Source organism: Mustela putorius, unplaced genomic scaffold (genome assembly GCF_011764305.1).
Source record: "Mustela putorius furo isolate JIRA1106 unplaced genomic scaffold, ASM1176430v1.1 tig00000145_pilon_pilon_pilon, whole genome shotgun sequence".
NCBI classification, from domain to species: Eukaryota; Metazoa; Chordata; class Mammalia; order Carnivora; family Mustelidae; genus Mustela; species Mustela putorius.
Genome location: NW_025421294.1, coordinates 47,853,748 through 48,142,105, shown reverse-complemented (window position 1 = coordinate 48,142,105; position 288,358 = coordinate 47,853,748). Strand labels below are relative to the sequence as shown.

Here is a 288,358-nt window from a genome sequence, read left to right as displayed (position 1 = left end):
ACTTGACCTGGGTTCACCTGCTTTTTCTCTCTCGTATCTTATAGGGCTGGGGCTGGCCAGGACTGCAAGGAGGGGGGCTTCGTGCAGACTCCAGAAGGCCGGTGTGTATCCTCAGCTTTGAGAACTGAATTCCATGGGTTGTGTCAGTGTCAGACCTGTGAAGTTCAGTTCTTCAGCTGGGATATCTCTGTCATCGTGGATCAGGGATCCTGCAGACGGCAGACCCAAGGGTGGCTGAAGAATTTGGAGACTGAAGACAGAAGGGCCAAGTCTCAGACTCTGAAAGAATAGGGAGGGGGGCTCATGGGAAAAACACTCATTTAATAGTGAGAAAACTCGAGTTCTATGCTGAGCAGAGTTCCAGGTAGCTAAATGAATGCTCCCTGCAAGTCATTCTTGCTTCGGCTACTGCCACTACTAGTTTACATTTACTGATGACTTATGGCGATCCAGGTGCTGTACGAGGTGCTTTATGTGCTGTTATAGGAGACTCTTAGGGAAAATCACCAGTGAAGCCTGCGACACCTAGCACTGCCATGTGGTGGTATTTTCGCCTCCTCACGGGATCAGACAGAATTAACAGAATATGACAGTCATTCTTTAGCATGGACTGTGGAGAGAAATAGTATCTTTTAAAGATGAGAATCATGGGTACACCTCTCTTACAGTTCCCATGTCCCTTTATTTGAATCTCTACTTCTTTACCTTCTATAAATACGTTAGGGTTATATTGTTTCTTTATATCCTAAGCCAGGCAAAAAGAGGGAGCAATTAGATTTTACCAGAATCCCTAGTTTCTCCCAGGGAAAAGGGGATACAGAGGCTTTGAAGGCTCCCTCCACTTGCTGGCATGGTTAGCTATATTTTGTGGGTCAAGCCCTTCTGTCATCTTCATCTGTCACCAAGTTAGTTTGGTCTATTCTGAGGCTCAGGTTTGCTATGATGATGATGACGACAATTTCTACCTTTAGGCAGAGGGTTGGGACTGTATAATTAATATCTGGATGTTCGTTAGGCTTTAGATCTGATGGAGAATAAGCAGTGTGCTTCATCTCTTGAAAACTCATCTTTGATTCATCTCTGTCTGTTGGTGGGCTGAAATGTCCATCTCTTTATAGCTTGCAGAATGAAAGTGTGGTCTGGCCCAGAGAGGAGAGGCAGGCACAAAGCATGCGCACTCTCATACTGGCCTCTCAGTCACACTGGGTGCCTCCCACATGTGGGGCTTTGTGCTCAGGGCACTTCTGGTATTCACACCAAGCGTCTTTTGGAAAATAGGCTCAAATTAGCAAAAGGATATTGTATAAAAATGTGTGACTACATTCTACAGATGCACAGTGGTGCTTGGTCTTATGAAAGCCCCCTGGCATGGGTGTGGAAGCTGTGTGGTGTGTGCTCTCTGGGGTCTACCGATGGTATCAAGAACCTCCTCCACCCCCTCACCCTGCCCACTTCCGCTCTTTGCTTACTAGACCCTTAGTCAGTGACTCATTCTTGGACCAGAACATGGGTGGAGCTCAACTGTGACCAGAGATCAGTGTCCTTAGACCTAGACTGCTGGACAAAATCCAGAATTTACACCAGAAGCTCCACATGCTCTGGGTTTCAGACCGTCTCTACCGTGAGCACTGACTTAGACCCAGAACTCCGATTTATGACAAAAGTCTCAATCTTACTAGAGATGAGCTCTTCTTAAAGCAAACTTGAGAAAAGAAATATGGAACACACACATGTGTGTGTGTGTGCACATGCAGGCACTGAGAAATGATAGCACGGAAGGTCTGTGAATAGTGGGTAAATGTTCACTATATGTAAGACTCTTTCATTTCCTAATTTGTATTAAGATTCCATTAAGTAGTACATAGCCTGAGGAATTTTGAGGTTGTATTTGCTTTATTAAAACATATTTTGTGTAAGTAGAAAAAGCAGGTCACAAAATAACTTAGATGATATTCAATTCATGTAAAATTATAAATGTGTCTAGGAACATGTGCATTGAATATTATACATGAGTTTATTAACAGGGATCCTCTCTGGGATGGTGGGAATGGAGATGTGTTTTCTATTCTTTGTATTTTTCTTTACTTGATTCTTATACTGAGCATATTTAATTAAAACAATAAAGTAATTGGTAAACAACATGTGTTGGAGACGATGTGGAGAAAGGGGAGCCCTCTTACGCTGTTGGTGCGAATGCAAGTTGGTGCAGCGACTTTGCAAAACAGTGTGGAGATTCCTTAAGAAATTAAAAATAGAGCTACCCTATGACCCTGCAATTGCACTACTGGGTATTTAGCCAAAGATACAGATGTAGTGAAGAGAAGGGCCATCTCTACCCCAGTGTTCATAGCAGCAATGGCCACAGTCACCAAACTGTGGAAAGAACCAAGATGCCCTTTAATGGACGAATGGATAAAGAAGATATGGTCCATATATACAATGGAGCATTATGCCTCCATCAGAAAGGATGAATACCCAATTTTGTATCAACATGGACGGGACTGGAGGAGATTATGCTTAGTGAAATAAGTCAAGCAGAGAGAGTCAATTATCATACGGTTTCACTTACTTGTGGAGCATAAGGAATAACACGGAGGACATCGGGAGAAGGAGAGGAGAAGTGAGTTGGGGGAAATTGGAGGGGGAGACGAATTATGAGAGACTGTGGACTTTGAGAAACAAACAGGGTTTTGGAGGGGAGGGCATGTGGGATTGGGTGAGCCTGGTGGTGGGTATTAAGGAGGGCACGCATTGCATGGAGCACTGGGTGTGGTGCATAAACGATTAATTTTGGAACACTGAAAAATAAAAAAAAAACAATAAAGTTATTGAAGGAAATCTCACACACAATTATGATGAATCTAGACAGCCCTAGTGCTGTGCATCTCTTGGAAGCTGTGTTCCGGAGGTGTGCCGTAGAAGAGTGGACAGAGGTTGCTGATGTGTTCAGTGAAGAAGGTAAGAATAGTCCCATATATAATGTGATTTTTTTTTCAAGAAGAACTGTGTGTGTGTGTGCATGCATGCATGCGTGCACATATGTGTGAGTTAAGTGGATTGTGGGTGGAAAGGTAACTGGTGTTTTTTTTCTCTGTGTAATTTATGCTTTTCTGCCAAAATAAGGAAAAAAAAAGGAACCCTCAATGTAGGTGCTGCTTTCCAAGAGTCCATCCACAGTGTAAACCAGTGGTTTTCAAAGTGTGTTTCCTAGACGAGCAACATTAGTATCATCTGAAAACTTGTTAGAAATGTAAATCCTCAAGCTCCACCCAAGACCTATTAAAGAAGAAACTCTGGGAGTGGGGGTGCAGCTTGTTTTAACAAGCCCCTTGGCTGACCAATGCACACTGAGGGTCTCGAATCGTGGGTGTCAGTTAAGGGGCATCCCCACGCCGCTCCACTGGAACACAGCTGAGGCTGACATGGAAGATGCCGTCCCATTCCTGCAAGTGTGTATATAGGTATTCTGCAAAACTTATCTCTGAGAGAGGAACAGCAGGACTGGAAAACCTCAAGATCCTTACCAATGATCTTTCCAGGAGTGAGTAGATCTCTCTGTTTTTAAGCTACAAAATTTAAGTGCATGAGATCACCTGAAGAGGCAGTTGATTAAGGCAGATTTCTGGGGTCATTCCCCTGACCTATACACTTGGCATCTCCAGGATACTGCTATTTTAACTATCACCCCCAAAGGGCTCCAGACATTCTAGGAAAACTGAGCTTTTTAAAGGCTTTTCAAACTAACTTCCTTCCTTCCTTCCTTCCCTTCTTTCTCTCCCTTTCTTTCTTTCTATCTTTCTTTCTCTCTTTCTCTTCTATGTATCTTATGTTTCTTCTTCCCATTTTCTCCTTTCCCTCCTGCTCTGATTGATGGGATCTCAGAAGCAGATTCATCATCCTTTCTGCTTTGTGCTCGGGAGAGAACAGGTCAGATGCTCCTGGAGAGGTGCCTTGGGAGTAATAATGATAATGGAAGTATTGATTGGCCATCCTCACATAATGGGGGAAGGTCATGATTTATCAGCTCATGTTGATGAGATACAGTGGGAAGCAGGACACCCTGCTCAGTAGTTGCTGCCTATTTGTGCTGCCCGGCTGCGGAGACACGTGAGGCACTAACACAGTGGCTCCCCACATCCTCCCAGAAGTCCAGTCTCAGTTCGTTAAGGTGAAGATCCCTGTTTAGGGTTCTCTGGAAAAGTGGTATCTCTCTATATAAATGGTAGGTAGATAGATTTTATAAGGGATCTGCTCCCGCTGATTATGGAGAAGGGCAATTTCCAAGATCTACAAGGTGAGTCAGCAAGGTGGAGACCAAGAAGTCCGAGTGTGGGGGTCTAAGAACCATGAGAACCAAGGTGTAGTTCTAGTCTGAAGGCTGCAGGCTTAAGATCCAAGGAGCTGGGCTTTCAGTTTGAGTCTGAAAGCAGGGAGAAACCAGTGCTCTAGTTCAAGGAGTCAAGGGGGAAGGAATGACCTCTTACTCCCAGGAGGTCAGCATTTTTGTTTCATTCAGACTTTTTTTTTTAAGGTTTTATTTTTATTTATTTGGGATAGAGAGGAAGAGAGTATAAGCAGGGTGCAGAGGGAGAGGGAGGAGCCAGACTTCCTGCTGAGCAAGGAGCCTGATGTGGGACTTGAACTCAGGACCCCAGGATCATGACCCGAACTGAAGATTGATGCTTAACTGAGCCATCCAGGCCCCTTATTCAGGGTTTCAACCAATTGGATGAGGCCCACCCACATTAGGGAGGAGATCTGCTTTTCTTAGTCTGCAAATCCCAGTGTTACCACATCTATAAACCTTCTCAAAGACACCCGCAGGATAATGTTTGACCAAGTATCTGGGCACCCTGAGCTCAGTTAAGTAGACCCAAAAAATGAACATTCACAACTTCTTTTTCATATATATTTTTTCACATCTAGACTCTCTTGCTCTCTTTTTTTGATAGTATTTCAGAAAGGTAGCTCAGATCTTGGATGTCTGGGTGCTTAGAGAGTCTGGAAAAATGCTCTGGAGGACGGGGGGAAACCAGGCATCTTGCCCAGTTGGCCTTTGCTTTTCATAGCATGAAGGTGTTTTGGGAACAGTTTTTGAAGGAACTCCTATCTTGCTCCTATCTCCTGGGGCAGCTCTTTGAAGCAGAAGAGCTAACTTTGATTATTCTTGAGAAAGCACAGACAATATAATTACAACTTTCCTGTAGTAGGTGTTTACAGGCCTCCAGATGCCTTATATAAAAGGAGAGATATTATCTCTACTTTCTAGAGGAGAAAACTGAAGCTCGGGGAGGTTATATACTTTGCTTAAATTTCACACACTATTTAGTGTCACAGTCAAGATGTTAAGGCTGTCTAATCAGAACCTATGTTCTTTTTGCCAAAGTTTGAACTGCTTTACAGTTTAGGAAACACTTGAACATGCATCATCTTTGTGGAGCACAGCTTTCCCCAGTGAAGTAGATATAGTCATAATTTTAGAGATGGGAAAACATTTTCAAAAGGTCATGTAACTTTTCTGCTCCCTATGCCATACAGCTAGTAACTGGTGAAGCTGAGCCTCAAATCCAAAATCTCTATAATAAAAAGAATTTATTTTTTAAAAAAATTTATTAAAAAAAATTTTTTTTTAAAAATTTTTATTTTTTATAAACATATATTTTTATCCCCAGGGGTACAGGTCTGTGAATCACCAGGTTTACACACTTCACAGCACTCACCAAAGTACATACCCTCCCCAATGTCCATAATCCCACCCCCTTCTCCCAATCTCCCTCCCCCCAGCAACCCTCAGTTTGTTTTGTGAGATTAAGAGTCACTTATGGTTTGTCTCCCTCCCAATTCCATCTTGTTTCATTGATTCTTCTTCTACCCACTTAAGCCCCCATGTTGCATCACCACTTCCTCATATCAGGGAGATCATATGATAGTTGTCTTTCTCCGCTTGACTTATTTCGCTAAGCATGATACGCTCTAGTTCCATCCATGTTGTCGCAAATGGCAAGATTTCATTTCTTTTGATGGCTGCATAGTATTCCATTGTGTATATATACCACATCTTCTTGATCCATTCATCTATTGATGGACATCTAGGTTCTTTCCATAGTTTGGCTATTGTGGACCTTGCTGCTATAAACATTCGGGTGCATGTGCCCCTTCGGATCACTACGTTTGTATCTAAAAAGATATTTTTTAACCTAAAAAATTCATAGGAATACACATAAACTTGGAAGAAAGAAAAGAAAAAAATCCCCTGCCTCTGTTTCACTAATGGGACTAAAAGGAGACCAGTGTACACGGAGGTCCACTCTGGCTTATCCTTTGCCTCTGGCTTTGGTAAGCAGGAGTGAACCCTTATATAGGACCAGTTTCACCCTTTGGCACACAGCCAAACTTTAAAATATGTCAAAATTACATTGTTGATAGCTTTTAACAAACCATAATATATTTTTGCTCTGGGTCCTGTGATGCTTCTAAGACTGGTCAGATTCCATTTGTCTCTGGGCAACGAATATGTTTCTTCATTTTAAAAATAAAATTATTTTTATTATCAAATAAATATGAGTTTACTGCAAAGTATTTTGAACATGCAAGACAACCATAAAAAATTTGTAATGAACAATGATTATGGTCCCCCCCTCCCACCCCGGGGGGGAATTTGTAAAGTGCAGAAAATCATAAAGGAGAAAAAAGTTATCAACAAGCTCAGAGATTACCATTTGGGTTATTTCTTTTCATTTTCACTGTTTTTAAAAATACAATTTGGATCATCCCTTCTATGTAGCTTGTGTGTCTGTGTGATCTGTTTTTTATTTTACATTTTATCATAAGCCTTTCCCCATGTTCTTTGGTCTTTACAGTGCATCTTAAATGACTGCATATGTAGTTCATGGAATGAATATGCCTTTGTTTACATGATCATTTCTCTATTACTGGACATTTAGGCTCTGCACCTCCTGACTCCAAATCTCTCACTTTAATCTCTCTCTCTCTCTATCTATCTATGCTACATATCTGTCTCTATTTCCTTTTAGCTTTTAGCTTACATTGATTCAGGGGTTGTGATGGCATTAGGAGTGTAAAAAAAAAGCCTAGTAGTTTATTCACGAATACATAATGAAGGTAGGGTTCAGGATTTAATATGGGCCAAGCTCTGTTTCAAGACTTTGAATACTTTCTCATTAATGCCTCTGACTCTTGCCATAGTAGATACAGTTATTATTACCATTAATATTATTACTATACAGTTATTATTACTATTACTATACTATATACTACTATACAGTTATAGTATCTACTATATAGTAGATACTAGTATATATATAGTATATATAGATAGATACTAGTATATATATATAGTATAGTATATATAGTATATATATACTATAGTATCTACTATATAGTAGATACTAGTATATATATATAGTATATACAGTATATATAGTATATATACTATATAGTATCTACTATATAGTAGATACTATAACTGTATAGTAGTATATAGTATAGCAATAGTAAATACAGTTATTATTACCTATACAGTTATTATTACTATTAACCTCTCCTTAACAGAGAGGTTAAGATTAAGTATCAGAAAGGACACCTGGGTTGTGCAGTCAGTTAAGTGTCTGACTCTTGTTTTGGCTCAGGTCATGATCTCATGGATGGTGAAGTAGTACCCCACCTTGCTCCATGCTCGGAAGGGAGTCTGCTTGAAGATTCTCTCCCTCTGCCTTCTCCCCCACACTTCCCAAAAGATAAATAAATCTTTTGAAAAAAAAAAAAGTATCAGAAGGCACTCATTTGTTTTGAGCGAAACGTCTAGGTCACAGAACCTTATGCAAGTAGGCATTTGTTTTTTCTCATCTAGTCTGAATATGGACGTTTATTAGCATTGGGTTGGAGGCTCAGTGACATCAAGACTGCTGTCACTGCAGTCTTGCTCTCCCATGCCTCTTGGTTTTAAAATGGCTGTGAAGGCTCTGAACATCACATCCCACCTGAACGTAAGATGAGAGTGAAAGAGTTGGTGCTGACCAACCACTTCTGCCCCTTTTATCAGCAAAGCACATTTTCTTCCCAGAATTCCTTCCTCCACCCAGCAGCATTCCACTCATGATTCATTGTGTAATGTGACCGCTGCTGATTGCAGAAGAGGTTGAAACATTTCCAACCTGTGGAGTAGAAGTTGACTAGAAGAGAGGGATTTGTAAGGACAATTGGGTCAGCCAACCAACAGTAGTCAACACAACATACTTGCCAAGGTTAAATGTTTGTCTTATATGACCCAAGAGCCTATTTCATACAGGGACTAACACCCATCAACTGGGAATTGCTATTCTCACATCTCTGGCCCAGACCGGAAGGGGCTCAGAGCCTGCCAAACTTTATCTCTCACTGAATATGACACCATCTAACACATGCTAACATTTTTCATCAATATTAGTGTCACTGCAAAGTGCCATTAAAAATAGAAGTGGTTTCATATATTATTTATCTGCAGTGTGTCCACCGAGTCATTCTTTTGCTGAAGAGCTGTCTCCTTGGCATTTATAAACTGAGTAACAAATCTACAGCTCACTGGGTTTATATCCTCAGGCTGTGGTAGAAGGAGAGAAGGATCCATGAGTTGTTCAGGCTGAAAAAAGTAGCTGCATCCCCTTTCATCCCTGGCCACAATGACTAACTGCCTGGTTGCAGGTGAGCTGTGTAAACAGGGCATATTCTGCAGATGATGGTTACACCCCGCTTCATGAAAATACAGCCTTAATGAATGCGTAGGGGGCCTCTCAAAGTGTCTATCATTGACACCTGTCAGTTGTGAGTCCTAGAGCAGAAGTCTAAAGTAGCAGTTCACACGAGTGTTGTGTTCAGGGCCAGGGCGAGGGTGAGTGACATGCCTGCGAGGCCAAATTTAAGGAGCTGCTCACCTTCTCGTGGTCTTGCAGCACCTCCCCCGCCCCCTGGTTTTGTTCCGCCCTCACCAGTTGCTATAATTTAGAAATCAGAAAAATACACAACAAAGATTTTTTGGATCATTTGTTTGTGCTGGGTACTCTTCTAGTCACTCTACAGTGATACAGTAATGTATAAAATGGTCATTACTGCCCTTATGGTGCTAACATTGTTGTCAAGAAGAGATTTTGTATAGGAATTGAGGATTCTGGCTTTGTGAAGTATCAGAAGAACTGGCAACTCTGGACTGGCTTTTTCTTCATGGCAGCCATCCCTGGGATCCGGGGAGCTGGAACCTCCTTTTTCAGACGTGGCATGAGCTCTGTAGTTCACCCTGCTCCCCACCACTCCCTAGTGTCATTTCATCCTCAGTGTTTCCTTGGAGAGCGTACCATTATTATTATTATTATTGCCATATTGCAGATGAGGAGACTGAGGCTCAAAGAGGTAAAGAGTCTGCCCGAGGTTTTCTAGCTATACATGGTGGAGTGGGATCTGAGCCCATTTCTATGTGACGTCAGAGGGTGCGGATTATGCTCCTGTGCAGAGCTGTGATTTAGGAGGCAGGAACACAGAAATATCACCGAGCAAAACATGCAGCCCATATAAGATCAAACTAGAGAGGTGTGTTAGCAGGAAACAGATGGCACCCTCAAATTAGGATAACTCAAGCACAGTTTCATAAAGAAGCTATTTACAAAGGCGTGGGCAGAGTGTAGGGAAACCACAAGGCATAGCTCAGAACCTCAGATTAGTAATAGCAGGGCTCCGTTACCTCTGCTATGGCAGAAGAGGGGGTGTGTTACTGGGATTGGGGAAATAGGGCTATTCACGGAGAACTCTAAATGAAGCCAGCACTTGGGGACCCAAAAGGGAGGAAACTTGGAGAATGAACATCCCAGTCTCACGAAGTGCTCTCTACTTCTTCCTGTTTCCCTCCTGCCAGTGCCAGACCCAGCTGGAAGTCAGAGGGCAGGTCAGCCTCTGGGGGCACAAATCCGGATAGGGAAGAGAGCAGAGTAGCTCGGGAGGAGCAAATGAAGGCGTCTAGCACCAGGGGCAAGCCGAAGTCAGTTATGAAGTTAGATAACTGATTTCAAGGTCCAGCTTTGACAGGGCTGGGGAAACAACAACTCTTCCTCATTCTCTTTCCCTGGCAGTCATGGTCAGCAACCTCCTCTACCAGAAAAACTGATTCCATGTCAGAGATTCCTCAAGTTTGTTACATGTGGCTCGAGACTTATTTGGATGACTTCCCAAATGGACAAAATGCTGACCGTGGAAGGTGGTGGTAACCCCTCTTCCAGCTTTTCAGAGTACTGGCAGAGCACATTGAGCCCTACCTGTAGAAAACTTTATTTTAAAACACCTAAGACAGATCTGTTGGTTTTAAATTTCTCCTCTAAATTCCATTCGGCTTAGTCCTTCTTGTCAAATACTGTATATCCTGCTAAACTGAGCCATAAATTACCACCACTAAAAATCATTGCTTGCTTGGTTTTAGGATTCTCAGTTTCTGAAATCAACTGGACCATGGCTTTGGATTTGCAGTGGAGGTTTTTATGAGTACTCCTTTCAGCATAAGTAACTAACAAGATCAGAAGCACATTAAGGGACATTTTGATATTCAAATCGTTTATAAACCTAGCAAAGCTGGCTCAGAACAATGTGCTCCTGAGAATACATGGGAGGGGAGGGAGAGAGTTGCTGGGTAAGAACACTCGCAAGGGGAGCATGGTATCATAATTAATTTAGGGAATAGTGTGACACCATGGTACCTGCAGCCGTCCCCTCTCTTTTGCCTTGTTAACAGAACCCTAATATCATTCGGAGCAGACAAGTCACATGCCTCAAAGAGGGCTGGCCTCTCCAGTCCCAGGGAGCAAATCATCTGTCCATTCTCAGCTCAATGACCTCATCGCATTTATCAGCCATTGGATTAACAAGGGGCGAGGAAAGCAATTCTGACTAACGGGATTCGAGAAGTCTGCTGCAGATGTTTCTAGAATAGGTTCTTGTTGATGCGAAAAAGAGTGACAGAGAAAGAGAGCTTCTTTTCTCACTGGGTATTATCCTAGCTGCCTGGGAGACCTAGAGCTGTGGTTGCCAGTGAGTGGTGTATAGGGGGCCGGGTGGCATGCTGAGGTTGAAGGGGGGAAATACGCCTTAGGACCTCAGAAGCCAGTCACTCACTGAGGTAACCAACCCTGGTGCTCTCCTGCCTTACATCTGTGTATGTGAGACAGTGTGTTTCTTGTATTACCGCCACCGATACAGGAGGCTCTGATCTTTATGCGTAACACAGATGCATGACATTCAGGAGTTGAAGGGAAAGAGAAACTGATGACTTTTTTTTTTAAATATAATTTTTTATTTTTTATAAACATGTATTTTTATCCCCAGTGGTACAGGTCTGTGAATCACCAGGTTTACACACTTCACAGCACTCACCAAAGCACATACCCTCCCCAATGTCCATAATACCACCCCCTTCTCCCAAACCCCCTCCCCCCAGCAACCCTCAGTTTGTTTTGTGAGATTAAGAGTCACTTATGGTTTGTCTCCCTCCCAATCCCATCTTCTTTCATTTATTCTTCTCGTACCCACTTAAGCCCCCATGTTGCAACACCACTTCCTCATATCAGGGAGATCATATGATAGTTGTCTTTCTCTGCCTGACTTATTTCGCTAAGCATGATACGCTCTAGTTCCATCCATGTTGTCGCAAATGGCAAGATTTCATTTCTTTTGATGGCTGCATAGTATTCCATTGTGTATATATACCACATCTTCTTGATCCATTCATCTGTTGATGGACATCTAGGTTCTTTCCATAGTTTGGCTATTGTGGACATTGCTGCTATAAACATTCGAGTACACGTGCCCCTTTGGATCACTACGTTTGTATCTTTAGGGTAAATACCCAATAGTGCAATTGCTGGGTCATAGGGCAGTTCTATTTTCAACATTTTGAGGAACCTCCATGCTGTTTTCCAGAGAGGTTGCACCAGCTTGCATTCCCACCAACAGTGTAGGAGGGTGCCCCTTTCTCCGCATCCTCGCCAGCATCTGTCATTTCCTGACTTGTTGATTTTAGCCATTCTGACTGGTGTGAGGTGATATCGCATTGTGGTTTTGATTTGTATTTCCCTGATGCCGAGTGATATGGAGCACTTTTTCATGTGTCTGTTGGCCATCTGGATGTCTTCTTTGCAGAAATGTCTGTTCATGTCCTCTGCCCATTTCTTGATTGGATTATTTGTTCTTTGGGTGTTGAGTTTGCTAAGCTCTTTATAGATTCTGGACACTAGTCCTTTATCTGATATGTCGTTTGCAAATATCTTCTCCCATTCTGTCAGTTGTCTTTTGATTTTGTTAACTGTTTCCTTTGCTGTGCAAAAGCTTTTGATCTTGATGAAATCCCAAGAGTTCATTTTTGCCCTTGCTTCCCTTGCCTTTTGCGTTGTTCCTAGGAAGATGTTGCTGCGGCTGAGGTCGAAGAGGTTGCTGCCTGTGTTCTCCTCAAGGATTTTGATGGATTCCTTTCGCACATTGAGGTCCTTCATCCATTTTGAGTCTATTTTTGTGTGTGGTGTAAGTAAATGGTCCAATTTCATTTTTCTGCATGTGGCTGTCCAATTTTCCCAGCACCATTTATTGAAGAGGCTGTCTTTTTTCCATTGGACATTCTTTCCTGCTTTGTCGAAGATTAGTTGACCATAGAGTTGAGGGTCTATTTCTGGGCACTCTATTCTGTTCCATTGATCTATGGGTCTGTTTTTGTGCCAGTACCATGATGTCTTGATGATGACAGCTTTGTAATAGAGCTTGAAGTCAGGGATTGTGATGCCACCAACGTTGGCTTTCTTTTTCAATATCCCTTTAGCTATTCGAGATCTTTTCTGGTTCCATATAAATTTTAGCATTATTTGTTCCATTTCTTTGAAAAAGATGGATGGTACTTTGATAGGAATTGCATTAAATGTGTAGATTGCTTTAGGTAGCATAGACATTTTCACAATATTTATTCTTCCAATCCAGGAGCATGGAACATTTTTCCATTTCTTTGTGTCTTCCTCAATTTCTTTCATGAGTACTTTATAGTTTTCTGAGTATAGATTCTGTGTCTCTTTGGTTAGGTTTATTCCTAGGTATCTTATGGTTTTGGGTGCAATTGTAAATGGGATTGACTCCTTAATTTCCCTTTCTTCTGTCTTGCTGTTGGTGTAGAGAAATGCAACTGATTTCTGTGCATTGATTTTATATCCTGACACTTTACTGAATTCCTGTATAAGTTCTAGCAGTTTTGGAGTGGAGTCTTTTGGGTTTTCCACATATAGTATCATATCATCTGCGAAGAGTGATAATTTGACTTCTTCTTTGCCGATTTGGATGCCTTTAATTTCCTTTTGTTGTCTGATTGCTGAGGCTAGGACCTCTAGTACTATGTTGAATAGCAGTGGTGATAATGGATATCCCTGCCGTGTTCCTGACTTTAGCGGAAAAGCTTTCAGTTTTTCTCCATTGAGAATGATATTTGCGGTGGGTTTTTCATAGATGGCTTTGATGATATTGAGGTATGTGCCCTCTATCCCTACACTTTGAAGAGTTTTGATCAGGAAGGGATGTTGTACTTTGTCAAATGCTTTTTCAGCATCTATTGAGAGTATCATATGGTTCTTGTTCTTTCTTTTATTGATGTGTTGTATCACATTGACTGATTTGCGGTTGTTGAACCAACCTTGCAGCCCTGGAATAAATCCCACTTGGTCGTGGTGAATAATCTTTTTAATGTACTGTTGAATCCTATTGGCTAGTATTTTGTTGAGTATTTTCGCATCTGTGTTCATCAAGGATATTGGTCTATAGCTCTCTTTTTTGGTGGGATCCTTGTCTGGTTTTGGGATCAAGGTGATGCTGGCCTCATAAAATGAGTTTGGAAGTTTTCCTTCCATTTCTATTTTTTGGAACAGTTTTAGGAGAATAGGAATTAGTTCTTCTTTAAATGTTTGGTAGAATTCCCCCGGGAAGCCGTCTGGCCCTGGGCTTTTGTTTGTTTGGAGATTTTTAATGACTGTTTCAATCTCCTTACTGGTTATAGGTCTGTTCAGGCTTTCTATTTCTTCCTGGTTCAGTTGTGGTAGTTTATATGTTTCTAGGAATGCATCCATTTCTTCCAGATTGTCAAATTTATTGCCGTAGAGTTGCTCATAGTATGTTCTTATAATAGTTTGTATTTCTTTGGTGTTAGTTGTGATCTCTCCTCTTTCATTCATGATTTTATTTATTTGGGCCCTTTCTCTTTTCTTTTTGATAAGTCGGGCCAGGGGTTTATCAATTTTATTAATTCTTTCAAAGAACCAGCTCCTACTTTCGTTGATTTGTTCTATTGTTTCTTTGGTTTCTATTTCATTGATTTCTGCTCTGATCTTTATGATTTCTCTTCTCCTGCTAGGCTTAGGGTTTCTTTCTTGTTCTTTCTCCAGCTCCTTTAGGTGTAGGGTTAGATTGTGTACCTGAGACCTTTCTTGTTTCTTGAGAAAGGCTTGTACCGCTATATATTTTCCTCTCAGGACTGCCTTTGTTGTGTCCCACAGATTTTGAACCGTTGTATTTTCATTATCATTTGTTTCCATGATTTTTTTCAATTCTTCTTTAATTTCCCGGTTGACCCATTCATTCTTTAGAAGGATGCTGTTTAGTCTCCATGTATTTTGGTTCTTTTCAAACTTCTTTTTGTGGTTGAGTTCTAGCTTTAGAGCATTGTGGTTTGAAAATATGCAGGGAATGATCCCAATCTTTTGATACCGGTTGAGTCCTGATTTAGGACCGAGGATGTGATCTATTCTGGAGAATGTTCATGTGCACTAGAGAAGAATGTGTATTCTGTTGCTTTGGGATGAAATGTTCTGAATATGTCTGTGATGTCCATCTGGTCCAGTGTGTCGTTTAAGGCCTTTATTTCCTTGCTGATCTTTTGCTTGGATGATCTGTCCATTTCAGTGAGGGGAGTGTTAAAGTCCCCTACTATTATTGTATGATTGTTGATGTGTTTCTTTGATTTTGTTATTAATTGGTTTATATAGTTGGCTGCTCCCACGTTGGGGGCATAGATATTTAAAATTGTTAAATCTTCTTGTTGGACAGACCCTTTGAGTATGATATAGTGTCTTTCCTCGTCTCTTATTATAGTCTTTGGCTTAAAATCTAATTGATCTGATATAAGGATTGCCACTCCTGCTTTCTTCTGATGTCCATTAGCATGGTAAATTCTTTTCCACCCCCTCACTTTAAATCTGGAGGTGTCTTCGGGCTTAAAATGAGTTTCTTGGAGGCAACATATAGATGGATTTTGTTTTTTTATCCATTCTGATACCCTGTGTCTTTTGACAGGGGCATTTAGCCCATTAACATTCAAGGTAACTATTGAGAGATATGAATTTAGTGCCATTGTTTTGCCTGTAAGGTGACTGTTACTGTATATGGTCTCTGTTCCTTTCTGATCTACCACTTGTAGGCTCTCTCTTTGCTTAGAGGACCCCTTTCAAGGTTTCCTGTAGAGCTGGTTTGGTGTTTGCAAATTCTTTCAGTTGTTGTTTGTCCTGGAAGCTTTTAATCTCTCCTTCTATTTTCAATGATAGCCTAGCTGGATATAGTATTCTGGGCTGCATGTTTTTCTCATTTAGTGCTCTGAAAATATCATGCCAGCTCTTTCTGGCCTGCCAGGTCTCTGTGGATAAGTCAGCTGCCAATCTAATATTTTTACCATTGTATGTTACAGACTTCTTTTCCCGGGCTGCTTTCAGGATTTTCTCTTTGTCACTGAGACTTGTAAATTTTACTATTAGGTGACGGGGTGTGGGCCTATTCTTATTGATTTTGAGGGGCGTTCTCTGAACCTCCTGAATTTTGATGCTCGTTCCCTTTGCCATATTGGGGAAATTCTCCCCAATAATTCTCTCTAGTATACCTTCTGCTCCCCTCTCTCTTTCTTCTTCTTCTGGAATCCCAATTATTCTAATGTTGTTTCGTTTTATGGTGTCACTTATCTCTCGAATTCTCCCCTCGTGGTCCAGTAGCTGTTTGTCCCTCTTTTGCTCAGCTTCTTTATTCTCTGTCATTTGGTCTTCTATATCACTAATTCTTTCTTCTGCCTCATTTATCCTAGCAGTGAGAGCCTCCATTTTTGTTTGCACCTCATTAATAGCTTTTTTGATTTCAACTTGGTTAGATTTTAGTTCTTTTATTTCTCCAGAAAGGGCTTTTATATCTCTCGAGAGGGTTTCTCTAATATCTTCCATGCCTTTTTCGAGCCCGGCTAGAACCTTGAGAATTGTCATTCTGAACTCTAGATCTGACATATCACCAATGTCTGTATTGATTAGGTCCCTAGCCTTCGGTACTGCCTCTTGTTCTTTTTTTTTGAGTTGAATTTTTCCGTCTTGTCATTTTGTCCTTTCAGAAAGTGGTTGTTTTTCTGTTTCCAGAATTGCTGTTCTTCTTCTCTTCGATCTCCGATGGATTTTCAGGTGTTTGCAATCTTTAGATAAGCTATCTAGCTGATCTCCGGCTAGCTGAAGTAGTCTCAGCCAGCTACTTCTCCACCATCTTGACTCCTCCCCGCCGAAACTGATGACTTTTTAAAAAATGTTTTATTTATTTATTTATTTGAGGGAGAGAGAGAGAGAGAGAGCAAGTGAGGGACTTGAGAGACTCTCAAGCGGACCCTGTGTTGAGTGCAGAGCCCAATGCGGGTCTTGATCCCTGAGAACATGACTTGAGCTGAAATCAGGAGTTGGACGTTCACCTGGCTGAGCCATCCAGGTACCCCAGGAACTGATGACTTTGACACATTGTTTTCCTAGATTTTTTTTTATTTGTAGAATAATATACAAATGTAAAAATTAAATCAAAATGGAGATATTAAGAATAGAAACTGGAACTACATCTTAGATGTGTTTTGTATGAATACATGTAGATCTACCTCCACCTTTAATATTGCAAGTATGGGTATATCATACTTTAAAAAATCGAATATAGGTGCTTTTAAACAGTGTGACCCTTAGTTAACTATATTCACGAACCCCCAATCTTTGCCATCAGTCATCAACAGAACTTTTTTTAACAGCATGTTTTTTTAAAAAAATGTAATTTTATTTTTTCCGTGTTCCAAAATTCATTGTTTATGTACCACACTCCATGCTCCATGTAATATGTACCCTTCTTAAGATCCAACACCAGGCTTACCCATCCCCTCACCCCCTTCCCTTCCAAAACCCTCAGTTTGTTTCTCAGAGTCCAGAGTCTCTCATGTTTTGCCTTCCTCTCTGATTTCCCCCAGTTCACTTTTCCTTTCCTTCTCCTAATGTCCTCCATGTTATTCCTCATGCTCCACAAGTAAGTGAAATCATATGATAGTTGGCTCTCTCTGCTTGATTTATTTCACTCAGCATAATCTCCTCCAGTCCCATCCATGTTGATACAAAAGTTGGGTATTCATCCTTTCTGATGGAGGCATAATACTTCATTGTATATATGGACCACATCTTTATCCATTTGTCTGTTGAAGAGCATATTGGTTCTTTCCACAGTTTGGCACCAGACTGTAGCCATTGCTGCTATGAATATTGGGGTACAGATGGCCCTTCTTTTTACTACATCTATATCTTTGGGGTATCTTTGAGGTAAATACCCTGTACAGCAATTGCAGGGTCATAAGGTAGCTCTATTTTTAATTTCTTAAGGAATCTCTACACTGTTTTCCCAAGTGGTTGTACCAATTTGCATTCGCACCAACAGTGTAAGAGGGTTCCCCTTTCTCCACATCCTCTCCAACACTTGTTTCTTGTCTTGTTAATGTGGCCACTCTAACTGGTGTAAGGTGGTATCTCAATGTTGTTTTTCTTTCTTTCTTTCTTTCTTTTTTTTTTTTTATTAACATATAATATATTATTAGCCCCAGGGGTACAGGTCTGTGAATCATTAGGCTTACACACTTCACAGCACTCACCATAGCACATACCCTCCCCACTGTCCATAACCCAACCACCCTCTCTCTATCCACCTCCCCCTGGCAACCCTCAATATGGTTTTGATTTGAATCTTCCTGATGGCTAATGATGATCAACATTTTTTCACGTGTCTGTTAGCCATTTGTATGTCTTCTTGGTAGAAGTGTCTGTTCATGTTTTCTGCCCATTTTTTGACATGATTATCTGTTTTTTGGGTATCCACGGTAAGTTTTGCCTTCATTCAGAGAGGCATCCTCAGGGAGAAGCTGTGTGGCCCAGCAGGAGGGGCATAGGATCCTGGTCAGGCAGACTGGGCCTGGGATTCAGCCACAGGACACACCAGCTGTGTGATCTCAGAAAGTGAGTAAATGCTTTATGCCTCACTGGTCTAATCCCTGAAAAAAGAGGGAGGAATAATAAAACCTACCTCCTGAAATTGTTGTAAGGGTTAGAAATAATGTATGAAAGCATCTATCACCCAGAATGGTCAATAAACAATAGCTATTATTCTAAGAAAGGAGCTTCCTCCATAAAATAGTTTTAACTATTTTTGACTATCCCCACAGTGGGCACAATGGACAGATACTCACATGAACTCGGGAGTTTAAAGTAATTTTCTGAAATTCTTGAGCAGTTGTCCCTCAGACTGTGAAATGTAGGTTCCTGGAAGCAAATAATCAAAACTCTCCGTTGTGCCAGTCCTGTAAGGAAGATAGCACAAACATTTAACCTCCATTTCATGGGCAGAGGCTTGCAGACAGAATGTGAACAATTTATCAAACAGCCAGAAAAAGACATCATTCATAGTAAGATCGCAGTAGATTGGAGTGACAGGCTAAATTAAACAAGGTGAGCTTTATTAAGGAAAAATGTAAAATTTAACTCTTTGGTTTCTCTCTTTTTTGGGTATATTATGGAATAGGAGAAATGTAATTTAATAGCAAGTATGAAAAAAGTTTAGGGTTTTATGTGGCTGAAGTTCAGTGTAAAGTCAGGATGTGATCCATCCATCTAAACAAGCAAATGCAATCTTAGCCCTCATAAAGAGAAGCAGCAAATTCATAATGAGGAAGGTGATGCCTCTACTTACTTTGTCCTCATGAGATCACATGGTCTCACACTAAAATGGCAAGTGATGGACATGTAGACTGAGGCATTTTTTTTTTTTTTGCATGCCCAAGGCAAATAAAACTCATTATTCATATTCTATGGAGTTCAGATGTAATCTCTGAGTCTGTCTCAACACAGTTTGTAAAGCAGCCAATATTTTGAGTGCAGTTGGCATGCAAAAGGAAATATATTGGTAGCCAGTAAATGGCAGGCTACTCCTATGATCTTCTAGGGACAGCCCATACTTCTATTATATGGTCCAACCTTTTACCAGCCACAAGAGATTGGATATGGACCCAAGGGCTGCCAATCTACAGGCTGCTTTGAGGAGCTTTGTCCAGATAAGAACAAGTTTGCCCCATCTGATTCTCTTTCTTTGGGAATTTGAACTGGGGTGGGTGTGTCTGGGGGTTGGAGAGGTGGGGTGGGGGCGAGCAGATCAGCCAGCTGGTGACAGACCCAGAAGCTCAAATGTTCACGGAGAGAGGCAGAGTGCTAGAGGCCAAAAGGGGGCAGAAGGAACAGAAGAAAACAGAAGCAAGAATGAGGAAGCAGAAGCTTTGAGGTGGAGACAGTCTACGAGGGGAGAGGAGAAAGAAGGAGTGGCAGCAGCAGAAACAGTGAAGAAGAGGCAGAGAGCTAGACAAAACGGGGAGACAGATTTCAGGGCAGCAGAGAGGAGACTTTGCAAGCAGGTAAGGGTGGGTGGGTGGAGACTGGTTTGGGCTGGGTGGAGAGGGAGTGGTTCATCCCTTGTGGGGTTCCAGGAGGAGCTGCATGACCGTCCGTTGGTGGATATTGCAGAAGTCCACGGGAGAGAGACGAGGAGAGTGAAAGGGGAAGCGTGAGTTAGGAAGGCTCTGTAAATCAGGAAGAGCTGTGGAGGCCTGGCAGCCTAGGTCTCTCGTTGCCATGGTGACAGGGGGTGGGGCAGTAACAGGTCCGTGGTGCCACTGGGAGCCTCAGGTGGGGCTTCTGGCCATTAGAGGTGCGTCCACCTACCTGGTCTCTCTCTCTCTCTCTCTTTTAAAAATTAAATTTATTTATTTTCAGCATAACAGTATTCATTATTTTTTCACCACACCCAGTGCTCCATGCAATCCGTGCCCTCTATAATACCCACCCACCACCTGGTACCCCGACCTCCCACCCCCCGCCCCTTCAAACCCCTCAGATTGTTTTTCAGAGTCCATAGTCTCTCATGATTCACCTCCCCTTCCAATTTCCCCCAACTCCTTTCTCCTCTCTAACTCCCCATGTCCTCCATGCTATTTGTCTCTTGCCGAGAAACAGATGCTGGCATCTAGAACCTGGATCCCACTTCCGGATTTGCTTATATCCTTATCTCTATATTCTTGCCCCTCATTAAACTGTCTTAAGCAAAGGCAGAGACTCCAATACTGGGGAGAACAGGTGGAGGCTATCTGAGCACTCACCTAAACCCTTGGGACTGCATCTAGGATAATGAATACCGATGGACAGATTGTGTTCAGTGGGTGAGAGTGTTGGTTCTGGAGTCAGAACGCTGGATATGTACTTGCGTGCCTTTGAGCATGTTACCTCTCTCTGCCTTGTTTTTCTTCTCTTTTATAAATGAGATTGATACTAGATGTTAGAGGCTTGTTTTAGGCTGGAGAGACTAGCCGTGTGCCCCGTCCATGATGAGCATTCATGTATTTAACTATTATCATTGCTTTTATTGTTATGTCTCATTGAACTCCTGAAGGGTCTCTGAGAAGAGTAGAGTAGGTCTCTTCAACTCCACGGTACAGCCCCAGCAACTGAGGCAAAGGGTGCCCAGGACAAAGAGAAATTGAGTATGCATGTTCTAGAAGGAAGAGCAGAACTTATTTCTTAAAATAAGCATATATGCCTTAAAAAGGCATATATGCATGTGAGAAACATTTTCCATAAAGGTGCGGAGTGGAAAATACATCCCCATCCTTCCCATGATCCTAACCTCTGGTCTCCTGGTCCCTTTCTGCTGATGGATTCTGGGCATCGCTCAGGAGCTGCTTCATGCTTGTACAAGCCTAGTGTATACAGATTTCTAGGTGCTATTTCTAAGGCTGCATTCTGCTCCTGCCTCCTGTTCTAGGCATGTGTGTATATCTGTGTGTGTGTGTGTGTGTGTGTGTGTGTGTGTGCCCCCACATGCAGGACAAGCAGGGCAGAATTTGTGCGGGCAGAAGTGATGGTTTGGGATCTAAGCTTGCCCTTGGAAAGAGAGGCCAGTAGGTCCTGGGCAGCACCAATGACAGACCAAGGCCAGTGTTGGGCACCTGCCTTCTGCCACCTTGGGAGTGGGGGCCTCTGAGTTCTCACCGCTGCTGAGGAAGGCCCAGGAGTGTGACCTGGTGGTGTGAATGCCGAGCCACTGCCCTTTACTCTGAATCTGGCTTTATTCTCTTTCTTAAGCTGCCGCCATTCTCTTGCTTATTCCAAGCTGCCTAGGGAATCCTAGGGGGATGGGGGAATCGTATACCCCAAGCTGCTGTAATATCAGGCCTGGGGCACAGGACAGGTTTAGAGATGCAGGTCATGGAGCTGTAGGTCTATGGCCCAGGGGTTCCATCTCCTTGGCTCTTCCACATTCTCCTGGGGAGAATAATAATAATCTTTCCATTTTCCAGGTTTGAGAAAAACAACAGTTTTTGTGTTAGAGAAACACAAACTTATTATTACTATTATTATTGAACTTCTAGAAGCCATTCTGTGACATCCACAGAATGGCCTTGACTGTGACATATCCAGATTAGCCATTTTGTTTGGGAGACAAGGGATGGGCCAGCTGAGAGTGCTAGTTCTTTCTGGGGTGCGCGGGGGCAAGCAGAGAGAGGTCGCTGAGCCAAGACTGTCCCTGTCAGGGCCAGTTCCCATGGCAGTAGGCGGCAGCACAGATTTCCACGCTTTGTGGAAGTGTCTTCGTGACTGGTCTGTCCAGCCTTACTCTCTGGTTTCCCCTGTGCCTGGCCTGGACTTGAGAAGGCTTCTGGGGGGAGGCCTTGGTGTGCCACTTGTCTGAGCTTCCCTCAGCAGTACCCTACCTCTCTGACACCTGACGCTACTTAACACATTACTGCCAGTCAGCTCCTCGCGGGCCTATGCTGGCCTGTGTGTGTCCAGTCACGGGGACCTCTCACTTCCTGAATTTCTCCATTTTATTCTTAGATGGTTCTAGAGAGAAGAGCAGAACTGGAATTTGTGACCAGGGCTGTTTGAATTGACAGCTACTAGGCTTTTGCCCTCAAATTCCTCTTTCACTAAAAAATCCCATAGACTCTCACTCTCAGGGTCTCTAGGTCTTGAACATGTCTTTTGGGGTTAGGTTTCCAGCGGCCCTTCTAAAACTTGGGCGGGCTGGGCTCGTTGCTCACGGGAAGGGGTATAAGTGTTGGAGAAATCCAGTTGTCATGACAGTGAATCCAGAAGGGGCTGGACGAAGTGACTTTGAACGTCCTGTCCTTACGCATTTGGACTCCACATTCTCTCATCCTTTGAGGATGGCAGAGTCTGCGATTTTGGGGCCTTATTGCCAGTGGGAGGAGAACAGGCTGGAGAAGTTAGTGTCCTGGGATGAGCCCAGCAGATTTCTTCCTTTGCTCACTTTGCCTCTCTCCTTCCCCTCACCGTTTCCTGCCTGGGGCGGGTACAGCCAGCAGCCCGAGCTCCTGAGCCCTGTTATTTAAAATTCAGCCATCACCATGGCAACCTGCATCCTGCTCCATTTCAACCAGAGATACAAAGAAGCACTGAAAGGGAAAGTTTAATAAGATTTTTTTTTTTTTTTTATGAATCTCACTGACAGTGTCCATCTTTATGGGAAATAGAAATGTTCCATTCTAGTGGCGTTATCAAAATGCCATTCATTTTATACCCCTTGGCTTCTGGAGGGTCAACATCACGACTTGCTCTCTAGGGGCTTCTAACATCATCCCCTCTCTCCCTTTAGAAGGGGTGCGGGTCTTATTTGGAGTTGGGCTGACTCTAGAGCACGTCTGTGGCTTTATTCTCCCTTCCACTTCCCCGGCATCTCTTTAGAGTCACGACAGGGCACTGGAAGCTGGAAACGTCTTTCAATATCACTTCCTCTGCAGTGCTGTTTCTGTGTTTGCCGGTCTAGCAACTGCACCCCCACTTTCTGAGAGTGTTTCCCCAGTCACCTTCTGGGGTGGTGGTGGGCTTCTGTATCAATTGTGGGATTCTGGTGGGGCCAAGAATGTCACTAGAATTTCACAGCTTTGAGCACGTGTCCCAAAGGCACCAGTGGGGGCAGTCCTGGGACTTTCATCTAATACTGGGGAGAGAAAGTCCCTCTATTTTTCTGCCAGAGGGCTGAAAGCCTGGAGCTGCTGGAGACCCCCATATATTGGGAACCTGCGCCCAAGGAGAGCAACACAGAGGGAAGCCGAGCTGAAGGATGGAGAAGAGAAACCAGGCTGAGATGACGTTGCTCAATATCCTGGATTGAGTCAACCCTGAATCCATGGATTTTCAGTTTCATGAGCAAAATATATCCCCTTTTTCCCTCCATAAGGCAGTTTAAGTTGGGTTTTCTGACTCCTGAAAAACCAGTGAGTTTGATGTTACACACCCCAAGATCTTTATTTTTCAAATGGGACAATGGAGAGCTAGTGCAGGGAATCACCATCCAAGGTCCCACAGAGAGGCAGCCCTTCAGAGGAAGGTCGGTTCTCCTGACGTCCTCACAGCCTCTTAACCTGCTTGTCCTTCAGTTCTCAGGCAGATTTTCCTACCACAGTAGAGACAAAAGCTGAACCTGTGGAGGCTGATCGTCAAAAAGTGTCATTATGGTAGACACCTGCCTAGCTACCTGCCCCAAGGGCAATGGCGAGCATTTGGGGTGATAGTCAAGGGTCTCCACCTTCAGGAGATCTTTGTGTCTTTTATAGACTAGGAGGGTCCCGAAACATGGCAAGAAGGGTACTAATCACACAGCCTGCGTGGCACAGTCCGGAAGCCCTGAAATAATATTCTCCTTTTTCCACTGAGAACAGATGTAACTCATTCAACCAACACTTGTGATTTTATTAATTCCATTGTAAAGTATGAATTGACGGCCTCCTGTGTAGTAACTGCTGTTTTAAAGATGTAGATTCCGTAGTCAACAAAGTAGAGTCCGTGCCTGTCCTCAGGGAGCTGACACTTCAGCCTGGGTGTGAGATAGTCTGAGAGACCCAGGATCCCGGACAGGGAACATCGCCGCCGCTGGGGCAGGACTCTGAATTCATTCATGCTAGCGATTGGTGGTGGTGGGGCCCCCTATGCCAGTGTCCCCCTCTTGTGCTATTTTAGGCCATCTGTTCCTGCCTCCGTGGGATTCTCAGAGTACCTGGGATTCTCATGAGTCCCTGAGTTAGTTACATAACTGTTTTCAACCCAGGATCCTTGGTCCTCTGCCCTCACTTCTCCGCAGGTTCAAATCGGCTGCAGGCTAATGTCTAGTTTGTCGTGGTTTTGTGTGTGAGGATAAAAAAGATCTCCATAGCCAGGCTTGCCTTTTTTAGAGAAGGATGCGGGTTCCCTCTATTTCTTCTCACCCAATTTCCCTTCTTTTCGTTTGTCGGGTGAATGTGACTGCAGCAAAGTTTGCTGTCACTAGGGGGCAGGAGCGCCAAGGCAAGCGACCAAGGCCGGGCCGCAAGGCCGCCGAAGCCCGCAGGTAACACGCGCGGTGGGACAAGGTTCGCGCTGGTGCGGGACGCGTCAAGTTCCACGGGTCTCAAGCTCCCCGGGTCTCGATTCAGACACGCAAGCGTACTTACAGTGATCATTCCATTCGCTAAGGATGCTAGTGCCCGAAAAGAAATTTTTAAAGGGGACTTTTTGTGGGGGAGGTTCCTATGTCTGTAAAACAAAGGAATGGGGGTCTTGGATTAAAAATTACTCTGTAGGATCCTTTGGAATGTGCTGAGGAGCCAGAGGGCCCCCATTCCTAGTTCCCAGTGTGCTGTGTGATCTTCCGTAAGTGATATAAACCCTCTGGATCTAAACTGCTCCTTCATTAAAGGATGGCCTGATCTGAAAAGTCCCTTTTGGTTCCAAGTGGTGAGGATGAGATGGGGGAACTGCCCCCCACCTTGGATGCCCACCGGTGTAATTTCTAACTTTGGGGGCTCTTTCATATGAGGCAGTTTTGTTTTCTGAGTCATACCTCCTTTCATTTTAGCAGATAAATATACCTTAACACAAAGAAATGAAGAGCTATGGGTAGAGTTTTGGCAAGTGGAGAAAGAGATACTCTTGGCTCTTTCACATCACACCATGACAGTCAGCATTTGCTTTGCCTTTGATGGGGAAGAGGCATTGGAGCTGCTCTGGGGCCTGGACCAGTATCTGTGAAAAGCAGGTCTCTGCCTGAAACTCGTATTAAACCCTCCATTATCCTGGAATCCAGAGCCTTATTGGACCAGCTCAGGAGACTGCCCGCTTGAGAACAGCATGGAAACAGGACTGCTCTGGGAGTGATGAGTGATGTATAAGGAACTTTCTGCCTTGTCATTGTAGAATTGGATTTATACCCAGACAAGACCATCTCAAGGAGGCCGGGTCTCACTGAGAGGTGGAGCTTCTGTCTAACGCCACAGGCTTTCTGAGAAAGGCCCTACAGACTGGATCCCTAAGGACCTGTGTGCCTGTCTACACTCCTCCTGCTGCCTCAAGCTGCTGGAGGATGGTGTGTTGGGCTCTCTCTCCCTGTACTCTGGTATCAAACATCACGGAGATAAAAAACCAAAGCAAATCAAAACATGTGACAACAAAATCCTATGAAAAAAAACCACTTTCTCTGGGGTTCACATTCCCTGACACCATAGTCCCAAAATACAGAGTGGGAGGGGTCAGCAGGGGTGAGGCGATTCACCGTCTCCTATCCCTCTGCTGCCTTATTGACAAATTGGCCACTTCATGAGCCCGCCGCTGTCCTCAGCAAGATAGTATCAATACTTCCAATTTCAATTAATATAGACTAGCACTCTCTTTTTTTCTCGAGATTATTTTAATTTTGAGATACATTTGTGTGTGCGTGTGCGCCTGTGTGTATACTCTTTAATCCCTTGAGATGCATTTTAATGGAAGTTTATTTTTTGTTGAGTGATATCAGCACAGCATTTTTTTTAAAAGATTTTATTTTATTTTATTATTTTATTTTTGACAGAAAGAGACACAGCAAAAGAGGGAACACAAGCAGGGAGAATGGGAAGGGGAGAGCAGGCTTCCCACAGATGAGGGAGCCCCATGTGGGGCTTGATCCCAGGACCCTAAGATCGTGACCTGAGCTGAAGGCAGACACTTAACAATTGAGCCACCCAGGTGCCCCTCAGCACAGCATTTTTAACGATTGCCCACTGGTCCTATCACAGTAGAACACGGAATGTTCTATTATGACTGCCCCGAGATTTTAACAAGCCCGCATCTCCCCACTTATTCCACCCATTGCACACCCCATAGGTTGCCTGTCTTTACCTTGTCATGGGTGGAATCACAGCCTCAGGGATCATCCTCTCTAGCCCATTCATTTTACAGAACAGGGAAATGGCTTCTAGCCGATGGCAGACTAGGTAGACTCAAAGGGAAGAGGAAGAGACTTTGATGCCTGTGTGCTGGGCAATTTATAGACTATTAAAAATGTCCCCTTACCCATATTTGCATTCTCTTCCATATTGCTAACAGCTAAGTTTTTACTGTCACCAGCTGATTGCTTATTGGTCTGACCCTCTTTCCTGTGCTCTAAAGTGGCATTTTAAGCCCCTCCTTCCCTCTCCCCGGTCTGTCCCACCTCTGCATCCCACAGGATTTAATTTCCCAAGGGTGACTCCTACACATAAAAATTGTGCAGACTACAAACAAGCCCCCGTGATCATCTGCTCCTTTGTTCAGCTCATCATCCTACCAGATCAGACTGGTAAGTGGTATGCATTGTCCATGCTGGGCAGGACCCGATGGATGTTTGTGTCTGACAGGACATGCCAACCAGAACTCTGCCGTGAGCCCAGTCATTCCCCATTTCTAGTGCAGTAGGGCCTGCTTTTCAGAGAAAGCCCAGAATCCTCAGCTTTGATTTCCAAAGAAAATCACTGCAAATCACATCAATATTGGGAATAGATGTAATGGTCTGGCCAAGGGCTGCATGCAGCCGGTCAGCCAGGGACATGGAACCAGGGACAAAGGGATGCTAGGTGTGGAATGTGTCTCATCTCTGTCTCCTTTGTGTCTTGCCTCCCTCAGAGGAGGATGGAGAGTGGGGAAAAATGAAGTCAGGGATTCCGGATTCTATACTGTATAGCCATCCTGCCACGTGAGATGTAGAGAGAGAGACTTTCAGAGGCACACAATTTTTAGGTGAGGACTTGTGATTGATTAGTGACGTCTGATGTGAACCCAGATTTGGTGGGTGTTAATAGGCTTGCTATGTATTTGCCCTCTGTGGTCTGTAGGAAACCAATCTCAGTAGATAGGACTTACTAGTATGTAGGGTGGAGCAGAGCTGCCTGAACGTTATAGGCTTAACTGAAGCTCCAAACTGTTGTGTTGAAATAGCCATAGTGTTCAGGACCCCAAGGAAGATTGATTTTCCCAGAGATTTGTGGTCCATTCTTAACCTTGGATGGTAATGAGGGCAAGGAACAGGAAAGAGACTGTTTGGAAAGGACCTGGAGTATGATCTTTATCACAAAAGGGCAAAGGGCACTGATGGCCTCCCTTGTTCATCTGAATTTTTTAGCCTTTTACTTAAATGAAACCTTATCAGTACTTGGTGCTACCAGCCATTTCTTCCTTCTTGAATTATGTTCTTCCCTTGGTTAAAAATGCTAGTCTGCTTTTCCTTCTGCCTCTCTGGTTTCTCCTTGGTTTCCCTAGAGGTTCTACCTGTTCTGGCATTAAATGTGATGGTTCCTCTAGACTTGGTCTGAGGCCCACTTCTTTTCTTACCTTGTACTCTCTAAGTGATCCTATCTTAGCCAGTGACTCCAGTTCCCACCTGTGTGGACACACTTTGCAATTTATATCTGAGCCACACATATCCCCTCGGTTCCAATGGCCTGTTTGACATTTCCACGTGGATATCTCAAAGGTGCCTCCAATTCAATGCATTTGACCCACTGAGCCACCCAGGCGCCCAGCTCAATGCATTTGAAAGCAAGCCTGCCATCTCTCACCTGTGTCCCACCTCCCTGGGTCTCTCCTGTTCTTTCCTGTGTCATTGAACCACACCCTCATTCAGTTAAGTAAGCCGCCAATGTCACCCTGAGCATGCCTTCTTCTCCCCTCTTCGCGTATCTAATCTATCACCTAGCCTGGATGATTTTGCCTAATGAATATTATTGAATCTGTCCCCTTTTTTCTTTCATGACCACCATCTTAGTTTAAGCTACTGTCATCTCTTAATTGGACTGCAGATGGAACACCCCTTTCCCCCAGTTCTTTTCCTTAAATTCATTCCAGCTCCTGAGTGGTCTTTGTCAAAGGGTATGTTGGGTAATCCATTCCCTTCTTTCTATCCCAGGATTCCTATTCTAGCACGAGCCTCCCGTTCACTGTGGAGCTATCAGAAGGAGGGTTAAGGTCCTCACATTCATGTAGGACTCTCATTGTCAAAATACTTTTGTTCACATCGTCTCATTTAGTTCTCAGCTAGCCCCGTGAGTGGGTCACAATCAGTCTTAGGGATCTGATCTGTTTCCCTTGGAAATGGTCTCTGAGAGGTGAATTTGCTTTTCTGAGGTCATCCAACTAGTTAGTGAGGGCCCTCAGCCTTCTGACTCCTCAGACAAGCCTCACTGTTTCCCCTCCAGTCCACAGAGGGTTCCGGGTTAGCCAGATGCTGCGTACAACACAGTCCAGCTCTCATAGTCTGTGAGTCTGTGGTCTGTAAGGACCATGAAGAAGTTGCAGAAACATTTCAAAGGGAACTTGACAGGTGAGGTTGAGAGAAAAGGTTTGAAGTGAAACTTGCCTCTCTTCAGCGTGAGCTTCAGATCTGCAGCCCAGAGACAACAGATTAATTCCTTCCCCCTGTGGATTCTTCTGTGGCCTCTCAAAGACAATGACTGGAGGTTGGGTTACAGCTAGATTGTTACCAGAGAAGAGCTAAGGGGCTTTAATCTTACATGGGAAAATGTTGAATGTGGGAGGAATGAAAACCCTCACTGTTTTGACAAAGAGGACAAAGAGAAGTGCAGACAAACCACTGTGAATGAGCTCCTGTCACAACCTGAGATAAAAGCAGGTGAGTCATAGGAATGGAGAATTTGAGGGAAGAAAGAATCAAAGCAATGAAGGGCCAGCGAGTTTGTTCCCGAATGTGATCCATAGAGTTTAAATCGGAGAACACACTGGAAGTTTCTGTATGTGGTATAGATTTCTACATCTTCTCTTAGTATGTGTGAATTAAGGGCTTCTCAAGTTACAGAAAGGTTGTTAATAGACTACGTGAGTCCAGGACAGACTCTCTTTGATGAAGTGGCCATTCTCTATGAACTTTTCATTAGGCTGGACACAAAAATATAGATATTTCTCTGTCCTGGGCATGAATATGACAAGTGGCCCATCTGTGGACCATGTAGAGTGGGAGTGGCAAATAAATTTAATTTCCTGTAGGATCCCTGTTTATTTACATGGTGATGACTGTCTTGAACTCTAGGATGAGAAAGATTTTAAGGCCAAGCATGGGCTCAATGGGGAAAGGTATAACGATCGATTAGCAATGTCTGCTGTGGCTAGGAATGAGGTAGTGGGAGCGTAAGTACTGACCTGAATTCGTGTTACTCAGAGTGTGGGTGGCAGCTGGCTATAGGCCTACAACACATTTATTACTCATGATGAAATGATTACAGAAATGGGAAATAAGCATTTAGAAACCTTATAGCAATTTGACATTGCTGCCTCATCCAAGTGAATAATTTCTATATTTTGTAAGGTATTGATCTCTGATGGATTAAACATAAAAACAAAACCTGGCCCTTTACCAGAAATAGTTTGAGAAGCACTGACCTGGATGAATCTATTTGACCCCATTAGTTCCTGTGAAAGATTTTCAAATGCCCTGGACTTGGGGAGCTTCTGAAAGCAGCCAAAGTCCTGTGCACATCAGCATTTACATGGACTCGTTCACTGAACATGGGTGTTTGCCAGCTTTCCTCCCCTTGCTTGGCAAAAGGAATAAGATAATAACTACTCAGAGTTTGCCAGAAATGCCTTCCTGGCCTTCTCTACCCATTTCCACTATCCATTTATTCCATAAAGCCTTCGCTAACATATATTTCTTCCAGTGGAGAATCAGTGAGGCCAGCAAAGCAGTTATGTCTTTGAAGGTACCGGAGAGCAATCAGAGAGAGAGGTCTCCAACATCAGCTATTGAGTTGGCCTGTGTGACCACTGGGATCATGCCTTAATTCATCCATTCATTTACCTACTCATGCATTCTTACTCATTTATTCTGTCATCCAACAACTCTTTGTGGAATGCCAACCGCAAGCATCACAGTGCCAGGTACCGAGGGTATAATGGTGACCAAGGCTGACAGGTTCTTTGCCTTTGTGAAACTGACAGTCTGGGGGGGTGGGGGACGGATATCAAATCAATAATGCATATAAGTGATAGAGATCCTAGTAGGTACTGTGATGGGGAAGCATTGGTTGCTCTGAGAATGTGAAACAGTTGTGCTATCCTAGCCAGAGCTTCTTGAAAAGCCCTCTAGAAAGTGAGGTGCCTATTGGTGTGGCTGGAGCATGGCGGATCACTGGAGAGCAGAGGAGGTGACTCAAGGTGATCCTGGATAGGTGGTCAAGGGACACATGGTACCAGGCCTTGCAGGCGACAAAAGGAGTTTGCATTTGATACCAAGGACAGTAGGAAGCCTGATGGGTTACAGTTATGGTTAGGACCCAGTCTCTGCTCTCAAGAAGCCATCAGCCAGGTGGGGAAGAAGAGATACCTAGGCAACTAGCTATAATGTATAATGGTCTCGGTTTTAAGAGGTATATGTGCAGATGGGAAATAATGGGGCTAGGGGGACAGAAGTGATTTGATGAAGAAATTCAACTGCGTCACTCGACTGTTTCAAATGCTTAATAGCTGCCTGTCCTTAAAATATAGACAAAATCTTTTTACATGACCCCACATGACCCCACATGACCCATTGTTCCCTCGCTCCTCAGACTCTTCTGGAGCATTCTCTCTCTTGCTTTCTCTACTCCTGGCACCCTGACTGATCTTTCCTTAGAACCCCAGAGACACACACCTTCTTCCTACTGTGTGGCCTTTTGTTCGGAAGGCTCTCCCCATGACCCCATGCCTCCCCAGTCTGCTTCACTGGTTTTCTGATTTTTTTAGGTCTCAGGTGAAATATTCCTAGCTCCCCAGGGGACCATGTATGTCCCCCTATGAGTGTTTAGAGTAAGTGCAGTTCTTATTTGTATGAGGAGTTGTTTAATGTCTGTCTGCCCTGATGCTGTAGATACTCAACACATACTGAGCAAATGAACGAACGAGAAGACAGCTGGCCTGGCCAGGAGAAGAGCAGCGCTTGTGTGAGAGACTGGATTTGGGGTGAGGGATTGGGGTTGAGCGGGGGAGAGCTGGATGCGGCCTGGCTCACAACATAGCCATTTCCTCTCTGCTGGCTTTGCCCTCTCCCAGGCATGTGTGAAATGAGCCACAACATGATGGAACTCTCTGAAAGGCCACTTTCAAGGATTATCCATGCCAATCCTTAGCTCTTTAGGGAAAGCAAACATCCCAGGTGGATGAACTGTGCTTAGTCCTATCTCTGTGAAGGATAAGAAAACCCTTCAACCTTAAAATTGCCCAAAGCTAATGAGCTGCTTTTGGGGTATGTCACCCAGCAGGGTGACACACATGCATGTTGAAAGGCTGGTGACAGGGGCAGCGGTCAGACACAGCTGAGATGACTCTCTGTGCATGAGGCCTTGCTGGCCTTAAGGCTTTTTTTTTTTTTTTTAAGAACCAGGAGGCCCGGGACGCCTGGGTGGCTCAGTTGGTTAAGCAGCTGCCTTCAGCTCAGGTCATGATCCCAGGGTCCTGGGATTGAGTCCCACATTGGGTTCCTTGCTTGGCAGGGAGCCTGCTTCTCCCTCCGCCTCTGCCTGCCACTCTGTCTGCTTGTGCTCGCTCTAGCTCCTCTCTCTCCGACAAATAAATAAATAAAATCTTAAAAAAAAAAAAAAAAAAAAAAAAAAAGAACCAGGAGGCCCAATGTCTGTAAACTTTCCTGTTGGAGTCATTTGTTGCTTTGTAACAGCCTATCCCTGAATTTTGTTGAGTAAAATAATGACTGTTATTTAATATCTCTCCCTAGTTTCTGTGGGTTAGAAATCAGCACAGGGGGATGTGACTTGTGGCTGGGGCCTCAGCGGGGGTGGGTCAAAGGCTACATCTGGAATCATCTAGAGGCTTTTCACTTATAAGTCTGGCCGTTGATGATGTTGACTGGGAGCCTAGCTGGCTGGGACACCCAAGGGCAGCTTCTTCATACCCTTGGGCTTCTTTACTACCTGTAGGTGGAAACCGTATGCATTTATTTTTTTTAAATTTTTATTTATTTATTTATTTTTTAAAAGATTTTTATTTATTTATTTGACAGAGAGAGAGATCACAAGTAGGCAGAGAGAAAGGCAGAGAGAGGAGGAAGCAGGCTCCCTGCAGAGCAGAGAGCCCGACGCGGGGCTCGATCCCAGGACCCTGGGATCAGGACCTGAGCCGAAGGCAGAGGCTTTAACCCACTGAGCCACCCAGGCGCCCCCCGTATGCATTTTCAAACCTGATTCTAGAAGTCACACAGTGTTGACTCTGCCACATTGTATTTGTTAGAAGAGAATCACTAAATATTCCCTATGTTCAAGGGAAAGGAAATTAGACTCCATTTTTCACAGGCATATTTTAAAACCACCATCTCCCCTTTAACTGAAGTCTAGGGAAGACCCCAGAATAGTGGTATAAGCTCAAATGTAAAAGAATGGTGTTATAGCAACAATTTGTGTTTTGAGATTTTGCACTATCCTAAGCAGTGTTTTGGCAGCTTCCTCCAGCCTCCACCTCCCCAATGCAGTGTCCTCTGAGAAGCTTCTCTCCCTTTGGTTAAATAAATATAGGACCATCCGATTTTATTGTGCATGCACGTGTATCGTGGGTCCACCCATAGTCCACCTGAAACACTGCAAACCCTGTAGTCTCTGTCTTGGAACATTAAGGCAGATTCTCGAAGTTCAGTCTAAATCTGTGATATTTTAGAGCTTCCCAAAGATAAAATAAATAAATAAGCCATCCTAATGGTGAAGAGTTATGTTTAAGGGAAGGTTCTTTGACTGAACTAGTTTAAATGTTAATTTTATTACTCAAGAGGGCACTTTGGAACTCCCTGTCATTATCAAACAATTAAACTCTAGTTCCTTATTAATTTTTACTGCCTTCCTAGGGTAATTAGAGGCACATAATGTGAATTGCATCCCATTAATGAATAGATTTTTGAATGTGAGTGGGCAGAGCCTTTTATCTGGCTATCCAACAAGACAAGGGCCATGAAAGGAAAAAGGGTGGGCTCTTTCCAGAATAGAGGGCCTCTGCACACCTTTCTGAGTCCAGAGTTAACCCTGGAAATACCCTATGTAAAACTCCCAGTCATCAAGCTTTCAGGAAGGCATGATGGATTGGTTCTTTCCAAAGTTGGTAGTCAGAAAATGGACAGTCTTTTTGGAATAAAGAGTTGGAAACCAAAACCGGGATATTGAGATTTCTGAAGTCCTAAAGGAAGACTGTCACTCAGGGATTCATCTTTCTGGTTTGTTGAAAGTGCCATTTATGAGGCATCTAGTATTTGCCTGGTACTTCACTCAGCAACATGAGTATATTATTTAGTTGTGAACACTACTTCATGAGATTGCTGGTGTTATTCCCATTTGACAAGGAAAACCCATCTCAGGCTTAAAAGCATGAGATCATATAGCAGGAGACAGATCTTGGCCCTAAGCCCAGGTCTGGCTGAGTCTAGAGCCTTTAATTCTTGGCCACTGCGTTTTACTGCCTCTTGGTCTGGCCACACCTTTATTCATATGCTCAGTCCAGTCACTCTAATTTATTTTAACTTTTTCATGTTGGTTGATTTTTTAACAAAATAGAACACTGGGGTTGAAAGGACCTTTAGGGATGTAATGTGATCCCTTCACCCTATAAATGAGGAAACTGAAGCCCAGGGAGGAGAAGGGACCACCTAAATAAACCAGTGAAAGAGTAGTTGTCCGTCTGTCTTGTTCCATGTACAGCCTAGAGGTAGCAGGTGACCTGGCTGCCAAGTACTCTCCTGATTCCAGCTCTGTCTGGATAATCCTCAAACCCTAACAGAGAAGTCGAACTTCTCTGGCTTCCCAGGTAGGCTTCTCACTGGCAGTACCCCTGCTCTGAGAATCTAGGTAGGCCACATCCCTCTGTATGGGAAAACTGCAGCCAACTCTGTCTTGTCCATTTGCAACCAACCACCACCAACCCGGAAATACAAATTGGGTTGGCACAAGCCCCCACCTGCTTGGCATTTGCCCCTCAAAGTCTTCCCTGGTGATTTCTGGGATTGCCAAGGCTTGTCTCATATTTTCCTATGCCTGTCTGTCAGCTGCAGGGTTTACATGGCCTCTTGCTTTCTCTCTTCTACTCCTACCTGACAGTGTCTGCTGTCTTGAAAGCTGGCTGCTGAAGCTTCCTCAGTGCCCTTCCTGAGGACATTGTAGGCTTTCCATGACAAAGGGGGCTTTATTGCAACTTTGAGAATGGGCGGAGCATTGCAGAGTTATATGGTGGCCTAGCAAAAGGCCTCTTCCCAGCTCTGTGCCCCATTATCACTGGGCTCTTATGAACAGTGCCAGGAGTCCCTGGCCATCATCCCATACCCAAAATATCACCAGGAGCTATGGTTGTGCTCGTTGAGTTATGGTCCCATCAGTTTCTGGCCTTCACTCTCTCAACCATAGCAGCTTAGACCTGTTCCAAAGAAGAGATGGGGAGCAGATGCCACCCATTCCCTCTACCCTCCTCTTTTCTCCTCTTTGAACTCAAACCGTGCTCCTCTCTCCATCCTTAGCTGTAGAACAAGGGCGTTTATTGACTTACTGAATATGTTTTCACTGAGTGCTTGCTGTGTGCCAGGCCTTCTGCTATGTTTTGGGAATATAGTTATTTGCCAATCTTTCTCTTCTTCCTTTCTCATAGAACTTCAGTTCTATGGGAAATTTTATTGGGGCAAGAATTTGCCAAACTCCAGTGAAGTCTTGTGATTGTTGTAAATGGAGCAGGATGCTCTGCCTGCCCCCACCCCTCCCACCCCCATCTACTAGCCATGTGAGATTACTAGCCTAAGCTGGATGAGATATAAAGAGGAAGGATAGCTATTTCTGGGAAAGCATTTGCTTTCCTGATAAAAAGGGCAGAGATGAAAGGTGGTGCTGTGGCCTCTCCTGATTTCCTGCCTTGAGTGGGGAGTTGACGCCTGGAGCTTGGGAGCCTGGAGCACTAAGCTTGGGTGGAAAGAACCACACCGAGGATGTTAGAGCAGGAATATAGGACAGCCTAGATCCTGATGACTTGGTTGAGCTGTCAGACCAGCCTGAGGCTGCCTTCCTGTGGGGTCACTTAGAAAACAATCAACTCAGAATGGTTTAAGTTACTCTAAATCTCTTTATCAGTCCAACAGATACCTACATGGTGAGTGACCGGACTGAATCCTTGGCCGCATATTGCTTACACTCAATCAACGGGTGACAGTGAAGCAGGATGGGTACAGAGCAAAGTTGGCCATTCAGGCAATGCCTGGATGCCCACTCAGACTTTCTCTTTTGCTTATCAGAGGAGAAGAACAGCATTGTTCTTGCACACTGTGCCTTTGCTCAATATAATTAAATTCCATCTTTATTTGCTTTTACTTTTAACTTCCAATTTCTCAGAGTAAATATGAGCCAGGAAGAGCTGATCAAAGAAGCAGCTGCTCCTAGGAGCCTGGCTGGTCGGCAGACCATAGTAGATTGTGAGCTCATTTAGAGAACACTCTCGATCAATAATGTTTTCAGTTACACCAGAGGCAAAGTGTTCAAAGCCAGTGAGTGACTGGAGGAGTGATGGTTACATTTGGAGTTCTGTAGCAAAGAGTAGAGCCTTGCTCTTTTTTTCCTTCTCTGCATAGGGAGACATAAGCTCCTTTTTTTTTTTTTTTTTTTTTTTGGATGCAGGGTTGTTAGGTTAGTCAGCTCTGGGAATGGTTGTTTCACAGTCTGGATATGCATAGACATGAAATATCTTGGGGATGTACCATAGGTAAAGTACAGAGGTAAAACAAAACAAAATAAAAACATATCCCCCCCACCCCACCTGGGGAGGAGTACCGACAGCATTTCTAGAAGGTATGAGAAAAAAACCGTTTTCCTACCTAATTCTTTGTCTGCTGGTACTGTCAGGATCCTGTCTGGTGAGAAGTGCCTCTATTAAAAAAGAACTAAAATACTCCCCCAAACACAGTAGCCACAAATATGTATTTTTAATGATATTTAAATTTTCTGTACTTTTTTTAAAATGGGAGAGCTAGGCACATTTGTGCTACTGTGGATGTGTATCTTATTAAAATATTTTAGGACAATTAATATGAATCAAGAGCCCAAAACATGTTCAGATTTTTTGACCTGGTAATTCCACTTTCAGGAAGCGATTGTAAGGGGAAAAAAAATGCAGTTGTGGGAAAATTCAGTTAATGTGCTTTTTTAATAAAATGATTTATTTTATTTATTAGAGAGAGAGAGAGAGAGAAAGAATGAGTGCTGGGAAGAGGGAGAATCTTAAGCAGAGGGAGCCCAAATCGGGACTTGATCTCAAAACCCCGAGGTCACGACTTGAGCAGAAACCGTGAACACTTAACCGAATGTCTCACCCAGATAGCCCTAGTTAACATGCCTTTTATATAGTGTTATAAAAACAGAGAGGAACTGTCCAATAATTTCTCAAGTTCTGGCAAATCTGTATGGTAGAATACCATGTAACCATTAAAAAATGTAAAATGTTATTAAAAATCTGAGAAAAGGTCCAAGTTGGAGGCAGATGTGAGGCATCTAGTCTAGTGAAGACTAGGTTTATATTTTGAGGTTTAAATCTGCTTTTACTAGTTTCTAGCTGTGTGACATTGGACAAATTACATAACTTCTCTGTCCCTAGGATTTTCCATCAGAAGTAGGGGGATAAATAATAATTGCTTTATGGGTTTGTTATATGCGCATGCAAAACTCAGGACAGTGACCAGTTCATGGTAAGTTCCCTATATATGGTTGAGTGGAAGTGGTGAGGGTACGTTTCAGAAAAAAAATGAAAGAAAAGTCTATGGGTAAGGAGAAAAGATAGAATTTATTTACTTATTCAACACAAATTTATTGAGTACTTCCTTTGTGCCAGGCTTGGAATACAATAGTGAAAGAAAGAAACAAATATCTACATTAGGGGAGTTTACAGTTCAGAGAGGAAGACCTTGTGAGAATTGCTGGGCATGCTTTTCAAAAATGCAGATGCTGGGACCCATCCACTTTCAGAAATTTGGCTTCTGCAGCTGTGGGGGGAGCCCCACGAATCTTCCTTCTGTGAATGTACCAGAGATTTTGGCCATGGCCTTGGGAGACTGCTGGTGGATACACCATTAACCAATGGTGGCAGAGGGATTAGGAGTGATCTTAGTTTTTTTCCCTTGTGTTTTGCAAAGTTTTAACACTAAGTAAGAATTTTTCTTATAATTAGAAAAAGGTGAACATTTTATATGCAAAAATATTCAGCATCTATGCCCTCCTGTCTGCCTTTCCCTGTGCCCAGCGTAGTCCTCATTTCTTCCACAATCACAGAAGGACATGGCACAGACTCCTGTTAGGAAAGTCTGTTGGGAATGGATACCTGCAGTATCATCAAGAGAAGGTGAAAAATATCTTGTCCCAAGCATCTACTTTTGTTTGAATGTGCTCCAGAGCGGCCTCTCCTGGGCAGAGGGCCCTCTTTAAAGATGCATTTCATTTGCTTTCTTTTTCCTGCAAATTCTCCTGACCTTGAGACTTATCCAGCAGCTCTAGCAATTGGTGCAGTTTCCAGAATCATTTGTATGGACACAGTGTAATGCAGAGGTGGGGGGAGAAATCTCCACAGTCATCATGTGCTTGTATCAGGTGAATTTATATTTTATGGTTTTTGGTCAGATTGATTTTTGTGAAGCACCCTGGGGTGTTTGCAAATATGAAAGTTCTTGTAGTGTGGTTTGCTTGTTTGCATTTACAGGAAGAATAAAAAGAAGAAAAAAAAATTTGCTCTCTCTGCCGACAGACTCCACCGTCCCCAGGAGTGTGGTAGAGAAGGAGATGAAGGGCTTCCAACAAGAGAGAAAATTAGAGGCAGGGAGATGAAATATTAGGGCTGATCGGCACCAGGGATCATGGGCAGGTAGGGGCTGGAATTTTCAACACTGGCTAGGTCTCACCGAAGAAACCAGTAAAGATCAATACAACAGCTATGATTGAAGCCTTTAAAGTCCCTGAACTCTCTTGTGAGTGAGCTCTGTGGTCCTGCCTTGAATTCATTCTGGAGCATAACATCTATTTTGGACTGATCTTATTAATTACGTAAGTATATAGAAGGTGTACCTACTAACTTGGTTATACATTTGAAAAACATATATCATTTGAAAAATGAAAGCAAACCAAAGAAGAACACCTAACTTCTTGCATCTGTTGGTTCTGATGTCTGAAATATTTTTCATGTGTTCCTTTTGGCAAAGCTAGGCATAGTAAGTATAGAGTATGCATAGCATTACTTCTTAGGGCTGAGCCCATGGCAGACATCACTAGTCAATGACAGTATTCTCTGCTGAGGCCAGATGTCAGCACTAGTGGTTAAATATTCTCACTTACAGTCTGGGGCAGAACTTTTGGGTTGGTCTTAGGCAAAGGTAGAGTTGGTCATTAACCTAACTAGCAGAAATTGGCAAGACCTTCCTTAACCTATAGTACTTTCCCCAGTAAGCAACCTCAATGCCTGAATTTCCCACCATGATAACTATCATTTTTGGATAAAACCAAAATGATAAACTCTGATAAAGCAGAGTTGGCAAACACAAAGCATTTGCACTGATATTCTTACTGTAGTTCTTGACAGGTGGCAATTATAAATCGCAGCACTCACGGTGAGCTCAGCTGTGATCTTAGAATCTGTCTCCGTGCAGTTCTTTTTCTTTTTCTTTTATTTTTTAAATTTTATTTATTTATTTATTTTAAAAGATTTTATTTATTTATTTGACAAACAGAGATCACAAGTAGGCAGAGCAGCAGGCAGAGAGAGAGGAGGAAGCAGGTTCCCTGCTGAGAGCAGAGAGCCCAATGCGGGGCTTGATCCCAAGACCCTGAGATCATGACCTGTGCCAAAGGCAGAGGCTTTAACACACTGAGCCACCCAGCGCCCATGTCTCTGCACAGCTCTTATAACTTTTACCAACAGATGGGATTTTGCATAGAACAGGGAAGGTCTTTGCCATCCCTGGGTTTCTGAGGGTGAGGAGGCAAGTCGTCTGTCATTGAGACCCATTTGTGAGTTATTTTATCAGATTAACGTCACCTGGGAATGGAGGGAATAAAGGCAGGTATAAACTCTTCTGTTTGGTCTCTAAGACCCCTCCTGGTTTGGCCTCAGTTTCTGTCTTTACTCAAACAGATAAGCCTGCCCACTTGCTTCCTTCCATCTTGTCTTTTTCTTTTCCTGGGTCCTCTGTTCACCGTTCCCCCCATTGGGAACACCCTCCCTCATGTCCATCCAATACTTGCCATTATTTAAGCCCTATCTCCTGTGCTTTTTTTTTTTTTTTTTTTTGCTAAGTCTTTTCTAAATATCAGTAATGATTTCTCTGTGGTTTAAAGTCCTATGGCATTTACAATTCATTGACCTCACTTGACATCAAATGTCTACCCGTGAAATGTTTGTTCCCTTTTAAGGTCTAGGTGTCCAAATTCTTTTAACCACTAGATGACAAACCTTTCCAGGCAGTCTGGGTCTGGCCTTCCTTTGCACTGAGTGTATATGTTGGTCAAGAGCCATTTGTTTAGTGGTGGGGAGAGGAGGGGATGCTGATGGAAGGGAAATGAGCCCCGCTCCGGTTCTGGGCTCTGCTGGAAGCTCCTCTCTGTCTGTTTGTTTGAGGCCTTTTAAAGAGGATTCAAAACATAGACTAGGATGTCTGTGGGTTTTTCTGAGAAGAGGTGATGCAGGACTGAGGGATATTTACAGGAAGGAGCCAGAGGATGCGAAGCAGCAAACCCAGGTAGTGGAACAGAGCACTGGAGTCAGTCACACCTTCCTTTCTTTGTCCCTTCCCCAGTGGGAAGTTAGGAAGATACCCAGTCTCCAGAAGCCCTTCGTCTTCAGTCCTGCCATGAGGCAAGGATCACATTTAATCAAAGCAACGAGCCTCACGGTCACTCTGCCCTGCTCAGAGTCAACTGATAGAACAAGCAGAGCTTATCTTGTCTATTTGAAATAGTTCTCAGTAAGTTTTAAAAGATAAAGTTTCAGCATATCATTTCATAAAAACGATATAAATTTCATTGTTTGAAGCACGGAGAAGATAAGTAACAGAAATAAGACCTAATACTTGCTCTCTGAGTTTTTTCTATGTATTTCCCTGTTACATAATGATGTTTTATTTGAAAGGATTTTCCTTCATTATAATGTCAATATTTTTGTCTTACATTCATATTTAAATTCATAACAAATCCACAAATTCATAAAAATATTGAAGGAAAAGTTGGTGTGATTCATTGAGCATGTAAACCATCACTCTTTTCATGGTACTGAATACTTAGACATGTTATTAAGAACAGAAAGTTCAGAGGTGCCTGTGTGGCTCAGTCGGTTAAGTGTCTGCCTTTGGCTTAGGTCATGAGCCCAGGGAGCCTGCTTCTCTCTGTGCCCCTTCCTCCTGCTCTGCTCTCTCTCTCTCAAGTAAATAAATAAAATCTTAAAAAAAAAAAAAAGAACAGAGAGTTCAGTGGAGAACTGAAGAGCAAAGGACTTGATAATACAACTTGAAAAACCGCCTAAATTTTCTCCCACATCCTAGCATGCACATATCCTGTTTCCATAGCTAGTTGGTAAATTCCATGCTATTGGAGATCCAGATTCTAGCCTAGGAAGTCTGTCTCTGATTAGCCCTGTGACCTTGGACTAACAATTAAGACTCTTAGGTCCCATAGTCCTTATCTGGGAGAAGAAAGGGTTGGATGAACTGTGATTTTCAGGCTGTGCTCTTTGGTACTCTAGAGTCCTGTGGACGGCAAGAGGGCAGTTCTCCATGTCCAAACTCTCCCAGGAGAGCAACTCTGTTTTCAATGACTTTTCAAGTTACTATTTTTATTTTTTAACTGTGTGTTAGAATTAAGATTGGATTTGGAGAAAAGGACTGGATTAGATCCAAGTTATTGTTCGGCTTTAAAAAATTTGAGTTTTACATTTACATTTTTATTTCCAAGGGCCAGTTTAGTGAACACAAAAGGGTTTAATAAATTTTATTGGTTGAAAAGAAAAAGAAAAATTTTGTGAATAATGAGCTATTCATTATGAGCTAAATGCTTCACAGTTACTTCATTGGCAGTGGCCCTATGCGGGTAGGTTCTGCTATAATCCTTACAGAGAAACCGAGGTTTTTAAGCAACTTGGAGAAGGCATACTATTAGTAAGTGGAACCATGTACAAAGTTACATACAAAGTACATAATAAAGTAATAAAGTTATGTACAAAGTAGTCATTTTGTGTTCCTCTCTCAAAAACTCTGTTTATAATTATAGTTTCACTTTAGATCTCTAGTCCTCTCCATCCAAAAATTCATAGCTCTCCTGAATCAAAGTTTTAAATAGTCTGCAGAGAAACGATAGAAAATTATTTCCCTAGATTTGAGCTCTTGAAGCTGCCTTAAGCATTTAGCTCAAGAAAGGCAGAGGACTAGATGGGCCATCCTAGTGAGGGAATTTCCAAATTTCTCCTTCTACTTTCTCATACAGGAATGGCGGAATGGCTGAGATACCTCTTGTGTCAAAGGCCATCTTTCTGAGTTGATTTTTGTCTTCGGCATCCAGGTGACATTTGCCCTCTAAAATCCACCCTTCTGGAAACAGACACATTTTCCTCCCTAGGTGGTTTGAGATGGGGATTATGGAGCTAGGTGCAGAAGCTAGGTTGAAGGCAGTATGTTCTTCCCTCTGCAGCAGAGCGTTTTACCCGTGTTTCCAACATATCCTCTGTAACAGGAGGCAAACAAAACAGCATCTGGGGTTTCCCGGAGCCTTGGAAAACTACTTAAGTCATTGTAGGAATCAGTGTGGTAATTTCTTCAGATATATATGCAGGAGTAGGATGGGTGAGTAGCAGGGTAAGCCACACTGAGAAGCCCTCTGGTTCACCTCATCTTCTCACTGTCTCCTCACCAGTGGTTGCAGGCACTTTGGGGGCCCGGGTCCCCCTGATAATCAAATGAAAGATGAGACCCTTTCTATGAAAAACCTCATGCACAAAATTTTGCACACAAGCTCAGTGGATACTAGACCACTTAAAGACCTAGGAGACAATCATTTGTTTATTTACATACTCATTTATTCATTTACTTGCTCGTTCCCTTATTCACTTATTGATTCATTCACTGTTAACCACAGCCATCTTGGTGCTGGGTTAGATATTGGAGAATTATGAACAACGGTCCCTGCCCTCAAGGAGCCTATAGTCCAAGCTTATACATGGTAAATAGATCATTTGTGTTGGGTAAATTTTTAAAAAGTTTTTATTTAAATTCCAATTAGTTAAATGCAGTGTAATGTTAGTTGCAGGTATAGAATTCAGTGAGTCAGCCCTTCCATACATCACTCACTGCCCATCACAATCACTCCTTCATCCCCATCACTTACTTCACTCGTTCCACCACCCACCTCACTTGTTCTCTACAGCTAAGACTGTGTTTCTTGGGTGAGGGGAGCTGGGTGGCTCAGTGGGTTAAAGCCTCTGCCTTCGGCTCAGGTCATGATCCCAGGGTCCTGGGATTGAGCCCCATATCAGGCTCTCTGCTCAGCAGGGAGTCTGTTTGCCCCTCTCCCCCCGCCTGCCTCTCTGCCTTTGAATGATCTCTGTCAAATAAATAAATAGAAATCTTTTTTTAAAAAAAAAGAGTGTGTTTCTTGGGTGAGAGGCGCTGGGTGGCTCAGTGGGTTAAAGCCTCTGCCTTTGGCTCAGGCTTGCATCAGGCTCTCTGCTCAGCAGGGAGCCTGCTTCCTCCTATCTCTCTGCCTGGCTCTTTGCCTACTTGTGATCTCTGTCTGTCAAATAAATACATAAAATCTTCTTTAAGAAAAAAAAAAGAGTGTGTTTCTTGGTTTAACTCTCTCTCCCTTTTTCCCCCTTTGCTCATTTGTTTGATTTCTTAAATACTATGTAAGACTGAAATCAAAGAATCTGTCATTCTCTGAATGACTTATTTCAATTAGCATTATACTCTCTAGCTTTACCCATATCATGGCAAATGGCAAGATTTCATTTTTTTTTTTTTTTAAGATTTCATTCTTTCTGATCACTGAGTAATGTTGCATCAATGTATACGCCACATCTTCTTCATCCATTCATGAGTAGATGGACTTGGCTTTTTCATAATTTGGCTATTGTAGATAATGCTGCTGTAAACACTGGGGTGCATGTATCCTTTTGAATTAGTGTTTTTGTAGTCTTCAGATAAATACCTAGTAGTGTGATTACTGGATTGTAGGGTAGTTCTATGTTTAGCTTTTTGAGGAGCCTCCATACTGAGAGGCTGCACCAGTTTGCTTTCCCACCAACAATGCAGGAGGGTTCTTTCTCCTCATCCTCACCAACACCTGTTTGTTTCTTGTGTTGTTCATTTTCCAACAGGTGTGAGGTGATATCTCATTGTAGTTTTGATATGCATTTGCCTGATAATAAGCAATCTGAGCATCTTTGCAGGTGTTTGCTGGCCATCTATGTGTCTTTGGGAAAATGTCCATGTATGGCTTCTGCCTTTTTTTTAATTGGATTATTCATTTTTTGGGTGTTGAGTTTTGTAAGTTTTTAAAATATATTTTGGATACTAATTTTTTATCAGATGTATCATCTGCAAATATCTTCTCCCATTCCGGAGTGCCTGCCTTCTTCCCCTCCCTCCTCCTTCCTGCTCCCCTCCCTCCCTCCCCCGCTCGCCCTTTCTTTCTTTTTTTTTTTCTTTCTAAGGCTGCTTTGGCTATTTAGGGTCTTTTGTGGTCCACACAAATTTTAGGATCGTTTGTTCGAGCTCTGTGAAAAATGCTGCTGATATTTTATAGGGATCGTATTAAATGTGTAGATTGCTTTGGATAATATAGACATTTTAACAATATTTGTTCTTCCAATCAATGGGCATGGGATGGCTTTCCATTTTTTGGTGTCATCTTCAGTTTCTCTTATCAGTGTTTTATAGCTTTCAGAGCACGGGTCTTTTACCTCCTTGGTTAGGTTTATTCCTAGGTGTCTGATTGAAATGGGTTGTTCCTTAATTTCTCTTTCTGCTGCTTCATTATTGGTGTATACAAATGCAGCAGATTTCTGTGCACTGATTGATTTTATATCCTGTGATTTTACTGAATTCATTTATCAGTACTAACAGTTTTATGGTACATTTTTTTTTTGTTTTTTAATATCTAGTAACATGTCATCTGCAAATAGTGAAAGTTCAACTTCTTCCTCATTGATTTGGATGTCTTTTATTTCTTTTTATTTTCTGATAGCTGTGGCTAGGATTTCCAGTACTATGTTGAACAAAAGTGGTGAGAGTAGACATGTGATGGTAAATTTTATGTGTCAGTTTGCTTGGGATAAGGGATACCCAGATAGCTGGTAAAACATTATTTCTGAGTGTGTCTTTGAGGATGTTTCTGGAAGAGATTAGCATTTGAATTGGTAGACTAAAGAAAGAAGTCCTTCCTTACCCGTGTGGGTGGGCATCATCATATCCACTGAGGACCGGAGTAGTACAAAATGTGGGAAGAAAGGGCAAATTTTTTCTCTTTGCTAGAGCTGGGACATCCATCTTCTCCTGCCCTCAGACATCAGCATTCTTGATTCTCAAGCCTTAGATTGGAAGGGACTTACACCATTGGTTCCACTGGTTTGGCTTAGACTGAATTACATTTCTGGCTTTCTTGGTTCTCCAGCTTGCATTTTTTTTATTGTGGAAAAATATGGACAACCTACAGCTCATCATTTTAACTATTTTTAAGTGCACAGTCCAGTACATGCACAGTGTTGTGCGACTATACCACTATCCATTTCCACAACTTTTTTTTATCGCCCCAAATAGGAACTCTACTTATTAAATCCCCTCCCCCACTCCCACCTCACCTCCACCCCCAAGCCCCTGGTAGCCTTTCTTCTATTTTCTGCCTCTATGAATTTGCCTATTCTAGGTACCTCAAATTGAGTTGTATCCTGCATTATTTGTCCTTTTGTGTTGGCTTACTTCAGTTAGCATAATGTTTTTGAGGTTTATCCATGTTGTAGCGTATATCAGAATTTCATTCCTTCTTATGGCCAAATAATCTATTGTACATGTAGACCACATTTTGTTTATCAGCTCTTCCATTGATGGACACTTGGGTTATCTCCACCTTTTGGCTACTGCTAATAATGCTGCTGTGAACATTGATTTATAAGTATCTGAGTTCCTGCAGTGCTTTTGGTCTCTCTAGGAGTAGAATTGCTAGATCATATGATAATTTTATGTGTAGCCATTTGAGGATTATATATATAGTTTTTTCTCAGCAGAAGTTTTTTTAAAAGATTTTATTTATTTTTTCAACAGAGGGAGATCACAAGTAGGCAGAGAGGCAGGCAGAGAGAGAGAGAAGGAAACAGGCTCCCTGCCAAGGAGAGACCCCAGATGTAGAGCTTGATCCCAAGACCCTGGGATCATGACCTGAGCTGAAGGCAGAGGCTTTAACCCTCTGAGCCACCCAGGGGCCCCTCAGCAGAAATTTTTGAAAGAATTTTCAAATTCTTTCAAATTCTCTTTCAAATTTTTAAACTATGCCTTATACACTACTTATTGTTTAGTTTATGGTTGGTTATTTTAATTTTAATTACATAATATTATCTTTTTATTTTGGTAATCATCTGGCACAGTGGTTCTCATATTTGAGCATATATCAGAATCACTTGAAGGGCTTGTGCAAGCAGATACTTGGGCTCCATCCTCAGAGGTTCTGATTCAGTAGGTTGGAGGTGAGGCCTACAAGGCTTCTTTTCTAGCATGTTCCCAGGTGAGTCTGGTCATGCTGTTGTGGAGGCCGCATTTTGAGAACCACTGATGACGCATACTTGGGAATGCTTGTGGTGAGAATATAACCTACCAATTGTTTTACAAATGTAGTAAAAATTTTACGAATATCAAATCTAGTAATTACTGAAGTCGATAGCATATTATGTTTTATAGACAAACTTTTATTCATTGCAGCTTTGCAGTTCTGCTTTTATATTTTGTAATCAACATTTTTTTCCAGGTGTCTGACATTTATAGGCCTCCCATAAAATTATTGGCCTTACTTATTGTGCCCAAAGCATTGACGGAGAGAATTGTTTTGCCCACACCTATAGATTTGTGTTATTATTATTATTTTTAAAAGGCTGCTAAGTAGCCTTTTAAATTATGGTGGATGCACCATAATTTAATTAATCACACCCAATCAATAAACTATAAGTTGTTTCCATTGTTTTCCTTCTATAAGCAAAGCTTCAGTGACCACCCCTCTATACCAGGGGTTCACACTTCTGGCTGTGTGTTAAAATTACCTATAGAGCTTTTCTATTCTTATACTTGGACTTACTACAAGAGGTTCTGATTTTATTGGTCTGAGCACTGCCTAGGCATGAGTATTATATATTTTTTAAAAGGTCCTCAGGCGAGGGGTGCCTGGATGGCTCAGTGGGTTAAAGCCTCTGCCTTTGGCTCAGGTCATGATCCCAGAGTCCTGGGATCAGGCCTTGCATCTGGCTCTCTGCTCAGCAGGGAGCCTGTTTCCCCACCCCCACCCTGCCTCTCTGCCTACTTGTGATCTCTGTCTGTCAAATAAATAAATAAATAAATAAAATCCTTAAAAAGAAATAAAAAGGTCCTCAGGTGATTCTAATATGCAGCCAGGGTTGAGAAACATTGTTGTACATGTACCACTTGTGCTATGTCTTGTTTAGGCCAGGAAATTCCCTTGAGATCTGATGCTAACCCAAAGATGACCCTTCATTATCTTTATAAAAAAAATGATACTGAAATAATTCTCTGGTAAGTCAAGACATGCTATGTTGTTAACAACATCAGCAGTGGCAAAAACTGTCCTATTGGTTCTCCTCTGCTCTAAAACATGTATATGCACACCCTTTCCCAGCACAGATGCTTTTAATCACCAGGGAGGTGGGGGAAAATAGCATTAAAAAGACAAGCTTCCCTTTAAGGATCAGGATGGTGGCTCATTCCTTATCCTTAATAGAGTCTCACATTAGTTGTTTTCATTATTTAAATGCTAGCATTGAAGAAATAGTCAGTGTAGAAACATTAGGACAGATTAATAAGTAAAAAGAAAAATATATAAGCATCTATTTTCTATTTAATGAAGAATAATGAGAATCAAGTCTAATCATCTTAATCAACAGCAGTGTTCAAGTACAAATGTTACATTTTGGGTTGGGGAAGATGAATGCCTAGCAACAGATGCAGAGATTTTGTCCCTGTTGTATGTATTTGGAAGCAGATGTGACTCAATGAACCAAGACAAAAAAGCAAGGGTAGTGTCCAAAATATATAATAGCTGGTGTGGGGTGGGGACTGGAGCTGGCCAAAACTCAGCTCCAGTATGTTTTGACCAAAACTCAGCCCTCTAAATACATCTGGTGCAGGAGCATTAAGAGTATTTGAGTATTTGCTCTCACAAAGCCACCCTACTTGCCTGTCACATTGCCTGGGATTTCGCCGTTCACCCGAGTAAAAATTTTATCTTCCTTGGAAGGTAAATACAGATACCTTTTAAAGGAGAGTATATATATATATGTGTGTGTGTGTGTGTGTGTGTGTGTGTGCGCATGAGACCCTTAATCTCTTAATAGCCATTTCCCTTAGTATTGATTGCTTTATTGTTTATAACATTAACAGAGTCCCTGTTGGAAGGGTTCTCTGATGGAGAGGACACAGGATAGGGCAGTCTGGATGGGGAGAGAAAATTCATGACCATGGGCTCATCTGTGAAATGACATCATTAGGGATGGAAGTCGAATGGGAAGAGTATGTGAAGATCAGTCTGGCTTGCTGTTTTATCATTTTGCCAAGGAATTAGCTTTACCAGAGATCACAGGATCTGGAAGGAACTGTGGAGGTCACATCTTCTACCTGCCCCAGTTTAGATCATAGAAACCAAGCTCAGAGGGGGAGAGTGACTTGGTCAAGGCCACAAGCTATTTAGTTGGACAATGTGGGAAGAAGTTTAGTGTCAGAAATGGCTTTAAAGTCTGGCTCTGATCCTACTGAAGTGTGGCTCTTCTGCTATCCTTGAGACTTATAGTTCCATACCTGCAAATTGGAAGATAAGTTTCCAGAAATTCAAAACATGTGAAGGTATGAAGGGGTCCAGAATATGCTGCTGTTGCATAAAAATTTTTTTTAGCTGAAGGATTTAAGATCCTGAGCTCCCTTATCTGCCTAAGAGCAAAGCTTTTCAAAACAACTCAAAAGAACTCAATTGTCACAAATCCCTTCCCGAGAGCAAGTCTGATCTTGGCAATGAGACATCGGCACCACACCCAAGCAGACATGTAACAAAACTATCATATCAGCCATCTCTTCTAAGTGCTCTTTCTCGTCTGTCCTTCTAAGAAGTCATTTGCTTCCCTCAAGTGCTTATCTCCCCTTTCACTTGTCCTTTTAAGATGATATATAATAAGCCCCTTTAGTCATATCTGTTTTTTTATAAACTCCCCTACACACTTGATTAAAATCTATTTTCTCTCTTGCTGATCTGTCCATTTGAGTTTAATTTGTAGGCCCCGAGCTCTGAATCTGAGAGGTTGGAGGAAAAGTCTTGCTCCCTGACACATGACTCATATGAAAGACAATAAGCATGTACAGAGATTTTCCTCAACTCATTAATTAATGAGTGACTCAGTGAGAAGGTAGAAGTGGTTCAAAAAGAAAACTCAAGGAATGGGCATTTATATTGTAAGCTAGTCAAAAGGAATGTGGAAATTAATTGGCTAAAAGATACAAAATTGGTTGAAGTTCTACTGGGCAATGAGATTTTAACTTTTGGAACAGAAATCTACAAGTTAACATCCTTTTCACAAGTAGTGAATGGCAAAAATCGAAGTCCTAATTAAATGATCCTCTCAGGAGCCTCTTAAACAATGACATTGAAAGGACAGACATTTCTTTCTTCAATTTATTTCCAGGTTTTGGATAATTTGGGATTAGGATGGGGATGGGATGAACACAAAGGTTTCTGAAGTTCCCTCCATGTATCTGGACCCGTTGAGCAGGAAAATGTGCTTCTGGAGTTTTCTGGGCCCTTGATTCTTTGAGAGTCCATCCATCTCTAGCTCCCAGGTTCTTCCTGCCAGAGAAACTCTCCTTTGACAATCCTCCCACCATCAATCGGCCACACTCAGAGCATTTTAAATACTAGGCCTCGGAGGGGTCTATTCTTTGCTTGAAGCCAAAGGAAACAGAGATATTTGTCAGTTTAGCCAAGAATGAGTGAAAATAAGCCAAGATGTTAATGTTTTCAGAGCAGAAGGCCTGTTGAATGGGCGGGGGGGGGGGGGCTGCGGCGGGAATGGAGCCCGATGTCATTTCACTTCCTTTTCTCACCCAAGTGACAAAATATGGCCACACACCGTGGTGCTTCTCCAAGTCCAGGCCTTGACCATGAGTTCTCGTCAGGGCTGATTTGGTCAAGACTGGTTCTCTTGGGAGGGCCGATTTCTGAATTTCCTTTGGTTTGCATTTCCAATTGATTATTTCATGAGGAAATAGGCTGTCCCCTGTTCTTAGGCTGGTGGTGACTCCCCTGCAATGGTGTTTGGAAATACTGTATCTATTTATATCACAGCTCACTCTCTGGACCCAGCTCTGTGGCTAATCTCCCCCACATAGCTGCAAAGGCAGGGCTGGTTTTGGCCTTTTTGTGAGGTGCTTGGGAGCACATATTTCCCGTGTGCCTTTGGCCCCAGCAGACAGCCTCGTTCTCATATCTTCTACATTCCCCATCAGAACTTGCCCATGTGTGATATACACTCCATTTATTCATGCCAGGAAAGAAATGACTGACAGCTTTTAATTTGTTACCTATCCCAGAGATCTCATTTTTAAGAAATGTATTTTTTTTAATAAAAAAATTTCTTGTTCATTATTAAAGGCTTAGGCAATACAGAACTGTATTAAGAAGAAAATTTGAATCACTCAGAACACCACTATCCAGAGATAAAAAACGTGGTTAACATTTTGCTATATTTCCTTCTAGATACACACGTACTTTAAAACAAATTGAGATTATGCCATCTTATTAACTTTTTAATTGTGGTTGAAGCCAGTTCCAAGGGTAGAATTTCACATATCACTCAGGGAATTGTGAAGATTTGTTTTTGAGGGAGGAGAAGTAAATGGCCGTGGGAGCTTATAACACTCGTGAACTCTGACTCTAAAGGTACGCTGGTCCTTGGAAATGATCCTCTGCCCACATGTTGGGCTGGCTGACACGGTCTCTTAGAGAAGATTTTTGGAGCTATTTGCATTTCTGTGTGCAGGGAGTAGGTAAACCTAAAGCGCTGTTCCTCCAGTTTGGGAATGTATGTACTCTAGCCTTTCCCATCTCTGCCCATGGCACCGGTGCCCACCTTGTTACTGGGCTAGAACATGATCCCCACTTTCTCTCATCTCTTCCCAAGATTCTGCCTTTAAAATATATCCCGAATCTGCTTGCTTCTTGCCGTATTCACTCTTCCCATCTTGCTCTAAGTCCCCATTATTTCTCACCTGAATGAGCTCAGTTAAGGTTTGTGGAAATAAATGAAGACCAACCCAAAGAGAACAGGTAAAATCTATTTATTCAGGGCTTTCAAGGGATATCACAAGAAACCCAGCCACCATCACTTGTGTTTTGGTTGAGACTCAAGAGCATGCAGAGGAGTGGGAAAGCTTTAGAGAGAAGAAAAGGGATGACTTCAGGTACACACCGATTAAAGGCTGTTAGCATGAGGAAGGTGTAGGTAGGCTAATGAGAAGGAAGACTTCTTGTGTGATTGGTTAAGGTGCATACTTGGCTTTTTCTGGTGGTTCTAAGTTGGAGGTGAGGACAAAATTCAATGAAGGTGACAGTTATGAATGAAGTCTTGCCTATTTGAGGATGATTATTTAAGGAGTTAATTGGTTTCATGGATTTTTTTTTTTCTTCTAGAGATAGCGGTCTGACTTTTTATACATCTGACTTAAAAATATAAGTAGGCTGTTTTCCTGCATTTAGTACTATAGATGATGGGTCGGTTTCCTGGGCTGGTTGCAGATAGTGGGTTAGAGTCTTATTTTTACATACGTTCTGGCCACTGTCTATTCAGTCTCTCATGCTGCATTCAAAGTTTAATGTTAGCCTTTTGGTGAACACTTGGTGCCAACTTGACTCTGAAGTTGCTGCTATTACTATCCCTATTTGCCTAGGAAGAACTCAAGGTTTAAGTAAGTGACCGGCAATCACATGGTAAGAAGAGCCTGGCTTTACATCAAAAGAAATGAAATCTTGCCATTTGCAATGACGTGGATGGAACTAGAGGGTATTATGCTTAGAGAAATAAGTCAATCAGAGAAACACAATTACCATATGGTCTCCCTGATATGAGGAAGTTGAGAGGCAACATGGGGGGGATTTGAAAAAAGATGGGATAGGGATGGAGACAAACCACGGGGGGCTTGGGAGAGGGTGGCTGGGTTATGGACATTGGGGAAGGTCTGTGCTATGGTGAATGCTGTGAAGTGTGTAAACCTGGTGATTCACAGACCTGTACCCCTGGGGCTAATAATACATTATGTGTTAATTAAAAAAAAAAAAAGAGCCTGGCTTTAAACCTTGGCAGTTTTCATTCTAGAAATCAGTATCTTAGATTACCTCTTTAAGCCACTTAGAGACTCGGGTTGTCCTATCTTTGCCACTGTGCTAGCAGATAAGAATGTAAAACACAAGAGGTTTTTATTTCTACCCAGAATTCGCATTTTTCCTTTGCTAACTCTTATCCTGAGGCAGGCGATCTACTCCATCGACCTAACTCATCTTTTATCTTCCCAGGGAAACTGGATCCCATTCATCCCATTCTCTTAAATACCCAGTGAACTGTAGGATACAATGGAGGGAATCCCAGAGAGGGGAACAAACAGAAGGTGCTGGGACATCCCTCATATATACACTCAGGAGTCAGACAGCTCATGTGTGATCTTTGGCTCCCCCACTTAGTAGCTAGAGACCTTGGGCTGATCCCTGAATTTATCGAAGCCTGTTTCCAAATCTGTAAATGGGGATAATGATTAAATACTACCAATCCTGTGAAGATGAGCGTAAAGATGGAAATAACAGACATATAGCACTTGCATAGTGCCAAGGCAGATGGTAAGTGTTCAATGTAAATTAAAATGCAAATGCCCTTAGAAGACTCTTTCCTATAAGCTGAACTAGTATAATAGGAAAGTGGGAATTTGAATGGTTGACAGTTTGGGCTAGAAAGGAAGGAGAGAAAAATCATACATAGTATTCTTTTTCAAAAATTGTCTGGGGAAAAGTGAAGGCTTTTGAAAACGAGCTCACAGAAAGTGGCATTTCATCTTATCTCGTCTCCCCCCACATATTTCCCACCCCCATACACAATTCACTTCTGAGATCTTCCAATATTACAAGGGGGAAAAAACGGAGTAAGATTTTATTTCTACTGATTGAATTCAACAATTGGCCTTGGTAAATCCAAATAAACACAAACACATTAAGGACTCGAATCCCATTTTATTTGTCTTCTTTGGGTCGTTGTACTTGAAATAAGCAGAAGCCAGAAAAATAGGCATCTACCAGAGGAACAATACAGGGATGCCCAGCCTTTTTTTATGTTGAAATAATAGCATATCAAGAGCCTTATCCTCTACTTGGGGACAAAGCAGAAAGGAATAGTTCCTTTTATTAAAAATTTTTTTTAAAAGATTTTATTTATTTGACAGAGAGCAAGCGAGAGCGAGAGCGCACGAGAGAGTGCATACAAGCAGGGGGAGCAGCAGGCAAAGAGGGAGGGAGAATCAGTTTCCCTCTGAGAAAGGAGCTGGGAGCCTGAGGTGAGGCTCTATCCTAGGACCCTCAGGGCTTGATCCCAGGACTCTGGGATCATGACCTGAGCTGAAAGTAGACATTTAACCAACTGAGCCAACCAGGTACCCCCAAAGGAATAGTTTAAATTTCTAATTTAACCAAAGAAAAAAGATCCACGTCCCATCATCGTTTATCTTCATTTCTGTGGTATCATCCAGTCCAGGGGAGCTATAGAATTTGGTCCAAAGAGGGCAGAATATGGACTTAAAGGTGCCACAGTGCCTGGAATCCATGGTGGTTAGAGGGGAAGATGTCTACATCACAGCCATCAAAGAACGTGGGTGCACGCCCGGGGGAGTGAAGTGAAGGTGGGAACTTGTGGAAGTTCCTATCTGATTGCCTTTCTTCTCTCAATAATTTAGAGAAGCCAAGTCAAGGGCTGAAAATGGGGATGGGGACTTGGGGTTTGCAGAGAGGGGAAAAGTCTTGAAAGAATCATCTAGGAGGATAGAAGGATTTATGGACTTTGCTGCTTGAGGAATATGGTCAAGACTTTACAGTTGACAGGGCTCTATTTCTCTCCAGCAGAGAAATAGAGGTGCAGAGCAGGCAGAGACTTGGTTCTCACTGAGAGATGTGTGGTTTAGCCAGTATGACAGCGGGAAGAGGCCAGGGGATTGGGCAAGAGGGTTAACAATGGACCAGGGAATCTGAGCTTGGAGGAAGAGACTCGCAAGCCAGGGACTAAATATTCTAGGAACGAAGTTGTGAGCTAGGGACTGGGACCATACAAAGGAAGGGTGTTGGGTGGTGTAATCTGATAACAGGAGATTCAAAGCCACAGGGGTTTTACTGAGGAAGGGAGGCGAGTAGTCTGGAAGAAAGGAAAAAGGGTAATACCCCATCTGCAGCCCTAGTGTAGGGGAGAGAGGACAGTCCACTGGAAGGGTCTTTAGGGAAAGTCTCATTCTCAGGACAGAGCCAGGATCTTTTTCCAAAGATCTCTTGGAAATTCAGTGGATTGATTAAGCCTGTAGGGAATGAGAAATAGTAATAAGGAAAAATGGAATGTGATACATGTGCTGCTCTGATTTCTCCAGGAAGGGCTATGGGGAAGGATTTTGGATTAGCAGGGATAGTGGACCTGAGTTTTAAAGGATCAGTAGAAGTTCTCCACACAGATAGGGAGGGAGGAAGGAGAAAGAAGAATCTTGACCAAGTCGAGAGTAGACAGTGAGAAGTGAGGAGGAGGGGTGAGGGGCTGCAGAGTCCCAGGCAGGGGCTCTATTGTGAAAGGGCCTTGAATACACTGTATTTGGAGTTTGAACTTTTTTTGGAAGTGCCACTGAAGGACTATAAATAGAGTGGTAGCTGGGTTTAGAAAAGGATTGAATTCAGGAAAACAACCATTCTATGACTGGCATTTGTTTATTCATATATGTATCTATGAATACAAATCTGTATCTGTTTATCTATCATCCATGTAAATGATGCCAAACATGAAGTTGATTCTAGTTGTTCCAGCTTAGATTGTTGGCATCTGGATTCAACCAAATAATGAAGATTTAAGGCAGAGACCAGAGCCCCGAGTGGTTTGGGGAAGGGGCTAAATTTAGTGGTCTCGTGGTTCTGAGTCTGCACAGATGTAGACCTGAGCTGGATTGCCAGGTTGTCACCTACCAGTTTATAGCCCAGGACAAATCACTTAATTTCACTCACTCTCCTTATCAGTAGAATGGGAATAATAGTCCCTACCTGAAAGGTTCCAGTGTGGATTGAATGAGACCATGCAGTAATGTACTCAGTGGAGTGACTATTGCATGCTAACTGTTCAATAAGTATTTGCTGTTATCTTATGGGTATGAATTTCAGGCCCATGAATTTCAAATAATACTTCTACATTACTAACTCCCTGGTTTGGCTGCACATTGGAATCACCTAGTCCTAGGTTTTAAAAAATATGCGTAACTTAGGGGCACCTGGGTGGCTTAGTCGGTTAGGCGTCTGCCTTCTGCTCAGGTCAAGATCCCGGGGTCCTGGGATTAGCCCCGTGTCAGGCACCCTGCTTCTCCCTCTCTCTCTGCCTGCCGCTCCCTCCACTTGTGCTGTCAACTAAGTAAGTAAGTAAATGAATAAATAAAATCTTTAAAAAAGTATACATGATTTAGTCCCATCTCCAGGGATTCTGGGTGTTTTTATAAGCTCCCAGGTGATTCTAATATGCAATGAAGGTTTCTTGGTAGACCCTAAACCAGCATTAGTATCACTTGGGAATTAGTTAAAAATGCAAATTCCTGATCAAAACCTCTGGGGGTAGATCAGCAACCTGTGGCCTAATATGCTCCCCCGTCGATTCTAATGCGCACTCCACTTTCCTAAATATGATCTGAGGGTAGCAATTTAGAGTGGGCATTTCAGCTGTTGGCATTTCCTGCAACTGACCAGACAGCATTTACGCAAAATAACCAACCTTCTAGAATCTTTAAAAGTAAGAAAGAGTTTTGTTCGAGTCTGTTAGGACACCTTCCCCGGGAAACAGGTCTTCACAGGGAAGAAAATGTTCTGGAGAATGAACAGTTTCCATGGAGTTCTATACGTTTTACATCTTATACGAGCTCAAAAGATTATACGTTAGTATGTAGGCAGGAATCACAAGTTTTAACACAAGGAATGCAGGGAGTAGGAGCACTGATTGATATCTTGAGGACAAGATGGTTTTCCTTAAGGCTGCTCATTCACAAAGCAGGTGCACAGAGGACCATAAATCAGGGTTTTTATTTTAAGCAAAGTTTATGTACAGTCATGTTGACTTAGAAACATAAAATGGCTTCCCTTATATCTCAGGCTGTTAGAGAGTTCTCTCCTCTCATAAGTAGACATCCTGGACCCTACCTGTTCTGAGTACCCCTGTCCTGCTCTGCTCCCCCCCCCCCCCGAGGAGAATGGTTAGATTTAGGGTTGAGATTAATTATTTTTTGGCTTACTTCATTTTGTATATCCTCTTTTCTTTCCTTTAGGTATTCTTGCTTCCTCCAAACAAAATCTAGGTGCTAGATACTGGGGAAGAAAGGCACAGTTCCTAATGGCATGGGATGCCCAGTGGCAAGACTGTGATTTATAGTAAATAGGCATTTGGTCTTTGTTTCCATTTCTGGCATAGTGGTCTTAAAAGCCTTGGAGTTTCCTGTAATAAGAGTGACAAAAGTGTCTTTCGTTTTATTAATGAAATGACATTGGATGGCACTTAAAGATGGGGTCTGGTTGCCAGAAGAACCAACCATCTGATTAGAGGCTCAAATTTTCAGTTTCAGATCTCTGACCTCCAGGGAGGAGAAAGGGCCTGGAGATTGAATTCAATCACTAATGGCCAATGAGTTAATCAATCATTTGTGCCTGTGTAATGAAGCCTTCATAAAAACCCCAAAGCTCTGGGTTCCGAGAGCCTCTGAGCTGCTAAACACGGTGGAGACGTAAGGAGAGCTGGCTTGCTGAGAATGCATGGTGGGTCTTCACCCCTTCTCTATACCTTGTCCCATGCATCTCTGCCAGCAGGCTGTTCCTGAGTTACCATCATTTGTAATAAACTTGCAATCTAGTAAGCAAAATGTTTCTTCAGGGTCCATGAGCTGCTCTAGCAAGTTGTTTGAAAATAAGGTGAGGGTCGTTGGAATTTCCAGCCTATATCTGGTAGGTCAGAAAATCTGTGCTTGTATCTGAAGTGAATGTGGGGGCACAGTCTTGTGGAACTGAGCCCTTAACCTGTGAAATCCAATGTTGTAGCTGGGTAATGTAGCTGGGTAAGTAGTGTCAGAATGGAGTAACGTTACAGGACACCCAGCTGACCTTGGACTGTTCTTTGGTGGGGGAGAAAACCCCCTACACGTTGGAATTGGAGTCAGAATTTTAGTAGTGAGTTAAAAAAAAGAAAAAGTGGCTAACTGAGCCAGTCTTGGGCAGATCCAAGACTGTGAATGTCCTTACTATGTCCCCTTCTTATCGTCCTCTTCCTGTACTGTTGTTCTCTCTCCCTGTTCTCAAGTTTGGATCTCAAGTGACATTTGCTGACCAGGTTGTGTGCACCTGAGGAAAGAGACTGTCTCTATTTTTTTGTAAACCTGTGTTTCTCCTGGTTCAGTTTCCTGCTACTCGCACTTTAAGTGGCATAGTGCTGGAGAGCACTGGGTTTGGCACCACAGACCAGGGTTTTAGTGTGTGACTGGTTAACTGCGTAAACTTGGGCAAGTCCTGGCATTATTTGGCATCTCAGTTTTCTCATCTATAAAATGAGATTGATGATTTTTTTCCAGTTTTTATTTAAATTCCAGTTAACATACAGTGTAATATTAGTTTTAGGCGTAGAATGTAGTGATTCAGCAATTGCATACAACACTCCGTGCTCATCACGGCAGGTGTACTCCTCCTCCCCCCTCCCACTTGAGCCATCCCCTGCCCACCTCCTCTCCAGCAACCCTCAGTTTGTTCTCTATAGCTAAGAGTCTGTTTTATGGTCTGCCTCTTTTTTTCCCCTCACGTCATTTGTCTTGTTTCTTAAATTCCACAGATGAGTGAAATCATATGGTATTTTGTCTTTCTCTGACTGCTTTCACTTAGCAAAATACTCTCCAGCTCCATCTACCTCACTGCAAATGGGAAGATTTCCATTCTCTGTGATGGCTGACTAATGTTCCATTGTATATATACCTCTCATCTTTATCCATTTGGGCTTGATGATTTTTTAACCTCCTACAGTTATGAAGACTGTATTAACAAATGTGTGAAAAGTACTTAGGTCAGTATCCTGCCTAGGCTATAGAGAGTGCTCGATGAATGGTACTTGTGAATGGTGGTTACTAGATTTCATTTTCTGCTAGGTAAGGATAGGTTTTATCCAAGGTAATGTTAGACTCCAGTGAACTGTTGGGAATCTTTTAGGCACAGTTTATTTTCCCTGAGCTACCGCTTCTGCTCTGACAAACCCCTTTCCAAGCAGCTTGGGATGATTCCTTCAATGTTCCAGAAACCCCTGTGACTAAGTCCCACTTATATTTTCCTGTGGTGTCCTCAGCCCTGGTGCTGAAGCAGCCCTGATCAAGTCCTAAATCTCTTCAGGGAGTTTAATACCTTGCAAAAGCCTCAAGCCTATTTTAATTGAATTATTTCATTCAGTGCCAGACTTAAAGAGCCCCCTACAGGTCTCAGCTCTGAATAAATGCATTAAAAAAATCAAATAGTAGAGATTAAGGCCTAATCCTCGAGGGAGATATAAATAGAATCCCCTGGGCTGCCTTTTCATTTCCCTATGTTAGTTAATAAACATACTTTTATAGCCTCTGCTTTTCTTTTTTCCTCCCTTAATGCTCTTTAGTTAGCAAAAAAGAGAGTAAAACTTGGAATATAACATGATGTTGGGAAAGCATTTACCATCTTAATTTTCAGGGCAGGAAGGGATATTCAGCATTACCTGGTCTAACCCTCTGCTTAATTTACCTGATGTGAGGTAGAGAAAGAGATGGTGTGGCCAAGGTCACACAACTTGACCTCCAGTGAGCTTAGCTTGAAAAAAAAGATATTCTTAGTCCTGGACCAGTATTGGGAACCATGGTGAAACATGGCCTCAAAAAGGTAAAGTGAGTAGAGCAGGGCAGTGGTTAAGGGTAGTGCTCTGGCGGGCTCAGACTACCAGCAATTAAATCTTTATCCATTTCATGCTCCTCTGCCTTTGGGCACATCATTTAGCATTACTAGGTCTTTAGTTTCCTTACCCCCAAATAGGAATAATAGTAGTACCCACTTCAGTGTGCTATTCAGTCCGACTGTTCACTAAAAAGCTTTGTACTGCACCTGACACGTAGTTAAGTGCTCAATAAATGTTAGCTATAATAGTTATTATATGTTTTTTAAAAGGTTCTTATTGGGATGGTAATGGAAAGTTCTCTATCTTCGTGCTTTATAGTTTTGTGTTCTCGATCATGAATGAATTTCTGACACTGTAAGGAGAAAGTCCCAGAGGTCCTTTACCCAATGGCAGGCCTATATGCTAATGAGAGTTAAAAGGCAGTTGTCAAAGGATTGGCTCCATCAGTGATGACTGGAAATGATGCTATCTGATCCCTTGAGAGGATCAGATTTTAATTTTTTTTTATATTTTAGTTTTATTTTTTATTTTAATTCAAAGTGAATTTTACAAATTCTATAATTTTTTAAATTTAGTTTTATTGATGATGTTTTGCAAGTAATGAGTTCTGACCTCAATCTACAAAGCTGTTGGTGAGAAGTGCCCTCAACCAATAGTGAGTGTATAAGATATTGCTGACCCAAAATCTGGCTTTCTCAGGTCCTGAGACAGGCTGCTTTGAGCTACCTAAATGCTGGTCTTCTTTCTCTAGCATAGTTCTGTAAGTAATCCAGACCCTAGGATGGTGCCCTTGAGCCACACTGACACTGGAGCCAGCATATTAAAATCAAGGCCCTTTGTATTCCTTTGTGTATCCATACAAGCTAGAGTCCGTTGTCATCTTGTTCCATTTCCCACTTCCTTCCTTTTCATGTGTTTTGGTAGCTGTGGGTTCTGAGGAGAGGACTATTTAGATTATGGTGAGAAAATAAGAGACTTCCCTAGGGTAGTCGTTAAAGCTATAATGATAATGAGAGCTTAGGACACATACAGTTTAATTTACTCAACAACCTGAGGAGGTAGGAGTATCTAAAATTTACAGATGAGGAAACAGAGGCTGAGAGAAACTAAACAATTAAGGTCACACAGGTGGTAAGTGGCAAAGCTGGTACCCGAGCCCACATCTTGGCCCTTATGTAAGTTCTTGGCCCTTATGCTTCAGGGTGACTTCTTGAGGAGAGCCAGGAGATCTGGGTCCTGATGGTTGCCTGTTCTTGCACAGGTCTGGTCCTGTGCCCAGATCCCAACTTTCCTAGGTGTAAAGTGAAACCTGGATGTGATCTCCAAGGTCCACTTAGATGATCGAGTCTATGATTAAGGTACTTATTTACTTTTATTTTTTAAGATTTTATTTATTTGACAGAAAGAATGAGCACAAGCAGAGGGAGCCGCAGAGGGAGCTGCAGAGGGAGCCGCAGAAGGACTCGATCCAAGAACCCTGGGATCATGACCTGAACCGAAGGCAGTTGCCCAACCAACGGAACCACTGAGGGGTCCCTGATTGAGGTATTTACAGACACTTCCTTTGTGATAGCATGCTAATTTTCTGACCAGAGGGAAGGCATTCCTGCCTTCTGTGTGGGCAGTGGAATGGGTTCTAGTCTAGTAGGAGAGAGAAGTACAAGAATAAGATTATGAGGCTGCTGTCCTGAAGCAGGCAGAGGTGATGCTCGAAATAATTAATAACTTGTTGGATAATTTAAAATATTAAAAAAAGCTAAGTTTTAAAATTCCTTTTAGTTGATGTACTATATATTTCTAAAAACTGCTTGGTAAATGATATAAATTGTAGTTCATATCATTGGTTAAATTACTCTACTTTCCAAATTACTTGTTGAGTTTTTTCCAGCTTTATTGAGATATAATAGGCAAAACTCTGTAAGTTTAAGATGTACAAGGTGTTGATTTGATACCCTACATATTATGAACTGATTATGTTCTAGCATTGACTAACCCTTCAATTGCATTACATAATTACCAAGAAACAACTATAGAGAACAAACTGATTGTTACTAGAGGGAGGGGACTGGGGGGATGGGTGAAATAGGTGATGGGGATTAAGGAGGGCACTCGTGATGAGCACTGGGTGTTGTATGTATGTGATGAATCCCTAAATTCTACAACTGAAACTAATATTACACTGTATAACTGGAATTTAAATAAAAACTTGGAAGAAAAAAATCACCATTTCTTGTTTTGTAATAACATTTAAGACTACTCTTTTATAACTTTCAAGTGTATAAACACAGTATTACCATTATCACTATGCTGTATATTTTTCCTCCTATAATTGGAAGTTTTTACTCTTTTACCAATATCTCCTTTTTCTTCCAACCCCCAGCTCCTCCTAACCACCATTCTAGCCTCCTTTCTATGAGTTCAGCTTTTGTTTTTGTTTTTGTTTTTTTTTTTTTTTTTTTTTTTAGATTCTACACGTAAGTGATATCACAGAACTTGACTTTTTCTTTCTGTCTGACTTAGTTTACCTAGCATTATGCCCTTAATGTCAATCCATTCATTTGTTGACTGACACTTAGGTTGTTTCCATATGTCAGCTATTGTGAATAATACTGCAATGAATATGGAAGTGCAAATGACTCTTCAGGATCCTGCTTTCATTTCTTTTGGATATATGCCCAGAAATGAGTTGATGGATCATCTGGTAGTCCTGTTTTTAATTTTTTTTTTGAGGAAACTCCATACTATTTTCCATAGTGACTGCACCAATTAACATTCCCACCATTGTGTGTATATCAATGTATAGGAGTGCCCCTCTCTCCACATCTTCACCAATATTTCTTTTTGATGATATTCATTCTAATAGGTATAAGGTGATCTCATTATCTTTTGATTTGCATTTCCCTAATGACTGATGTTGAACACCTTTTTATATATACCTGTTGACCATTTGTGTGTCCTTGGGAAAAATGTCTTTTCGGTTCCTCTACACATTTTTTAAATTGGGTTGTTCATCTTTTGCTATTGAGTTATAGTTCCTTATATATCTTAGGTATTAACCTTTCATCAGATATTTGGTTTGCCAATATTTTCTCCCATTCAGTGCCTTTTCATTTTGTTGATGTTTCCTTTAGCTGTGCAGAAGATTTTTAATTTGATGTAGTTTTGCTTTTTTTTTTTTTTTTGCCATTGTCTTTGTTTTTGGTGCTAAATGCAAAAAATCACCACGAATATTGCTGTCAAGAAGCTTATCCCCTATAGTTTCCTTCTAGGGGTTTTATGGTTTCAGGTTTTAGGTTTAAGTCTTTAATCCATTTTGAGTTGGTTTTTGTGTATGTTGTAAGATAAGGGTCCAATTTCATTCTTCTGCATGTGGCTATCATTTTCTCAGCACCGTTTATTGAAGAAACTATCCTTTCCCTGTTGTACATACTTGACTTCTTTGTGATAAATTAATTGACTATATATATATATATATATCATATATATCAAATAAGTATATTTATTTCAGGGCTCTTGGTTCTATTCTATTGCATGTGTGTGTGTGTGTGTGTGTGTGTGTGGTTTTGATTACTATAGCTTTGTAATATAGTTGAAAATGAGGGAGTAGATGTCTCTAGCTTTGTTCTTCTTTCTCAAAATTGCTTTGGGGATTTGGGATCATTAGTGGTTCCATAATAACCTTAGGATTTTTTCCCATTTCTATGAAAAATGCCATTGGAATTTTGATAGGGATTAAATTGAATCTATAGATTGCTTTGGGTAGTATGGACATTTTAACAACATTCTTCCAATCCATGAGCACAGAGTATCTTTCCATTTATTTGCACATTCAATTTCTTTCATCAATGTCCTAGTTCTCAGTGTACAGATCTTTCACTTTAAGTACTTTTCACTTTAAGTACTTTATTCCTTTTGGTGCTATTGCAAGATTGTTTTTGTAATTTTTCTCTGGTAGTTCATTATTAATGTGTAGAAATGCAATTGATTTCTGTGTATTTTGTATCTTGCAACTTGATCAAATTCACATATTCTAACAGTTTTTTAATGAAGTCTTTAGTTCTCTACTTATAATATCATGTCTTCTGCAAATAGAGAAAATTTTACTTCTTCCTTTCTGATTTAGATGCTTTTTATTTCTTGCCTAATTGCTCTGTCCTAGGACTTTTCAGTACTGTTTTGAATAGTAGCAGTGAGAATGGGCATCCTTGTCTTATTCCTGATGGAGTATGCTGTTAGCTGTAGACTTTTCCTATAGGAATTTTTTAACGTTGAAGTATATTCCCTTTATGCCTAGTTTTTTGAGAGTTTTTTTTTTCATGAAAGCATCTTAAATTTTGTCAAATGCCTTTTGTGTATTTGAGATGACCATAAGATTTTTTATCCTTGATTTTTGTTAATAGAGTGTAACATATTGATTTGTGGATGTTGAAGTATCCTTGGATCCCTGGAATAAATCACACTTGATTATGGTGTATGATCCTTTTAATGTACTGTCAAATTCAGTTTGCTAATATTTTGTTGAGGGTTCTTGCATGTCTGTTCATCAGGTTATGAGCCTGTAATTTTTTCTTGTAGTGTCATTATCTGGCTTTCATGTCAGAGAAATGCTGGCCTTGTGAATATGAGTTTGGTAGTGTTCTTTCCTTTTCTAAATTTTAAATTTCTGTTGTGCACTTTCAATGAAGCTTCTGTTGGCTCAATATCTGTCTGAACCATGATTTGACATGAGTATTCCATCAAAGACTTTCACAAAATGGACAGTAGTTAAGTTCCCACAGTTCTATACCTTGCTGTAGTAGGTAGATGGTGAGGAACATTGTCAGTGAGTCAGGGGATAGGTACGTTCCTAGATGCCAACAGTTTCCATATGGCCTTGACCCTTGAAGGTAGAGACAGAGGCACTGGTTGACTATACTGTCTGCTTTGATGTCCTCACCAGTGCTGGTTCTCTGCAGGGTAGTGAGTGGAGCTATACAGCATTGCTCTCACCCCCACTCCCTGTTACATAGTTGCAAGGGGCTACCCACATCAATTATGGCACTGTTATTAGGCCTCACTGCTTGCTTCTGTAACCACAGCTGGGCAAGGTTATTAGGTGGTTTGTAATCTTAGTAAGTAGGGAATTTCTCTCTGACCACCCTGGATGTGTTTTGGTATTTTAACAATTGACATGATGTGATAGATTGAAATATCCTCACAACTTTACTCTTTCTGCCATGTAATCCTGAAGTGCTTTGGGTGGAAGGAGTATATTTCCTCGTTCTATTGATGTTGGGCTTGGCCATGTGGCTTGTTCTGGTCAATGGGATGTGGGCATAATTAATAGTTTGCAGGTCTTTCTGAGATGCACATGGTACAGATTGCCGTTGTTCCTTTATCCTGAACTCAGAGTGAGACCAATGGATTAGATGGAAACTGTCCTGAAGCCAGAGCCAAGTGTAGCTGTCCTAACACCTGAAACAACCTGCTGGCCTGTGAACAATAAATAATTGCTATTACAAGTTGAGTTTTTGCAGGAGTATTGCAGTAACAGCTGTCTGTACATAGGGCCAACATGCTGTGTGCTAGTATAAGTTAGCATTAAGAGTAAATGAAGGGTGCCTGGGTGGCTCAGTGGGTTAAGCCTCTGCCTTAGGCTCAGGTCATGGTCTCAGGGTCCTAAGATTGAGCCCTGAATCGGCTCTCTGCTCAGTAGGGAGCCTGCTTCCCCCTCTCTCTCTTCCTGCCTCTCTGCCTACTTGTGATCTCCCTCTCTGTCAAATAAATAAAATCTCTTACAAAAAACTAAATGAAAAATTTGTTGTAAGAGTTGTTACATTAACTGCTTGAGAAAGCACAAAGGAGGAGGTAGAAAGGGAAGAGGCAAGAGCTAAGAATTATAGGCAGTGATGTTCAAAGGCTACAAAGCAGGCAGCGAGGAGGCCTGCCTGTTTGAAGGAAAAAAATAAAGCACCAGGATTCAGGGGGAGGCCTCCAGGCTTTTTGACATGGACTTTCTTCTTAGATTCCATTTGGGGCTCACAAATCCCCTCTTGCGAACACTCTCTCATGTCTTCAATGGGATATCCACTAGACTAGCCCTGAAGAACAATTTGGCAAAATACATCAAAGCTTTAAATGTGCATATTATCTACCTTTGACTCTGCTATTCTTCCTCAAGTCTATATCCTAAGGGAATAACTGGGCAGGTGAGAAAGATGGAACAAGAATACTTTTTTCCTTAATTTCTAATATTAAGAAACTGGTATCCAACAATGAAGAACTACTTAATGCATACCTTGTAAGATACCATACAGCTTTGAAAATGTAAAAGGATACTTACTGACAGAGAAGTTTGTGATAGAGTACATGGGATTAATGACCATATACTTATATCCCATGTGTATATAGGTACAGTCTTAATTGTGTTTATGGGATTTTGGCTATAAAATACTGCATGCATACACTCATGTTATTGGAGGCAACTCCATTCATTAGGATCTCTTGGGGAGTCCACTTAGCTAAAAATAAATGCTTTCATTGGGGGTGGGGTATGAATCCTGAGACACAAAAACAAAAATAAAATCCTAACAATATGGGGTGCCTTTGGCTCAGGTCGTGATCCCAGGGTCCTGGGATTGAGCTCCCCATTAGGCTTCTTGTTCAGTGGGGAGCCTGCTTCTACCTCTACTTGCTGTTCCCCCTGCTTGTTCTCTCTCTCTCTCTCTCTGACAAATAAAATCTTAAAAAAAATCCTAATAATTTTGTTGCTACTTTGTTCCCAATAATAAAGGAATATTGTGGAGGAAGGCAAGATTCAACAAGGCTGGACATTAGGTATAATAGGAAGGGTCGAGAAACTCTGCATTCTTCCTTGGCCTCCCTCTTACCTTTCTTCTTGATTTCCTCCTTGCCTGACCAAGGTACAGCCCAGGAAGGACTTTGAAAGGACGGAGAGATCTAATGAGGGAAATTAGAAGTGTCTTCTGTGGAGTGTGTGATGTAATCTCCCTCCATTTTACCTTTGAGTTCTAGAGTCTCCTCTACATTGTTCTCTTGTTTTATACTAGTGGCTGGTTTTGGGAGAGGTCGAAGTGGAGGTTAAGGGAACAGCTCCCAGAGTGTGGAAGAATATACTCAAAGCACTGACCATGATTATTATGGGCAATAGGAATTTTTTCCCTTTGTTTCTTTGTTGTCTAGGTAAAAAATATTAATTTGTATTAAATCATCATCTTGTTGCTTGGGTAAACTCAAAAGAATTAATGTGCCTCTTTGGGTTCTTCTCTTGAGACAGCAGTTCTCTAGGGCATTTCTTCCCCCGAGGGCAGGGGCAGGTGGTTGGCTTCAGCACTGGTCCTCCCCATCAGTGGCCATAAGTATGGGTGCTTTCCAACCATCATTATGGCAGAGTTTGTTCATGATGCTCTGATAAAACTGGGATCTGGGGATTTGAATGCATACCAACTTCAGTTTATTTATTAAGAGAAAATTTGGAGAAAAAGCCAAGACCAAATGCATTAACTTTTTACAAACTCTGTTTCATTTATTTCTCACAACAGTCTTGAGCAGTTGGGAAAAAAATGAGGTTCAGAGATGTTAATGACTTGTAGAAAGTCATACCGTAGATCTAATTTATCCAAAACCAATCTGATACTAAAGAGTTTTTGTTTGTTTTTTTTTTTGCTCTTGCTTTTATCTTTTTAATTCCAAGGGGCCATCTGGCTGAGGTTATTTAACCTATGGGGTAAAACAATGTTTTACTTAAAATCTCTCTCAGCCACTAACTTTTTTTTTTTTTTTTAAAGCAAGAATATGAGGAAAGAGATACCTGCACCTCGAGGGAATGAAGTTAGCAATTAGGGGGAAGAAAATCCTTGGCTGTGTTGGGATGTTCCTCAGACACTGGCATTGGTTGCCAAATATTTAATCAGACTGAGTTTTTACCTAAAGGTGAACTTAAAGATAAACTGCCTGAGGGATGATAGTATAGACAGGATCATTTCTGTAGCCCCTTGAAAGCTGTGTTTGGCAAAGAATGGTCTGAGACCACACATCAAAATTGTCAAGGGTGCCTCTGTAGGGGATTTGCATTCTTCACAAGTTGCCTTTATCAGTTATGGTCCAGTCAGGGAAACTGCAATGGAGGAGAGATTGAGGCTGAGGAGTAAATGAACAGGATTCAGAAGGATCAGGGGAGATCCGTTGAGGAGGAAGCAGCTAGTCTGGAGACCATGCAGGCAGTGCTGGGACCTTGGAGGTTGGGTACCTTGCTGCTACTGTTACTGCTGGACTTGCTGAAGAGATACTGCCTATGCTTGTGCTGGAACCAGGGTGACTTCTCCTTTCTGGCTGCCGGTGCTCTGTAATGGCTCAACCTAACCAAAAGCCCCTGTAAGAAAACCTGGGACATTCGGCATGCAGGCTTCCAGGCCTGATAATATAGAAGAGGGGATGGAAGAGAGGGTGTGGAGCTTTAAGCAGTAAGCCAACAATCATCACTCTTTTGTGGAATTCTCACTGCATTACACTTTTGAGACCTGCTGCTGGAATACGCTGTGATTCTAGAAGAGTAGTGAAATGTGAATCCGTTCCTAAGAGGAACACTGGCTGCAGCAACTGGGGATTGGTCAAGAATTCCCAGGGAATTACTCTTGCTAATTTTTGCCATGTAACCTGGCTAAAGATAGGCATGTGGACAGCATGACAAGTTTGAATAGGCAAGACAGTCAGATTTCAGTCCCATTCATTACTATGTCAGATTATCTGCATGGAGAAGCCATAGAAACCATAGACCTAAAAACCTTGATTTTTGCCATCTGATCTGTTGCTTGTGTGATGGTCTTAACCATCAGCACAGGGAGTATTTGCCTGCAGGTGTACGTGAGTGGGGTATAGAGAGGCAGGCAATCAGAACAACAACAACAAAAAGTGAGGATATTAATCAAATGGAGATGATTAGGCAGAAAGTCTGTCTGTTAAAGGTCGATAAAAAGACAACTCTGGATTCATTAATGAGGAGAAGGAATTTACAGACCCTATTGACACAGAAATCCAGGAGTTTCCACGTAAGAGTCAGATAATGACTGACTACTGCAGCTGTGGGGACACCTAAATGATGGGACAGGGGGTGGGAAGGCAGAAGGCAAGGTGACAAATAGTACAAAGATGACTCTGTTACTGGGGAGTTTATAAAAATTCTACACTGAACACCCCAGGAGACTAATTATGGATCCTGAAGGCATTTAAATATGTAATGGGCTGATCTGACACAAATATATTTTAAATATGCATTACTTTCTTGTAAAAAAAAAAAAAACCCTTCTTAACAGTGGTATTTATACTGGGGCTTAATCAATTAGTATGTGAAATTGGCCTGCAAATGTGAAAAAATATAGCTATATAAACTTAGCTCCTCAAGCAAGATGCTTCAGAAATGATCTACTCCTTCTCCCCTCCTTGTGCATATGATGACACAGGTCCAGAAAGGTGGAGTATCTGGTCTGAAGTCACACAGCTGATTAAAGATAAAATCAGTACTAGAAGTCAGCCTGCATGATTTCCAGTTGGATAGGTCTCTGTCCATTTACCAGAATTTGTACCTTGTATTTTGACAGAGATCAGGCTTGTATCTAAATGAAACTTAAAGACCATGTTTTCTAGATTCAGCAGACTTACCAATGCGTACTTATTCAAAATGTATCTGCTCAAAGCCCAGGCTTGAACTTGAGAGGCAGAATTTTGGGGTGGGAGAACAAAGCCTTAGGAGCATATATACCAAAACTTAAAGTGAACCGCCCCATTTTCCTTGTCCAGTTCTGCCTAAGGATGTGGTTTTAGGTATTGGTTGGCAGAAGAGAAAATTCTTTGCAGATATCTACAAACTTCTCGTTTGGTTAAGGCTTTTTACCTGAAGCCCTTCTTTTTTTTTTTTTTTTTTTTAAGATTTTTATTTATTCATTTGACAGAGAGAGATCACAAGTGGGCAGAGAGGCAGGCAGAGAGAGAGGAGGAAGCTGGCTCCCTGCTGAGCAGAGAGCCCGATGCGGGACTCGATCCCAGGACCCTGAGATCATGACCTGAGCCGAAGGCAGCGGCTTAACCCACTGAGCCACACAGGCGCCCGACCTGAAGCCCTTCTTGACTGAGGGACTTCCTGAGTGGTTCACATGTGGGACAACCTCATTAGAAATTTCCATGGATCCATTCTTTGTACTGGGAGTAACAATACTGAAGGTGCAACATTAGTCATCAGGTTGGTTCCTCCAATATCTGCAGTCCAGGAAACTGTACAATGATACCCAGTTCAGGATACCTCAAGTATTGATCCTCAGGTACCAGTCTGTGGGTGTTTACCTAAAGGTGAGCGTAAGTTAAATTTACTAATTATAATTGGGAGGGGAGCTGGGTCTTAGGATAAGTTTCTCTTGTGTATTGCAGTGTCTGTAGCTCCTGAAGTAGAACCTAGAATATGTTAGGTGCTCAGTAAATATTTGTTGATTTAACGAATGAAAGGGAGCTCTTCATTGGGTGCCAACTATGAAATAGCTGTACTTAACATTTCTTGAGTTCCTAAGTGTCTTCTTTGTGGCAGTGTGGTTGGATTCTGCATGTAGTTGGGATTCATCCAGTAAAGCTCCATGGGGCCTAATGTATGATGATAAATCATAACCCTCCTAGGTGTTCAGAATCAATTTCACACCTCATCCGTTATCATGAGCAGAATGTGAGAAAGTCCCCTCATTGTGGTAATACATCAGCTCACACAAATAAAAAAATGCCTCAAGATCAGAAAAGGGAACACTGTTATAGTCCATGGTGCTTAATCAGGTACCCAGACATTGATGGATTTCAGGGGATATTTGAATCATGGCATCCAGAATGTCTCAAGCAGAACCCATAGTTGATGGACAGTGTGGAAGCACTTTTAAAAAATCATTATTATCTGTTACTCAGAACCTAATCTCTTCCTAGAAATACTAAGTAGAAAAATGAAAAAAAGCTGAGGATAGAGTATTAAGTAGAGGGTAGGCTGGACTGCCAGAATCCCTCACTGTGTCCATGACTGACACAACTAACTGATCAGCAGATATTCTCCTGCTGAACCTGACCCAATCTCCTTATTTCTTAATCCAAGGCTCTAAAAAGCCACTGCAAGTTGGTGAGACTTGGCATGCTGAACTGAAACTCACTGATCTAGAGTTTGACTATTATTTTTCTAGAAAGCTAATACTAGTAGGTAATAAGACGAAGGGAAAAGAAAATGAAGTACCTTAGGTTGAGAAAGCATCCTGAATTAGGTAGTGGGTCTATTTTCTCACTTCTGGGCAGGATAATATTCACAGCTATGGGTTGAAGATGCTTTCCTCATGGTGGTGTTTCACCAACTGAGATTTTTGGGCCCTATGCATCAGAATCACTTCAGTGATAATGTAGGTACTTGTGCTTCACTCAAGACTTCCTGGATCAGAACCTCTGTGTTTGAAGCCAAGGGCACCACACTGGGACAAATTTCCTTGGTGTCTTATTCATGCTCAAGTTGGTGAACCAATGCCCTTTGGAGAACTGCATTCTAGTCTCTGTTCTACCCAGTCACTTGCTGTGTGTATTTGGGCACATGTGTTACCAGAGCCTCAGTTTCCTTACTGAAGAAGAATAACACTTGTGCCATCTACTTCATAGGGCTAATTAAAGATAAAACCTGAGGATGCTTTGGAAAGGTACTATAAAGATGGAGCATGTTGTTGTCCATCTGTTAAACTTGGTGGAGAGTTGGGGAATTTGGGTAGCTTTTTGAACATTTAGTCTAACTTTATCGGGAGTCCATGGTCTACTAAAATTCAGAATGACAAAAGAGGGAAACCATTCTTCTGAAGAGACCAGAGAAGTAGTTATCAACCATGTTTACAAATCCGAATCATCAGGAGAAATTTTAAAGCTACTTAAGCCAGGTCCCCAGCCCAGAGAGAATTTAAGAGAATCCAGAAGTGGGGCTTGGGTCTTGGCAACTCTTGTGGGAACCGTTCTGGGTTCCAGCCTTCCAGAAGAATAGCTGACCTGTTTGTGTCTCAAGCCTCTTGGCATTCCAGTATTCTTCCAACACTTTTCTTTTTATCTAATTTACTTAGGCTCATATCTGTTGCTTGTATCCAGAAAACCTTAACCAACATCTCATTAGCCAGTTAACTCCCCAAATAGGGACTGTGGATGTCTTATTTACTTCTGGATCTTGAGCGACTAGCAGTTTCTAACACACAGTGGAGATGAGAAATTGGCTTAAATGAAGTGAGAGCTACCCAAGTGGTGTTCTTAACTGGGTAGATTAAACTCTAGGTTTCTTCAAAGCAAAGATACAATGCACATAAAGCTCCCAGCATTTATATATGGACATTCAGGGAATGACTGTTGTGGTGTTTTCTGAATACTGAGGAGATAGAGGTGGGTTAGACTTAAATGAATTTGCAGGAAATAAAATTTTAAAAGTAAAGAATGAAAGTAAATTATTATTGGAAAATAAAAGAAAATGTTCATTCATTTATGTGTTGTCTGTGAGCTTTTTTTGGGTGCTATGATGGCAGAGTTAAGTAGTTAAGCAACTGCTATGATGGCAGAGTTAAGCAACTGTATGGCCTGTAAAAGCTAAAATACGTATCATCTGGTTCTTTATGGAAAAAGTTTGCTGTCCCGTGGTCTAATGGTATAGATTCAAGAGATGCATGTGTGCCCTTCTGGATCAACCTCCACCCCTTCCACCCTGCTCTGTACTGCAGGAGGCTGGCTGGTATCCTTACTGTGGGTTCTGAGATCCACATCTTTCCTGCATTACTGGTGGTCCTCTGGTCCCACCCAACACCAAGTGACTCAGAAAACTTGGGGATAGGGCCTGAGCATATTTGTTTCAATAGTCCTCTGATGATCCTGACCGAAAAGTGTAAGAACCACTAGTTTATAGCAATGAGTTCCCTTGCCCTTCAGCATCTGGCAGATTTCTGTCAGTGTAGGGCAGCAGCAAGAGATGGGAGGGAGGAAAGAGAGCAAGGTGAGGTTGTTATTTTATGTTTCCCACTCTATGGGCTTATTTATTAAACTGAAACATCTCTGCTCTTATAAGACCATCTTCTCTGTTCATTATGTAAAAATATTCCCTTCTCTTATCCCTTTCAGGCCTAGAAATTGTTACAGAAGCCATAAGGCTTTTGAGGGTGCTGGAGCCAGAAAAGATATGGGGAGATACCTGACTTCTCACTCTGCTTTGTCCCCATGCTGAGAATTGGTCTTGTTACCGCTAAGTTAAAGAACCTGGGTAGACTGATACTTTTAAGTAAGTCTCATAATTCCTGCTTCCTCAACAATATTTATTTTTATTTTTACAATTTTTTAATTATTTATTAACATGTAATGTATTATTAGCCCCAGGGGTACAGGTCTGTGAATTGCCAGGTTTACACACTTCACAGCATTCACCATAGCACATACCTTCCCCAGTGTCCATAACCCAACCACCCTCTCCCTCCTCACTGCTCCTCCTGGAAACACTGTTCGTTTTGTGAGATTAAGAGTCTTTTATGGTTTGTCTCCCTCCCCATCCCATCTTGTTTCATTTTTTCCTTCCCTATTCCCCAAACTCCCCAACTTTGCCTCTCTACTTCCTCATATCAGAGAGATCATATGATAATTTTCTTTCTCTGATTGATTCATTTTGCTCAACATAATACCCTCTCATTCCATCCATGTCATCGCAAATTGCAAGATTTCATTTCTTTTGATGGCTGCATAGTATTCCATTGTATATATATATACACACACCAAATCTTCTTTATCCATTCATCTCTTGATGGACATCTATGTTCTTTTCATAATTAGGCTATTGTGGACATTGTTGCTATAAACATTCAGGTGCCTGTGCCCCTTCGGATCACTACATTTGTATCTTTAGGGTAAATACCCAGTAGTGCAATTGTTGAGTTGTAGGGTAGCTCTATTTTCAACTTTTTGAGGAATCTTCATGCCATTTTCCAGAGTGGCATGTGCTCCAGCTTGCATTCCCACCAACAGTGTAGGAGGGTTCCCCTTTCTCCGCCAGCTTCTGTTGTTTCCTAACTTGTTATTTTTAGCCATTCGTACTGGTGTGAGGTGGTATCTCATTGAGGTTTTGATTTATATTTCCCTGATGCCAAATGATATGGAGCACTTTTTCATGTGTCTGTTGGCCATGTGGATGTCTTCTTTGCAGAAGTGTCTGTTCATGTCTTCTGCTCATTTCTTGATTGGATTATTTGTTCTTTGGGTATTGAGTTTGATAAGTTCTTTATAGATTTGGATACTAGCCCTTTATCTGATATGTCATTTGCAAATATCTTCTCCCATTCTTGTCAGTTGTCTTTTGGTTTTTTTGACTATTTCCTTTGCTGTGCAAAAGCTTTTGATCTTGATGAAGTTCAATAGTTCATTAATGCCCTTGCTTCCCTCGCCTTTGGCAATGTTCTGAGGAAGAAGTTGCTGTGGCTGAGGTCAAAGAGGTTGCTGCCTGTGTTCTCCTCAAGGATTTTGATGGATTCCTGTTTCACATTGAAGTCTTTCACGCATTTGGAGTCTATTTTTGTGTGTGGTGTAAGGAAACAGTCCAGTTTCATTTTTCTGCATGTGGCTGTCCACTTTTCCCAAAACCATTTGTTGAAGACTCTTTTTTCCATTGGACATTCTTTCCTGATTTGTCAAAGATTAGTTGACCATAGAGTTGAGGGTCTGTTTCTGGACTCTCCATTCTGTTCCATTGATCTTTGTGTCTGTTTTTGTGCCAGTACCATACTGTCTTGATGATGATAGCATTGTAATAAAGCTTGAAGTCTGGAAGTGTGATGCCACCAACTTTGGCTTTCTTTTTCAACATTCCTCTGGCTATTCTAGATCTTTTCTGGTTCCATATAAATTTTAGAATTATTTGTTCCGTTTCTTTGAAAAAAAAAAAAGATGGTATTTTGATAGGGATTGCATTAAATGTGTAGATTGCTTTAGGTAGCATAGACATTTTCACAATATTTGTTCTTTAAATCCATGAGCATGGAACCGTTTTCCATTTCTTTGTGTCTTCCTCAATTTCTTTCATGAGTACTTTATAGTTTTCTGAGTACAGATTCCTTGCCTCTTTGGTCAGGTTTATTCCTAGCTATCTTATGGTTTTGGGTGCAGTTGTAAATGGAATTGATTCCTTAATTTCTCTTTCTTCTGTCTTGTTGTTGGTGTGAAGAAATGCAATGGACTGCTTTGCTTTGATTTTATATCCTGACACTTCACTGAATTCCTGTAGAAGTTCTAGCAGATTTGGAGTGGAGTCTTTTGGGTTTTCCATATAAAGTATCATATCATCTGCAAAGAGTGATAGTTTGACTTCTTCTTTGCTGATTTGGATGCTTTTAATTTCTTTTTGTTGTCTGATTGCTGAGGCTAGGACTTCTAGTACTATGTTGAACAGCAGTGGTGATAATGGACATCCCTGCAGTATTCCTGACATAAGCAGAAAAGCTTAGTTTTTCTCCATTGAGAATTATATTTGCTTTGGGTTTTTCATAGATGGCTTTGATGATATTAAGGAATGTACTCTCTATCCCTACATTTTGAAGAGTTTTTCTTTGTTTTTTAATTATTTTTTATTTCTAAATTTTATTTATTTATTTGACAGACAGAGATCACAGGTAGGCAGAGAGGCAGGCAGAGGGAGAGAGGGAAGCAGGCTCCCCGCCAAGCAGAGAGCCCGATGCGGGGCTCGATCCTGGGGTCATGACCTGAGCTGAAGGCAGAGGCTTTAACCCACTGAGCCACCCAGGTGCTCCTACACTGCAAAGAGTTTTGATCAAGGAAGGATGCTGTACTTTGTCAAATGCTTTTTCAGCATCTATTGAAAGCATCATATGGTTCTTGTTATTTCTTTTATTAGTGTATCATATTGATTGACTTGTGGATGTTGAACGAACCTTGTAGCCCAGGAATAAATCCCACTTGGTCCTGTTGAATAATCTTTTTAATGTACTGTTGGATCCTACTGGCTAGTATTTTGGTGAGAATTTTCGCATCTGTGTTCATCAAGGATGTTGGTCTGTAATTCTCTTTTTTAATGGGGTCTTTTTCTGGTTTTGGGATCAAGGTGATGCTGGCCTCATAAAATGAGTTTGGAAGTTTTCCTTCCATTTCTATTTTTTGGAACAGTTTTAGGACAATAGGTATTAATTCTTCTTTAAATGTTTGGTAGAATTTCCCTGGGAAGCCATCTGGCCTGGCCTCTTGTTTTTTGGGAGATTTTTGATGACTGCTTCAATCTCATTACTGTTTATGGGTCTGTTCAGGTTTTCTATTTCTTCCTGGTTCAGTTTTGGTAGTTTATATGTCTCTAAGAATGCATCCATTTTTTCCAGATAGACAAATTTGCTGGTATATAGGTGCTCAAAATATGTTCTTATAATTGTTTGTATTTCTTTGGTGTTGGTTGTGATCTCTCCTCTTCCATTCATGATTTTATTAATTTGGGTCCTTTCTCTTTTCTTTTTCAAAAGCCTGGCCAGGGGTCTATCAATCTTATTAATTTTTTCAAAGAACCAGCTCTTTGTTTCGTTGATTTGTTCTACTGTGATTTTGGTTTCTATTTCATTGAATTCTGCTCTGATCTTTCTTAATTCTCTTTTTCTGCTGAGTTTAGAATTTCTTTTCTGTTCTTTTACCAGCTCCTTTAGGTGTAGGGTTAGGCCGTATACTTGAGACCTTTCTTGTTTCTTGAGAAAGGCTTGCATTGCTATGTACTTCCCTCTCAGGACCGCTTTTGCTGTGTCCCACAGATTTTGAACAGTTGTTTTTTCATTTTCACTTGTTTCTATGAATTTTTTTTAATTCTTCTTTAATTATTTGGTTTACCCATTCATTCTTTAGTAGGATGCTCTTTAGCCTCCATGTATTTGAGTTCTTTCCAACTTTCCTCCTGTGATTGAGTTCTAGCTTCAGAGCATTGTGGTCTGAAAATATGCAGGGAATGATCCCAATCTTTTGGTACCAGTTGAGATGTGATTTGTGACCCAGGATATGATCTGTTCTGGAGTATGTTCCATGTTCAGTAGAGAAGAATGTGTATTCTGTTGCTTTGGGATGGAATGTTCTGAATATATCTGTGATGTCCATCTGGTCCAGTGTGTCATTTAAGGCCTTTATTTCCTTGTTGATCTTTTGCTTGGATGATCTGTCCATTTCAGTAAGGGGGGTGTTAAAGTCCTCTACTATTATTGTATTATTGTTGATGTGTTTCTTTGATTTTTTTTTATTAATTGGTTTATATAATTGGCTGGTCCCATGTAAGAGGCATAGATATTTAAAATTGTTAGATCTTCTTGTTGGACAGACCCTTTAAGTATGATATAGTGTCCTTCCTCATCTCTTATTATAGTCTTTGGCTTAAAATCTAATTTATCAGATATAAGAATTGCCACCCAGGTTTCTTTTGATGTCCATTAGCATGGTATATCTCCCCCGCCCCCAATTTAAATCTGGATGTGTCTTTGGGTCTAAAATGAGTTTCTTGTAGATAGCATATTGATGGGTCTTGTTTTTTTTTTTTTTTTAAAGATTTTATTTATTTATTTGATAGAGAGAAATCACAAGTAGATGGAGAGGCAGACAGAGAGAGAGAGGGGAAGCAGACTCCCTGCTGAGCAGAGAACCCGATGCGGGACTCGACCCCAGGACCCTGAGATCATGACCTGAGCTGAAGGCAGCGGCTTAACCCACTGAGCCACCCAGGTGCCCCAGGCCTTGTTTTTTTTTAATCCATTCTGAAAACCTGTGTCATTTGATTAGGGCATTTGGCCCATTTATATTCAGGGTAACTATTGAAAGATAGGAATTTAGTGCCATTGTATAGCCTGTATGGTGACTGTTACTGCATATTTTCTCTGTTCCTTTCTGGTCTGTTACTTTTAGGGTCCCTCTTTGCTTAGAGGACCCCTTTCAATATTTCCTGTAAGGTTGGTTTGGTGTTTGCAAATTCGTTTAATTTTTGTTTGTCCTGGAAGATTTTATCTCTCCTATTTTCAATGGCAGCATAGCTGGATATAGTATTCTTGGCTGAATATTTTTTTCAATTAGTGCTCTGAATATATCATGCCAGTTTTTTCTGGTGTGCCTGGTCTCTGTGGATAAGTCTGCTTCCAATCTAATATTTCTATGTATATTACAGACTTCTCATCCCAAGCTGCTTTCAGGATTTTCTCTTTGTCACTAAGACTTGTTAGTTTTACTATTAGATGATGGGGCATGGACCTGTTTTTATTGATTTTTGAGGGGGATTTTCTGTGCCTCCTGGATTTTGGTGTATTTGCCATATTTTGCCATATTAGGGAAATTCTCTACTATAATTTGCTTCAATATACCTTCTGCCCCTCTCCTTCTTCTTCTTCTGGATCTGCATATTTATACTAATATTGTTTCATTTTATGGTATCACTTATCTCTTGAATTCTCCCTTTGTGGTATAGTAGTTGTTTGTCTCTCTTTTGCTCAGGTTCATTTTTCTCCATCATTTGATCTTCTATATCACTAATTCTCTCTTCTGCCTCATTTATCCTAGTAGTAAGAGCCTCCATTTTTTATTGGACCTCATGAATAGCTTTTTTTTTACTTCAACTTGATTAGATTTTAGTTCTTTTATTTCTCCAGAAAGGGTTTCTCTAATATCTTCCATGCCTTTTTTGAGCCCAGGTATCACCTTGATAATCATCATTCTGAACTGTAGTTCTGACATATTACCAATGTCTGTACTGATTAGGGCCCTAACCATCAGTACCACCTCTTGTTATTATTATTATTATTATTTTTTTGTGGTGAGTTTTTCTGCCTTGTCATTTTATCCAGAAAAGAATATATGAATGAGAGAATATAATATTTGTTATTATATAAGTGTGACAAAGATGCCAGAAAGATATGTGCTAACCAAATCAGAAGAGACCCTAAACTGGGTCAGAAGAAAGGGGGAGAAATTAATTAAAAAATATATATTAGACTGGTGAATAGAAGAGAGCCACCCACTTGATTTTGGGTGTATTCTGATCTCTCAGAAGAAACTACCTCCCCAAATTTTAAAGAAAGAAAAAAAAATATAGGTAAAGACGATGAAGGGATGGAATATGACTGTAAACATGAAAATTAAAATTCTGCAAGAATTGATAAAATAAGTTGGTTGGGAAAAGAAAAAAAAAAGAATGTGGTCAGGTTGGAGAGTAGAACAAAGCCATGTGCTAGATTTAGGGTATATTTTGATCTATTAGAAAAAATTGTATCCCAAAATTTTAAAGAAAAAAACCCCTATATGTATACAAAAAGTAGGGTTAAATACAATGAAGGGATAAAATATGACTATAACAATGAAGATTTAAAAAAAAAATTAAGATAAAATATTTAAAAAACATTAAAAGAGGAAAGAGGAAAAGTTAAAAGAAATAGAATAAGGAAAAAAAAATTAACTTTGCAGGGCACCTGGGTGACTAAGTAGTAAAGCCTCTGCCTTCAGCTCAAGTCATGATCCTGGGGTCCTGGGATTGGGCCCCTCATTGGGCTCTCTCTCTGCTCGGGAGGGAGTCTGCTTCCCTTCCTCTCTCTCTGCCTGCCTCTCTGCCTACTTGTGATCTCTGTCTGCCAAATAAATAAATAAAATCTTTTTTTAAAAAATTTAACTTTGCAAGACTAAAGGATCATGGATCTGAGAGCCCACTCCTTGGCTCTGTCTCTGTGGTTGGCTTCCCTGCTCCGATACCTGGATGCTCTGCCACACTCAGACACCCCTGGTCTTTCTGTGATACTGCGGGACCTGAGACCACACTGTCCTCACAAGGGCTCCACCCCTGCTTAGCCTCTGGAGTGACGTCACTCAGTGGAGCAGACTTCTAAAAGTTCTGATTTTGTGCTCAACTGCTCTACTGCTTGCCGGGAGCTGGCCCCTCCACCCACAGTCTATCTTCCCGTTGCTTCAGATTAATCTCTCTGCATGTCCTACCTTCCTGAAAGTGGTCTATTTTCTGTTCCTAGAATTGATTCTCTTCTTCTATCTCCTGTTGAGTTTGTAGGTGTTTGGAATGGTTTGATAACCATCTAGCTGAACTCCTGGGACCTGATGTCATTTCAGTCTGCTACTCCTCTGCCATCTTGTTTCTATAGGACTGATCCTCTTAATTAAAATGTTCACCACAGTTGACTTTTGCCTATCTCTTTGTTCTCCGGAAATGATTATGAAGGGTAATGGCCACCACTGATCCTTTTTTAACTCTCATTTTAAACATAAGGGGCTGAGTTCCTTAGAGGGAAAGAATTTGCATAAGGTCATGCAGTGGTTTAGTCTAGGATTTGAATTAAGGCCTCCTTACACTGTAGCAGTTGCTCTAGATCCACAAATAATGAGATTTGAAGGGTGATTGTGGAGAGTCTAAAGTTAGTGGTCAAACAGTGGCTGCCTCTCATTAGCTGGACCACACCCTTTATTGGAAGCCTCACAACCTCCTACTCCATCTGTAGTCTTATATGAAAAATTACAATTAATAATCCTTCCTGAAATGGTCTTATTCCTGCACCAGTATTTGTGTCCTGCTGGCTTGTTAATTTTAGTTTGTGAGACCGAGTTTAGTTTCAGAAACCTAGTGATGACTGCTACCATGCTGGGCTCCTTTGCTGTTCGGTAGTGCTAATAAACCATTATCTGCCATCCTAACAGTCGCTGCTTCCTGAACCAAAATGCAAGGGCAAAGATTACTTTGGTCTGAATTGGATTTGAAAAGGCTGAAAGAACAGGCTTTGAGTGTGCAGTGGCAATGCCAGTTGAATATTAATTATAGCGGCACTGCTGGTCTGCAGAAAGTACAATGGTTCAGCAATGAGTGTTAGAGAAGGGTGATCAAATGCAGACAAGATGCTTCTGCATGTGAAATCTGGGAGTGTGGCGTCAAACAGAGTCCAGGGAGCCTCGGGTGATTTTCTGCAGCTTTCCTGGTGTTCAGAGAGGTCTTTCTGGCCTTCTAATTTGCTCTTTTTATTTACTTCTCAGAATCACAAGGATGACTTGGCCAGGAGCTATCTTAGGGGCAGGTTTTAATTAGTGGCTTGGGGATTCAGAAAGTGGCAGTGAGGTAGATGGGGTTTCCATAACCCCTCTGTCCCACTGATTATTTCCCACATTTTAGGAATGAACTATGTCTACAGTGATCCAGACACATAATTACAACTAGACTCTATGTGGTAGGCATCTACACACGAAGACACAGAGCATTAATAGTATGGGGTGAGTGTGGGTGGGGATAGTGGTTTGCTTATGGATGTACCAAGTCATAGGCAAGTAATAATTTCTATATATCTCAACCCCTGGAAAACTTTTAAATTATGCATATTGAATAATTTCCTACAGATCTAACTGCCTGATAGATTGTGTGACTAATTGTTTCTTTCCACTTAAAATGGGAGCCTCCTAGTAGGCTGTATGTTTGGTGCAATTATGTTGCCCAGACCAAGGCTGAGGCCATTTTAGCCCCCCCGAGGAGTGTGCTAATTGTCCTGAAGTATGTTGCCTAGTGTGTGCCTCATTGCTGTAGTGGTTTTAATGGAACTTCTAATTAAAAATAAGAAGAGAGGCAGGGATGGGTGCATCTCTCCCACATCAGGGGTTCAGACAGAGCCCCTTTGAGCATGGCAATGTAAGCCTTCCCAAGGTGGGAGCCAGCTGGGGCAGAAAATTAATGTGCTTCTGGTATGGTTTGTCTACTAGGCACAGCACAGGCTTTTAGAGCTGTAATTAGAGCTAAGCCAATGTCTCATGTCTTTCAGGATGCCAATCCTTCTCCCAGGCTTTATGTGTGTTTGGAGGGTATTCCCATGGAAAACTGGGAGGAAAGGAGGCTGGGGATCTTAAATGGCTAGAGGTATAAACTAAGACCCTGAGAGAGTCTGGGAGACAGAACTGTGGAAAATTACAGGATGTGCTGTTTAGCAACAAGGCCAGCCTGGTCTTTGGTAATTACAGCAGGCTGGGAATCTGGTCTGGGTTTGGAATAGCTTTTCTCGCTCTTATTAATGCATTATTGATGCACATCATTATTAAAAATAATGCATTATTTGGAGGGGTGCCTTGTGGCTCAGTTGGTTAACCATCTGATTCTTGATCTCAGCTTAGGTCTTGATCCTGGGGTCCTGAGTTCAAGCCCCACGTTAGGCGCCATGCTGGGTATAGAGGCTACTTAAAAAAAAGTGCATCTTGTATAAGCTACCCAACTTTTCTGAGTCTCAGTTTGCTTACCTGTAAAATGGAAATAAAAAATGCCAATTGAAATTTTGATGGTATTTTGGTGTCATCATAGACCTAGAATACAAGAATGCCTGCAGCCCACATGGACAATCACTTAATCTCCCCTTGGTGGTCCTTCACTTTCCCAGTGGTCTACTTCCTTCTCCCTGTACTAGTACTACCAGAAACATTAGCAGAATGGAAACAAAAATCATTTATTTATAAATGTGAGCCCAGTGGCCCAAAGTCGAAGATGGATAAGGGAGCAGAAGAGAGGTTGGTTTTCCCTGTGAAGCAACACTTAGCCTAATTGTAGTGTTTGACCTCATGGAAAGAGGAAATGGAAGAGAGACAGGAGAGCCCAGAATGTTTCTGAAGCTGTTTTAAGATGAGGCCCTCAAGAACTACTGAGTTTTCTGGAACATTGACCATTGGATCATCCTTTGGTCTTTGCCTTTGGGGAAGAGAAGAAGTGGGAGGCTGAGGCAGAGATATTCTGGTATGGGGAGAGGCAGAGGAAATGTCTTTCCCTACCTCTGCCTCCTGAATTTGTAGTCAGGAGTAGATGAAAGAACATTCTTATAAGCTGGTCCACTATTATCATTAGCCAAGGCTTAATTCTAGCCCTGGGGTGAGTCATTTAGGACTTGTCACTTCAGGCTCTGTCATTCTAGCAAGTATGATTAAGGGGGGGGGGAAGACCTGAGTAACGAGAAGTATCTGTATTGAATACTGTAAGATATGTGCCGAGAGCTTTGGGAGTTCAGTGACTAGGGATAGCTTTATGGAAGAAGTGGTCTCTAGAGGGCTGAATTTGAGATTCAGGCTTTGAGCAGGCATTCTAGGTAGAGGAGTTGGCTCAACCAAAGGCACAGAAGTTGGAAAAGTATACAGTGTGTTTATAATGGTAAGCAATTAGGTTCCCTTGAACAGGTGCTCTGAGCCTGGCAAGGCAGGTCAGGCTAAAGTGATGGGGGCCCAGTGTATGCTGGACTCAGGAGTTGGGGCATAAGTAGAACACACAGTTTTTGCTTACTTCCTTTGGGATTTATCTTAACATCTTTCATATTTCTTCTTTACCACCTGCTTACTTTTTCTGGTCTCCATCCCCAACATGTATTTGTGATTTTCTGATGCTTAGCCAGTCAGCAGGTCTTCAATTGACTTGCTAGTGGCTCTAATTATCCTGTACGAGAGCTGATTATTCTGGTTTCCAACTCATCTACTTGAAAAAAGATTTCTTACTGGTAGGTTGAGTGAAAACTTCAAGGGCACTTAAGAGTAAACTGAGTATGTGTTCTTTACAGGTGAGAGTGATGAATTCAGAAAAATCTGGGGCTTTAGAAGTCTCCATGCAAACCCCCTAATTTTAAAGATGGAAAATGATAAGGGAAGAAAAGTCTTATAATAAGAAATTTATAGATTTGGGAACCCAGATATCCCAACCCTAAATCTAGTCAGGGCTCTTTTCATTGTACTATAGAAGTGTTAATATTTTGGGCCCTGAAGTTGGGCATCTTGGAACTGAATCTCCTCTTTCAGCCACATATTTGTCTGTTGACTTGGGAAAGTTATCAGACATTAGTTGGCTTCCTTGTTTCATTTTATAGAGGAGCAGAATGGAAAAAAAAAGTATTGGCATTTACAGGGAACAAAAAAAAAATGAGGTGTATTCCCTGTTTGTCCTATTGTTCCAAGAGCCACCTGATGTGTAGGCCATCACTTCCAGGGATGAAACAAGGGCTTTCTAAAGAAAGGGTCTTCTGACAAAAGGTGTCTATGCTCCCTTGCCCCTGCCACCATTCTGGTCTGCCACTCTGCCTGAACTCCCATGCCTGCTTATTCTTAATGATGAAGTACCCCGACAATGCTGTTAAACTATGTTACCAAGCTCCCTCATTTGGTCATGATATTCATTAAGAGCATGCCCTAAAGATATCCTCTGATTATCCTGAGCCAACTGATTAATGGGGCCAGGAGAGTGATATGAGGTCCTACTGGGAGAGGCACCAATGGGACCATTTGGTAAAAGGGTACTCCATAAATTTCATTTTCAACCTGGAACAGACCTTCTAAATTACTATTCTCCAGCCACCTGGGATGAGCTTACGGGGTAGCTGAGGATAGCAGAGGTGATTTTCAGTCTCTGGCAAGTTCATGTCCCCTCTTTGGGCCTTCTATTCCTTCTCTGGTTCCTTGCTTTTTAAAAAGAGGAGTGCTTGGCTGGAAGCACAGCAAATGTTAAGCTTCCCTGGGGTCTTGTATCCCCTTCCTGAAAGACCACTTTCATTGCCTAACATACTGGTCTGTTATAAATGGGGAAAGCAAATAGATGCTTCTTTTCAAACAGTTCTTTTTTGTAAAAAGGGGCAAAAGATTATAAATCTTTCTCTCTCTTTCCCAATGCCCCCAGAAAATCTGGGTAGTTTTGAAGACAAGATTAGAGGCTTAGAGGCAGCAGTTGAGGGGTTTCAGGACTCACTTTTGACCCTGCAGATGGGAGAAGAGAATTCTGAGAGGTGACTTACTGGTATAACCCTACCCTTCAACCCTAGGCTGCCCTTTTGCAAACAGGGTGATATGAGGAGTTCTGGAAGGATTCTGTGGTCAAATCTACTCTGACTCACCTGCCATATGGCCTGATATTTTCAAATTTTACTCCTTTGGATTAACATTCTGAGATTTAAATGTCCAAGCAGCCCTGGAAAGGACTGCCAGTTAATCTCTGGTTGATAAGGTGGTCGAAGAGCCCTCACTAATTGTTTAGAGAACCCCAGTTCCAGTCTCAGCTCTAAATATAAATTAGCTGGTAACTTGGGGCTCATCCACTTACCTGTTTTTTGGGTTTTGTCATCTACATCTGCAGGGATATCTTTCACCTCATCTTGTGGGATAAAGGTTAGCTGGGGTAAGAAAAGCTCATGACATTGATGGGGGAAAAACATTTTTCCTAAAAAATTGGTCAGCCAGCCTCCCTTTGCTGAACTGGCACTGGGGACAGTCCCTGAGGGTACTGTTGCCTTCCAGGTGGTATTGGTTCCTGAGGTGCCTGGGCTTGTCTTTCCCCAGGCTTGATCTGTGAAAGGCTGCCTCTCCTGTAGACAGACTGAGTCAGGGCACAGATGGTGGCAGTTTAAATATTGACAGAGGAGGAGCTTAGACACAGTGATATGCATGGAAGGAGGGTACTGGAGACTCGACTTGGTGCTTTATTTAAAGAGTAAGTGGCTGGGGATAGAGAGGTGTTGATGGAGGAGATAGGAGGCTAAAGCTGTCCTTCCCCACTCCTTAGACACCTCAGCACCTGGAGTGAGTCTACAGCCTGTGTGAGGGAGAGAGATGTCCTAGCTCTAGCTTCCTCCTGTCAGCTGGAGATGGTGGCTTCCCTGGCCCTGCAACTCCTTACAATCTACCGATCTAAGAAAGGCAACCAGGGACATTGCAAAGGCTTGGGGGGTTCATTATCTTCCCAAATAGTGTTGCTGTCCTGCCTGCTCTACTCCCTCTGAGACCAGCCCCCGTTAATGAGTTTCCTCAACAGCCAGAGTCACAACACTGTTGAGCATCGCCATGTACTGAGCACTTGGAACACAGCAGAGAAAAGATTGCAGGGTCCCTTTGTTATGAGATTTTCCACTATGTGTATGCATGATAGAGAATGAGACAGTTGTACAAATAGTAAACCAAAGGCTGCAGTTGCACAAGGGCATTCCACAAATAGCTCTTAGAACCACAGAATGTTAAAATCAGTCCAGTTCCTACCTTGAGTGTTTGGGGGAAGCCAAGAGAACCTCAGTTTGAGGTTGAAACCTGGTGAAGGGATTTGTCCAGGGTCACAGTGGACACCACTGGCAGAGCAGACTTGAAATCTTGGCTCCAACTCCTGGCTCAGTTCCCCTTCCATCTTGTTTCCCTTGCTCTAGCTGCAAGAGTCGTCAGAAGCAGCAGCTCCTCCACTGATGCTAGGTGGCACCAGAACGCCTTGGAAGAAAAAGGCTCCAGATTTCAGCTCTTGTCGGACAATACCCATATCCTCATTGTGGGCATCCTAAAGTTCAGATGGACAGGGCTCCTTTTGTAATGCTCTCAAAGGCCTGCTTGGCCCAGCTCACAATCCCCACCTTCTTTAACAGTGAAATCTTGCCTGGGTTGGAGGTGCAGGGAGGGGCCATGTCCTCTTCGATTGCATAGGAGAATTTGCTCCTATGTGATTTCTCCTGGGGCTCTCAGGGCAGAATAGAAAGTTCTGGCTAGGTGAACAGCTCATGGGGAGATATTTTAGGGCAGTTGTAGGCATGAGTTCCAGTTCATCTTAGCTGTTAGTATTTTCTTTACTGAAGCTTTTGTCTGGGTGTGCAACCCAGCTGAACACAGTGTGGTCTTTCTCTGGGTCATATGGCCAGTCTGTGACAGAGTTAGGGTGGAATTCCAGCTCACTGAATACTGAACTACTTTGCTTCTCAGGAGAATGTGGAGAAGACAAGACCCTCTGTCATCTGTTTCCTACCTACCTGTTCAGCCCCACCTTGCAGTTGTGTAGCTTCGTGGCGAAGAGTATAGGCTCTGGTTTCAGACTCTTGAATGCTGCCTCCCCACTTGTTAATTGTGTGACTGTGCCATATTTATTTGGCTTGTCCTTGCCTCAGTTTCTCCCTTTGTAATGGGATGTGATGGATTGTCAATGGCCTCAAATTTCTTTGTAGATCCTCCCATTAAAGGTGGAATGTATTTTCCCCACTCCCTTGAAACTGGGATGGCCTTGTGATTTGCTTTGATAGAATGTAGTGATATGGATGATATGTGAGTTCTGAGCCTATGTCTCAAGAGGCTTTGTAGATTCTGTTCTCATTCGCATATGATGATGTTGGCTGACGTTCTCGAGGATGGGAGATCCCAGCCCTTCCACCTCAAACTGCACAGGGAATCATGAGCGCATAAGTAATTGTGTTGGTCCACTCCATTTTGTGGTGGTGGTGGTTTGGTATGTTGCAGAAGCTAACTGAAATAATGGAGCATAATATTACCTACCTTGGAGGGTTGCTGTGAGGTTTCCATGATGATGTACATTAGTCTAGTGTCAAACACACAGTGAGCTAGTGTGGTTGTTACTCTTAACATTACCGTAGGGGCATTTACTCTTTCTTATTTAGGTTATAGTCATTCTGACCTTTCTTTTCTTTTCTTCTTCTGTATACCAAACTCTTTCTTTTCAGGGCTTTTTTTTTTTTTTTTTTTAAAGATTTTATTTATTTATTTGACAGAGATCACAAGTGACAGAGAGGCAGGCAGAGAGGAGGAAGAAGGCTCCCTGCCGAGCAGAGAGCCTGATGCCGGACTCGATCCCAGGACCCTGGAATCATGACCTGAGCCAAAGGCAGAGCCTTAACCCACTGAGCCACCCAGGCACCCCCTTTTCAGGACTTTGGTAGTTAATTCTCTCCATCTGGAATAGCCCTTCCCTGCCGTATTATCATGGTTAAAGCCTTTTCTGGGAACACCCTTCCCTTCTTTTTCATTCTTCTTTCTTTTCATAGAGTTCAACTGGTCTCATTTATCTATTTCCTTAATTACTAGCTTCCCTTCTAGGTTGTCTTCCCTTCTAAGTTGTAAATCCCCTGAGGGCAGGAGATGGGCCCATTTTTTTCTCCTATTTTATCCTCGCTGCCTAACACAGTGCTGTGTACAGCAGGCACCCACTTGATCTTTTCCAAAGGAGTGTAAGGAGGCACCTGAATCAATCTGGGTTGGAGGTTGGTGTCAAGCTTCCATCAAGAGGAGGGTAGCCAGGCTAGAGTTTCAGGCAGAGGAGACTCTGTGTGCTTCTGCTTCTAATTCTTATAGCCATTTTGGTTTGTGTCACACTCTCTTGTTAGATCAAACATGTTCCTGATACTCTGTCTGACAAGGTATGAGCTTCTTTTAAGATAGGAACTGAATTTCTCACAGCACACAGCACATGACCAGGCACCTACTAGGAGCTTAACAGAAGTTTATTGGAGAGATAAATGGATGGACAGACTACTAAATAAATGAATGAATGCAAGAAGGATGGACGGATGGATGAGAGGGTACTCAGAAATGCAGGCAATTATGGAAAACAATGTTTATTTTTTTTCTCATAAAGGATAACACATTTCCAGTCAATCAGTAAAAGGTCATAAAAGTATAAAAGTATACTAAGTACAATCATTAGCATAATGTTATAGGAAAAGTTGTTATAACCTTGTCCCTTAAGATGGCATGTTGGATGGTCACAGCTAGTTTGGTTTCAAAGAGGGGCAAGAGTAGGTGACTAGTTGTCTCAGGTGTCCCAGGATTGAGGAGTTTCCTAGGATGAGGGCCCTTCAGTGCTAAAACTTGGAAAATCCCAGGCAATCTGGGATGGTTTGATCATGCAAGAAAGAACACAACATCACAATGTTGGGTATGGTTTGACATATAGGTTTAGTGGTCATTTTCACAAGTTTCCTATTACCTTGTTTCCCCTTAGCTCTGAAATGAAATCCCTGTGTTACTATTGAGGGTGTTACAACTTTCAAAATGTTTACATGTTTCCTGCGTATTTTTGACTTGATCCTTATGCCAAACCTGGAAGGTAAGGCAGTTTTAACCTAATTTGCAGGTGTGGCATCTTGCTTCAAGGCTCCTGGCTCTTGGCTCCTAGAGAGTACAGAAGCAAAGACTCAAACCCAGATCTCCTGAGGCCAGTGTTCTTCCCACTACTCTGTTCTTCTCTAAAACAGCCTACTGCTCTCAATCTGGTTTGCGGGAGTGGGCAGGAATCAAATGGGGAAAACAGGGACCCCAAGATCCAAGTTTTGGCTCAATCCTCTCATTTGGAACAATTCCTATCATTACTGCTTTGCCTGCTGTGTTCACCTGCTCCTTCTCTAGCAATCAGCATATAGGATTCTCCTGTTGACCATTATTGGCATCATTATGTGGCACAGTCCGTAAAAGAGATCCAGTGTATTGGTTCCAGGGACACAATGCTTTAAACCATCCCTCCAGTTCAGGCTTGTCCACAGGAAGTTCAGAGGATGAGCTCATTCTGTCCAATTTGATTGTTGAGATATTTTTGTGCATCTTTGCTGAGAAGTTACTCAAGTGATAAGTCAACTTGTGGTGGCTACGACTCTTTGGCTCAAAGACTCGTCACCCCTGTTGCATCCATCACTAATATACAGGGGTTTTTGCTTAATATACAGGTACTACTTTAAGGAGGAGAGGGTTCAGTAGCCTTGTCTGACTTATCCTAAAGACTAGGGATACACTGTCCTTGTCCATAATAGCCCTGAATTCTCCTGATAGCCTCTTGGAATTCTATCATGCATTCTTTCATTTCAGCATTGTTTTGAGCACTTGTACATTTTGGCATTTGTAACCTCTAGGAATAAGAAGTTTCCATAATCTCTTAACCTCTGAAATGAGACTTCCTCTGACTCTCCCTAATATAAATGAAGCATGGGCCAGTGTCTTCCAGCTGGTAAGAATCTGGGATAAGCTTAATGATAGAGTTTAATACTGGACCTGTCCTTTGAGGTGTCCTTGTTTGGGCTTAGAGTTTCTCTATCATACAGGTTTATTCTGGGTCCAGAGGTATGAAAGTCTACCAGTCTTAGATCTGAATAAGGATGAGTACTTCCATTCAAAAATAAATAAATAGCTTAAATAGTACTGCTCCTATTCTCTTGGTACTGACTGTGGACATATGGTCCTTTAGCAAAAGCTTGGGGTCTATAGTGCACCCATTCACTTTTGCATGCTTATGTTGTTGCCTCTTACAATAGCTATGGACCTACAACTCTCAGAAGTGTCTGTGACACTCAGTTCAAACCTAGTTTTAATCTTTAGATGTTTTCTTTGGCTTAGAGACAGAAAGCAGCCCAATTCTCTATGAATGAAAGTGTTGTTAAGCTTGACATAATTACCACTGCAATACACTCAAGATGAAGTACCTTTGTATATGGGTCTCTTCTGAAACTTTAACTTTTGGCATAATAAAATGAGGTGATGGTTTGACAAGCTCAGAAACTTCCATATCCTAAGAGAATGCCTGGGTAGATAGATCTCTTGGAATCTTGGAAAATTATGGCCCTGTTGTGTTGGCCATTGGCTCTACTTACCTAGAAGGTCACAGCAATGTTTCTGGGCTAAAATATTTAACAACTCAATATATTAAAAACATAGTGTTCTTATAAAAATTTCGATGGCGTGATGTGCTGCCTGGCAGCCGGAGAAAGCTAGAGGTTGACTGGTTTCCAGTCCTTTGTCAAAGCCCTTGGGGCCAGCATTTTCTCCAAGGAAGTCAAGCCTGGTTCCTCCATGAAGAGGAAGATTCATGGGTTAATTAGGCCATCAACTGGGTGGCTTCCTCTGGGTTTGTACAGATTTCTGCAGGCCATTCATATGGTCATTGAACTCTGGGATCGGCGATGACTGCCCCTGCTTAAGGGCCTGTCCTCATCAATCTGTCCACCGCTTGAGTAGGCTCCTGAAGCCATTGTTCTGCTAGGCCCCAGAAGAGGGTATTCCCTGGATGAGGGTTTAGCTGAGGAGTCCCCTGGGCATGGGTGATCCTTCAGATGGTCTCTGCTGCATTTCTCTCCATGTAGCACCCGATTCTCCTTGCACTTCCGCTTGGGAGGGCTAGCGCTCTTTGGGCTACTGGCTCTGAAGTCTTGTTCTGGGACAGGTGGCACTGGATGGTGGGTGCGCTGAGCCTCTCCAGGAATAGGGACAGGCCTCCGTCTGCTCCTCCAGCTCTGTATTTCTAGGTCTCTTTTGTCTGTGGGGAGTTTGTCGATTTTCTGAGCTTTTAAGATCAGGGACTTCCCGTAAGTCCCTTGTAGAGATAGGAAAAAGTACCTGGTGGGAGACAACACAATAAAAGTACTTTTTTTTTTGTGGACTTTTTGAATTTCAGCATTGGAAGGGGCCTTAGAATCCAATTCCCCACACAGGGCAAGATCCTCTTTGTTACAGTCCTGACTGTTGGCTATCAAATCTAGGCCTGGGTACCTCTGGTAATGGGGGATTCAACAACAACAAAATAGAATAGCTAACATTTATTGTGTGTCTGAGCTATCCTAAGTGTTTTAGATATTAACTCATTTCATTCTTCCAACAATCTTGTGCAGTGTGTACTTTTGTTTCCCCTGTGTACAGATGAGTAAAACTGAGGCACCAAGGGATTAAGTGATTTGTCCAGAGCCACACAATGACAGAGCTGTGATCAGAACCGAGCACTCTGGATCCCAAGGCTTTTATCTACCATGTGAAGGTGGTCCATTCTATTTCTGGGATATTCTAATTCAGGTAAATGTATTTGCTTTGTAATATCAACCCTTTGTGGAACTAATTTTTAAGTAGTTTCTAAATACATATTTTCCCTGAATCTATGGACTGACTTGACAGCATCACCGTATTATCACTATTTTCTAGATGAAAAAACTGAGGACCTAAGTGAGGTCCTAATTGACCTAACTGAGGACCTAATGACCTCCCTGATGGTTAACTCAAGTGTTCCTTTGTTTCTGCCAAGTTGAAGGTGGACTCTGGGAGTCTCTGTGTTTGAATCTTTTCTCTAGTCCAAGTTTAGGGAAGAAAGGAGTAGAGTGGTGAGTAAAACTATATGGTGTATGGACAAAGAATCACATCATGATACTGGGCAATTCATGCTCCCTCTTTTGGTGTCAATTTCTTAACCTAAAATGTAATTCAACTGGTCAGGAGAACACTCATGGTCTTTTCCAAAAATAATTCTTTAAAAAGTTTTATTTCTAAAGCCTTATAGAAAGGCTCCATCCTTCCACTATTGTCTAAAAGCTTTAGGGTGACCTCACAGTGGGCAAGGGTTTCTGAAGACAACAGTAGGTCCAATGGAATAAGATAAAATTTCCCTTTTTCTTTCCATCTCACCCAGTGAGGCAGTACAGGTGGCCATATATATGTTTCAGGAAAGATTCAATTTCTTGGAAATTTAAGCCTTTCCCTCAAGTTATCACTTTCTTTTCTCCATCCATTTATTTAACAAATACCTGTAAAGGCCCTACAATAAGCCAGGCCCAAAGGGATCAAACTGTGAACAAGACAAGGTTCTTGCTTTTATGTAGCACATAAATAGACTTTTATAAATGGAGAGAGAATGAAAAGTGTCAAACACCTGATCTGGTGTGAGAGCCCTTCCTTGAGAAGAAAACATTTAAGCTGAGGACTGAGAGACGGTGTAGGAGGTAGTCAGGCAAAGAGGGGATGAGAACAAAATCCTGCATACAATGGCTGCAGTATGGAAAGTGAGGATAAGAGTTGGGGAATATGAGACAGAGGGTTTGGTAGGGCCAGAGCAGGAAGGGACTGTAGCCATATCTTGGGTTTTTGTGCTTTATTGTGAGGGCCTTGAGATGCTCTTGGGTGGGGGGTGGGACATAAACAGATGACAAGATTATACTTTGACACAGTGATAATGGATTAGAGCAAATCCATTAGGAGACTGCTGAAGTAATTTGGGGTAAAAAGATTAGAAATGGAAGTAGTAGATGGATTTGATAAATTCTAGGGGCTAAACCCATCTGTTCTTCTGACAAGTCAGATATGAGGTGATAGGTGGTATTAAGGATAACTCCCAGGAGTTTGTTCTGTCCTGGTCCTAAGTGGGTAGCATTTGATGGAGAGAACTCTGGAAGAGACCTATTTCTTTGATGGTGGTGCTGTTGATAGAGGATGGATCATGAATTAAATTACAGATGTCTGTTTCCTCAGAGTAAACGTGCCTCATGGTGGTGATGATAGGTAGCTAGAAAGATACATCTGGAATTCAGAAGAGAGGAATTTATACTGGAATAGGAATTTATACTAGGAATTTATGCTGGAAATTCATCTATTAAAAATGATACTTAACTTCACAATAGTGGTTGCTATGTCTATGGAGACAATATAAAGTTAGAAGACAGAAGAACCTATGACCAAGGCTAGACATCCACTATGTCAAGAACACGAACCAGCAAAGGAAGCAAAGAAGTTGGAGAAAAACCAACAGAGTGTCGTGTTACTGAAGCCAAGGAAAGAGTGTTCAAGGATAGTTATCTTCCCTTATAGCTAATTAAGACACTGCTTTGTGTTGTAAACTTAGTGCAGTAGTTTCTTTTGTTTTATCTGTAAAATAATTTACATGTTCCTAGTTTAAGAGAATCTGTACACTTCTTTTATATTGCTTGAATTAATTAGACCAAGATAAGTGAGGTCACAGCTAGTGGCCCAATTATCACAAGCTTGGTGTGTGAAATCAATCATCATTATGATAAATGTAGCCTACAACTTTAAGTGAATGAGTAGTTTTCTGTGGCATTCTTTCACGTAGATTTCTATACAAAACATTTATTTTTCCAAGATTATGAGTCTATAGTCCTTGGAACTATTAAAATAATCTTTATCAGAGGAAATATCTGCTTTTCTTAGTAAGTGATGAAAAAGAACAGAGATTTAACTTGTGCGCTATGTTAATTAGCAAGCAAATATTTGTTAACTTTTTCCTAACTTGTCCCTTATCTGTTATAACAAGCTCTAATGCTGAAGGCTTGTCTTTTCAAAAACAGTTGTCAACAGTCTTGATACTTGTCAAATATCCTCAGCAACCTGACTGGTTTTGGCTCTAGGTGTTTCCCACCCAAGGGTAAGACAAAGAATATAGGCTGATGACTTTCTTTCCATACCCTAAATATGATATGGAACAGGGGGGCTCAGTCCTTGGCTAGTGGTGATCATACTTGTGTTTAACCCAAAAGTGTGAACAAAAGTACTTAACCCACATTTTGATGCCCCTTTCCATGAGCTTACATTCTTAATGGTCTTTCCCAAGGGGCTGGGCCGAAGAAGGGGTGGGGTGGGGTGGGCAATGCATCCTCTGAGGCTTGTACTTGTTTTTAATTGCTTCCTGTTCTTCACTCCAGGCCCTTTTTCAAAACTTGTCACTTCCTTGTATTATGGTCACAGTTCTACTGGAATTGTCTGTTGGATTGCAGGTTTCTTAAGAAAAAGGGTCCTTTTTTTTTTTTTTTAAAGATTTTATTTATTTATTTGACAGAGAGAAATCACAAGTAGATGGAGAGGCAGGCAGAGAGAGAGAGGGAGGGAAGCAGGCTCCCTGCCGAGCAGAGAGCCCGATGTGGGACTCGATCCCAGGACCCTGAGATCATGACCTGAGCCGAAGGCAGCGGCTTAACCCACTGAGCCACCCAGGCGCCCGAAAAAGGGTCCTTTTTTATTCCCCTTTCTTTTCTAACCTGGATTGCTCATTTGTCTCAGAATGAAGCCTATGTGACAGGAACTGTGCTAAGTATTGGTAATATAAGGATAAGGAGCATACCTTCTGTCCAGAAATTAATGGTCACACAGAGATAGACGATTTATAACAAATGGCTACAGGCAGTGACAGAGACACACCCAGGTGAGGCGAACATGTAAGAGAGCGGAATGTATTTCCACTTGAAGGTGGGTGAAATCATGGAAGGGTTGGAATTGGTCACGTCTGAAATGTCAAAAGATGAGGAAGTTTGGTAATAGAGAGTACATTCCAAATAGAAGGAACAGCCTGAATAAGAGCAAGAAGGTGAGGAGACTGGGCCTTCAGAGAAGTAAAAGAAGCTTGGTAGTGTGAAGCCCAAAGTTTGAAGTAGGGAATTGAGGGAGGAATGAGGCTGTAGAGACCAGCAGGAGCCAAGCAGGGAGGTCATGCACACAGAGTGTATTCAGAATACAACTGATATTTGTGTTTCTATCTAGGTATCTTCAGCCTTCAACCTTGCATCAGAGGCACATCAGAAATCAAGGTTCTGAGCTGGCTTAGGACAAAGAAATGGAGACCAACCTAGGTAAGCAAGCTGCCACATTTATTAAAGGAAGTATGACTGGCTACGGCTCTCTAATTTTGGATTAGAGAAAGTTCTGCACAATGTTGAGATAGTCTGTTTACTACAGTTTATGATGATAAGGTGGCTGAATTTCAGTGCTCAGAGTGGTGAGATCTTAAGGATGGAGAGGGGCTAAGTCCTGCACACACGTACATGTTCAAGTTCACTGACTGTTCTAACTCGAGTATGGGCTGCGGAACAGAACACTGGCCACAAAATTGGGAGAATCCAGTTCGTTCCCACTGTGGTTTTTGGTGGACTTATAGAAACATTAGGGTCCTTCCTGGGACTTAGCTGTCCCATGAGCAAGTGGCCCTAGAACTATAGCTCTGCCTAACATCTAGTTGATGGCAAAAGCAAAACAAAGTGCTAGATAGTGTGTAGCAAGAATGAGCTTCAAGGAAATGCAAGGCATTGTTGTTGCTATTCTTCTGGAAAAGTAAAATGCAGGTTTAGGCCAGAAATGTTAGAAATAGTCTTTGGGCTGGAATGCTTTATTGGCTAATACATATTTTTTATATGTAATAAATTTGAATTATTTTAAAAAGTGGGCTATTTCATGCAAAATTTGAATTTTTGAAAGAAGTCTAAAGCTCTGGAATGCTGAGACTTGATCTTTTGTGGTGACAATGATAGGGAGAAGCTGAGAAGGTCTTTCTCCCCATGTCTGTACTATACCTGGTTTGCTGCAGTTGTGTGCCTGTCCCTATAGTTATTAGAGTTATGAGACTCCTGGGCTAGTAAAGGACTATGGAACTTTTCCAAACGATCCCTTATACACAACAAAATTTGTAAGACAGTAGGGCAGGAATTATCATTTTATAGGTGTCACAACTGAGGCCATGCCAGTTGGTGACTTTGCTACTCTGTGGCTGACCTGGGATCAGAGTCCCTCTTATTTGCCTTCTAATTCATTATTCTCTTTGATCTAATACCCTGTTTTTGAAACAACAGTCTCAAGGTTCCCAGCAGGAGTCAAACTCCTGACTCTTGGCTTAGGAAAATAGCTTATTAAGGAGGGGGAACATTTGTGGTTCTAGGAAGAAAACAATCAATGTGCTCAAACCTTGGGAGAAGAGCCATGACGGGTGTGAGGAAACAGACGAGGTAGAAAGTGGGGTCTGAGAGCTGGCCTTCCATCACCCAGTAGGGATTGGTGGGACTGTTGCAGATGACGCAGGTGGCATTGTAAACGAGGGATACCACAAAATACATCAGGAAGCTGCCTATGAGAACAAGCCCGTGGATAATGGTCTGTGGAAGGAAAGGAAAAGTAAACACTGTTGAAACTATAGCTTAGATCGGGGGCAGTGAAATCATGGCACAAACTTTGTTTTAAACTTTTTTTGAGGGGGAATGCAACACACACATAAAAAATTCAAAAAAACCCATGCAGTTTAATGGAGCATTAGAAGCAAATACCACCAAATACCACCAATACTTCTATCACCCAGAATTTGAACATACTTAAAGAACCCCTAAAGATTCTGTCTCACCCTTGAATTTGGTGATACTTACAAGCCATTCTTTGTAGTTTCACTGCCTATATACTCTGCTTTTCAAATGTTAGATAAATAAAATCCTGTTTGGTGTGAGGAATCCATTTTTTCCACATGTGGCTGGCAGTTTATTCATGTTCAAAGCAATGGTGTGTCCTGTTGTCCGATCTTATTTTGTCCTATTTTTGTGTTCTTTTACCCATTCTTATCTTCTTTTAAACTTGATTATTTTGTACAATTTCATTTTCTCCCTTTACTGGTTTGAAAGCTGTGTACTCCATTTCTGTTCTTTCATTGATTACTCAATAAACGGTAATAAGCAATCTTAACTTACCATTGTCTAAAGTATGTAACTACTTTTCCCTACTCCTGAATCATACAAGGGTTTTAGAGCACTCTAACTCTGTTTACCTCCCTCCTGACTTAAATCTTATTGCTACTGCATATTTTAATTCTATCCTCTTTTAAAGCAGACAAGTCATTATTATGGTTGAATGTCATGTCAGTGAAAACTGACAGTTACTAAAATTCATGTTAAATTTCTACCCAAGAATGCAAGCTGGTGCAACCTCTCTGGAAAACAGCATGGGGGTTCCTCAAAATGTTGAAAATAGAACTGCCCTATGACCCAGCAATTGCACTATTGGGTATTTACCCTAAAGATACAAACGTAGTGATCCAAAGGGGCACGTGCACCGGAATGTTTATAGCAGCAATGTCCACAATAGCCAAACTATGGAAAGAACCTAGATGTCCATCAACAGATGAATGGATCAAGATGTGGTATATATACACAATGGAATACTATGCAGCCATCAAAAGAAATGAAATCTTGCCATTTGCGACAACATGGATGGAACTAGAGCATATCATGCTTAGCGAAATAAGTCAAGCGGAGAAAGACAATTATCATATGATCTCCCTGATATGAGGAAGTGGTGATGCAACATGGGGGCTTAAGTGGGTACGAGAAGAATAAATGAAAGAAGATGGGATTGGGAGGGAGACAAACCATAAGTGACTCTTAATCTCACAAAACAAACTGAGGGTTGCTGGGAAGAGGGGGTTTGGGAGAAGGGGGTGGGATTATGGACATTGGGGAGGGTATGTGCTTTGGTGAGTGCTGTGAAGTGTGTAAACCTGGTGATGCACAGACCTGTACCCCTGGGGATAAAAATATATGTTTATAAAAAATAAAAAATTATTAAAAAAAAAAAAAGAAAAAAAATTTCTACCCAAGAAAGAGAGTGTCTGGCTTCGAGCACTTTCAAAAAGGAAATACACGTTCTCATAATGATTTTTAGTAACCGACTCCTTTTCCAAGAGCACCAGAAATTACAAGTAACGACTGGTTTAGCTGGTCTAGAAATGCTTTGGGCAGGTTAATACTGCTGAATGGGGAGTGAAAGGAAAAGGTCTGGTCTTTGAAAGCAGATGCATGCAGTGCTCTGAGAAGGTGGGCTGAGGAATCAAGGTACAGAATCTTTAGTTCATCACCCATGTGATACACAGTCGAGGCCTGATTGTACTTTTCAGGGCCTTTTGAAGGGCTAAAAAAAAAATCTGGTGGTTAAGAGGGTGGTAGATCGTAGAATTCCTCTTGGAAAATGTCTTGAGCTAGTTTTCTTTTATTTAAATGTAATTAAATTGTAAAATATTTCAAGCAAACAGATAGTATACCTCATATACCCAACATCCAGCTTTATCAATTTTAACTATGTCATATTTCCTCCAGTTTTCATTAAAGAAATTTAACATACACAATTAAAGTACCCATGATTCCCTTGCAAATGTTCTCTCTTCAGTCTTGAATGTAAATTCAGTGGTTCACCATTCTTACGCATATTTTATACATACATGTTTATGAATGCGTCTTTAACTTTTCTCACTAGACCTAATGCTTTGGAATGCCATCTTTGTTGATGGATCTGGCTTTCGTTATTTAACTGTTCTATTATATGAATATGCCACAATTTATTTTCCTGTTGATGAACATTTAGGCTTTTTCCTTTTTTTCCCCTCCTGCTATTAGGAACAATACTATAATAAGCATTCTGAAAGACATCTCTGTATATACACATGTAAAAGTATTTCCAGGGTGCATTATACTTAAAAGTGGAATTGCGTCCTAGCAGGTGAGTACTTAAACTCCTCCAGCTATTTTTTTTTTTAAAGAGTTTATTTATTTATTTGACAGACAGGGATCATAAGCAGGCAAAGAGAGGAGGAAACAGGCTTCCAGCAGAGTAGAGAGCCTGATACGAGGTTTGATCCCAGGCCCCCGAGATCATGACCTGAGCTGAAGGCAGATGCTTTAACCCACTGAGCCACCCAGGCGCCCCAACCTCCAGCTATTTTCAAACTGCTCTCTAGAGTGGTGGCATCAGCTTATAGTTTGTGGTCTACTACCAGGATATGAAAGTTCCTTGGTTGGGTTTTCTCAGCTTTCACATACTTCTGAGTTAATTTGTCAATAATTTATTTAGAATTTTTATATCTCTGTTCATTTAGTCAGATGAGTCTATAATTTTCTCTCCTTGAACTTTCTGTGCCTATTTTGGTATCAGGATTATTTTAGCCAATTTCTTTAATGGTGACTGATTTAATCAGGTTTGCTAAATGACCTTGGTTATGTTCTGGTAAATTTTACATGTAAAGAAATTACCAACTTGTTTTAAGTTTTCGAAACATACCTAAAAATTTTATCTATAATTACCAGTCATTCTCATATTTTTGTGGTGTTTGGTGTCTTCTATTGGATCAGGTTTGCCAGAGATTAGTTTTTTTAGTTAAAATTTCAGTTAGCATACAGTACAATATTAGTTTCAGGTGTGTGATACAGTGATGCAACAAGTCCAGACAACCCCCAGTGCCCATCGCAAGTGCTCTCCTTAATTCCCATCAGCTATTTAACCCATCCCTCAACCACTTCCCCTCTGGTAACCGTCAATTTCTTCCCTATAGTTAAGAGTCTGTTTCTTTGTTTGCCTTTTCTTTTGCTTGTTCGTTTTGTTTCTTAAATTCCGCACAAGTGTGGTATTTGTCTTTCTCTGACTGACTGACTTCGCTTAGCATATACTCCCTAGATCCTATCCCTGTTGCTGCAAATGGCAGGATTTCATTCTTTTTTTAAGGCTGAGTAACAGAGATTAGTTTTTATTAGGGTTTGGAAGAACTCCGTTTTGGTTTTATTGATCCTTTCTCTTAAGTTCCTTGAATTGGATTCTTGTTTTTTATCTTTTTGTTTTTTAATAATGAAAGTATTAGTTTCATCCCACAAGTTTGCATATATGGTATTTTTTAAAAAATTTTTTTCAATTTATTTATTTTCAGAAAAACAGTATTCATTATTTTTTTGCCACACCCAGTGCTCCATGCAATCCGTGCCCTCTATAATACCCACCACCTGGTACCCCAACCTCCCACCCCCCGGCCACTTCAAACCCCTCAGATTGGTTTTCAGAGTCCATAGTCTCTCATGATTCACCTCCCCTTCCAATTTACCCCAATTCCCTTCTCCTCTCTAACACCCCTTGTCCTCCATGATATTTGTTATGCTCCACAAATAAGTGAAACCATATGATAATTGGCTCTCTCTGCATATATGGTATTTTTATAGTCATTCAGCAATAGTTTCCATCATGATTTACTCTTGACCTCATGGGTTATTTAGAAGTACATTTTGAAACTTCCAGGCATGTTAGGTTTGTTTGACTATCTTTTTATTGTTTGTTTTTAATGTAAATGCATTGTCAGAAAAGATGATTATGATTCTTTCAAATTCCTGTAGAATTTAGAATTTGGTCCTTCAGTTTTTGGTACATGGTCTGTGTGTTTTTGAAAAGATGCATGTTTACCAACTACATTAGATCAAATGTGATAATTTCAGGCTTTTATATTCTTTCTATTTGATCTGTTTCTGATAGGGTTGTATATAAATCTCACACTTACAATTGTGAATTTGTCTATTTGTCCTTATGTCTGCTGGACAAAAAAATCCAGTTTGATAATTTTTGCTTTTAATAGGTGAATTAAATCCATTAACATTTATTATGAGTAATAATAAATGATCGATTTGGATTTATTCTGAACATCTTATTTTGTGTTTTTTTTGGGGGGGCTATCATTTTTCTTTGCTCTTAACTTTTTATCTTTCCTACACCATACAGAATTGATAGTTTCCTATTTCCCTCTTATTTCTTTCTATTTATTTATGGATAAATCTTAAGTTTTAAAGATACATTTTCAAGTATTAAGAGACCTTAAGTTTTGAGACACTCTAAATAAATATGGACATTTATGGAAAAATTGATAGTTAAATACACATTTCTTATTAATGATGCAGATAAATACATATTCTCTTATTAATGAAGATTTTAGCATAAATTGCCTATTGAACAATCCTTTCTTGTTGTTATTTCTTACAGTTTGGCTTTTATGTTCTTACAGAAGTATGTTTCTTCTTTTGCTGAGGGTCTGGGAGTAGCAACCTTACAATGTCTGTTTATCTGAAAATGTCATTGATTTTGCCCTGGTTCTAAGTGATATGTAACTGTTTGTTATTTCCCCTCAGGTCTTTGAAGATAATTATTCCATTGTTTTCTAGCTTCTATTGTTTGTCAGTTTAACAACTATTCCTTTTCAAGTAAGCTGTCCATAGCCTCTGGTTGACTTTAAGATTGTCTCTTGTATGCTATACAGTTTCACTGTGATATATCCAAGTGATATGTTCAGATTTATTTTAATTTTCTGTTATTATCTCTTCAGATACTGCTTCTCTACCATTTTTTTCTTCTTCTATGACCTCTCTTATGCGGATGCTGGAGCCATTTATTCTAGCCATTATTCCTTTGAATTACTTTATCATATTTGGTGGCATTCCAGATGATTTCCCAATCATATCTTCAATCTGGTAGTTTACTATTTGTCAGAGTCCAATCTAGTGTGTATCCCACAAAATGCATCCTTAATTTCAGTGACAAAATTGCTCATTTTGAAGAATTTTATGTTTCCTCAGCTTGGTTCAGTTCCCAGTATTAAAATCGTCTTTGACCCTTACCTCTCTTCCTCATGGCTTCTGATAAAAGGAATTCCAAATAGCATGTCCTTGTCAACTTTTCTTTAGCTTGCTTTCTTGAGTGGGCTACTCTAGCCAAGACCTTGAACCTAGCAGTGAACAGGGCTCCAATCTTCCTTACCCCATAAGAACCAGACTCCCCACTGCCACATTCAATTTCTTGTCCTAGATTCTGGAAAGCCTTCAATTTGAGCCAGGCCAGTACCTCTCGCTCCTTTGCCTCACTGTTTTTCAGCCTCTTCTGTTGCTGGTGCTTCTTGAAGAAATTTATCCTGTGCTTAAGATTGACTATAACTTTTTGGTTTTATCACTTTGTTCTGTTTGTCTTTGGCATGAATTGGAACACAGGGTGTCTGTGATCTGGAAGTTTCCTTGGGTGGCTCCTACTAGCTCTCACGTCGTACAGGTGGATCTAATTTAATTAACATCCATTACTTTACAATAAATGTATATCAAGTGATTATCCTGTGTACCTTAAACTTGTTGAGGAATAATTACAGCACTGTATAAGATTAACCACTAGCCCCCAAAACATACAGAGTGCTCTGGGATGTTAGATAAGATGATACATTAAAAATAGGTATCTGCTATATGATTTTAAGCTCTTTGTTTTTGTAATTATAACTGGCTATAAGAATTTAATGAAAAATCTGGCATTACCTTTTAAGATACTGAGATATGATATTTGGACATGCTTGAGGTGTGCTCACATGAAGGTAGCCTTCTAATCTTTTACCCTGAAATTAAATGGAGAGCATATGCTTCCCTAACACAGCCTTAAGTCCAGTTAGGCTACTGTTGTCCTTATCTCCAAAATACCCTAAAAGCTTTTAACCCCAAATACCTAATTTTTGCAATGAATTGTCTCATAGTTTTATAGGCCTAATTTTCATAATCCTGGATAGATGATAAGCAAGTTGAGGCTAAGCACTTTATCTTTTATACCTGGCTCATCCCTCTACAAGTGGGACACAGGTAGGAGTTCAGGAGTTGCTTTTTTATTATTATGTTCAATTAGCCAGCATATAGTACATCAGTAGTTTTTGATGTAGTGTTCAACAGTTCATCAGTTGTGTATAACACCCAGTGCTCATCACCGCACGTGCCCTCCTTAATACCTATCACCCAGTTACCTCACTCCTGCTCCCTTCTGTAACCCCCAGTTTGTCTCCCAGAGTCCAGGTTTGTCTCCCTGTCTGATTTCTTCCCATTCAGTTTTCTCTCCCTTCCCCTAAGGCCCTTATGTTCCACATAGGAGAGAAACTGTATGATCATTCTTTCTCTGCTTGACTTCTTGAGTGGATCAATGATACAGAGTAAAACAACTCAAATATAAGCACTTGAGGTGCTTACCCAAGTCTTCATTTCCATTGCCTGGTGCAAGAGAATTGTGGTGAGGGAGATGGTATTGATGGGTGTCCCAAAGGTAAAGACATCAATATCAGAATCCTTGTAGGTCTGCAGAGAAGGAAAAAGCAAGCACTGTTAGATGTGCCCTGGGATTCAAGGTGGGTGTTGTGGGAGGGGAAGGAATGAAGAGAAGATATGCAGCTGCCGTCCGTGGGGAACTGACCCAAGGAACAGACAAGATGAGGAGTGAGTTAATATGGCTAAATTCTTTGGAAACACATTTGTGGCACAATCCACGATGATTATTCCAGAACATTGTGGAATGACTGAACCAGCAGGCACAATGACAAATGCTTAAGATACTTCTGTGTCTACCTTCAAGGAGGGTATAGTCTACTAGGCAGGGAAAATGTGGTACAATTAAGGGGATAAATGATATAATGGTACAGGGTATACAGAACACCCTGGGGGTACAGAAGAGAAGATAATCAGTTGAGACCATAATAAGAGAAGTTTATCTCTTGAAAAGAGAGGAAAGGCAGGCCAGGCAAAGGTGAGAACTTCAGGATGAAAAGTTCAAATAGGCCCAGAAGGTAGGTGTGCTGAGCACAGAGTAGGGGCAAAAAATAACCAAGAAAGGCAAGCAGAGTCCCAGAGAAGGAAAGGAAATTCCATAGGAAGCACAAATAGGAAATTCAAATGAAGCACAAAATGACTGCCTCCTTGACCCATCTTGTCACTAACTACAAAAGAATGCACTTACCCTACCTTCTGGTACCCTATCCAGGAGAAATAGAGCTATGCTTGACTATATAAATTCCCACTCTTTAAACTGGGAACCTTACTGAGGTGGGGCTGGTATCTCTTGCTTTTACTTTAGATGATGTAGCATTTGTTATTATCAGAATTTATTGCCTGAATGCATGCTGCCCTGACCCTGGAATCATGAATCTAAATATAAATCAAGGATTATAAATTCAAATACCTTCGGTGTTTAAGTAAGAAATGGTAAAGGAGTGTAGGAGGCTAGGTATAAGACAAAAGGGAGTGGTAGGGACTATGGCAAACTGGAGAACACACACCCCATCTACCAGGGCTGTGAGTCAATTCTGGATTTTTGCCATGAGGGAAAAATGACCCAGTGTAATGGTAGCTTCCAGTTTCTCAAAAGTTAGCAAAAATTGAGATGTTTTGGTAAAGCAGTCTGATTTTCAAATACTGCATTGGATGTAGTCTGCAGATGGGGCCTCTGTGCTGCATTGTTTCATATTAACAGGACCAGTTCCACTCTGTGATTTGTGTGGTTAGAATGGGACTATAGAACTTACCAGGTAAGGAATGAAGAAGCAGACAAGGCTCTGGTAGAATGCATCCACTATGGAAATCCAGAAAGTCATCGGGTTGTAGCACTGCCAGGAAAAAACACATCAACTACCACCAAAGTGAGCCTCCATACTTTGTAAGCAACTTTCTTGTGCTACCTGGACAGACAATATGGTATTTACAGTGTTCTTAGAGGCAATAGGATGGAAAAATTAGAGTATAGACCTGGGGGTGACAGACCTTAGTTCAAGTCCTAGCTGTGCCACTAACTGTATGACCTTGTGAAAGTCACTAAACTGCTTTGATAATGGCTGCTGCTTCCACAAAAAGGGTAAAAACAACATCAACTATCTCCTTGGGTTTTGAGAAATCTAAATGCAATTGTGCTTTAGTCCCCAGGAAGTGCTCAGGTATTAATAGCTACCATTCATTAGCACATCACTAGTGTTCATACACACTTGGTAAGTTTAGAGATTCTAAGATTTCTACATAACCTCTGAAAGGGAGCTCTCCATCCTAGTCCAGGACCACAGGTTCCCAACAGACAAGGCTCAGCGGCTTCAGAGACAAGTGTTTTCATTTTGTGCTTCCTTCCTCCTGCCTTCCCTAGAAAAATGAAGCTGTACTCCGTTTGTTTTTGCTGTATTAACTTCTCTTACTGTTAGATACCCAAGGAATACATTATACATTTAGCACATCAGCGGGAGGGGAAAAATCAGAGGAGCTCTGGGTGTACGTGTGCCATCACTGTGTCTCTCTCGCCTGATGTGCTAGGGTGGCTCTGCTGCTCTCCTATCATTTTTGGGTTAGGACTGGGCTTGGTTCTTTGTTGGCTGTCCACAAAATATTACTAGCTCTCAAACACCTTTCTCCCGGGCCCAGAGGTATTCTCATGCATTTAATGCCCCTCTTCCCAGGATGCTTCCTTCAAGGCAGTCAGTTTCCCTGTGTGTCATTTCCATCCAGTCTCTGGGCTGTGTCTGTGCAAATCAGACCACCTGGAGTGCCTGTGGTCTGATTTCTCCAAACCATTCAGAGTGTCAGTGTGACCTCTTTCTGCCTTGTAGGAAACCATCAGCATGGTTTCCTAGAAACCCACTGGTCTGATCTATCACCCTCCACAGCAAATGAGGAACAGGCCAGGAATGGGGAGTGGGTCACATGGGAGGACAGAGGCAGAGTGGTGACAGGAGTGCAAGGGCACCTGACCCCAGGTAAGTGCTCTCTCCCTGACACCAGCAGGGAGGAGCTGGGGCCTCTCCATCTTACCTCAGAGTTTTGGCCACTCTTGTACAGCTCGGGCAACGCCAGGAGTGTCTCTGCCGAGATGTCTTTATCGAGGACTCCGAAGACCAGAGGAGGCAAGGATGTGAAGAAGAGGTTGAAGAATATCATCTGCCAGTAATCGATCATGGTGGAGCCGGAGAAACCACAGAAAAACTGGTACCAGAAGAGCAGGTTGACGTAGCACTGCAGACGGAGAGTGTGGCCTTGTGAGTGAGGACCCATGGGCCGTGGTCACCAACGGCTGCCTAGGAGCCTCTGGCAAGTCCCCACGCTGACTCGGAGCTTCTGTTTTCTCATTTGTGACACGCAGAGTTGTGTAAGGGTCAGCGGTAACTAATCCTTAGAGTAGCAGCTGCCACTACAGCAACTATGACTGTGAGTTAGGACCTGAAGGGAACTACACCGACTCGTTAAGGTAAGTACACTGTGCTGGTTAATAGCACAGGTTGTGGAGGCAGAAAAGGTTGGCTTGGTCTGTCACTTATGAGCTGTGTCACCTGGAGCAAATTGCTTAACGTTTCTGAACATCACCTTGCCCTCTTTCACACAGGAACAGTCGTACCTAGACCTGGCATGGGATAAGGTAGTTATTATGAGTAGTAATGTGGAAAAAGAAGGGGTTGCTTCTGGGGAAGGAATCATAGAAAGACTGGACCATGGACAGGGAGACTGGTGGGAAGAGAATTTCATGAGGTTTTCCTTACATTATTTTCCTAATGGTCATGCAACTCAGAAGGGTGAGTAAGAAATCTTCTCCCTGTTTCTTTATGCTTTCTAAAGCTGTTTCCCACTCAAAAGCACTCCACCCTGAAATGGGCTGGGTCACTAGTATTGCCTACCACACTGTGATATGCTTTGGTAACCTGACCAAGATGGTCACGTAAATTGCTGCTCCCAGAGTTAGGACTAGAGATTCTCAGCTCTGTGTGACTGAGGCACAGAAAGGTGAAATGTATTACAAGAAATCACTCAGCAGGTTTGTGTACAAACTAGAATGTTCATGTTCTAACTGTTGGGCCAGGGTTGTTTTGAAGAGGTTCTCTAGAATTTTAATAACATGGACATGTTAATTCTCATAACACCAATGATCATTACTGAAGCTTCTATTCGTGCCAGGTGTGTGATATATATTTTACTATTTTAGTATATAGTACATTAGGTGTGCCATAGACCTAATTTGTCTCAAGACTCTTGAAAGCTAAGCTTATTGCTAATAAAAATAGTACATATTATGCCTCCATCAGAAAGGATGAATACCCAACTTTTGTATCAACATGGATGGGACTGGAAGAGATTATGCTGAGTGAAGTAAGTCAAGCAGAGAGAGTCAAATATCATATGGTTTCACTTATTTGTGGAGCATAACAAATAGCATGGAGGACATGGGGAGTTAAAGAGGAGAAGGGAGTTGGGGGAAATTGGAAGGGGAGGTGAACCATGAGAGACTATGGACTCTGAAAAACAATCTGAGGGGTTTGAAGTGGGGGGGGGTGGGAGGTTGGGGTACCAGGTGGTGGGTTTTATAGAGGGCACAGATTGCATAGAGCACTGGATGTGGTGCAAAAAGAATGAATACTGCTATGCTGAAAATAAATAAAAAAAATAAAACAACAAAAACAACAACAACAAAGAAACTGGTGATGTACTATATATTGGCTAATTGAATTTAAATTAAAAAATAAATAAAATATCATGTATTTTGGAACAGAATGGTAGAGAAATATCTTCATGAAAGCATATATGATTGCTGGGTATTTGTTATCATATAAAAGAGAAAATTGGAATATGTCTATTTTAAAATAAAATCATATATTTCTCTTAAAAAATAGTACACATTATATTAATGTTATATCTTGATGATAATGTTATTAGCCCTACTCGACTGACAAGGAATCTGAGGTTTTCAGATACTCACTTACCTCTTGTCCAAGTTCAGAGCTAGAAAGTCACACAACCAGTATCTGAGTTTTCAAAGCTCTTTCTCTTTGACTACCCCCAAACTTTCTTAATCTCCTATTGGATTATACAGTAATAATTCTAACAGAGAGATTCTAGCTAAGGAGCTCTATCCTTTGGCTTTTCTGCTCAGGTGACCTGTGGGATGTTTCTTGGCTCTGAAAGAGATCCTGGTGCCCTGAGATATCCTGGACCTTGAATCTTTCTGTCAGAAGGAATGAGAAGGCTCAATCTGTTTGTTGTGCTGCTGGTAGGTTTGAAATATACTATGGGCAGACTTAGAGTTTTGAGATGAACAACAACCACTTGTGCACTTGACATGGTCTGCTTAAGAGGAACTTGAAATACTGAAGTCCCCTTGGTATTAGCATTCAGCAGCTGTATGAGGCTTTGACCTCTCTCTCTCTCTCTCTTTTTTTTTTCCCCTTTGAGAACCTTGTCTTGCTTCTTCCTCTCCAGCAAGATGGGCAAGACAGTAACTCTTATCTCCCTTACACATAGGTAGACTGAGCAGCTCAGATAGGCTAAGTGACTGTACCAAATAGCTTTGGCCACCTGGGGCTGGAACTGTGACTTGAAGTTGTAGGAGCCTAGGATGCCAGAGCTGGAAGTGAGACCGTCTTACAGTTGAGGCTACTAATAGCAACACAAACACCCAAAGGACTTATTATTTGCTAAACTCTGTTCTGACCCATGAGCCACCTAACAGCCCCATGGGGCAGTCAGTCATCACTACTCTCACTTTACAGTTGAGGAAACTGAGCCTCAGAGTCCTGGCTTTGGCAGTAGACAGCTATTAAGTAACAGACTGGAGTTCAAGCTCAGATGTTCTGGCTCTAGAGTCCATCCTCATAAACATGATGGGGGAAGTGGATGCTCTTGTTAAACCAATTCAAGATCTGAGACTACAGCTCAGTCTCCAGCACTAATGTCTAGAGTCATTTATCCTACACCATGAGAGGCCAGGTGGATCCATCCTAAAGTGCTACAAGTGGGGGAAAGTACTGAACACAGAATGCTGTGATTGGCAGTTCCCGCCATGGGGGCCAAAAGAGCAAGGTGGCAAGTTTGCCAGCTGTAGGCCATCGTCTGATATTTGCAATGTAGATCTGGTCTTTCTGACTCCAAGCCTCAATCTTTCCTCTCCAAATTGCAGCTTTTAAGTTGTACAAGCTTATCTGGTAGATTCTATGATGCTTGACCCAGTTTTCACCCAAGCATCAGCCATAGTCTAAGCTAAAGGAGGAAGAGAGCAGTGATTGGCTGGTGTTGGAGGCTGTCTGAAGCTCTCTGGTCAAGTGTGATATCACATGATGTTTCTTGGACAATTTATGTTGAGACACGGTGCTAGAGATGCTTGGACAGAAGAAAACACACAAAGAAGTTGGCAACTGCTGGAGAACAGGGTGCTTGGACCTCTGGGAGACACTGAATGCCATGGCGGAGAGGACATTCAGTCTGGGGATTGTGGAGTATAGTACAACTAGGTCCAATCCTGATTCTGTGATGTACTTAGCTGGGTGATCTGGGTAACCCCTCTGGCTTTCAGCTACCACATCTATAGAAGGACAATAACTGTCCCTACCCCCACAGGGCTGATGGAAGATTTTCTGGGTACCTCACACATATTAACTCATTTATGCACATAATAACCCTGCGAGTTAGGTAGTATCCCCCTTTTACAGGTGAAAAGACTGAGACACAGAGCTGAAGTAAGTTACTCAAAGCCACATTGCTGTTAAGTAGTAGATTGGGGCTGGGATTTGAACTCAGTCTGGTTCTTGCACATATTTTTGGTCTTAACCCCAATATTACACGTAGCTCTCAGAGTTACATAAATACGTAAACGTACATACCAGGACAGCACCTGGTATGTGGTTGGTTCCCTATAGATGTTGGTGCATGTTGGTGCTAGTGATGCTATGCCAAACATTAACCAGCTATGCTAAGTACCAAGGGCACTACAACAATCAAGAGTGGTGTGGAGAACTCTGGGGACCTGGGTGTTGGAAAACTAGCATTTACTGAACTGCTTGCCTTACACATCACACATGGGCAGTATCAAAGGGTTTTAATCCCTAGTCAAAGGGAGAGAACACTGCTTGGATATCATTGGCTCATTTTTCCATAGAATCATTTCTACCGAATTATAATTTAATACTGATTTATCAAGGGTTGTTAGAAAAAGTTACCAGATGGAGGTTAATTTTCATTTCCAACAAAAATGCCACAGAAGACAGTTTCTTGAAGATTTTTGTGTGACCTTCTAAAGGTTTGCTTGATAAATTGATGCAAAGAGAGAGTGTTCCTCCTGGAGAACTGGTATGCTTGTTTTAACCAGACATTTAATATTTAGCATCTTAACCCAAGTTCCTGGTACAACTCACTTCTTTCCTTTCTGTAATTCTGCTCTATACTCTTATAAATTTTCCCTCTTGCTTCTCTATTCCCTCTGTTTTTACTATAAGTCACTTTCATCTCTTTTTTTGGAATTAGATACAGTATATGATATAAAATTATAAACTGCCTAAAATATTTTCTATGAAGACTCAGGTTGTCAAGCCTCTTCTTCTTGGCAAGGAAGCTGGCAAATTCATAGTTCTAGCTCTTCTTTTTGGTCCTAGCTTAAATGTTACTTTCTTTCTTATTGATTAGGTCAAGAATCTCCTGGTGGTATGTGCTTAGCACCCTGACTTTCGAGGGAGATGTGTGTAAGAAAATATTGTAAAGTATTTTTTCTTTTCTTTTAGCATAGTAACACTTCTTTTCCTATAATAGTACTTCTTAATCTTAGAGGTCCATACAAATTAGCTGGGGATCTTACTAAAAGTGACATTCTGAGACAGTAGTCCCAGGACGCAGTTCTAAGGATCTACATTTCTAACTAGCATTTAGGTGATGCTAATGCTTCTGGTCCAGAAACCACATTTTGAGAAGCAAGATTTATGGAGCCGAGGAGATGATAAACCACTTCCTACAGGCCAAAACCGGCCATAAATCAGGTTTTGTTGGGACACAGCCACATCGATTCATTTGCATGTTGTCTACACTTTGCTTTCATGTTGCCGCAGCAGAGTTGAGTAGGTCAGATGGGGAGTAGGTAACATGGACTAAGCAGTCTGCAAAGCTAAAGTATTTCTTACCTGGCCCTTTGTAGAACAAGCTCACTGAGCCCTGATTTAGACTGTCAGGCTCAGGAAATGTTCAATAATGATTTGAATAAATGAAATCAGTCATTGTTCCATTGTCCCAACAATATCCTGGAGTTTAACACTGTTTTCTTCCTCCGCAGGCCCTGTTAGGACCTTGCTTGCTTCCGCTTCCATCTGCTGGAATCTCTGCCCTATGGAGGGGGCGCCCAGAACCTGGTGACGGCATCACTGAGAGGGGGCCTGCGTTTTCCTCCCAAGAAGCTACAGTGCAGTAATTAATTCATTGTTCAAATTTCAGAGCAGGCAGCATTTTAATCCCCTCTGAAATTGGTTTCGGATGTGGAAGTCATAGTTCTCCACCCTCTAATTGCAATGGGGAGATAATGCGGCATCAGTATCACAATTTCGAGCACGGCATCAGGCTGGAAATAAATACCATTTAAGCTTTGAAAGCATGGCTGGCTGGAAACATTTCCTTTTCTATTTCACAAATTTAATGCAGAGAAGAGGTTGTGCTTATTCAAAGAACAGCTCCTTTGGAGGCAAGAAAAAAAAATTAAAGGGGCATTTTGAATTCTAAGTAAACAGTCTTTCATGCCCAGAGTGAGTTTCAAGTTAAATAGAGTGACTTGTTTGCATAGACTGGCTGAATATTACCATGCAGTTTATCGAATTTACATTATTTTTTGTCATGCTGTTTATTTACATATACATTGAACTTTGCACAAAAATGCTCACTCTTGAGGGAGGGCAACTGTCACAGTGCCTAAATCAGGACTGGGAGAATGGAACAAGGGGACAAAATGCAATTTTGCAGCTGCTACTGGGCTAACGTGTTTCTCTGACATCACTCTACTCGTCACTGGACTCTTAATCCTCCCTTTTTCCTTATGCAAACAGGAATTGGATTCTATTTGGAGACTCTTGGGGATTATTCAAAGGTCCTTGAACTAGGTAATGAAAACTCAGGCCCCTTGTTCCCTCTCTTAGTACAGCAACGTTCTGGCTTTTTCCAATACCCATTGTTAATCAAGGGCTTTTCAAATAAGAGCCTCTGAAAGTTTTAATGCCTCAGTTAGGGTGTGCCTGCTTTGGGCTCTTATCAACAAGGCAGAAAACATATTTTTTAGGAGAAACAACGTTACCTTCCTATGATTGTAGAGTGTTACATGCTTTCCTGAGCTCTGACACTAAGTCTCTTGATAATACTTTGAGGGACAGAGGGAGTCCTAGTGTCTCCATATTATTGATGAGGAAACCAAGGCTCAGAGAGGTTAAGTAACCTCCAAGCTCACACACTATGCTAGAGTCATGCAAGACTAAAACCCAGATGATCTCCCCAATCCAAACATTTTTGCCATGAGACATTTAATGTCCTGACCTCAGTGAATTCCCTGCTGGGAAGGCTGGGGAAGCTGAAATGATACTATGTATCAGATGAAGCCAGGGACTCCAGTCTTAAACCTGTACTCTCCCAAGGGGTGGGGTATAGTGCTTGCATTGGGATGGGTCTGTCTGGGGAGAAAATTTAAGATACATGTCAGGCTAATTATTCTTCGAGTCCTTTTTTCTTGTAGTCAGAAAGTAAATCTCATTTATGGAGCCCATCTAAGAGCAATGGCAATAGCAATAATAAAAATGATGGCTGACTCTATAGGGTGATTACTATGTGCTAATCACTTTATAAACAAGCTCTCCTTTAATCCTTCTAGCAAATATAGGAGAAAGTTACTATTATCATTCCCATTTTACAGATGGTAAAAAGAAGGTATAAGGCCATTACCAAATAAAAGAGCCTAGACTTGAAACAAATATGTTTGACTCAAAAGTCCATGCCTGTAACCACTCATGCTGCCTTCTTTTTACCAGGTGCTTTCCGTACAGTGTTGCTAATGCTCACAATAATGTCACAACAGAAGAAACTGAGACCCGGAGAAGTGAGTTATATTGCTCAAGTTCACAGAGCTAGGAGGAAGCTTTCAGGATTCAAAATCTAGGCTGGCCTGTCTTCCTCCCTTATGCCGAGGTTGTTTGTCTTACTACTGTGGTAGGAACGGGGCCCCTGGCAGGGCCTACCAAGGCCTGCATAAGAGGTTCCCATAGGGCTACTCACCACGTTCTTGTAGAAGTAGTACACCACCATCCTGGCCAGGCGCGAGTAACACCAGTGGCCATGCACAAGCAGCAGCTTCTTGAGGTGTCTGAAGCGGGATATGGCAAAGTCGCTGGCCATAACAGCCTGAGAGGGCAGAACAGAGACTTCAGCTTCTATCCATGGCCACCAGTGAACCAAAGAGTCCCCCTTGAGGGCTCTGCTTTGTTCTAGGTCCGTACCTGGTTGGGCCAAAAAGCCCCTTTGTCATTAAGTGGCACCTAGGGTGGCTCTTTGGAATTGGATATCCCCCATCCTTTCTTCTGAAAAATCCAAACCTCACTAGACTCCAAGAAAGGCAGCTTGTAAAGAATTAGTGGTCTAGTCTGGCCTTTCATCTCCTTCCATTTCTCTGATAAACATTAACTGTGGCCTAAAATGTGTTGGCACCATGCTAGAGATGCGACGGCTAACCAGAAAGTAGTGGCGTCCATGCAGAAAAGCCTCCCACCTCTCAATGCCCTGGTTGCCACCTACGGAAGAACATTGGCTCCACCTTCACATGGAGATGATGGCGGGAGAGCTCTTCCTTTACGTGGAGCTGAACTGTGTTTTCTGCCTTTGGGATTATTCAGAAGAGGACACAGTTCATGGTTCTCTTAAGTGTATGAGGTTTGAAACTATGGAAAGAGTCTAGATGTCCATCAACAGATGGATAAAGAAGATGTGGTTAATATACATATAATGGAATACTATGCAGCCATTAACCCCCCCCCCCAAAATCTTGCCATTTGCAATGACATGGATGGAACTAGAAGGTATTATCCTAATCAAAATAAGTCAATCAGAGAACGACAATTATCATATGATCTTACTTGATTTGAGGAATTTGAGAAATAAGGCAGAGGATTGTAGGGGAAGGGAGGGAAAAACGAAACCACATGAAACCAGAGAGGGAGACAAACCATAAGAGACTTAATCTCAGGAAACAAACTGAGGGTTGCTGGATGGGAGGGAGGTGGTGGAAGGGATAGGGTGGCTGGGTGCTGGATAATGGGGAGGGTATGTGCTATGGTGAGTGCTGTGAATTGTGTAAAACTGATGAATCACAGACCTGAACCCCTAAAACAAATAATATATTATATGTTAATTAAAAAAAAAGAAGTATGAGCTTTGGAAATGCCTGGTTATGGGCTCTGGTATAAGTCTCAGCCAGGCTGTTTAACCTTTCCCAGCATTGGTTTCATCTAGGAAAAAAAAAAAGGAATAATAATTCCTAACACACAGAGATGTGATTTTTCAAATCAATTGAAATAATAAATCCAAGGTTTAGTGCAAGCACCTAGTACAGTGCTGGCTTATGAAAGAAACTCAAAAGGTAACTGTGTTCGTTCATCCTCACCAACAAATTTAGGTAATGCCTCCTGTCTGTACTAGCAGTGGGAATATAGTTATTAATGGTTCAAAACCACAAAGTGGGGTCTGTTTTAGTGGGAAATGTTAGTAGCTCAGGTTAGTATGCTTGTCCCAAGCTGAATTTTGACTTAGTAAGTGTACCTTACAATTTATAGGTCAATCTAGCCATTGAGACTAAAATGGCAATTGAAAAATGTTTTCAAATGTCCTTATATCTGTCACTGCTCATGGAGGGCACCGCATTCTTGGATGTGGATAGAAGTTACAGAGAGGAAGAATCGAGTCAGTAGAAAGCTTAGCCCTCCCATTCAGGAAGGCTTTAGAATACAGGTATTGCTGGTAAAGCTAAGCCCCCTCAAGGTCCTGGAAACCTTACTTCCAAAATTCCCTAGGGACTTATGCTATCCGTAACTCCCTCCCAACTTGAATGTATAATAACGGGCCACTCTCCATGACCTTGGTGCAGCTCTTTCTGTCCCTGGGTCCTTTCCCCATGCCTTAATAAAACCACCTTTTTTGCACCCCTCCCCCCACCAAAAAAAAAACTCTAAGCATCCTTCAAATTTCCTCTGTATCAGAAGGACTGGGCAGCAAAGGATATAGTGATGGAGGTTATGTATAGGCATGGAAGCCCTGTGACTCTCAGATGATAATTCTGCAAAGCTCTTGGGGAGAAGATCCTCCAACACTTGGGGGGGATTCCATAACTCTCCAAAAAGGGTCAAAGAGAGAAGAAATGAGAATAATTGAGGGGAACAGTACCTGCATGCCTTCCTGTCCAGATATCCCAATTCCAATATCAGCAGCTTGAATCATGCTTACGTCATTTGCTCCATCACCTGAAAGGAGAGAGATCATGAGGTGTCTTTATTCCTGGTCTAACTGCTGCATGACAATGGAAAGGGTGTTACCCGAATGGCTCTAAAGTCTCCCCATGTGTACATAATTGGTTACATTTAACATTGCTCTGAATAGTCCTACAAGAAAAGTCCTTGCTACAGTATTTGGCCTGAGAGAGGTCTTTTCTTCTTCTTTTTTTTTTAATTAAAAAAATTTTTTTTGTTAACATATAATGTATTACTAGCCCCAGAGGTACAGGTCTGTGAATCACCAGGTTTACACACTTCACAGCACTCACCATAGCCTTTTCTTCTTTGACAAGAAGCTCTATTATTTGACAAATGTTTATTGTACCTTTTGTCTAGGCACAATATTAGGTATTGGGAATAAAGTGGTGAGTGAGGCTGGAGCATGGCTTTGCAGTTTACAATAAAAGGCCTTCACAAATGTTACAGTGGACTTCACTAATGAGCAAATGGAGAATCGGAGCAACATAGAGATTCTGCAAGGGTAAACCAAGCTAGGGAAGGGGCCCAGGAACATTGGCACGAAGATCTTTGCTACTTTTCCTAACTCAGTAGAAGCTAAGCTATTTAGCGTATTAAGACCATTGGAAGGTCTGGACAGCTAAATCATCAGATTGGCAATGGTGTCCAAGGACAGGGATGGTGTTCGGTTTTGTTTCTGAATATAGGAAAATGGGATTGACTGATTTTTTTTTAGTTGAGGAACATTTAATCACACTGTGTTCCCATTTAACGAGCTAAGGTGTTTATTTCAGGAAATTGGAGGTTAGGGCACAAAAATACACAAACAGCCTCCAGCACTGTCATATAGTTTTTCAGTGATGTTGGAAATGTCATCTATCTTTACTGTCTAATATGGAGACTACGAGCCCCATGTGACTATCGAAATGCGGTTGGTGAAATTCTATTTAATTATAAATTTCAATACTTATCTATAGCTAGGTAGTAACCGTTTAACACAGCACAGCTCTACCCAGTGAGGCTTTCCTTACAAACCTGGCTTTTCCCAAAGCTTTATCTTTCAGACTAGAGATGAGCAAACTTTTTCTATAAGGGGCCAGATAGTAAATATTTTAGGCTCTGTGGGCCAAAAAGCAAAACTGAACAATTCTTTTTGCTGAAAGGTGAATAGTCTTGTACACATTTCACAGTTAAAAACATAAAAGTCATTCTCATATCCCTGCAAAAGCATGTAGTGGTCTGGATTCAGCCTGGCGGCCATGATTTGTGGCCTGCATTGTCTTCATTCTCCTCCCGGTCCCACCTCTTTTTCTAGTAGGTTCTCATAATAGAATGCATTTAAATATGTATTAGATAACATGGAGAATATGGAATTGGGGAGAGAATTTTCTTTCCTTTGTTATTTGGCAAGGAAATTAATCTTTAAAACTTTATGAATGTAAGTAGCCATTATTCTTGTAACGATCGTTATTTATTTTCTTCTTCCCCATGGAGAACAAATCGACTCTTTAACTTCTTCTGTTAGCAAACCAGTGGAAGTAGAGGTATGGAATCATGCCATAACTCACCCTGTTGGGTTTTTTTCTGCTTCTGTGGCAGTGGAGCTAATTTCTTACCTCAGACTGTCAGTCCTGGGCTATTGTCTTATGTGTGTTTAAAGTTCTGAAGAGGACAATTTGGGGAATAAAATCAGGATGCAGTTGCTAAAACTTTGCTCCCTGTCTTTTTGCCCATGCGCCCCCCCCCCTTTTTTTTGGTTTGAATTGCTTTCACCTGAACACTGGGAGAAAAAACAATGTGCAAGTAGGCTTCTTAATTTGAAATACCAGGAAGGAAACTCTCCTTCTATGTCTGTGTAGGAAGGATAGAACCTGGAACCATCTGTAGGAATATCCATAAATGAATGTAATGTTTACTATGTGCTTGGTATGTGCAGAGCACAGACAAAATGATAAGACTGATATGGTTTCCACTATTCAAGGAACTCCTGGTCTCCTGAGCAGGCCATTGCAGAAAGTGTATCAGTGCTCTGCAGCTGTGAGGGCTGTGTGCTGCTTGAGTTCCCAGAGACAAGGAAGGTTAGATGGGGTTGGAATAAGGGGTATTTTACAGAGGAAATAGCTTGGCAAATGCAAAGGCTCAGGAGTAAGAAAGATAGGACAAGGCTCATGGAGAATGGCAATCAGTTCCATCTGGTTAGAGCATGGAGTGCCAGATGTTGGGGAACAGACAGTAGCTGTGGTGAAGGATGTGGCTAGAGGGTTAGTGGAGACCAGATTGTGAAGATTCTTGGAAACCAGGTTTGCTTGTCCCTGGAAGGTTTGATATAGGTACAGTTTTGATTTCTCTGCCTTAATCACATGTAAAGTTTAGGATCCTATGAGGAATTTCTTCATCAGCCAACAGGTCTGCATTCGTTGAGTGTTTGCTTTGTGCTGGGCCTTGTATTTTGGAATGGACATATGGGATAGGCTCAACTTCTACAATCTCCCCATAACAACTCAGGAATATCAAATCAGCAGAATATCAAATCCACAAACACCTGATGTTTATGTTATTAGGCCAGCTGTTAAGTATCAAAAGGGGAATGGGTTGTATCCCAGAACTGAATTGGCCTGAGTGTATATTACTGAGTTATGTGAATATTCTGAATTTGAGGCTTCTTCTGGCTTTAACCTCCATTCAAGTCATAATTTTTCCTTAGTGATCTGCTCATCCTGAGAACTTTGATTCACTCTCCCACTCTGCTGAGCCTCTGCTTCCTCTCCCAGCTGCCAGTCTTGGCTGTCACTTTGAACTCTCTCAGTCTAAGACAGTGATCCTCAGCTTGGGTATCTTGACTTTGACACATGACCTTCCAACTCTGGTCCAGGCCTCTTGCCAGATCAGCCTCACAGGCTGCACCCACATCTCCACGTGATAGGTACCTATGGAAAGGGTCATGACGTTCAACTTGTCTCGCACCAACTTGACTATCATACTCTTCTGGAGCGGGGTGGAACGGCAGCATAGGACAGACCGGCAGTACTGCGTCAACTCCAAAAATTTCATCTCCAGTTTTCCCTGGAAAATGGCATTCAATGTCTTTCCATCAATGACCAATCCAACTTCTGGAACTGCAGCTCTTGAGGAGGGAGGTAGTGTCTCAGAAGGTAGACAGAACCCAAAGATCTTGGGGTCTGGCTTCTGTGGTCCATGGAATTGCTTTACTTCTTCCAGTGCACAGCTGAGGATGGATTCACAAGTTTCCTATAGAGTCAGAATAATAAATATAGTATTAGTAAGCAACACTGGAAATGTAGGTTGAAGATTTCACTTTATCCTTTAGTAAAATAGTTACGAAACTCTACAACCATAGAGGTTACTCAGGAAGCATTCTCTGATTTCTCTCGTTTCTCTGCAGTATTTCAAAAGGCATCAAAGCAATATGAATTGCTTTTAAGCAGATTAATGGCAAAAGAGAGATGGTGAGGGAATGGGAGTAGAAGTAGTTCAGCAAGATGGGGACAGATACTGGGATGGTATAAGCTAATAAATAATATCATGATGGTATTGTGCTTTCTATTTCTCACAAGTCATTTTAGTTCTCCTGAGGAAATTGAGTGATGAGGCAACTAGAACAGTAAAATCATTAACTTGCCCTAGCTCACCCAACTTACTAGTGGAGGCAGAACATTATTACCAAAATTACGGCTTTTAATAAAAAAAATACATCGAATGTTTATCTGTTGGCATGAATGTTTTGGTCATATAGGTTAAAACTGACTATGAATGTGATCATCTTAATGATGTAAAGAAACTTCTCACTGATTTTTTCTGATGTTTACCTTGAAACCTAGTGAAGAATTTATTTGCCTCTTTTACTTTTGATGGTATCAGAGATAAAGTCACCTTTTGGTTCTAAATATATTCTTTGTACCCCTTTAGATTTTGCAACATTACTTTCAAATAAAGTAGAGAAAAGTTATGGCAGTCAACTGTATCATCAATTTTAATAGCATTGTTTTTTTCACATAATTATTTTTTGTTTTGTTTTTTATAAGCTTTTTAAAATTTTAAATTCAATTAATTAACATATAATATTAGTTTCAGAGGTAGAGGTCAGTGATTCATCAGTCTTATATAATACCCAATACTCATTACATCAAGTGCCTTCCTTAATGCCCATCCCCCAGTAACCCCATCCCTCCATCCCTTTCCCCTCTAGCAACCCTCAGTTTGTCTCTTATGATTTATCTCCCTCTCTGATTTTGCCCCCATGATCTTTATTTAGCAGTGTTTTTTATTCATGGCAAGGATGATTTTCATTTACTGTAGTGCTAACACATTTCTAAAAATAAATTTAAGTATGTAAAGTCAGTCAATTTAAATGAAATCATTAAATTAAAAAAAACAGTAGAGGTAATATGTGGATTTAGGCAAAAATTGTGAAGACTGTTCTGATATGATAGGTTTGGGGGCCATTAATCTAGAAGCTTCTGAGAATATTTGGAGTCATTTATTCTGGAGTGGTAGAACTGCAGATAATCATTCCTGAGTCTTCCCTTAGGGGATGCTGAATTGAGTGTTGCAAGCAATAGGGTATGCCCAGAACCTAGAGGGGTAATAGGAAGTAGTTCCAGGAGTGGGTGGTTATGCCTGAGGCACTTATCTGGGAAAGAGATCAAGACAGTCCATGCTGGGAGTTGGGGCAGACACAAATTATATAAATTTCTCCAACATATGGCTGCAGGAAGTCATTGGAGATATAAGTTTCAAAATCTCTGAATTTACTTATTTCAAATTGTGATATAATAACCAAATAGTTACTATTCATTTAACCTTTAGTATATGATAGGCACTGTGGTAGGGAGCCCCTAAGATGCTTCTCAAAGATCCCTGCCCTCCTGGGATGCATTCCTCTGTCTGATCCCTTCCCTTGGGTGTGAGCCACATCTAGCAATTCCTTTCTAATGTTAAGAATTCTGCAAAAGTGATGGGAAGTCTCTCCCAGATTAGCTTATAAAAAGACCATGGCTTCCAATTTGGCACTCTTTTCTCTCTCTCTCTCTCTTGGATGGCTTGTTGTGGGGGAAAAGCAGCTGCCATGTTGTGAAGCAGCTCTATGGAGAGGCCCATGTGGTGAGGAACTGAAGTTTGCCAGCAATCATGTCTGTGAGCTTGGAAGAAAGGCTTCTCTCCACGTCCAAATAACCTACCAGTTGAGCCTTCAGATGAGCGCATACCCCTAACTGACAGCTTAACTGCAGCCTCCAGAAAGACCTGAACCAGAGGTACCCCGCTAAGCTGCCCCTGGACTCCTAACCCACAGAAACTGTGGGTTAATAAATATTGGTTGTTTGCAGCCATTAAATTTTGGAGTAATTTGCTAACTAAAACAAATACTATGCTAATAAGTATTTTTCTTCTATGATCTTATACAATCCTGCCAATAGCCTCTGAAATAAATCTTTCTAATCCCTGTTTTACATATGAAGAGAGTGAAGTTTTGGGAGGTTTGATACCTGGACCATATTAAGCTTTCAATATATGTTACTAAAAATGATAATAATCATTGCTGTTATTAATTTCTATCAAATACTCTAGTTCCTTCTAAATTCCTTGACAGACCAGCCCTTTCAGTGATGGGTTAGTAATTCTCTCATTTTATGGATGTGAACCCTGAGGTCTACAGAGGTCCCATAACATGCTTATAGATTTAAGGTACATAACAAAGAAATAGTAGCCCTAAATCAATTTATAATGAATTAGGCAGATTAAAACCCTTGGAGAAATTATTCACTGAATACAGAATTATATTAAACTAGGGTTTAAGTAAATCTGAGATTTGGAATGGCTTTCCCCAGTTTCTGGCTTTACATATCCTTGTAGCCAGGTAAGGGGGTGAGAAAAACTAATCTTAGAGGTTTAGTGGGCTTAGGGTGTGGACAGGGGCTAACATTCAGATACCATCTGAGAGGGTCCCAGACAGCTTTAAATGAATCAACAGTGACTGAACAAAACATGAAATGTGACCTACTGTTCCTTAAGAACGTTGGCTAATTAATTGCTAAACATCTTCAGCTTCCTGGAGGAATACATTACATTTAACAGAAACCACAAAAGCCCACTCTATCCCTCTTGGTCTGACTGACTCAGAAGTTTGCCCATGTCTTCCTTCTGGGATCACCTGGAGTGAAATAATCCTTGTAAATAGAATTTCCATTGTAAGCAGGGCAGGCAGATATCAACTGTTATTACAGGGATCAAGTACTCAAGCAAGCAGCAAATTAGAAAGAAAAAAAAAAATTCTTTCCTAAGCATAATATTAATGCCAAAGACTTCCCCAAGATTATTTTCATTTTGAAAATTCATTGGGGTTTAATCTAATCACAGCATAATCTGTGCACTGGACAAGAAAGTAATTTTTCCAATTCTTACAAAAGGCCTCAGGCACTTTTCATAGTATACACTACTTAAAAAAAAAGTATGTGCATGTGATTCTTTATGGGAAAAAAAAAAAAAAAAGAAAGACCAGATTTAAACCTCCTAAACCTCTGTTCTGGGTCCAATCAGTCTGAAGCAAAACTGAAAGAGTGTGGCTCCAACATCCTCCCTGCCCCCTTCCTGTGCTCTTCGTTCCCATCTTTTTCCCTCTTCTCCATCCTTTTCCCCACCGCATGCCTACATCTCCCCGTGCCCTCCTCCGACCATCCCTCCGATACTTTTCTTGCTTGTTTCCTTCTGGTAGGACCATACATCTCAATGCCTCCTTCCCATAGTCATCAGCCAAGATGTTGGAGCTTCACTTTCTGCAGTTTGCGTTGTGAAAATAGACTCTCCCCGCCCCTAAATATAAAGCGGTATTGTAACTTCAAATACTCTTCCTCAGACTTCACACAATCCTCTCTCCACATCCCATCCCCTGCTGCCCACAGTCTTCCTGGGGGGAGAAAACTGCAGTTTTAGGACACTGCTTCTCCCTTTCTCTCTCTCTCTCCCATCCTCTCTAAGCATGCTGCCTCATGAATCACTCCCTTCAGGTTTTATTCTGTGGCAAACCAATTGGACACATAAACTGGAGCTGAGATTTTAAACTCAGAATCATTTTAATGCGAATGGGGCTTTTTCAATGGGAGAGTTAATCCAAAGTAGAAGAAACTCACAACTGGGGTTCTGGGAGCGAACAATGTGTTATGGCACAGATAGCACTGGCCTGGTGGGAGGACAGTGTTCTAGATTTAGTTCTGTCAGAAACTACCAGGGTGACCCTGGGCAAGTGGCTTAGTCCCAGTGGTCTTCAGTTTCCTCATCTGTAAAATGTGGAGATTGGGCCAAGGGTGGAAGTTAGAAGATCAAAACTTTCTAACATGTACTACTGGATGTAATGTGATCAAACTGGTCAGTGGTGCATGGGGTTGAAGTGGGTGACTCCTGAGGGCCTCTGAGCTCCAAGGTTCAGTGATATTTTGGGGGCAGGGGTGCTTCCCTGTGGTACCCAAATCCCACCCATAAGCCTGTCTCTTTTGGCTTAGAGGCTGTTCTGCACTTGGACATCTGGTCTCTACTTTGGTCTCACCTGACTTTCTGTATTAATGGAGTAAACCATGTCAGTCTGATCTAACAATCTGCAGGAATAGGCGATATTGACTGCTGTCTCCTGCTTATCTCCAGTCAAGACCCAGAGCTGGATGCCAGCCTCCCGTAGAGCAGCGACTGTGTCTGGAACCCCTTCCTGTAGCCGATCTTCGATCCCAGTGGCTCCTGGAGTGATCAAAGACATCAGAGCTTACAATTAGCGTGACAAACTGCTTAAATTCCCTCAAGCCCTCTCAAACCAGATAGTGATTATTAACTATCTCCCATGTCCTAGGCTGTGCTAAGCCGTCAGCATACAACAGTGAAATGGAGCCGGTCTCTACCCTCTTGCAACTCAATAGCTTGTTGAAGGAGGATTTATAACTGAACCATACGAGAAGAAAAGCCGAGGGTGTCCTACACTAGGAGACCTGAACTTCCTTTAGAAAGTCAGGGACAATCTTGTTAAAAAGGGCCATTTGAGCTCAGACCTGGAAGACAAGGCCAAGAAAGGGCAAAGGAGGAGAATTCCAGGTAGAGGGATGAGCATAGATGAAGGCCCAGAGGTCAGAGTAGAAGGCGGCATAGAAAGGGAGGCAGCGTCGGGCAAGAGATGAGGCCAGGAAGAAAGGAAGTCTGCTGGATCCTACAGAGCTTTGTCGGGGCATTACAGGATTTCGGATTTATTTGGTAGACAAGAAAGCTATTAAAGGGAATTAAGATGGACAGTGATGGGATCAGTTTTGAGTTTTAAGAAAATCATTGTAGAGAAGGACTGGAGATTGGGAGAGGTGGGATGAGATTAAAGGCTGAGCCAGGGTGTGGAGAAATCACCTGGGTGGGTCTAGCCGCAAGGAAACTGGAGAGAAGTGCAGAGACTTTGCTCAAGAACAGCTCATGGCAGAATTGGGACTCGGGTTTTTGATACTGTTCTTGGAATTAAATATACAGACTCTATAATTTTTGAATGATCTCAAGCTTTGCACCCACCCTGATGAATATATAGCCAAATATTAAATAGTTGTGAAGTGATTAAGCATAAATTAATCTGCATTTAAATTGAGATTCACTTCAGACAACAGACTCATGGCCACCCATTTTACTCTGAGCAGGAGCAAGGCATTTCATTTCTTTTAATAATCCCTAGTGACAATAGGTTGGCAAAGCAGTTACACCGGATGCATACTGAAAAGAGCATTTCATAGTGTGGGACCCGGGGTGAATGCAATGCGGCTTTCGTGGCATAGCAGATTCTTGGTGGTAAGATGAAATCTCTTCCCAGCCCCAATCCTCCTCTCCCCAAGCCACCTCGAGGGAACAAAAATAATGACTCTATCCTGAACTGTGCCTCTTTTGTATTGCAGGCCCAGATGCGCAAACAACCCCATGAAAAGTGATGGCTCAGGCCTTGTCTTTCCCTCCAAGGGTTAGCCTGGAAGGTGAGATTCTGAAGCTGATTTATATTACAGGGAAGCAGAGTGAAGGAGAAAAGAGGAAAAACACATTTATTTGCGTGAAAGAAAAAATGAAGCAGAAACAACGTGAAAGTGTTTCCCAGCAAAGGAAGCCGACAGATCCTGACACGCGTGTTCTCGTTCTGCAGAACCAGCTGGGGAGTACCGCTTGCTGCCTGAGACCGAAGTGCTCCCTGACACAAAAGCAACCTGGGCCGGGGGGTTCGGTGGGGGGGGGGAAGGTAGAGGGTGCAGGGGGAGTGAGGAGGGAGTCATGTGCCCGAGTGGGGTGACGTTCTGTGGCCTTGCGTGTGGACAGAGCTGTCTGGCCTGGCTACCTTCTGGTTCCCGTTAAAGTAAGTTCTCATGGCCAGTTTTCAGAAAGGCCTTGGGAGGCAGCGGGCAAAGGCCCCGGAGTCAAAACACAGGAAAAGAAAAAAGGCTGAAGGAGGTGGGGAACAGGTCTCCTCATTTGCCATCCCTCCTGACAAATCTTGCTGCTACCTTTAATCCATGAAGTCGCCTCTGTCTTCTTACAGCACTCCTGGTGCTTTCCCCTCGCACCCCTGCCTGGCGGAGAGTTCGGAGCAGTCTGGTTTACATGGAGGAGAAGCTAGGGCTCAGCGGGGTAAGGGGATAGGTCCCCGAGCACACAGCCCAGGACCAGGATTTGGCCGTCATCCCCAGCTCAGCACTGCCTCCCAAGACGAAAGAAGGCTTTAGCGATGTGGTCAGCATGTACACACATCAGGCATTGCCTTTTCCGGATCTTGCTGCCAGCTGTGAGGTGATTAACCCTGATAAACAGAGCCTCCTCCTTCTGCGCAGGTAATGCTTTACCTCTGACAGAAACATAAGACTACCTCGTAGACCGTCTCCCCGCTTCTCATCTTTACCTCAGTGTTATCGGTGGAACTGCCGCAGAGCAGCAGCTTTTTGCGAAGCTCGAGTCTGTCCCTGCTTTTCGTCCCTTCTCTCTCAACCGTTAGCATATATTTATGTGTCCTTCATGACCTGCGTCACGCTGAGCTTTCTCCCCGACTCTCTGTGGTTCAGTCATGGCAGACCTCAGGGTTTCCAGCCCGTCTAGACTGTCTCCCATCTAACTCTTCTTCAGGCCCCTCCCTCTGCCTGACAACTCTCTGCCTTTGTTTGGCCAGCTCCTCTGCCCTGCTCATTTCCTGCCTTCCAGCACTCTCCCTGGCCCCAGTCTAGGCTGGTACCTTCTATTTTGCGCCCATACCACCAGGTGAATCATCCAGCCTGGCCCTCATCACACTTGGTTGAAATTCCTTGTTTAATCATCTGGCTTCCTTGCTAGATTGAGCTCTGAGAGGATAGGGCCTAGGGCTCTTGTTTGGTAGTCCCAATACCTAGCATGCCACTTGGCACATAGTAGGTGCTCAATAAACATTTGAATGATTGGAGGAGAAGTAACCAAGGTCCTGGGCTTTATCCAGCAGGCAGTGTGGGAATGCTCCTGGGCATCCTCAGGAAGCAGCTTGTGGAGTCTGGATTGGGTATCTGTACCACTTGTGCCAAATACCTGGAAGGGCACTCCAGGGAAGGCTTTTAATTGAGACACATCTGCAGCAGTGCCAGAGTCAGGGCCAAGAACTCCCTCTACAGTGTGTAGCATTCCTTTTTTTTTTTTTTTTTCTTTTTTTAAAATTCAGTGATGTCTTATTTTAGTTACCGAGTAAAGTGAGTTGATTCTCCAGATGCTGTGCAGTCTCCATTAGAAGCTCATCTCGGTTGTCAAGAGATGCCTCTGCCTCACACCGGAAGCTGGCCCACCGCTGGAAGTCGTCTTCAGTTATGACCTGCAGGACAAGGAAGAGGCTCTTTCCAAATGTAGGGTGAATCCCACAGCATTTTCTGTGGGCCTGTTTGAGGTTCCCTACACAATTAGATGTAGGAATTACACTTCCTACACAATTATTTCTCCTCATTGATTTTTTTTTTTTGAATGCATGAACCAGTGAGATATTGATCCTCAGGTTCCATTATCACCAGTGAGCCCCTGCTCTGCTCTAGACACTGGAGGTACAGTAGTGATCAAGATGGGCAAGATCCCTGCATGCCTGGGCTTATGTACTAGTGGAGGGTGAGAGACATTAATCCAAGTAAATTACTTAAAAGGACAGATCACTTTAAGGGATTACAGAAAACAAAAGAGAGTGACGTGATAGAGTGTGACTAGATGGGGGAAGCTGTTACGTGATAGAGTGTGACTAGATGGGGGAAGCTGTGTGGTTATCTCATTTGGATCTTCAGTTCTCTTAGACAGAGTGACATGCGAGTTGAGATCCAATGATGGGAAGGGGTCAGTCATGGAGAGGGGCAAAGGCCAAGGCCATGAAACAGCAATGAACTTAGCTTTCTTTCTTTTCCCTTGAATATACCAGTTGGCTACAGGGTGGAGAGCCAGATAGAGAAGAGGCAGCAATCAGGCTGGGAAGGTAAGCAGCAGTCAGATCTTGTATAGTGTGGTAGACTATTCCACCAGCAACTGGAGATACACAGTAGCTGGAAGAATCCAACTGGAGGACGTATCTTCCTCCCTTAGAGTCCATAGCACATTAGACCCCTCTGCCGGCATCATGTGCATACTGTCTCTCATAGCAATAAATGATTCTTTTGTCCAATAATCAAATATTCCTTGCTTTTCCTTCTGTACATGGCATTATGGGGAAAACCAAGGGGACACATGTAGGCCTTGGCTCTTGAGGAATTCATAATTTTATTAGAGGAGACAAAAAGGCACAAAGAATTTCAATGGAAAATAGAAGGTGGTAAGGATATACCTACAATTTATGGATAGTAAGCTCTGGTCACTGTCTCAAGCACTGAGACATATGTTACTTTAATCTCCATGATAACTGTATGAGGTAGGGACCATTAATGCCATTTTACAGATAAGAAAATCCCAAACTCAGAGAGGCAAAGTAGTGAGATTGGGACTTGTACCTGGGTAGGTCTGAGTTTAAAGTGGGCGCTCTTAAACTTAGTTGCACTAAGTGTCATAAAAGAGATGAAAAGCTCTGGGAATTTATAGAGAAGAAACAACTTTTAGTCATCTAGAAATGCATGTCATCATAGCTCCCTTATCTGATTTTTAGGTGCCTCATTAGATGCCCCTACTCTGGGACTCATATCTCTTTGCCTGCCTCTCTAGCAGGGTCTGCAAAGTCAAAGGTCTGCAGGGCAAGAGGTTGGTAATTACAAGACTACAGCTGGGCCAAGGGCAAGGCAACAGGGAAGGTAGGGGCTGTGACCAATTGCAGAATAGAGAAAAATATACCCTATATTAAAGGGATCAGCTACTACAAAGCTCTAGCTATGAGTTGCTCTTCAAGAATGGAGACATGGTTCATCAGATCCTCTAAATTTTTAAGTGAAACCAGAAATCTAGATTTTTATGTGATCACATAGTCTCTCCCAAATTTCAAGTCTAGGCAAATAATGCAAAATTTAAAACGTCTACTTTAAAGGTAAAATCAGAACACTAAAAATTATTTTATGAGTTATGGGTTACCAATTATATATGTATATATAAGGAAAAACAGGGAAGATCAAAGCTACACTGAAATGGAACCTTGCCATTCAGAGTTCTGCCCCAGCGTAATTGTCAAGATCCTGGGTCTTTATGGTGAGTCAGAATAGTGAATTTTGAAAATATATATTTTTTCGAATTTTGAAAATGTTAAAACAACCAATATTAAGGGTGTTCTAAAAAGAAATAGAAAGGACAGACTCAGGGTTGAGACCTTATAGTTACTAAAAAAAGAATTTATTTTTACCTTCTTGGCGATGCACAGTGTTCGAAGGCCATCTCTTGCATACAAGTCTAGATGCTTTTGGGTCCTGGCTCGAATTTTCCTCACCTTCTTTTCCACATCTGTGTCAGTTGCTGTCAAATAGTCATTGTCCTCCATGAGGTCATGTACAAATGCTTGGGGATCCTTGTTTCTAACACTCTGAAAGAGTGAGGAGGAATCCCCTTATAGCCCACCCCAGAAATATGGACGATCTCTCTTGGTTGCCATGATGTCATGATAACGCCAGGAATCCTTAAATTTTCTGCTTTCTATATCTGATCCACAAAAACCTGGCTGAGAAAAGTCCTATTTAGGGATGGTGGGTTGTCTTAGGTATTGTTCCCAAACACAAGTTTGCATCGAAATAATCTGGGAACTTACACAAATAATAGAGGCTCCCAGTTGAAGCCCTGCTGAATCCGGACACAGAAGTCTGAATCTTTGTTGTTACCTCTGGCGTTTTCCATGTAGCCAGTTATCCCTGGATGATTAACAGTTTGCTGAGTTTTAGACATACCATGATCCCCTCTGTCCTCTATTCCAGTCTTTATACAACTGAGGCCTCAGGATAGCCACAGCTCTAGATCTCATTGCTAAGCTCTTCAGCACATTGGTTTTTTTTGAGTTAGGCTTTCTTTCTATAATAGGAAATGGCCGTAGGAAAAAAAATATATTTTGAATTTCCTATAACTCTAGCTTGAAAAAATATTTCATTGTGTTGCACAACATTCCCTTTATGAAGTCTGATGTGTTTTCTTTTATCTTTTTCTCCTGAAAATCCAGTACTTTTTTCTATCAGATAAAAAGTATGTTTTGGCCTGGGTTGGCAGGTCTGGGGCAGCTCTGATGCCATCCCCACTCCTTTACTTAAGATGTCACAGACATCACTAATCAGGTGCATCACTGTATAAAGCTGAGCTGGGAAAAGGCTTCCAAGTCCTTCTTTACCAGGGCTGGATTGCGATCTTCAGAGGCCCTAGGTAGTAAGCAGATTTTGTGTACCTCCTCTATTCCCTCCATATAATGCAAAATCAAACATACAATTCATTACAGTAAAATAAATATAAGGAAGTGCAATAAATCTCTGATTTTTCCCATGATACTATTCCAAGGCTGTTTTTATGCAATATAAAAATCATTTTAAAGATTATCTCATTTTTCAGATACTACTTTTTTCCCTGGTGCCTTCAGCACAATCTTTGTGTTTATTAGGCACTACTGTCCCAATGGGCACTGTTTATAATATTTTATTTTCAAAGACACTAGCTCCCTGAGATGAGTCCCTTTTGCCTTCTACCTGTGTTCCTTGGAGTTTATTTTTTTGCTCAGGCTACCAGGAACCTCAGGGTCAAATTGAATGCTCAAACACTATAAATATATTATACCTAGGGTTATTTTCTTCTCTCCTTTTCAAAGCGTTGATTCTCAATTCTTATGGTAATATTGTGTCCCTGTCTTTTATTGAAAGCATCTCTAATCCATTTTGGAATCAGGTGAAGAACAAATAAAAAAAAAACAAAACCCACAAAAAACATCTCTAGGGCAGTTTGGATGGCTGTTGCCCAGGGATAGAGTGCCGTGGTTCCCTTGACTCAGAAACACTGAATTCATTGTCTGCCAGAGTCTGGGATGAAGAGACCTAATTAGCTCCCTTCCCATTCTAAACACTCATCAATCCCCATGAACCTCTTGGCTTTGATCCACAGCTGATACTGCAGGAGGCACAGGGCTGCCTGGGCAATTCTAAAGCTTGGCTGGAATCTGCTATCCCGGGAGAATCATGGCCCCATAACTGTCTTCTTCTTGTTAGCAATCAGGAAGCGGCTGCACACTAATTCATGCTGCTCCAAAATTGGACACGGATATGTAGGGACTTTGGAACATTTTTCTGGCTTGGCTCAAGTTTATGAAAATCCATTTGGGGGAGGCTGGGGAAAAGGATGATAAAGAGCAACACCTGAGGCTTCCCAGAGCAGACTGGGCCTGGTGCAGAATTCTGGTGGCATGGAAAAGGCTCCAAACTGGGATTCAGGATACCCGGCCTAGGATTTACCACTGGTTAGCTGTGCACCTCTCTTACGTCACTTCCCTTTCTGGGTTCAGCTGGCTTCTCTCCAAAGCTAAGAGTTAGGACCACAGTGTGTTCTAGGGCATGTTAATGGGTGTCATGGTAGAAAAAAACTATGTACGGCTAATCCATGTTTAAATGAGTTTGAAAAACCAGAAATTGGGATAAAGGTAAAGAGGTTTCTTCAGCGTAAGACTGCCCTAAGTCTTTAATAAGCTCACGAGCACCGTAATTCTCCAGGGCTCGGAGATGCAGAAGGCAGCATGATTTAAGGAACCTGCTTTGAGGAAAGCATCTGTGGCCTCTGTTCAAATTAGGATCTGTGGGACTAAGCGACACTATAACTCAAGCTCCTTATGACTGTTCTGTGCTGCCTCTTAAACCAAGGAGCCTTCTTCCTAGAGTCCTGGTGAGGTGGGACTCACCGCACGCTGGGTCTTCCAGCAGATCCATGATAACTGAGTCTGCGCCCTTGGTGTAGATGATGATCTCGCTTGTCAGTGGGTGCCTCACCACCACGGACATTCTTTTCCTGACAGAGTCAAAGCCCAGTGTGTAGAGGATGTCAAAGGTGAGGCAGGTGCCCTGGGGCAGGCGCACGGTCACCTGCTCTGGTGTCCGGGACACCAGTGTGAAGTTGTAGGCACCGGCCGCGTGCACGAGGGCTGCCTCATCAGGGCTCTCAGCCTCATAACAGAGCTCAGGGCTGGCCAGGCCTAGGGCTGGGGCCTCCAGCACCTCCTCCAGGGAAGCCTCCAATCCAGAGGCCTGGATGTCGCCCTCGTCCCATGCGCTGCTCCTATAGCCACCATCTGTGGAGTAGCCTTCGCTGTACACAGATGCATCGTCTCTCTCTTCTGAGTCTGTGGTAGGCATGTTGGCTCCCAAACTCTCCCCCAGGTCAGTGTCAGAGGGCGCAGTAGACGAGAATGACTGGCTGAGGTTCAAAAGCTTCAGTCTGTGGAAGAGCTGCTGAATCTTCTCCAGGGATGACCCCAGAGCCTTGGTCGAGGGTGGCATGGTGACCTTGTGGTCAAAGGAGGAAAGCAGAACATTAACTCTCCGTGTTGGAAAAAATGTCAAGCTGTTTTATGGAAGACTATGAAGGTCATTTTGTAGTAAGTACATTATTTGGGGTATCAGTGATTATGGGCTTCTCTTCTCTGTGAACCTCATTGCCCTACATTTTTTTAGCATGAGGGAATTAGGCAAGATAGTTCTTTCTAGCCCTGACGTCCTAGGGATTGATAATGCTCAATTTTACCATCCTGCTCTGGTCATGGACAAAGGAAAAAAAGGAGACAAAGGCCAGACCCAGATTAAGAGTTCACATTACCTAAGTCCTTACCATGGCTTTGTTTGCCTTATCCTTGCATTCAGCATCTCATCTCACTCTCCCTAGCAACTCTAGGGGATGCTATGTTATCCCAACTTCTGGATGAGGAAACCAAGACACAAAGAGGTTAAATAAATGGGCCATAACCACGTGGTGTGTAAGTAATAGAGCTGGACTCAAATCAGAGGCTGCCTGGCTCCAGAGACTGGACTCCCGAGCTCCCTGCCAGCTAATATCTCACCATTAATTTGGAAATTGAGAGTTAGATGCTGTCTTTCCCAAAATGTACTTCTTCCTTTCTTGAAAACAGAACTAATTTCTCAGGTAATGTTTTTTGTCTCCCAAAGCTCTCTAAAAATTTTTTGATAACTTGGTGAGTTTTCAGTGGCTGGAATGACTGTTCAGAGCAGTTTGGGATCTAGGTGTAATAATGGGAGGCTCTGGTTTGGTACCTGGGTGAGCCTTCTTTTTCCTGATTTCACATCACCTGTTATAACACTCAGTTATTCTTATCAGTCACTCATAAGGGACCTTGGGTGAGAGTTTGTGGATCATTGAAGATCAATCCATCTTTAGTATTAAAAAAAAAGTCAGAGTATAAACTTTTATAAACAGCCATCCAGCTGCATTATTTCTAAATTGGCAGAACTTCACCCATGGTGTTAATAATAATAATCATCATAATTTTTTTTTTTTTTGCCCTCACATAAAAGCAGAGACCAGGGTAATGTGATATTATTATGGAGTTGTACAGACGGTACTCCTGTGTATTGACTATACATCCTTTGTTAAGTTGCTGAAACTCTCTGAGCCACTGTGTCTTCACTTATGAAATCCAAGGACGTGCCTTATAGGGTTTTGGGGTCGTTGATTAAATGGTAATGCAGATGATGTGTTTAGCATGGGGCCTGGCACATACCAAGTGCTTAGTAAATATTAACTTTTAATATCTATCCTATAGACAGATAAAGAATTTGAAAGGTATAGAGAAAGCACATATATAACTTCTTCCATTTTATTTAAAAAATGAGGAAACCGAGGCCCGGAAAAGATAAAGAATACGTTCAAAGTGTCACAGTGACGAGATGGTGATTCTTGTGACGAGGGCTCCCAAATGTCTTGTCTCTCTGTTCAGGGCATCACCTCTTACCCGAGCTCTCTTTCCGTCCGTCCCACCACCCACCCCAGCGATCCTTACCCTCTGCCGGGGCTGTGTGGTTGTGGAGACCATGACAGAGTTGCAGATGGTCAGGGCAAGGAAGAAGTCAGCGATGGAGGAGGCGGTGGAGGGAAAAGGCTTGGCAGCTTTGGTGTCGGACGAGGTCTCCAGCCACAGGGCAGCATCTTGTACTTTGGGCAGTAGATTTTTATCTGGAGTCACATCTTTTTCCTGAAAAGGAAAGGCCTGGATGAGAATCTTTCCTGAAGGGACAGGGGAGGGAGGCCCCTCCAGCAGATTCTTTGCACACCTGGGAAAGGATGATGCAGTCTTTCCTGAAGTCACGTCTCCAGCACATCTCCTCCTCCTACAGGCCTAGTCAAGGCATTCGTACGGGATTTCTCCCTTTCCCTCCATCTTGCATGCCCATCAGTGACAGACTCTGGCCGCCCTTCCCTCACAGTTTCTCCCTGCCATTTGCCCTCATTCCTGATGCTTTCAGCCAGGCACAGATCTCTAGTCCTCCAATCTGGATTTCTACATCAGCCTCTGAAGTGGTGTTGCTGCTTCTCACCTCTCTTCTTTCTAACCTTTGTTATGTATTAGCCATGCATCTTTCTTTCTTTTTTAAGATTTTGTTTATTTATTTGACAGACAGAGATTACAAGTAGGCAGAGAGGTAGGCAGAGAGAGAGAGAGAGAGAGGAGGAAACAGGCTCCCCGCTGAGCAGAGAGCCTGATGCGGGGCTCGATCCCAGGACGCCGGGATCATGACTGGAGCCGAAGGCAGAGGCTTTAACCCACTGAGCCACCCAGGTGCCCCAACCATGCATCTTTCTAAAACATCATTTCCCTCAAAGTATTCTTGAGCTTGAAAACCTTCAGGAGATCTTCACTGTTAGCATAGTCAGTTTGGTCTGGCGTCTAAACTCTTCCACAGTCGGCATTCCCACTCTTTACTCCTGCTGCTTCTTCGTACAAACCCTCTGCTCAGCCTACTGGTTTGTTTGATGCCTCCTCAGTGTATACTCCCTTTAGATGCCTCTGACTGCACCCTGGGGGAAAACCATCTCTCTGCCAAAATCCCACCTAGACTTCAGTAGCCGTGAGAAGTTCCCTCTGTCCATGAGATCTTATCCAGCTCACAATGAGTTCTCAGCCTTTTGAGCCACACAGCGTGTTCTTGAACTTAGAATGTCCATAAGAGTCAGGTAGGTAAGGTGAATGAGGGTAGTGGGCCATGGTACAGATGAGGACGCTGTGGATGGCAGGGGCTGTGAGCCCTGGCAAGTCCTACCCTGCCTAAAAGGTGGCAAGTGCTCTGCTAGTGAGGTGCTCCAGTGCTAGTCCAGTTTGCCAGATCTATTGATTTTTCAAGATGAAGAGAGATGATGTGAGAACTCAGTTTTTTAAGAAAGAAAAGTCTGTGGGCTGGATCTGACTCATGGGTTTCCAATTTTTCACATCCTTGCGGAAACTGCACTTGTACCATCCCTTTGGAATTCACCACATATTGACCTATATTTAAAATTCAATTTTCTTATATCCATGTTGAATCTCTCTGGAGATAGGATAAGAGCCTCAGACATAGAGACCGCATTTTCCACAAAGCTGTACATTCAAGAGCCCCGGCTGCTCTTGCTTTGTTTGAAGCAGAAGCTCAACAAACACAGACTCCTAATAGATACGACAAAAGTCACCAAGCAAAGATGTTTCCACACAAAACTCCTTCTATCAGTGTTCATAGTCCATAGGTTAAAGTTTAGAAGAAATTCAATGGTTGAAAAAGATGGGCTGAAGGAATCTGGATTAATTTGTGCAGGGTTAAGACTGAGTGCCAGTGAACTGGACTGAGTGCCAAATAAAACCCAAGTTGAGATTAAAAAAAAAAAAAAAAAAAAGAAACAGAACCCTGTGGAGAGAGAGCCCTCAGACTGTGTCTTCTCTGATTACCAAATGCGATGACTCCAGAAGTCAGACTGTATTCTCTCTGGGGTTGCTGGCACAGGTGAGAGCACCGAGGAGGGAACCCAGACACCCAGGAGAGGAGCTTGATGCCTGCAGGGATGAGAGTTGGGCTTTCCAACAGCACAGGGAGGTGAAGGGAAATGGACTGGAGCAAAGAGTTCCAGCCTTCATCTGCAGGGCTTTCCAAGAGTCAACATTACACTCCTCCGGTTCACACCATCTTAGGAAAACAACATCCAGAGAAAAGTACTTATTAACAGGAAGGGTGCTAGTAAAACTGTATCAAGTCTGCATTTCTTCTCATTGCCTTGTGATAAGCAATGGTGAACCACCCAGACCATATGGTGTCACTATTTTCAGAAAGCCTAGGAAGGGAGCATGCACCTATCCAACCTCTTTGCCTTTGAATGCAGTTTCCCTAGCAGGAGTTCCCTTTGATATAGCTCTTCCTACTTTTCCAAGCAAAGTCATTTATGTGACCTCACTGACTTCTCACAGTCCCAACCCAACTGAAACCCAGAAAGATGGGCTGATTTAACCAATCACTCAGTGAGTCAGTATAAAGCCAGAATCAGATGTCAGACCCTCTGACTGCAAGTCTAGAGTCTTTGTTTCCTTTCCATGGTCATGGTAAAGTAGCAGTGCTCCCTTATTAATGCTCATCGGCAAATGCCCCTGCCAGATTCCGGACCCCACTCACTGCCTGTTATCAGTGCACCATCAATACTCAAGGGGCTCTGAGCTCCTTTTTTAAGATAGTATGATAGTTTCTATGCCTACAGTACTTCTTCCATTCTGGTTACCTGCATTATCTCACTGTGGTTCCATAGCAACCTTATCTGTTGAGTACAATCATTCTCTTGGTTACCCATGTAGCAGATGAGGAAACTGCTACCCTGGGAGATTAAGTGTTTTTCCCAAGGTCACACAGTAAGTGAAAGAGACTCCTTTACTTGATTTGAGATAGTCCAAACAGAATTCATGCTCTTAACCTCTGTGCCAGGCAAGACCCCCCACGAGGAGGAAGTAGCCTTTGATACTAGCTGACAGCAAGCATCTTTGGTGTTTGGCATCCCAAGCACAACTAATAGGCTTATATATCTAATCCTTAGGACTCAGCAGATAGTCTGTGAGATTATAAAAGGGATTATGGGAATCTCCTTTTTTCAGGAAAAAGATTTCATTTGGGGCTAAGGGTATACATGAATGGGACGCTTTTAACCCTTTGCACAGATTCACAGAGCTGTGGACGAGCTTGGAGGTCATCAAAGCCAAATGTCCCATTTTTCTAATGGTAAAATTGAATGTCAGAGAGGTAGGAAGTGAACTACTCAAGATTGAACATTATTAGGGTCAGAACTAGGGCAGTTTTCACACCAGCTGACTCCCAGCTTCTGACAACATCCTGCTTTGCTCCAAGCTATGCATTACATATTTCCAAACGGTGACACAGTTAAAATGATTTAATGGCTATTTATTGCTTGTTCATTTACCCTTTAGTCTATGAGTGCCATGAAGGCAGAGGCAGCCCATGGTGTTTCCCCAGTGCCTGGCAGACAACAAGCGCTCAAACCCATGCGACCCCACCACTGATTAACTCACAGGATCTCTTTGTTAAAGCTCTTCTTATTTCAACCCAATCATAAAAAAAACAGCAGGCCCAGCCTGCAGGTGTCAGCAGCGGACGTCCGTTAAGCTTTATCCTGTCACACAGACTGTTTCCACAGGGCAAAGTTCTTCATGGTTCCCTTCGCCCACAGCTCATTGGTTTCTTGTCTGGCCCATTAACATTTAGGAACTTGGCACTTAGGACACTTAGAGAAAGCAATGCTCCCACCCACCTCTGTGCCCTTTGGCTAGTCTACTTCTCTGAGGGAAGAGAAATATAAAATTGTGGGTTACCTGGTTGTTCAGGTTAGAGCTCTGTGGCAGCCAGCCACCCAACCGGCTGGATTTCTTTCTACTGCAGAACACCTAAAGCTCATTCAAACCTTCTTTGTTGAAGATGATCTTGGACCTCCCACTATACCCTCAAGGATCCTATTATTATCATTTATATAATCATTTATATTATCATTTATATATATAATTTATTGAGAAATTATATCAAAGTCAGGTGTTTTGGTAAGTGTGTTCATGGATGTCATTTAGTTATCATGACTGCATTGAAATAGGTACTATTATTCTACCACTTTAATTATGAGGTAAACGAGGCTTACTGAGTTTAAGTAATTTTTTTTTTTTTTTAAAGATTTTATTTATTTATTTGACAGAGAGAAATCACAAGTAGGCAGAGAGGCAGGCAGAGAGAGAGAGAGGAGGAAGCAGGCTCCCTGCTGAGCAGAGAGCCCGATGCGGGACTCGATCCCAGGACCCTGAGATCATGACCTGAGCCGAAGGCAGCGGCTTAACCACTGAGCCACCCAGGCGCCCGAGTTTAAGTAATTTGACCAAGGTCACAAAGTTAATAAAAAGGATGGGGCGTGGGTCCAGTTCTGCCTCCTGATACCAACGCCCGAAACCTTCAACTCCATGCCAGCCCTTCCCAAACGTTAACATGCACACAATCAACTGGGCCTCTGGTTTAAACTCAGATGCTGATTCAGTGGGCTGGAAGTGTGGCCTGAGCATCTGCTTTTCTATAATGCTTATGCCGCCAGTCCCAGAACCCCCGTTTGAGCAGTGAGAATTTATATGGCCACCATGTGCTACATGGCTGAGCTATGTCCCACACCTGAAGGCTAGGGAGAGCAGGCCGACCTTCAGTCTGCCACTCTCTTCTCAGTTTTAACGATCACTCACTCAAGTTGACATTGACAATGATGGCTCATTGGGTGTAGCAGTTTGCTGCTATCAGGAATCCATGGAACCAGCAGTGGAAGTAAAAGGGGAACCCTGGTGATCAGCCTGGAAGAAAAGTCTCTGTGGCGTGGTTCTTCCCGGGCCTCCATCTCCAGGTGTCAACCTCTCTCCAACCTGCACCTTCTGTTCCAGCTGCTCCTCAAAACCCCAGTTTTCCATGTCACTTGCATTCCTCGTTGCTCCCCACTAGATGGTCTTCTCTTTGCTCTGGTTAACCTTTAATTTTGTCTCAAATTAAGCTCAGGTGCTAACACTTCCAGGCAGCCCCCTTGAGGCCTCATCGGATGCAGGCGCACCCCTTCTGGGCTCCTACAGCCCCTCGGCACCCTACACCCAGCATCATAGGCACTGGTGTTCTTTTCTCCTCTCTTTTGGGTTGTAACTTCTGAAATCAGGGACAAGACCCTATTAAACCTTATATCCCTGTGTTTAGAACAACACATGCTATACTGTGGAAGGTTACTGGAAGTTTGACAATAAATGACAGGCTATTCCAAAGAAATGTAGATACTGAGTAGATACACAGAATTGGCAGAAATGGGCGGAAGCACATTCTTCTATTTGTTGTGGGTGACTGTCTGAACTAATAACCTCTTGGGAAGTATCAATCAAAATAAAAAAGATACAATTTAGCAATCCTGTTTGAAGAATACTATAGAAAAATACACATGTATAAACAGACAATGGCTCAACCACCCAACAAATTCTAACAGCCATTTAAAAAAAGATGAGGCAGCTCTCCATTGAATATCTGTCTACATCTATGAAATATTCCCTCAGATTCACTAGGTTAAAAGAAAAAGTCCAAAACAATGTGCAGGGTGTGCTAATATTTGCACTAAAGGGTGTACTCACGTGTATACCACACTTGTACGCTCCCATGTAGGTAGAACATCTCTGGGACATACACAAGAAAATGAAAATAATGGCTGCCACCGGGGTTGTGGGAAGAGAAGAGGAGGGAGGGAACTTATTATTTACCATTTGACCTTTAGTTACTTTCTACTACTTACTTAATTATGTGGTTATATCATTATTGTGTAAACAAACTTTCTGGGTTGCTGGGGAGCTGGAGTCTGAACTATGGTTTAAGAAAGTTATGATTTTGCCCAGGTTGAGGCTGTGAGCTAGAGGACACTACCTTTCATTCAAGAACTGGGAGAGCCTGGGGTGCCTGGGTGGCTCAGTTGGTTAAGTGGCTGCTTTTGGCTCAGGTCATGATTCCAGGGTCCTGGAATTGAGCCCCGCATCGGGCTTCCTGCCCAGCGGAGAGCCTGCTTCTCTCTCTCCCTCTCTCTGCCTGCTGCTCTGCTTACTTGTGCTCCTCTCTCTGTCAAATAAATAAAATCTTGAAAAAAAATAAAAAAAAGAACTGGGAGAATCCAATGTTAGCAAATATTTGCTTAAATAGAAGCATGTGGATTTAAGATAAGCTCTTCCCCAAAAGGACATAAGCCCCAAGGAAAGAAACTAAGTGGTCTAGCAAGAAGGGAGTTTTCCAGATCTTGCAAGACCTCATGCCATGTGAACAGGGTCACCGCAGCTGTGCACCACCTTCTGGTACCCTGGAAGCTAAGGGAGGCACAGCTGGTAGAGGCTTCATCTGTTCCTGCCGTGTGTGGCCACATTATTCCGAAAAGATTTTGTGTGCTTGGCTAATTAAATCAGGACTCTTATCTAACTTTCGAGTGGGAGTTTGTATCTGTGGGCTGTCCTCATCTGTCCAGAGAAGACTGGAAGTGCTGCACACATTACTTTCAAAGAAAGGAAGGAAGACCAAAACTAAGGAAAGGAGGCAGAGGGCCAAAGACACCGCCTTTACTTTTCTCCCTTGCCTTCTTTCCAGACAGGTGGGAGAGGCCAGGCCCACAGGAGGAATTGGTGGTGCCATCTGGAGGAGTGTAAGGGCTCCAGTGCAAATTTTATGATTAGGATGATATTCTTTGGTCTGATGGTTCCAGAAAACCTCTTGTAAGTGGCACTTCTAAACAAAGACTCTCTGCTCAAATCTTGGCTTCTTACGCAGCTGGGAGGGTGGGGGAACCATTTCATTTTCCATCTGCCAGTACTCTTAAACTCGCTTAGAACTAACTCACTACTCTCCTAAGTGTAGTATCCCCACCCTAAAGCCACAGATTTTATAGCAGCCAATTAAGAGGCATTAACTGATACTTCCTTGTTCTTTGTAGTAAAAGAAAAAAAGCCAGCTTCTGTTGTTGTTAGCCTTGATGCTCATTTTGTTTGGGGTTTAGGGCAAAGTTCCAAGGAAACCAACCACCACCTTCTTTAGATTGTGGTAGGGTGCTTGCTCTGCCAGGACTTGGCATCGTGGTGGTTTTAGAGGCAAGTTCTGACTGATTTACAAAGGGAAGGTAAAGAACTGGTGGTGCCAAGAGATTATTATCCAACCAGACTGAATGCCAGGATGGCAGATGGAAGAGGACACAAGCTTGGAGAGCCTGCCAAGGGTGGGCGGGGGCAGGAGCCAGGAGGTCCACCCCGGGGCTGCCACCAATATTCTCTATGGACTGACTCAAGGATCTGCCACTCCAGCCACAGATATTTTATGTGTTAGTATTAGAGCCCTTTAAGGCCGCCCAAATCACCCTCTTTAGCCACTGCCTCCCAAGCTATAGAAGATGTCCATTTGAGCCAAATGAAGATGATTTCCTAGGGGGGCAATGCTAGGTTTAGAGAGGTTCTTGATCTTGTTGCTCTCTAGAATCATCAGAAATAAAAAACGTGAACGCTCAGACCCTACCCTAAACCATATATACTAGAATCTCATGGGAGAGGGCTTCACAATGCATTTTATGAAAACTCCCATTTCCCATGTCATCAGATACGAACATTTATACCAGCTAGAGAGCTTTCCTTGGGAAACACTGTTTTAGACTTCTACTAGTTATCTATCTGGAACACAAGATTTTAAGAATTAAGTCCTCAAAATAAACTCAGGAGACAGAACAATAGTCCTTCTTAAAGACGAAGACATTGAGGTTCTAGCTCAGTAAGCTGACCAAAGTCACAGAGTAGATGAAGGAGCAGAGATGAAAACCTAGAGCATTTAAACCCGAATGTACCTAATTTATAGCTGAAAGGGACCTTGCAGGTTGGCATGAACATCATGCTATTTAACTTTTAGAAGAGCTGGTGATAGTTGTAGGCCCTAGTGATAGATAGGCCCTGAATAGAAGTTCCCCCGGCTGGCTCAGGGCTGCAGTTTTCCTGAGCCACTAAGATTTGTCAGGCTGAACAAGGGGGAACGAATCTGTGTGTTGTCCCAAGTGAGATCTACAAAAGAAAGCTTCCTGTTTCTCTCTGTGTGTCTGGGGGGAGACATTCTCAGGCACCTGGGATGCCCACGGCATCCATGACTGGAAGGTGTCAAAAGACACACGCAATGCAAGACTTAGCATCCGTGCCTGGTGAGAATTCCCTAGATGTATTGTTGAAATATTTAGGTAAGCAGCTGGAGGAGGAGCATTATAGTCAGAGGGGACAAAATTAAACTGAAGAAGAGAAAGATGCAACAAAATGCATGTTCTGTTATCTTACCAGAGAAAAAGAAGGAAAAAAAAATTTCTTCCTAAAGGCATCTATGGGTCATTCCTCTTGTATGTTTATGAGCATCATCTGTCTTAACACATGCTTTATCCTTGCTAATGTTGCATTTCTTTGTGTGGAAGTAACATAAGAGTTAACTTTGTACTCATCTCAAGTTTAATAAGTAATAACCCAGAACACATAGACTCACAGAAATTCTTTTCTGTCTCGATCAGAAATCCCTTTTAAAAACCTTTTAAAAACTAGGTAGCAATATGGAATATGCTTTTGATATTATTTCAGATTAAAAAGACCCATCACACTTAATTCGTAGATCCTATGACTGCAGAAATGTTAAATGTATGTAATTATGTGTGTCTTAATGGAGAAAATAAAAATTGGAAGGAAATTCATTATGAGAATAGTTTTTAAAATCTAATTTTCTAATAATGAGATCATAGCATTTCAGTACTTTCTTAAAATGGGGGCCTTGTTCAGCATAGCTGGGGCTCCCTGTGGCTTTTTCTGCAAGTGCAAAAGACTCTAGATGATGTGTCTCCTAGAGAAAGAACATGGTACAGAGGAAAGCAGAATGGCACAGGACCCAGAAAACTCTGATTCTGGCCTGGCCTTTTAGGGAAGGCGGTGTCTTCTTGGGGAAGAAACTCAATTTCTTCATGTGCCAGGGATTTAGTGCTAGCTATAGCATTGGATCAAATATGAAGGAAACATATACAAAAAGCTCCAGACCCAAGTCGTAAAGTCAAATCCCCATAGGGGTCAGGCAACTAATTTAAGGGAATGGAGTGTACTGGGTAATTTTGACATAGATGTTCTTTGCCACGATCACGATTTCTCTCCTTTAATTGTATTTTGGAAAAACATGCATCATGGACATGCTGCTGGCTCTCAGTTCAGTGATGGGGGTAAACAGAGAAGGGGGATAGTCTGTGATAACAGAAGACCACATCACCAGTCTAAGGAGAATCGACTCCATCATTCAAGCCAATTATTGCCACAAGGAAATGTTGGCTTAATGTGGAGAAATTTTCCAATTCCTGTTTAAGAAGAGAAGTCAGAGATCTATATGTTTATATGAAATCTCCCAATTTCTAAACACTGAACATTTAAAATGAACAAGAAGTGTATATGCCCAACAGAACATATGCGGACTGAATATAAGACCAAGGGCTGCCATTTTGAGAGCTCTTCAGGATTGGCACAGTCTTTTCTCTTTCACACCCCAGAGCCCCCTCCTATCTATCCCCCAAAAGAGGTCACTTGCAACTTCAAGAGTAAAAACCAGGTACTTACTATGGAGCTGCTGAAGGCCACGGGAGGCTGTGAACTTTCACAGCGCCCCACAGACCTTTGTCTGGAGTGGCCCTGGATGGGTATGTGGGCACTGTGGCACCTCCTCAGAGGCTGGGCGCATCCTTGGCCCCTTCGTGTTGCTGGGCCCTGAGCCCATTGGGCTGGGAAGGACAGGCACTGGTATTGGGTCCACTCTTCACTGTCTGAGTCAAGCTCCCTTGGGGTCTCCAGTCGCTTGGCTGCAAGAAAGGAGTCCTGTTATTGCACTAGTCATACCTTGGCCAAGTCATGGTCTTGGGGATACCAGACTTTGGAGGCAGAGGAAAGAACACAAGGTAAGAGCACTTTGCTGCTCTGGAACATGGGCAACTGGGCTACCTTGACTGGAGAAAGAGGGGTGCAACTAAGTTGCACAGATTCAAATCCAGTCCTACTCCTTCCTAGCTATGTGACAGAGCTTTGACTAAATCTGTGCTCCTATTTCCTCCATTAGGGATTAAAAACAAATACTTAACTCATAGGATTGTTTGGAAGACTTAATAAAATAGTGTGTCAAAGTGATTGATACACTCTAAGTACTGGTCATGGTAGTTGTTATTATTAAAAAGATATCAGAAGCTCCCATGTAAATGGTTATCACATGGCAAAGGTGATTGGGCCACCCATAATATCTCCCCCATTCTTCTTCTCCATTCCTCCCACTCAAAAGAATGGGTGCTGCTCTTTTGAGTGTCTTCCTTTAGTTAGAAAGTATGTTTAGTATGTTTGTGGTGGTGATCGTGGAGAGTTTCTGAGGCAATCAGGTCAGCTTTACAGGTGACTTTCAGTCCATGTGTGATGACCATCCTGGCATTCTTCAGTTATACCTCCTAAGTCAAAGTTCTGCCTCAGTGAAATTCCAAAAGATCAGTTAACATGGAAGGCTTTTCCTGGATGTACTGAATCTGATCATGCATCCATACTGAGGCCTGTCCTGACATGTCAGGTAAAGTGACCCCCCAGATTCTTAAATCTTGATTATATACCTGGTACATAATTGGACACATCCTCAGTTCATTTCTGGCAGATAAAAATCCCGTGTGTAATGGCAGCAAAGACTGACTGGAGGGTTTCCACACAGGAGGTCACTGATAGCTTTTGTGAGCAAGGGAAGTTCACAGGTGATAAGAACACAACACAATAGATCTAGGAAAAGGAAACCCACGGGGATAGAGGAAGCAATCTGCCACAGAGCCAGGAAACCTCTGCGGGGAGCCAGGAAAATGTCTTTCATTACCACTCTTTTAGGATAGCAGGGTGATTCATTTAGAAAGAGTGGTGAGGGCCCCTGGGAACTCTCGTACCATTTTCTTGGTGAGAATACTCGCTGCCCATGATAGTGCAACGCCGGAAGACCATCTTGTTCTCAGTCAGTGTCCCCGTCTTGTCAGAGAAGATATACTGGATCTGGCCCAAGTCCTCAGTGATGTTGAGGGCTCGACACTGAATGGACAAATCAGTCTCTTCATCATACAGGTCAAGGTCATTGTGCAGGAAGAAGACTTGCCCGAGCTTCACCAGCTCAATGGATACATACAGGGAGACTGGGATCAGCACCTGTGAGGAGATTGAGTCCCACAGTGTCAGAGACCAGGCCAGTTCCCTGTCTCAGAACTCTCACCAGTAGGCAGCAATGGCATTTGAATGGAAAGCTGAGGTCAGCTCACACAATGGACTTTTTCTGAGAAACTAAGGGTCAATGACTTCATTCCTCCCTCGTAATTCTTAGGAGCATCTGGAAAACAGGTGCCAGGGAGGTCTGGTATGGGTACGCTCTCACTATCTGTTGTTTAATGACTGAGTGGTTAGAGGGAGGGGAGCTCTAGTGCCTCTGTCCAGAGTTTCCTGATGCCCCTCAGATCTCTATGCCACCAAGGGCTGTTGCTTACTCTTATATGTATTCAGACCCATTGTTGATTACTGTTCTGGATTCAATACCTAACGTCTTCTGAGTATTTGCTGCGTGTTGGATCCTGTGCTAGGTCCTGGAGATGGCAGCAAGCAAAACAAAATCCCTGACTTTGAAGACCTCACATTCCAGTAAACAAACAAATATATGTCTGGTAGTGAGAAAGAAAAGTCAAGAGGGTAGAAGGTGGTGACTGGAAGGGACTCTTTTATAGACCATGACCTTTGAGCAGAGATCTAAAGAAATGAGGGCGTGAAGCAGGAAGTTATCTGTGGGAAGAGGACTGGGGCAAAGACTGGGGTATGAGTGGACTGGGTAATTGAGAAAAAAGAGTAATCAGGTCTTATATGAATGAGCAGGAGATGGCTAGGAGATGAGGCCAGTGGGGGAAGTCAGAGTTCAGATCATGCATGGCCTCGTTCGCTGTCATAAGGACTGTGGATTTCTCTTTGAGCAGATGTTAAACCATTGGAGGATTCTGTGCAGAGGAAGAGTATGGCCCAACTCATATTTAAAAAAGATTACTCTGCTAAATGAATGAATGAACTAATGACTGAAAAAATTCACCTGTAAGAGGACAACAAAACACCCTCAAATACTGTAAGAAATGAATGTAAATGGAGCCTCATGAAAACAAAACTGCTATTCCCTCATCTGGAGGGAGCCTGGAGAATTTACTCATCTTTTTATTCCTTAATGCCCCTTTCTTATAGGTGCTCTATGCTTTTGTGTTTTCTTCTCTATAGGGCCAGCTGTGTTTTTTCCCTCTGAACCTATCAGATGCTAAAACACTAACTCGTGGTTTCTTTAACCCAATCCTTAGGGCTTGACAGGTCTCCGTAGTTCTCTGAGATATTTCATCTTCTTCTGTTTCCAGGTCATTAAGATTTCACCTGTTCTATTATATCTGGCAAAGGGGTAGGTGCACTTAGATTACTACGATAATCTTACGCTTAAATAGAAAAGCCTGGTAAATATTTTCCTCCACTGTTATCTGGGGGGCAAGGTTCCTTCCACAAGGTAGGGCTGGTCTTGACATTAACCCAAATGTGAATACTTTCAAAGACCCACATGAAGGCAATGGTCGTTTTCTCATCTTAGTTCAGTCAGTTCTTTCTTGGGGACAGCACTATTCATTCTTTATTTCAAAAAGTTATGCAGGTATTGGTCAACAGGTCTTGAGCCCCTGGCGAGGGAGGGCTTCCTACCTGGAGCAGGATGATCATTGTAAGGAACATGTAGAAGCCTCCAAGGGCAAGAGGAAGGAAGCTACCCTTGGCATCTGGCACATCAAAGGGAGGGTGTTCTTTGAAGGTCCCATTCCAGAGGCGGTGACCTGAGAGTAGGCAAAATCAGAGATTAAGAAGAATCCTCACTTAATTATACTAGTCTAATTAAGGGCTATTATATCAGTCCCTAATTTATTCCCAGAAGTAAATTGCTTTGAAAGAACCCATCTTTATTCTATACAGGCTAATTCTGTGTGTGTGTATTCATCTAAAGTGGTCCTTCTCATACCCTACATTTCCATCTCTTGAAGGCATTAAAGTCTGTCCTACTGTGAGGAGACTAGCATGCAGATTACTTCTATTTTGATGAAGTCCTGTTATATAGGGATTGGACAGAGAAAAGGGAACACAAGTTTTTTTCAGTTGTGTGGTAGAAAGTTCATAGCTGGGGATCTTGACAGACCCATAAGCTAGCCCCTCTTCTTTCCCCATGCATATGCCCATCAATTCATCTACCCATCCACATTTTCACAATTTATCTATTCGTCTGTCCATCCACAGTTCATCTCTCCACACTCCATCCACCCATATCTCTGTTCACCCACTCTTCCCTGCTTCCCTCCCTTCTTCCCTCTATCCAACATCTATTAATTCAGGAAGGAATTGGTCTCAGCTCTTGTCTTTGAGGAGGTCTAATAATTCAGAGACCAGATGTAAAGGGACAAATCCCACAGAATGTTAAGAGGTACTATGCAGAGTGTGGAATGTTATGAGAACTCATAGCAACATATCCAAATGCAGACTGAACCCCATTTCCTTGTTCACAAAAGGGGGCAACCACATTCATCACTTGAGGATTAAAAGGAGGAAGTGCTGCAGAGTTTTCTGAATCTCAGTTTTCTCTTCTATCAATTAGTAATAATACCTCTTCTGTAGGGTTACTGTGAAAATAGAATGACAAAATGTATAATGCTCTCAGCCCTAGGGTAGGAACTATAGGGAATAAAAATCCCAGAGGATGCTGCCCTGTCCCCTGTGCTTTTTTTCCCAGGAGGTTGGGCCCAATGCCATAATATACTGCAGAAGAAAGGAGACTTACACCATGAGGTTATTTTAAGGTAATATTATAGAATGAATTTCTCTGGCCCTCAAGGGAGCCAGGGAAGTCTATATGGAGGAGGAACCCTTGGGAGTCCTGGAGACCAGGAGGGTATCAGTGATCAGAAAGGCCTGGGGAGGACATTTGGGCAAAGAAAAAAGAAACATCATCTTTGCACAGTCCAGGCAAGCATGTGATAGAGAACTCTTGAATGACACACACTTGAGAGCTTTTACAGCAGGGGCTGGGCTTTAATTAGGCACCACCAGAGGCCTGTCACTGTGTATGAGTAGTGATTCTCAGACAGCATACAATTCTGCCCCTCCCTGTTACTTTCTCAATTTATTTATTATTTTGGGCGATCTGCCAAGCAGATTCTGGTTTGCCTCTACCTTATCTCCCTGTGTGACCTTTTAATCATTAACTTCCTTTCTCTGGAGACACAGTGAGATGATCTCGAACGTCCTTTCCAGCTCTGACATCCCCTGAAAAATCTGTTCTGAAGCAGAGGCAACAGTTCCTGTAGTGTCTCTGAGGGCATGGGGGTGGCCTTACCCAGATGGTGTTGTCCCCCCACTTTGCTGGCCCTCTGGATGTTCTCTTGCTAGCTGTGGGCCACCCTCACCTGGAGTGCCATTGGACATATCTGGGAAGCATAGTTAAAAACGTGGCTACTCACAAGACTAAATCTCATCGTCCTCACTCTGGTGGCACACAAAATCTCCCTGGGCCCTAGGAGGTCTTATCTTTTCAAACACAATCTTCCAAGAACAGTGATGAGCACAATTTCTGACCAAGGCAAGTAAAGAGCACACACCATTGCTGCCCACTGGTATGGGGTTAGCAGGGGGTTCTGGACTTAGCACATGAATTTCTCCTCTTGATCATCCCTGGTTCTTTTTTGGGGTCTCCTTTAGGATCCTGAGGACCATCCTTAGAGAGAATGGATAAGAGCAAATATACCTTTTTGCTTATACTCTTGAGAATCAACTTAAAGGGCTCAGATTATTCATGTCTGTACCTCCCGCAGCTTTCCACACTCCGCAGTTACAGAACGTGGCCACAGCCTGGTTCTAATTAGGTCTCCATGCTTGGCTTTACTCTTGCCACACCAAAGAGCCAAATGCCCCTTTGCATAAAATGATTCTCCTTCCTACTTCTGTGCTTTACTTGTGCTGTGCCCGAGGCTAAGAGTGACTTCTTTCTTTTCACAGCTGCCTGCCCATCCTGCCTCTGCCACCTACCTCCTTTGGTAATGACGACTGCATTCAGGGATCAGCTCGATCCATCTCTTCAAGAAAGACTTCCTCCCCTGATGCTCTCACATTACAAATAGTAGAGTGAATAACGGCTGCCTCTAATGTCCATGTCCTAATTCCCTGGCCTATCAATATGTTCTCTACTTACGTGGCAAAAGGAGCTTTGAGAATGTGATTTAAGCTAAGGGTCTTGAGATGGGGAAGAGTATCGTTGATTATCCTGGTGAGCCCAATGATGTAGTTATAAATGTCCTTATAAAGAAAAGGCATAAGGAGAGGCTATTACAGAAAAAGGCAAAGGAAGATACTACTACAGAAAAAGAAAAAGGAGGCATAGGGAAATACTACTATAGAAAAAGGAGAAGGAAGTATGAGGAGAGATTGGAGTAATGCACTTCAAGAAAAGAGGAAGGAGTCACTAGAAGCTCAGAAAGACAAGGGATAGAGTCTCCCCTCAAAGCCTCCAGAAGAAATGAGCCCTACTGACCCTTGAACTAACCCAGTGGAATTAATTTTGGACATTTCACCTCTAGCTTTGTAACACAATAAATGAGTATTGTTTTAAACTGCTAAATTTGTGTTGTCTTTTTATAGAACAATGGAAAACTAAGACAGTGTTTGCATGCAGTCTTTACTGTGTAGGACAGATTTTACCAATTCTGTTCATATGTTGGACTCTCTCCTGCTAAACTGTGAGCTCAATAAGGACCAGTCCTCAGACTGATGCATCTTTTTATTTTCTTATGCTAAGAGAGTGCCTGGTTTCAGTATTTCTTGGAGAAATAAATGATAGATGGTATTCCTAATATTTAGAGAGCATAACACTTTCAGCAGATTTTCATAAGCATTTTTAAAAAAGTAATCTCCACCCCCAGTGTGGGCCTAGAACTCGGGATCCTGAGCTCAAGAGTTGCACGCTCTACCAACTGAGGCAGCCAGGTGCCCCCAAAAGCATTTTTATTTGACTGATATCTTATTAAATTGCAGAGTGGGACTTATTTTCATTAACTCTATTTTATAGATGAGGAAGTTGAGATTCAGAGAGCTGAAACAATTTGCCCAAAGAAACAGAAGTTTACCGTTGTCTTGTTCTTTCCAGAACATTCCATACCTACAGCTCCAATGAGGCACATGAGGAAGAGGAGTCCAATGCAGAAGAAGATGTCTATGTTCATGCACCTCTCAATCTTGCTGCGTTTGTACCGTGGGCCACTGTTGTTCAGCATGGCTTTTGTCTCATGGCCTTTGAGAGAAAATGAGGTAATAAGTCTTTAGCATCTGTTTTCCTCTGGCCTGGATCATATCCTTAGCTCTTCTCACGGAAGCTTACAATAGAAGAGAGGCTTCTTCCTCTAACCTAAATCTTTCCTGCCTCAGGGAGATGGCTGAGAACAGCTGTGTGAGGCCTCACACAATTTGTCACCATATGTTTACTGAGAATCACCTCCACACCAGACACTGGTGCACACTGATAGAGCTCCTAAGCACAGGTTGTACACTGCACAACTCAAGAAACACCCCTCATTTTGTAGTTGTTTTAGATTTGTAGGTTTACCATGATAAACTTCTGCAAATGACAGTAAGCTGACTGGAGGAAAGATTTTTTTTTTCTAATTTGCACAAGGTCACTGTTATGGGCTAATTGTAGGATACAAGGATGAGGCAAATGACTCACATTTTGGTGAAAATATTTAAGAAAACAAATAAACAATTACAGTTAGTAGTAACTCCCATGAAATACACAATGAGCTAAAAAGTAAGAGATGGTGTTAGAGAACATGGTCAGGGATGGCTTCTCAGAGGAGATGACATATAAGGGCCATTTGAAGGGAGAGAAAAGAGTTGGGCAAACATAGTTTTGGCCATACGGGTGGTAGGGGCCAAAGGCCTCTACCCCAGCATTAGCCTTGAGCCACTCTACACCTATCTCAGAATTCTGCATAAAACTTTGTTCAAAGTGGGACACCTGGGTGGCTCAGTTGGTTAAGCAGCTGCCTTCAGCTCAGGTCATGATCCCAGCGTCCTGGGATCGAGTCCCACATCGGGCTCCTTGCTCAGCAGGGAGCCTGCTTCTCCCTCTGCCTCTGCCTGCCATTCTGTCTGCCTTTGCTCGCTCTCTCCCCCTCTCTCTCTCTGATAAATAAATAAAATCTTTAAAAAAAAAAAACAACAAAAAACTTTGTTCAAAGAGAGGACAACAAAATTTGAAAGCTATCAGTCTCATCCAGTACCCTTGTTCCAGTTGGAGACTGGGGATCAGAGAGTAGAAGAGACCTGCCTGACGGGAAAGAGCCATAACGTCAGAGCCGTACTGAGAACCCAGCATTCTGATCCCTACTCTTTCTCCTACCAACTGTGCTACCCAGGCCACACAGCTAAGAGCTGAGAGCCAAGTTGAGATTTTGTCTTCAGACAGAGCTTGTCCTTTGGGGCTGTTAAACGTAAACACCATGTTATAGTCCTCGGCAAATTAAAAAAAAAAAAGAACAAAAACCAACACATATTTGCTGTGCAAAATTAAAGAAAACCAATATATTCGCTCCAGCAGTGAATGGCTTTACTGCTCTTTAGCTGGTTGCCTTGTGGATTTAAAGTGGCAACAAAACAGTAGGAGTGAGCAAACTCTGGGCTTATTAATCAGACTCAAGTTGCTGTAGTTTTAAGGGGGGTTTCCACAGCAATGAGCACAGGCTGACTGTGCCGATGGTACTGAGGGCTTCCCACCTGCTTCAGGCACACCTCACATCGGGGTCCTAAGACCTCCCTCTTTACCCACCTGCTTCCCACCTTCTGAGAGCCCACTATTCTTTTGGTAAACAGGCTCCCAGGGAAGGCAGTATGGTGCAATGGTTGGAAGGTGGTCTCTAGAATCAGAGCTTATCTCCGTAGAGACTTGACATTGGGTTATAAGGAATTAATCTCAGGAGACAAATCACTTTGGGTGAATTAATCCCTTTGTACCTCAATTTCTCATCTGCAGAACGAGAGACAATAGTTGTATATGTGTGTTTGGGCAGGAGAGTGAATTGATATACACAAAGTATCTGAATTACTTCCTTATACACAGTGGGAGCTCAATATATATTTTTTTGTGAGGAGCACACACCTATGTTGGATCTCTTCCTTCTGAAGGCTCACTTTGGCCTTTTTGAGCCTTTGACTCTGAGGTGCTCCTATTTTGTTTGTCCATATTGTCAGAGGAGAGACTATGACTCTAGACCAGTTGTTCTCAACCAGCAATGATTTTATTCCCCAGGGGACATCTGGCAATGTATTGAGAAATTTTAGCTTGTCACATCTTAATGCCATCTCGAGGCTAGGGATGCTGCTAAACATTTTTGGAATTCATAGAACCCTATTCTTGATGGATAGGGCAGAGCATTTAAGCATCAATCTACCTGAAGATTGATCTCCCAACCACAAAGAACAATCTAGAACAAAATGTCAATAGTGCCAAGGTTGAGAACCTCTTACTCTAGATCATTATATTGAAAAAATTAGTATTATTTTTGCTCACATTTTTTGAGAGTATAATATGTGCCAGGCACTGTGTTAAGCCCCTTTCACAGACAATCTCATTTGAATCTTATAACCCTACAAGGTGAGAACTATTAATATCCCTGTGTTGAAACCTTAACCAACACACTCAGGAACATGGCAGCCAGCCAGTAGATTTCACCCCCAAGCAGCCTGACTCCTAGAGTCACGATTTACTCTCTCCCAAATCTTCCCCTCATTTACCATGTTCATCACACACTCACAGTTTTGCTTTTGATCAGGCAGAGAAGCAAACTCTAAGCCCTTGTGGGATTTTTTGGGGGAGTGGGGATTGCTTCAGAGTTTATCTTTCATAGATCTACCAGATGGCATTGAACTTCATTGCCAAAGACCCTTGAAAAGATTAACCTCCACTGTCAAACAATCCCCCTCCACCAAGTTAGGGAAAGCTAGCTAGACTGGGACATCACTTGTTTAAAAACCTGTTTTTCTTTGACAGTTCCAAAAAGTGAATCTTCAGGTAGATTGATGTTTAAATGCTCTGCCCTATCCATCAAGAATAGGGTTCTACGAATTCCAAAACAAATCAAACCAAAGAAAATACCAAACAAGCAAAATATTTCAAGATGTCCTAGTGAGTGGGAGACCCAGAAAAACACAATTTGGGGTCTTCCAGCAAAGGTAGACACTCCAGGAAGACTGAGTTTTCTCTGCAGAGGAAGAGTCTGTAGTTGTTGGTGTAAGAGCTGAAATTTATTGAGCACCAGCTGAGTGCTGGGGTGCTAGCTAAGTGCTGGGTATACAGCAGTCTCAAGACGGCCTCTCAGACTTCGGGTTCATTGTGAGAAGTGCTGCCAGGTTTTTAAAATTTCCATTGGAAAGCAAGATCAAAGTGGAAAGGAGAAGCTAGAGCACCACGAAATGAATAAGTAATACACACAGAACTGCAGAAGGAACACCTAAAACACACTGAGTGCTCACTGTGTTAGAAGTAATTTGTTTTGTATATTGACCCTCACGAGTATGCTGTGAGGCTGAACCAAATGTTCTTCCCATTTGCTTAGATGAGGAAACAGAGGCACAGTTTTCACACAAAGGTGGAGTTGTTAAGTTTGGTGAGATTATTATTGCTCAGGCTCAAGAAAGCACTCTTCATCCTGCCTTTGGGTCACAAGACCATGAGAGATCAATGAGCATGAACCCCTCCTGTTCAGATGAGTGATGTTCGCCTGGCATCTAAGTACATCTCCTGTGAACCAAATAACCTGCTGTGATTCTAGTCTCACTTTGCTTAGCTGAGAAAGGGGAAGTTGCTTGTACCCCTCAGAACTGTTGTGGCTTCCCACTGGCTGCAGGCGGATTTGGAGGAGCTGGAGAAGGGAGGACCAGGGGAAGGACAACAGAAGTCAATGACCTGCATAGATGACGATGCCAACAGCCACCTCGGTGTTTCTGATGGTACAGCCTCGAAGCAGAAGACTCTCGCTGCCAAAGCCTGTCCTTGTCTGGTCAGGATGCTCCCTGGGGATGAAGAAATACCGGGAGTGGTTTGGTGGCCTCTTCATGCTATCACTGGTTAGTGTCACAGAATTAGAAGTGGTGAGTGAACACGATCTCTCTCCTCCCTTTTTTCAGAAGAGCAATGGGTATTATTAACTTGGCATCTGGTTTCCAAGTTCAAGTACAACCTTCATTGCTCCTGGGAAGCCTGGTGGGGACTGGACCATTAAAAGGGAATTATCCATCCTTATGGAAATCATCATCTACCCACCTCAAAGTCAGGGTTCTGCTGAAAAAGCATTGGCTTCAGTTTTCTCACTCAGAATGGCTTAGTGTGGATAGGATGTCCCAAAGACCACACAGTGTTTCCTCAAGCAGCCTCCCCATACTCTGTCTCGCCTGGCTGCTGGGACCAGACCATGGGGTCTGACTGCAAGTCTGCCAAAGCCACCAGACAGTGCTGCCCACCCCCCACTCAGTCCCCTGTGAGTTGGCAAGGGTCCTCTTATGTGGAGCGGCATCTCTCACTTGCCTCTCTCCTGTACCACCCTCCTCTTGTTCTGTCTCTTGTGAAATTAACAGACCTCACAGGAGGGGGACAGTAACCCTCTGTACCACATGGGGGAGGCAACTCCTGAAAGCTGAGAGGTTTTTCCTTGCTCTAGTCTCAGGGGCATTGCAGTTTTCCACCTCACACCAGAAATTTCTAAATTACCTGCGGTCTGACCTTTATCAACCCTGATGCCCTTCCTTTGGGACCATTTAAATTTAAATATAACTTCCCCAAAGCATTAGGGAGAACAAAAAGAATAATAATCTGAGCCCTTAGGGCCTTTCTCTTTTTAGTTCTTCAATACTTCATTTTTCTAGTTCTGGTTATAATTGTTTTCCATTTACTAACTCGGTTAGTCATCACGACAACCTTGGAAGATAGGTTATGTTACCATACCCACTTTGTAAAAAGGGAAACTGAGGCAAGTTCGTAGAGCTAGTTAATGGCAGAAAGGAGATTCAAGTCCACAAAGTCTGGCTCCAGGATGCTATCCTGCCACACAATATGACTTTTAATACCAATTATTCCTTACTGTGGTTATACACTAAGTTTGCTTATATCATTGTATTTGATTCTTCATACTTCTGGGAAGTTAGAAGGGTGATTATCCTTCTCGTGAAAAAGATGAAGCCCAGAGAGGGCGAGAGATTTTTCGAAGGCTGCACACCTGATACGTGGGACATCTTAGGACTCAGGAACCCAGGCCACAGATAGCAGCTGTCATGCTATTTTCACAACACTAGGATTCCCAGAGTAGTGCCCCATTAACTTGCACTGAATCAGAGTCCTTTCCATTTGCAATTCTTTTGACTCTAACATGAGAATGTCTGACAGCTGACTTGGGATGAACTAAATCCACAAACCTCGGGCAGGAGGGATGGCCTCTTTGCTGGGGCAGGTGGCAAGTTCACCTGAACAGATGCAGGCAACGAATCCTCCTCTTTGCCAGGAGCTCTGGCCCTTCTCTGCCTGTCTCCATCTGTGCTGTCTGTGCATTTTAAAATAATTTGGGCTTAAAAGCCGCTGTTCCTCTTGTATTGTTCTTATCCTTTCCCCTCGCTCATTGTTCCTCTTGACAACACAGGCCTGAGAATATGTGGGCGGAGAGAAAGCACAGACATCTGCCTTCCAAGAAGCCTCACTCCAGACCTGATTGGTCAAGAAGTTGCCTTACCAAGATGAGCCTCGTCCTGCACAACAATGCAAAACATACTGTGCGCCTTTGGGTGTATCTGGAAAGTCTTAGATTATCCCTATCTGGAAAAGGAGGATCATAATCGTCACTTCACTGGGTGGTTGGACAGAGTGAAAGAGATGATGTTCCTTGTAAATACTCTAGAAACTGAGAAAACGCTGTGTGAGGGCTCATATTCTCATCGTTTCCATTGCTCTTTTGTGGTCTATCTTTGCATTAAGACCAGTAGTCTGATATGGGTGCAGAATGACCATCAAATTCTCAGGCCAAACTAAAGTTGAGGCGTAAGAATAACACTGATGACAAGAACGCAGCCGCCATCAACCCTTTACTCTGTGCGAGTTGCTGTGCTGTGGGTTCTGTGCGCGATAAACCACTTAATTCATAGAAAACACAAGTCTCATGATGTAGACCTTGTAATCTGTATTTTACAGAGAAGACAACCAAGGCCCAGAGACGTTAATGAATTTACTCAAAGCCACACAGCTTGTGAGTGAGTAAAACCTGATTTCAAACTCAGGTCTGTCAAACCCAGAAGTCCCCGTTCTTACCTGCAATGCAATGCAAGCTCTGTGAGAACACTGACCTCAGTGAAATCTTGCCTTTCCTGAATCAGAGTGCGGTCATGATTCTGATGTTATTTCATCACCAGAGGTTTAAAAAAAAAATTAGTAAATTTAACCCAGCAAAATAATTAAATGCCACTCTGGCAAAAAAAAAAAAAAAAAAAAAAAAGGAAAAGTTTCCCAACATTGTTAGTTTTCTTTAGTGTTTCTTTATGGTAAAAAGAAAGACACATCCTCAATCTCTTCAGCCATTTCAAGAAAGGATGTGGTGTTCTAGCTGTAGGGGAAATAGTTACCAGCAGCACAGGGACATTAGAGACTTACATATAACCCTTAAATTTGTTGAGGTGGTTGTTGGGCTTCTCACACACGATGGTGTTGCAGAAATGTTCGGGTTCAAACTGTACGTCCTGTGAGGGAGAGAACAGCAGGAGGGCATTAAATCAGAGGGATCTAGTTTTACTAGGAGAGCTAAACACTGTTAAAACCATCACAGCTAAGGCGATCTCTGCTTTGTCGCATCATGATAGTTGTCGAATGTTAGAAGAAAACGGAAATCCTCAGTGAGAAGGAGGAAGCAGATGCACTGAGAATGCTGGCAAGTTGGAAGCACGGCAGAGGGAGGTCCCTGCCCATCCCACAATTCTCTGGCAGGCTTGGGTGTGAGTTTCCAGACCTGCGCCATCCATCAGAACCTACAGCAATGACAGAAGTGCTCTGAGTCTGTGTGTCCAATATGGAAGCCCCTCATCCCACAGGGCTATTGAAATGTGGACGTATGATTGAGAAAGTGATTTTTAGATTTTATTTCACTTTAATTAAATGGCTACCTGTGGCAAGTGGCTACTACATTGGGCAGCACAGACACAATCAAAAAGAGATTATAAATTGTATCACCTAGAAGTAACCAGAATTAATATTCTTGAGTATATAATTACTTATAGCATTTGAAAAAATACAATTTTAAAAATATACCAACGCATACATCTATATATGGGTATACATACATTTGTACATTTCAAAAAAAAAATGATGGTGTTCATGTAAATTGGAAATTTTCAGATATTAAATTTTTTACACAACTTTACTAACACCTGCACAGAAACCTGTTGTGTGAATGCCACCACATTTATTTCACCATTTCACTATGGCACATTTATATTGTCTCAATTTGTTTTTCTATTATGAACATGCTGTAGAAATTGTAGCTAATAAAACACAATAACAGCATTTACTGTATTCGTTTCTGCCAGCTGTTATGATGAGAACTTTGCATATATTATTTATTTTTAAGCTGACGATTATTCTGTGAAGTAGAAATACCAATTATCTCCTCTTTAGGAAGGGAAAAACCATGGTTCAGAAGGGTAGACAGGCTGCCTATGGCTGTCCCCGGACCGGGATTTGAATCCAAGTCTGACAGGAGGACGCCTGTCCTTTACTTGCACAGCACTGTCCCCCAGGGAACATTCTCATAGCAAAGTACTTCAGACACATGCTTGCCTTTTTCTCCATGATTTCTCTTTCATTAGGTTATCTAGGTATATAAAATTTTACAATCTAGTGGGGGAGGGGAGATCTTGATTTCTACCCGCATGGGCTAATTCTCCTTTTACCTCTTGAGCCTCAGTCTCCCATCTGCGGAATGGGGTTAACTGCACATTCCCTGTCTGTCTCATTTGTGCCCCAGCGGACAGAATCCACATGGAGAGTTTTAGCAGGTGTAACATGCCACGCAGTAGAAGGAAGGAATGCTAAAGGTGGGGTGAGAAATGGTTTCTTGGGTAGAGCTTTTAGCATGGGGACTGAATTTATTGCTGAAAGTTTCAAGGTACAGCTGTTCAAAGGGGCAAATTGATTAGAAGAAATGACAGCATTTTCTGGCTTCGTATAAATATACTGTCCATTGGATCTGTGGGGGCGCCAACATAAATAAACTCTCCACTCACTTGAAATAAATTACCCATCCAGGAGTTTCTAAAAATATGTCCCTTTTCTCTCCAGGTATCGATTCTTTCAGGGACAAACACTTGCCGAGTCCTGAGATGATGACAAATCACGCTGTAATTTGTCAGCTGCTTTCATGTCCCTGATTAAGCCGTGCGCTTCACTCCGATCCATATCACTCGGCTCATTGCTGGCTTTCTAAATCCAAATTCATTTCAGGTATGAGTGGCAGTGGGTCTCAGAGCTAATGATGCTGCTGCAGTGAGTCCTGGGTGTCTGCTGAATCCTACCTACCTGGCAGATGCCAGCAATATGAGGTTGGCCTCCCTTGTCCCTGTGCTGGGGCTTCCCAGGGACCTTCTTCCTCAAGTGTCCCTTGTTCTCGTTTTCTTCGGGGCACGGTCCTCTCTCCATCTCCCTCTTTTTCTGAGGAGGTGACCCTTTCTAGCTACCTGTCCCCTGGGCTCCTTACTTCCCTCCCCAAAATGGGATGTAAAGAGGGGCATGTGGGTCTTGCCGTCTTCAAAGATAAGCTCTGGGCATTGCTGGCTTTGAAGGACTTGCTGTAGTCACTCGGGGAGCTGCTAGGAGAGTCCAAGGACAGGAGGGCATGGAGGGACCTGCCAAACCCTGCAAGGTCCTTACATTAGCCTTGTTCAGGAGTTTCTGATTCCCTTTTGATTTATTACAGCACAGATTTTCATAACTTGTGGATGAAACCCACCTGTCCAACATTTCTTTCTGACTCTGCTCTTTATCAAAGAAAGCCCAACTAATAAGCAAAATGGCCTGGGGAGCCATCAGGGTCCAGGAAAAGATAACCCCTTTCCCGAGAGGAGTGTGTGTGTCTCTGCCGCCCTTCACGCCAGACCCTCCTCCCTCAAACACTTCCTACACGTATACCAGGCACATGTCATTAAGTTCTCACAGTGACTGTAGGAGACTTTGAAAGATGTGCAAATAGAGAATGAAGTAAAGCGATTGTCTTAGGGTTGGTAAGTAACTGGTGTGACTGTGGTTCTCATCTTCGGAATCCAAAGCCAATTATCATCACTGTTGTCTCTGTGGTCATCATCTTGACTATCATCAATACATTTAATCCTCTCTGTCCTGTTTTTATTATTGTTGCTTTAGCACTTATGAATGCTTGTTATGTGCTAAGAACCAACTAAATATTTTATACAAGCTATTGCCTTTAAATCACGTAATAACTCTATCAGACAGGGACTATTATTGTTATTATTTTTTAAAGATTTTATTTATTTATTTGACAGAGGGCAGGATAGCACAAGCGGGGGAGTGGCAGAGGGAGAGGGAGAAGCAGGTTCCCCACTGAGCAGGGAGCCCAATGCAGAGCTCCATCCCAGGACCCTGAGATCATGACCTTAACGGAAGGCAGAGGCTTACCTGACTGAGCCACCCAGGTTCCCCAGGCAGAGACTATTATTATCTCTATTTTACAAGTAAAGGAACTAAGGTTAAGGAGACCTGGTAATTTCCCCAAAGACCTACAGCTAGTAAGGTGAGAAGGCAAGCTTTAACTACGGGACTTCTGATGCCATACACTTTGCTCTTTTAACAATGGTGTTATTTTGATTCACAAAGGAAAGATTAGTGTTTAAGATCTTCCTTTGTGGGGCGCCTGGGTGGCTCAATGGGTTAAGCTGCTGCTGCCTTTGGCTCAGGTCATGATCTCAGGGTCCTGGGATCGAGTCCCACATCGGGCTCTCTGCTCAGCAGGGTGCCTGCTTCCCTTCCTGCCTCTCTGCCTACTTGTGATTTCTCTCTGTCAAATAAATAAATAAAATCTTTAAAAAAAAAATCTTCCTTTGGGAGGGGGGTGGTCGGATGAGGTAACTGAGGGGTGGACATTAAGGAGAGCATGTGATGTAATGAGCACTGGATATTATATAAAACTGGTGAGTCACAGACCTGTACCTCTGAAACCAATAATACATTTTATGTGAATTAATTGAATTTAAATAATTGTAAAAACTAAAAAAAAAGATCTCCCCTCAGCTCTATTTCCTTTTCCATGTTTCTTTTCCATTTTCTGTAATTGAAGTACCTGATATAATAAATTCATAAATGTGGAATTAAAAAACAGACCCCAAAAAACTGAGCCCGTGGATATAGAGAATGGCTTGGTGGTTGCCAGAGGTGGGGGTGGGTAAAGAGGGTCCAAAGGTACGAGCTTCTACTTAAAAAATAAGTAAGTCATGCGGTGCAATGTACAGCAAGCTTCTACTTAAAAAATAAGTAAGTCATGCAGTGCAATGTACAGCAAGCTTCTACTTAAAAAATAAGTAAGTCATGCAGTGCAATGTACAGCAAGCTTCTACTTAAAAAATAAGTAAGTCATGCAGTGCAATGTACAGCAAGCTTCTACTTAAAAAATAAGTAAGTCATGCAGTGCAATGTACAGCAAGGTGACTATGGTTAATAATATCGCATTGTATATTTGAAACTTGTTAAGAGAGATCTTAAAAGTTCTCATCACAAGAAAAAAAATTGTAACTGTGAGGTGATGGACGTTAACTAGACTTACTGTGATTTCACAATATATACAAATATCAAATCACTGTTTCTATACCTAATACTAATATAATAAGTCAATTATATCTTAGTAAAAAAATAAGCAAGCCCCAGTGCCTGGAAATCATCATTATTATAATCATCATGATCACCTCACCCTTCTTAATGGGAGTCAAACAAGGAAGCATGAAAAATCTAAACTACATCATGTTGTCAGGCTGACCTTTGATTTGCCTCCATTAAGTGCTTTTATTTGATTGTTTCTAAAAGACTTTTACATTTTATGAAAGTTGTTTCTTAGAGTCATTGGCTTGGTCTCATCCTTTTTTCTAGTATCTACATAAACATCTAGTTGGTTAGGCAGTCAAGGAATTTCTAGACCAGGGCATCTCAACTTTGGCACTACTGACATTTGGGGCTGGTTAATTCTTTGATTTTAGCAGCATTCCTGGCCTTTACCAACCTCATACCAGTAGCCCTCTCTTTCTGCCAGATGTCATAACCAAAAGTGTTTATAGACATTTCCTGGGGTAGAACCGAGAATTGCTCTAGAACCAATTTCAGACTAAGGAGATATAAAGTTGCTAAGATTGAGAACACACTGTATCCTATCTGTCCATCAGGAGAGGGCATGATAGCATTTTTTCCCTCTTTTCTTTTCTCTTCAATTGGAAAAAAAAGGTTAGATTTTATGACTGGGAGTTCCTAATGATTGAATGATGAGAAATCTGTATATCTCACTCTATCCTACATATACTATAGAAACTATTGTATAAACACGGTGGAGGTTTCCTTACAATATATGTACCATGCCAAGGTTAAAAATAAAAGGGGATTGATAATGAAAAGATATGAATTCATTGTCTAAAATCTAGTAGAAAATATTTAGAATATACCACAACTAATGAGAAATGCAAGGTATTATGTTTTCCAAGTGTATTTGCATTTTAAAGCAGGGTATCTTTGAAGGGTAGAGGTTAAGACACTACCTAAATTGGGACATTCTTTTGAGGAAATATATCTATATAGATCTATATATTTTGAGGAGATATCTATATAGATAATGATCTATATAGATATCTCCTCAAAAAGTATGTATATATTTAATTTTTTTAAGCATTTAAGAAGTTTTTTTTTTTTTTGCCACCTCCTCTATGAAGTCCACCCGAATCCCCACAGACTGTTTCACCCCAACCAATGAGAATTTGTCCTTTTTATGTGCTTCCTTACCACACTACTTTTGCCTCCATTAACACTTCCTCTACTGCCAGCCTCCTCTGATGCATCTCCCATAATACCTTGAGGCAACAGGCATACCATTAAGATTTGTTGAGAGAAGGTTAGTCCTGGAGAGGGTGGTGTGAGGAATGTATACATTGAAAGGTGATGGATGAGGAGATGAAGGAAGACCTCTCTGTAAGAGACCTCTCTGTAAAGACTGCCCAAAGCAATTAAGAAGAGCCCCAGGCACAAATTCTTAACTTTGATTCATAGGAATAAGGCTGCTTCTTATAAGGAAATTCTTTGGCTCAACTTAAAAAAAAAAAAAAGTAGTTAAAGAAGTAGATCCCAACATTCCAACATGGGCCAAACTGGTCTCCAATTCATTCATTCCTTCATTCACTCACTCACTCATTCATTCACATATTCAAAAATTTAATTGAATTCCCATAATATATGAGCCACGGGGTAAAGTGAGAGAGAATCAGAAAGAATGGAGAGGTTTTTGACACAAATCAGTTACTGCAGTCATAAAACAACTCAAAGTTCTCAGTTTAGCCCAGGTGTGTCAATGGCAGTATCTGGGAAAGCAGAGGAAAGTGGGCCAAGTGCGAGTGTGAGATGACTCTCTGGAGTTAAGGTATCCACTGACTTATGACCCAGAATCAACAAGCTGCATCCTCTGAGGCCCATCAGGAAGGTCAAGATTTAACAAAGAGGCTGAAATATGGTCTAGTAACAGGAACGGGCCATTTCCCCTGCACTAGTCTCAATTTTTACTTTTCTAGGCCTATTTTCCTCTATTCTTCATAAATGAATTTCATGTTGATTCATAAATGTGATTACATATGTATGAATGATGTTTCCAAATTGTTTGTAGTGGGCAGTTGTTTTCTGGCTACCCGCCTTCCAGTCTACTCCCTTTTCATTAAAAGTCCTTTCACTTCCTTATGGGAAACTACCTCTCCTCCATGGTTTGTAATCTCGATGGGACTCTACGTCAAGATGCCCTGCCCATTAGACTCTCCCAATGTGGGACTTTGACTTGAGGGGAATGACTCAAGGAAGAAAAAACAATGGAGATCATTAAGTAGTTGCTGCTCCCAATACTTGCCATTGCACTGAGGCTCCTGGTTCTTGTTTCTGAACCTGGTTTTCAGCTTTCCTTTGATTCTGTGAGCCACATGGTACGCTTCTCCCCCTCTACCCTACCTGCCCCTGCATTTTTGCAAGGTTACTATTTTGCTTAAGTTAGCTGGGATCATTTCTGTTTCCTGCAAATACAGAAGTCTAATCGAAACAGTGGCACGTCCCACGTGATATATCAGTCCCACAGATATATCTTGGCCTTAATGATTTTTATTTATTTGGTAAAATTGCAGTTCACAGAATGCTGTCCCTTATTGACCTGATTTTATTCACTCTTCCCAGCTCTCCTGTGAAGTGCTGAGGACAAGTCAGCCCCACTTTATTGGAGAGAAAATTGCGTGTTGCTTGTATTAAGTGGCTTGTCTAAGAGTACACAGCTCAAGAGCACCCAAGTTTGTCTGATTCTAAAGGTTACACATGTTCTTTGCTTGGCATTAGCATTTAATGCTGTCTGCCCAAAGGAAAACCCTCTTGGCCTTTCCTTTATCATGCTTTCTTTGTAGATTTTCCATATTGATAACTCTCTTAAACTTTCATTGCCAGGCCCAATAGGACCCATGTGTCCACCACAGACTGTAGCAATCTGTCTTGCTTGGGACAATTCTTAATATCCATGTCATTCACTTGGAACTTGTAATATCTTATGCTTCTAATTGCTAAATACCAAGCTATTTCTATAAGCCAGCTGGTAGATTACACATTGCAGCTTGTCTATAAATCCCTATACGCAGCAGGATGTTGTCCAGAGACAGCAGAAACATAAGTCTCATACATGGTTTTCTAATTTCTTTCTTAAAAAAAAAAAAAAGAGGGACGCCTGGGTGGCTCAGTTGGTTAAGCAGCTGCCTTCGGCTCAGGTCATGATCCCAGCGTCCTGGGATCGAGTCCCACATCGGGCTCCTTGCTCCGCAGGGAGCCTGCTTCTCCCTCTGACTCTTCCTTCCACTCTGTCTGCCTGTGCTCGCTCTCACTCACTCTCTCTCTGACAAATAAATAAATAAAATCTTTAAAAAAAAAAAAAAAAAAAAAAAAGATTTTATTTATTTGAGAAAGAGAGAGAGAGCACGAAAAAGGGGAGGGGCAGAGGGAGAGGGAGAAGCAGACTCCCACTGAGCAAGGAGCCTCATGCAGGGCCTGATCCCAGGACCTAAGATCATGACCCAAGCTGAAGGCAAATGCTTAACCCACTGAGCCACCCAGGCACCCCAGTTTTCTGATTTCTTTAGGAATTCTTGACATCAGTAAATTACAAATCCAAAGTCATGGTACCTTTTTGTTTTATTTTCTTAAGTAATGGACACTGAAAGGACAATTGCTTTCAGGTCGGAGGGCTTAGGCAGGGCAAGGTTGTCAAAGATTTTTGATAGTCATAAAGGGTCTTTAAATTAAAAAAATAGGTGCCCATAGTCTTAAGTTCTTAGAGGAGAGAGGTACATTTTACATCACCTTGAAACCCCTCCATAGCTATGAGGAGATATTCAAGAAAGATTCTGTTAACTGGAAATCAGCTAAATTCCTTAAACACAGAATGCGCTTATTTATTGAGTTTTCACTTTGAGCCTGTGAAAAAGAAGTATTGAACCAGGGATTGCCAAATTTCTGTGCAGCTCTCATTCTGTTTCTACATGACCCCCAGGCTAGATGACTAGAAAAACCTGCCCATACCAGGGAGAGGATGACAAAGCAGAACTAGCTCATTTTTGGAGCATTCCTGTAGGTGGAGCAAGGTTTCAGGATACACAGACCACACCCCCCAGGTGGCTACCCAGGAGATACACTGCAGGCAACCTTAGGAGGATACTATTTTAAAGTTTTGCTTTTTTTTTTTTTTTTTTTTAAAGCTTATTAGTTTGGATAATGCTAGAATCAAATGTTCTTCACGCCCTAGCTGCTAAGCCAAGTGACCAAGGTTTCCTTCCTGGCATACAAATTAGACAACCCTCTGATTTCTGAGAATTCCATCTGAAAACTAATGACAGTTACCAGCATTCGATAACCTTCCTGCTCCCAGTTGAGTCAGAGTTCTTTTCAAGATAACCGGCAACAGAGTGACTGGCAGTTACTTTCCTTTATGACTCTGGGTGAGGAGATGGTCTGCATAATGCAACCACCCTAGGTCTCCCTGTCTGCCCAAGAGATTCCCGCTAAAGTGCACAGATTGGGCTGCAGGATGGGGGATCCTATCTAAGGATTCCTTACAGTCTTGTGTGGACTTTATTCAAGTGGACAGATATTCTGATTCTTATTCAGGGCTAAGACGAAATTTAATCTTGAAATTGTGCTATGACATTTTCCAACCTCTAAGGCAGGCATGCCAAGTGAATACTGGAAAAAGAATGACTTCTTCTGTTATTCTTAGAAGGAGCCAATTACTAATTATTTGTGGGAGTGTTTGTTAATCATTGTCTTTGTGATTCCCTGTTAGAGTATATAGTCACAGCCTGTATCTCCCCGGTTTAAATCTGAACCCCTAGTGCACACTACAGCACCTGACACAGAGGACCTAATCCATCAATATTTGGTGAATGAATGAGGGACTACATGACGTCTGAAACATGCCCACCAGATGGGCCGTGGTGCCTTCACAGGCCATTGCACAGACAGACCTTTTTTGCATGTCTTTTTCTGGCTATGGATAACTGAGACCAAAGAAAATGACATGAGGGCCAACGTTTTGTACCTTATGTTTCTGGCAAAAGAAGTCACAGAGAAGAGAGTATGAATTCCTACTTGAGAAACTTTTTATCCAGTTGTTCACAAAATATATGATCATAGTGCATCACCCCAATAAACAACACCAAAATGATCTGGCACAGTATCTGGCAATAAAAGGACCTCATCGGATACTGGTTGGAAAAGTGAATTCATTGAATGAACTACAGTGAGGCAGGCACAATGCTTGAGAGCGACAAAGGTGGTCGATGGGAGCACAGAGGGAGGAATGATTTACTCTGGGTACGTTACAGAGGATGCTGTGTAGGCATAGATAGGGCACATAGGTAAGTTAGATACATATAGCCCTGATTCATAATACGTATTTAGTGGACATTTATTGGTGAGCTGCTCAGAACCCTCCTGCTCCATAGGCTAATCTCGACCATCCAGTCCAAGTAGAGGATGCCACTCTCAGAATCCTTTGCCTCCAGCCAGAGTTAATTGGTTGGTGTAAGGATGGGTACACAGTATGAGCCAGGCCAATCAGTCCCTGTCTTTGGGATCCCTTTCAATTCAGACATCAGGAAAGTTTCCAGTCTTCTCTGGAGATGAAGCTGTGAGTGTTAGGTCTATATGTGAGAGATGAAAGCCAAACATGGCGAGAAACCCAGACAAGAAGCGAGGGTTGCACTGATGGATTCTAAATTTCTGGTTGACACTACCCTAAGGCCCATTTCACCTTATTTTCTTTCAGTAAATTCTCTTTCCGTCAAGGCTACTATGAATCAGAGTTCAGTCACATGCAATGAAGAGTCTTGCCTAATCCTTATAGTAGATTGGTATGGTTCTCCTTTGAGACATCAAATAGTTCCCACACTGGCCTGAAATATTCCCAATTATCTCTGGTGGTTATGACTGCGAAGGCCACTCTTCAAAAGTAAATATGTTCTCACGGTATATGGAGATAGTGGGGAGGAGGAAAAGTTTAAGCTATCATCTATTAACACTTTGCATGATTATATCTTTCACATAATGTAGCAGCAATTCCTCGTAAGGCCCTGAAGGGACAAAAATAGGAAAAGACTTTTTAATAGAAGTTTCCAAATACTGCTAAACACTGGGAAGGGGAGGGGATCTCCAATGTTTGTGTGTGTGTGTGTGTGTGTGTGTGTGTGTGTGTGGTGCTCATGCTCTAGAACAACTGGCCAAAAATAGGTCGGAGGGCTATCAAAAATAAAAGTAAGTTTTTTTGTAAGGTTATTTCCTTCCTGATCTAATTATTATTATTGCAAATAATTACAACCGAACTTGTATAGTTGCAGTATTTTCATATCTGTGAAAATTGTATTTACTTGAGAAATAAAATATACACATAAAAGGATCTAAGAATCCCTTCAGCAATGGGAAAAATAATCATGTACATCTGAACTGAGTTCCAATTTTGGCATAACACTGCATTCGTGGGGTAATCTTTGATAAGATTTAGTTTTTCTGCAATTGTTTCCTCATCTTGAAAATGTTACTAATCCCTTCCTTTTCTACTTCCAAGGATTGCTGTGAGTGTCAAATATCCAAGGGGACTGTGTAGTAAATAGGCTGTGTAGTACAGTGGCTAAGGACTTTGCCTAATGTGAGAGAAGGGTTTACATATTTCATATTGATGAGGTTGTGTAAAGACCTCTAGTCCTGAATTTCAAGTATCAGCATAAATCTTGATTATTTAATCTTTAAAAAGTCCTAGTTGTGTCCATTATGGCATGGAAATAATGATCAATCCAATAGCTGTATATACCTCTGACATATCTTATTGTGATTTCTAAATCCTATTTTACATCGAAAGGGACTCGATCTATTAAGACTACAGGATCATGAAAAAGAGCTCAGAAGCCAACTCATAGAAGGTCTCACCAGCTAAAAATGGGGTAATCAATAAAGATAACAACTGCACTGATTTGACACATGTCAGATCTGTTTAAATCCATCAGTGCACATTGATACTAAAAAAGACAAACTCACTGGTCACCTTTTGCAAGATGGGAGGGAATCAATTCATGCAACGGTGACATATACACTCCCACACACAAACCTAACCTGAATCAGATTTAGGCATGAGCTCTAACTGCTAATTTTTTTTTTTAAGATTTTATTTATTTTATTTGACAGAGTAGGCAGAGAGGCAAGCAGAGAGAGGGGGAGGAAGCAGGTTCCCTGGTGAGCAAAGAGCCCGATGCGGGGCTCGATCCCAGGACCCTGGGATCATGACCTGAGCCGAAGGCAGAGGCTTTAACCCACTGAGCCACCCAGGCGCCCCTCTAACTGCTAATTTATAGAAATATAATGAACAGGGAAACACATTTAAATGACACAGCTGGGAGTCAATGCTGATCAGCAAAATCCAGACTGTAGGAAATTTTACAGGACCAACAACCTGATTTATTCAGCAGCAAAAACTGAATATACAAGAAAAACAAAAAAAGAAAGCTGAGCAGGGAACCCCTAGAGTAAAAGAGAAACTTATCTAGGTCTTTAGACTTACTTGGATTCTTATTCAAACAAACTGGAAAACACTGAACACTGACTTGAAAGCTGACAGCAAGAAATTAATGCTAATGTTTTAGCAGTGACAATGGTATCATTGCATGTTTTAAAAACCATATCCTTGAGAGATAGATTAATTAAAGTGTCTATATGTGGAATGCTGCAACACTGAAGTTTACTTCAAAATAATTTGCAGAGTGAAGAGAGTGAGGCTATAGATGAAACAAAATTGGCTATGGTGGTTGTTGAAATTGGGTGATGGGCACATTAAAAATTCATCATACTATTCTCCCTACATTTGAATGCACTTGAAAATATCCATAATAAAATGTTAAAGTAAGGGGTGCCTGGGTGGCTCAGTGGGTTAAGCCTCTGCTTTCGACTCAGGTCAAGATCTCAGCATCCTGGGATTGAGCCCCGCATTGAGCCCTGCATTGGGCTCTCTGCTTCCCCTCTCTCTCTGCCTGCCTCTCTGCCTACTTGTGATCTCTGTCTGCCAAAAAAATAAATAAAATCTTAAAAAAAAAAAAGAAAAAAATGTTAAAGTAAAATAATTCTGTCTGAGTTTAAATCCAAGCTCAGCTCACTGCTAGGAGGGTTACTTAACTGTTCTTGCCTCCTTTGTCAAGTGGGGATATTCAAAGTGCCTACCTCGCAGGGTTATTTATGGAGAGGAGAAAAATAATAGGTCTAAAACACTTAAGAGACCTGCCCATGGCACACAGTGTATGATCAATCAACTTATCTATTGATATTACTTATTATCATTATATATCGTGATGTAGATTTTATACTGAAGGAATTCTAGAAAATATGATCTCTGCTCAACATCAAGCAGTGGTCAATTGGTAGAAAGACTTTCATTCTTTTTTTTAAAGATTTATTTATTTATTTATTTATTTATTTATTTATTTATTTGATAGAGATCACAAGTAGGCAGAGAGGCAGGCAGAGAGAGAGGAAGGGAAGGCAGTCTCCCTGCTGAGCAGAGAGCCCTATGCGGGGCTCGATCCCAGGACCCTGAGATCATGACCCAAGCCGAAGGCAGAGGCTTAACCCACTGAGCCACCCAGGCGCCCCAAGACTATCATTCTTAAGGGAAACTTGCAACAGCCTACCATGGGCAGGTCTTATTACAAAATCCCCCAGGAAAGGATATTTTTTTCTCTGGCTATCAGGGCAGGCAGGGTTGAGAGGATAGCTACCTTTTGCTTCTTTCTAGGTGTGTCATTACTGAAATGAGAGGGTGATTAAGGACTCCCTATCTTCCCTCAAGTCTTTCAGCAAAGTGCTCTGCTGCCTAAATATGTTAAAGTCAGTGCACACCTTCACTGTAGAAGATCTGAGCTCCCGTGGTCCTTCCTAACTGAGAAAATGGCTTAAAATCACTAACCTTCATGGAAGGCAAGCTAGTTAAAAGGGAAAGTCAATTAAAAATCTTTAATTTGGGCAATAAACAGATAAGCACAATTATTACATCAGTCGATGATGCCTTAAGCCAGAGTTTTCAATGGTCTGCTGTGCACGGCCGTCATGTGGGGGATCTTGTTAAACTGCAGATTCTGATTGAGTTTATGGTAGGGCCTGATATTCCACATTTTTAACAAGCTCCCAGTGGACAACGAAGAGGCTCACCCACATATCATACTCGCCATGGTAAGCACTTGGCTGGCCACTAGGAAATGATCTGACACTCAGTTTAGTAGGACTTAGGGTTCAGTGATTTGGATAATAGACAGCCAGGAATATCTTTCATCTGAAATATTAATTGGAAGAATTCATTTCTGATTCTTTGGCTTTGGTATTTTCTATTTACCAAAATAAAGGCACATACTTCTTTTCACATACTCTTTTCTATTAAATGCCTCCTACTCATCTTGGAAATCCTTTTAAGAAGAGATTTTGGGTATCAGAAGGTATCAAAGAGAGAATGGTATAATTTAATTCTCTAATAAAGTCTCCTGACCTGCTCAGAAGACCTTAGCATAAGCCTAATTTTGGATTCCTTCTCTTTCCTCAGCAGTGGGATGTGGGAATAAATATTTTAAGAACAGGTCAATAATTTTGTGAATTCAAAGATCACCCAGCATGATAAAATTCTAAATTGAAAAAAAAAAAGTTGGCCTTGTCCAACTTGAATTCTAAGAAAAGGATTTTGAAAGCGACTCTTTGGCAACCTTGAGAATGATGTGACTTGTCACAGGAGAAAAATATTTTTGAGAAGCTCTTTTATGTTTATGATTTCATTTGAACCTATATAGGAAAGGGAAGGATGAATTGCCTAGGTCCTTCTCTGTTTACTGTTCAGCTACTGTGATCATGCATGCTCCACAATCCATGTTAGTTTTCCTCCCAAATTTTCATGGGAATGCTAAAATTATTGTGCCAAAAAATAGTTCTGAAAACTCAGGGTTAAAGAAAGTTTAAAAGATCTGTTGACTGCAGATCTTCTTAGAGACCTTGCTATGTTGATGTACATTGGACCCTCTAAGAGGGGTCCACAGGACAGTTTTTCCAATCAGATTTGACAATGAAACTTGTTTTCTAAGAACTATCTCTTGAGATAAGCATTGGCACACTCTGTCTTGAGAAATGCTGATCTAGGGGAGCTGGGACAAAGTTTGCTTATCAACTCTAAATTAACAAAATATAATAATCTCTCATCATCTTCAAGATGGTAAAAATGGGTATGGGTGTAAAGATGCGGTGGGAAGTTTCTATAAATCTCTGTTAGTAGAAACCCTTTTGGCAAGGTGAAGGTTTTATAGTCATTAAGGGTTAGAGGGAAAACTAAGAAATGCTTTTTAAAAAAAATTTATTTTTTTACTACTTATTTTTTAAGATATCAAACTTCCCAACAAACCATATCTGTAGGTGCTCAAAATCTTCTCTGAGACAATAGTGAAATATTCTACTTCTATTCCTCAGTTTTCATCTGTAAAATGAGGATAGTAATATCTACTTCATAGGGTGGTTGCAGGGACTAAAAGAGACAATGTATGGAAAAGCACAGGCACATCTAAGAAGCATGGAGATGGTAGTTCTGTTCTTTTTATTAAAAGTGGTTTTTTGTGAGTGCTTGAGGTGACACCTCCCCTTTGTCATACAGGTCTTCAAAAAAGCTGGTATATGGTAGGCTCATGGCATGATCATATGGGAGAGCATTTAAAAATATGCATGCCCGACCCCTACTCAGTTCTAGAGAGCCATAATGTAGTGATAATGGGGAAGAATGCATATATATTTTTAAAATTTTCTTCCTGTGGTGAAGATGGTACATCTTGAACACCTGTAAGATATTTGGACCAAATCCCTAAATTGTGATCCTACGTCTCCTGCAGTAGTCCTCGAGTATGTTCTGTGGAACAAAAGTTCTCTGTGGTGAAATGGTTAGAGATGCTACATACCAGTCTCCATCCTCTCCCCTCCTTGAGCTTTCTTAAATTACCTGAGATGTCAGGCAGTACTCTGTGAGATTTTGCAACATATATTTATCCTGCAACTCTCCATGTCTGTCCAACACATTTGAGAAATGCTATAGTAAAGAGTTAGAAGAGAATTCTACTTATGTTCAGAGATCTTTTCACGCTGACATAAGGGAGAAGCAAGGTAGCAAAGGGCAGCCCAAATTCCTCCTTCTTAGAGAGCTGTCTGAGGCTACTTTTTAATTTTTAAATTCTAATTATTTATTTATTTATTTAAAAGAGTTTATTTATTTGTTTGAGAGAGACAGAGAGAGACCAATGGAAAGACTGAACCTGCAAAATAGCAAGAAAAAGCAGATGGCAGCAAAGTGGTCACGGTGGTTTCCATGCCCAGGGTAGTAAATACAGCTGAGGTAGCAGTAACAGACCATTTATTATGGGCCTACTATGCACCAAACCTTACATTTTGTTCCTTACTTTCTTCATCTCCTCTGAATTTCAGAGCAGAACTAGGGAAGAACTATGTAGAGGTCAGAGAACAGGTTTCTGTGGACTGAATCAATCATACCAAAGAGATTTTTCAAGAACTGCTCATCAGGTGCTTGGAGAGAGGCAAAGTGAGGTATGACAAGTTGTCACAGTTGTCAAGTTGTCATTGAAACTTCTCTCAAAAAGTTTCCATCTGGATAACTGAACTCTTTCAAGAGAATCTCTGAGGAATGAAGCACTTGCCTTCTTTCCCCTAAATCCCGGACTCATCTAATTTCTCTCCCACCAAAGGCTGACAGAGTGAAGAAACTGATAGAATTTTATTCTTTTCCACAGGCAGAAGAAGGTTCTAGATTAAAAACCAACCCTTCCAAGAGGAATTCTAATTGAAAATTGGAATATCACATCTAGTTTCAATTTATCAACACATATTGCCTCTGAACACCACTGACATTTACTGCTAGCTATTTACAGGCTTCTTACTATGTGTATACCTTTATGCTAAATAATTCCTATACATGTCCTTTAGTCTTCAGAATCATCCTATGGAGAAGGACTATTTTTGTACCCATTTCCCTGATGAGGGAATAAGGATGTGAGAGAGTAGTAACTTGCTTGAGGTGAGAATACTAATAAATGGTTGGGTTGAACTTTGAGTTCAGTTCTGTCAGCCTCCAGAGCCTGGGCTCTTAACCACCAAACAGTTGTAACTTCCTTATGATGTCTATGGTAATGTAAGTATATGGGCATTAGCTAAAAGTGATGATGATCATTCCCTATTTCTCAAGGAGATAAGGTAAGATGTACACAAGTGGAAAAATAGTTAGCAATACCTTCCTGTAGCTTATACTGGAGTCAAAGTAGTTCTGGAGAAGATTCAAAGAGGAAGTGATTGAGGGAGTGGAGCTGGGGAGGATGGGCAAGGACTGCATAAGCATGGAAAAGTGAGTTAGTCCTAAAGGTAACTGAAGAGATATTAGACTCTTCAGAGCACAGAACACAGTTTTCTTAATAGAGTGTGACCCCACGTAGGAATTCTGAGGCTTTCAGGAAGTTAGTCAACTTTCCTAAGACTATTTCCCCAACTGTGATAAAGGGATAATAGCCACCAAGAGGCTGGCTGGGAAGATTAAGTATAGCTAAGTGTTTGGGAAAAGGAGGCATCCCCTACTCTTTCCTCTAGCTATCAGACTAAGTTCAATTTCCCAGTAGAGTTGGCTTGCTTCTCCCCTTTGACCTCATGTATTAAGATGTTAGAAAGAGCCTTACCTGCTGTGAGAAGCCCTTCACAACACGTCTTTGTTTGAGGTTTGTTTCTCCATCCAGGTTGGCAGTTTCCAGGTGGCAGATCCCACTGGGGTCTGAGGAAAAGAGGAGGAGTATGTCTGCTGGGATGATCTCGTTGCATTTCATTTGGATGAAGTCTCCCACACGCACATCCTTCCAGCATTTCTGAACGTAGCTCCGCTCTTTTCTTGGGTAGAAGAACAATAGTGAGTTTTAAGATTCTCTAGAGAATTAATAAGTGAAGGGAGGAAGGCCTGGCCTGTGCCTAAATATCCCTCAAGCAGCCTGTCACAAGATTGTTTGGTGTTCTACCTTGCCCCAAATAACCACCATCATAACTCTCTAGAAAGGCTAAGTATGGTCTAAAGAATCCCACTAATAGAAGATCTGTCCTCATGAGCCTTTAGAGTTTTGATTGACTGTTGGCTGTAGACTAGGTACTATGCTCAGCCTTGCTTCCTAGCAGAAGAAAAAAAATTAAAGGAGAAGGTGATTACATAGTCATATTACTTTAGTACTCTTGATAGACATCATTTTCCAGAATAGCCAGTTATCACTGTAGGAAGCAGGGTTGCAAGGAAAGGTTGTTCAGGAAAGAGTGTTTCTGATTAGGAAAGTGGCCATAGGAAAGTGAGGATATAAACCATTATGTAGAAAGATCTGGGATGATGCTGAAATGGAAAACTCTGGGCAGTCAGGGAGTTAGAAAGATAGCACCAGAAGTTTGACGGGATGGGACTCATGGTAATCATAGAACCAGAGGGTTAAAGAAATCCCAGGAAATTATGAACTTTCTCTTCCCACCCCATTTATCAAGCTCAGATATGAGTGGCAGCAATAATCACAAATGTAGCAGCATATCTACTGTGCCAAGTACTAGTGATAGTTAATATTGTCTTTATTTGTATAATAGCTTACTGAAATGAATATTATTAGGCCCAGTTCACACATGAGGAAATCGAAGGTCAAAGAAAAACTTCCCAAGGTCTTAACAACAATATCTGAAACCCAAGCCCAGATCCAAGTTGGCACCCAGCCCCACAGTTTTCAATGCTTGGAGATCCTACCTTCTCAAAAGTATTCCCCTCTTTCCTCAGGTCTCTGGTGGTCTCAGCTTTTGCACCATCAGCAATAGGACTCCCTACTACCCAAGCCAAGACATTCCATTTCAAGGAGCTCTCGTCTTAGAAAGTCCTCCTTCTATTTAGCCAAATACTGAACTAGTTCTGCTCTCTTGGGTAATCTATTCCATCTTCTACCATTTTGTAAATATTTTATCAGGTATTTCTGGGAGCCTTTTGGATTTGCCAAGTCAAATTTAATTCTCCAAGTGCCCTTCATGACTCCTGTATGACAGTTTCAAGGCCTGTCCTGAAAGTGTGGGCTGTTTTGTCTAGGGCTGTATTTGGAAATGTTCCTCTTTAAATATGGGATTTGGAACCAAACCAATATTGTACACATGGTCTTTTCAACTGAGCCCAGCTGGTTTTCAGCTGGGTACCTCTGAGCCCAGTCAGGCCCAGGGAAGCAGGGTCTTGGCTGTTTTTCTCCACTGGTGCTGAGTCCCCCTGGCATGTTAATGTTTCTGTTGGAATCTGGGTGCCCTGGTCATGACAAGGCTACTCTTTCACAGGAAAAGAGATGTGACTGGAATTTTGCTTTTCCTTTTTAACTTCATAAAAGTCCCTAAAGTGGGTAAGGGTTTGAGGTCTTCTTTTCTTCTTTGGTGCCCTCTGGAGAACCTCAGATAAGCCCTGCTAAGACACCATTGTTCTTGTCATAAAAGATCTATGCAGAGGCTCTCCTAATCCCCTGAAATGAGTGTGGTTTCATTTGGAAGACCAATCAAGGAAAGGTCTGATCTGAATCTATAAGATAATCAGGGACATTAGTACTGGGGAGCATCTTGCCATGCTAAAGACCCACAGAATTCTGTGGACATTCCCATGGCTCCAGAAAGCACAGTAAAGCAGCCACTGGTATAATCAGTCCATGGGCAATATCATCCACATGACTAATGCCACCACTTCTGAGGATTTGGGCGGGTAATGCACCTGTGGCATTTTAGTAATAGTAATAGTGCTTCTTTCCATGGAAAGACATTTAACAGGTTTCTAAACACTTTTTTGATTCCATCAACTTATTTTACCACTTGTTTTTCCTGTAAAGAATAGGGACAGTACCCCTCATTTTTTTTCTCAGTGGCATTTTGGAAATATACCTGTTTGTTTCTTGATGTATTTGGGGTGGCTACTCCTCCGCCAGAAATGTGAATATTACTGTCAAATAATTCATGGTCTCTCTGCTGATTCCGGGAAGGATTTGTTTTTTTTCTTCAGAGTATAAATGTTTGAGTATAAGGCCACCTAAAGGAACTGGAATGGCCCCTACTCTCTGTGGGAGAAGGAACCTCACACAGTCAAAGAAAGACTAGCTTTCTCTACTGCTTTTGTTGTTCTTCTTTTTGAGAGGGCGCTTAAAACAAAACAAAAAATTCCTAAATGTTATAGCAAAATTCACCCAAGGAGTAAAGGATTATCACTCAACCTGTCCACATTCTTCCCCACCTCCCAGCTTTGACTTCTGTGTCCTATCAGGGATAGTGGGTATCAGTTGATCCCTATAATCTCAGTGTTCTGCCTGGTATTTGAAATTGAGTTTAGTGAAAATGCCTTAGATTCTGAGCAACATCCTCATTGCCAAAGCTTCCAGAACACACTGGTTCAGAAGATTTGCAAATGCTAGTTGGAATTGCTGCATACATAGGCATATCAGAGGCAAGGCCAGCATACCCTCATCTATGAACACTGCCTTTTTTTTAGTAAAAAGATTTTTAAAATTTATTTGACAGAGAAAGAGAGAGCACAAGCAGGGGGAGCAACAAAGAAAGAGGGAGAAGCAGGCTCTCCACTGAAGAGGGAACCTGATGCAGAGCTCTGTCCCAGGACCTTAGGATCACGACCTGAGCCAAAGGCAGACGCTTAACCAACTGAACCACATAGTCATCCCTCATTCTTTCACCTTCTAATAACAGACTCCACTGCTTATTATGGGCTCTGGGCTCTTAAGGTTATGGACGAGGGAGAGTTATGGAGATGAGCTTATGGTATATACATTTTTACAAGCAGTCACTTCTGTGAGCTGGGATTGAATGTTGTCAATTTCCACTGGGATGCTGGGTATAATGAGGTCAGGGAGCCACCCAAGATGCAGAAAGTCAGACCAGTCTCTGATTTCTATTATTCCTCAGATCCTAGGGAAGTCACTGCCTTACTAGTAACTATCACTTCTGTCTTTCCTTTAGGTTAATCCTTTCTTAGGATGACATGTGGAAGTAAAGAAACATTCTTAGTCCCTGTTGTAGGCCTATCCTATCTTATGAAAGAGACTGCCCATCTTTGTGAGTGTACACCTGAAACAGAGGCACATATGCCTTGATGCACACAACCTATTATGTGTGTCTGGGATAATGAAGCTATAGAATCAACATGATTTGGGGATGTTAGCTTTAAAAAACCTGGTGTGTGTGTGTGTGTGTGTGTGTGTGTGTGTGTGTGTGTAGGGATATGGTTTAGCAATAGCTGATACATAATTTGATGAATTATATTTATATTAAATCAAATATAGTTAGTTCTAGAATCAGAGTCAAATTTTAAAGAAATTTTTGGAGATAAAAAATCAGGTATTTTGGAGATAAAAATATCAGGGTAAAAAATGAGACATTTCATTGTTTCATTTGGCCATTTTGTGCTGGTCTCTTGGTCCTCTGGGTCCATTTTGTCTCCCCAATAGTCAGGAGTGTGAGTATGTTTGTGGGAAAGGCAAGGATGCATAGCCAAACGGGGTCCAGCCAGAGGAAGTGATGAGTGGCTGAGCCCAGCTGATGCGGAAAAGCAGCATGCTCCTGCATTGAGTGACACCCAGATGTGGCCAGCAGCTGGCTGGGCGCCACCTGAGGAAGTCATTCGGAACAGCTGCCTCAGGTGGATGACTCCACGCGCTCTTGATCACCTCCTTGCTCAGTGAGTCCCACCTGGGAACCGACTGCTATTTTAGTTTCATGGGGTGTTCACTGCTGTTTAAAAATAAGACAAATCAACATGGCTTGGGATGAAGACTCCATCTGGCAGATTCTGCTTCGAGGAGAAATTAAGTGGAGCCGTGCTAAATGGCTTTCCGAGAGGAGATGGGGCTTATTAAGAGGGAAATAAACAGCAAGAGAGGTTTGTAACCAACTGGATGCCACGGGGAGGCAGGCAAAAGGAGGGGGATGGGGAAGGAGCGGAGGCTTAAGGCTCCATTCATCAAGTGTGTGGGTTTTACAAAAAGAGTTTCAAGGAACTAGAGGAGAGAGGATTTCTCAGGAGGTTTGGTTGTCTGTGGGACTATCTATTCAAAACAGGATGATGAGCTGACCTCAGCTGTCCTTCCAGAAGCTTGAATGGCAGATGTAGAAGAATCCACATTCCTACCCCAGGGTGGAAGAGGAATGCCAGGGAGAATGAGTATAGTGGAGGGGTTAAGGGTGGGTTTGAAGTTCCGCGTCGCAGCTTATTACCCATGTGAACCTTGGAAAGTTATTTAACCTCGCGGAGCCTTTGTTTTTTCAGTTGACAGTAATAGGTGTGCTTGCCTCAGAGGCTTATTGGAAGGTTTGGTGACATGACCCATGACCGGGACTGAGCTCGGGGCTTTGCACTTGGTAAGTACTCAATAAATACAAGATCCTTTGAGGATGGTGATGATGATGCCGATGATGAGGACAGGGACAATGACGATGGTTCTTAATATCATGGTGAGGGCTAACTCCCTGCTCTGCCAGGCCCAGCGCTTCTCCTTCACAGCTGGGACACCCATTTTATGCCCATGATTGCATTTTATGGCAGGCCCAGCGACACAATATGCAAACACAGGAAACTCTAAAAACTGAATCCTTTTCCCAAGTTCAGAAAAGAGGGACTCAATCTAGCTGATTGAAGACTTAGGGCTCTGGCTACTGGCACAAACTCCCAGGAAAGAATACCCTTAAAATCAGTGCTGTCCACGGACAACTGGGTGGCTCAGTTGGTTAAGCAGCTGCCTTTGGCTCAGGTCATGATCCCAGCGTCCTGGGATCGAGTCCCACATTGGGCTCCTTGCTCAGCACGGAGCCTGCTTCTCCCTCTGCCTGCCATTCTGTCTGCCTGTGCTTGCTCTCCCCCACCCCCGATAAATAAATAAAATCTAAAAAAAGAAAAAAATCAGTGCTGTCCAACAAGTTCATTTGCAGATGATGACACACTGATTCTAAAGTTGATACAAAGGGGCAAAAGATCCAGAATAGCCAACATACTATTAAAGGAGAGCAAAATTGGAGGACTATCACTATCTGACTTCAGGACTTCAAGCTGCAGTAATCAAGGCGGTGTGGTATTGGTGAAAGAACAGATAAACAGATCAATGGTACAGAAGAGATAACTCAGAAGCACACACACACACACTCTCAACTGAGCTTTGACAGAGGACCAAAGGCAATAAAATGGAGGAAAGATAGTCTTTTCAACAAATGGTGCTAGAACTAGATGTCCACAGACAAACAAATGAATTTAGACACAGACCTTGTACCTTTCCCCCAAATTAACTCAAAATTTATCATAGACCTAAATGCAAAACACAGAACTATAAGACTTTCAGAAGTTAACATAGGAGAAAATCCAGATGACCTTGTATATGGTGATGAAAATCTTAATGAACAACAACAACAACAAAATAGGAGAGAAGGGATTTGATGGATTTCCAATTCTACTCCTATTATTCAGGTAAGGAAACTGAGGCTAGGAGTGACCTGGCCAAGGTACACAGTAACAAAGCTTGCTCTAGAACCTATACGCTTTCCATGGTGCCAAGGAAGAGAACTCAGGGCCCTGTGGCTGCCTCAGGAATACTTGTAATGTCCTATTGGTTTGCCAGTGGTGTGTTGAGGTAGAGGCAGTACCAGAGAATGGTTAAAAGTTTTGGAGTCAGGTGAGCCTGATTTGAAACCTGGAACTATCTCTTACATGTGGTACTGCCCTGAATCTACTGCCTTATTGTCTGACCCTCAATTTATTCATCTATCAAATAGGACAACTGAAATAAATTCTATAGGTTATAGTGAGAGCTAACTAAAATAATGTATGAGAAGTGTTTAATGACTGCACAGCAAATGGCAATTCCTACTGCTATTATTATCATTGTAGTTATTATTAGCTTGGAGCAAACAGGTTCACTGCTGTGGAGACGGTAGACTAGAGAGGGCGAAATTGTCTATTTTTATGATCTCATATGAATGAGGTGTTTTCTTCTTCTTCTTCTTTATTTTCCCCTGGGGGAGGAAAGTGGCAAGAAGGTATAGAAGATTTGAAAAGGGACAAAGAGATAAAGGGTTGTGTGGCCTCTGTCCCTGACCTGGCTCCAGGAAATAGAACAGAAGCTAAAGCATTTACGTTAAAGACAGCCTGAGCCGGGCTTGTGAGTGCGCCCTGCCTGGCTGTTCCTTCCCCTCTGTATCCACCTGTCAGCTACAGCCCACAAGTGAGAGGGCTGATTCAGGCTTACAGGACTAAGAAAAGTACCAGAAAGGGATAGTGGGGGCCAGAGGAGTGGCAGGGTACCTTGATTTCTGGTTCGACTGGAAATATTGAGAGACACAGTGACAGTCCCTATATCTGAGGATGCTTAGGCATTTCTCGGGGTGGCTTGAAATTAGGGTGGGAGAACATGTCCCAAATCAGCAGTTTGGGGTTAAGTGTCACTAGGGTATATGTATTAATGTGACCTCACCCAGAGGCCAATGAGCCTAACACAACCAGTCACGTTTGTTATTAAAGTCCTTCTTTATACTGAGAGTCCCATCTTTGTATCAAAGCTCCAAGGGACAGTCCACTCTTTGACCTCTTTGTGCACACACCTGTCCCACACAGAAAGCAGAAATGAGCACAGAATGGCACAAAGCAGTGATGGCCATTGAAACACCATGCTCAGGGGATAAGAGACGAACAGGTGCAATCCATCAAGGTCACATTCCCAGATTATGGAGAAGCAGCCTGGGAGTACTGAAGGCACGAGAGGTCACCCCAAAAGCCCTTCCCCGAGCCACTGCAGATGTAAATGTGACCTTTCACTTTCAACTCTGGGCACTGAATATCAGTAGTGCACCTCTCTCTGCCCCATTTCCTGACATTCTGTGGTCCTATTTCCTAACTGTTTCATGTCTCTTTTACTTTGAACAATGTAATAGACTTGTGGAGAGGTGGGATGGCCCCTGAGCTTTATGTTTCTGTTCCTACATAGGATCTGGTGGGGGATGACTAGCATATGGGGAAGTGTTTGGTAAGTATTTAGTAACTGATTCTGTGCAGATTTGTTTTGAATATGAGGCAGCAGAAGAGAAGCTTTTCCTAAACTTTTAGCCATTTTGATATCTAGTCTCTCTCTTTTTGTTATGGACTTGCCAGGGGGAGACTTCTGGTAATACACAACACAACACAACACAACACAATACAATACAATACAATATGCTTATCTATCTTCTGCCCAGCACTTAAGCTACATTACTATTTAGCTACTTTATATTACCTAATAACGAAACAATCTTTATTATTACCATTATCTCCATTTCATAAAGGAGAAAGCAGGCCCAGAAAGGTTTTCTAACTTGCATAAGGTGACACAGGTGTGTCTATTTGGACATATAAGTGACAGACATGGAAGCTTCATGGTTTGATGTGGTCTCTTGGTTCTGTTTGGGAGTGAGCTACCATGCAGATGAAGCCTCAGAAACTGGTGACCTAAACAACTAGAGCCAGGTTGAAAATAGGAGCCTCACCTTTTGGAACTGTGAGCTCCTTAACAGAGGCTATAAATCCCTACCTGCCGAAATATAAATCATGCCCATTGACATGAGGTCAGAGCTTCGGGGACACCTGGATTCTTGTTTTATGACTCCTCCATCCACTGAGTCTTGGAGAAGACCTAATGCATTCGATGCTGAAATGACAAGTTGAATTGGCCCAAATAGTTTATGGCCTTCTGTGAGCTCAGGGGAGGCAGTGGGGGTGCTTGGGGTGCTTGTAAAATTGACGCTTCAGAGCGGAGCCTAGTTTGCTGATGCTAAATGCAGAGCAAAGATGTGTGGGATGAATGCAGTGGGCTGCGGAGCCATAAACTCCAGCCAGCGGTGCTTTTCATGGCCATGCTTCAGATGACACTAGACATTTGTCTGTTGTTTGCATTTTTCAAATTTTTCCCTCAGGCCCATTTTGTTCTGTTCAAGAGCTTGGAGTTCAAGTTCTTTAGCTATAGAGTTTGTCTTCTCTCATGTGGATTCAAATGCCAGCCATTGGCATTTCTTCCTTAATCGTCTTGGGTCAAGCTCATGGTAACTCTTGGCTATCATGATTATAGCTAACATTTTCTGAAGGCTACTGAGCGTCAGGCACTATGCTAAGCATTTAACATACATTCTCTCAATCAGCACCCACAGCAACCCAGGGACATAGTTTTAGAGAAAAGTGTTTTTATGTATCTCAATGTTGGAATACCCCTGGCAAAGCCTGAATTCTGTCTTATCAACCATCTCCTCTCCTTCAGGTTTTCCAAAGAGCCATTATTTCGAGGAAATAATAGTGAAAGCCATTATTTCGAGGAAATAATAGTGAAATGGGGTCCAAACCACTGCCTTGTTAAGAACCACACATGTATGACATTCTAATGCATGCTCTGTGTTAGAAGTTGGGTTGGACAAAGTGCCCTTGGTTGTGGGCTAATCGAGGCCATCTGGATCCTTTAACTGAATGTGACTGTTGGTGTGGGTGTGCTTAGGTACTCTGTGAAAAGGGAGGATGGGGAGAGAGGGCCAGGTTCCAGAGGGGATTCTTGATTTCAGGTTTCAGATTCTGCCACATTGAATAGAAAGAAGGGAGCAGAGCCTTGTTTTTCATTACTAACATGAGTGATTCCTCCCTTGCATGTGTGTGGAGTGTAGCATGAAAGTTAAAGACTCAGGCTGGGCCTGACGCTGAAAAAATTAGAGTTGAAGTCACTGGAAATTAAGGAAAAAAGTACTTAGTACTACTTATGGTGCAAACAGGAAGTTAAACAATTTATAAAGATGATCTCATTCCCTCCGCAGTTCCCTAAGAATTGGGAGCTAGTATTGTTCCCACTTTATAGGGGTTGAAATGAAGTTTCAAGGGATCAAATCACTACACACAGTCACGGCTTTGGTATGTGGCAGTTCTGGACAATCCTAGGTCTGAGGCCAAAGTCCTTGACGCCAAGCATCCAGTAAGAGGTCGCATTTTAAATGCCATCGTTAACACTCATTTTTCACCCTCCTTTGGCACGCAATGTATAGTTTGTTTCTATAGCTCTGTTATTTTCAAGCCCTCTGGTACGTCAACTGTGTGTCTTTAAAAATACGCCATAGAGATTATGGCCACTCTTTAAAGATGAGACAAATGGGGCCCCAACTGCTTAAGTGGCTTCCCTGATGTCGTACAGTTAATTAGTGGCAGACCCAGGACCAGGACTTCTGGTTTCTGCATTCTCAGGCTTTCCAGTAGGGGCTCTGGCATTAAAGGTGACTGACATACAACTAAAAACAGGTTGTAGGTCAGGCCTCTTTCTTCCCAGTAGAGATGGTCACTGCTGGGAAATCAGGCCCTCAGTGCCATGCTGTCGGAAGACTGGCCACTCTCCTGTAGTGTCTGTTACAGTGGCCACCTGACTTCTAGGCAAGAATTGGTAAAAAAGCCAGAATTTCAAAATCTCTAATCTGAGCCATTCTTCTAAATTTCTGATGTTTCTTGATCGTGTTTTTTTGATACCAGCATAAGCCACACATACAACCTTTAGTTGACGCATGAACAGGCTATGAGCTAAAATGCATTTCCTCTGTCCATTTAAATGCTGCTCATGTTCTAATGCCTCTTGAAATGTCATCTCTTCAGGGAAGGCTTCCCTCGACCTTGATGTTTTCTGCAGGCAGATGCATCACCTCATCCCCTTAATGCCTGTGCCCTTTGTGCATATGCATGGGACAAGGTAGCTGTTTACAAGTTCCTTGTGATCCCTGGACTGAGAACCCGTGGGATCTTCTCAGGGCCTACTATGTGGTGTACACACATAGATCCCAAATGAACATTTGGGAACAAATGAGTGACCAACTGCTGCTGAGACATGGGAGGGCTTTAGTTTCATTATCATGTGGGAACAAACCTCATCGCAGATCTCCTCTGTTCACACCCCTGCTTCCTTACTGCATGTTTTCTGAATACAAACAAAAATTTACTAAGCTGAATGGAAGGATAGAAATCTCTTGCTGGGTATGGTTCCTAGATTCATTAAACTGAGCCCTGGGAGAAAGTAAGCTAATACAATTCTGAAGCTAATCTCTTCTTGAAGTCATTCCATAAATCTGATTAATGGGTCACCTTTATACCACAAGCACAGTTGCTATATTAAAAGAAAATGCTCTAACAGGATTGTAATTCTGTTAACAAGGCTTCTGCTATTTGCAAAAGGAGTCTTTCGCAGTATAAACAAGTCTGGGCTGCATGATGCATAGAATTGGGTTGAGCAAAATTCTAAGGGCCCTAGAATTCAGTGACACTCATGTGTATGTATACACACACACACACACACACACACACACACACACACACACAGGCAGCATTTCTCAAATGTGTGATGCTGAGACAAAATAGATAGAGCTACTGCCTGAGATATAAGCTTTTACATGGTTCTCAAAAAACAAATTGTCCTCTTAGATATTGTACTCTTTGCCTGATGCCCTATCATGTGGCATCAATATTTGGCAAAAGGAAATGTCCTTCTGCATCCATCAATTAAAGTAATAACTAACATTTACCTAGAATTTCCTAGCTTCCTATTCCAGGGTCTTCTATAGAATCAATAATTGATTCAGAGTTGGAAGAACCTTACTGAACCTTACAGAGTGTCCCTAAGACTATATGCTCCTGTTAATATGTGCAAAGCAATTTACAAAGAGTTTAGGCTCAAACATATTTTAAGAAGACGGTATTGAGTCCCTAGAGGTGGTCTCTTCAATATCTGTTCCCCCTTCTCTTAGAAACTACTTTATTATTATTATTATTATTATTTTCATTTGGGTTTTACATCTTCTCTGGGTAGCACATGTGCATTCAGGGAAATGGTCTTCATGCTGGACTGTGATTCAGTTAAATTTAGTTCACATAATCCTGTCTCCTACTCAAAGGGATTGGTTCAAGAATGAGCATGTGAACCATTGGGGTCACTGAGGTGTGAGGAGGTTTGGGAAAACAAGCTTCCTTGCCCTTGCAAGAATACTTCCAGAAGTACCTTTCTTTTTCCCTTTGTGAGTTACCACATGCAGACGTGAAGGCTGGAGCTGCTGCAGCCATTTCACTGCCATGAGGGAAGTCTGCCAGGGGTAAAGATAATGCAGAGGAAACTGAATGAAAAGGACAGCTAAGTTCTAGATCTAGAAAGAAGACTGAACTATATATGATCACCTGACCACCTCAGAACATTTGTAGTGACTTAAACCAACAAGTCTATTTGTTGCTTAAATTTGAATAAGGGAGTTGAGGGGAATTGGAAGGGGAGGTGAACCATGAGAGACTATGGACTCTAAAAAATGATCTGAGGGTTTTGAAGGGGCAGAGGGTTGGAGGTTGGGGGAACCAGGTGGTGGGTATTAGAGAGGGCACGGATTGCATGGAGTACTGGGTGTGGTATAAAAACAATGAATACTGTTACGCTGAAAAGAAATAAAAAATTAAAAAAAATTTGAATTGGTTTCTGCTGCTTACAGTAGAGAGTAGTCCAACAGACACAACTGAATTAAACAAAATTGGACAGGTTACTTATGGAGTGTCCTCCTAGGACCTTTATTATATTGCTGTGCAAGTTAGATTCAAGAGAAATGTCAAGTATTTCTCGAATTTATTTGGTTGTGGATTCTCTTCCTTCAGAGCCCATTTCACAGGACAAGATCTAGTCTGACTCCCAAGTCTTACAAAAGTGGAAACAGATCCAGAGAATTAAATGACTTTTCTAAGCTATTATTAGTAGTCAGTCATAGATGTGGGCTTCAAGTTTAGATCTACTGAATACCAGGCCTGTATTCTCACTTCAAAGTTACACCCCATCCCTGCGCAAAGAGGTTAAGAGGTTCCTTCACTGAAGATGAATCTCAAAAGAAGATTCTAATTATTCTTTTTCAGAGACTCCAGATTCCTAGGGCCAGAGGCTAAAGCAAAGTTTGAAAATTAGGGACTCACAGGCAAAATAACTTCAGGCCAAACAAATGGGCATGAAGTATTTGAAAAAATTATATCAGATTATTTCATTTAAATATCAGGTTATTTAAAATAAAAATGTTAACTTCTAAGCTCTTTTAACAAAATTCAGATAATCTGGCAACACTAGGTCTGTATTTCCATATGGTGGTCAGCTCTGCCTCCTGATATGAGAATGTGGGTCCCCCCGTTTGCCAGAGTGCTCACCATTCCCTCGCTCATCCTAGCACTGATGCGGAGGATCTGTTCCCACTTGTTAGTACACAGATAATATCGCTTTCCTTTTTGTATCTAGTCCACTTCATTCATTCAATTACCTGCTTGGCCCTGTAGTCAATTATTTTGTTATATTGAAGAAGGTAAAATTCCCCAAATTGAGATGTTAATATATGTTAGAAAAAAATTTCCAAGTTAAGTAAGTTAGGAGCAACACGGAGTTAAGGATGGACAGATTTCTTTATGGTGTCTCTTTTCTCAGTTCCCTCATGGAGCACAGGTTAGGAGGGCAAATGTATTATTTTTTGATCATAAATGCCTTTTTTTTCAGAGACTACCTCTTTTTCATTATTATTCCACTGAATACATTTTGGGAAATACTGCTATTATAAAACCTCTTATGTCCCTCACTGCCAGTGAACCTGTGGACCAAGGTCCCTTTTTGCTAGGATTGCTATTGCCTCCGTTTTTCACTGTTCCCTGGAAGCTATTTGGAGAACAGAACAACAGTGTGGCCTATTTCAGACCAGCTCCCAGCACAGGTCAGTCTAGGGTTTGATCAACACTGAGATTATTCCCAGGAACAGGCCCATGACTCTAGGAGGCTTAGGGCAGAGGATTTCTGGCAGATGAGGGAGAATAGGATCAGGCTAATTGAGGTGTCCACACTCATTCTTCCCTAAAGAAACAGTTTCCTGGCTTACCCCTGTATGTCTTCTCTGAGAAAAACAACAAAGGAGAAAAGGAACAAACAAAAAGTGATGGGATGGACTGGTTGACAGTCTCTTCAAAGAAAGGCAACCTGACAATTATTTTCCCTTTCTTTATAATTTTATTATTCAAAGGTGAAGAACGACTAAATCTCATCTCTAGATGTTCAGTGTGCTAACGACAATCAAGACAATTAGATTTAGCTGAACACACACATACACACACACACACACACACACACACACACTTCCGATTAACTTCTTTAGACATGCAGCTGTGGCCCTGCAAGCAAAAAGACCAGAAGTACAGCTACTGCTGAGGGAGGGAGTAGAGTTTTTCATAGAGGTGCCCTGGAACAAATGAGTCCCTTGTATTCAATGGTCTCTTATAGAACCTTTCATCGGCCAGCTCCAAGTCCGTCACCCTCCATTTCCCTGGGGAATAGAAACCCTCCTGAGACGGAAGCCACTAAAACGCTGTAGCGCACACCTTGAAGCCAGTCCTTTTCATTTTAAGAGTGACCAAAGTGATGGCAGAACGTCTGCTGAGTTGAGGTTGATAAAGTCAGAGGGATGGTGCCCTTTGAGAGAATGGATGTTTTCCTCACCTGCCAAAAAAGTCAAGACCGTCCCTGCTCGCGACTCAGTCATCAATGGCTTCAGACTGCTAGCCCAGAAAGCTCTCAGTCACGGCAGGCAGTTGCTCTGCAAGCCCAGACTTGACTCCCTTGCTTCTTTGTTGGCTACATGTGCAGTCATAAAGTTAAGACCTACAACAACTCTTATCTTTTTCTCTTTCACTAAAGAAGGATATGGATATGACTGACCAAGTGCATTTCCTTTCCCTAACAACCATCAGTGGAATCTTTGTAAAACAATAGCATGTATGAAATAACTTTGAAAAATGTGGCAAGACCGGTGGTTCACAGTTTTTGCTTTTGTTGGGATGACATCAAAGAGAAATCTTAAGGAAAGCCTTGATGATGGAGCTAACATGAGTTTTATAGTCTAAAAATAAAGCAATTACAGCTTGTGTATTGAGCATTTATTATATATCCGGCATAGTGCTAAGCACTTTCCAATAATGCAATTCTCACGATCACCCCAGGAAGGATTTCAATTTTATAGGTGACAAAATGAGGCTCAGAGAGTTTGGGTCACCTGCCTAAGGTCACGTAGTTAATGAGCAGTTTGATTCAGGCAGTGTGTGTTTCCAGTGCATCTAATAAAAAAATGCTCTACAGCTGTCCTGAAAAAGAGTGATGCCTGTTCCATCTAAAGTTCTCCAGATATGCTCCAGTGCATAGTAACACCAGACTAAGAGCGGATGAAAATTTATGCAAAATTCTTAAATGTTAAACACATTTGAAGCACCAAAGAAAATATCACATAATAAAGACCTCTTAATTTTAATAAACAGCGGTTTCAAGGGGTGCCTGTGTGGCTCAGTCTATTAAGTGTCTGACTCTTAGTTATGGCTCAGGTCATGATCTCAGGGTTGCAAGATGAGCCCTGCCTGGAGCTCCATGCTCAGTGCAAAGTCTGCTTGTCCCTCTCCCTCCCCTCACTTGCAGACTCTCTCTCAAATAAATAAGTAAATAAATAAATAAAAATCTTTACAAAAAATAAGCAATGGATTTAAGACTCTTTTTTTTTTTTTTAAATCTGGTTTTTGCTTTTAGATCATAATTCTGACTGTGGAGAATTAAACAGCTTCACTGAAATAAAATAATGCTCTCTCCCTATTCCATCTCTATCAACCGTAGCGGTAGTGGCAGAAGCCATAGAAATATCAGAGCTGGGCCCACAAGACTTCCCCAGTGGGTTTTTCTTTACCTGCGATAGATGATACACTCTTGGTTATTGATCACTTTATCAGATTTGTACCTCCGGAGGTCTTCCCAAGCATCCTTGATGGCAGTGACCGCCAGAATGATACAGATTGGTATCATGCTCACCTCAGGCTGGAAAGCATTGACCACAGGGACAAAATTCAGAACCACAATTCCCAGAAAATAGAGATTGGCAAAGCAGTGTAGCTGTTCAAAGATGTTCTTGGGTATGAAGGACAACACAGTGTACTTGCTGGTCTTAATTTGATTTCCACAATAATGCCTGTTGGGATTCTCTTTGCAGGACCATCCTTCAAAGGGCAGGTTGGAGACTACCACTCGTTTCTTGTCTTCTTTCCTTTTCCGCCCTTTCTTCCCTTCCTTTCTCATCTCGGCTCAATTTGTCTCTTTAATTCTCATAGCACGGCACATGAGTTCCCCATAAAAGAATTTTTCCCTAATCAGTCCCATTGTTGAGCTGCCAGTGAGTCATGTCCCTGACATCTTTTACTTGCCTTCTCTGCTGGAAATTTCTCTCTCTTCTTTCAAAAGGAAAATTAAAAATAAAAAGCTGATTTACAAACGCCAGGTGAGAAATGACAAGGAAAAAGCTTGCAGAGAACAGGTGTGCACCTGCCAGGCCACTTCCTTCTACCTCTTGAGACTCCGCCTCTTGGAATATCGACAGCACCCATGGGGATCTTCCTTTTCCACCCAGGCAGCCAAGAGCAGGTGTGCCGACTCTAGGTCCTAAAACCTACCTGGTGAAGTTTTAAAAACAAGAAGCCTCAGATGCTTTAAAAATGGTATATATAAAAAATGGTATACATTTTCTTGTATGGGAGACATAGCCTGTCACTCACTCTCCAAAGAGCTGCTCTTAAACTTGGTCTCCTGAGATGATCTAGTCAATTTTATTAAAAAAAAATTTTTTTTAAAGATTTTTTAAAAAGATTTTTTTTTTTAAGATTTTATTTATTTGTTTGACAGAGAGAAATCACAAGTAGATGGAGAGGCAGGCAGAGAGAGAGAGAGGGAAGCAGGCTCTCCGCTGAGCAGATAGGGGACTCGATCCCAGGACTCTGAGATCATGACCTGAGCCGAAGGCAGCGGCTTAACCCACTGAGCCACCCAGGCGCCCCTTAAAAAGATTTTTTAAAAAAATTATTTATTTGACAGACAGAGATTACAAGTAGTCAGAGAGAGAGGGGGAAGCAGGCTCCCTACTGAGCAGAGAGCCCAATGCAGGGCTCGATCCCAATATGGTAATATCATGACATGAGCCAAAGGCAGAGGCTTAACCCACTGAGCCACCCAGGTGCCCCGATCTAGTCAATTTTAGACATCAATTCTTGAGCTTCCAACTGTACTATTAATAATGTGACATTTTGTATTTAATAATTTGAATGTTTATACATGTTAATTTAAGGTATCTAAATCTCAATATCACTGACATTATTTATTGTGGACAGCTGTCCTGCATGGCACAGGCATTTTCCTTCCCAATATGGCAGCCAAAAATGTCTCCAGGCATTGTCAAATGTTCCCTCCTGGGAAAAACTGCCGTGGTTGAGAGCCACTGAATTAAGTGAACTTAAGAAAATAAAATGTGAGAAGAGAGACCAACCCTTTGAAAAGGCTGGTGAATATGTATAACCTATTTGCAAGAAAGCAAACAGAAGAATGATTTCTCTTACCTTTCATATATCCAGATGTTGGAGCAGTTGATCTCTCTGTCAAAACGATGTCTCTTGAAGTCCTCCATGCCATCCTTGACCATGATGATAAACAGCACAATGGCCAATGGTAACATGGTGATTTCTCTGTGGAAAACTTCCATGGAGGGTATCCAGTTCAGAATCACCAGGAACAGGAAATAGAGGTTAGCCCATCTGGAAGGAGCAAGCAAAGTGTAAGGGAAAACCACAGAGAGGAAAGTATACTCTCCTCATTCCTTCTTCCCTACTGTTGTCCCTTACCAACAGAAATGATATTCTCTTTCAGTGTCACCTGGAATTATGGTAAGGGCTTTTTAGCCAAATCTAGATACATTAAAACTTGAATTGTTCACTAGTTGTGTGACCCTCTGGAGCTTGTTTCAACTTGTATAAAATGGGGATAGTACTACCTACTTTTAAGGACTCATATAAATATTACAAAGGATAATATTTGTTACATACACAATAGAGGGTTCTCAGTCATGGTACTTGCTCAATAAATGATAGCTTGTAATAGTAATTACAAAATTTAGGATGATAGCTTGGTATGTATTTTGCTTTATAAATAAAAGATGATCTTTCATATATTATCTTGAAGGTATGGCTTACATTTTTAAGTCTTCCAAGTGCATTTTGCTCCTTCTTGCCACTGTGAAGTTCTGTTGGCAGGAACATTCCCCTGGCTCCCTTCCTGACTTCTGTTTTTATCCAGTTAATGCATTCTCCTCTTTCAGGTTACTTTAATTCAATTGTCACTTCCTCCTGGAAGTCTTTCTTAACTTTCTTAACTAGGCCAGATCTCCCTCCTATTCACTCTAAGATCACCACATACCTCTCCTTGGAAGTATCTCTCTAAGTTCTAATTTTATATCAATTTATGTAATTCTTAAAATTAATGTCTATCTCTTCTACTAGAAAATAGTCAGGACAATCTCTCTCTTTTCTTCCCCGCATGTATCTCTAGCAGCTAATGCATGGCCTAACACAGAGTAGAATCTAGTATTTATTGAATGAATGAATGAGCAAATGAATGACAAGTCTTTTCAAGGTTTATGCATTTGGATATTAAAGGCTAGGTGGTTCCGAGGGCAGCATCTTTGTTTCAGAAATACCAGCAAATACTTGGTTAAAGCACATATTACTCGGCCAACTGGTTGCATACCTATGAAACTGCTCAAAGAGATTCTGAGGCAGGAAGGTGAGGAAGGTATATTTGGTCGTGCAGATTCTGTTGCCAGAGTATTTCCTGGAGACCGCTGCCCAATCTTGGTGGCACATGCTGTTGTTGGGGAACACGACCCGCTGCTGTGTCAGGTTGTAGCTTTGCCTCCTTCTATCTTGGGACAACAGAGGTGTGACTTCTGATGGAGACTGGGGGAGACCATCTCTGACTCGCCACTGCCACCGGTGCCAAGATGAGTCCACTGAGAGAGCCATTTCTGACAGCAAGCTATGGTCTGAAAATAGACACAGGCAGTTGCCATGGTCAGAAGAAAATAAGTGGAATATTGGCTCACCCACTTGTTTACCCATCCATCCAAAGTAGATTCTGGGATACAATGTGAACCAAATAGGTTCAGTCCCCATAAACCATATGTTCAAGAGTGAGAGACATAAAGCAAATAATCATGTAAATAATACACAACTAACACAGTGGTAAGTACCATGAAAGTATTTGAGATGGGGGGAGGGTGCTGATGACCTTGTTCGGCCTATCCAGAAAGGTATAGCCCTGTGGGCTACAACCCCCAGAGGTCAGAATGTGATCTGTGGTTTGTTCCTAACACTGAGCTGTCCCTTCACCTTCACGGTCTTCAGTGTCCTCACTGTAATATGAGGAAAACTAGTCTTATTCACAAGCTTTTTGTAAGGAGTGAATTAAATAGCACATAAAAATATGCTGAGTCATATCTTAAAGGGAAGGGTGTTCTCGATCTCTAAAATTCTCTGGTACAGATATTTTGGAGAACCTTGTTTGTGGTCAGAACCTCAAATGAGAGTAATAGGTGGACAGAGGAGACAAGAGGAGACAGTTTCTTTCCTAGGAAACTTTGGCCTGAGGTGACTGTGCTGTACAGAATGTTGTTCTGGCGACATCATCACCTTTTTTTTTTTTTTTTTTAAATGTGGCTGACTGGGTGTGAGGGTGGGAGACCCTTCTCTTCCTCTCCAACTCCATTTGGTGATTTCTGAAACTGAGCACTTTTTCAGATGATCCTCCTAGATGGGGGACAAAATACTGCTTTATCTAGGATATTCCAGTTCCTGAGCTCTTTTAATAGAACCTATAAGCAAGCCTTCAAGTTTCCCTCTGGCCATTCTTCCTTAAAGACCCTGAAGGATTTTATTCAAAGACATCCTTTGTAAGAAGTTGCATATAATGGGGCTTCTCACTTAGGCTCACAGGATGATTTTCTTTTGAATAAATAGACCAGTAAACATCAGGTATTATTATCTTACAATGAACAATCTCATCTGTCATTGACAATATGGTTCTTTAAAGGAGAAAAAGTTCCATTTCTAGTTTAAATGGTAATATTTTACCTTCCTGATGCCCATATGATCTGACCCTTATCATAATTCTCCTCATGAGTTTAATCAATCCAAATGATTTTCAATCCAGAAGAGCTCTTCAGAGTCTTAAGTGAGCTCTTGTAGCAAGCATGAAAAAATAAATGCAATTACTGATGCCCATCATAATGTGACCAAAAGCAATATTATGACATATGATAAGCCAGAAATAATACCGTATATCTTCTTTCTCGTTATAAAAAAATGTTCCTTTCAAGGATTTTTTTTTTATTATTGTAAAAGAAAAGGAAATGAAAAGATAATTCATGAATAGGGTTGAAAATGCAAATGAGAAATCTTGCTGTGCCTAATGCCATACGTATCAGGGTTCTCTCAATTTTAGACAATAAGGACTTCAAAAAGGAAGACTGAATTGATATGGGAGATGCAGGTATTTTAGGTGGGGTGGTTTAAAAAGTCCATTTTTCATATCATATCCTTTGCTTTTCTTTATTCAGACTGTAAAATAAGCTTTCTTAAAAATAAAACAGATGTAAAATGGATGCTAAACAAGTAGACTTAAGTTTGATGAAGAAGTGAATATTTCCATAGTTTCAAAATATCTTCCCCAAATTATTAATTACAGTAGTTAAAAAAAAAAAAAAAGAATCACTGCAGTAAAGAAACATGGCAGGCACCACCTAATCTAAGAGATTAAAGCAAAATCACCAATATGGTATAACCTGACATTCTGTGCCTCCTGTTATGATGTACCAAGGACATGGCATCATTTCTGTGGTAGTCACAAGGAAACATTGAAAAGCCTCAAGCTGGGGATTATTTTACAAAATAATCAGCTTACCTTAAAGATATTAAATGTCAAAGGTCAAAAAAAGGCAGAGGAACTATTTCTGATTAAAACAGACTAAAAAGGGGCTCCTAGGTGGCTCAGTCGGTTAAAGGGCTGCCTTTGGCTCAGGTCATGAACCCAGTGTTCTGGGATTGAGCCCCACATCAGGTTCCCTGCTCAGTGGAGAGTCCGTTTCTCCCTCTCCCTCTGCCTGCCACTCTGCCTACTTGTGATGTATCTTTCTCTAACTCTCTGTCCAATAATAGAATAAAATAAAATCTTAAAAAAATAAAAAATAAATAAAACAGACTAAAAAGATATGATAATTAAGTGTAATGTGTGATCCTGGGTTGGATCCTGGCCTGGGGAGGATAAAATAGGTATAAAGGACATAAATGGACAATGCATAAAATTTAAAAATTATTTGCAGATTAGTAATAGCATTTTAGTAATGTCAAATTTCCCTATTATAATAATTATATTGTGTCTATATAAGAAAATGTTCTGGTTCCTAGAATTCATCCTAAAGTAGTTATGGGTAAAGGGGCAAGATGTTTCAGTGGTCCAGAAAATAATGTCCAAGTTTGTACATGTGTGTGTATACGTATATACATATACATACTTAGCTAGGTAGGAAGGTTGTGCAGGGGTGTTCCATGGAGAAGAACTGGTTCTGGAAACAAAAAAAAAAGTTCATAGGAGTGTCCTGTAGAGCACATGAAGTACGGGACAAAGAACAAGGGCTGAGGCTGGAGGGCCAGACAAGGACCAGATGGCTTGTTAAAGATTTTATTTATTTATTTGACAGAATAAGAGAGAACACAAGCAAGGGGAGCAGCAGAGGAAAAGGGAGAAGCAGGCTCCTCACTGAGCAGGGAGCCTGATGCGGGACTCAATCCCAGCACCCTGGGATCATGACCTGAGCCAAAAGCAGAGGCTTAACCAACTGAGCCACCCAGGAGCACCACCCCCCCCCTTTTTTTTTTTTAAAGATTTTATTTATTTATTTGACAGAGAGAGAGCATAAGCAGGGGGAGCAGCAGCGGGATAGGGAGAAGCAGGCTCCCCACTGAGCCCAACCAGCTGGCTTGTGAAGGCTGTTGTGGTGAGAGTAGAATGGAGTCTTGAAGAGTTTTAGGCAGGGAAAGCACCTGACGAGAGCTGTGAATCCCAGGTTTTGCTCTGCCAGAAACTTATTGGAATGGGTTATGTGGGGCCAAGACCCATTGGGACCGCTGCTCCTTAACCCACTGTTTACTCATTCTTCCAAGTAAGCAACTTCTTTCCAAAAGTAGATCAGGAAACAAGGGGGTATTGTGTAATCCTTTTATCTGAGGTGTGGTTTATTACTGCTTGCCTAGAGGGAGGGCCCTGTCTGAAGCAACTCTACAAGGTCCATCCAGTTACAAAGTCTTTCTCTCTTAATTTTCTGAAATGGTACCTCCCACTAATAATGAGCTTGAGAAGTTTCTAGTTTTTCTAATTCATACTCAGATCCCTCTGGTTGGAAGTAGTAATTCCTTCTAGTACCACTATCATTTTCCCCTGGGCAGAATGTCCTCCAGATGGTAGGGGGTACATTTCTATTTGGTGGACCATTAGCCTAACGTACTTAATTAATTACAGTTTACTGAGAAATCCTGTTCTTGTTCCCCAACTTTCTCCATCTAGCCTGGCCCACATTCCAATTAACCCTAGGCCTTTACTTTTTTATTTTAACAAACCAAGGAAACCCCATCTTTAGCAAATTCCATTTTCACTGTGAAGGAGTCAATCAACCAGTCAATTTTCGAACCAAAAAATACTTATTGAACTCTTGTTTTGTACTAAGTGAGTAAAACCCACCCATCCATTTCTTTTATTCTGGAACTTGCACTCTACTGAGGCACTCAGAAGCTAAACACACACTCATAGAAATCAATGTAAAGTTGATCCTCGAAGAGCATGGGTTTAAACCACTCGTGTGCGCTTATATGTAGATTTTTTTTCAATACAGCACAGTACTGTAAATGTAATTTATGATTTTTAAAATATTTTTTCTCGAGTTTACTTCATTGTAAGAACAAAGAATATAATACGTATGACATACAAAATATGTGCTAATTGACTGTTTATGTTATCCAAAAGGCTTCCAGTCAATAGTAGGTTATTAGTAGTTGTTTTTGGAGAGTCAAAAGTTATATGTAGATTTTGACTTGTGCTTATTCTTTTGACTGTGTGGAGTGTCTGCACCCCTAACGCCTGTGCTCTTCAAGAGTCAGCTGTATATTCACCAACCACGATAAGTGTCACAAAGGAGAAAAGGGCCCAACGTGATTGCACTACAGAGGGGTGTGGCCTTGTCCCTGAAGAGGTGGGGTTTGAGCTGAGATCAGGGGGATGGGAGAAGTGTATGTGTGTGGTGTGTGTGTGTGTGCATTGTGTCTGTAAGTAAGAGAGCATCCTAGGAAGAAGCCACATTTACAAGTGTCCTATGGCTAGAGCAAATATTGATTTTAAAACTGGGAAGAAAATTCAAGTAATGCTAGAAAGTAGTAGTAAGTGGAGACTAGACAGTTATTTTCCCTTCATGTTCAGTTCCTTAAACAGTGTATCAGTTAGGCAGGACCATGAAGGGAAAACAAACAAACAAACAACTATAAAATTAAATTTAGTCTACACTGAGATTCTTGATAAACAGTACACTGTCTTGATATTAAAATTAATTGGTATCTAAGAAAGTTTGGTCTTCAATTAACCACAGGAGTTTTTAAAACACTCTACCCTGAGCCTTACAAAATGTATGAATCTCACAAAATAATTTCCTCTTAGACTTCTAGTTAACAAACGATAACACCTTACAGTAGCCAAGGGTTAGTATGTCCTTAAATCAATCAATTATATCAGTTTTCCCCAAATTGCAATCATTCTTGAATTACCTTTCCAATTTTTACCATACCCAAAGATCATTTGTTTTATTAAATGCAATATATTTTAAGTCAACTTGCTTTTTTTAAAGCTTAAATATTGACTTTAACAGTGATATAACACTGACTATAACTCTGATATGACACTGATATCTGAAATTAGGGGTTTGATACACATTATTTTTCATAGGCACTAACATGGACCTACTTTTATTGAAATAAAAACTGCTGGCCCATTATCACAACACTGTCCTAGACCTTCTATATCTCCCTTTGCCATTGGGGGAACCAGGTTCAGAAACATCACCAATTATAGAGAAAGTATCATTTTCATTATTCGATGCTTACCTACTAATGCAGGAAATGCTGCTAACATGTTTTGCAAGTTCTTTGTTGGTTTCCCACAGAAGTGTCAAAACAACAAAAGGCTTTTCATCAAACCTGAATTAAATAAAAAATCCAGAGAAACTGCTTCCTATCCATTTCCCAAATATTCTACTAGATCAAGGGAAAATTTGCAATACTACAAACTTATTACCAATTCCCTATTCATTTTGTTATTTCCCCCACTTATTCTGATTGGATTTGCTCAAGGAAATGGCCACTACTTTTATGTAGTCCTCTACCTATTTTACCCATACCCATTTTATAGATGGAGAAACAAAAGTAAGGGGAATAGAATGATTCCTTTATGGAAACTTCCTCCTCCCTGTTAGAAAAACCTATATTTATTAGAATCCAAAATGTACTTTTTTTTCCCCACACTTTAATGTTTTGAACCTAGGATATGTCACATAATTGATATGATAATATTTCTTTTTTACCCTTACAACATATTATTAAGTTGATGGCATTTTAGATTCAAGGAAATACGTTTAGTTGCAGACCCCAGAACAGAAATCACAGTTTAAAAGCCTGTCACTAAGGCTTCCAGTTCCAGAACCTGGCTGAGAAAGCTGGGAAAGGAATGGCCCAAGGGGAGACCTTATTCTTCAGAGAGGCTAGAAGCCTTGAGGATGGCAGAACTTCAGAGCCTTCATTTGCCTTGTGCGCAGCTCCAGGATTCTACATATAGCTGCTGTGGGCAATCAGTTCTTGTAAGTACCAGAAAGTGCTCTGTCCTTCCCACTGGGAGGAGCAGGAGCTGTGATTGTGCCTCATTCACCGGGTATAAAACGTGTCTTATAATTAGGATGCCAGATGCTGACTTCCTCCAGAGAGAAAGAAATTTTGAATAAGAAATGCGTCTGAGGCCCTTGCACAGGGTGGGGTGGAAATTGTGGCTTTTGGAGGCTGATGGGAGCGAAAGGCAAAGGCAGAGTGAGAAGGAAATAGCAATCACCTTAGATAAAATTTCATTTGAAGGATGTACTTCTGTAGAAGGTAATGAAAACATGTCACAAATGAAATCCTACAGAATGGGGTTTTGTGGGAATGATCAGAGGGTAGATCTTTATAGAAGTATTAAGAGCATACCACACTCGGTCTCTATTACCAGTCTTTTTTGTGAATGTGGTTTACCCTGATTTTTTCTTAGCATCTTGGTCCATATAGTAAGGTAAGGTCCTTACTCCAACAGATTTTCAAGGACAGCAATTGTTTCTTAAACAGATCTATGGTCGCTATGCTCTACTTCATTATTCCCCAGGTTCAGTGGAGTTTAGGGCATCACCAGGTACCCAGCAAGATGGTCTCCCATTAGGTGTATTTGGAGCTCAGACATCTTTCATGAGTTTTGGACAAGAGTGTCCACTGCTTCTTTGCTATCTTCTCTTCTTTTCTAGGTATCTCAGCTTTAATATTTCTAAAGCTTTGGACTCTCTCCAAAATTCACTTTGGCTCCAGTAGCCCCCATTCCTATGAGTAGCATCTCCCTGTACCCAAATGACCTGGACGTTATCTCTGATTTCTTCTTCATTTGCTACAGTCTATTTTTTAAAGTTATATTTAAGATCAATTAATTACCATATAGTGTATTATTAGTTTCAGAGGTAGAATTTAGTGATTCATCACAAGCATTTAACACCCAGTGCTCGTTACATCAAGTACCCTTCTTAATGCCCATCACCCAGTTACCCTACCCCTTCCAGTGGCTTCCCCTCAGGCAAATTTCAGTTTGTTTCCTATAGCTGAGAGTCTCTTCTGGTTTGTCTCCCTCTCTGATTTCGTCTTATTTTATTTTCCCAATCCCTTCCCCTATGTTCATCTGTTTTGTTTCTTAAATTCCACGTATGAGTGAAATTATAATATACTTGTGTTTCTCTTATTGACTTACTTCACTTAGCATAATACCCTCTAGTTCATCCATGTTGTTGCAAATGGTAAAATTTCTTTTTTTTTTTGACAGTCAAGCTATTTTTAAATTCTACATGTGTTCATCTAAATATTTTTCAAATCCATCTGCTTAGTAACACTTCTACTGCTTCCAATATAAGAAAAGACATTATTGTCTCTTGTATGGACCACTGCACAGACTCCTGTTGGCTTTCTACATCCTTGCCTGCTCCCTTTCCATCCTGGTTTCCTCCTAACAGCCAAAGTTGCTTTTCTAAAGTGCAAATCAGGTCATGTCAGGTCTCGTAATACTTTCAATGATTATGATTGTGTTTGTATAAAACCCAGACTTCTCACTGTGGCCTACATTAGACTTCATGTGACCCAGTTCCCACCTATACCTTTTCTTCTTATTCAGTATTCTCAAGTACTCCAAGCTTTCTTTCTCCACCTCCCCTGTCTGCCTCCCACCACCCCATGTGTGTGTGCATCTGTGTGTGTGTGCATGCATGTGCACATGTGCACATGTGTGAGAATCTAGGCAGTTAGGAGTTTGTCTCCCTTGGAGGCCCCTTCTTCAGGCTTTGCCTAGTCTATGAGTCAGGCTAAGCCACAGGCCAGGCTGTGAGATGAAGCCCTAAATCTCAGTGGCTTAGCACACCCACTAAGGATTTGCAGCTCCAAGGTAGCTCTTCTCAATCCAGTGGCTCAGGGCTCTAGGCTCCCTTTGCCTCATAATCTCAACATGTGGCTTTAAATAGAGCCATAACAGAGATGTAGAAGTGAACTACATTACTTTGCTCATAATCAAATGACTGCCAGAATCAGCCACATGGTCTAACCTCGGCTACAAGGGAGGGTGAGCTATGTGGGCAAATACATAGAATCTTTGGCGAGAATTGGTGGTTTCTACCAGGTCCCAAGTTAAATGACATTTCTTCATAGATTTGGGTATAGGATTAATCCACTGAGGGCTACTATGGAACGTGTCAGTGTGGCAATTAGGATATGGTCAGACCTGTCATTATTTCCCGTTAGCTGAAGAAAGGGATTCTACACTTTCTGAACACTTTGACCTTCTATTTGGGTGCCCTCCTTCAAATTTGAGGCCAAGAGAGGGATCTGTAGATACTGGCCCTTAGCTGCTGCCCTGGGTTAAGGCTGTTGATAATGAGATATTAGAGAATTCGTATGTGCTCCAGGGCATAGACTGTAGATGGAACACATTATATGCTGCATACATATGTGAACCTCTACTTCTTTTTTCTTTCTCTCTCTTTTTTTTTAAGTTTTTATTTATTCAGTTATTTTAATTTCACTTAACATACAGTGTTATAATAGTTTCAGGTATGAAATATAATAATTCAACACCTCCATACATAACCCTATGTTCATCAGGACAAATGCATTCCTTAATCCCCATCAAATATTTAACCCCCCCCTTCACCCACCTCCCTTCTGGTAACCATCGGTTTATTCTCTATTGTTAAGAGCCTGTTCTTCTGTGAGTCTCTCTCTCTTATTTTTTTTTTCTTTTGATTTCTTTTTTATTTGTTTCTTAAATTCCACATATGAGTGAAATCATATAGTATTTGCCTTTCTCTGATTTAATTTGCTTAGCATTATACTCCCTAGCTCCATCCATGTTGTTGCAAATGTGAGCCACTACCTTTGCAAATGTGTGGCAGATAGGGTTGAAATGGATATACTGCAAATTTCTTTAAGGGCATTACTGACTTCACGGTAAACTTTTGCTATTATGTATTTCCTCAGGCCAAGATACTAAAATTATACCAACTCTGAGGTGTAGGTTATGAAATTCTTTGATGAAAGAAGAGGTCTTTGGGCTTTGAAAGGTTGGAAAGACTGGTGTAGTGGAGGGAGCACAGAGTTGAATACAGGGTATTTGGCTAAGTGCAGAGAAAAAGTTCTGTAAAGCACAGTTCCCGCCCCAACAAGATGGTTGGAGAGATGAGGTTATACACAGGAAAGGTAACAGATAGGCTATCAACAGAGAATTGAATAAACACAAACAGCAAGCTCTGGAAGTTGCCAAAGGTAGAAGAAATCATGAATGATTGAGTAGGACAAGGCAAACTTGCTGGAGAAGCAGAAGTGGTCAATTAGTGAATAAAAGCCTGCGTACCCAGAAGCAAGGTCTCTTGTTCCCACCTCTCGGACCTACTAAGTTAGAAATCCTGGGAATGGGATAGGAAACTGGTACTCCTAACCAGCTCCCAGATCATTGTAAAGTAGGGACTGCTAAAGGGCAAACCTGGAAAGACCCTCCCTTATGCCCTTAAATATCTGCTGTCTATTGAAAACTACCTTTACTTATTTTCTTTCCTCTATTCCAAGCCTGATTTCCCAAGTATCTTCCTAATAAAGGCAGAAGATCTTGGGAAATAAAAAGACAATGTAGGCAATCTTTTTAAGAGGCAGGTAAAATGAGATGCATAATTTCATTTTTTATATCCCTACAGGCAGAAAGGTAATTTCACTTAAAAGTTGTTTTATAGTTCTTTCAGTTTATTTTACTGATAAAATAATTAAATTGGGTCTAATTAAAAGTGAACAAATTGCTTGCACAAGCTGAATAAATCAGTGCTGAGCTGAAGGGTGAAGAAAGTTGTTCGAAGTCTGCAGGAGTGAAAGCCATTGAAAGACAATAGGACACACTGATGTGCTCAGTTCACCTCACTCCAAACATATGCATGATTCTGTGAGTTACATGTTAATACTTCCAGGAAAGACTGAGGTGAGGTAGGCAGTGAGAGAGCAGGGCCTGGGAAAGATGGGAGGAGTTTTCTCAGGGTCAAATGGACTAGACAACTGGCTCCGTGCAAAGAAAATGGAAAATGGGGTGAGATCTGTAAAATGGGGTGAGACAAACTGATATTTTAGTGGGTGTCTCTAGAGTTTCCTTAGGAAGGAAATACACACTGATCAACACTTGGGATGAAAGGCTAGGGAACACAAATTAAGTAGAAGAAAAAAAGGGGAAGGGAAAGGAGGAGAGAATTAGTTGGCAAGAGTATGAGAAATAGAGATTAAGATAGTTGGTGCTTACATTGTCAGAAAAAGGTAGAGGGACTTTCTCAAATTTTTTGAGGTATAATTGCCACATAACACTACCATAATTTCAGGTGTCTAATGTAATGATTTAATAATTGTATATATTGAAAATGATCACCATGATAAGTCTAGTTAACATCCATTGTCATACATAATTACAATTTTTTTTCTTATAATGAGAATATTTAAGAACTTTCTTAGCAACTTTCAAATATGCAATATAGTATTATTAACTACATGCAATATAGTATTATTAACTACAGTCATGTGTTTATGTTACATACCCAAGATTTATTTTATAACTGGAAGCTTGTACCTTCTGACCTTCACCCATTTCATCCACCCCAAGCACCACCACCTCTGGCAACCACCAATCTTTTCTCTATTTCTTTTTTAACTTTAATTTTATTTATTTGACACAGAGAGCAAGAGCATATGTGTGAGAGAGCACAAGCAGGGGGAGCAGCAGAGGAAGAGGGAGAAGCAGGCTTCCCACTGAGCAGGGAACCTGAAGCAGGGCTTGATCCCAGGACCCTGGGATCATGACCAGAGCTGAAGGCAGATGCTTAACTGACTAAGCCACCCACATGCCCATGTTCTCTATTTCTATGAGCTCATTTTTTTTTTTTTTTTTTAGATTCCACATATAAGTGAGATTACTCAGTATTTTTCTCTGATTTATTTCACTCACTGTAAAGCCCTTAAGATCCATCGGTACTGTTGCAAATTGCAAGATTTCCTTATTTTTAATGACTAAGTAATATTCCATTGTATATATGGGACTTTTTTTAAAAGCTCCAATATTCACTAAAAATATGTATGATATTGGAATATGTATAATGTGTTTTCATGTTACTTGAAATTTTTTCATAAACACTCTCTGCTCAGCGGGGAGTCTGCTTCCCCCTCTCTCTCTGCCTGCCTCTCTGCCTACTTGTGATCTCTCTCTATCAAATAAATAAATAAAAATCTTAAAAAAAAAAAAAAGAATTCACAGAAGTTGGGAGGCAAATGGTGGCATGAGGTTTTTCATAGGATATAACATACGGGTTCAAGTTCACCTGATTCACATTTAAAAGGGTGAGGTAAGCCATGCCAAGCTGACACCTGGCTTATACGTCTCACTGACTAGCTGTGTGACCAGAGGGCATGTTGCTTACTCTCTCTGGGCCTTAGTTCCTTCCTCTATGAATGAGGGAATCTGACTAGGTAATCACTCACACCCATGTGTGTCTCTAACACTTTTGCTTCAGGTTTAATTCCCACCCGGACTTTCAGAAGTCAAGGAGATGAGTGACCTTGATGAGGGACCTTGCCAGAGAAAGATTATTTCCTCCCCAGATGATAGCCTATCCTTAGAAGGTCAGGTCTCAGAGCAGGTGACTGCTAAGTGGCTGATCCTTTTTCTTTTCAGAAATGGAGCCCTTTTCTCAGATCTATTTTGGTTGAGTTATTTTCTTATACATGCTTTTTGCTGAATATTCTCACATTTCTAAAACAACACCTAAACCCTCTCATCTTTATTATTTCTCCTTTCTCATTACATTAATATAGCCATGATAATGTTCTCAAAAGGCCTCTACTAGTACCAAACTTCTATTCCCAATATAAGGAGGAGTTTCAAGACAGATCCTAATGGTCTATTGGATATCATCACCTGGATGTCTAGTAAGAATGGCAATCTCTGTTTGCTTCCAGAGAGACTCATTATCTTTACCCCCATATCTGATGCTAACTCCAGTCCCTATCTCGTGGAGTGACAGTGCTATGCCTTCAGTTGACTAGGCTTTTGATTCCTCTCCCACCTGATGTATCCAATCAGTTACTAAGTCCTGTTGATTCCATCCTATATACATTCTGTCAGTTCTGTCTACTCTCCTCTGGGATCCTTGCCACCACAGCAATCTAAGCCATAGTTGCCTCAAATACATGGATAGTTTCATAGTTGGTCCCCTTGCTTCCAAATTTGCTCCCCTCCAATCTGTCTTTCCAAAGTGAAATCAGAAGATGTCATCCAATTGTGAATCCATTCATGTCACTGCCTTGATCAAAACCCTTTCTAGCTTTCAGTTTCCATCAGATAGAATAACTAAACTTTAAAATAATTTATAAATCCTTCTCTCCATGAACTAGGTAGAGCTCCTCTCCTGTATCTCTTTTATATGCTCTATTCTGGTCACAGGAAATTATTTTATTTGTTTTTGTGTCTTTTACTGTCACAACCAATACCAGGAGCACTTTCTACCCCTCCCCACCACCACCAGGCCTAGCTAATCTTCATTCATTTTTTGACTTAGATGTTCCCTCCCCTGGAAAACTTTCCTTGGTCCTAAAGTATGATTTAAAGGTTACTCATAGGTGCCTCGTTAGCGCAGTAGGTAGCGCGTCAGTCTCATAAAGGTTACTCATATGCTTCAGAGTACTCTGTCCTTATCCCATTTTAACTCCTAGTTCTGTGTATCCAGCCTATGCATTTGTCTGGATTGAAGGCTTCTATGGTTCAGTCACCACTCTACACTACATGTTTCTTGGGGCAGCCACCATTTTAATAACCCCACTCCATGTCTCTTGAAAGCAGTCACCACTAACAACCCTAGTGCATTCTTCCCCAGTGCCTGGTGTGTTTAGTCATGACTTTACCCCAGCACCTCCTGGGAACAATCAGCTCTTTACACCTCCTTCCCCAGTACAATGATAGGCACCAAGAGGTGCCTGATTTGATGAAGAAAAAAAAATCTGTATTACAATATTATTTTTAAAAATTTCAAAAAACCTCAACCTTATTATTCCATTTTTCCCTCCAAATGATCCATTGAAGTATTATGGTGGTTCTTTCTAGCGATAGGCATTAAGTTCCTCAATATGCCCACTTAGAAGGATCTGTGATTAAGGAATTCGAGAACTCATAGCAGAAGTTCCCCTTCCTTGTGACCAAGCTTTGAGAAAATAATATGTAATGTTTTGAAAAAGACAGTCGATGTAGCATACTACATAATTTCAATATAAATGAAAATTTTCCTTTTAAAATAACAACAAATTTGATACAGTTTCACTCAGAATCTGCTCTCTAGAACTTTCTAATGCTTGCCTCTCTTAATACAAGAACTGGGGGGGCGCCTGGGTGGCTCAGTGGGTTGAAGCCTCTGCCTTCAGCTCAGGACATGACTCCAGGGTCCTGGGATTGAGCCCCGCATCAGGCTCTCTGCTTAGCAGGGAGCCTGTTTCCCCCCCCCTCTCTGTCTGCCTGACTATCTGCCTACTTGTGATCTCTGTCTGCCAGATAAATAAATAAATAAATAAATAATCTTAAAAAAAAAAATACAAGAAACTGGAAGTTAATTCTGTTTGTAGCTAACATCTGTTACGAAGCATACAAACAAAATTATTCTGATTTATAAAATAGTGTTTTTGATTTTTGGCTTCTTAGATCTCAATGACTATGGCTGGATCTTTGAGATAAATTACCGGGGAAGTGTTTCTGAAACTCTCTCCCCATGACATAGGATTGCATGTCCTGAACTGCTTCGGGCATTTCTGACTAAAGTACTTGTAAAAGGGTGCTCTTACACCTCCTAGCAAAAGCTCTCTCTGCAGTTCCAGGATCACAATACATATGCGTTCAATATTTATCTTTCAATGTTATCTCATGTAAACTTTTACTTCGAATACACTGTCTTTATTTATTACCAACTCTTCAGTTCCCTGTGTTCTTAGAAATGACTTGATACTTGCACACAGCAGAACTGATACTGTCTGGGTGAACTAGAAGATTACAGGATTAAATTTGTTTGTACTAAATTTTCATATTTGGTGAAATTGTGGCTTGGAGGGCATGGCTATGAATAATTCTGAATTTTTCCATGTTTTAGAGATCAATCTGATGGCTCTTTTACTCTGGAATAATAAACAAGAAAAGGTTAGGTGGCTTAAGGTCATAAAGATAATCAGTAGACTTGTCAGTTTCCTAATGCACAGCCTGGACAGCGTGGCTTTTGGTTTTTCTACCTCAGTGTGAGCCATTTGTGTTTGTTCCTATAGCTTTTGATATCTTTTGGTTTTTCTACCTCAGTGTGAGCCATTTGTGTTTGTTCCTATAGCTTTTGATATCTGTTATTGCCCTGGATTATTTGTTTAAAAATAAACTTTTGATTTCAGAATAATTTCAGGTTTACAGAAAAGTTGCAAAGATAGTACAGAGAGTTCCTTTACCTGACATTCTCCTAATCTTATAGACTCAGGCTACATTTCTCAAAATAATAGATTAGCACCAGTACCATACAATTAACAATTAACTAAACTATAGACTTTATTTATTTTTCATCTGGACATTTAAAACATTTCTTAAATTACAGAGCATTTCAAATTGGAGAACAATACAGATCTTGACCCCAGTGCTATCATGATACTTGGTCATTGGCACCAAGAAACTCAATTGGTCAAAGGTTTGTTTATGGATTGTTCATTTGTTTTATATCCCTTTATCTATACCTAAATAATACTAAGTGACTTTCTGGTACAATTCGTACTAGTCTGGCTCTCCCACTATGAGTAGAATGTTCGAGCTGGTATGGGTGCTTCGGAGTCTGGCTTTTCGGCGCGGGAAAAGCCATCTTCATGATAGCCAATCATAACCTTTTTTTTCTTTCTTTCTTTCTTTCTTTCTTTCTTTATTTTATTTATTTTTTTTACATTATTTGAGATTCTAAAAGGACTTCCTGGTTGTTATAAGACTCATTAAACTGTAAGCAAGAGCTTTCTGGACAGAGGCTTTGCATTGGACGGTGAAAACAATACACATTCTTTTTTTGTCTATTGAAATATGCACATTTTATCTTCAGGATGGAGCAAACAGATCCACAGATAGTTTTCTGGAGAACAATACACCATAATTGTTAATCTGTTTCCTATAGTCAAGAAGAAGATATTAAAGTTGGGTGTGTGGAAGGAGCTCTGTAAGAGTGAAGGAGTCATGCCTAGGTAGCTCAGTGGGTTAATGCCTCTGCCTTCAGCTCAGGTCATCATCCCAGGGTCCTGGGATCAAGTCCTGCATCAGGCTCTCTGCTCAGTGGGGGGCCTGCTTCCCCCTCTCTTTCTGCCTGCCTCTCTGCTTACTTGTGATCTCTGTCAAATAAACAAACAAACAAACAAATAAATAGGAGGGCAGGAGCCTGACTGACCCATCACTGATACATGTGACTCTCAGTCTCAGGGTTGTGAGTTCGAGCCCCACGTTGGGTGTAGAGATTAGTTAATAATAAAATCTTAAAAAAAAAAAAAGAAAAAAGAAAAAGACTGTGGAGGAGAAAAATGCCTGTAGTCTCCTATGACAAAACCACAAACCTGTAAACGCAGAGACAGGAGAGGAGAGAAAAGGCACACACACACACACTGAGAAAAAAGTAGAGAAACAGTTGTCACCACTTGAATACTCCTATGGTTTAAATGGCAAAGGTCCATGGAGATGTGGAAAAGCAGCACAGGGATAAATCAATCTGCCACCAAAAGCTTGAAGAAGAATGACAGAGTAATGTCCCCTTGGCTGGACTGTCTGGTAGGGGTTGGAAGCTGCCCACACCTCTAGGTAATCTTCCCCTTCTGAAGCCTTAGTCCCTAAGGCTCAATTCTTCTCTCTTCATTAAACCTCAATCCTTGGCTAGAGATCCTGGGTGTTTAGGAAAACCACTAGGCCTTGCTTTGTATGTTCCTGTCTGATTGATTGTGGTTGAGGCTGCTAAGGCAGACTCACTGACATTTCCTGGTGCCCAGGGGGTTTGGCAACCATTTAAACATTTTTGGGGTGTTGCAGGCTTTTTAAAAATTTGATTTATAAGACAAAATTAGCATTCTTTCTGGTATACTTTGTTTGGCTTATTATTCTGATGTTGGAAAATGAGAAAAAAGCAAATTAACACACGTAGGTAGCTATACTCACCTTCCCTCCCACTCTGTGATCACTTCATTCTGTCCTTTCATGAAAGAGCCAAGGAGATAACACTCCATCTGGTGAGTGGATAATTTATTTCCAATTCTCTCAGTCTTTTTAGGGTCATGCGTGTGGGGATTTGGTAACGTTTTACATCTCTGATATGATGGTCTCTGTCACAAGAACTTCATATTATGAAGGCTATAAATATTGCCTAGATACCATTCTTTTCCTCTAGACCATTAGAAAGACAAATGGCTTTGTTGTGCAACAATGTGGGGAAGGGAGATTGGCAAGCACAGCATCACGTAGAGTAGACTTTGATGGCGGCAGAATGCGTGTATGGATTTTGGAGTCTGAAACACCACAGGATATATATTGAGAAGAGAGGTAAAAAGAAGCTTTGAGTTAAACCTATTCCTCCCTTCTGCTGTGTCTCTGTGGCACTGAGACTTGTCCTACGTAGTGCTGGAAGAACTGTCTGAATGGGGGAAAATCCATCCAATGATTTGATTTATCTGTACGATGCCAACAAACCAAGGTTCTTGAATTATCTCATGGATTAAAGACCCCTTGGAGACAGATTCAGACAGTGCGTATTGGCACCAAAATAGCAAATAGACAAATGATACACACCAGAGAGCTGGGCAACAGACTTGTGTACATATGGGGACTTGATACGTGACAGATGTGGCCTTACAAATCAGTGTGGACAGAATACTCAGTCAGTAGTGTTGAGATTGTTAACTTACATAACAGCAAAAACAACAACAACAACAACAAATTTCTACTTTACACAGCAGACCAAAAAAAAAAAAAAAAAAAAAATTCCTGTTGCAATAAAAATATAGAAGAAAATCCTTATGACCTTGTGGTAGGGAGGCAACTCTTAAGGCAAAGACATCAATAATTAAAGACTGATAAATTTGACTGCATTAAATTTTCTGTGCCCTAAAGATTGTAGAAAGGCAAGTCACAGAAAGGGAAGAGATATTTGAAACATTATTACATAAACAAATTAAAAAAGGAAAATATAAACAACCCAGGGGAAAAAAAAAAAAGAAATGACAGGAACAGGATATTATCAGAAGAGGAAACCTAAATGGCTCTAAATCACATGAAATTATTTCCAGCTTTGTTAGTAATCAGGAAAATGCAAATTAAAACAACAAAGTGATACCTTGCTGTATCATCAGATTGGCAAAAATTAATTCTAATTACATTAAGATTTGGCAAAGATGAAATGCAATGGGCACTTTTCTTATATAAATTGTTACAACCACTTTGGAAAGCAATTTAGCTTTATCAGGCCAGGCTGTAAGTGCACACGTCCCTAGATTCAGAATTTCTACTTCTGGGTAGATACCCTGGAAAAACCTTCACATGTATATTCAAAATTCAGATGATATATTCAGAAATGTTCAATGCATCATCATTTAGTAAAAGTTAAAAACTGGAAACATAAATTATAGCATGTTTATAAAATGTAATATTATATGGCACTTAAAACTGAACTGTATCATCATGGATAAATAGCAAAATAATAGTTAATAATTCTCTATAGCTTAATTATTTTGCTGTAGGTACTACTGTAAGCACTTTGCATATACATATGAACTCATTTAATTCTCTTGACATTCCTCTGGCAGGGGTACTATTTCATCTCTGTTTTATGAGCAAACTAAGGTTCAGAAAAATGTAATTAATTACCCCCAAGTCTCATAGCTATCAGTGACAGAGCTGGGCTGTAAACCAGCCAGTCTAATCCCAGAATTAGTGATTTTAACACTGTACCTGCCTTATAAAATACACTCAGAATGCTGAGCAACAAAAATAAAATGTTGAGAGAAAAATTCAGTTTGGAAGATGATTCACACAGTATGTTTCTTTATTATTTAGGGTGAAGTTCAACTATATTTAAAAATAAAAAGTGCCTTGAACAAGATATTTGTATTTATATTCTTATTTATAACATAAAATGAATATAGAGGTAGGCAGTTCAGGGCTGATACAGTTCAGGGTCATAAGGGACCCTGGACTTTCTGTTCCATGATTCTTAGTACTGGTTTCTGGCCTTAGGTGATATCATGAACCAAAGAGCTATTGTGGAGGCCGAGAAAATTAAGGTCATCCCACCTCAGGTTTAGCATTAGCACAAGTACAGCCATCTTAGCTTTGGCAGCCATCTCAGGCCCCTGTGACCAAGGGCTGAACTTTCCCCTACTTTACTTTAGTTCCAGGGACCCCCACCCTGCTTTAGTTCCAAGAAAGTACCCCATCCGACAACACTCCGGCAACAGCTAATCAGCTTACTGCAGAAAAGTCTGAAACTTCGCCTCCTCACTCCCTCCCCAAGCCTCCTGTAATGACCCATAAAAACCCCTGCCTTAACTAGCCTCGGGGTCCAAGTCCCTACTCCTCTGCATCGGGTATACTTGGGCCCAAGCTTAAGCTTGTAAAATAAACCCTCATGTGATTGCATCAGTGTTGGCTCCTTGGTGGTCTCTCAGACGGGAAAACTTGGGCATTACACTATTGGAGCTTCAGCCACAACAGCTGTGTTCCAAGTAGGAAGGAAAAAGAAGGAAGAGCAAATGGTATACCCGTCAGCTGAGTCACTTTAAAGGGTCATCCCAGACGCCCTGCCCAATGACCTTTGTCTCTTCTCACTGGCTGTCCCTAAAGCTGTAAGAGAAGGTGAGAAATGTAGGTCTTTAGTAGGGTGCATTTTTACCCAGAATATACTACCTGTTCTATAAAACAGAAGAGTAAATACTGACTAGGTCAACTAATATAAATGTTGAATAGGAAATTAAGAGTTTCTATCCTAAACACCATTTAGATAAGGCTTAAAAGAATACTATATATTGTGTATAGTAGAAAAACATGTATGGGAATAATTAATATCATATTTAGGACAATAGTTGTGTTTGGAGAAGGAAAGAAGGAAGAAGCACTACAGAGGGATACACCATAAATTTCACTTATATGTCTAACCGTTAAAAAAACCTCTAAAGCAAAAATGAAATAATGTTAAAATTTGATAAGTTCAGTGGAGGGTAGGATCCAGTGTGTCTTTCAGAAGGGTATGTGTGTTTTCTAGTTATCCTCTTCTTTTGAGTAGTTCATTCACTCTTTTTTCTCTTGTTAAAGAACAAATATTTGAAGATCTAATTTGCTTTCTAATTCACGAATTGGGCAGCATCCAATCTAGCAAGTAGAGGGGAGCTCTGAGGAGTTGTAGAAAATGGAAGACTATTATAGGAAGGAGGGTGGGGCAAGCAAGTTAATAGCAAAACCAAAAAAAAAAAAATATGGTTCTAGGCAAGGCCACTTTCTGTTAGGCAGAAAGAGCAGGGGTCTTATTAGGTGGATTGCTACATTCTCCTTAGGGGGATGAAGAGAATCCATATGGCAGATTACCTCAGTGATGCTCATCAGAAAATTCCTCACTTAGTAGTTAAGACTACATTTCTAGGGGAGGTTGAGGCTGAAATTGGAATTGGTAGTAAGCTCTGATTCGCTGACTTGGCCTAAGTGACACCATTTAGGACTTTGGTTTTCGCACTCTCTTCCTGAAGAGAAGGCTCTAGATCCCCCAGAGTTTCCTCTCCTCTTGAAAATTCAAGCCCTTACTGGACTTGGAATAGTTTGTTCCAAAGGGCGGAGTTTTTTTTTTAAAGCAGAGTGCCTGCTTTAAAAGGAGTAAATTGGTTGAGGGCTTATCAAATGTGAAGCACTCCAACCCCTCCCAAGGCACTGGCTACTTATCTCATGAATATACCCTGAATATATGTAACTCCTAACCTAATTGTTTTCTGCTGGCAAATCTAGTTGACATAATGTAAACATTTATTTCCATTGGACAGATGTTATGAATTATCACTACCCTATGGAAACGTCATATAGCATAAAAAACCAACACTAATTATGAAAATAAATAAGGGGGAAAATAACACCCCAATATGTGCTTTTATAAACATTATTAAGAAGCAAAAATCAAATAGTGACTGTAAAGTCTACATTGTATTTTCTTTCTTTTTCTTTAAGAAGTGACAAAATTCTGAGTGCAATGGAGTTTGAAATGAAAATGCTGGCTTCCTTTCCTGGCCAATATCACTCCAACAAGCTTCTTAAACATTCTTTGCTTCAGGGTCCTTTGAACTGAATTCAGATTAAAGTCAATACTTCAAGATCCTAGACAATAGGATCCAACAGTATATTAAAAGAATTATCCATTATGACCAGGTGGGATTTATCCCTGTGATGCAAGGGTGGCTCAACATTTACAAATCAATCAATGTAATAGAACACAGTAATAAAAGATAAGACAAGAACCATATGATCCTCTTAATTGATGCAGGTAAAGCATTTGACAAAATACAGCATCCTTTCCTGACTAAAACTCTTCAGAGTATAGGGATAGAGGATGAACATCCTCAATTTCATAAAATAATCTATGAAAAGTCCACAACAAATATTTTTCTCAAGATCAGAAACACAACAAGGATGCCTACTCTTGCCATTATTGTTCAACGTAGTACTAGAAGTCCTCCCAACAACAATCAGACAACAAAAAGAAATAAAAGGTATTCAAATTGGCAAAGAAGAAGTCAAACTCTCTCTCTTGGCAGATGACCTGATACTTGATGTGGAAAACCCAAAAGACTCCACCTCCAAATTACTAGAACTCATACAGCTATTCAGTAACGTGATACAAAACTGATGCACAGAAATCAGTTGCTTTTCTACACACTAATAATGTAACTGTAGAAAGGGAAATCAGAGAATTGATTCCATTTACAATAGCACCAAAACCCATAAGATAATGTGGAATAAACCTAACCAAAAAGGTAAAGGATCTATAGAAACTACAGAACACTTATGAAAGAAATTGAAGAAGAAACAAAAAGATGGAAAAACGTTCCATGCTCATGGGTTGGAAGAATAAACATTGTTGAAATGTCTATGCTGCCCAGAGTAATCTATACATTCAATGCCCTTACAATCAAAATACCAACGGCCAAAATTAGCAAGACAGGAAACAACATGTGTTGGAGAAGGGGAACCCTCTTACACTGTTGGTGGGAATGCAAGTTGGTGCAGCCTCTTTGGAGAACAGTGTGGAGATTCCTCAAGAAATTAAAAACAGAACTTTCCTATGACCCTGCCATTGCACTACTGGGTATTTACCCCAAAGATACAAATGTAGTGAAAAGAAGGGCCATCTGTACCCTAATGTTTATAGCAGCAATGGCCACGGTCGCCAAACTGTGGAAAGAACCAAGATGCCCTTCAACGGACTAATAGATAAGGAAGATGTGGTCCATTTACACTATGGAGTATTATGCCTCCATCAGAAAGGATGAATACCCAACTTTTGTAGCAACATGGACGGGACTGGAAGAGATTATGCTGAGTGAAATAAGTCAAGCAGAGAGAGTCAATTATCATATGGTTTCACTTATTTGTGGAGTATAACAAATAGCATGGAGGACATGGGGAGTTAGAGAGGAGAAGGGAGTTGGGGGAAATTGGAAGGGGAGGTGAACCATGAGAGACTATGGACTCTGAAAAACAATCTGAGGGGTTTGAAGTGGCAGGGGGGTGGGAGGTTGGGGTACCAGGTGGTGGGTATTATAGAGGGCATGGATTGCATGGAGCACTGGGTGTGGTGAAAAAAAATGAATACTATTATGTTGAAAATAAATAAAAAATAAATTAAAATATACCAATGGCATTTTCAAAGGGCTATCACAAATGACCCTAAAATTTGTATGGAACCAGAAAAGACCCTAAATCACTTAGGAAATGTTGAAAAAGCAAAAACAAAGCTGGGGACATCAAGTTTCAAACTACATTTCAAACTACATTACAAAGCTATGATCACCAAGACAGCATGGTACTGGCACAAAAACAGACATATAGATCAGTGGAACAGAACAGAGAGCCCAGGCTCTGAACTCTATGGTCAACTAAACTTTGACAAATCAGGAAAAGATATCCAATGGAAAAAAGACAGTCTCTTCAATAAATGGTGCTGGGAAAATTGGACAGCTATATACAGAAGAATGAAACTCGACCATTCTTTTACACCATACCAAAAAGATAAACTCTAAATGGATGAAAGACCTCAATGTCTGACAGGAATCCATCAAAATCTTAGAGAAGAACACAGGCAGTCACTTCTTCGACATTGACCAAATCAACTTCTTTCATGACATGTCTCCAAAGGGAAGGGAAACAAAAGCAAAAATGAACTATTGGGACTTCATCAAAATAAAAAGTTTCTGCATAGCAAAGGAAACAGTCAACAAAACTAAGAGGCAACTCACAGAATGGGAGAAGATATTTGCACATGACACTTCAGATAAAGGGCTGGTATCCAAGATCTATAAAGAACTTCTCAAACTTAACACCCCAAAACAAATAATCAAGTCAAAAAATGGGCAGAAGACATGAGCAGACACTTCTCCAAAGAAGACATATCAATGGCTAACAGACACATGAAAAAATGTTCAACATCTTTAGCCATGAGGGAAATTCAAATCAAAACCATATTGAGATAGCACCTTATACCAGTTAGAATTGCAAAAATTAACAAGGCAGGAAACAACAAATGTTGGAGACGATGTGGAGAAAGGCAAACCCTTTACACTGTTGGTAGGAATACAAGTCGGTATAGCCACTTTGGAAAACAGTATGGAGGTTCCTCAATAAGTTAAAAATAGAGCTACCCTATGACCCAGCCATTGTACTAAGGGGTATTTACCTGAAAGATACAGATGTAGTGAAAAGGGCCATATGCACCCCAACGTTTGCAGCAGCAATGTCCACAATAGCCAAACTGTGGAAGGAGCTGAGATGCCCTTCAACAGACAAATAGATAAAAAAAGATATGGTTCATACATACAATGGAATATTGCTCAGCCATCAGAATGGATGAATACCCACCATTTGCATCAACATGGATGGAACTGGGGGGGATTATGCTAAGTGAAATAAGTCAAGCAGACTTATCATATGGTTTCACTCATATGTGGAACATAAGTAATAGCATGTAGAACATTAAGGGAAGGAAGGGGAAACTGAAGAGGGGGAGTCAGAGGAAGATATGAACCATGAGGGATTATGGACTTAGAAAACAATCTGAGGATTTCAGAGGGGAGGGGAGTCAGGGGATGAGTTAGTTCCGTGATGGGTATTAAGGAGGGCACGTGTTGTAATGAGCACTGGGTGTTATATGCAAATAATGAATTGTGGAACACTACATCAAAAACTAATGATGTACTGTATGGTGACAAACATAACATAATAAAAATAAAGAAAATCAACACTCCTAAACTTTTCTTATGAGTCAATATGCCTGAAAACCTGTGCAATGGGTCCAGAAAATCTTTATCCTTATTTTGATGTAAAATACCATGCAATTGCTAGTATCCTACATTAGTAGTTTCAACTCTTGAACTCTTTGAAAGATTCTTGCCTTGCTTCTTTTCTGCATATGTAACTTTTCCTTGGGTTTATAGTTTCTTCTTCCTGAAGAGCTCAAACTATCCTTTACTTATGCTGAAAATTTCTTTGATACTTCACCACATCTGTTGTCAGCTTTTCAAAGAGAGATGTTGCCTTGGTCAGGATAGTAGCTTCGATGAAGAACCATATGTTTTGCATGTTTGGTCATAAACCCATGCAATCAAAACTTACTCCAACTCATGACTCATCCCGTTGTCTTTTCTTATTATTCTTGATGTTAAGTCACTCATATGGTAACTGACATGAGGGTCTACATTGGCTATAGTGAGTAGGCCAGTTTTAATACAAGTTGTAGCTGCCAAGGTGTGAGTGTGTATGTGTGTGTGCTGTGTTATTTATGATTAAAACAATATAAGTAGAATATTGTCACCTGGGCTTACTTAAGTTGGGGACAATGTACACACATCACTCTCCTGAATCACAGGTCAGGATTCATCAGAACACCTAGGAATTCATGAATAATGGTGCTCTGTCCTTATGGAATATGTAAGGGTGGAAATCTTGTCTCTTTTTCTCTTCTAGATTCTTTGGTTAATCTAATAATTAAATTGATAAAGACAGGATAACAGGAAAAACAAACTTTGTATGTGTGGGAACCCCATAAAAATATGTGACCCTAATATCAGGTAACTGAGACTTACCTACCACTCTAACTAAGGGGAAGAGGTAGGGATTTGAGACTTCAAAGGGAAGAAAGATAATTCGTAGGAAGAGGTGAAGAGGAATTGTTTTATAAACAAATATTTACTATGCCATGCAGATAAGCCTAAGATATAAAGCTCTCTTCCTCGTACAGACCCCTGTCTAAACTCTTTTTTAAAAAAATTTATTTATTTATTTGAGAGAGAATGAGTGAGAGAGAGTACGTGAGAGAGGAGAAGATCAGAGGAAGAAGCAGACTCCCCAAAGAGCTGGAAGCCCGATGAGGGACTTGATCCTGGAAGTCCGGGATCATGACCTGAGCTGAAGGCAGTCACTCAACCAACTGAGCCATCCTGGTGCCCTGTCTGAATTCTTTTAGGCAGTTAAGGGGGAGGTAAAAAGCTCTTTCTCCGTCTGATCAGCCCTGTCTTCATTTTGAAATAATCCATGTGCCAAAGTGGCATATGCTGGGGTGGGATAGTCTGTTTTCTCTCAAATGTTATCACTTCCTGAGCAATGAGCATTGATAGATAATTATGGTGATGCTGACCTGATTTATAATATTGATTTTAATAAAAGGGAAAATAAGGTTTCAAGATATAGAGTGGGTTCTGCTAGATCTTCAACATTATCATCCCTGGGTTCAAGCCCACACTTTTGTCTTCCCCAAGGCTCAGGTTCATTGCCATGAGTATGGTGGCATGAAGGAAGAAGCATGGAATGCACAGTTCTGAACAGGTTGCTGAAGTGCAACTCACGATATCCAATGAAGCTTCTAGAAGTTAAACTTTTAAACCCCATCAACTTAGGCCAATCATTATTTATCCATGGAGCCACAGATGAGAGGTAAAGGTGAGAGCCAGAAGCTGAGGTTGTGTGTTTGTCAGCTATGATGGGCCACATTTAGTTGATGAGTGGGTTCGTAGGCCAGTTTTGCAGAGAAAACACAAAGAAAAGCTAAGAGACCAGATAGATTGTTGCAGAGGCTCCTGATGTCTTAGCATTCTCTGGTTCTAATGCCTCATGAGGCTAGCTGCTCTCTTTGCCTTTGAATTCTATGAGATGTTCTGATTCTTTTCAATATACCCTCTTTTATAAAGCAAAACAAAACAAAAGAAAACAACAGCAACAATCTATATCCATGTCCTTCCCTTGACGTATCATTACACTGTATATTCAATAGATCCAAACTACCTGAGTTCAAACCCTAGCTCTGCCAGTTGTTGAGTCCTACTTATCTTGGTATCTTAGTATCTCAGAAATTGTATGGTGATAGTAATAATATTTACCTCCTAGGGTTGTGGGGATTACATGAGATAAAACTTCTAAAATGTTAGAACAAAGACTGTGCCATATTAAGGGCTTTCCTTACAGGTGGTTGTCAACTCAATATATTTAAAAAGCATATTTCAGGCATTTCATGGATACTTGTGAGTCCACTGACCTGAGTTAAAATTCTCTGATTTGGATTAACATTTGTGTTTGTATTCAGAATGGGTTTTTATTTATCTGGAAATTACATTCCATGGAATATCATCTATACAAAGATTAGTTAGACCAACAAAATAAAGACTAAAAGTGTTTAGCATATTTCCTCTCCTCTCTGCGAAATAAGAGAAAATAATCTTTGAGACTTCGCTAATATTCCTTTCCTCTCCTCTTCCTTCCTTCCTTCCTTCCTTCCTTCCTTCCTTCATCATACCAGTTGTTCTACCTTCTTTCTTTCCATTCGATTCTTTTTAGCAATATATGAACTGATCATTGGCCCTAAGGGAACCTATCTAACTGCTGGTTGCTACTTCAGCTGCTCCCAAAGATCTGAAATATTCATTCCAGACCAAATGGCCTTTCTGCTGGCAGTGAGCATGTCAAACCACAGAAAAAAGACTCAGGGACTGAAAAAAAAAAAAAAAAAAATAAGGCACAGAGAATAGAACTTGCCATACCAAATGGAGCAAATCTTATTTACAAATGACCTCTAACCCCTAAGATCAGCCCAAATAAAGAAGCATCTGTCATCTTTGGGAACATCCAATACTCTTCACCCTGACAAGGGGCCTCCAAAGACCAGATTCCATTTCAATCTAATTGGCTCCTTGCCCTTTTCCTGCCTCTTCCAGCCATGTATAGCAAGCTAAATCTTTCCATTTTGGGATGGAAAGCCAGCTCAGAAATGTGTGACGTCTTGACAGCAGAACCAGGGGGTAGAGGCAGAGCGATGGCTCCGCTAATTAAAGAACAACCAGGTGCATTCACTTCAGCTTCAGAAGGAGCCGGCATGGACTGTGGTGCCCAGAATCTCAGAGTTCCTGCTGATGGTTGTATTTAGGTAGAACTTTTCCTTTCTTCAAGTCATAGCACAAAGAGACTTTTCAGAGGGCACTAACTTATGTGTGGTCTACCTTTTAAGGCTCTCCTTAATGTCAGGAACCAAATTTTCTAAACAGCAAACAGACAAGTATGAGTATATGAAACCAACAGTACATATGCCAAACAAAAACATCATGAGAAATCCAGGCAGTCCAAGTGTTCTGTCTTTTCACACTTCTACTTATAAACATTTATCAAGCGTATGTTAAGGTTGAAACTATTGTAGAAGTTGACAATACAGAATGAACTTGACATATGAGATCTTTGTCCTCATGAAGCTTACATTTTGGTGAAGGAAACAGATGACCAAAAAAAAAAAAAAAAAAAAAAAAAACCCATACACACAAGATCATATCAGAGACTATGCTTGATTCTCTGTAAGAAGCAAGCAGGAAAAAGAGAAGAATCAAGAGAATAGTAGCTAACATTTGCTTATTATGACCAGGAAAAATCCCAAGCATTTTGGCTTTAACAGCTCATTTAACTTTTACAAACTTATCATTTCAATTAGCTTGCCCATTTGGCAGATGAGAAAACTGAGGCATAAAGAGATTAATCATAATTTGTTTCCAAATTGCAACTCCAATACCTTTGTGTCATTCTCATTTGCCTTTGACTTTCTGTCTTTGTTTTACCCCGTATCTGATCATATACAGGAAATCAAGAAATACCATCTCTTCTCTGCCTCAATATATACAGAGTCTGAGCACTTCTCACCACTGATACATGCTGGTCTGAAACACCATCATCTTTCAACTGGCTTGTTGCAATAAAAACCAAGCTGATTGCTTTTCTACTATGGCTCCTTCGAGTCTATTCTTAAAAGAGTAGCCATGCTTGTTCTTAAAAACATAAAATCAAGTGATTTCATGACTACACTCAAAAGTCTCCAGTGGCTTCCTATATGCTCAGAGTAAAAGTCAAAGTAACTGAACTTCCTTTCTGTTTCTATGCCTTCTTACTCTGCAGTTACAACAGAAGATCCTATACTTTCTGGACCCTCCTCTCTTCTCTGATCACCTAAGTCCCTTCTTGTGCTCACTCTGCTCCAGCCATAGTTGCCCCATTGTTCTTAGGGCACTCCCAGCATGCCCCCCTAGAGCCCAACAACCTGCAGTTACGTCTGTCCTAATACCTACTGGGGTCCCTTGATCACCTCCCCTGGTTCTTGCTCAGATGTTGTCTTTTCACTAGGGACTTCCCCAACCACCCTAAACAGCAGGCCCCCTATGCCTCAATATTCTTTATCATTCTCCCTTACATTTTTTTTTCTCCAAAACATTTATCACCATCTGATATATATATATATATTTACTATTTTTTATTTTCCTATGAATTTGTTTCCCATTACTAAAATATAAATTATATGAGGGTGGGGATTTTTGTCTGTTTTGTCCTTTCCAGTATTTAGATAGCCTAGACTAGTTTGTGTGTAGGAATGACCTAATAAATATCTGTTGCTTTAATGAACTAAGGAAGAGGACCCTATTCCTCTGACCTGATTGAGAAAAGGCAGAGGAGGGAGAATGACAAATACGGGAAAGGAAGGAAGGAATGTTCACAGGGGAAATATCATTTCAAGCCAAATAAGAGAGGCCAGGTATAAGAATAGCCAGGAGTCATGGAAAGCAAAATCTTTGTTGAGTTCAGTTCAATCTTCACTCATTACCCAAGATTAGGGAGTCACCTACTCAGCTCACTAAGAACATCTGTGACTTTGGAGAAGTGGTTTTCTCTCTCTAGAGCTTGCAGGTAAAATTAAGGCAGTGCACCAGTGTTTAACTGTCTCACCCAGCTCTTACTGCCTGGGAATCCATTATAGGCTTGTCATGAGATTCTCATGCAGAAAATGTACAGGCTCCTTACCACTGACCATTCCAAGTGTTTGTGGGAAGCAGTGCAGGGAAGGGAACAGCACACCTGTGACGCAGGTCTTTAACAGTCTGAAAACAGAGGTCCTGGACCAGGACTTCCTCGAGTTTCCTTCTTTATGATTATAGCTATGTAGGAAAAGTATTCTGAAGGAAAAGTGTACACAGGTTGATCTGAATCACAGAATAGGAGTCTGGAGAAGTTTTACCTTTCCTAAATCCTGGAGCAATTTCAGGCAGCATCAGGGGAGCTTCCGAAACATGCGTGAGAACAGCTCAGGAGGGTTCCGTGGTCTAAGACCTGCCTTTAGAACAGGGTCAAGGTTACTCTTGGGTGCTTTAGATTCTTTCTCTGTGCAGTAAGTGTGCTGGTTGCTACTCACAGAGTTTTCTTCTGAACATTTCCTGCAATGTGAGCCCAGCCATCCCTGTGAACCCAGAAGAGAAGCCCAGGCAAGACTATTGTATAACCAAAAGTGAAACAGGCCCGGATATCTGTAGCAGCCCGTGTATTTTTGGAAAACACATTTTCATCTTCAATTTACACCAGATCTGGAGTGGAGCTAAGTTATTACAATGTGTTAGCTCTTGTTCATCCCAGCCTGGGACAGTGGGCTCTGTCCAACATAGACCTTCAGGGGCTGTCTCTAGGGGGCAGCATATCCCAAGGCTGCTGCAAGATTTGGTTCTTCTGAGTTGGGCATTTTCTTACTCACAGCACACTGAAGTGACCTCCTCCTATTTTGAGAGAGGTTGAAAGGTTGAAAAAGGAAACAGGACACGGGAGAATGAGAGAGATCACGAGAGAGAGAGCGAGAAAGAAAGAGGGAGATAGATCACAAGAGAGAAAAGGATAAAGAAAGAACTGCAGAACAGAAGGTATTAATGCCAGCTCTCATTTATTTGGTACCTCCTACATGTGAGAATTATATGAGGTATGTTAAAAGCATTAACTCTGATCCTTACAAACACTGCAAGTGATAGGTATTTTATCTCCATTTTCCAAAGGGAAACACTTAGACTTATAGGTATCAGTGCCTGGCTGAAGTCATGGGGATGTAAATCATAAAGCCTGCACAGGCCTATCTGGCTCCAAAGCTCATGAATTTCCCAAAATGCTTTGCTGAAGTGAGGGCAAAGAGGGTCAGGAAGAGAATCTGTGTGATAGTGAAGATTTTAACTTTGCCTGAAAGAGGTCTGCCTTTCTCCCTCTACTTCTGGGAAGTAACTTCCAAGGCCACAGAAAGTCATGCCTGAGAGTGTTTTTGTTTGCCTGTGGATGTTGGGTCATGCTAGATAGTCTAACAATGCGATTTACTGTGGGAGCTTTGTGTCATGTAATATCAGCTCAACATGCAGAGTGGCTGGAGACTGAGATTAGCCATGTGGGCAGATGGCTGTGTCTACATGATGAAAGCCCAGTGAAAACTCAGCACACAAAGCATGAGGGGAGCATCCCTGTTTGGCAAATATTCTGCATGTGTTTTCACACATTGATGCTGGGAAAGTAACACTATTCCCAGTTCTAGGGGTGTAAGACAGTAGAAACTACATCTGGAACTTTCTTGGAAGCTGCCTCATGAATATCCTCCCTTGACTGATTTTACTCTGTATCTTTTCCTTGTCATAAACCATAACTATGAGTCTAATAGCATACAGTGTGTTCTGGGTCCTGCTAGTGACCCAACAACAAGTCTTGGGAACCTCAAAACTTGCAGCTGGTTTCAAAGGTGAAGGTGGGCATATGGACTGTGATTCTCTCTAACTTTTTGGGTTCAATTAGCCCTTTTGCTGGCTGCTTCAGTTTGGGCTGTGTACAACTCCTGTTTCCTTGTTTAAGTTCAAAGTAACAAGCCCCTAGAATGAGCCACTGTAGTACTGGGTTGGGCCAGAAAGGGACTGAGGACAAGCCAGGGGTCAAGCCCAGGAAAACGGAAATCAGGTAAAGCCCTGGAATGGCAGACGGAAGCTAAGGAAGGATGGTCTGGACATGGCAGGTGTAGAGGGGCCCTGATCCTAGCCTCAGGTCTGTTGTTCACTCGTTTAATGCCTTTGTGGGTCTGGAGGTTAAATCTCCCTGGGCCTCAGTTTCTTTAGGTTTAATATGGAGATACTGAGTTAAATTATCACTAGGTCTCTTAAGGGTTTAGATTTTCTGGAATTCCATGATTGCCAGCATGGAAAGGGTGAAAACCTTCCTGAGGTTTATAAACAGAAGTTTATCTTTTCATTTCTGGGTACTCTTGCTAGGCTGGGTAGCCCAGTTGACTGGAACCCAGTGCTAATGCTTGTCAGGATCTCACATGGGAGCTCCACAGGGGGTCCTTTCCAGCACACTGTCTTCCCGCCTGGCTTCATTCCTTCCCCTTCCAACAACTCTGTATTCTACCATAGGTCAGTTACTGGGATAGCTAGCAGGGATTACCAAACAATGAGCTGTCCCTTGCCCTATAGGGGCTTTTAATGGGGTGAGAGGCTGGTTTATATAAACAACTAAACAGAATATCATTTAAATAAAACAAGGGCTAATTATGAACGAAGGTACAGGAAAATTTGAAGGAGTGAATGAATAACTCAGAAGGTGGCAATGGTAGTCCTCGCAATAAGGGTCTAGGAAGTTACATAGGATTTAAAATAAGAATTTCAATGGGTAGAGCTTAATCAAAGGGTTTTTCCAAGAGAAGAAAGTGACTCCAATAAAGTCACAGGGATTTTTAAGTCCCATGTGTATTTGGGGACTGACCCATAGCTGGTGAGCTTGGGTTATTAAATACAGCAAGGGAAGCAACAGGAACAGGGGGGAGAGAATGCAAGAAATGAGGCTGGAGATGACTTTATCCAGCAAGGCAAAGTATTTTTATTTTCCTTGGTAGCAAGGAAGAGTCTTTTGAAGAAGGAAGGCTAAGAACATACTTTGAAGTTGTACTTTCCTTATTCTTGTTCCTACTGTGCTTCCTTGAATCAGTGGTGAAGCCATGATAATAGTAATAGTGACAATATCAAAAACCACAGTGTGCACCCACAGGTGTTTTATATTTTTCAAAGTACCATTACTTACTTTAAAAGTTTTTAGCTACAGTTTTAAGCCCTTGAACTATAAGGCCTTATGTGTTGTTCTTTTATAAATTATTTCGTGCTGACAAAGTCCACGGCAGATACACCTGTCCTTGTTTTAGAGATGCAGAGGGTGCAGCTCTGAGAAGGTGAGGTTTTTGGACTTCAGGTCCAACAGTTGCTTGGACTTCAGGTCTGTTCTCTTGACTTCCATACTACACTACTTCATCCTTACCCTGTGTGGGAAATAGTATTCTTCCCATTTTATAGAGGAGGAAATTTAAGCAAAAAAAAAAAAAAAAAAAAAAAAGGTTAAATCATAAGCCTAAGACCACATGAGGAGGTAGGAAATTGATTCTTTGGCTTCCTGATGCACTTTCCCCCTGCTTGATGAGAGTTGTAATGATACATGCACAGCTGTTGCATATGCTCAAGGCTGAAGGAGCTCCTGGGAAAAATCAATATTTTTTTTGTTGTTAGATCAGATGACTGAAGCAGCAAAACATTTTTCTTTTGTATGTGTTTCTTGCCCATCAAGCAGCTCCTCTAAATTTCCCTCTACTTTCTCTTATGTGTTTGAGACCCTTTCCAGGATATTTATCTAGTTATTCTTCGTTCTCTGAAAACTACAACTTTTCTACTCCTAGTACCATGTTTCTCTTATAGGACCCACCCCCACCTCCTCCAGCCAATTGGCTGGAACAGTTGGTTGAGCCTGTGTATCTCAAAATCAGCTGACCCAATCAAATGATTTCTAGGCTTGGAGCTGACATGTGTCAATCTAATGGCAGAATACTGGTAAAAAAGGGTCCTGGACCTCTGCCCTCCCAGAGGCCTGGGTTCAGCCTGTCTTTGAATTTTGTGTGAGACCCCATCAACCTTCCCATAAATGCCTTTTTAACATTTCCTCTAGTTTAAAGTATGTGAATCAAAGAAATTTAACCAAGGAAATAGTTAACTCTGACTAGAGAAACTACAAGGAGGATGTAGATGCTGTTTTGTCTTACTCAACAATAGTCTCCATTATTACTTTTAGTTTCTTCTAAATACTAAAAGTCATAAACTCTGGACCCCTACTGAAATGAACCAGTCTTGTTTGCAGTGCATGAGTCTAAGGAAAACAGAAGGAATAAAAATGCTTCTAATGTTTAAGTTCAGAGCATCCATGTTGTCCTGACCCAGTCTTCTGTCTTCAGGACCAGCCAGGCCATATCTGAGTTGAACCCCTCTTTTTGGATTTGCACAGAGGATTTCTCTGGCAAAGTGAACAGGTAGGGGCTCCTGACATCTTTGGTGGTGTTTGAGGGTAAGATTACCTTAATGGGATCTTTCACAAGGATGATGCAATGGGTTTCTGAACCCTGGGCACCTAGTGTCTGGATGGAGAATCTAGCGAAGTAATCAGGAGATGAGACACAAAATCAAGAGGCAGATCATGGTTTTGGCTCAATACAGATAACATTCTTTCAGCTACTTTTGAAGAAACTCATTTATTTATTCAACACATATTTTCAAGTACCTGATAATAAAATCTAGGATATATTAAGTGCTAACTGTACTCCAGGTACTGTGATAGGACCTCAATTTGTATTATTCATCCATCTGTTTAATAAAAAAATAATTGCTGAGTGCTTATTGTATGCCAGGCATTGTTTTAGGCCCTGGGAATACAGCAGTGAAGCAACACAGAACAAAATCCCTGTCTCCAAGTGTGTGTTGGGGGAAGAGAGGGAGGGAGGGAGGGAGAAGAAGAGAAACAACTATATGAGAGTTCAGATAGTGATAAGTGCTATGAAGTGCTATCAATAAATCAGGGTAAGAGGACTAGTTAATGAAGGTATGGTTGCTATTTTATATGGTGAGGTCAGAGAAAATTTTTTGAAGTTGACCAGAGAGTAGAAGCAAGGAAATAAAGCCACAGGATATCTTGAGGAGGAGAACTGCTAGAAGAGAAAAGAGCCAGTGTAAGGCCCTGAAGCAGAAGCAAGCTTGTCATTTTTGAGAAGGATAAGGAGACCAGTATAGTAGGAGCTAAAGAATGGAAGTAAGAAAAGCAGTTTTGAGGTTACTAAGATAATATTGCCACTTGAGGAATTACGGTGGTTTAGACTAATAAGCTAGTGTTGGAGATGATAAGTAGTTAGGTTGTAAATGTATTTAGAAGAGCCTAAAAAATTTCCTGATGTATTACATACAGGGTAAAAGAGAAACAGGAGTCAAGGACAGAGTACAATATTTGACACAAGCATCTGAAACAGAGGGAGTAATTATGTACTGAGATGGGAAGACTATGGAAAGAGGTGGCTTGAGAGATATGGTTAGGAGTTCAGTTTTGTATAAGTTGGTTTGAAATAACTATTAATTATCCAAGTGAAAATAACCAGTAGACAAGGTTATTTAAATCTGCAATCTGGAGAAGAGATCTAGGAAGAAGATAGTCATTTTCAAGTTATCAATGTGTAGATAGTATTTAAAGCAATGGAATGACATGAGATCAGCTAGACAATGAATGCAGAAAAGTATCATAAGAACTGAATCTGGGAGACTGAGAAAGAATGGCCAGTGAAATAAATGGAGAATCAACGGAAAATAGAATCCTGGAAGCTAGTGAAAAAAGTGAAGAATGAGGAGTGTTAACTGGTCATTGGATTTGCCAAAATGAAGCTCTTAACAAGAAATGTTCTCATCAGTTGATTGATAGAAATGCCTGAGCATACTGATCTAGCAGAAAATGGGGGACAAAGAAAGGTAGAAAGTGATTCCAAACAACTTTTGAGGATTGTTAATAGGGGATACGACAACCTTCTCTGAGGTCAAGAGAAGAAGTTCATTTTGTTTTAAGGATGAAAGTCATCGCTGCATGTTTCCATGTTCGTAGGATGACTGAGTTGGGATAGAACACTGATGACAAGGAATGAAAGGGAATAATCTCAGGAACAATGTTTTTGAGTAAACAAATGTCATCAAGTACCCAAGTGAAGGAACTTCCTTTTATGGCAGGGCTGGCATTTCCCAAGAGGAAAGACAGGGAAAATGGGCATATATGTAGGTATAAATGTAGATGAGTTGGTGGGAATGTGTGGGACTTTCCTTTTCACTGCTACTGATTTCACAGTTCTCTCAGTGAAATCAGAAGCAAAAATTCATTCAGTGAAAATGAAAAAGGGACAGAGGCATTGGAAATTTGAGGAAAAAAGAAGGTATAAAAGCATTCATAAAGAATATTAGAGTATTTGTACTAGGGAAATAATTTTATTTATCCTAACATAGCCCCATAAATCAGGTATTGTAAAATCTATTTTAGAAATTAGGATACTGTAATTAGAGAAATAGATAGTAAATAAGTAGCAAATTTTGGATTTAATCTTTATCTATCTGCCTTTAATTATTATGGAGGAAAAAAATAATTGCATAAGACATATTTCTTGTGGTCATGGAGTTTAGGCCAATTGTGAGGGAAAAGAAACCCCCTTTATCACAAAAGGTAAAGAACTGCCCAAGACATTGTATGTGATGGAACTGCTGAAATTCTAGAAACAAAACAAAACAAAACAAAACATTACTCAAAGGACACAGTGCTAACTTGGAACAGAATGGCAGCAAGATTCAAGGTGGGACTGGAGTTATAATTTAGATAGTAGGATCTGAATAACCAAAGCAGCACTAGAGAAGGCATCAAGATAAGAGGAAGATCAAAAGTAAAGAGGTATTGGTAGAAATGATAAAGAAGTATTTAAGAAATGGAATGTTGGCAAACTTCACCTGAGTAGAGTTCCGTACAAATAAAACTTTTTATGTGTTAATACATTTCTCTGTCAGTAGAAATGATTTTAATGCTGAGAAGATAAGGCGCAGAGTGGAAGAGGAGGTGATGGGAGGGGGCAGTGTGGTTGGTGAAGAGCGTTGGTGGGAGTGTTTGTGGAAAAATCTGTCTTTGTGACATGGGTAGCCAGAGGACTGGTATAGGGAAATCACACCCACTGTAGAAAGATGGGGGAGTATTTTCAGACGGGAACAAGTCAGGGAGGGAACCTCCAAGTTCTGTTTGCTCACATCTCTAGCTCACTCCTGAACTATACATGATGGAACAGAATCCAAGAATATCCATTAAAAACTAACAGATTTGAACTGAGGAGGGAGCTGCTTTGAAAGAAAAAGAGTTTACACCTCAATTCCAACCAAGTATGTGCCTGTTAAAAGACAAGAAACTGTATCTTGTAGAAAAACAACAGACTCCAGGGGGAGAAGTCAAGATGGTGGAGAAGTAGCAGGCTGAGGCTACATCAGGTAGCAGGAGATCAGCTAGATAACTTATCTAAACACTGCAAACACTTACAAATCCAAGGGGAGATCGAAGAGAAGAAGAACAGCAATTCCAGAAACAGAAAATCAACCACTTTCTGAAAGGTAGGATTGGCGGAGAAGTGAATCCAAAGCAACGGGAAGATAGACCTGGGGGGACAGGGAGGGGCTGGCTCTCGGCAAGTGGCAGAGCAACGGAGCACAAAATCAGGACTTTTAAAAGTTTGTTCCGCTGAGGGACATCGCTCCAGAGGCTAAACGGGGGTGAAGCCCACGTGGGGTCAGCGTGGCCCCAGGTCCTGCAGGGTCACAGAAGGATCGGGGGTGTCTGAGTGTTGCAGAGCTCACAGGTACTAGAGTGGGGAAGCCGGCTACAGAAACAGAGCCGAGGAGTGAGCTCTCATCTCGGGGTTACCTTGAACCGGTTGCAGCCTGGGTGAGCTTGGAGCCCGGCCTAAGGCCAGGGAGATGGGAGTGATTGGGTACTATTCTCTGAAGGCACACTGAGGAGTGGGGCCCTGAGCTCCTCTGGGCCAGAGACTGGGAGGCCACCATTTTCATTCCCATCCTCCAGAACTCTATGGAAAGCGCTCAGGGAACAAAAGCTCCGGAGAGCAAACCTGAGCAGATTACTCAGCCCGGCCCCTGGTAAGGGTGGTGCAACTCCTCCTGGGGCAAAGACACTTGAGAATCACTACAACAGGCCCCTACCCCAGAAGATCAACAAGAAATCCAGCCAGGACCAAGTACACCTACCAAGGAGTCCAGGTTCAATACCAAGGAGAGCAGTGGAATTCCAGAGGAGGAGAAGGCAAAGCACTGAACTCATGGCTTTCTCCCCATGATTCATTAGTCTTGCAGTTAATTTAATTTGAGTTTTTTTTTTAATTTTTTTCTTCTGCTGCTAAATTTTTTTTAACTTTTACCCTTTTCTTTTTTAACGTTTTTAAAACTAGTTTATCTAATATATATATTTTCTTCTTTTTTATATTTTTTCTTTATTCATTTTCTTTTTTTAATTGTTTCTTTTTTTTTCCTGAACATCTTTTTATCCCCTTTCTTCCCCCATGATTTGCGGTCTCTTCTGATTTGGTTAAAGCATATTTTCCTGGGGTTGTTGCCACCCTTTTAGTATTTTACTTGCTCCTTCATATACTCTTACCTGGACAAAATGACAAGGCGGAAAAATTCACCACAAAAAAAAAAAAAAAAAAAAAAAAAAAAAAAAAAAAAAAAAAAAAAAAAAAAAGAAAAAGAGGCAGTACCGAAGGCTAGGGACCTAAATAATACAGACATTGGTAATAAGTCAGATATAGAGTTCAGAATGACAATTCTCCAGGTTCTAGCCGGGCTCGAAAAAGGCATGGAAGATACTAGAGAAACACTCTCAGGAGATATAAAAGCCCTTTCTGGAGAAATAAAAGAACTAAAATCTAACCAAGTTGAAACAAAGAAAGCTATTAATGAGGTACAATAAAAAATGGAGGCTCTCACTGCTAGGGTAAATGAGGCGGAATAAAGAATTAGTGATATAGAAGACCAAATGACAGAGAATAATGAAGCTGAGCAAAAGAAGGACAAACAGCTACTGGACCACGAGGGGAGAATTCGAGAGATAAGTGACACCATAAGATGAAACAACATTAGAATAATTGGGATTCCAGAAGAAGAAGAAAGAGAGAGGGGAGCAGAAGGTATATTGGAGAGAATTATTGGGGAGAATTTTCCTAATATGGCAAAGGGAACAAGCATCAAAATCCAGGAGGTACAGAGAACCTCCCTCAAAATCAACAAGAATAGGTCCACACCCCGTAACCTAATAGTTAAATTTACAAGTCTTAGTGACAAAGAGAAAATCCTGAAAGCAGCCCAGGAAAAGAAGTCTGTAACATACAATGGTAAAAATATTAGATTGGCAGCAGACTTATCCACAGAGACCTGGCAGGCCAGAAAGAACTGGCATGATATATTCAGAGCACTAAATGAGAAAAACATGCAGCCAAGAATACTATATCCAGTGAGGCTATCATTGAAAATAGAATGAGAGATAAAAAGCTTCCAGGACAAACAAAAACTGAAAGAATTTGCAAACACCAAACCAGCTCTACAGGAAATATTGAAAGAGAGAGGCTAAAAGTGGTAGATCAGAAAGGACCAGAGACAATATACAGTAACAGTCACCTTACAGGCAATACAATGGCACTAAATTCATATCTCTCAATAGTTACCCTGAATGTTAATGGGCTAAATGCCCCAATCAAAAGAAACAGGGTATCAGAATGGATAAAAAAACAAAACCCATCTATATGTTGCCTACAAGAAACTCATTTCAGACCTGAAGACACGTCCAGATTTAAAGTGAGGGGGTGGAAAACAATTTACCATGCTAACGGACATCAGAAGAAGCAGGAGTGGCAATTCTTATATCATATCAATTAGATTTTAAGCGAAAGACTATTATAAGAGATGAGGAAGGACACTATATCGTACTCAAAGGTTCTGTCCAACAAGAAGATCTAACAATTTTATATATCTATGCCCCTAACGTGGGAGCAGCCAACTATATAAACCAATTAATAACAAAATCAAAGAAACACATCCACAATAATACAATCATAGTAGGGGACTTTAACACTCCCCTCACTGAAATGGACAGATCATCCAAGCAAAAGATCAACAAGGAAATAAAGGCCTTAAATGACACACTGGACCAGATGGACATCACAGATATATTCAGAACATTTCATCCCAAAGCAACAGAATACACATTCTTCTCTAGTGCACATGGAACATTCTCCAGAATAGATCATATCCTCGGTCCTAAATCAGGTCTCAACTGGTATCAAAACATTGGAATCATTCCCTGCATATTTTCAGACCACAATGCTCTGAAGCTAGATCTCCATCACAAGAGGAAATTTGGAAAGAACACAAATACATGGAGACTAAACAGCATCCTTCTAAAGAATGAATGGGTCAACCAGGAAATTAAAGAAGAATTGAAAAAATTCATGGAAACAAATGAGAATGAAAACACAACGGTTCAAAATCTGTGGGACACAGCAAAGGCAGTCCTGAGAGGAAAATATATAGCAGTACAAGCCTTTCTCAAGAAACAAGAAAGGTCTCAAGTACACAACCTAACCCTACACCTAAAGGAGCTGGAGAAAGAACAAGAAAGAAACCCTAAACCCAGCAGGAGAAGAGAAATAATAAAGATCAGAGTAGAAATCAATGAAATAAAAACCAAAAAAACAATAGAACAAATCAATGAAACTAGAAGCTTGTTCTTTGAAAGAATTAATAAGAGTGATAAACCCCTGGCCAGACTTATCAAAAAGAAAAGAGAAAGGACCCAAATAAATAAGATCATGAATGAAAGAGGAGAGATCACAACCAACATCAAAGAAATACAAACAATTATAAGAACATACTATGAGCATCTCTACGCCAACAAATTTGACAATCTGGAAGAAATGGATACACTTCTAGAGACATATAAATTACCATAAATGAACCAGGAAGAAATAGAAAACCTGAACAGGCCCATAACCAGTAAGGAGATTGAAACAATCATCAAAAATCTCCAAACAAACAAAAGCCCAGGGCTAGACAGCTTCCCAGGGGAATTCCACCAAACGCTTAAAGAACTAATTCCTATTCTCCTGAAACTGTTCCAAAAAATAGAAATGGAAGGAAAACTTCCAAACTCATTTTATGAGGCCACATCACCTTGATCCCAAAACCAGACAAGGATCCCATCAAAGAAGAGAACTACAGACCAATATCCTTGATGAACACAGATGCGAAAATTCTCACCAAAATACTAGCCAATAGGATTATTAGCCGATAGGATTACAAAAATACTAGCCAATAGGATTATTAAAAGGATTATTCTTCATGACCAAGTGGGATTTATTCCAGGGCTGCAAGGTCGGTTCAACATCCACAAATCAATCAATGTGATACAACACATCAATAAAAGAAAGAACAAGAACCATATGATACTCTCAATAGGTGCTGAAAAAGCATTTGACAAAGTACAGCATCCCTTCCTGATCAAAGCTCTTCAAAGTGTAGGGATAGAGGGCACATACCTCTATGAAAAACCCATCGCAAATATCATTCTCAATGGAGAAAAACTGAAAGCTTTTCCGGTAAAGTCAGGAATGCGGCAGGGATGTCCATTATCACCACTGCTATTCAACATAGTACTAGAAGTCCCAGCCTCAGCAATCAGACAACAAAAGGAAATTAAAGGCATCCAAATCGGCAAAGAAGAAGTCAAACTATCACTCTTTGCAGATGATATGATACTTTATGTGGAAAACCCAAAGACTCCACCCAAATTTGCTAGAACTTATACAGGAATTCACTAAAGTGTCAGGATATAAAATCAATGCACAGAAATCAGTCATTTCTCTACACCAACAACAAGACAGAAGAAAGAGAAATTAAGGAGTCAATCCCATTTACAATTGCACCCAAAACTATAAGATACCTAGGAATAAACCTAACTAAAGAGGCTAAGAATCTATACTCAGAAAACTATAAAGTACTCATGAAAGAAATTGAGGAAGACACAAAGAAATGGAAAAATGTTCCATGCTCCTAGATTGGAAGAACAAGTATTGTGAAGATGTCTATGCTACCTAAAGCAATCTCCATATTTAATGCAAACCCTATCAAAATAACATCCATTTTTTTTTCAAAGAAATGGAACAAATAACCCTAAAATTTATATGGGACCAGAAAAGACTTCGAATAGCCAAAGGAATATTGAAAAATAAAGCCAAAGTTGGTGGCATCACAATTCCAGACTTCAAGCTCTATTACAAAGCTGTCATCATCAAGACAGCATGGTACTGGCACAAAAACAGACACATAGATCAATGGAACAGAATAGAGAGCCCAGAAATAGACCCTCAACTCTATGGTCAACTAATCTTTGAAAAATCAGGAAAGAATGTTCAATGGAAAAAAGACAGCCTCTCCAATAAATGGTGTTGGGAAAATTGGACAGCCACATGCAGAAAAATGAAATTGGACCATTTCCTTACACCACACATGAAAATAGACACAAAATGGATAAAGGACCTCAATGTGAGAAAGGAATCCATCAAAATCCTTGAGGAGAACACAGGCAGCAATCTCTTCGACCTCAGCTGCAGCAAGTCTTCCTAGGAACATCGCCAAAGGCAAGGGAAGCAAGGACAAAAATGAACTATTGGGATTTCATCAAGATCAAAAGCTTTTGCACAGTCAAGGAAACAGTTAACAAAACCAAAAGACAACTGACAGAATGAGAGAAGATATTTGCAAACGTCATATCAGATAAAGGACTAGTGTCCAAAATCTATAAAGAACTTAGCAAACTCAACACCCAAAGAACAAATAATCCGATCAAGAAATGGGCAGAGGACATGAACAGACATTTCTGCAAAGAAGACATCCAGATGGCCAACAGACACATGAAAAAGTGCTCCATATCACTCGGCATCAGGGAAATACAAATCAAAACCACAATGAGATATCACCTCACACCAATCAGAATGGCTAAAATTAACAAGTCAGGAAATGACAGATGCTGGCAAGGATGCACGGAAAGGGGAACCCTCCTACACTGTTGGTGGGAATGCAATCTGGTGCAACCACTCTGGAAAACAGCTTGGAAGTCCCTCAAAATGTTGAAAGAACTACCCTATGACCCAGCAATTGCACTCCTGGGTATTTACCCTAAAGATACAAACGTAGTGATCTGAAGGGGCACGTGCACCTGAATGTTTATAGCAGCAATGTCTACAATAGCCAAACTATGGAAAGAACCTTGATGTCCATCAACAGATGAATGGATAAAGAAAAGGTGGTATATATACATAATGGAATACTATGCAGCCATCAAAAGAAATGAAATCTTGCCATTTGCGACAATGTGGATGGAACTAGAGGGTATCATGCTTAGTGAAATAAGTCAATAGGAGAAAGACAACTATCATATATCATATGATCTCCCTGATATGAGGAAGTGGAGATGTAACATAGAGGGTTAAGGGGATAGAAGAATGAATGAAGCAAAATGGAATTGGAAGGAAGAGAAACCACAAGTGACTCAATCTCACAAAACAAACTGAGGGTTGCTGGGGGGAGGGGGTTTGGGAGATGGGGGTGGGATTATGGACATTGGGGAGGGTATGTGCTATGGTGAGTGCTGTGAAGTGTGTAAACCTGGTGATTCACAGACCTCTACCCCTGGGGATAAAAATACATTATATGTTTATAAAAAATTAAAAAAATTTAAAAAGAAAAAGAAAGAAAAACAACAGACTCCAGAATCTCCACGCTTAACATTCATAGTGTCCAGGACACCCAACATATAAAACCCAGGAAAATGTGATTAATTCTAAAAGAAAAAAAACCCATCAGCTAAGACTAACCCCAAGATGACTGACTTTGGAAATAGCAGATATCAAATTAAAAGAATCTGTAATCACTTTCAATGACATAAAAGAAAATATGCTTGCAATAAGTAATTTAAAATCCCAGCAGAGATACATGAACAACAAAGATGCAAAAAATAATATTCTACAACCAAAAATAAAATATCTGAAATAAAAGAGTTCACTGGCTAGACAATGGAGAATAGACATGATAGAGGAAAAAGTTAGTGAATCTGAAGATAGAGCAGGAATTATCCAGTGTAAAGAACAGACAGAAAATGAGCAGAGCCTCAGGGGCTTGTTAAATAATATAAAGTAGTCGGACATGAATGTTACTGACATCCCAGAAGGATAAGAATGAGATAATGGGGAATAAAACAAATGTAAAGAAATAATGGTAAAAAAACTTCCCAAATTTGGTAAAAGGCAAATTTACCAGTTCAAATGTTCAATAAACTACAAGGAGAATAAATATGAAAAAAGCCATAGGCACATACATGTGTCAATGACTATGAAAAGCCAAGGAAGAGAGCAAATCTTGAAAGGAATAAAAAATAAATTAATACATTACATATGAGGGAACAATGGTTTGATTAAAGGCCATTGGGACATTCTTAAAGAATTAAAGAGGGAAAAAACAGTATTACATAGCCAACAAAATAATTTTTCAAGAAAAAAGCAAAATATATTGTCACATGAACAAAAACTATGAGAATTTGTTGCCACCAGATCTGTATTACAAGAAACACTAAAAGAATTTCTTCAGGCTAAAGCAAAATGACACCAGATGAAAATTCAAATCCCCAGGAAAAAAGAAGGCATCAGAAATGGTAAAAACCTGTGTACATATAAAAAAGAAAAAATACTTTTTGGGGGGGGCTTTTTTCTTCTTAATCTGTTTATAATACATGTGCCTGTGTAAAGAGAAAGGTAACATTGCCTTCTGGGATTTTTATGTAAGTAGAGGTAATAATACATATAACAACAGCATAAGGATAGAAGTAGAAGAATAAATGGACTGGGGTGTCTGGGTGGCTCAGTGGGTTAAAGCCTCTGCCTTGGGCCAAGTCATGATCCCAGGGTTCTGGGATCAAGCCCTGCATTGGGCTCTTTGCTCAGCGGGGAGCCTGTTTCCTCCTCCTCTCTCTCTCTCTGCCTACTTGTGATCTCTGTCTGTCAAATTAAAAAAAAAAAAAAAAAGAAGAAGAAGAAAAATAAATGGACTTTCTCAATTTCAAAGCTTTTACATTTCATGTGAAATGTTACACATTAACTCTAAGTAGACCATTAAAATTTAAGGATTTATACTTTAAGACCAAATAAAACTACTACAACAAATAATATGAGGAAGTGTAGCTAAAAACCAAGAGAAAAATTAAAATGGAATTCTAAAATGTATGAAAATAATCCAAAATTTTTTGGGAATAGAAAAGTAATGAAAAGCAAACCAGAGGGGACAATTCAAAATAAATGCCAAAATAGTAGAATAAAACATAACCAAATAAAAGTTACATTAAATATTAAGAAACCTAACACCTCAATTAAAATGTTGAAATTGTCAGAATGAATAAAAATCAATGAATAATAAATAAATTAATATAAAAATAATATAAAAATGCACAGATATGATGAAAGTAAGTGGATAGGAAAAAAGGACTGTGAAAACAGCAAGCATAACAGGACTGGGGTGGCTGTATTAATATCAGGGAAAAAAGATTTCAAGACAAAGGTAAGGAGAGAAATTTCACACATTAAAAGGATTACTTTATTAGGAAGACATGACAATCATGCCCATAAATGAGCCTAATAACAGACCTTTAAATATGAATTAAATAAATATATGAAACAAACAGTTACATTAAAGGAGAAAACAGACAATTCCACAATTACAGTTAGAAATTTAATACCTTTCTCTTAACAGCTGGTAGAACTAGCCAAAAAATTAGTAAAGACAGTATATCTGAACATTATTATCAATCACCTTTATGTGATTGACATTATAGAACTACTAATAACTGCTAGCTATAAATTATTTTCAAGGGCACATGCTCACCAGCATGTATTAGGTCATAAAACACATGTCAATAAGTCTAAAGAGCCTGAAATAAGACAGTGTATATTCTTTAACTACATTGGAATTAAGTTAAAAATCAACAGCAATAAGTTATCTATGAAAGTACCATGTATTTGGAAAGTAAACAATGCTGTTCTAAACAGTTTGTGCACTAAAGAAGAAATAAATAAAGAAAAAATATTTTGAATGAATGGTAGTTAAAATATGATATCAAAATCTGTGGGATACAGCTAAATGCTTACCTTAAGAGAAAGTTATAGCTTCATTTGCTTATATTAAAAAAGAAGATCTAAATATCAAGGATCTAGGTTTGTACCTTAATAAATTAGAAAAACATCCAAGTAAACCCAAGGTAAAGGAAGGAAAAAGATAATGAATAAACATAAGTGTAGAAATCAATGAAATAAAATTTGGACACAAAACAGGAAAAAAAAACCCAAACAATAAATGAAACCAAAAGATAAATTTATCTTTGAAAAAAATCACTAAATTGATATATCACTATCTCATTGCTCAAAAATACAATAACCAAAATACCAATATCACGAAGCGCTGTACATCCTACAGACATAACATGATAATAGGAGAATATTGTGAACACCTTTATGGCAATCAATTTGACAGCTTTCCTTTGAGAGACATAAATGATCAAAATGTACACAAGAAGAAACAAAAGGAAATGAATGCTCCTATGTCAATTAAAAATTTGAAATAAAATAAAAATCTCTTTACAAAGAGAACAAGGCACAGATGGCTTTACTGGTGGATTCTACCTAATAACTAAGGGGAAAAAAATTCCTTACACAAACTCCTTTGGGAAAGACAAGGGAAGGGAACATTTCTCAAATTATTTTATAAGCTCAGTATTATCAAACAAATATATCACAAGACAAGGAACCTATATACCAATATCCCTCATGAACATCGGTTAAAAATCCATCACAAAATATTAGCAAATAAAATGTAGTAATATAAAAAAGGACAGCACATTATGGTCAACTTGGATTTATTCCAGAAATTCAAGGTTGGATTTAACATACAAAATCAATCAATTTGACTCAGCATATTGATAATTGATAAGAATAAAGAAGAGAACCCATGTAATCCTTTCAGTAGATGCAGAAAAAACATTGAAGAAATTGTCAAGTTAGATTTAAAATTTATATGAAAGTGCAGAAGACCTAGAATAACCAAAAAAATCTTGAAAAAGGAGACCAAGTTTGAAGGACCTTCTCTGCCTGATTTCAAAACTCACTATAAAGAGAGACAGTGTGGTACTAGTGTAATTATAGACAGATAAGTGGGACAGAATAGAGAATCTAGAAATAGTCAATTGATTTTGACAAAGGTGCCAAGGGTAATTCAATGGGGGGAAAAGATATTCTCTTTAACTACTGGTACTGGAACAGCTGGACATCTGTGTGAGGGGAAAGAAATGACATTGACTCTTATTTACATTATACACAAAAGTTAATTTGAAATCATCATAGACCAAAATAGAAGAGCTGAAACAATAACTACAAAATTCCAGAAGAGAACATAGGAGACAATCTTTATGATCATTAGGTTAGGTAAAGAGTTCGTAGATAGGACACCAAAAGTACAAACCATAAAAGAAAATTAATTCACAAGTTAGATCATGACAAAATTAAAGTCTTTTGGGTTTTGAAATACACAGAGAAAACCAAAAACCAAGATATACCATCATAGGACATGTTTGCAAAACATATATCCATCAGAGAGATTGCCTCCTGAATTTATTAAAAACTCTTAACGACTCAGTTATAAGGTGAAATGCAACTGAACTTAGAAAGAGGACAAGATGTTTGGACAAGTACTTCACAAAAGAAGATAAAATGAGCACTTGAAAACAAGCATGGATGAGACTAGAGTGGCTATGATTCCTCCAATTCTCAAACACATGAAAAGGTACTTGCCATCATTAGGTATTAGAGAAATGCAAAATTAAAACCACTTAAACAGATTAAGCTGGCTAAAATTGTAGAGTGAGAATATCAAGTGTCGGGAAGAATTCAGAATAACTAGGACTCTCAAATAGTGCTGATGCCAGGGCAAAAAAGGACAGCTGGCTCAAAAAAGAGTTTGACCATTTCTTAGAGAGTCAAACAGATACTCACCAAACAACCTGACATTCCCACTTCTGGTATTCACCCAAGAGAATAGAAAGAAAAGACTTGACTGTATATATTTATAGTTACATTAGTTATAACAGTTAAAAACTAAAAACAACTTAAATGTCCATCAACAGGTGAATAAAGAGTTATCATATATTTATACTCTGGACTGTTGCTCAACCATAAAAGGGTATGAACTATTGATAAGCTCAACAATGTGATTGCATCATCTTAACCATTTATCCTGAGTAAAAGAAGTCAAACACAAAACACAGTTGTATGCCATATGATGCCATTTATATGAAATTCTGAAAAAGGGAAACTACAGAAAGAAGATCAGTGGTTTCCAGTGGCCAAGAGGAAGGGGAAGGGGTTGGCTGCAAAGGGGCCCAGGCGCAAGGGAAGTTTCAGTAGTGATAAAGTGATCTATATTTTAATCGCGATGGCTACAAAACTACAAGTGTTGAAACTCAGAATGTATATCTAAAGTGGGTACATTTTATTATATTCAAATTATACCCCAATAAAGGCATGTAGGGGGGAAGACCCTAGCATGTAAGACAGAGATAAAAAGCCTTTAAAATTATAGCAAAGTTGCTATAATTTTCACCCAGATTTCACCTCTGCCGTCATTTTGTGAGATTCATAAACCAGTGGCATATTTCATTTTTGACTGGTGCCCTCAACCTTCTGTGCCATATGCCACACACACATAAATGTACAGCAATTAAATACTGTATGTGGGTCCTCCTGTTCATCTATCCACTCACACAGCTCATGCTCTGGTGAGAGACGTGAATAGCTATGATTCCTCCAAACCACAAACATCTAACCCCACTGAAAGTGATTCCAGTGCATAAAGACCCATTTTCAACCACATGGTCCCCAGAGGAAATCCAGCCTTAATTGTTCAGGGCTGTGAGAAATAAAATCACACGGATATATAGATAGAGACTTTATGGACAATTTAAAGGATTTTCAGAAGTAATTTCAACCGAATTTGATTTTTGTTTCAGGACCAACCATCAGAGCTAATTCCTACACATGCTGTGATTTTATTGAATGTTAAGAGAACTCTAAGCCTACCTAGAACAGTTTGTAAACCACTCTGTGCTTGGATGCCTCCAGCGGAGAACTTGTTACTTCACAAAGAAGTCCATTCCATTTTGGACCAACGACCTGTCAATTTTCCAGATGCAGAGTCATCTTGCTGTGACCTCAATTTTGGCCTTTGCTCTGCTCTATGGAGCCTGGCTAAAAACATGGTTTTCTTTTCCCTAAGAGTTCTCTTCAAATATCTGAAGGGCTATCGGGTTTGCCTCTGGTTTTCTCTTTCCAAAACTAAACAATCTTAGTGCTAGATTGATTTTTCTTCCCTTCTGTAATCAGCCCAGCAAGGGTCTGGGGTCTCAGCCCAGAACAAATGCCAAATCAGACAATGGTCCCTTGGTACCACCTGTCCTCGAGTTTCTCAACTTCAGCTACTGAGAAGCGCGGGCAGCCCTGGAGTATGAAGAGTGCCCACACTGGTTTTTCCAGTTGAGTTCTATGACAAGGAGTAGCAGTGGTGAATGACTTTAGACCTTTGCCTGACCTTCATCCCTGACATGCCACTGATCTGCTTTGGGAGATCACCATCCCTTGACAGTTCACTAACCCACTCAGCTCTTACAGCAACGGGACTTTATAAGGTCATGGAATAGAAATGGCCTCCTCAATCCTTCTTTCCCTCGCCCCGGCCTCTATTAGGGAGCTAATCAAGATACAGTGATGATCTTCAAGAAGTTGCATGTTTATTCTACAGGCAGTCTCTGCTGCTCCTGTTAGTGGACTGAGCCCTCTCTCAGTCTTGTACAAACAGCTCTCCTGGGAGCAGTCATGCTTTATGAACTCTTCCCAGGGTAAGCATGTCACCAGCTGTCAGCAGCTGAACGCTCTTTTACTCTGAAGAGCTGGAAAAGGAAGGAAAGACAAATAGCTCTGAAGAAATGCTTCTGTAAATTTAACAAGCAGAATGGCTACACAGAATCACTTGATGCCTCTCATTCTGTTTTTTTTTTTTTTTTTAAGATTTTTATTTATTTGACAGACAAGCAGGCAGAGAGGCAGGCAGAGACAGAGAGAGGAGGAGGCAAGCTCCCTGCTGAGCAGAGAGCCCAATGCGGGGCTCAATCCCAGGATCCTAGGATCATGACCTGAGCCGAAGGCAGAGGCTTTAACTCACTGAGCCACCCAAGCGTCCATCTCATTCTGTTTAATGCCATTAGTTAATATATCCAGCCTCCCTGGGATGTTAAGAGGAAGACGGGAACATTTTCTGTAGGGCCCCTCACATTCTGTGAGTGAGAAAGAAACTAGGCTTGAGGTCAGACACTTGGGTCTCAATCTGACTCTGCCTTGAGGTGTCTTCAACAAGGGTTTACAGCAGACTCTCTTTGTCTAGGAATGTGCTAGAAGGGCAGAAGGGTAACTAAGCCTGTTAGCTGCCATTGCCAGGATCAAAGGCAACAACAACAAAGAATGCAAAGATTGAGGAAATTATTATTAGGTAAATCTGTTTTGTACTTTACATTTTTCAAAGATACCACTTTAGAGCTCAGTTGAGCCTTTCCCTTTCTTTCTAAGCAACTGGAGGCAGATAATATTAACTCCACTTTAACTTAGTAGGAAACTGGGCTGCAGAGGTTGAGATACCTCACTTGAGATAACTTCCTCAGGGACAGAGACAGATCTGGTGTCCTAACTGCTGCTGTGGGGGATCTTTTCATATACTGTTCTTCATAGACTATCTTGTCTTCATCTAAATAACCATTCTTTTCAGAATGATTTATTGAGCATTCATTAGATGCCAGGATTTGAACTTAGTGTATCATAAGCGTTGTCTATAAACTGAATCATTAGAACCCGGTGCAGAAAAAACACAGATATGAAAAACTGAAGCTCAAACAGGTCAAATAACTCACCAGAGTTATTCTCTGATTCATGACAAACTGGTCTATCATCTTGAGCAAATAACAACCTCTCTCATTCTTTGTTTAATGGTTCTATGTACTCTGGTCTCCCGGAGGCTGGCTAGCATGGGGACCACCTGCGCTGCTGGGTAGGAGAGTGTCTTGAAATGTGTTCAGGGACAATCCTTCCCTCATAGCTAGTAAATGGCAGAACTGGGATTTAAATCCAGGTCTGGGCATTTCCAAACTGAGGGTATAAGCGTGACACTACACTGTATACTAATTATATCGAAAGAAAGCCACCATCCAGACCCCTCATCAATGATCACATAAACAGAAAAAATAGGACTCCACGGTAAACAGTTAAATCTTTGCTGATGGGGGAAAAAAAAAAAGAGGTCTGTAAGACTTTTAAACTCCTGAATCCTAAACGGCGATTTCCTATAGGCTGGACACACAGGCAGCAAGGAGTTAATATTGGGTGATGAGAAAGGGGCAGGAGCTACTTTGGTTGCACCTAAGATTCACCTCTTCCCTCCAAGTCTTTGTTTTTCACCTGCTGAGAAAATAAATATCACCAAGGAAACAAGATCTTTTCTCCCCTGGCATTCTGAGTCAAGGGTAGTTGCTTCAAAGGATGGTGGTCGCTACTTTTGGAAAAGGCAAGTGGAGGGAGTTAGGGAGGCCATCTATAGGTGCCTATGAAAGAAGAGTAATTTGGGGACTTAGGGCAGGAGGTCTCTTGGAACTTCCTGGTTTCGGGTTCTGGCTGGCTGAGTCCCTTGTAGATATCCTGTGGACATCTTGCTTGGTGATTTGAATGGTGAAAAAGGATGATGAAAGAAGTTATCATTTGCTTTCCAAAATGTCGATTTTTACAGAAGTTCCTAAAGCAATTCCCCGGCTGCCTGAAGTCATTATCTCCAGGTACTTCTAGCTAAATAGGAGGATAGGGAATGAAGGGATAATTAAAAATCATTATAATGGTGATGATGCTAAGGGTAATAGTGTATATTGATGCTTAGTCTATGCATAGCACTCTAACTACTTTATATCCAGCATTTTGTTAAATCCTCCTAACAACCCTGGAGGGCTCGCACTATTACTGTCCCCGTTTTGTAGATAATGATACGGAAGCTAAGACTTTCTGGAACTTACCCACAAGTCTGAAACTAGTGGTTGGATGAGCTAGCATTCAAACTAGCCCTATGTTTTGAGTATGAGGTTCAAACTCTTCATGCTTATGCTCATAAACAGTGTGTGACTTAAGCCTTTAACTAATTAAGTAGGAATTACTGGAGAAAGTTGATGGGGGAAAGACAATTTAAAAATATAAAGTAAAAAATAAATGATAACCCTTGATAAGAGAAAGCCTATGTGAGTTAGCCTTAACCAAGACCCTTGACATTCATTTTCATGTTTCTTCCAGTTTCACATTTGCAGCAAGAGAAAGGCTGATAGGTACAGTTGGAAGCAACAGGAGGTGGTGAGAGGTGGGAAGGATTATTAAAGCTAAATTATTTTAGTAACAGACTTGAGGTCAAGTAGCCAGAAGCAACTGGAGTGAAGGCAAACCACTGTGCTCTTGGCCTCAACATATCCACCAGAGCATCTAGATAAAGGACAAGTTTAACAGTAGGAAAAATCTACCAAGTTTGACTTTTTATATAAAAACATCTAAAATATCACAGAGATCAAAGGACTGTAGCCAAATGGTACTTCTGAAATCATCTAATTCAGTGTCCTACTGGGATTTATTTTGCCCTCCAGGGGACATGTTGGTAATGTCTGGAGATATTTTTGATGGTCACACATTAGGGAAGGGGAGGTTCATGCTAATGGCCTGTGGTTAGTAGAGGCCAGAAATGTTTTTAATGACCCTACAATGCCCAGGATCACTTCTATGATGAATTATCCAGCCCAAAATGTCAATAATGTCAATGTTGAGAGAAATTTGTTCTGGTTCAACTTCCCAGAAGCTTAATGTTTAAACTCCATGTTTTATTTAAATGTTATATTTCATCAGCAAAGTGTAAAGAAAACCAAGCTCAAGAGAAGTTTATCTTATTATTGTTTGTATCATCAGTGCCAACTCATTCATGCAAATTAAATACCATGTTTTGTCCTGACGTCACCAGTGTCTTTTTGAATCTCAAGGAAGCCGTGACCAATGTCTTAGAGGGTGCTTCAAAACTCTCATCATTGCTGTGTTTCCCCACCCCATAGTCCCACAAACTGACTCTACTTCCAAATCTGTCATTTCTCTTCAGAGAAGACAAGCACATTCTTCTTGTCTAGAACCATGGCTTTTCTGCTGGTTCCCAGAGCCTAAGGCTCCCTGAGGTTGCCTCCTGGCTACTGCTGGGCCCTTGGCTCCCTTGGATCACTGTAGCTCCTCCTTGATCTATGTCAATACAGTGGATGTGGGCTTGTTTGTTCGTCAGTGCTCTGAAGGCTGGACAGATTTTCACCAAATTTGGATGCCAACATGTGGTTTATTCTGCCTTAAAATGTATGCTTTGAGGCAGACATGAATATCTTTTTGAAAGACCCGATGGAACACCTCAAAGACAGATTAGCTAAGACTGAGATACAATGACAGACCTGTGTACCTATCAGCTAGGTGAGACGTTTCACATGTATTACGTCCCCGTGGGTAGTAAAATTGAACAATGGTCTGATAGGACCCTAAGCCACAAGCTGCAAAGGCACAGCTCTGTAGAGCTGGTTGTTATCTGCAAGCAGCTGTAGTGAACCGGAGTGAATGACAGAGCAGGAGGATGGGAAAAGTCATGGGCCTCCAGGCAGCCTGCCTGCCTCTCACACTGAGCTCTGTGACCTTGAGCAAATGATGTACTATTTCTGTGCCTCAGTTTCCTTAGAGGGTTGCTGTAAGGCTTGGATGAGTTACCAAGGGTCAGGTCGCAGAATCAATAGTGCCTGGCATGCGGCAAGTTCTCAGCAAGGACTAGCTGCTATTATTACCATCATCATGATTATTATGCCTTAGCAGCACATAATGGACACCAGCTGACTCTATTTTATATGCTGGCATTCTATGTAAGGTTCCATTTTTTTTTTAAAGGGTTTTTGCTAAAAATAAATTTGAAAAACCACTGGACAGCTTCATTTTCACATCAAGAGCTTTTAGGACTAAATGACATCAATATTAAAGCCAGATTCCTCTTATTTTGAAGCATGGATTAAAACTGTCACATGACTGGGATAAAATCTCAGTGATGCAATCTTAGGCCAAATGATGCAGGGACCTTCGCTACCTCTTCTTTGCCCTTCACATTTAAAGGAGTCTATGCAATCTTCCAGGTATTCACCTTCATTTTTACTGGCTTTTGTTGGAATCTGTTGAAGATTTCAGCCAGGGCAAGTGGGTCAGTATCCTGTGTCCTACCTAGATCTCGGTAGCTTTGTTGGTGGAGGGTCTTAGAAGTGTCAGAAACACTTACTGAAGCCTTTGGTGTAGTGATTAAATATAGTGACTGCATTGCTTGGGTTTAAATCCTGGGTTTTGCCACTGAGAAGCTTTGTGACCTTGGCAAGTTATTGAACATGTCAACTATGGCCCAGAGAGGGTATGTAACTCACCCAAGGTCACACAGAAAATGGCACTGGAACTGGCTCAAAGCCAGCACTGGCTCTTGATGAGTGATTATAAAGTGGTTGCCTGTGGGATGAGTCCAATTTGCAGATGGGTTTGTTTACAGTATACAGTGTTTTAAAAAATATTTGGTTTAGCTGTCATAATTGAAAGGGATTGCATTCCACCTAAAACTCTGGAGTTTCAGCTTCTGTTTCCTTGTCAATGAAATAAGAGTCCTTATAATATCTACCTCATAGACTTGACATGAGCACTAATTGCAAATAATCCACAACAGCTTTTAGTACAATATCTCATATAGAGAATATGCACAACAAACTGTTGTCATTGGCAGCATTAAAGCCAAGATTTGAAGTTTTTCTGTCTGCAATCTGTGGCTGCCTTTCTTACCCACCCGGTTATGTTTTCCTCACATCTCTGCATTTGGAATTCATGCTCTGAGCCACTGTACTGAAACAGCTGCTAAGTCTCACTGAGAAAGGAGCCCTGAAAGGAGGTAAGCACAAGGAGAAGGATTATTTAGCATTAGGGTGGGGCAGGCACTTTCTAGTAGTTTTAAGTTGATCCATTTATATAATCCTCAGAACAACTGCATGAGATCACTCAAGTTTTCAGATAGGTAAGTTTTGTTTCTCAAACTAATCTGTAAGTACCCCTAGTATGCACCTTGTATCTCAAAGACCATCTCATCCTACCATGCAGTTGTGGCCCAGAGATGGAGGGCAAACCACCCAAGGTCACACAGCAGTGGCAAGGCTGGGACTTGAACCTGAGGCTCTTTACCAGTGGTGGCAAGGTGGCCGTTCATGACTTCCTAGTTTCCAGATGGGCTTATCCCATCTTGGCCTGTATCACGTTGTTAAAAAAGAAAAAAAGTTGCTAAAGTTTAAAAAAAAAGTGACATTTCACTTATAAATCAGCTCCTTGTTATGTTTGGCCTCCTGGAGCCTATGTCCTGCAAGGCAAGTATGGCTGGAGCTGAGCATGTTCTGTTGTTATGGGGCAAGCACTCCCGTTTGCTGCTGTTCCATGGACTGTGGGCTAAGGAACAACTACCATTTTCCTATTCTGCCGCCTATTAGGCTACGTACCTGACCTCTGCAGGCATGTGAATTTGCAACCCTGAGTTCCTGAGCAGTCCTTTTCTCGTTTCCTCCTCACCCACACTCCCATGTCCTCTAGAGTGTTGAGCTAAATCAACCAGACAGCAGCTCTCTGAATGCTGATAATAGGTTGAAAAGTGTCCCCCTGAGAGATAGGTTCAAGTCCTAGCCCCCAGGACCTGTGGTTATGATCTTATTTGGAAATTGGGTCTTTGCTGATGTCATCAAGTTATGATGAGGTCATACTGAATTAGGGTGGACCTACTCCCCTTGGAAGAGGAGAAGAGATGTAGACACAGACTCAGAGGAAAGATGGCCACGTGAAGTTAGAGACAGAGGTAGGAGTTAAGCTACCATGAGCAAGGAGACAAGGAAGGATCCGTCTGTAGAAGCTTCAGAGGGAGCATGGCCCTGCAGACACCTTGATTTTAGACCTCTAGGCTTCACAACTGTAGGAGAACAAATTTCTGTTGTCTTAAGCCTCTCAGTTTGGTACTTTATTATGGCTGCCCTAGGACATGAACACACAGCCCTATTTATATCCCCTTCATTTCTTGTTCTAGCTTGTTTTTATCTTTGTCCTCCCTTCTTTTCCATGTCCTGTTTATTTTCATCCCTCCTCTGGTGCATCTCTGTCATCTTTTGCCCTGTCCTCCTCAGATCCATTATGGACTCTAGCCTCACTGGTGTCTCCCAGGATGAAAAGGTTGCTGGAACCAGTTCAGAGTTTGGCAAATAGGGAGGTGACAAAGGGGAGTAACTATCTGCAGGTGTTGATTTGGCTCAGAGCTGGGTGGCATAGGTGCCAGGCTGCCAGAAACAGCTGCAGAAACCTGAAATGTACAGTGCAGATCATTGCGGTACCACCTTTGGTAGCTGCGAGAACAACAAGCCTGCCCAGGACTTTGTGTGAATTGGTCCAGACACCTCCTTTCTCTCCCCAGCATCTCGAAATTGACTCTAGTAGCTTCTTAGCATTCAGCGCAGCACACGCTGGCGAAGCTTAGACAGGCCGTTCGCTCCCTACAAAGCAGGGCGCTGACAGCCTTTTTGCTTTGCTCTTCCTCATTGCTTAATCTGTCTGCTTCCAGATACTAATGGATTTTTAAATGAGCCTGGGACAATTGATAGCATTTCCCAATTAAAACCAAATACCCTTCATCCACCCTTTATGCAGTCATAGGGCTACAAAGGAGAGCCTGGGAGCATACGCCCACCTAAATTTCTTCCCCTAGCTCTCCTGCCTCTTACCCCCTGTGCCCGCAGACATGTACCCTCTCTCAGAGGACCTGCCTCTTGAGATGCAGGAGTAACTTCTAGATGCCAGCTAGGGTGATGTCGGCTGAGATTTCTGAGCAGTCACAGGGTTAGTCAGAGATGTGGTATTTCCCCATCTTCTCTGATGTCAACTGGCTTTATAACCACTGAATTCAGATGCTTCCTTCAGGATGGGAGGAATCATTATATAGCATCATAATTCGTAGAAAATTTGAGAGAGGGTGGGCTAAGGGTTTGGGGAAGCCTATCATTTTATTTGTTAGTATGATTTATTAAAATGAAATAATATAGGAGCACCTGGGTGGCTCAGTTGGTTAAGTGTTCAGCTCTTTATTTTGGCTTAGGTCATGATCTCAAGGTTGTGAGACTGAGCCCCCTTGTCAGGCTCTGCACTGGGTGTGGAGTCTGCTTGAGATTCTCTCTCTCTCTCCCTCTACTGTTTCCTCCCTCCCCATTATAAAAAAAATTAAAAAATGAAAACCATGAGATAATATAGCTACTGCTTTATTGAGTGCCTGCTCTGTGTTTGGCCTTGCACTTGGCCTCTGACATACAGTACCTCTAATCCTTTTAAGAATGTTTAAGAACGATTATATGTGTTTTTACAGATGAGGAAATAGACACTCACAGAAGTTAGATGACTTATCCAGGATCATATACCACAGTAAATGTCAGAGCTGAGTCCACATAGTCTGAATCCAAATCCACGCTCTACCACTCTTGGAATGCCTTCTTGTTACTTACTGGAGGAAGCATAAACTGAGTAACCCTATTTAGGGGTCTGTTTTCAAGGCTACCTTACAGATTTGACAAAAGGTACAAGTATAGAGGAAAGTTTATTTTTTTCACAGTCTTATCCATGTGGGAGGAAAAATTGCCTGGGAGTGGTAGCTCCAGGACACACAGAATTCTGTCTTCTCAGACTGCAGTACCCTCCAATAAGAAAATTCACAGTTACACCCAAGGAAAGGCCTGACAGAGAGGTCTAGACATGCATGCCCACAGAAAGGAGGAATCAGGAGATTTGCTCCTTCTCTTTCTATAATTCAGATGCTCTCTCCATGCTATGAAAGCAAGCCCCAATTCCTGTTTCAGTTTCTGCACCTACTTTCCAAGCCCTGTCTTACTGATAGTCTTCACCACCACTTGTGGAGGAAGGGTGGGTTTCACTATTATTCACTATTATTCCTCTAACTCAGAGAAGGAAACTCTCCAAGAATTAAGAAACTTGCTCAAGATTAACACGACATCCAGTTGTGGTACTAGGTCTCAAATCCTCTGGCTTCATGCACAGTACAGGCAGTTAAAATGGCAGAAGCCAAGATCTTGCACGGTCTACGTATGGGTGAGTCTACAGATGAGTTCAACCTTTGGGGCAAGCCTACAGACCACTGGAAGAAGACAATGAGTTTATCATGGGACTTACTCAAGGAGAGAGCATAAGTGAGCGCATATGAGGGTCACAGATGGAATCCTCTAGCCAGCCAGCTGGCCAACCACCACCAGATAGAACTCATATAGGCCACATCCTATTCTCACCAGACTCCAGCATGGCCCACCTTTGGCATTGTCACTATAAATTTCTCCAACCGTGTCTGAGGCTACTGAGCTCCACCAAAGCTAAGTTCCTGTATATTAGTGCAAATTGCAACAGGGAGATTAAATTTCCTTTTTTCTCCAAGGCTAAGGATCATCTCTGGTCTTTCATGTGCAGATGGCAGTAATGAAAGATGCAGAAGAAGTGTAGGTTGTAAGTAAAGGCAGAATAAGAAGACACCCTGGGAACTGTTCTGCTGTGGTTGCAATTCTGCATCTGAAGATGGAGTCTACACAAGATCTCATTCTAGGATCCTTCTTGTTATGTCTTATGTAAACATGTAATCTTCTCATAAGGGTCACAAGGCCTATTTTAATTTTTTAAAAAATAAACATATAATGTATTTTTATCCCCAGGGGTACAGGTCTGTGAATTGCCAGGTTTACACACTTCACAGCACTCACCACAGCACATACCCTCCCCAATGTCCATAACAGCACCCTCCCTCCTGACCCCCCTCCCCCAAGCAACCCTCAGTTTGTTTTGTGAGATTAAGAGTCACTTATGGCTTGTCTCCCTCCCGATCCCATCTTGTTTCATTGATTCTTTTCCTACCCCCCAAACCTCCCATGTTACATCTCCACTTCCTAATATCAGGGAGATCATAGGATAGTTGTCTTTCTCTGATTGACTTATTTCACTAAGCATAATACCCTCTAGTTCCATCCACATTGTCGCAAATGGCAAGATTTTATTTCTTTTGATGGCTGCATAGTATTACAAGGCCTATTTTAAACTGAGTATACCCATACACAATCTCACACAAAAGTGTGACAAGTGGCCTTCTAAAATTCTAACAAACTTGGATTTTTTTTTGGTGACCAACCAAAATGGCCCATAATTCATTTCTCCACCATTGACCCCTCTTAGTCAATGGCCCAGCCCTTCACTCCATTGCCCAGCAATGGGCTTCATTTTTCACTTCCCTCTTTCATCCCCAATACGTTCTGTTGGCTCTAATTCCAGAATCCATTAGCATCTTTCCACTGCCACTAGTCTTGTCTATTCCATCACTCACACTATTGACTTGGTCAAGTGTGTCTCTTATTCCCTCTACCATTACCACCCTCTACTTGGCTGCTGGCATGATTCTCATTATGCTACAAATCTGTTTAAAACACAAAATTGTATCCTTGCCTTCCAGGTAAATTCTAAACCTTTAAATGTGACTTCTCATAAGTTGCAGTTTAGCCTCGGCTAACTTCTCCCGCTGAGTTCATCCTTCCTCTTAAGCCCTCTGAAGCTCCACTCCAGCCATAATGAGCTCCTACAGTCTCTCAGGATCCAGGCTTCTCTCTCCTTAAGGCCTCTGCATATTTTCTCCTTTAATCAACAATGGCCCAACACCTGTTCACCTGGTTTCTCCTACTACTTCCTCAGACATTTTCTTGGGAACCACCCCCACCACTTCCCACTCCAAACACCTATGTCAGCCTACATGATACCTACTCTCACTGCCTCCTATATTTCTGACCTGGAACAAAGTGCCCCTTATGTGGTAATTGCTTGTTGAGTCTTTCTCTTCCAGAGAGAGAACTCTGAGAAGTTGCAGACTATTCATTCTTAAGCAGTGCCAGGCATGTGGTGAGCACTCAATAAATATTTATTGCTTTCTTTTCCATCCTTCTCCGTTTCATTGGCACTGACCACATCAGCCACACTTAGTTCCTCTCAAACACATCCCCAGCCTCCCCAGGTTTTTTGCTCCTTCTTTATCTATCTCTCAGGTTCTCCCCTCCTTTCCTCTCAGAAAAAGTTGTTTTAGGCTCATGCCATGAAATGTCACTTCAAAATATTTGACAAAAAACAGAGAGAAGCATAGTGTTGTTTTCTTTTTTTTCCTCCAGTCGTCCGTAGTGACAGGATGAACTGAGCATGTAGTGGATCTGAGTTGCCATGGTAACTGATAATGGTCTAGTCCTTTCACTTTCTTTGTAGGGGAAAAAATCTCTCTCTTTCTCTCTCTTTTTAATAACTAGCAAGGGATGAGGATTTATCTTACCATCTGCTAGATACCTAATAGCCCAGAGGACTCATTCTCAATTACCTAGTGCTTTCATTCCATTCTAGAAACTTTGCTGCTGGTCAAATGATTCATCACAGCTGACACTGTCACTGATGCTGTCCCCACAGTTGTCATTCTGGAGTCTCACAGAAGCTTGGCAGGAGGGATTCTGAAATGTTTGACCCAAGGGGTCTAGAGAAAGGAATATGTGTGTGTCTACCTGCATGCACATATGCATATGTGTCTGTCTACAGTGGGGAACAGGTAAAAAGAAAGGTATGTTTCACTTTTTTTTTTTTTTTGTCCTGGATCAACTAGGTCATTAGATGTATCAACTCAGAGATTATCTGAACATGAAGTTTTTACTATAAAGATCAGAAGATTCTTTGAGGCGCTGGATCAGTGTACACCCTCTAATTGACTATATGTGTAGGAGTTAGAGACGGCTGCTCAAAGACATTCTTGACTCTAAGTAGGGCAGCCACATTTCTAATTTTTTAGTTTAAAAAAATCGTCACAGAAAAAGACATTTGTGTATACAAGAGAATAAAGATAAACTACAGCCAATTCAAACTCAAGGGGGCAGATCTCTCACCCCAACCCTAATTTTTTGTTCCAGGAAAAAAGAAAAAAAAAAGAAAAAAATTCCTTCTATTTGTAGATCATTTGGATTTCCCTGGGTCATTTCTCATTTGGGTCACTAATATTTTAAGGAGGGCATAGTGGATTACCCTGAAGTCCAGAAAAACAAAAAGATCTCCTAAAGGGCATAGAGCAACTTCATGAAAGATTCAGTGGGAATCCAAGTCTGTAAACCTGAAATCCAATGACTATTCCTACCCATTATGTAAGGACTCCCTCTTAAGAGAGAACTGGGATTTCCAACAGTAGCTGCCAGTTCTACTTCCACTGGCTGTAACATAAACATTCATGGAAAAAGCCTCCGGGGCTAGATATTTATGTGCAAGGAAACTGTTCATTGTTCTAGAAGATTCTCTGTATGGAGTCTATACCCATGTTGTAAATTGAGTTTGCTACTGTGGCTCTAATCTTGTATACCCATCATAGCAACTCAGTGTAGTTAATAATAATCTGATTCTCATTCTAAAAATGAAGACTCAGAAAAGTTAAGTTCCTTGCCCAAGGTCAAGGAGTTAATGACTTATGGAACTGAATTTGAGGAAAAGAGAAAAGGAAAGAAGGGAAGGGGAAAAAGAAAAACTCTTACAGGTAAATCTTTTACCTGCTGAGCTCTGGGCCCCATGCTGGGCACTTTTACATACAGTATTGGATTTAATCTCATAACATCCCTGTGAGATGGGATCTGTTCTAACCACGAGGAAACTGAGTTCAAGGAATTTAGACTGTGTCCTGGAAATCATACATCAAGTAAGTAGCAGAGCAGAAATACCAACTCAATTCTGCGTGGTCAGGTGTACCCTATGCTCTTAACTTTTGCAAGACATCACCCATATATAGTATTAGTGACATCAATTTTGAAAAGCTACAGGGAACAACTTGAGAACTAAAGAAGAGTAGGAGATGCTCTTAGCTCCCTATGTGTGGAAGTGGGGAATACAAACACAGACGTTCTCAAACAGGGTCCAACAAAGGTTCTTCAGTGTAATGGACCCAGAGTTGTATTGGTGAAAGGATGTGGCTCTCCACCACTTACTAGCTGTGTGATGGTGGGCACACTGTCAACTCTATGTGAACTCTGCAGGTTGAACTTGATTATTATTGGCAGAAAGACTTCAAATCCCATGCCAATCCTGATTAATCTGATTAATTGGTAGTGGCTGCCTGGAATGCTGTGTTGTGAAGGACACTGAGGCTACACCTAAGCCCTGATCACTTAGTGATCTCTGCCTTGGCCATTGGATGTGGGAATGGGGGCACATATCATGGAGTTGCCATCCCAAGACTGATGAGTAGTAAAAATTGATAGCTTTATCGTCTTTGGTCTGTTTTTGGCAAAGCAATTTCTATTTTTTTTTTTTAAGATTTTATTTATTTATCAGAGAGAGAGAGGGCGAGAGCAAGCACAGGCAGACAGAATGGCAGGCAGAGGCAGAGGGAGAAGCAGGCTCCCTGCCGAGCAAGGAGCCCGATGTGGGACTCGATCCCAGGACGCTGGGATCATGACCTGAGCCGAAGGCAGCTGCTTAACCAACTGAGCCACCCAGGCGTCCCAGCAATTTCTATTTTTGATCTATATTTGCTTTAATAATAAATTCTCATTCTGAGTGGATATTTATTGTTAAGCTACAAGGAAGACTCTCCTCATATCTATTAGTGAAGGATTTGCTGAACAAACATATTTTCCTTCTCTCCAGCCCCATGATAATTTCATGGGCTTTAATCATTCCAAACTTTTGCTTGTATCTTTCCAGACTAAAGAATCTTGAAAGCTTCCCTATATTTCCTTTTTAAAAATCACTATAATGATTAGGAGAATGATAATAGGAAGGAAGAAGGATTTTCGATTTATTAAAAATTTTGGATTTTTCATTTTGGAAAGAAGGCAGTTTAAAGACAACCTGATTGAAACGGATAAAGGTAAAACCAGGGGTCTTAAGGATTGTGGGCTTTTCATGAAATACACAAATGTAATGATGAAGCAGCTTCTTCAGAAAACTGAGTGAAGAAAGTTTCTTCAGTGTAGAAACTTTCAAGATGTGATCTGAAGAACATTTAGGGTTTCTTAGAAGTACTTCAGGGGAAGCTGTAGGGGACAGGAGTATGTGTGGGGTTTGGTTGGGAGGCAATTGGCTTTATTTCTCAAACTAAACCCCTCAGCTCCTCTTATTTTCTGCTTGGTGAATTATATTTTCATGCAAGATTTAATGTGAGTAAACATAAGTTTGAAAACTATGCACTTAGACAAATAAAAGAAAAATCCATTATATAAAGGAGTGCTGCAGAGGACTGCTAAGACAAAATCATTGATTCAAAAAATTTGGAACAACTTTTGAAGGATTAGCCCAAAGACAACTGCTGGAGGAAGCTGTGCTCTAACATTACAGTGAGGAAACATCATGTTCTCCTCCCTTTCTAGGATATATATTTTGAGTATAACTTGGTATGGTAAGTCTAAATTCCCGGCCTTCTAAATCGGTTAGTGTAGATGGCACCCTGCTTGTTCTGAACATCTTTTCTAGAAGCACCCTTGTTGTTTACAAAGAAAATAGCATGCTTGCTCCTGAGATGGTAGGAGGATCAAAGAAGCAGCAAGTACTCAGAATTAATTAACTTTGATTTACAAAGCAGCATCACTGACATACATGATAATTAAAATCTCACATTAGTTATTATTCTATTTGCTTTGCTAAGCAACACACACACACACCCAGGGGAAAAAAAAAGTGTCATTCCTACTGTGATCTGAAGAACATTTGTGTTTTCTTGGAATTACTTCAGGGGTACTATAGGGAACAGAATTTGTTTTGAAAACCAGAAGAGACCATCTTAAATGAACAATTCCTACCACTTATCCATGCTTACTATGTTGCACACATCATAACAAATGACTACAATACTAATCCTGATGATGGCTAACATTTACTGAGTTCTCATCTTGTTCCAGGTACTGTTGTCAATGCTTTATATTTACTAATTAATTGAATCCTGACATGCCAACCTTGTGAGGTATGACCATTTTACAGATGAGGAATCTGAGGCACAGAGTAATCCAAGTTAAGCAACACAAGGTAAGGCCAGAATTAAAATGTAGTGTGTCTGGCTTTAGATTCCATGATCTGAATGACTGTACTATGACTTCTTCTTGTACAAAGTCATTTAAAGAAATTATCTTACTAAACCATTACAACAAATATCCCACTTTACAGAAGAGAAAACTGAGGCAACATTAAGAAACTTGCCTAAGGTCATACAGCTCAGTATAGAGTCTGTGAGTTCAGATTTGAGTGCAAAGTTTGTGATAGTTTCTATTACAGCAGGCAGCCTGTCATGTATAGTATGTTATCACCCCTTTCTGAGATATATATATATATATATATATATATATATATAGAGAGAGAGAGAGAGAGAGAGAGAGAGAGACAGATGATAGTAAGATGACAGAAATTTGTCCAAGAGCATTATAATCATCTTCCCAAATATCATCAATGTAGATTCCCAAATCTTAAACACATAGTTAACCTATTCCCAAAAAGAAGGTTGCTGGAAAATAAATGTCTTGTGGTCTTCATTTGTCTCAGGATTTTATTGTTTCTTGTCAGGAAAAAGACAAAGGAAATTCAAAACAAATAAGCTTTCCAAGATACATCATCAGGGAACAAATAAAGATGTGAAATGAAACTCAAGGATCATGTACTATAAGGTGACAGTGACATACGTGCTCAGACACTGTGTTTTAGCAGATTGGGACTTGTATGACCTCTAAGCTATGCCTTTGACTCTAAAATGATTGGTGTAACTCAATCCATATTTAATGATGAAGATTACCCAAGATGAGGCCACTGATGTCACTGATGTGCAATTTCTAAGCAATCATTGCCTTTTCAGTTCTTTGTGAGCTGGTTGACTGGTGAATGGCTGCGCCAGCAGAACCTTCCTAGAGATGACTGAGATCAGGAGACTGCAGTAGTCTGGCCCTAGAGAAGCAGTCGTCATGGGAATGACCACTGTGGCTAACACTACAGGGATAAATACAGATGTTCCCTGTTGGGCAGCAGGCCTCCATTTGTGAAAAGGAAGCTAGAGGACACAGCCCATTCTCCTTGCCACAGACACACGTTATTTCATTTCATTTTTCTATAGTTTTGAGGTATATTTGATGTATAATAAACAATGTCTATTTAAAGTATACAATTTGATGAGTTTGACATAAGTATACATTCATGACATCACTGCAATCCAGTTAATGAATATATCCATCACCTCAAAAGTTTCCTTTTGCCTCTTTCTAAATCCCTGTTCCTCATAATCCTGCCTTCCAGGATTGGATTTCCTTTCTGTCCTACAGACACACATTTTTAATAATTTTTTTAAAAAGATTTTATTTATTTATTTGACATACAGAGATCACAAGTAGGCAGAGAGGCAGGCAGAGAGAGAGGGGAAGCAGGCTCCCCGCTGAGCAGAGAGCCCGATGCGGGGCTCAATCCCAGGACCCTGGGATCATGACCAGAGCTGAAGGCAGAGGCTTTAACCCACGGAGCTACATAGGTGCCTCTTTTAATATATATATATTTTAAATTTAAAGATTTTATTTATTTGACAGAAATCACAAGCAGGCACAGAGGCATGCAGAGAGAGATGGGGGGAAACAGGCTCCCTGCTAAGCAGAGAGCCTGATGGGGGGCATTTTTAATAATTTTATATAAATGGAATCATACAGTATTTTGGAGGTGGGGTGGCAGCTGTGTTTGGCATCTGTTATTCAGCACAATTATTTTAATATTCTTCTGTTTTTTATGTATCAGTAATTTATTCCTTTTTGCTGTTTGCACAGCGTATACCACACACTATTTATTTGTGTTTCCAGTTTTGAACTAATGTAAATAAATTGTTCTCAATATTTGTCTTTATGAGTGGGATACCAGTTTCTTTGTTTCCTTTGGGTATTTAGGAAGGGAATTTTTAGGTTGAATAGTGGAGATATAATCAATTCAATATAATTGTGTATAAGTGGATATATAATTATAAAATTAATTTTTAGGAAACTTCCAAATTGCTTTACAAATGTTTTTTTACCATCTTGCATTCCCACCAGCAGTGTATGAAAGTTCTAGTTCCTAATTCTTACCAGTTTGTGATCTTTTTAATTTTTAACCATTCTAATATGTTGCAGGGGTATTTCCTTATGAATTTTATTTGCCTTTCCTTAATGACCAAAGATTTTGCATATATTTCATGTATTTTTTTATTCTGCAATTTGTTTTTGGTTCAAATCTTTTCCCTATTTTTTAAAATTTTTTTGTGTTGCTGGTCTTATTTTTAAGTTATGAGTTCTCTACATATCTCAGTCATAAGTTCTGTGTTAGATATATCATGCAAATATTTTCTCCCAATCTATACCTTGTTTTATTCCTGTAACAGTGTCTTTCAGAGCAAACTTCCTGGTTTTATGAAATCTAAATTTTTTCTTTTATAGTTCACGCTTTTGTATCATGTTTAAGAAATCTTTGTCAAGCCCAAGGTTACTAAAATTTTCTCTTAGTTTTTTTTCTCCCAGAAGTTTTATAATTTTAGATCTCACATTTAGATTTATGATCTTTTTGAGTTAGCAGCTTATGGTATAAAGGTTTAAGATTCATTTTTTTGCATGTGACTATCCAATTATTTTAGCACAATGTATTGAAAAGATTATCCTTTCCGCATTTTACTGCCGGGGTACCTTTGTCTAAATCAATTGACTATATGTATGTGGGTACATTTCTGGCCTCTGTTCTGTTGACCTATATGTACAGGCTCATATTTGACTTGAAATTTATCATGTTTTCCTTGAAGCCCTGGATTATTAGAATCTTTTTATTGGCTTTAAAAGCAAACACAACCAAATCAAATGACAAAAGGGGATTATTCATACCCGTGTAGGGAATATATTGGGTTAATGTTCATTGAAGGATAAACTTTATAAGAACAGAGATATGGATTTATTCCCAACGAATGGATTGAGATTAGACATGGTGTAAATGGAAGAGAGTTGAAATACAAACTAGGTAATCTTAGATCTAATGCTGGCTTTATCATTCACTAGTATTTGATCTTGAGCAGACCGAGTTGTCTAAGTCTCCATTCTTATATATGGGGAACATTAAAACAAGTAGGTAACAGAAGACTGCAGAGTTCATGTGGTAAGGATGGGATATATACAAGGTAGAGAGGTTAGACTGACATTTTGCTCTCTCCAGAAATCTATAGGCTAACATTAAAAAAGAATGCTAATGAAGAAAGTAGTTCAGTTTACTGTGTATGGTAACAGAGCAACATTTCTCAACATTAACCCTTTAGGTCAGATAATTCTTTGTTGTGGGGGGCTATCCTGTGCACTGTAGGATGTTTACAGTATCACCAGCACTCTGCACTCCCAAAGCAGCAACAAAAAGTCTCCAGATGTCAAATGTCTATGGGGGCAAAATCACCATACTTGAAAGCCAAGGCTATAGAAGATACAAATAGTTCATTGTAGTAGGCTATAGGGAAACAGCATTTTAAATAGCAGGGGGAACTTCATTATGTTCAAAATTACCAGTGGTTGATCCAAGCTGCTTAAAGGTTGGGTGGTGGTGAAAGTGAATTTTATGTTATTATGTCACCAGTGGTTGGCTGCATATCACAGTGGGTATTGAAACACTGAATAGGATAGCTGGAGGTGAAACCTGACCTTCCTAAGACTCAGTTTTCTTGTCTGTTACATATGTATGATAATTCCAAGAGCACAAGAGGTTCAGGGAAAATTAAATGAGATGATCTACATAAAACCTCCTAACACATTGTATATACTTAATATGTGGTGGACATTGCTATTACTATGGAGGCAGAAACACTTGCACTCTAGAATCACTTTCCTACAACAAGAAGCTTTTGCCTCTGTCCATTCTCTTCCTGGTTCCTCTGCAAGGCAAGAGAAGATGTTTTCCTGACTGATCAAAGCATTGACATAGCTGTCAATTATCTTGCCATACTCTGAAAAATTTTAGTTTTTTTCTCATACTTCTGTCTTCCTGTCTCTGCATGGTAAACAGATGAAGGCAGACCGGGCCACTGGGGAGAATCTGCTAACCTCTCTTTTTTTCTGATTTAGTGTTCCCAGTTGGGTAGGTAGACATGGCTCTTGTTGGAGCCTTATCATCACTCTTTTCTTACTGGCATGTTTTGGAATACTGGGTCAAGATTTAGATGAGGAGTAGAAGTGTCTGGATGGCTCAGTTTGTTAAGGATCAGACTCTTGATTTCAGCTTAGATCATGATCTCAGGCTGGTGAGATCAAGCCCTGCATTGAGCTCTGCACTCAGCATGGAGCCTGACTGGGATTCTCTCTCTCCCTCTCCCTCTGCTATTCCCTCCATTCTCTCTGTCTCTCTCTTCCTCTTTCTTTAAAAAAAAAAAAAAAAAAAAAAAAAAAAGATTTGGATGGGGAGTAGAGAGACATAGAGGAAAGGCTAGATTAATAATTGAGACCTCAGTAAACCCTGTGATTCAATCTAACCTTTCTATCAGAGCTTTGCAACACTCCCAAACTCTTAATAATGTAGTACTTTGCATTCCTTTTACATGATTTTCCTGGGAAGCCCATAAAGTAGTGGGATGATTAATAAAGCTGGCTTTGGGCATCTTAAGGTCCCAGACTTTATAATTACAAAATAACCATCAATCCAGCAGCCCAATCCATCATAATTTACATTGTAATCTTTAGAGTTTCTTTGACAAATAAAAAATGTATGTTTCAAGAATCTGTAAAAGAAGGTTAGGATTGCCTTTCTGGATCCCTTTAAGCTGTAATTATTTTCTCTGAGTTATCTACATTTTCATAGAATTTTAGGCATAGACACCATGAAATATACTGCACCCCTCATAATAAGGAAAGCTCTTCCTGGTATCTGGTGGATCAATCTATATTATGATTTTTCCCAAAGTCTCTCCTGAAGTGACAATTCATATTTTCAATAGCACCCCAGCCTTTAAATTGTATCATGATGGAAGCAGAGGTAAGCATGATAGCTTATTCGAAAGCTCTAACCCTGATAAGAAGAGAATAGCTTGGTCATTCATAATGATGGCCAGTTATTTTTCACTGAATATATACACAAAGAAAATAAAACAGCCATTCTTTTTTTAAAGACCTTTGCTCCTCCATCTGTTTTACTGAACTCAGTAAGGCACGAGTGAACACCTGAGGTCTTTGTAGATTGAGTCTTTCCAAACACCAGGGCATGTTCTGTAGACACTTATGGCAACAGGCTGTGTAAGAACAGTTAGGATGTCTGTACCCAAAGGAATATCCATCTGTCTGTTCTTTCCTATGTCCTCTTTGATCACCCCAAGTCACCACCTTCATGCAAACATTTCACGCTTCCCCTCCCATTCTCACAAAAAGAAAACTGCTTTCCTTTCAGGAGGAAGAGGAAATCTGAATGTTGTCCCTCCCCGTGTTGGCTGTTTCTGCTCCAGGATGTGCTTACTCATAGGAACTCTGGAGTCCTTGGGCATCCTCTACCATTACTGCCACCGTTGTAGACGGAGCAACGATGCCCCACACTTGAGGGTGTCAGGCCCGCACTTCAGCATTTCACAAATATCCTCAGAGCAGCATTCTTAGACAACAGAAGGAAGTGCCAGCAGTTTTAGGATAGGACTCTCAAATTCGAAGCTGAGAGAGAGAGAGAGAGAGGGAGATATCAACTTCCATTCTCATTCTAGGAAAATCGGGCAGTCTGAGCATCTGCTACCTGCAGAATGTAAGTCAACACCTCCACTTACTGGTAACAGGCATGTCACTAACACAACAGCAGTGTTGGTACTTCAGTGAAAGAAGGTGTGACTGGGTTTTAAATTGGGTGCATGCGGCTTGAAATAATCAATAACCAAGAAGACTAGAAACTTTCTTTTCCCACAGCCTTGCTTCCAGTATATATCCAAAGACAATAATCCTGGAGGTAAGGTACTGTGATTGCCACTACTGTCCTAATCAGCAAAATGAAGATTTCCTTCAAGAGTTCCCATCCTTTGCCTTATACAGTGTAATAAAATTTACAAAGAAATGTTGGGAGCTGATCGAGGATTGCTAAGGCTTTACTTTTCCAATTAAGTGAAAAACAAAACCCAAACCCCAAACTACCTTTATACTCATATGGTTTTATTCTGTCAACATTAGGAATGATATGATCTTCTCATCTGATCTCGGAAGCTAAGCAGGGTCGGGCCTGGTTAGTACTTGGATGGGAGAAATGATATGATCTTAGAACAAATAACAGTCCTTAAGTTAAATTAATCTCACTTTATGAAAACCCTATTATAATATTTTTTAATTTTTCTCACTTTGCTGAAGACTGACTTGAGGGCAACGATAGTGCTATTTCATCCACACAGACACATTCCTCCAGAACATGACAAAGGACACCTGAAGTTTGACACTGGCCTCCACTCAGTCTCCAGGGGATTTTCCAAGCTTAGTGGAGAAGTTCCAGGCTCGTTGGGATCAATATTCTCACCTTCACATCTTCCCTGAGATGTAGATGTGAGGATGCATAGCTTTGGGCAATGGGAGAAAAACTTGTTCTGACTGAATATTTCTAACGTGTCAGCACTGTGCTTATATTTTAATTCATAAAAAAATAACACAAGAGTTTCATCCCCTTTTTACAAATGGTGGGGCTATGCTTCAGAGAGATTAAGCAATTTGAACTCACAGTGTCATTTAGCGATAATTCTGACATTTGAACAAACATCTGACTCCCAAATCGTTGATTTGGAATTAAATATCTGTGGCCATGAAATGGATTACAGCTATTACTTCAGTAGAAGCAAAAACGGATACTTGAGGGGAGGGGAGAATCAATCCTCCAAAAATTTCTGGCTGGTTCTTTTCCCCGAAAATGTTAGAGCCTTGGTTATTTCACATAAACCTCGAAATCCTAACAAAGGAATTTAATTCCAGATGTTTGCTATGCTCATGTCTGTGGAAACGTCCTGAACTTTATGAATATGGTAATCGCATGAGGAAGCTGCTGTCTTTCCGACAGGAACAGATACATGTAAACTTAGTATCCTTGGCAATTTGAGGATATAGTCCTTTAAACACATGTATTTTGCATTTGGTGAACCTGACCTTTATAATTCTGACTTCCTTGCACTCAATACAAGTAAACTTTTCCTTTCCTGTCCTGAATGTTTCTGCCACTCAGTATTTGTCACTTCACAATTTTCAAGTCTTTCTGGAGTCAGAGCCCTACTCTGTTAGCACCAACCATCCCTTCCCCAAGTGCATGAGCTTCTTTCCTTCCTTCCAGAAAGAGCAACTTCTATTATGGGGTCTTGGCTATCACTGGCTTCACCATCATCATCTCCTCCTATCGTTATCATTATCATTATCTATTCGGCATTTGCTATGTATCTGGATATCTTTTGAAATATTCTAATCCTAATGTTTTCTGACATGTATGTGGCATAATCATAATTATTCCCACTTTAAAAAAAGAAGACTAAGGTTTAGAGAGATTATGCTATTTACTTATATTCATGTGGCTGGAAAATGGTAAAACTGGCAGCGTTACTAGGTATTTACCCTAAAGAAACAAATGTAGTGATCCAAAGGGGCACGTGCACCCCGAAGTTTATAGAAGCAATGTCCACAATAGCCAAACTATGGAAAGAGCCTCAATGTCCATCAACAGATGAATGGATAAAGACGATGTGCTATGTATGCACAATGGAATACTATGCAGCCATTAAAACCCCCAAATCTTGGTATTTGCAATGACATGGATGGAATAGAGAGTATTATGCTAAGCAAAATAAGTTAATCAGAGAAAGATAATTATTATACAATCTCTGTGATATGAGGCGTTTGAGAACAACTGAGGGTTGTTGGGGGTTGGGGAGGTAGGGAGAGGGTGGTGGGGTTATGGACACTGGAGATGGTATATGCTATAGTGAGTGCTGTGAAATGTGTAAACCTGATGATTCACAGACCTGTACCTACCCCTGGGGCAAATAATACATTATATGTTAATTAAAAAGAAAAAGACAGCTTTGACCAAAATACATGCTGCTAACTACTTTATACTCCTCTCCTCTTTATCTGGTAGACTGTCCACAATTCCTCTGATTCCCCATACTTAAGACCTATACAAGGCCTTTCTTATTTTCCTGGGCCACATAAATTCCCTCTCCTCTGAACTCCTTCAACATTTATTTTTTAAATATTTTATTATTTATTTGTCAGAGAAAACACATGCAGGGGGAGCAGCAGGTAGAGGGAGCAGCAGGCTTCCCAATGAGCAAGGAGCTAGATGCAGGACTCAGTTCTCAGATCATGACCTGAGCCAAAGGCAGACACTTAACCAACTGAGCCGCACATGCATCACAACCCCTCCAACATTTAATTAGTACCTAACATTAGGTATTTTTCTGTTTTGAATCATTTGCCACTATTTTATTGAATGCCCTTTCTCCTCTGTGAAAATTTAAGCAGGTATGCAAGAGATAATTAGGCAACAATGTAAATCAAATAAGAGCATCACTATTTCCATAGCCAGTGAACACCGATGGGCAGAATTTCCAGGAAGTTACCCAGGTGGGCCCAGAGCTTTGAAAATGTCCAGAAGGATGCATTCAGGAAGCTCATGGGTCTCCGTGGTCTGACAATACAACCTAGGCTGACTAATCATTCATTTCCTTTCTTCCCACAAACGCTTATTGAGAATGCAAATGGTTGGACCCCATAAGAGGTACTGGGATATAGTGGGAAATAAAACAGATGTTGCAGGCAAAGTTCCATAAAACAGGAACCTCAGTCTTGAGTTGGCAGTCTGTCATGGGAAAGTAAGGGACTGTCCCCAGTGTCATGGAAACACATGTGCTCCTGAGGCCACTCTGACCACCTCCTGTCACATTTGCCTCCGTCTTGGTACGAGGTATGCCCCTCCTGCTTCCCAGGGACAGACAGTGTCTCATTAGATGAGGCGAGGGTGGCAAAGGGCACCTTTGTTTGAACAGAGGAAGGAAGATGATCATTTAAACCCTTGGCAAGTTTCATTGTCTCTCCATATTTGTTTCCTGGGAACCCCACCGTTCTTCCCTCCCCCCTTGAAAGGTTTTCAAGGTGGCTCTGTTGCCAAGCTTTTCTTCTAACTGACTGTATTTGTTATGAAGATTGACAGAAGAGGTGAAATGTGCCTTGTTTGAAGAAGAGCACTGACTACCTGGAATTGAGATGGGGCCTGCGTTCCACAGTTGCGGCACATTCTACAAGGCCCACACAATTGCTCTATTAAATTAAATGACTGCAGTCTCCATCTGCAGGAGTAATCTCCAGATAGGCTGGGCTCCTTTACAGCCAATAGCCTGCAGGTGTGCAAATAAGCACTCCGTCCACACCAGATGTCAGGGCCTAATTAAAATATAGAATGAAAGTGCTCTTCCCTAGGTACTGAGTGTTCAGTGTTGTGGGGCTTCTTGGGACAGGAAGTGGCAAAGGCAGAGAATTTAATTCTAGTTGTTGAAGCAAATGGCTGCAAGAAATCCACCTCTTGAGAACCACTTAGCAAGAAGTAGAAAGTCAAAAAGAAACACTGAAACCACCTCATTCACTTGTTCAAGATCGTAAGTTGGTTACCAGAATTCTGTTAGTGTGGCCACTTTTTGGACTGAGGACAGGGACTCAGTTAAGGATCTCAGACTGATTTTCAGATCCTGGAGTCACCCTGCCCTGTGATGAGCGTGCCAGACAGTTCATAAGTTTGTCCTATTGTGCAGCCATATCACATGGATGCTAAGGGGGGTTCTAAAGGCTTCAAAGAAAACACACCCAAAGAGCTGTCAGTCACCTATTAACATACAGTGAAGTGTTAGGTGGTAATTACATTTTACAACCCACTGGAGCCCAAGTATGGATAATAAGGAAGGTTTATAATTACTTAAGGATTTACTAAATCCACCCCATGCCTGAAACATCTCTTTCCTGATATGTCCTCTCTTCCCGCCTTCCCTCTCTGCCTGTCACTCTTCTTCTGTATTTCTAGATTTCCCTCTGCACTTGCCCCAGTCACCTCCTCTGCCTCCTTCCCATTGCTCCCATTTTTTGCTGTGAGGTGAAAAAACGTGAGTTTTGGATTTAGGAAGAGATAAGTGTGAGTTCTGCTTGAGTATACTTTAATTTTCTTTTCACTATTCTGTGAATTCGACTTCCAGTTACCTTTAAAAAAAAAAATAAAACAAAACCAAAATTAAGTCATTTAAAATCTGGGGAGTTCTCAGTTCATTTCCCCAAGGACCTCAAGGAGCACTACCTTTTATTTAGAAGGGAATTTTTATATCTTTACTGTTTTCTCTCTTAACATGCACCCTAGTAACACACTTGGTAATTCTGCTCAATGCACTTTTTTTTTAAAAGATTTTATTTATTTATTTGACACACACAGAGAGAGAGATCACAAGTAGGCAGAGAGAGAGGGGAAAGCAAGCTCCCTGCTGAACAGAGTGCCCAATGTGGGGCTCGATCCCACGACCCCTGAGATTATGACCTAGGCCGAAAGCAGAGAACTAACCCAATGAGCCACCCAGGCACCCCCTGAGACTCCAAGTAGTCCAGAAATTCACCCGGTGAGAGAGAGCTGGGACTGAATCATGGCTCTAGCCTCAGTTCTGGGGCTGCACACCTTCAGTGATACCACAATGTCCCTAAAAGTATGTGCAGTGCCTGCACCTGGTAAGCTGGCAAGAAAGGAGAGCTGTTCATCAACATTATCACTTATGTAAAATATCCTTAGACTCTGATGTCAGCCCTGTGAGGTAAATGTTCACCTCTTCCATTTACAGGTGATAAAATAGGTATGAAAATGTTAAGTGCCTTATAACCAGTGTTGAGGAGTATTGGGGATTATTTCTAGAGACTCTAATAATACATTACTATATAACATGTTCAAACTTTATTCCTGCTAAGTGCTAGCCAAGGGTCTTGGCTCATAAATGGGATATAATCATAAAACAATGAAAATAATCTTTAAAGAATTATTGCTTTAATTCCTTAAAGAAATTTGAAATGTAAAGAATATAAAGAAATGTAAAGAAATCTGCATGTAAAAAAGAAGTCCCTCTCATTATTTTACTCTCCCATCTTGCAGATTTGATGAGAAAATGTATCTTTAGTAGGAAGAACTCTAAGATGGTCCCCAAAGTTCCTGGACCCTGATCTATACATGCCTTCTCCCATTAATTCAACTAAATGCCATTCTAGGGACTTTGGGTATGGATCCGGCAGATATAATTCAGGTTGCAAAGCCACTGACTTTAAGATAGATTATCCTGGGTGAGTCTGATTAATCAGGTGAGCCCCTCAAATGGACTGGCAAGAGAGATCTGAAGTGTGGGAGGGCTTTGATGGGAGAGAGATTCTCCATTGCTGGCTTTGAGGATGGATAGGCAGCTGGGACCATGTGGCCAAGAATGTAGATGACCTTGAGGAGCTGAAAACAGTCCCAGCTCTGACAACTAGCAAAGAAATGGGGTCTTCAGTGTTACATCTGCAAAAAATTGAGTTGGCCAAAAACCCGAGTAAGCTTGGAAGCAGCTCCAGTAAAGAATAGAGCCCAATGAATACCTTAATTTCAGCCTTGTAAGACCCTGAGAAGAGAACCCAGTCCAGCCTTACCTGGACTTCCCACCCACAGAAATGGTAACATGATAAATGAAGGCCGCTTCAAGCTAAATTTCTGGTAATCTGTTACATAGCAATAAAAAACTATTGCCATGTCTAAAGCCCTAAGCGAGCCATATTATATAAATTATTATCTGTATAAATGCACTCAAATGAATCATTCACTATATTTTTCACCCTTAGAATTGAGTAAATTTTACTACTTAATGAAAGACAAATCCGGTCTAATAGCAATTATAATATCTAACATTCATTGAACAATTATGATGTATTCATTGTGTTAAGTGTTTTTCATGCATTAAATCATTCAATCTTTATAATCTTAGGAAGTAGGCACATTATGAATCCTTATTTTACAACTGAGGAAAATGAAGCATCAAGAAATATTGAGGGCAACAAATATTCCATTATTTAAAGGAAAGGTCATTAACATTTATGACATTTATTAAAAACAAAATCTGTTTCCTTTTGTAAAGACAGGACTGTTACATTTTTCTTTTTTTATGTGACTTTATGTTCATCTCAGCTCTGTGATTCCCCACCTCCCTCACTTAAATTTCCTCATCCTTACAACGGTGATAAATTAAAATCATTGATAAGTGAGACGAAAGGATCAAGAGCATTATTCTTGTAGTGCTGCTAAAGTAAGTTATCTCAATACTCAGCACATTTCTTGGCAATTGGGCAGCTCTCAGGAAAAGGAGGACTTAATCCTAACCACATGCCATCCCTTATTGGTTTGTGTACCTGGTTTGCTCTTTCCATTTGGTCATTTCTGTCTGGGGCACGATGCCTTTTATCACCCAGGAAGATACTTGCAAGTGCTATCTGTAGGAGGGAGTTGTGATGTCTGTGCTCTGGCCTCGTGTCCTAAAAAGCCAGCCTTTTCTGGAGCAGGTCAGCAATGTTTCAGCACACCGATCTTACATCTCCCTGGGTTTAGGGTTCTAAGATGAATACCCTAGGTCCTTAGGGAGGAATCTGGTGATGTCTCTATAAACAGTTGTTAACACATCATAGATCAGGACACGTGGACCACACTTGAGGCAGCCACCCAAGATTTGTTCTTTCCTTGATTTAGTTTGCTTTGGTACGGTCGTTAGACTGAAAATCAGAAAAATTGAGGGTGTATTTGTTGTTATTATTAAGATTTGCTAATTAGTTCTATGGTTCTGGGAACTTCAAGATTCTTGGATAACCAGGTGTAGGTCACAGCAGCCCCCGTCCCCCCACCCCCGGATCATTTTAAGAGCTAACACTTATCTCATGACTGAGAATCACCTGTGCAGCTTTGAAAACAACAGAAGCCTGGTCTCTATCCTCAGAAATTCTGAAAAATAGTTATAGATGATGTTAATGGAAATGACTTACGTTTGCCCTGGTCAGACTCTGTAACTGCATATCAAAGGAGTGGGGAGGTCTCTGAGTTTGAGAGCTGCAAGGGATGGGAATGTCTGGGGTCCAGCCACATGCATTTTAGACAGCATCTCGCATGAGGTTGTGCTCAGTGAGATTTGGGAACCTTTGAGTTAGGTGATTTCTGGAGGCATTTCCAGCTCTACTAGAAATCTGCTACTGAGATGGCTCATTTATTCAGCTAAATACTTTATGAGCCATTTGTTAGGTACATAGTAGCTCCATATTATAGTTGAAGAATTACAGATGGAACAGCTAATATTTTTCCAGTGTTACACACTTAGAGTGTGGCAGATCTTGGCCTTGAATCTCATTCTGTCTGGCTCTTGACCACCCGGCTACAGTTTATTCTGCAGCAGTTTTGTGGCAGGTTCTGGATCCTGAAAACATCTATCAGTTCCAGCAGGCACACCTTGAGCAGAGGCAAATTTCTCTCTTCTGTTTTTTCCCAAGACTCTCTCTCTCTCTTTAAAAAAAAAAAAAAAGAAAGAAATTCTACTTATTCATTTGAGAGAGAGAGCAAAACTGGGGGAAAGACACAGAGAGATGGAGAAGCAGACTCCCCAGTGAGCCACGAGCCTGACATGAGGCTCCATCCTAGGACCTGGAGACCACAACCCAAGCCAAAGGCAGAAGCCCAACTATCTGAGCCACCCAGGAGCCCGTACTCCTAATACTCTTTATATGTACAGTTTTTTCCTCTACAAGGAGGAAGGTATAGCAGATGTTCTCAAGGGCTTTAATTAAGGAGGGTGCTTTCTTCCACTGGGGTTCCTTAGGAGCTTTGCAACAATAACCCTAGGAGGTAGACATACACAGTAAATGACATTGGTCTTCCCTGTGGCTCCATGGGAAGAGTAGCCAGAATATCAGCAACTTACTGATGACAAATGAGGACTGAGGGCTTCCGAGGCTGCAGTGGCTGTGTGGAGCACCTGCACGTGTTCTCGTGTGTCCCTGGAGATACCGTTGAAGTTTAAGTGTGCACTGAGAGCAGACAGATCGGGAGTTTAGTATTGTTTCTCTCATCAAGTTGCTGCCTGGTTTTAGGCAGATCTCATAACCTGCCTGGATACTCACAGTTTGTAGACACACAAAGTGAGTTAAAGTATCCAGTGTCTTCCCTACGCTATGCTTCGAGGCTCAAATGGGACACACCATCAGTAAGACTTTGGAAAGGGAAGGCTTCCTATCTAGCTCTATCAACTGTGCTCAGCCTCGCTGCACCATCTGGGTGGTCATTTATGTTTTCCTATGGTGATCTGCCCACATTGAGAGACAGCTGGGGAGTTGATCTAGAAGGAACTCACTGCTTTAGATTTCTTAATTTCAGTTTGGGAACACAATTACAAATCTAGTCTCTGTTTTGCCTCTGTGTTCTCTTTTGTAAGTAACACAGACCTGAACTCTGGCTCCAGCTGTGTTTGGCTTTGTCTGTTTGTGAAGGGCAAGGCCTCTTTGTTTCTCTGCCTTGTTTTTACTCCTCAACAACCATCTCACAATGCCTTAGGTTTGTGCTGACACTCTCTTGCTGGCTGGTAACTGTGAGCCACGAATAAAGCCAACAAATGGGGGAAAATCATATTGGCACCATTTTACTTATTACCAGCATCACTGGTTCCCTGGACCCATTAGGTGCCTGTGGAGATTCAGATGAATCTTCTGAATCAGGGGGTCAGAACTAAGTTTGTTTAACTCCAATGAACACAGCCTTCTCTGTGATATGCAGCCGTGTTGCAGAAGTCAGTAGGCCACAGCTATGTTTATCAGCAAGACTCCCAGCTTAGGCCCTGCCCATGTCTTCTGGGGCCATGGCTGTCTGCACCCAGCCAAATCAAGCCCTCCTTCCAAGGGGGTCAATATCTGCCACTGGATGACCTAATGAGGATTTGCCTCTTGACACAGGGATCCTTAAAAATGCAAGTAATTGGAGCTTAGGAGAGCAGAGGTAATCAGTGTAAGTCCCACTGCCTGATTTTTAATGAGATAGTGCTTGATTTCTTTGTTTTCAGGGTTAAATGTCTCTTCTAGTATTTCATGCCCTTGGAGGGTAACTGCAGGAGCTCAGGGCACAAAAAAAATGGGACCAACCTCATGGGTGACTAGCTGTGGGCTCTAGCAGTGACACAGCTTTTTGTTCAGGCTCCTATCCCAGTCACAGGTCACCTTGCCTCCCTGGAAATAATCTAATAAACTGTGCTAGCATGCAGCCCAAGTTCAAATACCAGCTCTAGCATTTTCTATCTCCATGATCTTAACAAGTAATTCTACCTTCTGCAAGCCTCAGATTCCTGATCTGTAAAATGATTATCATAGTAGCTTCCTCACAAGGCTGCAGGGGAAATTAAATGAGCACTCAATAGCACCCAATAAATTCTAGCTATTGCAGTTACTGTCAAGAATATTGGAGTGGGCAGCACATTTTAACCAGGTGCCCCAGAGCAGCTCCAGAAAGTGGATTGGAGGTAGGTCAAAGAGCTCTATGGCACCTCAATAGACAGTCAGCTCCATGAGGGCCATGACTGTGCCTTACTCACTTGTTTCCCTATTTCTGGTGCTTTGGAACCTAGGAGGCACCCAAAAATTATTTGAAAAATTAATAATGAGACAGATGAACCTAAGTTTAATTACTTGTTCTGCTATTTTTTGGTGTTGGGCAAGTTATTTACCTCTCTTCATGTTTATGAAATGGGGAGAAACAATCTTGTAGGGATAGCTACAAGAATAGACAATTAGTACTTTGTGTTTGCTCTGTGCCAGGTGCTGTGCTGAGTACTTTCCATGGGCCACCTCATTAGATCTTCCTAACGATCCTTTTGTAGTAGGTGTGGATGCTGGGTTTCTGTTGGTGTTGTTGTTTTTAGATAGTGTAACAGATGTTCAGAGAGGTCAAGACTGTGTCAGGATGACGAAGCTGCAGAGAGATGGAAATGGGGTTCTCAACCAGTTAGACTGATTCCCAGTCCCATGCTCTTCCTCACAATCTTCCATGTCTCACACAGACTGCATGGTCAAATAGGAACTCAAATGGAGCTTCTGCTGTTGCTGTTGTTAGTACTAAAGATTTCTCCCTGTGACATTTGTGGAGGGGAATGATACAATCAGCCTAGTCATCCATATGCTTACAACAATCTGTCTACATGTCAAAATCTTGCCCAGAGGCTGAGATTTCAGTGTGTGTGTGTGTGTGTGTGTGTGTGTCAAGCTAGAATAAAGATTTGAAAATCAGAGCAAAAACAGGTGCTCATAAGGCATTTCAGTTGGGCAACTGTGAATAATTCCCATATGCAGTTGGCCAGGAAAACAAGAGAAAGGGCCAGATTTCCACATCTGGGGAGTTCTGAGTGATCTGATAAGATGAGGATGAAGGAAAGTAAAGGCAGATGCCTGGGTCTGACACCTCTCTCCCCCACATGTCATGGCAAATCACAAAGTTGGGGGAAACTTGAGATGGATGGGATCTTAGAGATCATCTAGTCTTGCTGTGGAAAGAGGACTGAGAGGCAGGGGAATTCAGAGCTGTAAAAGGGATAATGACAAAGGGTCACTGAAGAAGGATCTGCTTGAATGCCCCTTACAGTGGGCACCCTTGGTTTGTGTCTAGCCAGCAACCAAGCCCCTATTTTCTGGTGACATCTTGATTTGAGGAACTGCCCACAGAGTTCAGGTTCACAGACCTGAAAGCTGGAGCTGCCTCTCTACACCATGGCCACTGTTCAAGGCCACTCATACTACCCTGGCAAACCTCTGTTAGCTAGCCCATGGCAGAGTTTCCAGGACTACAGTGGGAAATTCATAGAAGGAAGATGGAGCCTTAGTTTCTCTAGCCTTCCAGGGAAGTCTCATTGTAGCATTGTGGGTCTTATTCAGCAAGTACCAGAGCAAGGGGATCTCTGTCAGAGAATTATCTAGAAGATTCAGAGGTGAATATATGTCTGTGTTAGTCAGCTACTCCCCAACCTGGACCAACCAATGACTACACAGTTCTTAAGTGTTCAGGAAAAAGAGAAAGCCAAATATTTGCTCCAATAAATCTCTAAAGGATCGATCACAGCATTGTTTATAAGAGCAGAAGACTGGAATCAACCTAAGTATCCATATACAGAGGATTGGTTACATAGATTTTGGCGCATTTATGCTACAGAATATTACGTGGCCATTAAGAAGAATAAGTAAGTGTTTTTTGTACTGATGTAAGACCATATCCAAGAAAAAATAAGTGAAAAAACACTAAGGTGTAGAACAATGTATAAACCACTTGGGTTTGCCTACCACAAAATAAGTGGACATCTCCATGTATATCTGAATGGATACAGACCTTCATTGGAAAGATACACATATTCAAAGTGGTTATTTTAGGGGAGGAGAGCAGAGAGGGTGAAGACAAGCTGTTGGGAAAACTTAATTATCATTAAATATCTGTAATGCATTAAACATGTCTTTACCATGTGAATGGATTACCTACTTAAAGTAAACACACATATAATTTTTAGACAATAATAAATAGTTCCTTATAAAGCAGATAGTCTCAGTTGGAAACTACATTTGCACTTCTTTCCACCCCTCAAGCCTGATCATGAGAAAGAGTTAAAGGCCTTTTTTTTTTTCTTCTTCTTCCACAGTGAAGCCCTACAGCTTTGAGCTGGAAGGAGGCTACTCCAATTCTATAATATCCTTCCTCATGTGACTTGGCGAAACCAAGTAAGAGGAAGGAGTTGTTAAAGCTCTTATTCATTCAACATTCCTCCTAACATTTATCATGGGATGAGGAGGTAAGTTCCTCCCTTTTGTGGTTGGACAGCAGAAACTTCCAACTGAACATTCTGAGGACCACCCGGTAGTAGAGATGGAAAAAGGCATTGCGACAATCACAACAGCTTTAAAGACAATTGGACCCAGATCAAACCCCTGGCTCTGTCCCTTATTAGATTTATCATCTTGAATAAATGACTGCCTCTCTATTCCTATTTCCTCACTTGTAAAAATGGGGTTATAACTGTACATATCTTAAGAGGTCAGGTGGAGATTAAATGAGATAGGACATGGATGGCAGGCTGATTGTAAAAGGACTCCCAGTGATTCGCACTTCCTAGTATTCACGCCCTCCCCTTGAGTGGACATGGTTACTTAATCCAATGAGTATAGCAGGCAAAGGTGAAGGGATAGCATTTCTATAACTGTGACTTCCTTCTTGCTAACATTCTCTCTTACTCGTCTTGCATGCTTGCCATATGGTGAAAGCAATCTGGCAAGGAAGTGAGGGTTATCTCTTGACAATGGCCAGTGAGAAGCTGAGGTCCTGAGTATGGCAGGCCTCAAGGAACTTGATGCTACCAGTAACCACATGAGTGATCTTGAAAGTGAATCCTTCTCCAGCTAGGCCTTTCAATGAGATTTGCAGCCTCAGCTGATACCTTGATTGTTTCCTTAAGGGAAACCATGAGATAGAGAACCCAAGAAAGCCGCTTAAAGAGTCCTGATGCAGGGTGCCTGGGTGGCTTAGTGGGTTAAGCTGCTGCCTTCGGCTCAGGTCATGATTTCAGGGTCCTGGGATCGAGTCCCACATCGGGCTCTCTGCTCAGCAGGGAGCCTGCTTCCCTCTCTCTCTCTCTGCCAGCCTCTCTACCTACCTGTGATCTCTCTGTGTCAAATAAATAAATAAATAAAATCTTTATATATAAAAAAAAAAAAGAGTCCTGATGCTCAGAAACTATGTGATGACAAATATTATACCTGTAAGTCACTAAATTTTGGAGTGACTTGTTATTCAGCAGTAGATAATGAAGACAGCATACAAGTAGCCTGACATGCATGGCAGGTAAAGATTTAGTCAATGTTAGCATGAAACATTGTATGGCTGGTGTATGGCTTCATATTTATTTCATACCTAGTGATTGACTGATCACAATCTCCTCCTTCCCCCTTCAGTGAACCCAAATGCAGCCTCAGAATCCTTTTCAACACAGAGCTCCAGGAAGCTCTCTGTTCATATAAAACTTATTTGCCAGCTCTAATCTAGAGTTCAGGATTTCTTATATTTTCACTCTTCATCATGTGTAATATTCCTTTAATGTGAGACAAAGACTTTCTTTCATCATGGGAAATATGACTACAAATTATTAGAACAAATCTGTGGAAGCATATAAAGTAATAAATGGTTGGCAATATGTGCTGTCCCAAGAAAAGATTTTGCTTGAGGTAAGAGAGAGAGTGAGAGTACTAGAATCCTTAACAGAGCAGAGGAAATAAGCTCAGAAGGTGGGGCTGGGAACACCAAAAATCACTTTATTTTACTTCTCATTTTTAACCATGATTTGATCTAATTGTAGGGCTATGATTTTAAACAAATGAGAGAATGGTTAGGGGGAATTGCTTTGAAAATAACAAAACACTTCCAGGATAAAGTAGTATTTTTTAAGATTTTGTTATTTATTTGACAGAGAGAGAGAATGAACCATGGGGAGCGGCAGAGGGAGAGAGAGAGAGCAGCAGACTACCTACTGAGCAGGGAGTCCGATTCAGGACTTAATCGCAGGTCCCAGAAATCATGACTTGAGCTGAAGGCAGATGCTTAATCAAATAAGCCACCCAGGCACCCTTAAGTAGTTATTTTTAAATAGAGAAAATGGTCTTTAAATTGATATGAAATATATACATATATATATAGTATATATTTAAATGTAAAATCATATATATATATGTATATATGATTTTAACCTAAATTGATAATGGTGTGAGATATTAAAATAATGCACTTTTGGTTATTCTGTACTTTATATGTGCTTCATTTTGGTTAAAGCGGGGAGATATTTTGGAAATAGGAAGAAAGAGGGGAGAATAGCCCCAAGAGATTGTCCTTTAGATCTAAAAAGTATATAACCAAATACCATGGGTGTTGATAAATGTATATTATGACTTACTATGTCTGAGGTGGGGTTTGGGACTCTGCATTTTAAGAAGCTACCAGAGGATGTTAATCCTGTTTGTCTGAAGTGTTCACTATGAAAGCCAAATAGCAATCTCTCTTCTTCCTCAGAGTTAGTTGAAGGGTTTCTAAGGTCAGTACTACTCTCAGCCCAGGAGCCAATGGAGCCACTGCTTGGTGATGGGTGTAGGGTGTCTCTGTTGAGCTTGCTCTTTGGCTGGACACAGAACAGCAGACAGACATTAAGTGACTTAGGAAGCATGAAAACTACCTCACTGCTCTGGGAAGGATGACAAGAATTCAAGAATCTTAGATAAAACCCTGAATGATGCGACAGGAAACATTTTTGGAAAGAGAAAAGGCAAGTAAGTGTCATTTATGGAAAGAAAAAAAATCTCGTCTTTCCAGCGTGTTTTGGAGCAAGTCAAATTGCACAATGTTATAGAATCCCACCATTTTGCAATGGCTGGAATTTAGTATAAAGTCCCATCTGTAAGTCCATTTCTTCCTTGACTTTCATAATCTCAAAGAATCTCACCTTGTTTAGAAAAGGATGTATAAGGGAAAAAGAAATCAAATGCTGGTCATAAAAACAAGTTGACGCTAAGGTCAGTGGTTGAGTGAATTACATTAAAGATAAATCTTGACTGACAGGGATGGTCCATTTATAACAGCCTGCTTTTATACACTACTTCCTGAGACAGAATCATCTTTTGCCCTAAGATAGTAGATATATCTGGAGTTGTACGGCATTCTATTTCCACTGTTATAGGATAAAGAGTATAATAGACAAAAGTCACACTGGGCATTGGGTAGAAGACCAGGAGGAGGACACAGTTCCTGGTACTTCACTCTTGGAACTTCCTTCCAAATCCCTTCCATCATGAAATATTTTCTATGTAACTAATTCACTCTTTCACCTCCAAAAAATCGCATCTACAGTAATAAATATGTCAGGCATTCAGCACATATTAGTGAACAACAACAACAGAAAACCAGACCTCACTTCTACCCATGGGAACTTTATAGTCCAGACAGAGGACTGATAGACATTACTCAAGTAAACACAAAAATAAGTATGGTTGACCATAATAACAGTACCTCCCTTACTGTTCCATGATAGCAAAGGATAAAAATTTTGCATTAAAAAAGTTATGGGTTCATACAGTTTGTCCCCAATTTCTTCCTCCTATCATTTCACCTCTTCTGTAGGAGCTCAATGTTTCTTTCATTGGCATATCCAGAAGCCCAGTTGACTTTTCACTAACCCAGTGGTCATCCTGCTAGGAACCTGACTAAAAGGATAACCCATGTGTGTAGAGAAAGGTCCACAGGAAGGTTTGATGTAATTTAAAATAATAACAATATAAACTTGCAAAGACAGATATCCTGGAGTAGAGAACTGAGTGAATAAATTACCATTCATTCCTGAGTTGTAACATTAATCAATGGTAAAACAAATGATGTGTACATAAGTATACATACACTGCAATCGAAAGATGTCTGTAATGTATTGATGAATTTAAAAAGCAGGTTATAGAAGAGCTTGTATTAAAAGGAATTCACTTACATAATATTGTACATATGTGTGTTGTATTTATACATAATCTTTATCCTTATTTTATGTATAGATCCATATGCATACATTTATATAAGCATACCTCATTTTACTTCATTTCATTTTATTGTGTTTTGCTAAAATTGTGTTTTTTACAAATCAAAGTTTTGTGACAACCCTGGGTTTATGAGCAAGTCTATTGGCACCATTTTTCCAACAACATTGGCTCACTTCATATGCATGTGTCAAATTTGGCAATTCTTGAACTATTTCACACTTTTTTTTTATTATTACTATACTTGTTATGGTAATATGTGATCAGTAATCCTTGTTGTTACTATTGTAACTATTTTGGGTTGCCCCAAACCACACCCCTAGAAGATGTCAATCAATAAACTTTGTGTGTGTTCTGACTACTCCACTGACTGGCTGTTCCTTCATTTCTCTCCCTCTCCTGAGACCTTCTTGTTCCCTGAGATACATCAATATTGAAATTGGGCCCATTAATAACCCACCCAACAGTAGCCGCTAAGTATTCAAGTGAAAGGAATAGTCACATTTCTCTCATTTTAAATTGAAAGCTAAAACTAAGCTCAGGGAGGAAGGCATGTCAAAGCTGAGATAGGTAGAAAGCGAGGCCTCTAGTATCAGTTAACCAAGTTGTAAATGCAAAGAAAATCTCTTGAAAGAAATTGAAAGTGCTACTCCAGTGAACACATAAATGATAAGAATGTGAGAGAGCCTTATTGACAATACAGAGAAAGTATTAGTGGTCTGCATAGAAGGTCAAACCAGCCACAACATTCCCTTCAGTCAAAGCCTAATCCAGAGTGAGGACCTAACTCTCTTCAATCCTGTGAAGGCTGAGCGAGGTGAGGAAATTGCAGAAGTTTGACAGTAGCAGAGGTTGTTCATGAGGTTTAAGAAAAGAAGCCATCTCCGCAACATAAGAGGCCAGGTGAATCAGCTGTAGAAGCTGCAGCCAAGTTACCTAGATGATCTAGCTAGTATAATTAATGCAGATGGCTGCACTAAAAACAGATTTTCAATGTACACAAAACAGGCTTCTGTTGGAAGAAAATGCCTTTTAGAACTTTCATAGCTAGAGAGGAGAAGTCAATACCTGCCCTTAAAACTTCAAAGGATAGGCTGATTCTTCTGTTTAGAGAATAATGGAGCTGGTAACTTTAAGTTGAAGTCAATTCTCATTTACCATTCTGAAAATCCTTAAGAATTATGCTAGATCTACCTTGCCTGTCCTCTATAAATGGCACAACAAGGCCTGGATGACAACACTTCTGTTTACAGTGTGGTTTACTGAATATTTCAAACCTATTGTTGAGACTTACTACTCAGAAAAACATATTCTTTTCAAAATATTACTGCTCATTGACACTGCACCCAAGAGTTCTGAGGGAGATGTATAAGACTAATGTTATTTGCATGTCTGCTAACACAATATCCATTCTACTGTCCAAGTAAATTTTTACTTTCTAGTCTTGTTAACTTTAGAAATGCGCTTCGTAAATCTGTAACCACCATAGACAGTGATTCCATTGATAATCTAGGCAAAGTAAGCAGAAAACTTCTGGCATGGATTCAGCATTCTAGAGGCCATTAAGAACGTTCATGATACATGAGAAGAGGTGAAAATACCAACATGAACAAGAGTTTGAAAGAAGTTGATGCCAAGCCTCATGGATGACTCTGAGAGGCTCAAGTCTTCAGTGGAAGAGGTGACTGCCCATGTGGTGGAGATAACAGAGAACTAGAATGAGAACTGGAGCCTGAAGATGAGACTGAATTGCTGCAATCTCACGATAAAACAAATGGATGAATAGTTGCTTTTTATGGATGAGCAAAGAAAGTGGCTTCTTAAGATGGAATCTATTCCTGGTGAAGATGCTATGAAGATTGTTGAAATGACAACACATGATTTAGAATATTTACATAAACTTCATTGATAAAGCAGTGGCAGGGTTTGAGAGGATTAACTCCATATTTGAAAAAAGTTCTATTGTGGATAAAATGTTATCGAACAGAAACACATGCTACAGAGAAATTGTGAAAAGAAGGGTTAATTAAAGAGGCAAACTTTATTGTTGTCTGATTTTAAGAAATTACCACAGCTCCTCCAACCATCAGCAACCACCACCCTGATAATCAGTAGCCATCAGCATTAAGGCAAAGTCTTAGAGCAGCAAAAAGATTATGACTCTGAAAGCTCAATGACGGCTAGCACTTTTTAGTAATAAAGTATTTTAAATTAAGGTATGTACATTATTTTTTCTGACATAATGATATTGAACATTTAATAGAGTGCAGTTTTGTATAAACATGGCTTTTATATGCACCAGGAAACCAAAACACTCATTTGACTTGTTTTTTTTTTTTTTTTTTTTAAAGATTTTTTATTTATTTATTTGACAGAGAGAGATCACAAGTAGGCAGAGAGGCAGGCAGGGAGAGAGAGAGAGGGAAGCAGGCACCCTGCTGAGCAGAGAGCCCAATGCGGGACTCGATCCCAGGACCCTGAGATCATGACCTGAGCTGAAGGCAGCGGCTTAACCCACTGAGCCACCCAGGTGCCCCTTGACTTGTTTTTATTATGATATTTGCTTTACTGTGGTCATAAAACTCCAGTACTTCTGAGTTATGCTAGTATATGTAGTTTTCAATACAGCTCCAGCAGGACCTCTTTGGATGTGTATCACATCTGTATCCTGTGTCTCAGTCATCACTAGGGCTAACTGATGAACTCAAACTGAAGTGTCTAAAAATAATACACCTTGGCCAGGTAACATATATTTATTATAGCTGTGACCTTCAAAGCCCAAGTCAGGGATTTGTGTGGATCACTAATAGATTAGGAGGCAAGAAAGTCTTTCTGCATCTCTTCAATCCTATAAATGTTCAAATTTAAGAACACACATAGCTCATAGGTGACTCTAAACAGAATAGAGACATCTAAGGCAATATTACCTATTTTTGGCTGCACAAAGCAATCATCTACAACTGAATGATACTGGCACACAGAACAGTGAGTTTTCGAGTCATTTTAATAGAATGATCTCTTACTGATAATTTTCAGATCAAATAAAATTCTTTAGCTAAAAAATTTTGGTTTTAGCCTTTCTTTTCTTGCTGATTTCTTTTCAGACATGTGGAAGATCTTATTAAGCCTCAGAATCTATAGAGTTATGAATGTCTAAATGAAGATCCCAGAAAAATTAAAAAGTCAAATTAGCAATGCACATTTAATACTGCTTTGTAGTTTGTTTTGCTAAGTTGGCAGAAATGCTTAGTTTTTTGACGAGGAGTATAAATTATGCAAATTGAAGAAACAGCCTGCATATGGTATTATAATGGTTTGGGTTTTATATCCAGAGTCAAAGGTATTTCTAATAATTCTTCAATTTATCAGTGACTTTGGGGGAGGTTAGCCAAGGCTAAGTTGCTGCTTTTTCTACAGCGATGGAGTGTAAGACACCTTGGAACTTAGGTGCTTGTACAAACTTTCACCTTGGAGGAAATATCACTAAGATTTTGATCGTTTTGTCTTATAGCAGAGAGTGTTGATTGCCCTTACAATAACCATTCCTCCTTCCTTTCTCCTTTTAAACAAGAGTTCAGTTTTGTTCAGATATTCACTCTCTTCTATGTGACCATGTACATAGATGTAAATGGTCACAGAGGATGTGGGTACTATCCCCAGCCCCAGCACAGGACTCTCTGTCAATCAAAGCAGTCCCATCTGCATTGCAAGGAATTGTTGTAAAAAAGGGCGTGTGACATGCATCTGACCAAAGAGCGTGAGGGAACCCTGCTGGGGGATTTCTGGAAAGGCTGATAAAAAGAAAGAAATGAAAGAGACAGCCCACTGAAGGGGTTAGAATCCAGATTATGGTGACAATTTTGAGCTACTCAGTTAACGAACTATGGATCTGTCCGACTTTAGGACTTCTTGTTCTGAGCACTAGTAACTTTTTTCTTCACTTTCCTTTACTTTTTTTTTTTTTTTTTTAGATTATTTCAGCCACCTTGAGTCTGTATTTTGTCACTTACAGCCAAGAACACACATTAATAGTTCTGCACCTTGATAGTTCCTGAATTGCTCTGGAGTGTGTGTGTGTGTGTGTGTGTGTGTGTGTGTATGGCGGGGAGAGAAATTTAAGTCACATACTTTGCATTTGATTTAATAATGAAGCCAGTTGATGTTTTCTTAAATGAACTGGAGGAAGGAATAGTAGTTTAATAAGGCTCATCTTGGCACCAGACAGCAGTCCATATTGTAGACCCAAAGAATAATAGGAAAACTACTCACTCACACTCTTTTTTTTCTTTGAAACAGGTGTTACCAGTTCCAATCCTTTCATCAAGGCAAGCCTGTAAGACACACAGAGAAAATATGTACAAAATATACAATCTCATTTTGGCACTAGGCAGTAATCAAGTACTGTGCCTTCTTCTCTCCAGGTGCGTGGTTCCAGCTTTAAACAGACTCCAGAAATCTGGACATTTTCCCAGGAAGTTGTTTCAATAAGAACAGCTTATTCCTATCAGGGAATCAAGTCTTCTGTTTTATCTCTACCCTCTGGAATGTACATCATGTTCCCTTAGACTCCGGCTAAATGCCTACTTGCTCCATGAAATGTGTGTCGACCTAGCCACTCAGTGCATTTCATCTCTTTTGCCACATCGATTGGTTCAGGAATGAGCATAGGACCTGATGCAGACCAATGAAAGTCAGTCCTGAAACTCATGTGGAACATGTGGGGCCAGACAAGATCTCTTCGGACTGTACTTAGCATGGTGAGAAAGCACAGCCGGAGCTGCCGGCTCCAACAAGGAAAATGAAGACTGCCGTTCTGAGTGAGGGATACCAGGCCCTGATATTATTTGGGCACCTGGATCCAGCTATGATTTAAATACTTGAAATTTCCACTTGTGTGAACCAAGACATGCATGCTTTTGATTAAGCTCATTGGATTTTCTGTCTCTCCCAATCAAGAATCTTCACTAATGCAGAAAGGCGGGTCAGGTATTACAATTCTCACTTTACCAAGTATGAAATGGAGGCCCAGAGAAATGTTAAGGTGGGGAAGTCCCAGACCTCTAATTGAAGGACTCCATCCATTGCTCCACGCTACTCATTCAGTGATTCATTACAGCAAAATGGGAAGAATTGACACACTCATTGCTGTCTTTACTGACTTTAACATTTCTGCTTTTAAGAAATTGGATGAATCTTCCACAGGGCTACCAAGGGAGATAACCTATATTATTTTATTTATTTATTTATTATTATTTTTTAAAAGATTTTATTTATTCATTTGACATGCAGAGAGAGAAATCACAAGTAGGCAGAGAGGCAGGCAGAGGGTGGGGGGGAAGCAGGCTCTCCGCAGAGCAGAGAGCCCGATGCGGGACTCGATCCCAGGACCCTGGATCATGACCTGAGCCGAAGGCAGACGCCTAACCCACTGAGCCACCCAGGCACCCCAACCTATATTATTTGAGGAAAGTAAAGATTGTCACATATACTCACCACACACATACTCATGTATATACACTTCAGAAAGCCACAGTAGGTATTTTGGGTGTGTGCAAATCTTCTCCCCCAAGAATCTGTCCAGGCTATAGGCTAGCTCTGGTTGAAGCCCACTCTCCCCCAGAGGACTTCTGTGTTAAGTCTTTGGAGCATCTCTACTTCCTCCATCATCCTCATGACAGCATTGTCTGCTGGTCTGTGACTAGAGTGACTGCAAACTCTCCGCCCAGCAGACTGACCTGTGCGGTGACTTGTCTACCCACAATGAGTCACTAAGTAGGGATCAAAAAGTGGAAGCCTGCGACCCAAATCCCACTCCTCCGTATGTTTTGTTTGAGTCACACTTTTTTTGAACTACATTTAAACATTGAGAAATTTTACATAAAAACTTAGGTTTCAAGCTTTGCTTGAAAAAAATCAAAAGAACTGTCAACTGTGTGCATTGCCACAAGGTGACACGGGCCAGATCTGAGTGGTATCTGAGTCCTTTAGATGTATTTTCTTCCTTCACCCTATTTCCCATCTGGCCTCTTTTTACTCATTTCTGCCACCTGCCTGGCTGCTGTGAGCATACACATTTTCAACCCTTGTCCTAACTTTCCTTTGACCTATTTGGGGCTAACCCAACTGAGATGCCACCTTGCCCTCCAGTGGCCTTGTCTGGAAGCAGCCTATTTCTAGCCAGGCTCCCACCTCCAGCTCCAGTCCCTCCAGAAATAAAATCACATTATGTGAGATTTCATTTTATTATTTCTTTATCCTTGCTGTATCCTCCAAATCCTCTGTAAAAAATAGGACTTATTTATTTGAATCAGAAAGATGAGTTTTCTAAATGCCCTTGTGAAAATATAGCTGCCCTGTGTACAGGAGGGAGGGACTTGGGGGAGACAGTGTAGTATAATCCACTAGGCATTAGGTAAGAAGTCAGAAGACTGTCACTTGGTGAACTTTCATAAATGATATCCTTCTCCTTACCTCTGTTTTTCCATCTATCAAGAGAGGAAGTTGAGCTAGATTAGAAGTTGTAAACTGGTGGCTTCAAGGTATAGCCAGCCAATAGAACCAATAGGTGGTATTTTTTTCTCTTGCCAACAGCTAGAAAGAACATTTCAACAAAGAATCCAGATAGCAGATGTGTCAGAACTATCTAGCAACTCTTGACAGTGGGCCAGCATTCTCCCATGACAACAGTGGTTAGATGGGTTTAACCCAGTCCTCACTCACTTGCAAGTGGACATATACACATACTCTGACCTCTTGCTTCATTTATATCCTTGCCTGCCCTTGAAGGCATTTGTTCTTGCCACCCTTAGATGTAGATGACCTTTGAGAACACATCATCAGTCCCAGTTCTGTGGGTGGAGACCAGTGATCAGAGAGTTAGAGACAATGTGGAGAAGAGAAAAATGTTCAGAGCAAAAAGACCTTGCTGTGCCATTTCGGTAAGCCTCAGTGAATCACTCTTCCTCCCCACTTGGCCCAGAGTTGAAACAGCAAGACGCCCAGGCCTTTGTGAAGGTCCCACTACATGGTTAAACCTGAAAAGGCAACAGCTTGGTTTTGAAAGTAGCAGAAATATTCTTCCGTTGGGGTTGCTAGCTGATTCTCTAAGTAATTTGCAATTCAAGTGTCTCTTTGTTTTGTATGAAAATTTGCTGCTATTTGGAAAGTGGGGAAGAGCTAAATTGCATCCTGCTGGTTTTACTTTGACTGTATCAAAAAAGAAACTGTTAATCTGGTTCCATAATTAACTTTCCTGTTCTAAAAAGGCCCTGGGAGAGAGTCCAGAGAGTGGCTGTCAACTCCCTGCTTCTCTCCTCAATAACTCCTTTCAACAGGATGCCCTAAAAAGAGAATGGATCCAGGTGGGCATTGGATTTGATTTTCTCTTTTTCTGATTTTTCTTCCCCTTTATTCCCATCAAATCAGGATTTGGTGAGCCCTTGCTGTGGGTCAGGCACTGTGTGACCAGGGTGGGTATAAAAATAAATAAATTCCTGTGGAGCTGCCAGAGAACATGAGTTTCCATCCATCCATTCACCCATCCATCCATCCATCTGTTCAAATGTGTTAGGTTCCTTTATTATATGCCAGACACTGTGCTAGGCATTGGTATGTGATAAATGCAAAAGTGACTTAATCAGTATCCAAGAATTCTGAAGTGAAGAGATGACTTCTCATAATGGTTGGTTTCATGGGGAAGATCATATTTAAATTGTTTTTGACCGCTCTCTGTGATATTTGCATAGGTACACATGTGTATACATATACTCATATGTGTGCATAAAATGCTAAATGGACAGGATAATTGACAGAAACAAAGGCAGGTGGGGGTTGGAAATTCAGTTTGACGATCAAGGGGAGACCACTTTGGCATTAGCACACAGTTTGGACTAACATTAAGAGCTAATACTCATTGACTTTTGGGAACTTTACTAAGCACTGTTTACCTATTATCTCAATGAAACCTCACAAAGCCAAGTAGTAATGGTTATATGCTACAGATGGCAAACAGACTCAGGTTAAGTTCCCAGGGAGTACATTGACAGGATAAATGGCAGAGGTGGGACCTGTATTCAAGTGACTTTACAGCCTAACTATTAACCACGAGGCTATACTGCCTAATGGGAAAAAAGACTTGGATGGCCACCAATTAATTAATATTTCATTCATTCATTCATTCATTCTTCATTCATGCAAATGTATACTTGTTACTACTCTGGGCAAAACAGAACCCTGAGAGCTAGGAAGTAAAGCAAAAAGGACAGAGGAAGATCTTGTCCTCTTGGAGCTAACACTCCACTCACCTTACAATGAAACACCTCTGTCCCTCAAAGTGCATGAGGAACAAAGTACAAAAATGAAGCTATAACGGGATATTAAGGAGAGCACTACCAATTAGGTGACTTGCCCCACTCCACCCAGATAATTTATACAGTCTTCTATCTCTTCATTTTCTTGGAGGGACGTTTGTTCTTTCCTTTCTCTTCTCTTTGAAATTACTGCCTTGGGTATAATACACCAATTTTCCAGTCCCATCCTCAAATCCAGCTTGAAAGAATCTATAAGGAACTTGCTTTCTGCAACCCACTCAGCAGACCTAAGGACTTTTTCAGAGTTTCTCAGGTTTTTTCAGCTTTAGGCCTTAAGGAAACTTAAAGACGGACACTAGTATTAGTCCATGCCTCCATGAAAAACTCCCAGTGTTCACCAAATTTGGCCTGCAACCTAGCCCATTTTGTTAGTTGATGTATTGCCCTAATATTTTTTGGAGATCGGGTAAAGACACTGCATTATTACTGAGGATTAGAGGAAGCCAGCATTCCTGACTGTCATGGCTACCCAGGGCCCTGGATATCCAATACAGTTGGACCCTTGGGTTATTACACCTGTCAGTGAGGAGGACAGCTGAAATAAGATCTTATGTTGACAGGAGAAGGAGGGTACACAAAGGGAACTTCATATTCTCTAACTATGGTTGACAGAAAAATGACCTACAAAGATGTCCATGCTCTAAATGCTGGAATCTATCAATTTGTTACATTACATAGCAAAAGAAACTTTGAAGATAAAATTAAGGTTACAGACCTTAATAGAAGGAGATTTTCATGGATCATCTGAGTGGGCCTGATGTAATCACATGGGTCCATAAATGTGGAATAAGCAAGCAGAGATGTGCAGTGTTGGAAGACTTGGAGAGATTTGAAATGTGAGAGAAACTGATGAACTGTTGTGGGTTTGAAGATGGAGGAAAGAGAACATGAGCCAAGGAATCTGGGTAGGCTCTAGAAGCTGGAAATGGTTTTTAGCTAAAAACTAGCAAAGAAATGTGAGCCCTCAGTCCTATAACTGTAGAGAAGTAAATTCAGCCAACAACCTGAATGAGAAAGGAGATGAATTTCCCCCAAGAACCTCCTGAAAGGAGCACACCTTGTTGACACCTTGATTTTAGCTTAGTGAGACCCAGTTGAACTTCTGACTTATAAAACTCTAAGATAAATAAAGTTGTATTGCTTTAAGTTTCCAAGTTTGTAATAATGTGTATGGTAGCCTTAGGGCACTAATGGGTTTTATTTATCCCCCATCCGTTATTGAGTTTGATAGCATCAGCTGGCGCTTGCAAGCTGATTGTGCTCGTGAGGACTTGGTGTGATCAAATGCGACATGAAACTCCAAATAGCAGTTGCTTAAACATTTCAGCATGTTTTTGCTTTAAAGAAATCTGGATGTAGACAGTATATTATGGCTTCCTAATCAGGGGATTTTATAGAGTCACCAGGAAAGCATGCTAATTTTAACTTTCTGCTCTGCCACTTTCAGGACTGACTTTCATTCTTCTGACCCAATATGGCTACCAGAGCTCTAGTCATCACAGCTGAATTCCAGGTAGTGGTACAGAAGAGGTGCAAAAGAAAGCTATTTCTTCACAAATACTTCTCAGTAGTTGTATACAGTGCCTCTACTTACATATCACTGGCCCAAAGTTGGTCACATGATATATATAATCGCTAAATGGAGGAAAATACATTGAACTAAAAGAATTATCTTCGCTGGGGTGGCTGGATGGCTCAGTTGGTTAAGCTACTGTCTTTGGCTCAGGTCATGATGGGATCGAGTCCCGCATTGGGCTCCTTGCTCAGCAGGGAGGCTGCTTCTTTCTCTGCCTCTGTCTGCCACTCTGCCTGCTTGTGTGCGTGCACATTCTCTCTCTGACAAATAAATAAATAAAATCTTAAAAAAAAAAAAAGAATTGTCTTCACTAAAGAAATAGAGAACAGATAAAGAGGGAGGGATAGCAAACAATACTTACTTTCATGTAGTAATTCTTTTTTGGGGGGGCATTCCTCGATGGTTTTCAAAAGGTCATAAATATGCAAACGACCCTGGCTGGGATGCTCTTTCCTCTATACTGACTAAAGACCCAGTGCACCCGCTTCCTAGCCCTTTTTCCTAACTTCAATTTATAGTTCTATTCAATTTTAAGGGCCCATTTCAAATCTTATCTCCTCCAAGAATTTTTCCTCAAGTTTGCTCAGAGGGAAATAATCCCCTCCTTCCTTAAACTTTCATAACACTGGGTTTATATTTACTCCTTGTCACACTTCTCCTTATGTGAGAGTTATTGCTATATGTGATAGACTGTCTTGCCTTCTGGAATACAGGCTATTTCTTATATGTAGTTGAAATGTAGACTATTGTCTTATACATAGTTGAAATTCTCAAACATGGCATAAACTCAGTTTATGCATGACATCACGGAGACTGCTAGTTTATATCCATAATCCCCAGGATCCATAGTCCTCTTTTCCTAGAAATAACCCCCCTCCCTTGCCCTAAGTGCTTTTCACATACATAGCTGTCCAACTGGCTCTTTTAGTGCCCAGTCTCCCTTGGGGTTACATGTGGTCATGTGATTAAGTTAGGGTTAGTGGAATAGGAATAGGACTGATACTTGAAAATTTTCACTCATCTCCATAAGATAAATCTACTTGTCAGGACTTCTCCTCTTAGGCTCCTTCCTTTTGGCTGGAAAACAATATAGGAGTTTCCTTGGAAGCCACATATAGAGGATGGCAGGGCTAACTGGTCAGTCTGTGACTCAGAATGACCTTGTGGAGCTGCCTACCTGCCCTCGACTACTCCCCCACTTTTGGGCTGTGAGGGATACAGGCTTGCTCCTCTAAGCTGTTATGCTTGGTCTCCATGCTAGCTGTTTATCTGTGCCTTAATTCATTCACGTGATTGATAGGAATTGGTCTCTTGGCCTATGGACAGATGTCTGGCTTCCTTTCCACTTGTCATTCTCCAGGAGGGAGGCACCTAGGCTGAAATGATGAGACCTAAAATACTAAACTTACAGTTGAAGTGCATAATGCCCTAACTTGAAAGGTGCTGAGGACTCCTGGTGGGAAGGAGTTGTGAGCTCAGGCTCTCTTGTTTTGGTTAGCTACAAGAGTTAAGTGAATAGGTTCATGCCTAACATTTTATTTTTTCTGCTGGAGTTACTCTTGAAAATATCTTTTAATCAAAAGTATGTCCAGGCTTCCTAAATCACGTTGTGCACCGATATTCATTGCTGATTTGTTCTCAAACTCATCGTTTTAGAAAATTGTCTTTTGCTACCTAAGCATTTCTTCCAATTCCAAACTTTCTTTATAAAATTCCATTTTTTTGATCATACCCCTTTAAGAGCCTATTTAGACAATTCTGCTGATCATTCATTTCCTAGCTGCCATTTATAATGAAATGCCTTGTGTTTGTATGTTGCTTAATACTTTTCAAAGCCCTCACAATCTAATAGCATTTAATCATGAAGAAAGTCTGGTAGTTTATGCAGCAGAAGCTTTAGTTTTCCCAATTCCTAGATCAATAGTCCTCAGCAATAGAGTTATATAATAGTAGCATTTAGTAATCCACTGTTAAGTATGTTATAATGTAAATCTTTTTTTTCCAGATAATAAGTTAACCTTCTTTTAAGGATAAAAAGTCCTATCAATAAAGATCCTATCAATACAACAGACAGTTTTTCAGGAGCTATGTCCTAGGAACTGTCTTCATCATGGGGAAAACAGTGTGAATGATACAATATCCCTGCTTCTAAGGAACTGGTGGGTAGCAGATGAATCAAGATAGTAAATGTCTATTGTTTCATCTGTCCTACATGAACTCCTTTCTCTCAACTGATTCCCTGTTTCTCCCACTGTGTGATTCTGATGGGGTTGCTGAACAGAAAGGGAGTCAGGTGATCCAGGTCTGCCTTTTCTAAGTACCATATTCCTCTGACTACAATGATGTGTTCAAGAGAAGTAACATGACCCAAACCTGAGCTGAAAAGGACTTTTCTCGGATTTACAATTTAGGTAAAAGGAAGATACAGAGGCTCTTTGATTTGTCATGACTGGGCTGGGATGATGTAATCTTGGAGTCAACTATGGCAGTTCTTTTGCCACATGGAATAAACCTTTTTGCAACAGAGAAGTGGAACCAAGAAAGATAGGGGGTGGGAAGATGAAGAGGCAGCTGCTAAGGGACACGTAGTCACATCAGTTTGGAAGGATACACGTTAGTTGGGCCAGATACTAAAACAACGAATGGCTCATAGTAGGTACTCATTACTTATTTATTAAAATGCTAAATGAAAAAAGAGTCGAACACTACCTTTGAGCCCCTTTGCCTGGGAGTCCCAATCACTCTACAGCATTAAGCAGAACGGATGCTAAAGACATATTTCTTGAATGAATGACTGGATGGATGAATAAATGAATAGCCCCACACTGACTGTGTCTACAGCTAGGTGCAAAGGAGTTCAAGATTTAAAAAATTCTCCCTCTATTATTTTGTCATAAATGTCATCCATCCCCAGAGTACTGCAGAACATAGTGGTAGTAAAGAAAAAGTGCTTAGATAGCAGGCAGGCTTGGCTTTCATTTCTGGCATTCTTGGCAGCCAGCTATATGATGTTGAGAAAATAATATCTACCCCCTCATAAAGGGTTTTGATGAGGATATATTGAGGTAAATATAAAGCTTTAAGCAGAGCAGTTGACATATAATCAAAAGTTATATTGTTACCTGTATTTGTTAAACCAATTATTATTGAGTGAGTGTCTTCTAAGCCTGGGGATATGGGAGGATGAGACAGATGGGAATCTAATCCTCAGGAGCTTCTGTTTGAGTGAGAGGGATATGATAACAAGTAAAAAACAAATAAATGAACAAGGAACTTGAGGAGATAATTCAGGCCATGGATATGAAAGTAGGGATAGAAATAAGCAGAGCATCTAGTACAGGTGGTCATAGAAGGTCTCCTAAGGGAAGATGATATATGAGCTAAAATCTGATTCCAAAAGAAGCCAGCCATGTGAATATATGGGGAAAGGGTGTTTCAAGCAGAGGAGACTGCAAGTGCAAAGGCCCTGAGGTCAGAATGAGTTTGGTGTATTTGAGAGATTGAAATAAGGCTATGTAGTATAAAGAGTGATGGTATAAAGAGTCATGGAGAGAATGGTGGGAGGAGAGGTCAGAGATGAAGTGTTAATTCACCAGCCATTCAGACTGACTTATACTGATGTGGGCACTAACATAAGTTAGGAGCCAGGAATATGAACAGGAAAAGGCAAAAGCTACTTTAAGTAGTTCTAAATCTATATCTAATATCACCAAATGTTATTAAAGGAGGTTTCCTTGAATTTTGTATAGCCACATTTTGACCATATATAACACATCTAATTGAATTAGAGGTAGCAGATAGTTCTGTGTCAGTGTCTCTCCACTGAGCAAACAGGAAGCAGTTACATAGTAAACATGAGTTTGTCCACAGGAGAGAAATCGGTTTACTTAACGTAATTACATTTCCTCAAGTACAAATTCCATCTGTGTGACCCATGCTATGTTTTGGAGGAGTTGAAATGATGGTGACACCCATCAGAACCCCAAGTATCCAGTTAAACTCCATTCTTGTGAAGGTTTACACCAGAAGTCATGACCAAGCCCTTTATCTGCTGGCCGTCCTTAGACATTTTCTGACTTCTGTATGCAAAGTCATTAGTAGGTACTGCTATGTTTCAATCATGTGAAATTTGAGGGTCTAGAGGTCTCAGAGCAAAGAGAGCAATTTATCTATAAGCTAGAAAAGGATAAAGTAAAAACTGATCAGAACTCAGGCTTACAGGGTGCCTGTGTGACTGAGTTAAGCATCTGGCTCTTGATTTCCTTCAGATCATGGTCTCAGGGTCCTGGGATCAAGCCCTGCACTGGTTTCCATTTTCAGTGGGGAGTCTGCTTG

The 288,358-nt window shown here is 41.2% G+C and overlaps 1 protein-coding gene and 1 long non-coding RNA gene across 3 annotated transcripts; one reads left to right on the top strand and one right to left on the bottom strand.

Annotated features, from left to right (window-relative positions):
- Positions 1–60,547: 60,547 nt before the first annotated feature.
- Positions 60,548–110,411, top strand: LOC106003525. The gene is made up of 6 exons (XR_001176067.2): positions 60,548–60,674; positions 90,573–90,722; positions 94,185–94,273; positions 104,858–105,263; positions 106,938–107,054; positions 110,097–110,411. It is a non-coding gene; the product is annotated as an uncharacterized LOC106003525 (long non-coding RNA).
- Positions 87,493–189,722, bottom strand: ATP10B (ATPase phospholipid transporting 10B (putative)). Of its 2 annotated transcripts, XM_004737682.3 has the most exons (22): positions 189,434–189,722; positions 188,251–188,445; positions 171,452–171,656; positions 154,548–154,633; positions 151,824–151,930; positions 148,023–148,154; positions 144,533–144,660; positions 142,720–142,972; positions 141,377–141,615; positions 131,726–131,917; positions 129,617–130,217; positions 127,106–127,215; positions 124,999–125,125; positions 121,850–122,034; positions 117,219–117,540; positions 114,227–114,303; positions 112,070–112,195; positions 104,831–105,031; positions 103,567–103,647; positions 102,242–102,346; positions 95,379–95,566; positions 87,493–90,272 (listed from the first exon to the last, which is right to left on the bottom strand). In XM_004737682.3, the coding sequence occupies exons 1-22, from the start codon at positions 189,706–189,708 to the stop codon at positions 89,810–89,812; spliced, it is 4,398 nt and encodes a 1,465-aa protein (XP_004737739.2). In that variant the 5' UTR covers positions 189,709–189,722; the 3' UTR covers positions 87,493–89,809. The 2 variants fall into 2 exon arrangements, with proteins under 2 accessions (XP_004737739.2, XP_044931570.1); XM_045075635.1 differs by lacking the exons at positions 188,251–188,445; positions 189,434–189,722 and adding an exon at positions 186,558–187,163.
- Positions 189,723–288,358: the final 98,636 nt, after the last annotated feature.

Excerpts from the sequence above, each read along its gene's own strand:
- ATP10B (XM_004737682.3), bottom strand. The coding sequence starts at position 189,708 with ATGGCTCTCTCAGTGGACTCATCTTGGCACCGGTGGCAGTGGCGAGTC. Across the intron at positions 142,973-144,532 it reads CAATGATCATCCTGCTCCAG|GTGCTGATCCCAGTCTCCCT; the intron begins GTAGGAAGCCCT and ends ATCTCCTCACAG. Across the intron at positions 122,035-124,998 it reads GAATCAACTCACTTTACTCG|GAGCCACTGGGATCGAAGAT; the intron begins GTAACTAAAATA and ends TGATCACTCCAG.